Source organism: Triticum urartu, chromosome 3A, assembly GCF_056163025.1.
Source record: "Triticum urartu cultivar PI428250 chromosome 3A, HENAU_Tu73, whole genome shotgun sequence".
NCBI lineage: Eukaryota > Viridiplantae > Streptophyta > Magnoliopsida > Poales > Poaceae > Triticum > Triticum urartu.
In genome coordinates, this window is record NC_141875.1 from 734,730,966 (window position 1) to 735,019,323 (window position 288,358).

Sequence of the window (288,358 nt, forward strand, 5' to 3'; positions counted from 1 at the left end):
GTGTTCTCTCCACTTGCTCCACATGTGTGATCAAGATTCATCTTCTTGATGCTATAGGTTGACTCATGGGCAATCTTAGAAGCAGTAATATAAAACTCACAACCATGCTTTCTATCTAAGAACCAGGCTATGATCCTACTTGGATCATTCCTATGGTACTCAAAGTTCCTCAGTGTCCTAACATGGTAGTTTCTCAATGCTTCTCTGAACTCTACCACATTCAGAAAGCACAAATGAATCCTAAACTGTTCATGTGCATCAGGCCTAGAGGGATCATACCATATTCTCTCCTTCTTCTTCTTCTTCTTCTTCTTCAATTTTCTCTTCCTACCACAAGGCAACCTAGGTGCATCATCTTCTTCATCAGAAATGCCTTCATCACCTGGAAAGCAGTACTCATCAGCTTCTGGCACAAAATCTTCAAACTTTATGTGATCTGGCTCACTGTGTGATCTGCTTGTTGGGCCTTGTTTCCTCATAGGTATCAATTTCCATGCCACACCTTCCACATGATCTGAAGCTTCTTCTTCATCATCTTCTTCAGAACCAATTTGCTCCTGCCAAAACTCTGATGGTTCAGAAGCAGCCCAAAATAATGCTCAACCATCTCTTCCTCTTCCCTGTAGTGCTGACTGGAACCTTCACCACCTTCATCTTCTCCCCTAGCCTAAGACTTGTATGAAATAGTCTTCCCTCTGTAATCACCCCTGAAAAACTCAAAATCTGAAGAGGATTTATCCAACTCATTTGCAGCTTCATCTTCTGCTTCAATATTTTCAATTTCCACTGCCTCTTTTCCCTTGTTGAAATTACAGCTCTGTTGTGTGTTAAGATATGCTTGAACAGGCACAACTGGAGGCTGTGAAGAATTTGAGACAGGAAAAAGGACACCTTCTTGGGAAACACTACAAACAATGGGATCACCAACTTGACTCATTGGAATCTGCTCTTCAAGCAAGGTGTGGTCCATGTTTGCATCTGCTGTATTTGGGTCACTAGCCTCTCTCACTATTATGTTCAATACTTTCTTCTCAGCAAACAAATCAAGCATCTCCTCCACCTTCTCATCACTGTTCAAAACCTCAATCCCCTCCAGCCCCTTACCCTCATCCTTAACATATGACAGATAGGCATCCAACCCATAGCCCTCAAGTTCAATCAGTGCTAACAATAACAGGTAATTCATTTCTGATGAGGAAAACTTTCTTTCCATGTTATCTCTACCCTGAAAATGCAGCCTCAATTCCCATATTTCATCATCCAAACTATGCAAAAAAAAGAAAGAACACATTCAGATTTCTTCAGATTTTGAAGTTAAAAAGTATGCAGCAGTTTCACTTGCACAACATATCATCCAAACCTAAACCCTAATTCATATATTGCTTACAATGTATACATAATAATATACCAAATAAACTAATTCATTAACAATCTAAGAAACAAATCCTAACCCTAGTTCATAAATATACTAAGAAAAATAATTAATACAATTCATAACTTACTCCACGCCACCAAGTGAGGAGGCCCACTGGTGCCCGCCTTCTGGATCCGTGTGGATGCATTTGGCCACTGCCCTGGCCGTGCGGAACACCGGTGAGATCTGGACCTCCTGCGTCGGTGGCCCAGGCGAGCGCTGGGTCGGGAAACTTGCGCTGCCTAGCCACTTGTTGACATCGGAGTGAGCACTGCCCTCGCCGCCGGCTGTCGCCCTAGGCTCTCCATCGTCCTTCTTCTTCGCCTCCGCCATCGTCGAGAGAGAGAGTGTCGGGGATATACCCCGCGGTGTAAACCAGCCGGAAGTTAACCCGGCCGGACTTGGCGGTTTATCTGAAGACCCCGCTGACACTTGGCGAGTTACTGGCAACCCGCCCTGACCTGGCGGTTTACAAGCAACCCACCTGGTCATTATGACTCAATGGTGATCCGGCGTGCGGGACAGACGGATGACAAGGCCCAAGGCCCATAAGGCCGGTTCACGTTTAACGGTGGGCCGGTTTAAGAGGAAAGGCAGGAGGAATATTATCTTACAAGGAGTTAAGACCTAGACTTGTATCCGGTTTGTATTAGAGATAGACTAGTCCTAATCCTAATAGGACTCTACATGTAACCCGCCCCTCCAACATATATAAGGAGGGGCAGGGCTCCTCAAAAGGGGACAAGTTCCACAAGTTGGACAAGTTAGGTTTAGACAATAGCTCTCAGTTGGTAGAGCACTCTTGTAACCGTGATCATCATCATCAATATCAATGAAGCAGGATGTAGGCTTTTACCTCCACCGTGAGGGGCCGAACCTGGGTAAAACATCGCGTCTCTCGTCCCGCTCAACCCCTCTCAAGCTATCACATAGATGCGTTGGCCTCGCGACTAAGTCCTGACACTAAAGACATCTGCCGTGACAATTCCACGACAGTTGGCGCCCACCGTGGGGCTAGCGCACGGTAGTGATGAGTTCTTGAAGGGATTTCTTCCAGGGATTGAGAAGCTTGCAATTTTTATGATGAGCCAGTTTGAAGGGATTTACATCAACTACAAAGATCACTAGCCCCGATTCAAGATCTATGAGATTTAGGGTTCAACAAGAAATTAGGGTTGCTGTATGCGCCGCCGCATCGTGCGCTCCGCCGGGTCCAAGACAAAGATTGCAGCACGGGTGATGTACCCACGGCGTTGCATGTAATCAAGACAGACAGAAATTTGGAGCCAATCGATCGGCTGGCTGCTGCCTCCGCGTCCTTTATGCAGCACTGGAGTTGAATCTTGTCCGACACGCGTGCAAGTCATCCGAGGCTACAGCCTAAACCGCCGAGTTCCGCTACTGCTCCACGCCACGAGTCAACCGCATGTTGCTGCCTTTTTTCCTTTTTTGCACGCCACGAGTCAGCTACGCATCAAGCGCGACCACTGGCGATAGCCACGTCGATTTTACTGTGCCGAGAGAAAAGAAAGGAAGAAAGGGATCGAGGTTTGTGCCGCTGAGTTAACACCTCCCCAGGGCGATTGGGGTCTGCCCCTTTCTTCCCCACGCACGCGACCTGCTCTCTCTATGGTTCCCTCTCCCACACGCCTCCTCAAGCGACCCCACCTCACGCTCCCGATGCTGCGCCGACACCTCCTCCCCTTCTCTCACGGCCTCTACGAGCATCCGCAAATCCTCCCTCTTCCCTAATCTCCTTCCTTTTGCCTCTCAATCACGAATCAGGATCCATGGAGGTGTCCGACAAGTGCTACTCGATCTGCTATAAGGCAGCGGCGGGGAACACCGGCCGTTGGTCTGCCTCTCGATGCTCATCCTCCGGGAGGCTGCGCGCGGAGCCTGCCGCTGAACTTCGCCTCCACATCGCCATGAAGGTGGGCTGTTCTCCCTTGGATGAGTTCTCTTGATGTTCTTCTCTTCTCTTACCTATTACTGATGCGCTTAGCGGTCGTCGATGTTGTGTGTTCATAGGTGGTTCTTCTTCTTCGCTGACCTGTTCATCCATCGCTCGTCTTGTTCGTCTCTCTGTTCTCCGGTCCTCGTCGTCGTCAAGGTACCGTTTCTGGTCTGCTTATGAGTGCTCATGGATGTGTGTGTGTGTGTGTGTGTGTTGATTTTTAATTTGTGCGTCTGTCAGTTCGTTCACGCTCGTGAGGTGTTTGTTCTTATGTCTCTTCGATTTTCCTTTCTTTCTTCTCTTGTATGAGATTTCAGAATCCCAGAACCCACATACATCAGCTGAAGTAAGATCTTAACATTTTTGACAGTGTTGACGCCCAGGATAATCGAGCATCTGACTTGACTTGTTGGTCAGTGACAGGGTTTGGTGACCATGCACTGAGATTCTCAACCACATTGCTAAGTTTGGTCGGCTCTTGTTTTGCTTCTTTGAGCTTTTAATTTGTGCCTCTGTCAGTTCGTTCAGGCTCATTAGGTGTTTGTTCCTGCTTCAATTTTCTTTTCTTTTTCCTCTTGTATGATTTTTGGAGCAAGGTTGGTCGGTCGGTTTTTCTTTTGCTTCTTTCAGATCTTGTAGAAATAATGATGCCAGTTTTACATGTGCTGCAACAGATAATGAGGTAGATAGATGACATGGCTGAAGCCAAAGTTCTGTGTGGGTATGACATAACAGAAAATGATAGAAGTCATTATAGGTATAACAGGGCACTTTTTTTAAAACTATAACTGAATGAACAGATCGACCAAACAATTAGGAACTGGATTCACACAGTAGAAGGAAGTAAACAGAAGGTACAGTTAAACTAAAAATAAAGGATTTCTACCAAAATTATGAGCAGCACTAACAATACTATGAACTGAATCAAAAGAGGAGAAGCAAATGTTCAGAAAATTCAGACAGAGCAGCAGAGGTTACAGGAATTCAGTTTTGAGTAATCAGAGTAGCATAGAAGAGTAAAAACTCATTGTTGCTGAATATAGAGTGTGCTTATCATGATTTACTTCCTCACAGAACTAAGCAGTGTGGTTGACTTACATTATGGTATGCTTCCTCAGGGATTGGCATCATCGGTTCATAATCAAGTTTGACTCGTTATCTAATCTGCTGGGCATATCGACTCTGCGGCTAAGGTGCGCTTCCCACTCTTTTTAACTTGTTTCGGTTGCTTGTGCTTGGATTGCGTCTGCTTATTCGCAGTTATTTTCGTTGTGCTATTTGTGATATTTGTGAGATGCCACATCTTTGATATGATCTCTTATAGCTAAGAAAAGGTAAAAAAACATCCTTTTGTCTTCCAACTCAACAATTATTTGACATTGCTAAAATAGAACCATTTTATTTTCCCTAACTATATCTTGACTATATAGGTCAAGACTGACTTGTTTTCGGCACACATGGTTCCCATTGCCTTATTATGAAACAAGGCATAAGCAGATACCAAAATTTAGGGTCGATCGATGGGTATGAAACACATATGTCAGTGAAGTAACTTTGGGAAAGCATGAACTCAAAAATTTAGGAGCACTTGACAGCGAGACGGAGTTAACTGAAAGTAATCTACAAACTTTGAGATTTCGATTTCTGCCTCTGTTACTTTGTTGATGCTCATGAAGCGTTTCTTGTTATGTCTGCTTCAATTTTCTTTTCTTTTTTCTGTTGTGTGATTTTCCAAGCAAGGTTGTTTGGTCGATTCTTGTTTTGCTTCTTTGAGCTTTTGGTTTCTGCCTCTGTGAATACGCTCATCAGGTGTTTCTTCTTATGTGTGCCAAGTCTGCTGTGCTAGATAGATGACATGCCTGCAGCACAAGTTATGTTGAAACCAAGTCTGCTGTGAATGATAAGCAAGGTTGTTTGGTCGGTTCTTGTTTTGCTTCTTTCAGATTTCGATTTGTGCCTCATGCTATCATTATCCCATCAGAGTAGGTACAAATCAGAGGAGGTTCAATCATGTTATCATTATGGTTTCTACTCCCTCCGTTCGGAATTACTTGTCGCAGAAATGGATGTATCTAGACGTATTTTAGTTCTAGATACATCCATTTTCGAGACAACTAATTCCGAACGGAGGGAGTATAATTTTATTATAGACGGATGCTTCTTTTCCCTTGTTTGTTCTATACAACAAAGTGCACTTCTGATTGATATTATTACATGTTATTAAAAGTGCAGATTGTAGTTTTGGTCACTCAAGTAAAATTGAGGGAGTCATTAACAGTAGGTGCTAATTGAGGTTGTACAAGGATATCTTCAGTTCTTGATAAAGCATAGTGCCATCTGTCTTCCCCCCCTTTTGTTCTGCCAGATCTGGTTCTTTTTAGTTTCTGTACTTGTTCTTGCTGTGGGGTTCTTGATGAGTCTCATACAGATTGATATGGTGTACATTTTTGCAAGTGTGTGTACAGTCTGAACAAGTGATTAGTATATGGCTGAGGCTGTAAATTCTCTTGGTTTTTACTTCTGGAGTTCAGCTAGATTCAGTTTTGCGGCGTTTAGTACACTGCTATTTGAGCAGGCCAGCAAAGAATTGCTTTACTGATTGTTGAGCTGTGCTGCACTTTTTCTTCACACGAAATGACCTCTTTGTTGATCCTTTTTCCCTGTTTTCTTGGAGAGTGCTGCCTTTGCAATGGTTTGACCATAAATTTGTTGTCTTGCGATAGCCAAATACTGAACTTCAGAGGGAGACATTCGCTGTTTTTCAGAATTTATGGAACTACAAAAAATAACTGGCTCAGCTTAATAATTCTGCTTACACCCCTGTTTGTAAAGACTTCTGTTTAGTACACGCTTGATACCTAGCAGTAGTACCCCTGTTTTGTTATTACTACCCCCGTTCCTAAATATAAGATGTTTTAGTAGTTCAGTTTTAACTGCCAAAACATCTTGTTTCTAGAAACAGAGGGTGTATTTGACTGCAAGATTTGATAGCAAAGCATAGCAGTAAGTGGTCCAAAGAAAGGACACCGCTTCTCTCAAACGATTTAAATGTCTACCTAACTTGCTTCTATGAATTTCCTGCTCTATTCTTGATATGTCTGATGGTTATATTAGCCCTGTAATCTACCGACGCATCGAAAATAATAGTTACTACAAGATCTTATCCCTGCTTACACATTTCTCAAAGAGATGATATAGGTGACACGATTATCTTGACAACATAGAGCATGTATGTTTGTTGTCGTTGTGCTTCTGTTCTGTCAACTGAGCGTGATAAATTCTCTCTGTTTGCAGCTTTCTCTCTTTTTTTCAATCTTTGCTCATATGGACACATCCTCTGCTAGCTCTTTAATTCCATTTAACTTAGAGCCTGTTCGGCAACACTCCACTCCTCTAATTTCTCAACTCCACTCCTTACTTCTCAACTCCCAACTCTACTTGCATATTTTAGAATTTTGCAAAACGTTCGGCACCCAACTCCAGCTCTTCTACGTGTGCGCATGGAGAAAAGGAATCGGGGCAAGCGGGGAGTACGAGAGATTTGTGGGTTTCTGTTTCCTATTTTTTCTCTCGAACCTGTAAGTGGCGTGTAAAAATTTGTACGAGCCATCGAGACGGAGCGCGCGGAGCGTCACTTTCTCGACTCCAGCGATTTGTACTACGGGCCGCTCCGCTCCGGATTATGAAATCTACGGAGTTGACTCGTTCGGTGCGGCTCAGCCGGCTCCCGTAGCGGAGTTGAGGAGCGGAGGGCTCCCGAACACCCCCTTAATCTCTATCTCCATTTAACTTGTTGATATAGTACCACCTCCATTACAAACCGTTCTTTTGATCTGCTGCTCTCCTTTATTTCTTTCCATTTTATCTTACTTCCAATAATTAATTTGAGGTTAAAATCCTGAAAGTTAGTGATGTAATGCACCAAAATTGGGGTAGTTTTTTTATTTATCACAAGAAATGAGTGCTACTATTATGCGTTTATTCTTGTTTTGTCATTATTCTACAATGATCAACCATGACTGTTCTTTCAAAGTGAGCTTCATTTCTCTATAGTCAACTCTTTAAATGGTATTCTTTTGAATATTTTCAGTGCCATGTTTACTTATTTTATACACTATACAGTGATGGTGAAAGACTTGAAGTAGATCATGCTAGCATTTTCCCAATGTGATGACTATGACCAATAGTTAGCCTGCACATCTTACTTTCAATGCCTTCGATCACACCGTCGCCACCTAAAAGGTATGCGCCCTCGCCCCCTTTTATTCTCTTGCCCTTTCCGCCTTGCTGGGAGAAGATGTATGTGTGTTCTGTTTTAGACAATGGTGTTCATGTAAGCGCGTTCACGCCATGTTCCCAAGTACTATGTTCTCTTTTATTTCTGGAATCGTGTCTATTCGCACAAGTACTATGCACACAGCAACACATGGTCTATACTGCTGCAAATTGTTCTACGTTAGCTTTGAATCTGTTAGTGAAGTTGTTATTGTATGGTAACGGTGTACTTTTATGGGCTGATTAATAGAATGGATCTGTATGTGCTATAGATAGCTAATCCTTTGCAACAATTTAATAAGATGCTGAAATCAAAGGCGTGGCCTCTATTTGATCAGCACGGTATGCTATAAAACCGAGAAGAAGAGAAGGAGGAGTATGGGTGTGATTTGCTTCTGTTTTCGTTATATAATTGTAGGCTCTGTTGGTACCAATTTTTTTTTCTGGTGTAAATTTTTGCTCTTGCGATTTGTCTCTTGTAATTATCTTGAATCCTACAGTCAGTTGCATTTTTGGTTCCTACAGTCAGTTGCATTTTTGGTACCAGGTGAGAGTTTGGTCCTGCAATTCGGTTCCTACAGTCAGTTGCATTTTTCTTGTATGAAATTAAAGTGTCGTAGTTTATCAATATCACCCGAATTGGACCATCTGACATTTCATAAGCTTTATCAGTACTATGTTCTCCTTAGCTGTACTGCTGCTCCAACTGAAGGTTTGCTCTCAGTTTCAGATCTTCCTGAGTTATTCCAGAATCTATTATGCTCTTTTACATTGAATTCCTTGGGTTGAAACTGTGAGTTGTGCCTATTTTTAATTCTAAAATATATCTGCTCTGTCTAGAGAAGGTAGAACGACAAGGTTATTCAGATGTTTTACAGTATCTGATATGCCCCTTAATTAGTAAGGTTGGCTCACAAGCTTGGGTCCTGAGCCACAAGAACTCGAGAAAGGCATCATACATTCCTTTTTTTGCAAGGCACTGACAACTTCAGATACGATTGCCCATGGTGGGTTCTCCATTCGTAGGAGACATGCTGAAAAGTGTCTTCCTCTGCCAACTAGCATTGAGAACATGTTTTTTACTCCAGTTGATGTCTGCACAATTTCTGGCTTATTGAATTGTATGGTTGCTTTGCAGGACATGTCTCAGAACCCCCCATGTCAACAACTGGTAGCCAAAGATCTTCATGGAAATGAGTGGCATTTTCGTCACATTTTTTGTGGTGATTTTAGAATTTGAGTATTCAGCTTGAATACCCTTTGAACTTTCTGTCGTTCTGTTCTTATTGTTTTCGTATAGCGGTAGATGTCACAATTGAATGTTGAATTCTTATCACTGCAGAAAATTGCAGCATATAGTGATTCATTACTTCTTGAGTATGTTGAACTGTATCCCTGTCTTGTTCTATCTCATGCCTTCCGGTGTTTTGTGTTTCAGATGCTATCTTTGTATTTAAGTGTCATTTATTTAGTTCTTTCAAAATTTGTTGTCGCAACTTCTTACATCCAATGTCCATGTGTTATAAGATAGCAACAAAGCAAATGGAATGGGCGCTTGCCAACTTGGCGCCGCCTAACTTCCTCTCAAGAGGCGCCACCATTTAAGTACTTCTACATCTACAGCCGTGAAGGCACTGATCAGATCACGGATGAAAGCAATCCATTATATTAAATCAATATGGGTGTTTTGTATTTTCTCCGCGGTGTCTGGAGCCATCAGCAATCCGCTAGCCGTGTTCATCGAATCCTGGTCCTAGAAGGAAAGGAGGAGCACGACCCGGAGGAAATCACGGAGGTAGATTGGCCAGAACGACCACAACCCGGAAGGAGACACGGACGAGGACTACTCCACCGCCCGCGCCCCCGCTGCGCCTCCGGAACGGGCTGCCGGCGATTCGCCTATGCCGCCGCGCGTTGAGCCAGCGCGGCCGCCTCTGCCTCTGCCACCAGGTTGACCCCGTGGACGCGCCGCCGCTCCGGCAGTGCTCTGCCGAGCCTCCCTGCTCGGGCCTTGTTATGACCCGCCTCGCCTGCTGCGAGCCATCCCCGTTGCCTCGAGCCGCCACTGTGGGCTCGACGGCGCGCTGTCGTTCCTCATGGACATTGCTCCGCCTCTGCCTGTACAACCAGGAGGAGGATTGGGCCGTAGGGACTCGGACCCTGACGCCGATGCGGTCTCTGCTTCTGCTGCAGCTGCAATTACGCTTCGACCTGCCCGGTTCGCCCGCGCCGCCGACCCGCCAGTGCGCGCTGGCTGCTGTACTGCAACGTCGGCTCGCCCGCGGCCCCCCGGCTCGTCTCTGCCCCCGAACGTCTTCGCGTTGAACTGCTGTCAGTCGCCGTGGAGCGGCCCGCGCGGCCTCGAGCCGGCCGCGTCTGCCGCCTTGAGCCGGCCGCGCTGCCTTTCTACCACTACGATTATGTCCCGCTCTGGCCTGTGAGTGGGGAGTGGTTGGAATGGATAAAGAAACTGCCTGGCCGGTTGTTAAAAAATAAAGGGGGCGCATGCTACCGTCCGAAGTCCATCAATCGTTGCTGTTGAATCTAATGGAGATTATTCACAAACACTGAATACGGATCATCCGTCGTGTGCACAAATCAGGTGATGTTTGTCTAAGTTATTTTGTTGATATATATTGTTTTTATAAAGGGAACGATTACTTTCGACCGTATATTTTGATATGCAGGACAATTATTCACTACAAATGTGATTTATACCACGGTATAGAGCACGGGATGATAATGTTCTGCCCGGCGATAGTCCGTGACGTATTACCCGTCGAATGGACGCGCACAAGTCGCCGCCCTTGCGGCCCGGTCTACATCGACTTGTCGGGACCGTGCTCGCGATTGACTTGCCGTCCGACGCCGCCTCTGCGGACCCGGTTTACATCGACTTGCCGGGATCGTTTTTTCTCGCTGTTCAATGGACGTGCACAAAGCCGCCGCCTCTGCGGACCCGGCCTACATCAACATACCGGGCCACACCTGTCTGCATGAGCTGTTTATTGAGTATGAGCAAGTCACTGCTTGCATAGCCTGGATTTCTTTCAATAAATTGAAGGCAAATTATCATTCAGCCACCGTCTGCACTGGATGGTTCAATGGGCAGGCGCACAAATCACCGCCACTATAGTTTGGTTAACTTCAAATCACCAGTTGGAAGGAATCATTGGCCGAGTTGCTAACACGGCTCATACGGGATCATTTACAACCCGCCGCAGTCACCTCAACCTTCTGTGATTCACATCGTACTATCAACATCAATGATATACAAGTTATGCCGGTTTATATCACGGTCAAATATGGAGAATCTCAAGCCAACTCCTCGAGTCACCTTGAGACTTGGGGGCTACAATGATATGACTTAGCAAACGTTGCCGGTTTTCAATGAAGTCAAGAACCCCAATATGTTGGAGGGAAAGATAACCCGGTCCCGGATTCACATTGTGCTGTCAGAAGATTTCCGGATTAGAAAGTATATGACAGTTACAAAATCTCGGCTCAATGAAGAAGATCCGGGTCATCAGAAAAGGATTCCGGTTTACAATCCGGTACAAGGGAAATTTGTTCTCCGACAAAGCTCTGAAGCTCTCAAATCCGGTTTAAGAATTTCCGGTTCAAAAAGGAATTAACTTCTCGCAAGTTCGAGTTTAAAGGCCGTCAGAAAATTTCTGGCTAAAAATGAAGATTCTGGTTTAAATCCGGTTCAAGGGAAAGATGTCTCCCACAAAGCTTTGAAGCTCTCAATATCCGGTTCAAGATCCCGGTTCAAAGAAGAATTCATCTCTTGCAAAAATTAAAAATTGCCGAAGAGGACCTGCTGCCATGATGCGCGGTTCAAACATGGATATCCTGCCTTATTGGCTTATCATATTATTGATCACATGAGGGCTTCTGCTTCATAAAGCGGGGTCTATGTTCTTTTACATCATGTGTGGTTACACGGAGTTGTTCCAAAGCGGCCTCCGGTTTACCCCTTGAGTTAGCTTTTTAAAAGCATCATGTTATATCACTTGGGGGTTTGGTCGTGTCCGAACCAATACCATACCTCTTGATAGGCGAGAGCCACCAGATCACTTGGGGACTTGGTCATGTCTGAACCAGTCATGCCTCTTGATCGGCCTAAGGCCACATAATCACTTGGGGGCTTGGTCGAACCCGAACCATGACCATGCCACTTGATCGGCATAAATGCCACGGTTTCATCTGGGGACCTGGCTGACTAGAACCATAGTTACACCTAACGGGAGCTTGGTCGTGTTCGGCCATGGTAACACCATCTGATCAGCTCAAATAAACCTTTTTTTGCAACGGTTTTGTCATTGCATTTGCTTTACACTTTCCTTTGAAGGAGGTTTTTGCTTTTTATTGCGTTTTTTAAACCGACAAAGTTTTCAACCAATCAATTGACGGAACACAGTTCACGTCAATCCGGAGACTATTTGCCCGGTTTGATCCTTGTTGTTAACATCCTTTTATGGAGTAACACGGTGTCTATCACAACCCGGCACGGTTTATGATATATGGAAGGAGTTATCACTACTCAAGATTTGGGTTATCACCCTTACTAAAAAAGAAGTTGGTAAACCAACGATGTGATTCAATGTCATAGGTATGATATATTTCATATTTGATTATTCTAAATGCAGCCTTGGTTATAAACCCAGGTTATATGTTGGGCATTATGACCCGTCCGGCGGTAAACCGTCAGGACACTTTAAACTTGTTGTATGCAGAAACAGGTTGAATAAAGCATGATTATAAATCACCGGTGTTTATTAAACCGGTAGTATGATCCAGTGTTTATTAAACCGGCCTGGCTTTGGACTATAAGTCGCCAGTATATATTTGGATTGCGCCATTGGAATCATGCGCTTATAAATCATTGGGTTATATTATTCAAATAGCCAAACTTGGCTGAAATTTCATTATGATATTGAATGAATAAGGTTTTCATACCGGATTATATTATCTTGAATAGCCAACATGGCTGGATTTTTATTATTAAGGTTTTCAAAGTCGCTATAGCGCAATGTCTACTCTTTTATCAAAGGATATGATTTATTCTACAATGGAAGGAATAGTCCCGAGTCGCTGCAGGCCTACAACCCGGCACTTGGGGGCTACATTATTCAAATCGAGATTACATGCAAGTCTCATGTCGCTGCAAGCATGCACCATAACACTTGGGGGCTAATGCAAAGTCAGTTTTTGCTCATCTTATTGAAGACCCGGCTCATCATATTATAATGAGCCGGACCTTGGGGGCTACCAATTGCTCCTGACAACAATTCAAGGTACACAAGTTTTCGTCCATAATATTGAAGAATTCATTGCTCAGTTGGTAAAGCACAAAACTCTTAACCTTGTGGACGTGGGTTCAAGCCCTATGATGGAAGCTACATTATCAGATGTTATTTTCATTGAAGTATATATCAAGTCCCGGTTCAGTATTATCTTACTAAGCCGGCCCTTAGGGGCTACACATCACTGCTCAAGTCTACATGATTATATTTATAAAGTCCCTGCTAATTATTGCATAATGACCCGGCCCTTGGGGGCTACACTGATTGAAGTTTTTATAAGCAATTGCAAGTCCCAGGTTGCTGCAAGCATAACAACCCGGCACTTGGGGGCTATATATATGGAGTATTCAGTTTATATGATTGAGATGAACAAACCGGATTTCTTCAAGGTTGAAACACTTATTGGAGGAAGTCTTAAGTTATCACTATGTTCTCCTCTTAAGACTTGGGGGGCTACAGGTATTATGCATATAAAGGAGGAACATCTTCATTTTATTAGTTTTGAGCAAATCAGGAAGATCAATTACATGACCCGGTGTCGACAACAATTATGACCCGACGCCATCAATATTTATAAACCGGCCATTTTGGGAATATTAAACCGGCAAGTTTTACATCTTCAAACCGGCTGAATATCAGATAAGTATTTTCAGACCCATATTTCTCAAACCGGCGGAGCTGAGTCAAAGGAGTTATTCTTCACAATATTTCTCGGTGACAAACCAATGTCGGCAAACTAATTATGAAGCTGGTCTGTTGACCCGGATTTCCCAGAAGGAGGAAATAACAAGGACTTAAGGATGATCAGGTACCGGTTTACAAAAATTCTTAACCCGGAGCATAACCTGTCAAATTTGTTCTTGTGTTTATTTTGCAGAATAAGTTTACCATGAATAAATCCAAGCTAAACTTGGGGGCTAATGTCGGGGATATACCCCGCGGTGTAACCCGGCCGGACTTGGCGGTTTATCTGAAGACCCCACTGACACTTGGCGAGTTACTGGCAACCCGCCCTGACCTGACGGTTTACAAGCAACCCACCTGGTCATTATGACTCACTGGTGATCCGGCGTGCGGGACAGACGGATGACAAGGCCCAAGGCCCAGAAGGCCGGTTCACGTTTAACGGTGGGCCGGTTTAAGAGGAAAGGCAGGAGGAATATTATCTTACAAGGAGTTAAGACCTAGACTTGTATCCGGTTTGTATTAGAGATAGACTAGTCCTAATCCTAATAGGACTCTATATGTAACCCGCCCCTCCAACATATATAAGGAGGGGCAGGGCTCCCCGAAAGGGGACAAGTTCCACAAGTTGGACAAGTTAGGTTTAGACAATAGCTCTCAGTTGGTAGAGCACTCTTGTAACCGTGATCATCATCATCAATATCAATGAAGCAGGATGTAGGCTTTTACCTCCACTGTGAGGGGCCGAACCTGGGTAAAACATCGCGTCTCTCGTCCCGCTCAACCCCTCTCAAGCTACCACATAGATGCGTTGGCCTCGCAACTAAGTCCTGACACTAAGGACATCTGCCGTGACAATTCCACGACAGAGAACACGGGGGAAAGGAGGAGCGAGAGAGAGCTGCTGCCAACAGAGAGAGAAAGGCAGCGCACGAGCGGGTGCGGTTCGACCGCACCGGTCGGTCCGAGTAACGGCCGTTAACAGCCTCTTCGTCATGCGCGGCGATGACGTGGCCTGACAGGCGGGCCCGGTCCGTCAGAAAACGGTTTAAAACGCTAGCAACGGGCGATTTGGGTTTTTTGAGACAGCCGACGAGAAAAGTGATAGGTATTAGTCACAAACAAAAAAGTGATAGTTTTTTAGAACCCTAGCACGAAAAGTGATAGTTTTATGCCATTCACTCCACGGTTAACGACATGTGGTTGGCCCAATGACCATTTGAAAGCTACACTACAGGAAAAGACACATTACCTAGTATCATGCAGTAAGCAGAGTGTTAAAACACGGTCTCATGGCTTACGTGACGATACACCGAGTGTGTACATTACACCGAGTGTGCACCAAAATGTACACGACAATAAGGAGGAACACGGCTTACGTCATGAGGACTCAAAAGGTATTCGGCTTACCGGCGGCACTCGGCTTACGAGAGAGTAAGCTGTGTGGCTAGTGAAAATATACTCGACATACAGAATAACGACGACAACGTATGCGAATCAACCTGTGGTTGAGGTGGTTAGGTGAATAGTGGTATCCCCAACCCACCAGGGTTCAAATCCTGGTGCTTGTATTATTCCTGGATTTATTTCAGGATTTCCGACGATGCGCTTTTAGTGGGAGGAGACGTTTTCGTCGACGACGAGGCGCCTACGGCGACTTCGTAAATCTCAAGATGATGTGCCGGCTCAGTCTTTCGGAGGTGCTCATAGGGGTAGGGTGTGCGTGTGTGTGTTCATAGGGGTGAGTTGTATGCGCGTGTATATGAACGCTTGTGTCTGTACTGATGCTCAAAAAAAAAAACGATGGCAACGTATGTTGCAATGTGTCGGCGCACCTGACTGCTAGCCCGACGACCGTTGGTGAAAATAGAGTATGCTCTCGGGACACTTGGATTATATTTTGATTTTTTTTCATAACCAGAAAACGCTTGGCCTTCCAGTAAGCCGAGTGGTCGTGAAAGGACATTTGGCTTACTCTGGTTTATAAATAGCGGTGCGGCCAGTCCTTTGAACTTCAAATCACGCCGCTGCCAGCGCCGCCCTCTCGTAAGATATTTCGCCGGCATACGCAGCTACCGCCACCGCCGGTCTTCGCCGCTGTCTCGGCAACAACAAGCATTTCTTCGTCATCGGATCAGAAACCAAGGTGAGCACATATCAATCGATCGATCTAAATCTTACATATAGTTTAATCTCTTCGTGTTCATACATTTCGATCTCTTCGTGTTCATATAATTCGATCTTTTCGTGTTTGACCGAATCATATGAATATAATCGATGATATTTTGCTTATGGGTTAGTGAATGTGAACAACGAAGGGGATATGTGGCTTCATGCATTCAAATTCATATTGTGACCAAATATGAACACGAAAGGAACATGTATGTGTTCATATTCACCCCTTTCGTGTTCATATATATATATATTCATATGAACATAACGTTATATTTTGTTTTTTATATTAGAATAGATGCATTTCTCGCAAAAAAGAATGGATGCGTGCATGATATCCTGTTTTTATATCGATTAACTATATGCCATGCCTTTTTTTTTTCTTATATGACTAGAGTATGATGGATTATGTGCATGGCTATCGATCAACAATATTTTGGATCGATGATCGATAGCTATGCATACTTCATGTGTTAATACAAAAAAGAAAATGCATGCACATGATGTATATCCTGTTTTTATATCGTTTAATTAATATAATTACACATCCATCCATACATACATATACATCTACATTATATATGAAAAAAAATTCTAACTTTTGCATATTCATTTATGAACAAATTACAACAACTCAATTAACTACACATCTAAACTACACATCTAAATTAACTACACATCTAAATTAGGAAAATTCATATGAGCTCACTAAGGGGGCGGCGATCGACGAGGAGGCAGGGCACGGGGCTGACAGTGAGGGGCGCGGCGACGGCGACGGTGACGGTGAGGGGCGTGGCGACAGGCGACGAGGAGGCAGGGGGCGGCGACGGTGAGGGGCGCGGCGACGGGCGACGAGGAGGCAGGGGCGGGGTGAGGGGCCCGGCGACGAGCGACGAGGAGGAAGGGGGCACGGGGCGGCGACGACGTCTAGTGATGACCCACAAGTATAGGGGATCTATCGTAGTTCTTTCGATAAGTAAGAGTGTCGAACCCAACGAGGAGCAGAAGGAAATGATAAACGGTTTTCAGCAAGGTATTCTCTGCAAGTACTGAAATAAGTGGTAATAGATAGTTGTGTGATAGGATAAATTGAAACGAGCAACAAGTAACAAAAGTAAACAAAGTGCAGCAAGGTGGCCCAATCCTTTTGTAGTAAAGGACAAGCCGGAACAAACTCTTATAATAGGAAAAGCGCCCCCGAGGACACATGGGAATATCGTCAAGCTAGTTTTCATCACGTTCATATGATTCGCGTTCGATACTTTGATAATTTGATATGTGGGTGTGGACCGGTGCTTGGGTGCTGTTCTTACTTGAACAAGCATCCCACTTATGATTAACCTCTATTGCAAGCATCCGCAACTACAACAAAAATATTAAGGTAAACCTAAACATAGCATGAAACATATGGATCCAAATCAGCCCCTTACGAAGCAACGCATAAACTAGGGTTTAATCTTCTGTCACTCTAGCAACCCATGATCTACTTATTACTTTCCAATGCCTTCCTCTAGGCTCAAATAATGGTGAAGTGTTATATAATCGACGTTCACATAACAGTATAACACCACTAGAGGCTAGGCAACATACATCTTATCAAAATATCAAACGAATACCAAATTCACATGACTACTCATAGCAAGACTTCTCCCTTGTCCTCAGGAACGAACATAATTACTCACAAAGCATATTCATATTCATAATCAGAGGGGTAATAATATGCATATAGGATCTGAACATATGATCTTCCACCAATTAAACCAACTAGCATCAACTACAAGGAGTAATCAACACTACTAGCAACCTACTAGCACCAATCCCGGACTTTGAGACAAGAATTGGATACAAGAGATGAACTAGGGTTTGGAGATGAGATGGTGCTGGTGAAGATGTTGATGGAGATTGCCCTCTCCCGATGAGAGGAGCGTTGGTGATGACGATGGTGATGATTTCCCCCTCCGGGAGGGAAGTTTCCCCGGCAGAACAGCTCTACCGGAGCTCTAGATTGGATCCGCCAAGGTTCCGCCTCGTGGCGGCGGAGTCTCGTCCCTAAAAGTCCCTCCTCATTTTTTTCTCATCGAAAGACCTCATATAGGAGAAGATGGGCATTGGAGAGCCACCAGGGGGCACACGAGGTAGGGGGCGCGCCCTAGGGGGGGGGGGCGCCCCCACCCTCGTGAGCAGGGTGTGGGCCCCCTGTCATTCATCTTTGGCGTGGATTTTTCTTTATTTCTTTTAAAACGTTCTGTGGAGTTTCAAGACTTTTGGAGTTGCGCAGAATAGGTCTCTAATATTTGCTCCTTTTCTAGACCAGAATTCCAGCTGCCGGCATTCTCCCTCTTTATGTAAACCTTGTAAAATAAGAGAGAATAGCCATAAGTATTGTGATATAAAGTGAAATAACAGTCCATAATGCGATAAATATCAATATAAAAGCATGATGCAAAATGGACGTATCAACTCCCCCAAGCTTAGACCTCGCTTGTCCTCAAGCGAAAAGGCGATAACAATAAATATGTCCTCATGTTTAGAGGTAGAGGCGTCGATAAAAATAAAATACGGACATGAAGGCATCATGATTATTCTCATAACAGCAACATATATAGATTTTGTCATATGATTACTTATGTTCAAGCGATGATCTATTCACAATGGAAAAGTATATATCTTAAACCTTATTGGGCTCCAACAAACTATAATCTCAGTCATTGAAGCAATTGCAATTTATCATAACATCGGAAAGAGTCTATGTCAGAGCTAAAAAGCAAGTCCACATACTCAACTATCATTTAGTCCTCCATAATTGCTAAGACTCACGCGATACTTGTGGTTACGGAGTTTTAACCGGACACAGAGAAAGATAGGGGCTTATAGTTTTGCCCCACAACCTTTTACCTCAAGGGTAATGTCAACAATAATGGTTCATGCTCCCCTACATCCAATTTTTTTTATATATATATATATATATATCATGTTCTTTCTAACATGCTGATCTTGCCAAAGGATAAAATAAAAAAAAGAAAATGTGAAGATCACCATGACTCTTGCATAAGGTAGAAGATAATAATAAAGGATAGGCCCTTCGCAGAGGGAAGCAGAGGTTGCCATGTGCTATTATGGTTGGATGTGTAAAATCTCAATGCGAAAGAACGTCACTTTATATTGCCACTTGTGATATGAAACTTTATTATGCAGTCCTTCGCTTTTATTACTTCCACATCACAAGATCGTATAAAGCTTATTTCTCCCACACCAATCAATCATACATATTTAGAGCAATTTTTATTTCTTTGCACCGATGACAACTTACTTGAAGGATCATACTCAATCCATAGGTAGATATGGTGGACTCTCATGGCAAAACTGGTTTAAGGGTATTTGGAAGCACAGGTAGCATTTCTACTTGGTGCTGGGAATTTGGCTAGAATGAGGGGGAAAGGCAAGCTCAACAAGTTAGAGGAACCATGATAACATACTTTATCTCAGATATAAGAAAGACATAACTCATTACGTTGTCTTCCTTGTCCAACATCAACTCTTTAGCATGTCATATCTTAATGAGTGCACCCAATCATAAAAGATGTCAATGATAATATATCTATATGTGAAACCTCTCTTTCCTTATTACTTCCTATTAATTGCAATAATGACCAAAGCTATGTCTGCCAACTCCCAACAACTTTTAATCATCATACTCTTTCTATGTGAAGTCATTACTCTCAATAAGATCAATGTGAACCCTTTTGTTTCTTTTTATTCTTTTTCTCTTTTCTTTTATTCACCCAAGATCATGGCAAAATAATCAAGCCCTTGACTCAACACTAATCTTTATTATATATAGCTCACAGACTCGATTACATAGAGGGATCATAAAGCAAAACTCAAAACTAGATCATGCCATAAACTTTATTCTACAAGATCAAGATACTACTAATAGGATCGAACTAAGAAAACGGTAAAGATAGGAGTTGTGATGGTGCTACGATACCGGGGCACCTCCCCCAAGCTTGGCAGTTGCCAAGGGGAGTTCCCATACCCAAATACTCAATTCTTCTTTGTTGGAGGAGATGGCGGAGGCGGATAATCGCACATCGAGCGTAAGAGGTCCTCTAGCTTGCGAATAATGCCCTTGAGTGCAACAATATGCTCCTTCAACAAAATATTTTCTTGTGTGAGATACTTGTTTTGAACATGAGCTAGCTCAATCATCTTGAAAGCTTCGATCTCAGTTGGGGTAAGAAGGTTATGATCGATTTGAAGGGTGTCTTTTGCTGCTGGGGCTTGATCCTCCGTGGCCTTCTTGATCCTTTCATCATGGTTGACCCTCGTGGGTTCTTCCATTTTTAGATCTATCTTCATTAGCCAAGCATCGTTGTCACCATTGTTGGAGGAGGGAGACGACATGATGCCTAGCCTGGGAAACCCTGATAGAAAACAGCTCGAAACAAGAACAGGAGATTTTTGCGTGATACGGGGGTCAAAACCTTCGGGATAATATATAATGAATTTTTACCGACCAAAATACATATCATGCAAGAAAACGGAGTCCGGAGGGCACACGAGGCGCTCACGAGGTAGGGGGGCGCGCCCTAGGGGGGTAGGGCGCGCCCACCACCCTCGTGGGGCCCTCGTGTCCTTCCCGGACTGCTACTTATTTTTCTATTTTTCTAAATATTCCAAAACGGAGAAATATTGCCTTAAAAATTGTTTTGGAGTCGGTTTACTTACCGTACCACATACCTATTCCTTTTCGGAGTCTGAAACGTTCCGGAAAGTGTCCCTTATGTATTCCTCCGGGGTTACGGTTTCAATAATATTGGTTTCAACATTTATGGGATTACCTGAGATATAATGTTTAATTCTTTGACCGTTTACCACCTTCGGGTTTGTGCCTTCGAAGTTGTTGATATTTATGGCACCGGAACGATAGACCTCCTCGATAACGTAGGGGCCTTCCCATTTAGAGAGAAGTTTTCCTACAAAAAAATCTTAAACGAGAGTTGTATAGCAATACATAATCACCTACATTAAACTCACGCTTTTGTATCCTTTTGTCATGCCATCTTTTAACTTTTTCTTTAAACAACTTGGCATTTTCATAAGCTTGGGTTCTCCATTCATCAAGTGAGCTAATATCAAATAACCTCTTCTCACCGGCAAGTTTAAAATCATAGTTAAGCTCTTTAATAGCCCAATATGCCTTATGTTCTAGTTCTAGAGGTAAGTGACATGCTTTTCCATAAACCATTTTATACGGAGACATGCCCATAGGATTTTTATATGCAGTTCTATAAGCCCATAATGCATCATCAAGTTTCTTAGACCAATTCTTCCTAGACCTATTAACAGTCTTTTGCAAAATTAATTTGAGCTCTCTGTTACTCAACTCTACGTGACCACTAGACTGTGGGTGATAAGGGGATGCAATTCTATGATTAACATCATATTTAGCAAGCATTTTACGGAAGGCACCATGAATAAAGTGTGAACCACCATCAATCATTAAGTATCTAGGGACTCCAAACCTCGGAAAATAACTTCCTTAAGCATTTTAATAGAAGTGTTATGATTAGCACTACTAGTTGGAATAGCTTCTACCCACTTAGTAACATAATCAACAACAACTAGAATATGTGTGTATCCATTAGAGGCAGGAAAAGGTCCCATATAATCAATGCCCCAAACATCAAATGGTTCAATAACAAGTGAATAATTCATAGGCATTTCTTGACGTCTACTAATATTACCAATCCTTTGACATTCATCACAAGACAAGACAAACTTACGGGCATCCTTGAAGAGAGTAGGCCAATAAAACCCAGATTGCAATACCTTATGTGCAGTTCTATCTCCAGTGTGGTGTCCTCCATAAGACTCGGAATGACACTTGCGTAGGATCTGTTCCTGTTCATGCTCAGGTACACAACGTCTAATAACACCATCTACTCGTTCCTTATAAAGATGTGGGTCATCCCAGAAGTAATGTCTTAAATCATAGAAAACTTTTTCTTTTGCTGGTATGTGAAGCTAGGTGGTATAAACTTAGCAACAATATAATTAGCATAATCAGCATACCATGGAGTACTACGAGAAGTACTTATAACATTTAATTGTTCATCAGGAAAGTCATCATTAATAGGTAGTGGGTCATCAAGAATATTTTCTAACCTAGATAAGTTGTCTGCAACGGGGTTCTCAGCTCCCTTTCTATCAACAATATGCAAATCAAATTCTTGTAGCAAGAGAACCCATCTAATAAGTCTAGGTTTAGCATCTTTCTTTTCCATAAGATATTTAATAGCAGCATGATCAGTTTGAATAGTTACTTTAGAATCAACAATATAAGATCTGAACTTATCACAAGCAAATACAATTGCTAAAAGTTCTTTTTCAGTAGTAGCTTAATTTCTTTGAGCATTGTCTAGAGTCTTACAAGCATAATGAATAACATTTAATTTCTTATCGACTCTTTGCCCTAGAACAACACCTACAACATAATCACTAGCATCACACATAATTTCAAAGGGTAAATTCCAATCAGGTGGCCGAACAATAGGTGCAGAGACTAATGCTTTCTTAAGTATTTCAAATGCTTCTACACAATCATCATCAAAGACAAATGGTATATCTTTTTGCAATAAATTAGTCAGAGGCCGATAAATTTTTGAGAAGTCCTTAATGAACCTCTTGTAAAATCTGGCGTGACCAAGGAAACTTCTTATACCTTTGATGTCCTTGGGACATGGCATCTTTTCAATAGCATCAACCTTGGCTTTATCAACTTCAATACCTCTTTCAGAAACTCTGTGCCCCAAAACAATACCTTCATTAACCATAAAGTGGCACTTTTCCCAATTCAAGACAAGATTAGTTTCTTCACATCTCTGCAAAACTCGATCAAGATTGCTCAAGCAATCGTCAAAAGAGGAACCATAGACAGAAAAGTCGTCCATGAAAACCTCACAAATCTTTTCACAAAAGTCAGAGAATATAGCCATCATGCATCTTTGAAAGGTAGCAGGTGCATTACATAAACCAAAAGGCATACGTCTATAAGCAAAAGTACCAAAAGGGCATGTAAAAGTAGTCTTTGATTGATCTTTAGCCGACACAGGTATTTGAGAGAAACCAGAAAAACCATCTAGAAAGCAATAGTGTGTGTGTTTGCATAATCTTTCTAGCATTTGATCAAGAAAAGGTAAGGGGTAATGATCTTTCTTAGTAGCTTTATTTAATTTGTGGAAATCAATTACCATCCTATAACCTGTGATAATTCTTTGCGGAATCAATTCATCTTTATCATTAGGAACAACAATAACACCTCCCTTCTTAGGGACACAATGGACAGGACTTACCCACCCACTATCAGGAACATGATAGATTATACCTACCTCCAGAAGCTTTAGTATTTTTTCTTACCACTTCTTTCATTTTAGGATTCAGACGTCGTTGAGGATCACGAACTGGTTTGGCATCTGCTTCCAAATTTATTTTATGTTGACATAGAGTGGGACTAATGCCTTTAAGATCATCAAGAGTATATCCAATAGCAGCACGATGCTTCTTCAGAGTTTTCAATAATCTTTCTTCTTCATGCTCTGAAAGGTTAGCACTAATAATAACATGATATATCTTCTTTTCATCAAGATAAGCATATTTAAGATTATCAGGCAATGGTTTAAGATCAAACACGGGATCACCCTTAGGCGGAGGAGGGTCCCCTAGGATTTCAATAGGCAAGTTGTGTTTCAGAACATGTTCCTATTTAAAGAATACTTCATCTATTTCCCTTCTTTCATTCATGAACATATCATTTTCATGGTCCAGCAAATAGTGTTCTAAAGGATCACTAGGAGGTACTGCAATAGAAGCAAGACCAATAATTTCATCCTTACTAGGTAATTCTTCCTCACGATGTTGTTTACTAAATTTAGAGAAATTAAACTCATGAACCATATCATCCAAGGCAACAGTAACAACATTCTTTTCACAATCTATCTTAGCATTAACAGTGTTCAAGAAGGGCCTACCAAATATGATGGGACAAAAGCTATCTTGTGGGGAAGTAAGAACAAGAAAATCAGCAGGATATTTAGTTTTCCCACACAAGACTTCAACATCTCTAACAATTCCAATTGGTGCAATAGTGTCACGCCCTCGATGCGGCTATATCTCCTACGTGTCGAAGCACGACTTAGAGGCATAACCGCATTCAAAGCAATGTCGCAAGTAAGGCAATCTTCACAACATCCCATGTAATATAGATAATAAAAGGGGAAGGTACATAGTTGTCTTACACTCGCCACGTCAAACAAAGTACATAAATAGCATTACATCTTCCAATCACTCATGGCCCGACTACGCTGCCAAAATAAAAGATCAACCCAACATGCGACACGGTCCCGATCGCCCCAACTGGGCACCACTACTGATCATCAGGGAAAGACACATAGTAACGGCGTGAGTCCTTGTCGAACTCCCATTTGAGCTCAAGCGCGTCATCTAGAACGGAGTCGTCAGGCCCTGCATCTGGTTTGGAAGTAATCTGTGAGCCACAGGGACTCAGCAATCTCGCACCCTCGCGATCAAGACTATTTAAGCTTATAGGTAAGGCAGGGTAATATGTGGAGCTGCAGCAAGCGACTAGCATATATGGTGGCAAACCTGTTCGCAAATGAGAGCTAGAAGAGAAGGCAAAGCACGAACGAATAACTAGAGAACAACCTGCGGCAAGCATTACTCTGACACCGTGTTCACTTCCCGGACTCTGCCAAGAAGAGACCATCACGGTAACACACACGGTTGATTCATTTTAATTAAGTTAAGGTTCAAGTTATCTACAACTGGACATTAACAAATTCCCATCTGCCCATAACCGCGGGCACGGCTTTCGAAAGTTCAAATCCCTGCAGGGGAGTCCCAACTTAGCCCATGACAAGCTCTCACGGTCAACGAAGGATAAACCTTCTCCCGAGACATTCCGATCAGACTCGGCATCCCGATTCTACAAGACACTTCGACAAGTTAAAACAAATCCAGCAACACCGCCCGAATGTGCCGACAAATCCCGATAGGAGCTGCACATATCTCGTTCTCAGGGCACATTCAGATTGTCTAAACTTCTGGTAGGCCAGCCCAGAGTTGCCCCTGGTGGCCACCGGCGGCTGACGAGGTGGACCAACACTCAGAGGAGCATTGGCCCGGGGGGGTTTAAATAAGATGACCCTTGGGCTCCGGAAACCCAAGGGAAAAAGAGGCTAGGTGGAAAATGGTAAAACCAAGGTTGGGCATTGCTGGAAGAGTTTTATTCAAGGCGAACTGTCAAGGGGTTCCCATTATCACCCAACCGCGTAAGGAACGCAAAATCCGGGAACATAACACCGATATGACAGAAACTAGGGCGGCAAGAGTGGAACAAAACACTAGGCTAAAAGGCCGATCCTTCCACCCTTTACCAAGTATATAGATGCATTAAGATAACAAGATAATATAATGATATCCCAACAAGAAAATAATGTTCCAACAAGGAACGGTCTCCTCTCTTCACCTGCACCTAGCAACGCTATAAGAGGGGCTGAGCAAAGCGGTAACATAGCCAATCAACGGTTTGCTAGGACATGGTGGGTTAGAGGTTTGACATGGAAATTTGGGAGGCATGATAAGCAAGTGGTAGGCATCGTAGCATAGGCATAGCAAAAGAGCGAGCATCTAGCAAAGCAAAGATAGAAGTGATTTCGAGGGTATGATCATCTTGCCTGCAAAGTTGTCAGAGTTGACTGGATCCTCGAAAGCAAACTCAACGGGCTCCTCGTTAGCGAACTCGTCTCCCGGCTCTACCCAAACAAGACAAACAAGCAACAAGAACACAATCAACCACGTGCAAAGCTCAAACAACATGATGCAACATGGTATGCTATGCGGGATGCGATATGTGATGCATATGCAAGATTTGACAAGGAATGAATGAACCTGGCCTCAACTTGGAAATCCAAGAGTGCCACTGGAAAGGTGAGGTGATTTCGGTTGAAATCGATATAAAGAACACCGGAATCGGATGCACGGTTTGGAAATGGCAAGCGAAACAAATATGACACCGGTCTGCGATAAACATCAAGTAGCCATCTAAATGCAACAAGTTAAACATGCTACAACACTCAAACATGGCAACAAAATGCATGGCAGGGATCCATTCATGATGCTTAACAAAAGGTGAACACTGAGCTACGGCCAATTCATCCATTAGCAGGTTCAAACAAGCATGGCAAAAGTGCAATTGGTAAACAGGTTTCAGACTTAGTGAAATTAACACTTGTCTGGAATTTCAGATCAGGTAGCACACTTTGGAGCAAGAAAAATATATGCTACAGGAACTTAACATGGCAAAGTAAGGCATGGCATGGAGCTACTCAAAGAGCGTAACAAAATTCCCTTAGTGACCTTGAGCCAAAAGGGATCAGAAAATACAATTGCAAGCATGTGAACATGGCAAAAACATAATCAGATCTCAGACTTGGAGAAAAACTGGAACATGCAAATCAGATATCAAGTAGGCATGTTTACGAGCTCGATGCACTCACTACAGAGCAAGTCATGACAAACTAAGCATACACCCATCAAGAATACACATCATACAAGCTAGACATGGCAAGAACAACAACCTAGCATGCACGGATCAACTACAACATCCTCGGCAATATCGCTAACAAGTAGACAATCTGCCCAGATTCATGAAATAGCAAAAGTAGAGCTCGATTGACTCAAGCTAGGGTGCTCCATAATTGCAAACAAAGATATGGATGGACAAAGCACTACAAGATTAACAAAACATCCTTACTGATCATCCTCAAAAGAGGCACGGATCACTAGGAAACAACATGAACATATGACATATTGATAAAAACAAACCAAGGACTTGGTGGAATTGCTAAGTCCCTGAAATCAGCATTAACGAATGCTCCACTTTGCAAGGTTGTGCTAGTCACCACACAAATCACAAAAATACATGGATGGCACCTCTGGAAAGATGAAAAAGCATATAACAAAACATATGTAGAGCTCAGGGGCATATCATGTACACAATAATCATGGCAAAAATGACAAATAGCTATTTGGAGCAGCAGATCTGACAATTATCTCAAATAGCACTCTTCCAACAGCATTTCGGGCATCAAGATGAACTCAAATGAAAATGATGCAATGAGATGAAATGATGTGCTCTTTGAGACGAACATTTTGATATGCTATATGCCCAAAATGGATCTACGGATGCAAAGTTACGGCACGATGAACATGGCAATTTAATCTGCAGACTTTGGGAAAAAAATGGAGTCAACCCTAATTTTTCAGATCTGGATCGCCGGCACGGTTCCCAAAGCACCTCGCCGGAGTTCCTGCACGGGGGTCGCCGGAGTAGAGGTGGGGGAGGCCGGAGAAGGGTTCCCCGGGCCGGATCTCACCGGATCCGGCCGGAGCTGGTCGCGGGGCGGCGGAGGAGGGCGCGCCGAGCGTGGCGGCTCCGGTGGCGCGCGGCACCGGCGAGGGTAGGTGGCGGCTACGGCGAACGCCGGGCGGCGGCGGACGGGGCCGAGGAAGAAGGCGGCGGGGCGCGGGCGTGAGGCGGCGACGGAGATGGGCCTCGGGGGCCCGTCCTGGGCCTCCCGGGCCGGCGGCGGCGACGAAGTGGGGCGGCGGCGCGGGCCAATGGGCGGACGACACGTGGCGGCGGCCGCACGAGGCGGACACTGTCCGGCCTGCAAGATTTTGTCCGGCGGCGGCGGGTGGAGATGGATCTAGGGTTTCGGGAGAGGGGAAAACGAGAATTTTGGAGGGGGTCTTTAAATAGGCATAGGAGGAGCTAGGAGAGTCCAAATGAGGTGCGGTTTTCGGCCACGCGATCGTGATCGAACGCTCTAGATGATGGAGAGGGTTTTGGTGGGTTTTGGGCCAAATTGGAGGGGTGTTGGGCTGCAACACACACGAAGCCTTTTCGGTCCCTCGGTTAACCGTTGGAGCATCAAACGAAGTCCAAATGGTACGAAACTTGACAGGCGGTCTACCGGTAGTAAACCAAGGCCGCTTGGCAAGTCTCGGTCCAATCCGGAAATGTTTAACCCCCACACACGAAAGAAAGGTAGAAATGACCACCGGAGGAGAACGGAGCGCCGGAATGCAAAACGGACAACGGGGAAAATGCTCGGATGCATGAGACGAACACGTATGCAAATGCAATGCACATGATGACATGATATGAGATGCATGACAACGACAACAACACACGGAGACAAAAACCCGAACCCGAGGAAATAAAATAACTTAACGCTGGAAACGGCAAGAGTTGGATTACATATTAGGTAAATCATATCCGGGGTGTTACAACACTCCACCACTACGAAAGGATCTCGTCCCAAGATCTAGGACTGGAAGAACGCCGGGTACTCAGAATGGAGGTGATCCTCGCATTCCCAGGTGGCTTCACGGTCGGAATGGTGTGACCACTTGACTTTGAGGAATTTGATTTACTTATTGCGAGTCTTGCATTCAGTCTCTTCAAGAATAGCAACGGGGTGCTTACGATAAGAGAGATCTTCTTGGAGATCAATGTCTTCGAAGTTGAAGGTGCGTTCAGGAGTCTTGAAGCACTTGCGGAGCTGAGAGACATGGAACACGTCATGCACATTTGCAAAGTTTGAAGGAAGCTCGAGTTGATAGGCGAGATCGCCTCTCTTGCTGACGATCTTGAAAGGTCCCACGTATCTAGGGGCAAGCTTCCCTTTGATACCGAAGCGACGAGTACCTTTCATTGGAGAGACGCGGAGGTAAACATGATCTCCGATCTCGAAAGCCAAATCACGGTGCTTACTATCATAGTAGCTCTTCTGGCATGATTGCGCTGCTTTGAGGTTATATCGAATGACTTTGCACATTTCCTCTGCCTCTGTGATTAAGTCATTTCCAAGAAGTTGACGTTCATCGGTTTCAGACCAGTTGAGAGGGGTACGACACTTCCTGCCATACAGAATTTCGAATGGGGCCTTGCCCGAACTTGCTTGAAAACTATTGTTGTAGGAGAATTCAGCATATGGAAGACAATCCTCCCACTTCATTCCAAAGGAGATCACACAAGCCCTGAGCATATCTTCAAGAATCTGATTGACACGCTCGACTTGACCGCTAGTTTGAGGATGGAAAGCTGTGCTGAAGCGAATGTTGGTGCCCATGGCCTTCTGAAAAGATTCCCAAAACTTGGAGGTAAAGATGCTGCCACGGTCTGAAGAGATCACCTGTGGAATGCCGTGCAGAGAGGCAATCTGAGAGGTATAGAGCTCTGCCAATTGAGCTGCAGTGATAGACTCTTTGATAGGCAGAAAGTGAGCCACTTTAGTGAGTTTGTCGATGACAACGAATATAGCATCATTGCCACGCTTGGAATTTGGAAACCTAGTCACGAAGTCCATATCAATGTGGTCAAACTTCCATTCTAGAATGGCAAGAGGTTGGAGGAGACCAGCTGGCCTTTGGTGTTCTGCCTTCACTCTTCTGCAGACATCACACTCATTCACGAACTGAGCAATCTCGCGCTTCATTCGAGTCCACCAATAAGTCTGCTTGAGGTCCTGATACATCTTCGTGCTCCCAGGGTGGATGGAGAGGAGTGAATTGTGAGCCTCGTTCATGATAACCTTACGAAGATCACCTTTGGGCACAACAATACGATCCTCGAAGAAGAGAGTATCCTTGTCATCAAGGCGGTAGCACTTGTACTTGGGTTGGCTCTTGGCAATCCCAATCTTCACCTTCTTCACCATAGCATCAAGAAGTTGAGCCTCGCGAATCTGGTCTTCCAAGGTAGGAGAGACTTGAAGGTTGGCGAGGAAACCTTTAGGAACAACTTGCAGATTGAGTTTGCGGAAAGCTTCAAAAAGCTCGAGTTGATAAGGCTTGAGAATCAGACTGTTGCAATAAGCCCTCCTGCTCTATGCGTCAGCAATCACATTGGCCTTGCCTGGAGTATACTCGATACTCAGATTATACTCTTGGATCATTTCGACCCATCGAGTCTGCGTGAGGTTGAGATTAGGCTGAGTGAAGATGTACTTGAGACTCTTGTGGTCAGTGAAGATGTCCACTTTTCTTCCTAATAAGAGATGTCTCCAAGTCAAAAGAGCATGCACAACTGCCGCCAACTCGAGGTCATGAGTGTGGTAGTTCTTCTTGTTGGGCTTCAACTGGCGAGAGGTATAGGCCACAACTTTCTTTTCTTGCATCAACACTGCACCAAGACCTTGGAGAGAGGCGTCGCAGAAGACCTCGAACGATTTGGATTCATCAGGAGGAGTCAGAACTGGAGCAGTGACCAATTTCTCTTTCAAAGTGTTGAAAGCGATGTCACATTCCGGAGACCAAACGTACTTGACGTGCTTCTGGAGAAGGTTTGAGAGAGGCTTCGTGATCTTTGAAAAGTTCTCAAAGAACCTTCGACAGTAGCTTGCGAGACCGAGGAAGCTACGGAGTTGCTTCACGTTCTGAGGTGGTTCCCAATTCACAATTGCAGACACCTTCTCAGGATTCACCGCAATGCCCTTGGCAGAGATGATATGTCCAAGATAAAGAACCTTATCGAGCCAAAACTCGCACTTGGAGAACTTGGCATAGAACTGGTGTTCCCTGAGCTTATCGAGTACCAAACGCAAGTGCTTGGCATGATCTTCCTTGTTCTTCGAAAAGACCAGAATGTCATTGAGATAGACCAAAATGAAGTCATTGGTGTAGGCGTTGAAGATGAAGTTCATCATGCGAGAGAAAGTCGGAGGGGCGTTGACAAGGCCAAAAGACATGACAGTGTATTCATATGAACCATAGCTTGTCCTGAAAGCCGTCTTGGGAATATCTTGCTCACGGATTCGAATCTGGTGATAACCCATGCGAAGATCAAGCTTGGAGAATACTTGGGCACCTTTGAGTTGTTCGAACAGCTCGTTGATGTTGGGAAGTGGGTACTTGTTCTTGATAATCTTCTTGTTCAATGGACGGTAGTCAACACAAAGTCGGTCCGTTCCATCCTTCTTCTTCACAAAAAGAACTCCACAACCCCACGGAGAGGAACTAGGTTGGATGAGACCCATTCTCTCTTGAATATCGAGTTGCTTCTTCAGCTCCTTCAACTCTTCAGGCCCGAGCTTGTAGGGACGCTTGCAAACCGGTTCCGTGCCAGGCTCAAGATCGATGACGAATTCAACTGGCCGGTGCGGAGGCATTCCTGGAAGCTCTTCTGGAAAGACGTCTTGATATTCGCAAACGACTGGAATTTGCGAGATGGCATCCAGTTCACCCTTCTCATTGAGAGAGAACAGACGGATTGTATTATCCCGAGCAGCAAAGGCAATAACATCCTCAGACGAATGAGTCAATTGAATCTGCCTGGCTGCACAATCAAGCTGAGCCTTGTGTTTAGAAAGCCAGTCCATCCCGAGAATAAGATCAATATCCGAGTTACCAAGGACCATTGAAGAAGCCAGAAACTTGAAATCACCCATCGAGATAGAAATATCCGGAATCTCGTAGTTAGCGAGCAAACATCTACCCGGAGAGACAACTGCTAACGGTTTATGCATAACTTGAGCATACCACCCATGCTTAGATGCAAAAGGTCTCGAGATGAAACAATGCGATGCACCAGTGTCAAAAAGAACTTTTGCAAGAACATCGTTAACAGGAAGGTTACCCATGATGACATCTGACGAGTCCTCTGCCTGAGCTGCATTCACCATGTTGACCTTGGCGTACTTGGGGTTATGCTTGACCACACCTGTACTTGCCGATCTCACAGGAGGAGGAGGGAGATGCCTCTGGTTGAAGCACTTGTTGGCATAGTGACCCTTCTATTGGCACTTGTTGCACGTGACCTCTGAAAGCAGACGGTGATACAGAGCACTCGATCTTGGAGCTTGAGACGAAGTCTTGTTCTGAAAGCCAGGGTTGGGTGGGTGGGAAGATCCACTGCCACCTTTGCTCTTCTGATACGGCTGACGGAACGGAGGAGGAGGAAGCCAATACTTCTGCTGCTTGGCCACTTGAGTAGAGGAAGAAGGAGTAGCATCTCTGACTCACTTCTTGGAAGCATCACACTTTAGTTGAGCAGCCTCTTGCTTCAATGCCATGTTGTAGAACTCATCGTACCTCAAGGGCTCAAAGAGAACAAGAGCTAGCTGGATTTCTTCTCTGAGACCACCCCTGAACTGGTATATCATGCTCTCCTCGTCAGGGACGTCCTGCTTAGCAAAGCAGGCGAGCTTCTGAAACAACTTGTTGTAGTCATAGACAGACAAAGAGCCTTGCTTCAGGTTGCGGAATTCCTCACGCTTGCTTTCAACCATGCTCTGAGGAATATGATGAGCTTTGAAGTCTTGACGGAATTCATCCCAGGTAATCACACAGCCTCCTCTGGAATCTTTGTACTGCTGGAACCATTCTGCAGCTTGGTCTTTGAGTTGGAAGGAAGCGAACTTGACAAAGTCCTCAGGCCTGCCGTTACCGCACTCGAAATGCTTGCATAAGTCCACGAGCCAATCGTCAGCATCAGTTGCCTCAACACAATTGCTGAAGGTCTTTGGCTGATTAGCAAGGAACTGGTTGAGTGTAGCAAAGTGATTCTGATTGTTGCCTTGGTTGCCTTGGTTCGCTTGGTTGCGCTCTTGAAGAATTTGCATGATCAACTGCATGTTTGCATTGGTAGCGGCCATCACAGCTTTCCATGCCTCCGGAGGAGGAGGTGGTGGTGGCGGATCCTGATTCTGATTCTGATTGTTGCTCTTAGCGGGAGCCATCCTGAAGAGGGTGACAACCGTTAGCACATTGATAGATAAAATTGAAGCTGAATCAAGAGGGTTGAAATTGCAACATATAGTCTTCACATCCGAACATAAGAACGAATGCATTCCACTTGAAATGGTCACATATCCATAAATTGAGAAGCCACTTAGAATTTAGGTAGAGGAATAAATCAACAAGGTACGGAACAAGAACGAATACTCGGTAAGAAATCCCAATCTCAAACCAAATATCCGTGGAAGAAGAGCTAGAGCTACAAGAATTCCCACCTATGAAACTCCCGAACCTTTCCGGTTATGCAATCAGGTGTTCGGGATACAGGGGAAGCATAACATCTCACCCAAATCTAGCAAATCCTACATCCAGCTGTATCCATCCTTCAACACATAACCGAGAAAAACTTCAGAAACCATCTACCTCAACCTTCGAAAAGCATCCGTTATACAAGTTATGGCAATACTCCCGAACTCCCGCCCCTGTACTGGGTGGCGTCGAGGTTATCTCACCAACAACTGCATAAAAGAGATTTTCGATGTCGGCGTACTAAACTCAGGTATTCCAGAACTGCAACGATAAAATTGTGACGACAACACCTCGAAGCTCAACTCACCGGGACACTGCCACAACCCCTAAATTACAGGAGGCACCATGAACAATGTTCTTGTCACAAATCCATCGGAACGATTCCAAGATACCCGCGTGATCCTAAATTTTTTTGTGAAATTTGAGAAGAGAAGAGTCAAAACTCTACGTCAGGATGCCTTACCAGAGCGATGAAGGGACTGGGGAGTAAAAAGAATTCCTAAATTCTCCGATATATAATTCCTAAATGACTCAAAACATTTTTCTAGACTCAACAACGGCTGCTAAAAACGATCAATCAATGGGGGCTCCTAAGGTCGGGGAAGGCTCTGATTACCAACTTATCACGCCCTCGATGCGGCTATATCTCCTACGTGTCGAAGCACGACTTAGAGGCATAACCGCATAGAAAGCAATGTCGCAAGTAAGGCAATCTTCACAACATCCCATGTAATATAGATAATAAAAGGGGAAGGTACATAGTTGGCTTACACTCGCCACGTCAAACAAAGTACATAAATAGCATTACATCATCCAATCACTCATGGCCCGACTACGGTGCCAAAATAAAAGATCAACCCAACATGCGACACGGTCCCGATCGCCCCAACTGGGCACCACTACTGATCATCAGGGAAAGACACATAGTAACGGCGTGAGTCCTCGTCGAACTCCCACTTGAGCTCAAGCGCGTCCTCTGGAACGGAGTCGTCAGGCCCTGCATCTGGTTTGGAAGTAATCTGTGAGCCACAGGGACTCAGCAATCTCGCACCCTCGCGATCAAGACTATTTAAGCTTATAGGTAAGGCAGGGTAATATGTGGAGCTGCAGCAAGCGACTAGCATATATGGTGGCTAACCTGTCCGCAAATGAGAGCGAGAAGAGAAGGCAAAGCACGAACGAATAACTAGAGAACAACCTGCGGCAAGCATTACTCCAACACCGTGTTCACTTCCCGGACTCCGCCGAGAAGAGACCATCACGGTAACACACATGGTTGATTCATTTTAAGGTTCAAGTTATCTACAACTGGACATTAACAAATTCCCATCTGCCCATAACCGCGGGAACGGCTTTCGGAAGTTCAAATCCCTGCAGGGGAGTCCCAACTTAGCCCATGACAAGCTCTCATGGTCAACGAAGGATAAACCTTCTCCCGAGACATTCTGATCAGACTCGGCATCCCAGTTCTACAAGACACTTCGACAAGTTAAAACAAATCTAGCAACACCGCCCGAATGTGCCGACAAATCCCGATAGGAGCTGCCCATATCTCGTTCTCAGGGCACACTCAGATTGTCTAAACTTCCGGTAGGCCAGCCCAGAGTTGCCCCTGGTGGCCACCGGCGGCTAACGAGGTGGACCAACACTTAGAGGAGCACTGGCCCGGGGGGGGGGGGGGTTTAAATAAGATGACCCTTGGGCTCCGGAAACCCAAGGGAAAAAGAGGCTAGTTGGCAAATGGTAAAACCATGGTTGGGCATTGCTGGAAGAGTTTTATTCAAGGCGAACTGTCAAGGGGTTCCCATTATCACCCAACCGCGTAAGGAACGCAAAATCCGGGAACATAACACCGATATGACGGAAACTAGGGCGGCAAGAGTGGAACAAAACACTAGGCTAAAAGGCCGAGCCTTCCACCCTTTAACAAGTATATAGATGCATTAAGATAACAAGATAATATAATGATATCCCAACAAGAAAATAATGTTCCAACAAGGAACGGTCTCCAATCTTCACCTGCAACTAGCAACGCTATAAGAGGGGCTGAGCAAAGCGGTAACATAGCCAATCAACGGTTTGCTAGGACATGGTGGGTTAGAGGTTTGACATGGCAATTTGGGAGGCATGATAAGCAAGTGGTAGGCATCGTAGCTTAGGCATAGCAAAAGAGCGAGCATCTAGCAAAGCAAAGATAGAAGTGATTTCGAGGGTATGATCATCTTGCCTGCAAAGTTGTTAGAGTTTACTGGATCCTCGAAAGCAAACTCAACGGGCTCCTCGTTAGCGAACTCGTCTCCCGGCTCTACCCAAACAAGACAAACAAGCAACAAGAACACAATCAACCACGTGCAAAGCTCAAACAACATGATGCAACATGGTATGCTATGCGGGATGCGATATGTGATGCATATGCAAGATTTGACAAGGAATGAATGAACCTGGCCTCAACTTGGAAATCCAAGAGTGCCACTGGAAAGGTGAGGTGATTTCGGTTGAAATCGATATAAAGAACACCGGAATCGGATGCACGGTTTGGAAATGGCAAGCGAAACAAATATGACACCGGTCTGCGATAAACATCAAGTAGCCATCTAAATGCAACAAGTTAAACATGCTACAACACTCAAACATGGCAACAAAATGCATGGCAGGGATCCATTCATGATGCTTAACAAAAGTTGAACACTGAGCTACGGCCAATTCATCCATTAGCAGGTTCAAACAAGCATGGCAAAAGTGCAATTGGTAAACAGGTTTCAGACTTAGTGAAATTGACACTTGTTTGGAATTTCAGATCAGGTAGCACACTTTGGAGCAAGAAAAATATATGCTACAGAAGCTTAACATGGCAAAGTAAGGCATGGCATGGAGCTACTCAAAGAGCGTAACAAAAGTCCCTTAGTGACCTTGAGCGAAAAGGGATCAGAAAATACAATTGCAAGCATGTGAACATGGCAAAAACATAATCAGATCTCAGACTTGGAGAAAAACTGGAACATGCAAATCAGATATCAAGTAGGCATGTTTACGAGCTCGATGCACTCACTACATATCAAGTCATGACAAACTAAGCATACACCCATCAAGAATACACATCATACAAGCTAGACATGGCAAGAACAACAACCTAGCATGCACGGATCAACTACAATATCCTCGGCAAAATCGCTAACAAGTAGACAATCTGCCCAGATTCACGAAATAGCAAAAGTAGAGCTTGATTGACTCAAGCTAGGGTGCTCCATAATTGCAAACAAAGACATGGATGAACAGAGCACTACAAGATTAACAAAATATCCTTACTGATCATCCTCAAAAGAGGCACGGATCACTAGGAAACAACATGAACATATGACATATTGATAAAAACAAACCAAGGACTTGGTGGAATTGCTAAGTCCCTGAAATCAGCATTAACAAATGCTCCACTTTGCAAGGTTGTGCTAGTCACCACACAAATCACAAAAATACATGGATGGCACCTCTGGAAAGATGACAAAGCATATAACAAAACATATGTAGAGCTCAGGGGCATATCATGCACACAATAATCATGGCAAAAATGACAAATAGCTATTTGGAGCAGCAGATCTGACAATTATCTCAAATAGCACTCTTCCAACAACATTTCGGGCATCAAGATGAACTCAAATGAAAATGATGCAATGAGATGAAATGATGTGTTCTCTGAGACGAACATTTTGATATGCTATATGCCCAAAACGGATCTACAGATGCAAAGTTACGGGACGATGAACATGGCAATTTAATCTGCAGACTTAGGGAAAAAATGGAGTCAACCCTAATTTTTTCAGATCTGGATCGCCGGCACGGTTCCCGAAGCACCTCGCCGGAGTTCCTGCACGGGGGTCACCGGAGTAGAGGTGGGGGAGGCCGGAGAAGGGGTCCCCGGGCCGGATTTCACCGGATCCGGCCGGAGCTGGTCGCGGGGCGGCGGAGGAGGGGGCCGAGGAAGACGGCGGCGGGGCGCGGGCGTGAGGCGGCGGCGGAGATGGGCCTCGGGGGCCCGTCCTGGGCCTCCCGGGCCGGCGGCGGCGACGAAGTGGGGCGGCGGCGTGGTCCAACGGGCGGACGACACGTGGCAGCAGCGGCGCGGGGCGGACACTGTCCGGCCTGTGAGATTTTTTTCGGCGGCGGCGGGTGGAGATGGATCTAGGGTTTCGGGAGAGGGGAAAACGAGAATTTCGGAGGGGGTCTTTAAATAGGCATAGGAGGAGCTAGGAGAGTCCAAATGAGGTGCGGTTTTCGGCCACGCGATCGTGATCGAACGCTCTAGATGATGGAGAGGGTTTTGGTGGGTTTTGGGCCAAATTGGAGGGGTGTTGGGCTGCAACACACACGAGGCCTTTTCGGTCCCTCGGTTAACCGTTGGAGCATCAAACGAAGTCCAAATGGTACGAAACTTGACAGGCGGTCTACTGGTAGTAAAACAAGGCCGCTTGGCAAGTCTCGGTCCAATCCGGAAATGTTTAACCCCCACACACGAAAGAAAGGTAGAAATGACCACCGAAGGAGAACGGAGCGCCGGAATGCAAAACGGACAACGGGGAAAATGCTCGGATGCATGAGACGAACACGTATGCAAATGCAATGCACATGATGACATGATATGAGATGCATGACAACGACAACAACACATGGAGACAAAAACCCGAACCCGAGGAAATAAAATAACTTAACGTCGGAAACGGCAAGATTTGGATTACATATTAGGTAAATCATATCAGGGGTGTTACAAATAGTATCTCTATTAGCAAGTTTAATTGTGACATCAATATCTTCTAACTCAACAGGTGCAATATCATGCATAATTTCTTTGTATAAGTCATGAGGTATAACACTAGCACTAGCACCCATATCACATAAGCCATGATAACAATGATCTCCTATTTTAGAAGAAATAACAGGCACGCCTACCACAGGTCTATGTTTATCTTTAGCACAAGGTTTAGCAATTCTAGCAGTTTCACCTTCGAACTGAATAACATGCCCATCAATATTATTAGAGAAGATATCTTTAACAATAGCAATATTAGGTTCTACTTTAACTTACTCAGGAGGTGTATATGTTCTAATATTGTTTTTAAGAACAACAGTTGAAGCTTTAGCATGATCCTTTATTCTAACAGGGAAAAGTGGTTTCTCAATATAAGAAGTAGGAACAATAGGATCATTATAAGTGACAGTCTTTTCTTCAACTTTAATAGGTGCAGCTACTTTTACTTCTATGGGAGGATGATATTTAAACCACTTCTCCTTAGGGAGATCAACATAAGTAGCAAAAGATTCATAGAAAGAAGCTACTATCTCAGAGTCAAGTCCATATTTAGTGCTAAACTTACGGAAAATATCGGTATCCATAAAAGATTTAACACAATCAAACTTAGGTGTCATACCTGACTCCTTACCTTCGTCGAGGTCCCAATCTTTAGAGTTGCGTTTAATTCTATCCAATAAATTCCATCTAAATTCAAGAGTCTTCATCATAAAAGAGCCAGCACAAGAAGTATCAAGCATGTTGCGATTGTTTTCAGAAAGCCTATCATAAAAACTTTGCATAATTATTTCTCTCTGGAGCTCATGATTGGGGCATGAATATAACATTGATTTAAGCCTCCCCAAGCTTGAGCGATGCTTTCTCCTTCGCGAGGCCAGAAATTATATATATAATTGCGATCACGATGAACAAGATGCATAGGGTAATATTATTGATGAAATTCCAACTTCAATCTTTTATAGTCCCAGAATCTCATATCATCACATAGCATATACCATATCAATGCGTCTCCCTTCAAAGATAAAGGGAAGACCTTCTTCTTAGCAACATCATTGGGTATACCTGCAAGCTTAAATAATCCACAAACTTCATCCACATATATTAAGTGCTCATCAGGATGCTTTGTTCCATCTCCTGTAAAAGGATTAGCTAGCAGTTTTTCCATCATAGCCACAGGAAATTCAAAAGGAGTTTCATTTTCAATAGGTTCAGTAGGTTGAGGAGCAACTCTTTGCTCTACTGGATGGGGTGAAGATACCCCGAACAAGCCCCTCAGAGAATTACTTTCCATAGTAACAAGTGACAGTAAATTTCAGCACACTATATAAATTTTTCCTTACCAAGTTCCACTTACCAAAGGCGCTACACTCCCCGGCAACGGCACCAGAAAAGAGTCTTGATGACCCACAAGTCTAGGGGATCTATCGTAGTCCTTTCGATAAGTAAGAGTGTCGAACCCAACGAGGAGCAGAAGGAAATGATAAGCGGTTTTCAGCAAGGTATTCTCTGCAAGTACTGAAATAAGTGGTAACTGATAGTTGTGTGATAGGATAAATTGAAACGAGCTACAAGTAACAAAAGTAAACAAAGTGCAGCAAGGTGGCCCAATCCTTTTGTAGCAAAGGACAAGCCGGAACAAACTCTTATAATAGGAAAAGCGCTCCCGAGGACACATGGGAATATCGTCAAGCTAGTTTTCATCCCGTTCATATGATTCGTGTTCGATACTTTGATAATTTGATATGTGGGTGGACTGGTGCTTGGGTGCTGTTCTTACTTGAACAAGCATCCCGCTTATGATTAACCTCTATTGCAAGCATCCGCAACTACAAAAAAAGTATTAAGCTAAACCTAAACATAGCATGACACATATGGATCCAAATCAGCCCCTTACGAAGCAACACATAAACTAGGGTTTTAGCTTCTGTCACTCTAGCAACCCATCATCTACTTATTACTTCCCAATGCCTTCCTCTAGGCCCAAATAATGGTGAAGTGTTATGTAGTCGACGTTCACATAACACCACTAGAGGCTAGGCAACATACATCTTATCAAAATATCAAACGAATACCAAATTCACATGACTACTCATAGCAGAACTTCTCCCTTGTCCTCAGGAACGAACGTAATTACTCACAAAGCATATTCATGTTCATAATCTGAGGGGTAATAATATGCATATAAGATCTGAACATATGATCTTCCACCAATTAAACCAACTAGCATCAACTACAAGGAGTAATCAACACTACTAGCAACCTACTAGCACCAATCCCGGACTTTGAGACAAGAATTGGATACAAGAGATGAACTAGGGTTTGGAGATGAGATGGTGCTGGTGAAGATGTTGATGGAGATTGCCCTCTCCTGATGAGAGGAGCGTTGGTGATGACGATGATGATGATTTCCCCCTTCGGGAGGGAAGTTTCCCCGGCAGAACAGCTCTGCCGGAGCTCTAGATTGGATCCGCCAAGGTTCCGCCTCGTGGCGGCGGAGTCTCATCCCGAAAAGTTCCTCCTCATTTTTTTCTCATCGAAAGACCTCATATAGGAGTGTTGGAAATATGCCCTAGAGGCAATAATAAAAGGATTATTATTATATTTCCTTGTTCATGATGATTGTCTTTTATTCATGCTATAATTGTGTTATCCGGAAATCGTAATACATGTGTGAATACATAGACACCAACATGTCCCTAGTAAGCCTCTAGTTGACTAGCTCGTTGATCAACAGATAGTCATGGTTTCCTGACTATGGACATTGGATGTCATTGATAACGAGATCACATCATTAGGAGAATGATGTGATGGACAAGACCCAATCCTAAACATAGCACAAGATCGTATAGTTCGTTTGCTAGAGTTTTTCCAATGTCAAGTATCTTTTCCTTAGACCATGAGATCGTGTAACTCCCGGATACCGTAGGAGTGCTTTGGGTGTACCAAACGTCAAAAAGTAACTGGGTGACTATAAAGGTACATTACAGGTGTCTCCGAAAGTGTCTATTGGGTTGGCACGAATCGAGACTGGGATTTGTCACTCCGTATGACGGAGAGGTATCTCTGGGCCCACTCGGTAATGCATCATCATAATGAGCTCAAAGTGACCAAGTGTCTAGTCACGGGATCATGCATTACGGTACGAGTAAAGTGACTTGCCGGTAACGAGATTGAACGAGGTATTGGGATACCGACGATCGAATCTCGGGCAAGTAACGTACCGATTGACAAAGGGAATTGTATACGGGGTTCCTTGAATCCTCGACATCGTGGTTCATCCGATGAGATCATCGAGGAGCATGTGGGAGCCAACATGGGTATCCAGATCTCTCTGTTGGTTATTGACCGAAGAGTCGTCTCGGTCATGTCTACATGTCTCCCGAACCCGTAGGGTCTACACACTTAAGGTTCGGTGACGCTAGGGTTGTAGAGATATGAGTATGCAGTAACCCGAAAGTTGTTCGGAGTCCCGGATGAGATCCCGGACGTCATGAGGAGTTCCGGAATGGTCCAGAGGTGAAGAATTATATATAGGAAGTGCAGTTTCGGCCATCGGGAGAGTTTCGGGGGTCACCGGTATTGTACCGGGACCACCGGAAGGGTCCCGGGGGTCCACCGGGTGGGGCCACCCATCCCGTAGGGCCCCATGGGCTGAAGTGGGGAGGGGAACCAGCCCATAGTGGGCTGGTGAGCCCCCCTTGGCCCACCCCCTGCGCCTAGGATTGGAAACCCTAGGGTGGGGGGGCGCCCCACTTGCCTTGGGGGCCACTCCACCCTTGGCCGCCGCCCCCCCTAGGAGATCCCATCTCCTAGGGCCGGCGCCCCCCCTTGGGGAGCTTATATAAAGGGTGGGGGGAGGGAGGGGCAGCCGCACCCTGGACTCTTGGCGCCTCCCTCTCCCCTGCTACACCTCTCCCTCTCGCAGAAGAACGGCGAAGCCCTGCTGCGGTGACTGCTGCATCCACCACCACTCTGTCGTCCTGCTAGATCTTCATCAACCTCTCCTTCCCCCTTGCTGGATCAAGAAGGACGAGATGTCACGCTGACCGTACGTGTGTTGAACACGGAGGTGCCGTCCGTTCGGCGCTAGGATCTCCGGTGATTTGGATCACGTCGAGTACGACTCCCTCATCCCCGTTCTTTTAACGCATCCGCGCGTGATCTACAAAGGTATGTAGATGAATCCGATCACTCGTTGCTAGATGAACTCATAGATGGATCTTGGTGAAAACGTAGGAATTTTTTTTGTTTTCTGCAACGTTCCCCAACAGTGGTATCAGAGCTAGGTCTATGCGTAGTTCTCTTTGCACGAGTAGAACACAATTTGTTGTGGGCGTAGATGTTGTCAACTTTCTTGCCGCTACTAGTCTTATTTTGCTTCAGCGGTATTGTGGGATGAAGCGGCCCGGACCAACCTTACACGTACGCTTACGTGAGACCGGTTCCACCGACTAACATGCACTAGTTGCATAAGGTGGCTGGCGGGTGTCTGTCTCTCCCACTTTAGTTGGAGCGGATTCGACGAAAAGGGTCCTTATGAAGGGTAAATAGAAGTTGACAAATCACGTTGTGGCTTTAACGTAGGTAAGAAAACGTTCTTGCTAGAACCCTCTTGCAGCCACGTAAAAACTTGCAACAACAATTAGAGGACGTCTAACTTGTTTTTGCAGCAAGTGTTTTGTGATGTGATATGGCCAAAGTTGTGATGAATGATGAATGATATATGTGATGTATGAGATCATGTTCTTGTAATAGGAATCACGACTTGCATGACTAGCTCGTTGATCAACAGATAGTCATGGTTTCCTGACTATGGACATTGGATGTCATTGATAACGAGATCACATCATTAGGAGAATGATGTGATGGACAAGACCCAATCCTAAACATAGCACAAGATCGTATAGTTCGTTTGCTGGAGTTTTTCCAATGTCAAGTATCTTTTCCTTAGACCATGAGATCGTGTAACTCCCGGATACTGTAGGAGTTCTTTGGGTGTACCAAACATCACAACGTAACTGGGTGACTATAAAGGTACATTACAGGTGTCTCCGAAAGTGTCTGTTCGGTTGGCACGAATCGAGACTGGGATTTGTCACTCCGTATGACGGAGAGGTATCTCTGGGCCCACTCGGTAATGCATCATCATAATGAGCTCAAAGTGACCAAGTGTCTGGTCACGGGATCATGCATTACGGTACGAGTAAAGTGACTTGCCGGTAACGAGATTGAACGAGGTATTGGGATACCGACGATCGAATCTCGGGCAAGTAACGTACCGATTGACAAAGGGAATTGTATACGGGGTTCCTTGAATCCTCGACATCGTGGTTCATCCGATGAGATCATCGAGGAGCATGTGGGAGCCAACATGGGTATCCAGATCTCTCTGTTGGTTATTGACCGGAGAGTCGTCTCGGTCATGTCTACATGTCTCCCGAACCCGTAGGGTCTACACACTTAAGGTTTGGTGACGCTAGGGTTGTAGAGATATGAGTATGCAGTAATCCGAAAGTTGTTCGGAGTCTCGGATGAGATCTCGGACGTCACGAGGAGTTCCAGAATGGTCCGGAGGTGAAGAATTATATATAGGAAGTGCAGTTTCGGCCATCGGGTGAGTTTCGGGGGTCACCGGTATTGTACCGGGACCACCGGAAGGGTCCCGGGGGTCCACTGGGTGGGGCCACCCATCCCGGAGGGCCCCATGGGCTGAAGTGGGGAGGGGAACCAGCCCATAGTGGGCTGGTGCGCCCCCCTTGGCCCACCCCCTACGCCTAGGGTCGGAAACCCTAGGGTGGGGGGGCGCCCCACTTGCCTTGGGGGCCACTCCACCCTTGGCCGGCGCCCCCCTAGGAGATCCCATCTCCTAGGGCCGGCGCCCCCCTTGGGGAGCCTATATAAAGGGGGGGAGGGGCAGCCGCACCCTGGACTCTTGGCGCCTCCCTCTCCCCTGCTACACCTCTCCCTCTTGCAGAAGAATGGCGAAGCCCTGCTGCGGTGACTGCTGCATCCACCACCACTCCGTCGTGCTGCTGGATCTTCATCAACCTCTCCTTCCCCCTTGCTGGATCAAGATGGAGGAGACGTCACGCTGACCGTACGTGTGTTGAACGCGGAGGTGCCATCCGTTCGGCGCTAGGATCTCCGGTGATTTGGATCACGTCGAGTACGACTCCCTCATCCCCGTTCTTTGAACGCTTCCGCGCGTGATCTACAAAGGTATGTAGATGCATCCGATCACTCGTTGCTAGATGAACTCATAGATGGATCTTGGTGAAAACGTAGGAATTTTTTTTGTTTTCTGCAACGTTCCCCAACAAGGAGAAGATGGCCATCGGAGAGCCACCAGGGGGCCCACGAGGTAGGGGGCGCGCCCTAGGGGGGGCACCCTCGTGATTAGGTGTGGGCCCCCTGGCCTTCATCTTTGGCATGGATTTTTCTTTATTTCTTTTAAGACATTCCGTGGAGTTTCAGGACTTTTGGAGTTGCGCAGAATAGGTCTCTAATATTTGCTCCTTTTCCAGACCAGAATTCCAGCTGCCGGCATTCTCCCTCTTTATGTGAACCTTGTAAAATAAGAGAGAATAGCCATAAGTATTGTGATATAAAGTGAAATAACAGTCCATGATGCGATAAATATCGATATAAAAGCATGATGCAAAATGGACGTATCATCTGGGCAGCGCGGGACGGCGTCGGAGGTAGGGGCGACGACGGCGACGTCGAGGCGCAGAGGGGCAGCCTGGCTGCGTCGTCGGCGCGGGGAAGACGAACTGAATGAAGAATTTCACAAGTGCTAGTTATATAGACGAAGCATTGGTCCCGGTTCGTGCCACCAACCGGGACGAGTGCGACCTTTAGTACCGGTTGGTGCCACCAACAGGGACCAAAGGCCTCTCTTCAGCAGCCCAAAGGGCGGGAAGCGGCGGCCTTTGGTCTCGGTTGGTGGCACCAACAGGGACTAAAGGGGTGCATTGGTACCGGTTCGTGGCACGAACCGGTACCAATGCACCCCTTTAGTCCAGGTTGATGCCACTGATGACCGACAAGTATAGGGGATCTATCGTAGTCCTTTCGATAAGTAAGAGTGTCGAACCAAACGAGGAGCAGATGGAAATGATAAGCGGTTTCTAGCAAGGTATTCTCAGTAAGTACTGAAATAAGTGGTAACAGATAGTTTCGTGATAGGATAATTTGTAACGAGCAACAAGTAACAAAAGTAAATAAAGTGCAGCAAGGTGGCCCAATCCTTTTTGTAGCAAAGGACAAGCCTGGACAAACTCTTATATAGAGAAAAACGCCCCCGAGGACACATGGGAATATCGTCAAGCTAGTTTTCATCACGCTCATATGATTCGGGTTCGGTACTTTGATAATTTGGTATGTGGGTGGACCGGTGCTTGGGTACTGTCCTTACTTGGACAAGCATCCCACTTATGGTAAACCTCTATTGCAAGCATCTACAACTACAACAAAAGTATTAAGGTAAACCTAACCATAGCATTAAACATATGGATCCAAATCAGCCCCTTACGAAGCAACACATAAACTAGGGTTTAAGCTTCTGTCACTCTAGCAACCCATCATATACTTATTGTTGGAGATATGCCCTAGAGGTAATCATGTATGATGATATTTCCTATGTGTTTATGAATAAAGATAGTCCTTGGACATTATCAATGATGTGTATCAGCAAGTACGTGACTTGTTTGTGGGACTATGCATTGTATGATGACTGTCCTGAAAGGTCCCTAGTCGAAAGGGCTGTGTGGACGCGCAGCCAACTAGACTAGCATATGACACGGTCGATGGCTTGGTCTCACTAGCCATGGGGCATTGGATGCTAACCGGATAATATGAACTTGGAAGGATCTGGTCGGATTCGACGTAGTCGGATCTGAGTCGAGATAAGGTCCGAGTCGGACAGACCCAACTATGAGACACAGCGATATGTCATCTGTGAGTCTCTAGTACAACATATGTTCTATGTCCTAAGACCTGAGCTGACGCATGTACTCGGGATGGTGACAGACTTGCTTTGGGCCGACCAAACGCTACTCCGTAACTGGGTAGTTATAAAGGTAGGTTTCGGATTTGTCCAGAACCATGCTGCGAGATGTGGTCGAGCAAGATTGGATTTGCCCCTCCGATCAAGAGAGATATACTCTGGGCCCCTCGTGTGATCCGACCAGGATAAGCGTGGCCATGCGACAAGGATTATGAGATAATCCGGTTTGTGGTCGGCATCACTGGAACGAGAAAGAGGTCGGGCTAGCACAAGGATGACAGACTCTCCTTGAGCTCGACAACATATATCATGTGGCAAAAGGAATGGAAGTATGATGTACAGGTTCGCTAACCAGCTTCATAGTCTGCTTGGTGTTCGACATGCCTTGCTAGAGGCCGCTACCAACCATGCAGTTTGGAGGTGATCCGAACTGCGACCAAGCCGACTTGAACCTAAGGGGTCGCGCGCTTAAGGGAAGGAACCTATGAGGTCGGATCCGCGGACACTGGTCGGATGTGATCCAAACTGTATTCGGATTATGGCCGAGTAGACTTATGGGCTTTAAGGTCCGTGCGAGGCCCATGTGTTGAGCCCGCGACGGACGCCTATATATAGTGGAGGTGCCGCACACTCACGCGGTTGATCGCTTTGGCGTTGTCACTAGGGTTTGCATGTGTTGCGAATAGACACCTCCACTCGCTGCCGGTTGTGTGATCGGACCTAGCAGTCCGCCGCACGATGTTCCTCCTGCACGCGCGGATACCGTTAGAGGCGGTGCACTTGCGCCGCTCTGGCGAACCTATACGTGGGAACCGACCACCGTCTGTACGAGGGAGATCGGACGAGGAGGAGACGATCCACGCGGACGCGCTACACCAACTCTTCCGCTGCACGGCACTGCACGTCTAGTGGTAACGAACTATGATCCATCTCCCGTAGCATGTTCTTGGTTGTTCTGCGCGTAGGAATTTTTAATTTGCAGTCGACGCATCCTATCGTAGATCCCAACAGTGGTATCAGAGCCTCTGCTATAGGATTTGGATTCGGTCATATGCATATTAGGTATGTGGAGGCGGGAGATGAGATCTGTCGTCGTTTATGAGATTGGCTATGTGCGTTGTTGATGAGATCAACTACACATGGGGATCGATGAGGCTATGTTTTCTATCAATTGGGATCGATGAGGCCGTGACATGATCTACCCCTACCGGTCGGTTATCCGCCATCGGGGTTAACAGTGAAACGTAAATCCGAATCGGATTTGCGATGATCGATGAGATCGGTCAGATCAGAGAATTGGGCATGATCGGAGTTCAGATGTGATCTGTGATTTCCGAAAACGTCGGGCGCTGCCCGCACCCACGAGGGGCGCTGCCCATTCGAACCCAGCCCGCTAACCGGCTAGCGGGACCGCCGTGTGCGTAGCGCCTTGTATTTCGTACACGATCACTCAAACTGGTAGAATACGATTCTATGCATAACTTTATTTTGCAGGGTTTGATGTGAATAGTATGGCTCATGTGTATGTAATGCATGTGTGTAAATTATACATGGCCTGCGTGTCATGTTTGTTAGCCGGCAGGAGCCAAAGTGTTGTCATTATATTGTATAACGACCCGCGTGTCGACTTGTGACTCTTATGTAAAATTAATTACTAGTTGTAGTAGTTGGATAATAGAGATCAGGTTGGTGGCTTGGCGTCCCGGCGTGACAAACAAGATGGAGTTCCTAGATGGTCATCGGAGTCGGAGCCAACCTGGAAGAACATCCATGAAGGAGCCATACTATTTCACAATATGTGTTTATTTGTGATTGTTATGCTTCCTTGTTTTGTATGCATGTTAGAATGGTAGAGAGATCCCTCATGAATATCAAGCGAATTGCCATCCCCGATGTTGCACCTTCGCACGTCAAGTACGTCTAGTAGTGGGCTCATAAAATTGGGGTTCTGTTAGGTGTCCTTGGACTGAAGGGATTGTGTCGGACACGGACATGCACTGCATCAGGTTAGCTTGACAAGGCTATCAAAACGGTTTTGGGCCTTGTGGCAAGAAGGTTGGGGGCCGGGGTATGAGATACCTACCCGACCGACATGAGTCGTATGGAGATACGATTAGCAAGGAGTTGCTTACCGGATAGACATGTTGTCTAGCAGTGATGCTAAAGCTCACTAGTGTCATGTGCTAGTCGGATCCTAAATCACTGAGAGTTTGCGGAGGGATGCTGACTTCAGTGGGAGTATTTCTGTTTAAGGCTAGAATTACTCTACATAAACACATTGCTTAGTGATTGCATATTTTTTGTTGTAGATCAATGGCACCACCTGCTCAACCCAACTTTGCATTGAAATCAATTCTGGAAAAGGATAAACTGAATGGAACAAACTTTACTACCTGGTATAGAAATTTGAGAATTGTTCTCAAGCATGATAAAAATGAACATGTTCTAAAGGATCCGCTTCCAGAGGAACCTGCCGTTAATTCTAGTACCACAACCAAGAATGCCTACCAGAAACTCGTTGATGAATCAAACGAGATCAGCTGCCTCATGCTGGCTTGTATGGAGCCCGATTTGCAGTAGCATTTCAAAGACGTTGGGGCTTTCGATATGATCGAGAGTCTCAAGAGCATGTTTCAGGTGCAGGCTAGGACCGAAAGGTTCAACGTCTGGCGATCCTAGATGGATTGTAAGCTGAAGGAAGGTGATCCACTGAGCCCGCATGTGATCAAGATGATCGGATATGTGCAAGCTTTGGATCGGTTGGGCTTCCCGCTCTTGGATGAGCTGGCTACTGATGCGGTTCTGGGTTCTCTTCCGCCCAGCTATAGGACGTTCATCTCGAACTATCATATGCATGGCATGGATAAGAACCTCACTGAATTGCATGGGATGCTCAAAGTGGCAAAGCAGGATATTAAGAAAGGCATGCATCACGTGTTGATGGTGCAGAAATCGGCTAAGTTCAAGAAGAGTTGGTCTAAGAAGAAGGCTAAGGCAAAGGGCACGGAGATGGTAACCTCCGCCGCTGCGCCGAAGTCTGGACCAGACTCAAAGACCATTTGCTATCATTGCAAGGAAACTGGTCACTAGAAGAGGAGCTGTAGCAAGTGGCTTGTAGAGCATGGCAAGAAGGCCGGGAATGCTGCTTCAGGCAAAGGTACACTTGTTGCATATGTTATAGACGTTTACCTTGCTGACATACCTAGTAGCTCTTGGGTATTTGATACCGGATCAGTTGTTCATATTTGCAACTCGATGCAGGGGCTGGTAAGAACTAGGCGTGTGGCACAAGGGGAGATTGACATCAGGGTCGACAACAAAGCAAGAGTTGCTGCGTTGGAGGTCGGCACAATGCAGCTCCAGCTTCCTTCTGGATTTATTTTGGAATTGAATAATTGTTATTACATTCCTGCACTTAGTCGGAACATTATTTCTTCCTCATGCTTGATGAGTCAGGGTTATGAATTCAATCTAAAGGACAATGGTTGTTCGATTTATTTGAATGGTATGTTCCACGGCTATGCACCCATTGTTGATGGGTTATTTATATTGAATCTAGAACAGGAACCGGTCTATAACGTGAATGTCAAGAGGCATAAGCCCAATGAGATAAATCCAACATACTTCTGGCATTGCCGGCTTGGACACATTAGTCTGAAACGCATGAAGAAGCTCCATGATGATGGACTCCTAACTTCGACTGACTTTGGGTCGTTCGAGACATGCGAATCATGCTTGCTCGGCAAGATGACTAAGTCTCCTTTCGCAAAGAGTTGCGAGAGGGCATCCAAGCTGTTGGAACTGATACACAGTGATGTGTGTGGACCAATGAGCACAACTGCCAGAGGTGGCTATCAGTACTTCGTGACTTTTACCGATGACTTGAGTAGATATGGATATATCTATTTGATGAGGCACACGTTAGAGACTTTTGAAAAGTTCAAAGAGTTTCAAAACGAGGTGGAGAATCAGCTCGGCAAGACTATAAAACTTCTACGATCTGATTGTGGAGGTGAGTACATGAGCCAGGAGTTTGATGATCATCTGAAAAGCAGAGGTATAGTACCTCAGCTCACACCTCCGGGTATGCCACAGAGAAATGGTGTATCGGAACGGAGGAATCACACCTTGTTGGACATGGTTCAATCTATGATGAGCAAGTTGGATTTACCCTTGTCATTCTGGGGATGCGCTCTAGAAACTGCAGCTTTCACACTTAACAGGGTACCATCAAAATCCGTAGACAAGACACCACATGAGATGTGGACCGGGAAGAGTCCGAGTTTGTCTTTTCTAAAGATTTGGGGTTGTGAAGCATTTGTCAAGAAACTTATGTCAGACAAGCTTACACCCAAGTCGGATAAATGCATATTCGTGGGATATCCGAGGGAAACCTTGGGATATAACTTCTACAACCGGGAAGAGAACAAAGTGTTTGTTGCTCGGAACGGGGTTTTCCTTGAGAAAGAGTTTCTCAGTCGGAAGGCTAGTGGGAGGATGGTCCGACTCGAAGAAATTCTAGGACCACTCGGGGACGGCTCGACTGGTGATGAGATCATACCGGAGTCAGTCAGGGAACCCGTAGTGGAAGCGGCACCGGAACCACGGAGGTCAGAAAGATTGCGCAGAGTGCGCGATGTATTGTTGCTAGAAAGCGACGAGCCGGCCACATATGCGGAAGCGATGGTGAGCCAAGATTCCGAGGCATGGCTGGAGGCCATGAGATCTGAGTTAAAGTCCATGGATGAGAATTAAGTTTGGGACTTGGTTGATCTGCTGCCTGGCGTAACGGCCATTGGTTGCAAATGGGTCTTTAAGAAGAAAACCGATGTGGATGGAAATGTTCAGATCCGCAAAGCTCGGCTTGTCGCTAAGGGTTATGGACAAGTTCAAGGAATTGACTACGACGAGACTTACTCGCCGGTAGCGATGCTGAAGATGGTATGGATCGTACTAGCTATAGCTACATATTTCGATTATGAGATATGGCAGATGGATGTCAAGACGACTTTCCTTCATGGAAATTTAACCGAGGACGTGTATATGATACAACCCGAGGGTTTTGTCGATCCGACTAGCACTAGTAAGGTATGCAAGCTTAAGAGATCCATTTATGGGTTGAGGCAAGCATCTCGGAGCTGGAACATTCATTTTGATGAGGTCGTCACTGGTTTCGGCTTCATCAAAAGCGAAGAGGACTCTTGTTTATACAAGAAGTTAAGTGGGAGCTCGATAGTGTTTTTGATCTTGTATGTGGATGACATACTACTGATCGGAAATGATATTTCGAAGCTCAACTCGGTCAAGGAGTCATTGAATAGCAAGTTTTTGATGAAGGACCTTGGTGAGGCAATGTACATTTTAGGCATTAAGATCTATAGAGATAGATCAAGGAGGCTGCTCGACTTAAGCCAGAGCACGTACATAGATAAAGTGTTGAAGCGGTTCAACATGAGTGACGCAAAGAAAGGGTTCTTGCCACTCTCACATGGTATAAGGCTAAGCGAGACTCAGAGTCCTTAGACATCTGATGAGTGAAGCAGGATGAGTAGGATTCCATATGCCTCGGCAATCGGATCCATCATGTATGCCATGATATGTACGTGGCCCGATGTTGCTTTTGCAATAAGCCTAACAAGTAGATACCAGGCCAACCCAGGTGAGAGCCACTGGGCAGCGGTAAGGACTATTTTGAAGTACCTGAAAAGGACTAAAGAGATGTTCCTAGTTTATGGAGGTGAGGAAGAGCTTGTCGTAAGGGGTTACACCGATGCTAGTTTCCAAACCAACAGAGATGATTGTCTATCACAGTCTGGATTCGTGTACGTCATGAACGGAGGAGCAGTGAGCTGGATGAGTTCCAAGCAAGATACGGTGGCCGATTCTACTACAGAAGCCGAATACATTGCGGCTTGTGAAGCTGCAAAGGAAGGTGTTTGGATCCGGAACTTTCTGGATGATCTTGGTATTTTCCCAGCCTCAGTAAAACCGTTGGATCTTTATTGTGATAATTCTGGTGCCATCGCACAAGCCAAGGAGCCGAGGAATCACCACAAGGTCAGACACCTAGATCGGAAATATCACTTGATACGAACGATCGTAAAGAGTGGTGATGTAGAGTTATGCAAAATTCACACGGATGCAAATGTTGCGGATCCGTTGACTAAGCTGCTTCCACAACCCAAGCATGAGGGGCACGTTAGAGCTATGGGCATTCGATGTCTATTTGATTGACTCTAGTGCAAGTGGGAGACTGTTAGAGATATGCCCTAGAGGTAATCATGTATGATGATATTTCCTATGTGTTTATGAATAAAGATAGTCCTTGGACATTATCAATGATGTGTATCAGCAAGTACGTGACTTGTTTGTGGGATTATGCATTGTATGATGATTGTCCTGAAAGGTCCCTAGTCGAAAGGGCTGTGTGGACGCGCAGCCAACTAGACTAGCATATGACACAGTCGATGGCTTGGTCTCACTAGCCATGGGGCATTGGATGCTAACCGGATAATATGAACTTGGAAGGATCTGGTCGGATTCGACGTAGTCGGATCCGAGTCGAGATAAGGTCCGAGTCGGACAGACCCAACTATGAGACGCAGCGATATGTCATCTGTGAGTCTCTAGTACAACATATGTTCTATGTCCTAAGACCTGAGCTGAAGCATGTACTCGGGGTGGTGACAGACTTGCTTTGGGCCGACCAAACGCTACTCCGTAACTGGGTAGTTATAAAGGTAGGTTTCGGGTTTGTCCAGAACCATGCTGCGAGATTTGGTCGAGCAAGATGGGATTTGCCCCTATGATCAGGAGAGATATACTCTGGGCCCCTCGTGTGATCCGACCAGGATAAGCATGGCCATGCGACAAGGATTATGAGATAATCCGGTTTGTGGTCGGCATCACTGGAACGAGAAAGAGGTCGGGCTAGCACAAGGATGACAGACTCGCCTTGAGCTCGACAACATATATCGTGTGGCAAAAGGAATGGAAGTATGATGTACAGGTTCGCTAACCAGCATCATAGTCTGCTTGGTGTTCGGCATGCCTTGCTAGAGGCCGCTACCAACCATGCAGTTCGGAGGTGATCCGAACTGCGACCAAGCCGACTTGAACCTAAGGGTTCACGCGCTTAAGGGAAGGAACCTACGAGGTCGGATCCGAGGACACTGGTCGGATGTGATCCGAACTGTATTCGGATTGTGGCCGAGTAGACTTATGGGCTTTAGGGTCCATGCGAGGCCCAAGTGTTGAGCCCGCGAGGGACGCCTATATATAGTGGAGGTGCCGCACACTCACGCGGTTGATCGCTTTGTCGCTGTCCATAGGGTTTGCATATGTTGCGAATAGACACCTCCACTCGCCGCCGGCTGTGTGATCGGACCTAGCAGTATGCCGCACGACGTTCCTCCTGCACGCGCGGATACCGTTGGAGGCGGTGCACTTGCGCCGCTCCGGCGAACCTGTACGTGGGAACCGACCACCGTCTGTACGAGGGAGATCGGACGAGGAGGAGACGATCCACGCGGACACGCTGCACCAACTCTTCCGCTGCACGGCACTGCGCGTCTAGTGGTAACAAACTGTGATCCATCTCCCGTAGCATGTACTTGGTTGTTCTGCGCGTAGGAATTTTTAATTTGCAGTCGACGCATCCTACCGTAGATCCCAACACTTATTACTTCCCAATGCCTTCCTCTAGGCCCAAATAATGGTGAAGTGTTATGTAGTCGATGTTCACATAACACCACTAGAGGCTAGACAACATACATCTCATCAAAATATCGAACGAATACCAAATTCACATGACTACTAATAGCCAGACTTCTCCCTTGTCCTCGGGAACAAACGTAACTACTCACAAAGCATATTCATGTTCATAATCAGAGGGGTATTGATATGCATATAGGATCTGAACATATGATCTTCCACCAAATAAACCAACTAGCATCAACTACAAGGAGTAATTAACACTACTAGCAACCTACTAGTACCAATCCCGGACATGGAGACAAGAATTGGATACAAGAGATGAACTAGGGTTTTGAGAGGAGATGGTGCTGATGAGGATGTTGATGGAGATGGCCCTCTCCCGATGAGAGGAGCGTCGGTGATGACGATGGCGATGATTTCCCCCTCCCAGAGGGATGTTTCCCTAGCAGAACAGCTCTGTCAGAGCCCTGGATTGGATCCGCCAAGGTTCCGCCTTGTGGCGGCGGAGTTTCATTCGGGAAGATGGATTTTTATTTTTTCCTCATCGAAAGACTCCATATAGCACAAGATGGCCATCGGAGGGCCACCAGGGGGCCCACGAGGTAGGGGGGCGCGCCCAGGGGGTAGGGCGCGCCCCCACCCTCGTGGGCAGGGTGTGGCCCCCCTGGTGAACTTCTTGCGCTCAGTATTTTTTATATATTCTGAAAACGTCTTCCGTGAAGTTTCAGGACTTTTGGAGCTGTGCAGAATAGGTCTCTAATATTTGCTCCTTTTCCAGCCCAGAATCCCAGCTGCCGGCATTCTCCCTCTTTACGTAAACCTTGTAAAATAAGATAGAATAGGCATAAGTATTGTGACATAATATGTAATAACAGCCCATAATGCAATAAATATCAATATAAAAGCATGATGCAAAATGAACGTATCAGCCACCAACCTGGACCAAAGGCCTTGTGCTGTCGGCGTCAAAAGTTTAGTCCCACCTCGCTAGTTGAAAGAGCTCGAGAGTGGTTTATAAGCGCAGCTGCGCTCACCCTCTCGAGCTCCTCTCAACTGCTGGCTTTCGGGCCTAATCTGTCACTTGTGCGTGTCGGCCTGCTGGGCCAGCTGCGGGCCTGAATCCTGGCCCAATGGGGTTTCTAGTCGTATTCAGGCTGTTGTGGCCCAGTAGGCGACATTTTTTTTTCTAGTTTTTGTTTTGTTTTTTGCATTATTTATTTTATTTTTTATTTTGCTTTATTTCTTTAATTTTTTTTGCTGTAGGGTCACTAAAATTATAGACTTTCTGTTAGTGCCATTAACTTTCACATTTGAATTCTTTTAAATTAGTGTGAATTACTAGTTGGTGAATAAGTTTACTAAAAAATAGATTTTTGAGTGATTCTTTTTCCAGCTATTTAACATTATTGTGTTTTATCATTATATTAAATTTGGTAAATTTTAGGTAATTTTAAATCTCTGTTTTAATCAAGAACACATTTTGTTATTTTAGTTTTCTATTAAAGTTTTTAACAAAAACATTTCTTTATGAAAATTCTTTTTGCCATTAATGTTTTGAACAGAAAATACTTTGATAATTTTAGTTGCATAAATTTTATATAATTTTAGTTTAAAAAATACTAGCGGTTTATAAAAACTTTTTAGTTGATTTCTTTTGCTATTAGAGTTCTATAAAAACTTTTTAGTTTATTGTTTTTTCTATTGAAGAATATTATAGTTTTGTTTTAGTTGATCATAACATAATATTATAATTGATTATCTTAAGTTCATTATTTTTGCTATTAGTTCATTCTTTTTGCACTAAATGACCCTAAAATTGAAAAGCACTAAAATGAACTCTGAAAAGGTTGAAAGTTGGCATGGTATCATCATTTCACCCACATATGATGTGCTAAAAAGTTGAGAGGGTTACGGCAAAAACTGAATGCACTTCATGTACAAAACGGGCAATCTCTTTGGAAGTATCAGGGTTCCGGACAAAAATTCATCTGTTACAAAGGGATTTCATTTTTTTGAACTTATTTGAACTCCAGACTTTTTGTTTGTTCAAAATGCATCATTCGAAGCCACATCATCAATTTTCAACCCCTTCTGACTTCATTTCTTATTTTTCATGCATTTATTGATTTTTTTGAGCTATAAGACCCTGAAATTCAAAAGCATTTCAAATGAACTCTGAAAATGTTGAAAGATGGCATGGTATCATCATTTCACCCACATAGCATGTGCATAAAAGTTGAGAGGGTTACGGCAAAAACTAGATGAACTTCGTGTACAAAACAGACAATCTCTTTCGAAGTATAAGGGTTTCATATCGAAACTCATCTGTTACAAACAGATTTCATTTTCTTAAACTTATTTGAACTCCAGACTTTTTGTGTGTTCAAAATGCACCATTCAAAGTCACATGATCAATTTTCAACCCTTTCTGACTTCATCTGTTATTTTTCATGCATTTACTTATTTTTGAGCTGAATGACCTTGAAATTGAAAATCACTACAAATGAACTCTAAAAAGGCTGAAAGTTGGCATGGTATCATCATTTCACCCACATAGCATGTGCTAAAAAGTTGAGAGGGTTACGGAAAAAACTGGATGCACTTCGTGTGCAAAATGGACAATCTCTTTTGAAGTATCAGGGGTTCAAACGAAAACTTATCTGTTACAAAGGGATCTCATTTTTTGAACTTATTTCAACTCCAGAGTTTTTCTGTGTTCAAAATGCACCATTCAAATCCACATCATCAATTTTCAACCATTTCTGACTTCATTTGTTATTTTTCATGCATTTATTGATTTTTTTGAGCTGAATGACCTTGAAATTGAAAATCACTACAAATGAACTCTAAAAAGGTTGAAAGTTTGCATGGTATCATCATTTCACCCAAATAGCATGTGCTAAAAAGTTGAGAGGGTTACGGCTAAAACTGGATGCACTTCATGTACAAAGTGGACAATCTCTTTCGAAGTATCAGGGGTTCGGACGAAAACTCATTTGTTACAAATGGATTTCATTTTTTGAACTTATTTCAACTCCAGACTTTTTGTGTGTTTAAAATGCACCATTCAAAGCCACATCATCAATTTTCAACCCTTTCTGACTTCATTTGTTATTTTTCATGCATTTATTGAATTTTTTTGAGCCATAAGACCCTGAAATTCAAAAGCATTTCAAATGAACTCTGAAAATATTGAAAGTTGGCATGGTATCATCATTTCACCCACATAGCATGTGCATAAAAGTTGAGAGGGTTACGGCACAAACTAGATGCACTTCGTGTACAAAACAGACAGTCTCTTTCGAAGTATAAGGGTTTCATACGGAAATTCATCTGTTACAAACAGATTTCATTTTCTTGAAATTATTTGAACTCTAGACTTTTTGTGTGTTCAAAATGCACCATTCAAAGCCACATCATGAATTTTCAACCCTTTCTGACTTCATTTGTTATTTTTCATGCATTTACTAATTTTTTTGAGCTGAATGACCTTGAAATTGAAAATCACTACAAATGAACTCTACAAAGGTTGAAAGATGGCATGGTTTCATCATTTCACCGACATAGCATGTGCTAAAAAGTTGAGAGGGTTACGGTAAGAACTGGATCCACTTCGTGTACAAAATGGACAATCTCTTTCGAAGTATCAAGGGTTCAGACGTAAACTCATCTGTTACAAAGGGATTTCATTTTTTGAACTTATTTCAACTCCAGACTTTTTGTGTGTTCAAAATGCACCATTCAAATCCACATCATCAATTTTCAACCATTTCTGACTTCATTTGTTATTTTTCATGCATTTATTGATTTTTTTGAGCTATAAGACCCTGAAATTAAAAAGCATTTCAAATGAACTCTGAAGATGTTGAAATTTGCCTTGGTATCATCATTTCACCCACATAGCATGTGCATAAAAGTTGAGAGGGTTACGGCAAAAACTAGATGCACTTCGTGTACAAAACAGACAATCTCTTTCGAAGTATAAGGGTTTCATATGGAAACTCATGTGTTACAAACGGATTTCATTTTCTTGAACTTATTTGAACTCTAGACTTTTTGTGTGTTCAAAATGCACCATTCAAAGCCACATAATCAATTTTCAACCCTTTCTAACTTCATTTGTTATTTTTCATGCATTTACTGATTTTTTTCAGCTGAATGACCTTGAAATTGAAAATCACTACAAATGAACTCTAAAAAGTTGAAAGTTGGCATGGTATCATCATTTCACCCACATAGCATGCGCTAAAAAGTTTAGAGGGTTACGGCAAATCCTGGATGCACTTCGTGTACAAAATGGACAATCTCTTTCGAAGTATCAGGGTTCAGACGAAAACTCATCTGTTACAAAGGGATTTCATTTTTTGAACTTATTTCAACTCCAGACTTTTTGCGTGTTCAAAACGCACCATTCAAATCCACATCATCAATTTTCAACCATTTCTGACTTCATTTGTTCTTTTTCATGCATTTATTGATTTTTTTGAGCTATAAGACCCTGAAATTCAAAAGCATTTCAAACGAACTCTGAAAATGTTGAAAGTTCGCATGGTATCATCATTTCACCCACATAGCATGTGCACAAAAGTTGAGAGGGTTACGGGAAAAACTAGATGCACTTCGTGTACAAAACAGACAATCTCTTTCGAAGTATAAGGGTTTCATACGGAAACTCATCTGTTACAAACGGATTTCATTTTCTTGAACTTATTTGAACTCCAGAATTTTTGTGTCTTTAAAATGCACCATTCAAAGTCACATGATCAATTTTCAACCCTTTCTGACTTCATTTGTTATTTTTTAGGCATTTACTGATTTTTTGAGCTGAATGACCTTGAAATTGAACATCACTACAAATGAACTCTAAAAAAGTTGAACATTTGCATGGTATCATCATTTCACCCACATAGCATGTGCTAAAAAGTTGAGAGGGTTACGGCAAAAATTGGATGCACTTTGTGTACAAAGTGGACAATCTCTTACGAAGTATAAGGGGTTCGGACGAAAACTCATCTGTTACAAAGGGATTTCATTTTTTGAACTTATTTCAACTCCAGACTTTTTGTGTGTTCAAATGCACCATTCAAAGCCACATAATCAATTTTCAACCCTTTTTGACTTCATTTGTTATTTTTCATGCATTTATTGATTTTTTTGAACTATAAGACCCTGAAATTCAAAAGCATTTCAGATGAACTCTGAAAATATTGAAAGTTGGCATGGTATCATCATTTCACCCACATAGCATGTGCATAAAAGTTGAGAGGGTTACGACAAAAATTAGATGCACTTCGTGTACAAAACGGACAATCTCTTTCAAAGTACAAGGGTTTCATACGGAAATGCATCTATTACAAACGGATTTCATTTTCTTGACCTTATTTGAAATCTAGACTTTTTGTGTGTTCAAAATGCACCATTCAAAGCCACATCATGAATTTTCAACCCTTTCTGACTTCATTTGTTATTTTTCATGCATTTACTGATTTTTTGAGCTGAATGACCTTGAAATTGAAAATCACTACAAATTAACTCTAAAAAGGTGGAAAGTTGGCATGGTATCATAATTTCACCCACATAGCATGTGCTAAAAAGTTGAAAGGGTTACGGCAAAAACTGGATGCACTTCGTGTACAAAATGGACAATCTCTTTCGAAGTATCAAGGGTTCATACGAAACTCATCTGTTACAAAGGTATTTCATTTTTTGAACTTATTTCAACTCCAGACTTTTTGTGTGTTCAAAATGCAGCATTCAAATCCACATCATCAATTTTCAACCATTTCTGACTTCATTTGTTATTTTTCATGCATTTATTGATTTTTTTAGCTATAAGACCCTGAAACTCAAAAGCATTTCAAATGAACTCTGAAAATGTTGAAAGTTGGCATGGTATCATCATTTCACCCACATAGCATGTGCATAAAAGTTGAGAGGGTTACGGCAAAAACTAGATGCACTTCGTGTACAAAACAGACAATCTCTTTCGAAGTATTAGGGTTTCATATGGAAACTCATATGCTACAAACGGATTCCATTTTCTTGAACTTATTTGAAGTCCAGACTTTTTGTGTGTTCAAAATGCACCATTCAAAGCCACATCATCAATTTTCAACCCTTTCCGACTTCATTTGTTATTTTTCATGCATTTACTGATTTTTTGAGCTGAATGACCTTGAAATTGAAAATCACTACAAATAAACTCTAAAAAGGCTGAAAGTTGGCATGGTATCATCATTTCACCCACATAGCATGTGCTAAAAAGTTTAGAGGGTTACGACAAAAACTGGATGCACTTCGTGTACAAAATGGACAATCTCTTTCGAAGTATCAGGGGTTCAGACGAAAACTCATCTGTTACAAAGGGATTTCATTTTTTGAACTTATTTCAACTCCAGACTTTTTGTGTGTTCAAAATGCACCATTCAAATCCACATCATCAATTTTCAACCATTTCTGACTTCATTTGTTATTTTTCATGCATTTATTGATTTTTTTGAGCTATAAGACCCTGAAATTCAAAAGCATTTCAAATGAACTCTGAAAATGTTGAAAGTTGGCATGGTATCATCATTTCACCCACATAGCATGTGCATAAAAGTTGAGAGGGTTACGGCAAAAACTAGATGCACTTCGTGTACAAAACAGACAATCTCTTTCGAAGTATTAGGGTTTCATATGGAAACTCATATGCTACAAACGGATTTCATTTTCTTGAACTTATTTGAAGTCCAGACTTTTTGTGTGTTCAAAATGCACCATTCAAAGCCACATCATCAATTTTCAACCCTTTCCGACTTCATTTGTTATTTTTCATGCATTTACTGATTGTTTTGAGCTGAATGACCTTGCAATTGAAAATCACTACAAATGAACTCTAAAAAGGCTGAAAGTTGGCATGGTATCATCATTTCACCCACATAGCATGTGGTAAAAAGTTGAGAGGGTTACGGCAAAAACTGGATGCACTTGGTGTACAAAATAGACAATCTCTTTCGAAGTATCAGGGGTTCAGACGAAAACTCATCTGTTACAAAGGGATTTCATTTTTTGAACTAATTTCAACTCCAGACTTTTTGTGTGTTCAAAATGAACCATTCAAATCCACATCATCAATTTTCAACCATTTCTGACTTCATTTGTTATTTTCATGCATTTATTGATTTTTTTGAGCTATAAGACCCTGAAATTCAAAAGCAATTCAAATGAACTCTGAAAATGTTGAAAATTGGCATGGTATCATCATTCCACCCACATAGCATGTGCATAAAAGTTAAGAGGGTTACGGCGAAACTAGATGCACTTCGTGTACAAAATAGACAATCTCTTTCGAAGTATAAGGGTTTCATATGGAAACTCATCTGTTACAAATGGATTTCATTTTCTTGAACTTATTTGAACTCCAGACTTTTTGTGTGTTCAAAATGCACCATTCAAAGCCACATCATTAATTTTCAACCCTTTCCGACTTCATTTGTTATTTTTCATGCATTTACTGATTGTTTTGAGCTGAATGACCATGAAATTGAAAATCACTACAAATGAACTCTAAAAAGGTTGAAAGTTGGCATGGTATCATCATTTCACCCACATAGCATGTGCTAAAAATTTGAGAGGGTTTCGGCAAAAACTGGATGCACTTAGTGTACAAAATGGACAATCTCTTTCGAAGTATCAGGGGTTCGGACGAAAACTAATCTGTTACAAAGGGATTTCATTTTTTGAACTTATTTCAACTCCAGACTTTTTGTGTGTTCAAAATGCACCATTCAAAGCCGCATCATCAATTTTCAACCCTTTCTGACTTCATTTGTTATTTTTCATGTATTTATTGATTTTTTGAGCTATAAGACCCTGAAATTCAAAAGCATTTCAAATGAACTCTGAAAATGTTGAAAGCTGGCATGGTATCATCATTTCACCCACAAAGAATGTGCATAAAAGTTGAGAGGGTTACGACAAAAACTAGATGCACTTCATGTACAAAACAGACAATCTCTTTCGAAGTATAAGGGTTTCATATAGAAACTCATATGTTACAAACGGATTTCATTTTCTTGAACTTATTTGAACTCCAGACTTTTTATGTGTTCAAAATGCACCATTCAAAGCCACATTATTAATTTTCAACCCTTTCCGACTTCATTTGTTATTTTTCATGCATTTACTGATTGTTTTGAGCTGAATGACCTTGAAATTGAAAATCACTACAAATGAACTCTAAAAAGGCTGAAAGTTGGCATGGTATCATCATTTCACCCACATAGCATGTGGTAAAAAGTTGAGGGGGTTACGACAAAAACTGGATGCACTTGGTGTACAAAATAGACAATCTCTTTCGAAGTATTAGGGGTTCAGACGAAAACTCATCTGTTACAAAGGGATTTCATTTTTTGAACTTATTTCAACTCCAAACTTTTTGTGTGTTCAAAATGAACCATTCAAATCCACATCATCAATTTTCAACCATTTCTGACTTCAATTGTTATTTTCATGCATTTATTGATTTTTTTGAGCTATAAGACCCTGAAATTCAAAAGCATTTCAAATGAACTCTGAAAATGTTGAAAATTGGCATGGTATCATCATTTCACCCACATAGCATGTGCATAAAAGTTAAGAGAGTTACGGCAAAACTAGATGCACTTCGTGTACAAAATAGACAATCTCTTTCGAAGTATAAGGGTTTCATATGGAAACTCATCTGTTACAAACGGATTTCATTTTCTTGAACTTATTTGAACTCCAGACTTTTTGCGTGTTCAAAATGCACCATTCAAAGCCACATCATTAATTTTCAACCCTTTCCGACTTCATTTGTTATTTTTCATGCATTTACTGATTGTTTTGAGCGGAATGACCTTGAAATTGAAAATCACTACAAATGAACTCTAAAAAGGTTGAAAGTTGGTATGGTATCATCATTTCACCCACATAGCATGTGCTAAAAATTTGAGAGGGTTTCGGCAAAAACTGGATGCACTTAGTGTACAAAATGGACAATCTCTTTCGAAGTATCAGGGGTTCGGACGAAAACTAATCTGTTACAAAGGGATTTCATTTTTTGAACTTATTTCAACTCCAGACTTTTTGTGTGTTCAAAATGCACCATTCAAAGCCACATCATCAATTTTCAACCCTTTCTGACTTCATTTGTTATTTTTCATGTATTTATTGATTTTTTGAGCTATAAGACCCTGAAATTCAAAAGCATTTCAAATGAACTCTGAAAATGTTGAAAGTTGGCATGGTATCATCATTTCACCCACAAAGAATGTGCATAAAAGTTGAGAGGGTTACGACAAAAACTAGATGCACTTCGTGTACAAAACAGACAATCTCTTTCGAAGTATAAGGGTTTCATATAGAAACTCATCTGTTACAAACGGATTTTATTTTCTTGAACTTATTTGAATTCCAGACTTTTTATGTGTTCAAAATGCACCATTCAAAGCCACATCATTAATTTTCAACCCTTTCCGACTTCATTTGTTATTTTTCATGCATTTACTGATTGTTTTGAGCTGAATGACCTTGAAATAGAAAATCACTACAAATGAACTCTAAAAAGGCTGAAAGTTGCCATGGTATCATCATTTCACCCACATAGCATTTGGTAAAAAGTTGAGAGGGTTACGGCAAAAACTGGATGCACTTGGTGTACAAAATAGACAATCTCTTTCGAAGTATCAGGGGTTCAGACGAAAACTCATCTGTTACAAAGGGATTTCATTTTTTAAACATATTTCAACTCCAGACTTTTTGTGTGTTCAAAATGAACCATTCAAATCCACATCATCAATTTTCAACCATTTCTGACTTCAATTGTTATTTTCATTCATTTATTGATTTTTTTGAGCTATAAGACCCTGAAATTCAAAAGCATTTCAAATGAACTATGAAAATGTTGAAAATTGGCATGGTATCATCATTTCACCCACATAGAATGTGCATAAAAGTTAAGAGGGTTACGGCAAAACTAGATGCACTTCGTGTACAAAATAGACAATCTCTTTCGAAGTATAAGGGTTTCATATGGAAACTCATCTGTTACAAACGGATTTCATTTTCTTGAACTTATTTGAACTCCAGACTTTTTGTGTGTTCAAAATGCACCATTCAAAGCCACATCATTAATTTTCAACCCTTTCCGACTTCATTTGTTATTTTTCATGCATTTACTGATTGTTTTGAGCTGAATGACCTTGAAATTGACAATCACTACAAATGAACTCTAAAAAGGTTGAAAGTTGGCATGGTATCATCATTTCACCCACATAGCATGTGCTAAAAATTTGAGAGGGTTTCGGCAAAAACTGGATGCACTTTGTGTACAAAATGGACAATCTCTTTCGAAGTATCAGGGGTTCGGACGAAAACTAATCTGTTACAAAGGGATTTCATTGTTTGAACTTATTTCAACTCCAGACTTTTTGTGTGTTCAAAATGCACCATTCAAAGCCGCATCATCAATTTTCAACCCTTTCTGACTTCATTTGTTATTTTTCATGTATTTATTGATTTTTTGAGCTATTAGACCCTGAAATTCAAAAGCATTTCAAATGAACTCTGAAAATGTTGAAAGCTGGCATGGTATCATCATTTCACCCACAAAGAATGTGCATAAAAGTTGAGAGGGTTACGACAAAAACTAGATGCACTTCGTGTACAAAACAGACAATCTCTTTCGAAGTATAAGGGTTTCATACGGAAACTCATCTTTTACAAAGGGATTTCATTTTCTTGAACTTATTTGAACTGCACAAATCTTGTGTGTTCAAAATGCACCATTCAAAGCCACATCATCAATTTTCAACCCTTTCTGTCTTCATTTGTTATTTCTATGCATTTATTGATTTTTTTGAGTTGAATGACCTTAAAATTGAAAAGCACTACAAATGAACTCTAAAAAGGTTGAAAGTTAGCATGGTATCATCATTTCACCCACATAGCATGTACTAAAAAGTTGAGAGGGTTACGACAAAAACTGGATGCACTTCATGTACAAAATAGACAATCTCCGTCGAAGTATTAGGGTTCCGGACGAAAACTCATCTGTTACAAAGGGATTTCATTTTTTTGAACTTATTTGAACTCCAGACTTTTTGTGTGTTCAAAATGCATCATTCAAAGCCACATCATCAATTTTCAACCATTTCTGACTTCATTTGTTATTTTTCATGCATTTATTGATTTTTTTGAGCTATAAGACCCTGAAATTCAAAAGCATTTCAAATGAACTCTGAAAATGTTGAAAGTTGTCATGGTATCATCATTTCACCCACATAGCATGTGCATAAAATTTGAGAGGGTTATGACAAAAACTAGATGCACTTCGTGTACAAAACAGACAATCTCTTTCGAAGTATAAGGGTTTCATACGGAAACTCATCTGTTACAAACGGATTTCATTTTCTTGAACTTATTTGAACTCCAGACTGTTTGTGTATTCAAAATGCACCATTCAAAGTCACATGATCAATTTTCAACCCTTTCTGACTTCATTTGTTATTTTTCATGCATTTACTTATTTTTTGAGCTGAATGACCTTGAAATTGAAAATCACTACAAATGAACTCTAAAAAGGCTGAAAGTTGGCATGGTATCATCATTTCACCCACATAGCATATGCTAAAAAGTTGAGACGGTTACGGAAAAAACTGGATGCACTTCGTATACAAAATGGACAATCTCTTTCGAAGTATCAAGGGTTCAGACGAAAACTCATCTGTTACAAAGGGATCTCATTTTTTGAAGTTATTTCAACTCCAGAGTTTTTGCGTGTTCAAAATGCACCATTCAAATCCACATCATCAATTTTCAACCATTTCTGACTTCATTTGTTATTTTTCATGCATTTATTGATTTTTTTGAGCTATAAGACCCTGAAATTCAAAAGCATTTCAAATGAACTCTGAAAATGTTGAAAGTTGGCATGGTATCATCATTTCACCCACATAGCATGTGCATAAATTTTAAGAGGGTTACGGCAAAAACTAGATGCACTTCGTGTACAAAACAGACAATCTCTTTCGAAGTATAAGGGTTTCATACGGAAACTCATCTGTTACAAACGGATTTCATTTTCTTGAACTTATTTGAACTCCAGACTTTTTGTGTATTCAAAATGCACCATTCAAAGTCACATGATCAATTTTCAACCCTTTCTGACTTCATTTGTTATTTTTCATGCATTTACTTATTTTTTGAGCTGAATGACCTTGAAATTGAAAATCACTACAAATGAACTCTAAAAAGGCTGAAAGTTGGCATGGTATCATCATTTCACCCACATATCATGTGCTAAAAAGTTGAGAGGGTTACGGAAAAAACTGGATGCACTTCGTGTACAAAATGGACAATCTCTTTCGAAATATCAAGGGTTCAGACGAAAACTCATTTGTTACAAAGGGATCTCATTTTTTGAACTTATTTCAACTCCAGAGTTTTTGTGTGTTCAAAATGCACCATTCAAATCCACATCATCAATTTTCAACCATTTCTGACTTCATTTGTTATTTTTCATGCATTTATTGGATTATTTGAGCTACAAGACCCTAAAATTCAAAAGCATTTCAAATGAACTCTGAAAATATTGAAAGTTGGCATGGTATCATCATTTCACCCACAAAGAACGTGCATAAAAGTTGAGAGGGTTACGACAAAAACTAGATGCACTTCGTGTACAAAACAGACAATCTCTTTCGAAGTATAAGGGTTTCATACGGAAACTCATCTTTTACAAAGGGATTTCATTTTCTTGAACTTATTTGAACTGCACAAATCTTGTGTGTTCAAAATGCACCATTCAAAGCCACATCATCAATTTTCAACCCTTTCTGTCTTCATTTGTTATTTCTATGCATTTATTGATTTTTTTGAGGTGAATGACCTTAAAATTGAAAAGCACTACAAATGAACTCTAAAAAGGTTGAAAGTTAGCATGGTATCATCATTTCACCCACATAGCATGTACTAAAAAGTTGAGAGGGTTACGACAAAAACTGGATGCACTTCATGTACAAAATAGACAATCTCCTTCGAAGTATCAGGGTTCCGGACGAAAACTCATCTGTTACAAAGGGATTTCATTTTTTTGAACTTATTTGAACTCCAGACTTTTTGTGTGTTCAAAATGCATCATTCAAAGCCACATCATCAATTTTCAACCATTTCTGACTTCATTTGTTATTTTTCATGCATTATTGATCTTTTTGAGCTATAAGACCCTGAAATTCAAAAGCATTTCAAATGAACTCTGAAAATGTTGAAAGTTGGCATGGTATCATCATTTCACCCACATAGCATGTGCATAAAATTTGAGAGGGTTACGACAAAAACTAGATGTACTTCGTGTACAAAACAGACAATCTCTTTCGAAGTATAAGGGTTTCATACGGAAACTCATCTGTTACAAACGGATTTTATTTTCTTGAACTTATTTGAACTCCAGACTTTTTGTGTATTCAAAATGCACCATTCAAAGTCACATGATCAATTTTCAACCCTTTCTGACTTCATTTGTTATTTTTCATGCATTTACTTATTTTTTGAGCTGAATGACCTTGAAATTGAAAATCACTACAAATTAACTCTAAAAAGGCTGAAAGTTGGCATGGTATCATCATTTCACCCACATAGCATGTGCTAAAAAGTTGAGACGGTTACGGAAAAAACTGGATGCACTTCGTGTACAAAATGGACAATCTCTTTCGAAGTATCAAGGGTTCAGACGAAAACTCATCTGTTACAAAGGGATCTCATTTTTTGAAGTTATTTCAACTCCAGAGTTTTTGCGTGTTCAAAATGCACCATTCAAATCCACATCATCAATTTTCAACCATTTCTGACTTCATTTGTTATTTTTCATGCATTTATTGATTTTTTTGAGCTATAAGACCCTGAAATTCAAAAGCATTTCAAATGAACTCTGAAAATGTTGAAATTTGGCATGGTATCATCATTTCACCCACATAGCATGTGCATAAAATTTAAGAGGGTTACGGCAAAAACTAGATGCACTTCGTGTACAAAACAGACAATCTCTTTCGAAGTATAAGGGTTTCATACGGAAACTCATCTGTTACAAACGGATTTCATTTTCTTGAACTTATTTGAACTCCAGACTTTTTGTGTATTCAAAATGCACCATTCAAAGTCACATGATCAATTTTCAACCCTTTCTGACTTCATTTGTTATTTTTCATGCATTTACTTATTTTTTGAGCTGAATGACCTTGAAATTGAAAATCACTACAAATGAACTCTAAAAAGGCTGAAAGTTGGCATGGTATCATCATTTCACCCACATATCATGTGCTAAAAAGTTGAGAGGGTTACGGAAAAAACTAGATGCACTTCGTGTACAAAATGGACAATCTCTTTCGAAGTATCAAGGGTTCAGACGAAAACTCATCTGTTACGAAGGGATCTCATTTTTTGAACTTATTTCAACTCCAGAGTTTTTGTGTGTTCAAAATGCACCATTCAAATCCACGTCATCAATTTTCAACCATTTCTGACTTCATTTGTTATTTTTCATGCATTTATTTGATTATTTGAGCTATAAGACCCTAAAATTCAAAAGCATTTCAAATGAATTCTGAAAATATTGAAAGTTGGCATGGTATCATCATTTCACCCACATAGCATGTGCATAAAAGTTGAGAGGGTTACGGCAAAAACTAGATGCACTTCATGTACAAAACGGACAATCTCTTTCGAAGTATAAGGGTTTCATACGGAAATTCATCTGTTACAAACGGATTTCATTTTCTTGAACTTATTTGAACTCTAGACTTTTTGTGTGTTCAAAATGCACTATTCAAAGCCACATCATGAATTTACAATCCTTTCTGACTTCATTTGTTATTTTTCATGCATTTACTGAGTTTTTTGAGCTGAATGACCTTGAAATTGAAAATCACTACAAATGAACTCTGAAAAGGTTGAAAGTTGGCATGGTATCATCATTTCACCCAAATAGCATGCGCTAAAAAGTTGAGAGAGTTACGGCAAATACTGTATGCACTTCGTGTACAAAATGGACAATCTCTTTCGAAGTATCAGGGGTTCGTACGAAAACTCATCTGTTACAAAGGGATTTCATTTTTTGAACTTATTTCAACTCCAGACTTTTTTTGTGTTCAAAATGCACCATTCAAATCCACATCATCAATTTTCAACCATTTCTGACTTCATTTGTTATTTTTCATGCATTTATTGATTTTTTTAGCTATAAGACCCTGAAATTCAAAAGCATTTCAAATGAACTCTGAAAATGTTGAAAGTTGGCATGGTATCATCATTTCACCCACAAAGCATGTGCATAAAAGTTGAGAGGGTTACGACAAAAACTAGATGCACTTCGTGTACAAAACAGACAATCTCTTTCGAAGTATAAGGGTTTCATATGGAAACTCATGTGTTACAAACGGATTTCATTTTCTTGAACTTATTTGAACTCCAGACTTTTTGTGTGTTCAAAATGCACCATTCAAAGTCACATCATCAATTTTCAACCATTTCTGACTTCATTTGTTATTTTTCATGCATTTACTGATTTTTTTGAGCTGAATGACCTTGAAATTGAAAATCACTACAAATGAACTCTAAAAAGGTTAAAAGTTGGCATGGTATCATCATTTCACCCACATAGCATGTGCTAAAAAGTTCAGAGGGTTACGGCAAAAACTGGATGCACTTCGTGTGCAAAATGGACAATCTCTTTCGAAGTATCAGGGGTTCAGACGAAAACTCATCTGTTACAAAGGGATTTCATTTTTTTGAACTTATTTGAACTCCAGACTTTTTGTGTGTTCAAAATGCACCATTCAAAGCTGCATCATCAATTTTCAACCCTTTCTGACTTCATTTGTTTTTTTTCATGTATTTATTGATTTTTTGAGCTATAAAACCCTGAAATTCAAAAGCATTTCAAATGAACTCTGAAAATGTTGAAAGTTGTCATGGTATCATCATTTCACCCACATAGCATGCGCTAAAAAGTTGAGAGAGTTACGGCAAAAACTGGATGCACTTAGTGTACAAAATGGACAATCTCTTTCGAAGTATCAGGGGTTCGGACGAAAACTAATCTGTTACAAAGGGATTTCAGTTTTTGAACTTATTTCAACTCCAGACTTTTTGTGTGTTCAAAATGCACCATTCAAAGCCGCATCATCAATTTTCAACCGTTTCTGACTTCATTTGTTTTTTTTCATGTATTTATTGATTTTTTGAGCTATAAAACCCTAAAATTCAAAAGCATTTCAAATGAACTCTGAAAATGTTGAAAGTTGTCATGGTATCATCATTTCACCCACAAAGAATGTGCATAAAAGTTGAGAGGGTTACGACAAAAACTAGATGCACTTCGTGTACAAAACAGACAATCTCTTTCGAAGTATTAGGGTTTCATATAGAAACTCATCTGTTACAAACGGATTTCATTTTCTTGAACTTATTTGAACTCCAGACTTTTTATGTGTTCAAAATGCACCATTCAAAGCCACATCATTAATTTTCAACCCTTTCCGACTTCAGTTGTTATTTTGCATGCATTTACTGATTGTTTTGAGCTGAATGACCTTGAAATTGAAAATCACTACAAATGAACTCTAAAAAGGCTGAAAGTTGGCACGATATCATCATTTCACCCACATAGAATGTGGTAAAAAGTTGAGAGGGTTACGGAAAAAACTGGATGCACTTGGTGTACAAAATAGACAATCTCTTTCGAAGTATCAGGGGTTCAGACGAAAACTCATCTGTTACAAAGGGATTTCATTTTTTGAACTTATTTCAACTCCAGACTTTTTGTGTGTTCAAAATGAACCATTCAAATCCACATCATCAATTTTCAACCATTTCTGACTTCATTTGTTATTTTGATGCATTTATTGATTTTTTTGAGCTATAAGACCCTGAAATTCAAAAGCATTTCAAATGAACTCTGAAAATTTTGAAAATTGGCATGGTATCATCATTTCACCCACATAGCATGTGCATAAAAGTTAAGAGGGTTACGGCAAAACTAGATGCACTTCGTGTACAAAATAGACAATCTCTTTCGAAGTATCAGGGGTTCGGACGAAAACTAATCTGTTACAAAGGGATTTCATTTTTTGAACTTATTTCAACTTCAGACTTTTTGTGTGTTCAAAATGCACCATTCAAAGCCGCATCATCAATTTTCAACCCTTTCTGACTTCATTTGTTATTTTTCATGTATTTATTGATTTTTTGAGCTATAAGACCCTGAAATTCAAAAGCATTTCAAATGAACTCTGAAATTATTGAAAGTTGGCATGGTATCATCATTTCACCCACATAGCATGTGCATAAAAGTTGAGAGGGTTACGACAAAAACTAGATGCACTTCGTGTATAAAACAGACAATCTCTTTCGAAGTATAAGGGTTTCATATGGAAACTCATGTGTTACAAACGGATTTCATTTTCTTGAACTTATTTGAACTCCAGACTTTTTGTGTGTCCAAAATGTACCATTCAAAGTCACATCATCAATTTTCAACCATTTCTGACTTCATTTGTTATTTTTCATGCATTTATTGATTTTTTTGAGCTATAAGACCCTGAAATTCAAAAGCATTTCAAATGAACTCTGAAAATGTTGAAAGTTGGCATGGTATCATCATTTCACCCACATAGCATGTGCATAAAAGTTGAGAGGGTTACGGCAAAAACTAGATGCACTTCGTGTACAAAACAGACAATCTCTTTCGAAGTATAAGGGTTTCATATGGAAACTCATGTGTTACAAACGGATTTCATTTTCTTGAACTTATTTGAACTCCAGACTTTTTGTGTGTTCAAAATGCACCATTCAAAGTCACATCATCAATTTTCAACCATTTCTGACTTCATTTGTTATTTTTCATGCATTTACTGATTTTTTTGAGCTGAATGACCTTGAAATTGAAAATCACTACAAAAGAACTCTAAAAAGGTTAAAAGTTGGCATGGTATCATCATTTCACCCACATAGCATGTGCATAAAAGTTGAGAGGGTTACGGCAAAAACTAGATGCACTTCATGTACAAAACGGACAATCTCTTTCGAAGTATAAGGGTTTCATACGGAAATTCATCTGTTACAAACGGATTTCATTTTCTTGAACTTATTTGAACTCTAGACTTTTTGTGTGTTCAAAATGCACCATTCAAAGCCAGATCATGAATTTTCAATCCTTTCTGACTTCATTTGTTATTTTTCATGCATTTACTGATTTTTTTGAGCTGAATGACCTTGAAATTGAAAATCACTACAAATGAACTCTGAAAATGTTGAAAGCTGGCATGGTATCATCATTTCACCCACAAAGAATGTGCATAAAAGTTGAGAGGGTTACGACAAAAACTAGATGCACTTCGTGTACAAAACAGACAATCTCTTTCGAAGTATAAGGGTTTCATATAGAAACTCATCTGTTACAAACGGATTTCATTTTCTTGAACTTATATGAACTCCAGAATTTTTATGTGTTCAAAATGCACCATTCAAAGCCACATCATTAATTTTCAACCCTTTCCGACTTCATTTGTTATTTTTCATGCATTTAGTGATTGTTTTGAGCTGAATGACCTTGAAATTGAAAATCACTACAAATGAACTCTAAAAAGGCTGAAAGTTGGCATGGTATCATCATTTCACCCACATAGCATGTGGTAAAAATTTGAGAGGGTTACGGCAAAAACTGGATGCACATGGTGTACAAAATAGACAATCTCTTTCGAAGTATCAGGGGTTCAGACGAAAACTCATCTGTTACAAAGGGATTTCATTTTTTGAACTTATTTCAACTCCAGACTTTTTGTGTGTTCAAAATGCACCATTCAAAGCCGCATCATCAATTTTCAACCCTTTCTGACTTCATTTGTTATTTTTCATGTATTTATTGATTTTTTCAGCTATAAGACCCGGAAATTCAAAAGCATTTCAAATGAACTCTGAAAATGTTGAAAGCTGGCATGGAATCATCATTTCACCCACAAAGAATGTGCATAAAAGTTGAGAGGGTTACGACAAAAACTAGATGCACTTCGTGTACAAAACAGACAATCTCTTTCGAAGTATAAGGGTTTCATATAGAAACTCATCTGTTACAAACGGATTTCATTTTCTTGAACTTATTTGAACTCCAGACTTTTTATGTGTTCAAAATGCACCATTCAAAGCCACATCATTAATTTTCAACCCTTTCCGACTTCATTTTTTATTTTTCATGCATTTACTGATTGTTTTGAGCTAAATGACCTTGAAATTGAAAATCACTACAAATGAACTCTAAAAAGGCTGAAAGTTGGTATGGTATCATCATTTCACCCACATAGCATGTGGTAAAAAGTTGAGAGGGTTACGGCAAAAACTGGATGCACATGGTGTACAAAATAGACAATCTCTTTCGAAGTATCAGGGGTTCAGACGAAAACTCATCTGTTACAAAGGGATTTCATTTTTTGAACTTATTTCAACTCCAGACTTTTTGTGTGTTCAAAATGCACCATTCAAAGCCGCATCATCAATTTTCAACCCTTTCTGACTTCATTTGTTATTTTTCATGTATTTATTGATTTTTTTGAGCTATAAGACCCTGAAATTCAAAAGCATTTCAAATGAACTCTGAAAATGTTGGAAGTTGTCATGGTATCATCATTTCACCCACAAAGAATGTGCATAAAAGTTGAGAGGGTTACGACAAAAACTAGATGCACTTCGTGTACAAAACAGACAATCTCTTTCGAAGTATAAGGGTTTCATACGGAAACTCATCTGTTACAAACGGATTTTATTTTCTTGAACTTATTTGAACTCCAGACTTTTTGTGTATTCAAAATGCACCATTCAAAGTCACATGATCAATTTTCAACCCTTTCTGACTTCATTTGTTATTTTTCATGCATTTACTTATTTTTTGAGCTGAATGACCTTGAAATTGAAAATTACTACAAATGAACTCTAAAAAGGCTGAAAGTTGGCATGGTATCATCATTTCACCCACATAGCATGTGGTAAAAAGTTGAGAGGGTTACGGCAAAAACTGGATGCACTTCGTGTACAAAACAGACAGTCTCTTTCGAAGTATCAAGGGTTCAGACGAAAACTCATCTGTTACAAAGGGATTTCATTTTTTGAACTTATTTCAACTCCAGACTTTTTGTGTGTTCAAAATGAACCATTCAAATCCACATCATCAATTTTCAACCATTTCTGACTTCAATTGTTATTTTCATGCATTTATTGATTTTTTTGAGCTATAAGACCCTGAAATTCAAAAGCATTTCAAATGAACTCTGAAAATGTTGAAAATAGGCATGGTATCATCATTTCACCCACATAGCATGTGCATAAAAGTTAAGAGGGTTACGGCAAAACTAGATGCACTTCGTGTACAAAATAGACAATCTCTTTCGAAGTATAAGGGTTTCATATGGAAACTCATCTGTTACAAACGGATTTCATTTTCTTGAACTTATTTGAACTCCAGACTTTTTGTGTGTTCAAAATGCACCATTCAAAGCCACATCATTCATTTTCAACCCTTTCCGACTTCATTTGTTATTTTTCATGCATTTACTGATTGTTTTGAGCTGAATGACCTTGAAATTGAAAATCACTACAAATGAACTCTAAAAAGGTTGAAAGTTGGCATGGTATCATCATTTCACCCACATAGCATGTGCTAAAAATTTGAGAGGGTTTCGGCAAAAACTGGATGCACTTAGTGTACAAAATGGACAATCTCTTTCGAAGTATCACGGGTTCGGACGAAAACTAATCTGTTACAAAGGGATTTCATTTTTTGAACTTATTTCAACTCCAAACTTTTTGTGTGTTCAAAATGCACCATTCAAAGCCGCATCATCAATTTTCAACCCTTTCTGACTTCATTTGTTATTTTTCATGTATTTATTGATTTTTTGAGCTATAAGACCCTGAAATTCAAAAGCATTTCGAATGAACTCTGAAAATGTTGAAAGTTGGCATGGTATCATCATTTCACCCACAAAGAATGTGCACAAAAGTTGAGAGGGTTACGACAAAAACTAGATGCACTTCGTGTACAAAACAGACAATCTCTTTCGAAGTATAAGGGTTTCATACGGAAACTCATCTTTTACAAAGGGATTTCATTTTCTTGAACTTATTTGAACTGCACAAATCTTGTGTGTTCAAAATTTACTATTCAAAGCCACATCATCAATTTTCAACCCTTTCTGTCTTCATTTGTTATTTCTATGCATTTATTGATTTTTTTGAGTTGAATGACCTTAAAATTGAAAAGCACTACAAATGAACTCTAAAAAGGTTGAAAGTTGGCATGGTATCATCATTTCACCCACATAGCATGTACTAAAAAGTTGAGAGGGTTACGACAAAAACTGGATGCACTTCATGTACAAAATAGACAATCTCCTTCGAAGTATCAGGGTTCCGGACGAAAACTCATCTGTTACAAAGGGATTTCATTTTTTTGAACTTATTTGAACTCCAGACTTTTTGTGTGTTCAAAATGCATCATTCAAAGCCACATCATCAATTTTCAACCATTTCTGACTTCATTTGTTATTTTTCATGCATTTATTGATTTTTTTGAGCTATAAGACCCTGAAATTAAAAAGCATTTCAAATGAACTCTGAAAATGTTGAAAGTTGGCATGGTATCATCATTTCACCCACATAGCATGTGCATAAAATTTGAGAGGGTTACGACGAAAACTAGACGCACTTCGTGTACAAAACAGACAATCTCTTTCGAAGTATAAGGGTTTCATACGGAAACTCATCTTTTACAAACGGATTTCATTTTCTTGAACTTATTTGAACTCCAGACTTTTTGTGTATTCAAAATGCACCATTCAAAGTCACATGATCAATTTTCAACCCTTTCTGACTTCATTTGTTATTTTTCATGCATTTACTTATTTTTTGAGCTGAATGACCTTGAAATTGAAAATTACTACAAATGAACTCTAAAAAGGCTGAAAGTTGGCATGGTATCATCATTTCACCCACATAGCATGTGCTAAAAAGTTGAGAGGGTTACGGAAAAAACTGGATGCACTTCGTGTACAAAATGTACAATCTCTTTCGAAGTATCAAGGGTTCAGACGAAAACTCATCTGTTACAAAGGGATCTCATTTTTTGAACTTATTTCAACTCCAGAGCTTTTGTGTGTTCAAAATGCACCATTCAAATCCGCATCATCAATTTTCAACCATTTCTGACTTCATTTGTTATTTTTCATGCATTTATTGGATTATTTGAGCTATAAGACCCTAAAATTCAAAAGCATTTCAAATGAACTCTGAAAATATTGAAACTTGGCATGGTATCATCATTTCACCCACATAGCATGTTCATAAAAGTTGAGAGGGTTACGGCAAAAACTAGATGCACTTCATGTACAAAACGGACAATCTCTTTCGAAGTATAAGGGTTTCATACAGAAACTCATTTGTTACAAAAGGATTTCATTTTCTTGAACTTATTTGAACTCTAGACTTTTTGTGTGTTCAAAATGCACCATTCAAAGCCACATCATGAATTTTCAATCCTTTCTGACTTCATTTGTTATTTTTCATGCATTTACTGATTTTTTTGAGCTGAATGACCTTGAAATTGAAAATCACTACAAATGAACTCTGAAAAGGTTGAAAGTTGGCATGGTATCATCATTTCACCCACATAGCATGCGCTAAAAAGTTGAGAGAGTTACGGCAAAAACTGTATGCACTTCGTGTACAAAATGGACAATCTCTTTCGAAGTATCAGGGGTTCATACGAAAACTCATCTGTTACAAAGGGATTCATTTTTTGAACTTATTTCAAATCCAGACTTTTTGTGTGTTCAAAATGCATCATTCAAATCCACATCATCAATTTTCAACCATTTCTGACATCATTTGTTATTTTTCATGCATTTATTGATTTTTTTAGCTATAAGACCCTGAAATTCAAAAGCATTTCAAATGAACTCTGAAAATGTTGAAAGTTGGCATGGTATCATCATTTCACCCACAAAGCACGTGCATAATAGTTGAGAGGGTTATCACAAAAACTAGATGCACTTCGTGTACAAAACAGACAATCTCTTTCGTAGTATAAGGGTTTCATATGGAAACTCATGTGTTACAAACGGATTTCATTTTCTTGAACTTATTTGAACTCCAGACTTTTTGTGTGTTCAAAATGCACCATTCAAAGTCACATCATCAATTTTCAACCATTTCTGACTTCATTTGTTATTTTTCATGCATTTACTGATTTTTTTGAGCTGAATGACCTTGAAATTGAAAATCACTACAAATGAACTCTAAAGAGGTTAAAAGTTGTCATGGTATCATCATTTCACCCACATAGCATGTGCTAAAAAGTTGAGAGGGTTACGGCAAAAACTGGATGCACTTCGTGTGCAAAATGGACAATCTCTTTCGAAGTATCAGGGGTTCAGACGAAAACTCATCTGTTACAAAGGGATTTCATTTTTTGAACTTATTTCAACTCCAGACTTTTTGTGTGTTCAAAATGCACCATTCAAATCCACATCATCAATTTTCAACCCTTTCCGACTTCATTTGTTATTTTTCATGCATTTACTGATTTTTTTTGAGCTGAATGACCTTGAAATTGAAAATCACTACAAATGAACTCTAAAAAGGTTGAAAGTTGGCATGGTATCATCATTTCACCCACATAGCATGTGCTAAAAAGTTGAGAGGGTTACGGCAAAAACTGGATGCACTTCGTGTGCAAAATGGACAATCTCTTTCGAAGTATCAGCGGTTCAGACGAAAACTCATCTATTACAAAGGGATTTCATTTTTTGAACTTATTTCAACTCCAGACTTTCTGTGTGTTCAAACTGCACCATTCAAATCCACATCATCAATTTTCAACCATTTCTGACTTCATTTGTTATTTTGCATGCAGTTATTGATTTTTCGAGCTATAAGAACCTGAAATTCAAAAGCATTTCAAATGAACTATGAAAATGTTGAAAATTGGCATGATATCATCATTTCACCCACATAGCATGTGCATAAAAGTTGAGAGGGTTACGGCAAAAACTAGATGCACTTCGTGTACAAAACCGACAATCTCTTTCAAAGTATAAGGGTTTCATACGGAAACTCATCTGTTACAAACAGATTTCATTTTCTTGAACTTATTTGAACTCCAGACTTTTTGTGTGTTCAAAATGCACCATTCAAAGTCAGATCATCAATTTGCAACCCTTTCTGACTTCATTTGTTATTTTTCATGCATTTACTGATTTTTTTGAGCTGAATGACCTTGAAATTGAAAATCACTACAAATGAACTCTAAAAAGGTTAAAAGTTGGCATGGTATCATCATTTCACCCACATAGCATGTGCTAAAAATTTGAGAGGGTTACGGCAAAAACTGGATGCACTTCGTGTACAAAATGGACACTCTCTTTCGAAGTATCAGGGGTTCAGACGAAAACTCATCTGTTACAAAGGGATTTCATTTTTTGAACTTATTTCAACTCCAGACTTTTTGTGTGTTCAAAATGCACCATTCAAATCCACATCATCAATTTTCAACCATTTCTGACTTCATTTGTTATTTTGCATGCATTTATTGATTTTTTGAGCTATAAGACCCTGAAATTCAAAATCATTTCAAATGAACTCTGAAAATGTTGAAAGTTGGCATGGTATCATCATTTCACCCACATAGCATGTGCTAAAAAGTTGAGAGGGTTACGGAAAAAACTGGATGCACTTCGTGTGCAAAATGGACAATCTCTTTCGAAGTATCAGGGGTTCAGACGAAAACTCATCTGTTACAAAGGGATCTCATTTTTTGAACTTATTTCAACTCCAGAGTTTTTGTGTGTTCAAAATTCACCATTCAAATCCACATCATCAATTTTCAACCCTTTCTGACTTCATTTGTTATTTTTCATGCATTTACTGATGTTTTTGAGCTGAATGACCTTGAAATCGAAAATCACTACAAATGAACTCTAAAAAGGTTGAAAGTTGGCATGGTATCATCATTTCACCCACATAGCATGTGCTAAAAAGTTGAGAGGGTTACGACAAAAACTGGATGCACTTCGTGTACAAAATGGACAATCTCTTTCGAAGTATCAGGGGTTCAGAAGAAAACTCATCTGTTACAAAGGGATTTCATTTTTTGAAGTTATTTCAACTCCAGACTTTTTGTGTGTTCAAAATGCACCATTCAAATCCACATCATCAATTTTTCAACCATTTCTGACTTCATTTGTTATTTTTCATGCATTTATTGATTTTTTTGAGCTATAAGACCCTAAAATTCAAAAGCATTTCAAATGAACTCTGAAAATGTTGAAAGTTGGCATGGTATCATCATTTCACCCACATAGCATGTGCATAAAATTTAAGAGGGTTACGGCAAAAACTAGATGCACTTCGTGTACAAAACAGACAATCTCTTTCGAAGTATAAGGGTTTCATATGGAAACTCATCTGTTACAACGGATTTCATTTTCTTGAACTTATTTGAACTACAGACTTTTTATGTGTTCAAAATGCACCATTAAAAGCCACATCATTAATTTTCAACCCTTTCCGACTTCATTTGTTATTTTTCATGCATTTACTGATTGTTTTGAGCTGAATGACCTTGAAATTGAAAATCACTACAAATGTACTCTAAAAAGGCTGAAAGTTGGCATGTTATCATCATTTCACCCACATAGCATGTGCTAAAAAGTTGAGAGGGTTACGGCAAAAAATGGATGCAGTTCGTGTACAAAATGGACAATCTTTTTTCGAAGTATCAGGGGTTCAGACGAAAACTCATCTGTTACAAAGGGATTTCATTTTTCGAACTTATTTCAACTCCAGACTTTTTGTGTGTTCAAATTGAACCATTCAAATCCACATCATCAATTTTCAACCATTTCTGACTTCATTTGTTATTTTCATGCATTTATTGATTTTTTTGAGCTATAAGACCCTGAAATTCGAAAGCATTTCAAATGAACTCTGAAAATGTTGAAAATTGGCATGGTATCATCATTTCACCCACATAGCATGTGCATAAAAGTTAAGAGGGTTACGGCAAAAACTAGATGCACTTCGTGTACAAAATAGACAATCTCTTTCGAAGTATAAGGGTTTCATATGGAAACTCATCTGTTACAAACGGATTTCATTTTCTTGAACTTATTTGAACTCCAGACTTTTTGTGTGTTCAAAATGCACCATTCAAATCCACATCATTAATTTTCAACCCTTTCCGACTTCATTTGTTATTTTTCATGCATTTACTGATTGTTTTGAGCTGAATGACCTTGAAATTGAAAATCACTACAAATGAACTCTAAAAAGGTTGAAAGTTGGCATGGTATCATCATTTCACCCACATAGCATGTGCTAAAAATGTGAGAGGGTTTCGGCAAAAACTGGATGCACTTAGTGTACAAAATGGACAATCTCTTTCGAAGTATCAGGGGTTCGGACGAAAACTAATCTGTTACAAAGGATTTCATTTTTTGAACTTATTTCAACTCCAGACTTTTTGTGTGTTCAAAATGCACCATTCAAAGCCACATCATCAATTTTCAACCCTTTCTGACTTCATTTGTTATTTTTCATGTATTTATTGATTTTTTGAGCTATAAGACCCTGAAATTCAAAAGCATTTCAAATGAACTCTGAAAATGTTGAAAGTTGGCATGGTATCATCATTTCACCCACATAGCATGTGCATAAAAGTTGAGAGGGTTACGACAAAAACTAGATGCACTTCGTGTACAAAACAGACAATCTCTTTCGAAGTATAAGGGTTTCATACGGAAACTCATCTGTTACAAAGGGATTTCATTTTCTTGAACGTATTTGAACTGCACAAATCTTGTGTTCAAAATGCACCATTCAAAGCCACATCATCAATTTTCAACCCTTTCTGTCTTCATTTGTTATTTCTATGCATTTATTGATTTTTTTTTGAGTTGAATGACCTTAAAATTGAAAAGCACTACAAATGAACTCTAAAAAGGTTGAAAGTTGGCATGGTATCATCCTTTCACCCACATAGCATGTACTAAAAAGTTGAGAGGGTTACGACAAAAACTGGATGAACTTCGTGTACAAAATGGACAATCTCTTTCGAAGTATCAGGGTTCCGGACGAAAACTCATCTGTTATAAAGGGATTTCATTTTTTTAAACTTATTTGAAATCCAGACTTTTTGTGTGTTCGAAATGCATCATTCAAAGCCACATCATCAATTTTCAACCATTTCTGACTTCATTTGTTATTTTTCATGCATTTATTGATTTTTTTGAGCTATAAGACCCTGAAATTCAAAAGCATTTCAAATGAACTCTGAAAATGTTGAAAGTTGGCATGGTATCATCATTTCACCCACATAGCATGTGCATAAAAGTTGAGAGGGTTACGGCAAAAACTAGATGAACTTCGTGTACAAAACAGACAATCTCTTTCGAAGTATAAGGGTTTCATATGGAAACTCATCTGTTACAAACAGATTTCATTTCCTTGAACTTATTTGAACTCCAGACTTTTTGTGTGTTCAAAATGCACCATTCAAAGTCACATGATCAATTTTCAACCCTTTCTGACTTCATCTGTTAATTTTCATGCATTTACTTATTTTTGAGCTGAATGACCTTGAAATTGAAAATCACTACAAATGAAATCTAAAAAGGCTGAAAGTTGGCATGGTATCATCATTTCACCCACATAGCATGTGCTAAAAAGTTGAGAGGGTTACGGAAAAAACTGGATGCACTTCGTGTGCAAAATGGACAATCTCTTTCGAAGTATCAGGGGTTCAGACGAAAACTCATCTGTTACAAAGGGATCTCATTTTTTGAACTTATTTCAACTCCAGAGTTTTTGTGTGTTCAAAATTCACCATTCAAATCCACATCATCAATTTTCAACCATTTCTGACTTCATTTGTTATTTTTCATGCATTTATTGATTTTTTTGAGCTGAATGACCTTGAAATTGAAAATCACTACATATGAACTCTAAAAAGGTTGAAAGTTTGCATGGTATCATCATTTCACCCAAATAGCATGTGCTAAAAAGTTGAGAGGGTTACGGCTAAAACTGGATGCACTTCATGTACAAAGTGGACAATCTCTTTCGAAGTATCAGGGTTCGGACGAAAACTCATCTGTTACAAAGGGATTTCATTTTTTGAACTTATTTCAACTCCAGACTTTTTGTGTTTTCAAAATTCACCACTCAAAGCCACATCATCAATTTTCAACCCTTTCTGACTTCATTTGTTATTTTTCATGCGTTTATTGGATTTTTTGAGCTATAAGACCCTAAAATTCAAAAGCATTTCAAATGAACTCTGAAAATATTGAAAGTTGGCATGTATCATCATTTCACCCACATAGCATGTGCATAAAAGTTGAGAGGGTTACGGCAAAAACTAGATGCACTTCGTGTACAAAACGGACAATCTCTTTCGAAGTATAAGGGTTTCATACGGAAATTCATCTGTTACAAACGGATTTCATTTTCTTGAACTTATTTGAACTCTAGACTTTTTGTGTGTTCAAAATGCACCATTCAAAGCCGCATCATGAATTTTCAATCCTTTCTGACTTCATTTGTTATTTTTCATGCATTTACTGATTTTTTGAGCTGAATGACCTTGAAATTGAAAATCACTACAAATGAACTCTGAAAAGGTGGAAAGTTGCCATGGTATCATCATTTCACCCACATAGCATGTGCTAAAAAGTTGAGAGAGTTACGGCAAAAACTGGATGCACTTCATGTACAAAATGGACAATCTCTTTCGAAGTATCAGGGGTTCATACGAAAACTCATCTGTTACAAAGGGATTTTATTTTTTGAACTTATTTCAACTCCAGACTTTTTGTGTGTTCAAAATGCACCATTCAAATCCACATCATCAATTTTCAACCATTTCCGATTTCATTTGTTATTTTGCGTGCATTTATTGATTTTTTTAGCTATAAGACCCTGAAATTCAAAAGCATTTCAAATGAACTCTGAAAATGTTGAAAGTTGGCATGGTATCATCATTTCACCCACATAGCATGTGCATAAAAGTTGAGAGGGTTATGGCAAAAACTAGATGCACTTCATGTACAAAACAAACAATCTCTTTCGAAGTATAAGGGTTTCATACGGAAACTCATCTGTTACAAACAGATTTCATTTTCTTGAGCTTATTTAAACTCCAGACTTTTTGTGTGTTCAAAATGCACCATTCAAAGTCACATCATCAATTTTCAACCCTTTCTGACTTCATTTGTTATTTTTCATGCATTTACTGATGTTTTTGAGCTGAATGACCTTGAAATTGAAAATCACTACAAATGAACTCTAAAAAGGTTGAAAGTTGGCATGGTATCATCATTTCACCCACATAGCATGTGCTAAAAGTTGAGAGGGTTTCAGCAAAAACTGGATGCACTTCGTGTACAAAATGGACAATCTCTTTCGAAGTATCAGGGGTTCGGACGAAAACTCATGTGTTACAAAGGGATTTCATTTTTAACTTATTTCAACTCCAGACTTTTTGTGTGTTCAAAATGCACCATTCAAAGCCGCATCATCAATTTTCAACCCTTTCTGACTTCATTTATTATTTTTCATGCATTTATTGATTTTTTGAGCTATAAGACCCTGAAATTCAAAAGCATTTCAAATGAACTCTAAAAAGGTTGAAAGTTGGCATGGTATCATCATTTCACCCACATAGCATGTGCATAAAAGTTGAGAGGGTTACGGCAAAAACTAGATGCACTTCATGTACAAAACAGACAATCTCTTTCGAAGTATAAGGGTTTCATACGGAAACTCATCTGTTACAAAGGGATTTCATTTTCTTGAACTTATTTGAACTGCACAAATCTTGTGTGTTCAAAATGCACCATTCAAAGTCACATCATCAATTTTCAACCCTTTCTGTCTTCATTTGTTATTTTTATGCATTTATTGATTTTTTTTGAGTTGAATGACCTTAAAATTGAAAAGCACTACAAATGAACTCTAAAAAGGTTGAAAGTTGGCATGGTATCATCATTTCACCCACATAGCATGTACTAAAAAGTTGAGAGGGTTACGACAAAAACTGGATGCACTTAGTGTACAAAATGGACAATCTCTTTCGAAGTATCAGGGTTTCGGACGAAAACTCATCTGTTACAAAGTGATTTCATTTTTTTGAACTTATTTCAATTCCAGACTTTTTGTGTGTTCAAAATGCACCATTCATAGCCACATGGATAGATAAATGACCACAATAATAGAAGTTCATCATCACATTATGTGTGTCAAAAACCATTACAGTTTCACATGGATAGATAAGTGACCATATTAATAGAAGTTCATCATCACATTAAAAACAAAGTACATACATAGTTCTCATTGAACAACATATAGCTCTCCAGAGCATCTAGTTAAATGATACGTCTCCAACGTATCTATAATTTTTGATTGCTCCATGCCATATTATCTACTGTTTTGGACATTATTGGGCTTTATTATCCACTTTTATATTATTTTTGGGAATAACCTATTAACCGGAGGCCTAACCCAGAATTGCTGTTTTTTTGCCTATTTTAGGGTTTCAAAGAAAAGGAATATCAAACGGAGTACAAACGGAATGGAAACTTCGGAAACGTGATTTTTGGAACGAACAAGATCTAGGAGACTTGGACCCTACATCAAGAAACAAAGGATTAAGTGATGTCTACTACACAACCTTCTTCTTGTAGACGTTGTTGGGCCTCCAAGTGCAGAGGTTTGTAGGACAGTAGCAAATTTCCCTCAAGTGGATGACCTAAGGTTTATCAATCCGTAGGAGGCGTAGGATGAAGATGGTCTCTCTCAAGCAACCCTGCAACCAAACAACAAAGAGTCTCTTGTGTCCCCAACGCACCCAATACAATGGTAAATTGTATAGGTGCACTAGTTCGGCGAAGAGATGGTGATACAAGTGGTATATGGATAGTAGATAAAGGTATTTATAATATGAAATTATAAAAACAGCAAGGTAACTAATGATAAAAGTGAGCGTAAACGGTATTGCAATGCGTTGAAACAAGGCCTAGTGTCGTGGAAGTGTCACGGCAGATGTCCTTAGTGTCAGGACTTAGTCGCGAGGCCAACGCATTTATGTGGTAGCTTGAGAGGGGTTGAGCGGGACGAGAGGCACGATGTTTTACCCAGGTTCGGCCCCTCACGGTGGAGGTAAAAGCCTACATCCTGCTTCATTGATATTGATGATGATGATCACGGTTACAAGAGTGCTCTATCTCGAGAGCTATTGTCTAGACCTAACTTGTCCAACTTGTGGAACTTGTTCATCTTATCCCCCTTTGAGGAGCCCTGCCCCTCCTTATATATGTTGAAGGGGCGGTTTACATGACTAGTCCTAGTTGGATAAGGATTACTCTATTACAAGTGGAGTCCTAGTCTTGCTTCCTTTGTAGGAGAATAATCCTTACACTTTCCTCATAAACCGGCCCACCATTAAACGTGAACCGGCCTTCTGGGCCTTGGGCCTTGTCATCCGTCGGTCCCGCATGCCGGATCATCAATGAGTCATAATGACCAGGTGGGTTGCTTGTAAACCGCCAGGTCCGGGCGGGTCGCTAGTGAATCGCCAAGTATCAGCCGGATCCCAAGTAAACCGCCAAATCCGGCCGAGTTATACTTCCAGCCGGTTTATGCCGTGGGGTATATCCCCGACATTAGCCCCCAGTTTAATTTAGATTTGTCCATGTTAAACTGATCTGCAACATAAACACAAGAACAAATTTGGAGGGTTGTGCTCTGGGTTAAGAATTCTTGTAGACCGCCACCTGATCATCCTTAAGTCCTTGTCATTCCCTCCTTCTAGAAAATTCGGATCAATAACCATCTTCATACTTTAAATTACTGACGTTGGTTTCTCATAGGAAAATATTGTGAAGAATAATCCACTTGAGTCGGCTTCCAAAGCACCGGCTTAAGAAATTTTGGTCTTGAAATACTCATCCGATATCCGGCCGGTTTGAAGATGTAAAACTTGCCGGTTCAATATTACCAAAATTACCGGGTTATAAAAACTGATAATTCCGGGTCATGATTGTTGCTAATGCCGGTTCATGATTGTTGCCAACGCCGGTTCAATCTGGTTTGCTCAAACAGAGAGTTTGAAAATATTTCTTCGATAATAATATAATACCTGTAGCCCCCAAGTCTTCGAGCAGAACAAAGTGATGGCTTAAGACTTGCTTCAATATAAATACTGCCAATTTTGAAGAAATCCATGTTGTTCATCCCAGTCACTAGTAAAAACTGAATACTCCATATTATGTAGCCCCCAAGTGCCGGGTTGTCATGCTTGCAGCAACCTGAGACTTGTAATTGACTGATGCCCATAAAACTTCAACCAATGTAGCCCCCAAGGGCCAGGTCATTATGCAATAATGGGCAGGCACTTTGTAAATATGATCATGTAGACTTGAGGAGCAATATGTAGCCCCCAAGGGCCGGCTCATTATGATATGATGAGTCGGGTCTTAATAAGGCCAATAAAAATGACTTTGCATTAGCACCCAAGTGTCATGGTGCATGCTTGCAGCGACATGAGACTTGCATGTAATCTCAATTTGAATAATGTAGCTCCCAAGTGCCGGGTCGTAAGCCTGCAGTGACTCGGGACTATTCCTTCCATTGTAGAATAAATCATATCCTTTGATAAAATAATAGCCATTGCGCTAAAGCGACTTTGAAAACCTCAACAATACCGGTTATTAATAATCATAATAATATCCAGCCATGTTGGCTATTCAAGATAATATAATCCGGTATGAAAACCTTATTCATTCAATATCATAATGAAAATTCAGCCAAGTTTGGCTATTTGAATAATATAACCCAATGATTTATAAGCGCATGATTCCAATGGCGCAATCCAAATATATACTGGCGACTTATCGTCTTAAAGCCAGGCCGGTTTAATAAACACCGGATAATTTATCATCATACTGGCAACATATAGTCGAAAGCCAGGCCGGTTTAATAAACGCCGGCGATTTATAATCATGCTTTATTCAACCTGTTTCTGCATACAACAAGTTTAAAGTGTCCTGGCGGTTTACTGCCGGACGGGTCATAATGCCCAACATATAACCCGGGTTTATAACCAAGGCTGCACTTAAGAACAATCAAATATGAAATATATCATACCTGTGACATTGAATCACATTGTTGGTTTACCAACTTTTTGTAGTAAGGGTGATAATCCCAATCTTGAGTACTGATAACTCCTTCCATATTGTGCCGGTTTATGATAAAACCGTACCGGGCTGTGATAGACACCTGATTATCCATATATAATACTGGCGACTCGTAGTCAAACCAGACCGGGCTGACAGTCTCCGAATTATAACTTGATCGTGTACTGACAACTTGTAGTTGAAAGCCAAGCCGGGTTAATGAACGCCGATTTACTTTATAATAAGATGGTAACAGAAAATCAAACTGGGCAGATAGTCTCCGTTTTAAGATTTGACCATGTTTCGTCAATTTGTAATTGACCGTCGAACCGGATTAACAATGTCGGTTTAAAAACACAACAAAAATAAAAGAAATATCTATCAAAGAAAATTTCAAGCAAAGGCAATGATAAAACCATTTGCAAAAAGAGGCGGTTTAAGCCGATCAAGTGGCATTACCATGGTCGAACACGACCAAGCCCCCAGTAGGCGTAGCTATGGTTCAAGTCAGCCAGGTCCCCACATGATGCATTGGCATTATGCCGATCAAGAGGGGTGACGATGGTTCGGGTTCGACCAAAGCCCCCAAGTGATTCTGTGGCCTTAGGCCAATCAAGAGGCATGACTGGTTCAGACGTGACCAAGTCCCCAAGTGATCTTGTGGCTTTCGCCTATCAAAAGGTGTTGCATTGGTTTGGATACGACCAAGCCCCCAAGTGATGTTGTGGCATTGAGCCGATCAAGAGGTGTAGCTATGGTTCGGATACGACCAAGCCCCCAAGTGATCAATAATATGATAAGCCAATAAGGCATGATACCTATGTTTGAACGGCGCATCATGGCAGCAGGTCCTCTTTGGCACCCTTTAACTTTTTGCAAGAGATAAATCCTTCTTGAACCGGATGTTAAACCGGATATTGAGAGCTTCAAAGCTTCGTGGGAGACATCTTTCCCTTGAACCAGATTTTAAACTGGAATCTTCATTTTCAGTCGGAAATTTTCTGACGGCCTTTAAACTCGAACTTGCGAGAAGTTAATTCCTTTTTTGAACCGGACATTGTTAAACCGGATCTGAGCGCTTCAGAGCTTTCTGGGAGAATAAATTTCTCTTGAACCGGATTGTAAACCGGATATTTGAGAGCTTCAGTGAAACTGACTTCCCTTGAGCCGGATTTTAAACCGGAATCTTTTCTGATGACCCGGATCTTCTTCATTGATCCGGGATTTTGTAACTGTCATATACTTTCTAAGCCGGAAATTTTCTGACGGCCTTTAAATTTTCATCAATATAACAGTAGCCTCTGGGACCGAGTTATCTTTCTCTCCAACGTCCTGGGGTTCTTGACTTCACTAAAAAACCCGGCATATAGCTGAATCATATCATTCTAGCCCCCGAGTCTCAAGGTGACTCGAGGAGTTGGCTTGAGATTCTCCGTGTTTGACCACAGCAGAAGGTGTATATCATTGATGTTGATAACGCAATGTAAATCCACAGAAGATTGAGGTGACTGCGGCGGGTTATAAATGATCCTGTATGAGCCATGTCAGCAACTCGGCCAATGGTTCCTTCCAACTGGCTTTTTGAAGTTAACCAAACTGTAGTGGCGGCGACTTGTGCGCTTGCCCATTGAGCCACCCGGTGCAGACGGTGGTTGATAGTATATGATAATTTGCCTCCATTTTGTTTGAAAGAAAACCGGGCTACCTAAGCTGTGACTTTGCTCATACTCAATAAACAGCTCATCCAGACAGGTGCGGCCCGGTATGTTGATGTAGACCAGGCCGTGAGAGACGGACAGCAAAGACGACCACAGTATCAGAGGCAGCTCGGACAGATGAGTCAGCCGCATGTCACGGCATTGCAAGCCGGTGCGGACGGGGAAAATCGGTACCGGTGTTGTAAACCGGCACGGACAGACGAATTAATGTAGACCGGGTCCGCAGAGGCGGCAGCTTTGTGCACGTCCATTGAACAGCAATCAAACGCGATCTCGGCAAGTCGATGTAAACCGGGCCGCAAGGGCGACGACTTGTGCGCGTCCATTCAATGGGTAATATGTCACGGACTATCGCCGGGTGGAGCATTATCAGCCCGTGCTCCATACCGTGGTATAAACCACATTTGTAGTGAATAATTATCCTGTATACAAAAATATACAGATCAAAGTAATTGTTCTTTGACAAAAACAATATACACTAATAAATAAACTTAGATGGATGTCACCTGATTTTTTTTTTGTCGGATGAACGTGGATACTGGCATCAAAACATATCAAATGTCTGATGTCTCCACGTGACCTTCTCCTCTTGTCTTAATCTCTCATGGAGGACCTGATTGACGTGAAGTCTCCATACAAACCAGCAACTCAAATTGCCCTTTTTTTTATTCTTTTGTCTTGATGTGATGATGAACCGTTAGTAATCCTTGATCTCGTATGTAAGTAACATTGATCTGTACATCAAATCTCTGAGAGCATGCATGTACTAGTACTGTTGTTATCTTCCAGCTGACCTCGGGTTCTGCGCGAGCAAAGAAAGGTCGCCGACTGTTTCTTTGTTTTATCTGCTTCAACATGCAAGGAGCAAAAAGGGACTTTGGTCTTCACGTGGAGGAGACAGTAGTAGCAACTACAGCGAGGCAAACCGGCGAGGAAACTTGGAGGTGAAGCGACGCCTGCGCGGGGAGACCATAGCGGCGACTCACAGTGGCAACGGCTCGCGGGTGGACAGTGCCGGTCCTCAGATTTTAGGGGCCCGGAGCGAAATTAGAACTCGGAGCCCTTAGAATATGTCATCAGGACCAAAATTTCTTAGTGGTTTTCCCCCACTTTCAATTTGATCCGAGAATTCAATCTTGTGCCCGACAAATTATTTACTATGAGGTGGCAGAACTCGAAGGGCTATCAAATGATTCAGATCCAATGCATTCGAAGAAAAGGATTAACCATCTAACAACAAAATGAAGGAATGGCTTCTTTTAGCCGACGAGTGCTTGCATCTCTACGTTCCAGAAAACATTGCAAAGAACGGACGCAGTCAAATCAATTTAATAGGAAAGCATCGATAAATTGCAATTAGCACAACAGGTAGGGACTCTTTGACAGATCCTATCTAATTGTTATTAGAATTTATGTATTCCCCTAAGCATCGCATCAAGGTCTCTCAATTGGACGTGCCCTTAGAATTTGAGAAATAATGCAAAGCTATAAAAAAATAGGCAGGTAGCAAAGCTATCAAGATGCTAAATCAACTCGATAAAATCATACTAATCATCACACTGAACTCACAAATGAGAAAGCCTAATCATATTGTCTATCCCTACCAACGGCCAATCAATCGATTATCAATCGCTATGCATGGGAACAACGATCACGCAAAATAGCTAGGGCATACATACCTGCTTCTCTAGAATCTGTTTCTCGGCTTGGTGATAGTCTCACGGTCGAGGTGCCCATGGACGAGGAGGTGATGGCGATTATCGATCAGGCGAGAGGGTGCGGCGTGACCCGCGAGACGAACACGCAAAAAAGCATCCGCGGCAGCCGCCGCCGCCGATGCCACGCCGTGCCTCATGCATGCGTGAAGCCGCAACCGGCAACCCCCTAACTGATGCATCTATCGTGAGGTTGACTCAATCCACGATCGCTAATATTCCGGTGCTTTATTAGGCGGACTCTTTCTTCATACGCAGTAACTTGGGCCAGAATGGCAGCATCGTTTTTTTCAGTCCACGCAGCAGTTGGCCCTAAGCACACATCCCTCGTGGGGGCCCCTCCGTTCCGGGGGCCCGGGGCGACCGCCCCCCCTGCCCCCCATCAGGGCCGGGCCCACGCACTGAAGAACGACTTGGGGCCGGAGGCGGAGACAATTCAGAAACAAGGCGGATCAAAGCCTGCTCCGGTGATGACGACTCGGAGGCAGCGGCAGGACCGGCGACTCAGCGAGGGCGAGGTCGACAGGAGAACTGCAGGTGACTCGGCCCGAGCAGCATTTTTGGCGTAAGCCGGGGCCGTTAACGGTAAGGTTCAAGCAGTCCACAACAGCTAAGCGGGATTAGTAAACAGGCGTGGCTGTGAGGCAGACCTCGACGACCCGAGGCAGCGCTTTGGAGTTGATACGGGCGATGTTAAGGCGAATCTGGGTTGTCGAAAGGCGAATCCGGGTTGCGGTTTAGATCAGAGGTGTGGCTGTTGAAATTTTGCTCACAAGATCGATCATATCAAATCACAGACGAATACAGACACACGCGAAAACTTTTGCCAAAGGCACGTGTCATGCCTCTTTTTTTTTTCTTCTTTTCTCACTATTACAAAAGCTACGCCCTGACTGCATATATATATATATGTACATATATATATATATATATGTATATATATATATGGCAGCATATCTCGTGAATCCAAGCTTATTGTGTATCCATGTATCCCTGTGATCTCAGCCATTAACACTAAATCATGCGCCTCCCGTGCAGCAACAGGAACATTTACAATTAGCCGCCCGCTTTTGGACCTAACAACCATTTATTTTGCAGCAAACTCCCGAAAGTCCGTCCTCCACGATCCTCAACCGAGGTCCCCATGTCGTTTCGTGCTGCCCCAAATCCTCTGATCCTCTGCAGCCAAATCCCGCATGCCGTCGCTCCAAAATCTAAATCCCAACCCAAAGGCCTCGTACGATAGAAACCTTGGGCTAGACGGCCCCCATGAAGTCCTTTGGCGACGGCAACCAAGAAGCGACGACAACAGCGACCCGCGACAGCAACGGAGATCCGGCGGCCGTCTCAACGACGAAGCCATGGCGAATTGATGGTTCCGCGACGGTGACAACTCGTCCCAAATGCGGCGCCAACACCCCCTGGATAGCCTCCTACAACCACGACAGTCCCGATGTTGTAGCATGACGTCTGTAGGAAGCTGTTTGTTGACTGTAGCAGATGTATTAGTGCGATGCTTAATGGCATGCCATGCTTAATTGCTTTGCTTATATAGCCTGTAGCCTGTAGAGATGTAGGCTGCCGAAGATGTACTAGTGCAGTGCTTGTATCCTATATGGAGTCAGTTTGCTTATATCCTGAAGCTGTAGGCTGTAGTAACAGATTGTACTAGTGCAATTCTTGCTCACATGGTCATATTAGTGAAATTCCTGTCAGTTTGCCTGGCATTTGAAAAAAAAAACCCTTCGCTGCTACTGTGAAATAATTCTGTGACTAGTTCAGTTATGCATTGAAAAAATTGGTGACTTCATGTGGTCAAAACATGTAGTGATCAGTAACCTTTTGACTTAAAGGAAGTGGTCTGCAACAGCATTGTCCGGTTTTGAGATCAATGCCATAAGCAAAAAGTCAGTATGAGAGGTTCCCATGAAGTGACTAGATCCATTATGTGTTGAAACTTTCTGAGTTATCGTGGTTGAAGCAAATACTGTTCAGTAAAGCTTCTGAACTATGAGAAGTGGCTTGCGATGTGTTTGTTCAGTTTTGAGATCAAACATATAAGCGATGCGACACTATGAAAAGTTTATTGAACATTTGCCCTAGGTCTTGGTTGATCAAATAAATTGACAAAACTGCATTGTTTGTCCTTGTACGATGCTAGTCTGAGGAAAAATATTGGTGCAACAGCAAGCATGGTCAACATTTGAAATCCTGAACTTCAGCTTCATATTTAATCATCTAACGGATATGAAGGGGCAATAAAAATGCATGTACTGCCACTATACAGCCTCTCAAGTTACATAGAAACCAGAAATGTCATCATGCTTCCATACTTGGTAGAAAAACATTAAGTGGATACATATGTTCAATATTCTGTAACAATTTGACAAGCATCAAAACTTGTCAGAAATCAACTAAACTTTAATTGGATATAACACAAATTCTGATCCATTATATGACTTCAGTATATCAAATTGCAAATAATATAACATAGATTAAATCATTATTTTCTTGGACAATTTTTCATATCAGGAAGCACCATTTGGTTGCACATCTTCCGCAATCAAGCTCCTTTTCCCTTGAATAGTTTTGCTTGGACAATTGCGACTATCATGAAACACCATTTGCTTGCATGTCTTGCACAAGCGTGCAACCTTTAACTTCGCTTCTTTGTCCTTCCTTTTCCTATCACCCTCCTTGATCTCCTTTCCACTCTTTATTCTTTTGCATCTCCCCACGGTACGAACATCAGTTGGTGGATGTATATCAACTTCTGTAGGAATATTACAACCAATAAAAGCCTCATATTCGTCTTGCCTAGTGTTCTGTGTGGCTGCAGGGACCATTTGGTCTAAAGGCGCCTCAATGCTCAACACACTTGATGTTAAGAAGTCCATGCCTTCATTTGAGTGCTTTGCCTTTTGAATCAACTCTTCCATCTTATCACGTACAGTCGAAATCTTCTTTCTCGTGGCTGCATCTAGTGAATCTGTGGGCTTTTCTTCTAGTAGGTTCCCCTGTTCATCATAAACATTCTCCCTGCAAAGGAAATAAGATATTGTTAGTCCTATGATTTTGAAATTAGAATAAGAAATTGATTGGCATGCATTTTTTACCTCTTGCACCGTTTCTGCCATCTTTTCATAATGTAATAGTTGGGAAGTTCATTTTGGTTCTCAATCCTCAACACTTGGATAATATGTCGACATGGAATACCGATTGACTCAAATAACTTGCACGGACAATTTGCTATCATGGTTGTAGTGTCATAGGAGACCTCCCTAACCTTACCAGATCGACCTCTCAGGGTCACCGTTTTTAACCCCACACCTTGTGTAATACCCTGAACACAACAATGATCTCTAGCAGCAATAACTTGTAGCTGAAATTTCTCGAATACCTCATATGTGAATACCTCACTACCTTGTTTCTCCATTGTCCATGGCGTAAATAGTTGTGGGGTGGTATGCATGCTTCTGTTGTCTGCCATTAATTCTTCCTCACGTTGGCATTCTAAAGCTGTGTCGAACCTAAGCCAGAACTCAACAAAAGCAAGCCTACGATGAATGAAACGGTTGAAAAAAGAATTTGCACTTTCTGACCTTGAAGTGGTTCGGAGCAAGCCCGCAAGAGATATATCCATAAAGTAGGCTGGTATCCATGTATCTCTAATGGTAAACCTCTTAGCTAACCACTCGTTATCCTCCAACCCAAAATCTGTAATGATGGAATTCCATTGTGACTCAAACTCACTTGCAGTTTCTGAACCCCAAACACATGAGTTCAACCTCGGCCAAAATTCAGAATCTTCCCTAATCAAAGGTCCAACTTTTTCAGGCACCTTTTCCATTATATGCCACATGCATAACCTATGCATAGTGGCTGGAAGAACTTTGTCAATACCATTCTTGATGCTAGCAGCTTCATCAGTTATGATGAGTCTAGGTGCTACCCCTCCCATTGCTTTTAGGAAGGTCTGAAATAACCAAATGTATGACTCATCCTTCTCATTTGATAAGAATCCAGCACCAAAAAAGACACTTTGTAAGTGATGATTAACCCCTGTAAATGGTGCAAATATCATGTTGTACTGCTTAGTGGTGTATGTAGAATCGAAGGATATCACATCACCAAAGTGACTATAGTTCTTCCTGCTTGTGGCATCCGCCCAGAACACACGCACCAGGTTCCCCTCATCATTCACCTCAAAATCATAGAAAAATGCTGAATTCACTTCCTGCTTTCTAGCTAATTGGGCCACAAACATTTGAGCATCTGCGTCTCTGATTTTATACCTGAGTCCGTGATAGTAATTTTGCAAGTCCCTCTTTGTGCACCCAGCATTCGGAATTCCACCCTCGCTAACTTGCAGGAGCCTGTATGCCTGGGAGGTTCCAATGCTTGCCTTATGACATGTGTATAAAGTATTCTTTGCCCTCTCACTAACTCTATGATTGGATCTGATCAAATGACGCTTATCAGGTGATACAAGACCATGAACATGATGCTCAATCCATGAGTCTATCTTGTAGGTGTTCTCCCCACAAAGTCTAACAAATATATGAGCATCACAACCGCATCGCGTGTTTGTCTGCTTATGTCTTTTCCTCAAGGGGTCATTAATCTCCTTAATATCTTTTGACTTGAATCCTTCTCTACTACACATGAAACGCTTAGTCCGGACCACCTTATTCTCAATCTTTTTCTGCTGTCCGATACGAACGCCAAAACCTGATTGATGTGCATATGCCTTGTAGAACTTCTCCACGGCCTCGAGTCCTTCAAATGTCATACCCACTTTAGGCTTCAAATGCTCATCACATTCAGGCGTAAAAGAAGAAGACTGCAATGTCAAGAATAAACGGAAATAAGTAATTTCATGTGTTCAGTATTTTTTTGGCAAATGCATGCATAGTTTCAGTTAGTGCAAACTGACTTACAAAGAGAGGTATGGTTGTGTTCTTTTTGGGCGTACTAAATCCCCCGGGGCTCATATGCATTTGAATGTTATTGATTGGATCCATACTTCTGCACATGTAGCTACACAATTAGCCTTGCAAAATACACTATGTATACACAAGGACTGAATTTGTCGGTTGTTTTACCTCAAAGTTTTGATGCCCACGTGTCTTTGATTGCAAGGGGTACTTGCTACTTGTCCGTGTCTAGTCGCCGCTGCAGCAGAATATTTCAGTTATACATGAGATGGATCAGATCGGGGAAGTACAAGCATGGGGCACTTGTTGGTGCTTATCTGGTTTGTGTTAAGTGTTAACATGGGAGTAGAGGAGCACGTAAAGGATTGGGATGCTACCTGCATGGGGGCGGCCGGGTGGGTGCCGGTGCACGTCAGGATCAAGTCGATCCAGATCAGACGTATGTGTAGTTCGGCGGCGGCGGCGGCGCACGACGCATACAGAAGTTGGGGTATTGTTGCAAAATTAAGTTGCTGCTTTTAGTCAGAGGGCGGGCGTGTAAGTGTAAAATTACCGCAAACTCTGATAATTCATACGATTAAGATCGTGGGGGTGAAAAGAAAAGGGATACACAGACACACAAATAGCTCAGATTCACGAGATATGCTTATATATATATGCAGACCAACCATACCAACACGTACTCTATACTATTTGGATCAGGACTCCTAGCCGAAGCTGATTAATACTAAACCTATGACACGCAATTGACCAAATACAATTCCTAGACGGACTATGACATCTAGACCAGACTTGTAACCGGATTCAACTCTAAGTGCTTAAACCAACTACTCCTGCATATACACGTATACTACCAGGACAACAACTAAACTAAGACAAGATTATTCTAACAATATCTCCCTAATCTTGACTTGTCATCTCCTCGTGCTCTTCTTCATCTTCACTCGCTGGAGATCCACGACTTGATGATCCGGACTACCAGCCCACACGGTCACATCTACGCGTGCAACGTGCAGGACTGGACACATCATCAGTCTTCACGTCGTACAACTTAACTAGTCACTGTCCCACTACACGTCGAGCTTGATCTTCAATTGTCATATCCATACACTAAGTATGACCCGCCTGGAAACATGCAGTGCCTCCTTGCTCTGCCATGTTGTGCCACCGCCATTGCTTGGCCGCTGCCTTGCACTCGGTCCGCACCATACTCCTTGTACTTGCTCGCAATAGATCCACTCTCCACTGCTCGCACACCTCCTCGCTTTACGATGGTTTCACCTACCACCGTCCGCCTTCGGCATCACACCGAACCCACGCTGGCCGCAACCAGGACGCTCCACGAGGACATGGACATGACTCACGGAACACCGTGCACACTGCTTCCACTTCAACAAATCGTCACCAAGGCGAGCACTTGGACACGATGACGACTCACAGACGCAACGGCGACTGAACGTGCAAACTCGCACGACACCTTGACTCATCCGACTCCCCTGGATGACGATCTTGATGAGCTCCAGCACCGCACCTCGGCACCACCTCTCCCACCAATGATCTTCTTCCACAGCCTTGCCGACGACAACCTGCCGTCTCCCTCCTTGTCGCTCTGACGAACGACGATCGCTTGTTCCTCCTCTCCGCTGCATCACCCAACGACTTCATGGCCCGCCCCGAGGCGCTAGTCTGGTCGCAACCCCGGGGCAAGCGCTCGACTCCTGAACCTTGCTCTAGATACCAATTGTTGGAATTTCGCCCACAGGATCGATCACATCAAATCACAGACGAACACAGGCACACGCGAAAACTTTCGCCAAAGGCACGTGTCGTGCCTCTCTTTTCCTTTTTTTTATTTTCTTCTTTTCTCACGATTACAAAAGCTACGCCCTGGCTGCATATATATATATATTATATATATATATATATATATATATATATATATATATATATATATATATATATATGCAGACCAACCATACCAACACGTACTCTATACTACTTGGATCAGGACTCCTAGCCGAAGCTGATTACTACTAAACCTATGACACGCAATTGACCAAATACAATTCCTAGACGGACTATGACACCTAGACCAGACTTGTAACCGGACTCAACTCTAACTGCTTAAACCAACTACTCCTGCATATACATGTATACTACCAGGACAACAACTAAACTAAGACAAGATTATTCTAACAGTGGCGATGCTGGGTCAGCTCAGCATGCTGAACCACGGCGGGAGTGACGGAGTGGCGCAGGTGAAACCGTAAAAAGCCCGTTCCAGGTCGGCTCGCAGACGGGGCTGATCGGCAAGGCGGCCAGCGGCGACGCAGGAGCCGGGCCGCGGGCGGATGACGCAGAGCGGGGCGGCACCGCGTAAACCGGAGTGGAGACACGCGGGCGTAGCTTCGTGCAGCGACGAGCTGATCCGGGTCGTAGCAGAGCGCACAGGCATGTCGGAGGCGAAAAATCAGGTACGGCGACAGGGTCGCGCTCGGACGGTTTGGAGGCGGAAAACAGCGGCGACTCGGCTCGAGCTCGACGGAGACCGGCAACTCGGCCGCGGAGTCACACAACCAGCGGCGAAGCAGTCCGGATCCATCCCCCATCCGGCGACAGTTTAGCAGAAAGCGGCGACTCGGCGATGACGACTCGAAGACGCCGGGCGGACCATTGAGACGGTCCAGCGAGGAGGAGCGACCCCGCAACATGGAAATCGAGCCGGTTTACTGAGGCAGCTGTGATCTGAGGGCTTCAGTGAACCGGAGCAAGGCATGGACGGGGCCGACTCAGAGATCGAGTCTGGCTTCTTTCTTCTCTTATTCCGATGGAATTGTTCCCTTTCCTTTTTGGAATCAGGACTCGATGAACACGGCCATCAGATTGCTGATCGCTCTGGACACCGCGGAGGGAAAAAACACTCTTTATCCATGATCTGGTAGGTGCCTTCATGGCTGTAGATGTAGTAGTACTTAAATAATGCGGCACTCAATTAGTACTAGTCTTGGTCACGTACTAGTGCAAGTACTAGTTGATTCCTTGGATTTTTTTGCAGCCGGATTAAACACTCATTATCAGCCTTCATCCGTACTGATGTGGACACAAAAAGGAGAAGCAGTTTGACCCGGATACTGATTACTTGGTGACATCGAATCAGACTCTTGTCCGGTCTCATCTGTAACGAACAAAACGATCTGTGCTCGAATCCAATGGGTCGCCGTGCAACGCGTGAGGCGCCGCAGCCAAACCCTAACTGATGGTGTCCTGGACTAGGGGGTACTTACCACGTCGTCTCCTGATCTATTAGATTGGGCCGAGGCCCCTCATGGCCGTATACTCATGGGCCAGTTTGGACAGCTGCCGCATACAAGGAAAATTCCACAAAGACTTGGCGATCAAGACAAGGACTTCTCCCCACCGGCGTATTCGGTTAGGACTCTTGTTAACCTAGGCCTCTGGTGCATTATATAAACCAGGGCCAGGCTAGTCGATAGAATATCAACTCCATATACAACAATCATACCATAGGCTAGCTTCTAGGGTTTAGCCTCCTTGATCTCGTGGTAGATCTACTCTTGTACTACCCATATCATCAATATTAATCAAGCAGGACATAGGGTTTTACCTCCATCGAGAGGGCCCGAACCTGGGTAAAACATCGTGTTCCCTGCCTCCTGTTACCATCCGGCCTAGACGCACAGTTCGGGACCCCTTACTCGAGATTCGCCGGTTTTGACACCGACATTGGTGATTTCATTGAGAGTTCCGCTGTGTGATCGACAAAAGGATCGATGGCTCGCCTGCAGCTCAACTGCGACTTCGGCGTCTTCGTCACCAATTCAACTGGTCACCTTGGTTCGACCAAGAATTGCACCCCGTGTTTGGATCACCATGTTCGGACGAGGGCCTTCATCGAACGTCAACTCCGATCTCTATTAAGATCACGGAGGAATTATCTATGAAGCTCGGGGGCTCAATGTCAACATTGCCCTCAAGCGACCGCGCTGTTTTTTTGGATAGCGAACTCGTATCTGCCGCCACCACCTCCTCGAGTATCGCTTTGACGATCGCTTTGGTGGAATTGTGCGGAGTTGAGTCTATAACAACCCTGGAAAATTTCGTCGAGTTTTGATGGAGGAATCTCTGGCAATCCACGATATACCAGAGCCCTGTCAAATCTGGACGGGAATCTGGATGAGTTTAGGGCGTGGTGTCCAGCTTCTAGCTCGGACGTCCTTTGAAAGATCCAACCGTTGATCGGCTGCGTAATTCCTTTATCTACCGCCTTTCAAAATTTCAGCTCGATCCGACCGTCCAAACTCCGGGAACCTTCCGATTAGTGCATCACTTTTCGGATCTGTTTTCTGCGCGAAAACAAATCCGACCCGAGTTCGTCTTTTTTTATGAACGGGATTTCGGACATCCCTTTTGAAGCAAGTTTAGTATGGGGTATTGTGTTTTGTTCCTGAATACATCCCACTAACATTAAGATCTTTTGAACATGATCTTCAACATCATGCTGGTGTCAAACCAGTCCGGCAATATTTCTCCACGGCTGCCGACCTGCGCTAGACACGTTGTCACTTTAGCCGAGCTCAACTTCTTCGGATCATCATCTCGGCAAGCCGAACAAGAGTCCGGCATCATGAAGGATAAATCATCATCAACATCGCCGCCCCACGAACTACACGGAGCGGGCATACCGGCATCGCCGCACGATCGCTTCATCAAGCCGGCATCGACCACGTCACGACCTGCATCGATAGGGCCGCACTATTACTTCTTCAAGCTGGTGTCCATCACGCCGACCTACGTCGACTCATCGGCTGGACCGGGGGCTTCGCCATCTCTTCATCAACCTGCTCCGGACACTTCGGCGTCACTAGCCGACCAGCTTCGTCACGTTAGCTGGGACGAGGGCTTTGCCTCGGTGAGTCAACCTTTACCAGCATTGCCATGCCGTCGTTTTATCGCCCATCAGGCAATGGGTGTGCGGAGCGAGTCCCAATTTTGGGTATCACCTTCCTTCGGATTGCTACAACAAATAAACCAGGTGCTATTAATCCCAGTATTTTTTGCTTGTTTGGGTTCATTTTTCCCAAGGAATTATTACTCTGGTTTGTCCATGATACGTACACAGGTCTATCAAATGGTGACCGCATTAACGACGGTCGCGTGGTGGTTCGATCAGTTCCCGTACATAGTCCGGCGAACGCCGCATCCGGAGCTCGGACCGACCTGTGAATTCAGGCTTTGCCACGCCTTTACTACATCACACCGACGCCCTGCATCGACATTGACTTCGGTGCCAGGCCATATTTTTCTTCTATTCCTCACTTTGCATAAATTATTTATTATGCAACATTTTTTTAATTATCATTATTACTATTATCTCCGGTTTGCACTATTTTTTGTGCACAGGAAAATGATCCGGGGACTTCGGCGTCACTCTGCCGGTCTGCATTGACCGTGCTATGTCACTACTTCGGCGTGTCGAGCTCTCCGCTCCGCCACCTCAGGACCGGCTTGGGGGATGGAACCTTGCCCCGCATCAAGCTCGGACCGCGTCATCAATACCGAACACATTAACCAGCTAAGTCGCTTTCATGCTCAAAGCTTTAATTTCTAACTTGTGTTCGGTTCGACCAAGAATTATACTTTTTTGGAAAAAAGTTGCTTGTAAAAAATTTCCTTGTCCAAACTTTGTTTGTGACGCATAAATTCAAATACCCAATTCATTTGGGGGCTTCCTTCATGAAGCTTTTCCACTTGCATATGATTATACTTGTATGGCTTCGTTCCTTGTTCGTGTATTACGCCACAATATGCACCATATTGACTTAAGCGATTTGCAAGCTGGGTTGCCTCGCTCCTGTGTTTACCCCTACGTTCCCGATTGTTCGGCTAGGGAGTAAAGGGAGCACCTCTGCGATTGTCACGATCGGGTCGCCCGAGCCGGACCTCAGACCGGGTGAAGACGAAAGCTAGCGCTCTTATAGTTTTCAATGATGGTCGGCACACAACGGAACTCATGAGTACAAAAATTCTATTGCACAAGTCTCATAATAACAATGAGCACCGAAGAAAGGTATCGGTGGGGGTACTATTTTCTTCGAAGATGCTTCTTACACTTCACGGTAATATAGCATAAGTTCCCTGAGCGCGCTTTGTCTGTTACAGCCTAATGGCCTGATTGCCTGGTTATTGGAAACACCGTCGATATTCTCGACCGATGGAGTACATAACACTTTTCGGTCCTTGACCGAAGAGGGAGAAGCTGACGGTCGGTTAAGACGCATTTAAAGTTCGGTTGAACATAGATATGATATAAGTACTTCGGTACATGCAATCATTCTTCTACCCAAGTCACTTGGGGGCTCTTAAGTTTATTTGAGCCATTTTATAATAAGTGTTCTTCTTCTTAGTCGTTGCAAAGTTTTATTATTATTATTTATCACTCCTTTTTTCGACACGAGTGTGCAGTCACTAGCCGGGGGGCCTAATTTCTCTCTCAAAGCCGCTAGAGTTTAGTTTGCTAAACTGGCCTGATGAGAAGTACTCCGCCCTCGGGATAGGAGGTTGAAGCCGTAGGCTGACCCGCTCGAAGTCTTGAGATAGGATGTATCATGTTAAAGCATGACAGAAGCACTTCTTTTTTCTAAGACCAACTTTCGGATTGGCACCAAACACTTGATATTGTTCGGACGTCATGTTTTTACTGACGTTTCTTGGTTTTCCAAGCTTTTTGGCACTTTTAAACTATTTATGCTTTTCCAGCATTAGTCTCGCAGTGCAAGGCCGGACACCTTTAGGGATTCGGCAAAAACATTCTCAGATATTGCTATATATGCATCGGTTTCGAATTGTGTCTTCGGTCAATAGTTGGGTTGCCCGGCTCCTGCACTTGCTTCCTACATTCTGTTTTGTTCGGCTAGGCGTGCAAAGGGAGAACCATTGCGATTGTGCTTCCAGCTCACATGGTTAAGCACCTCAGTGGAGAAAGCCGAAAACTGATTTTCACAATAAGCGTAAACTGGTCAGCGATCCGATGACTATGTTAAATGATGGGCCGTTCATAACATTGGACGAAGTGTTTACGGCTTGACCCCGACTGTCGCCGAACACTACTGGGGGCTATTAACTGGCCTCCCAAACTAAATCCTCAATATTTTGCTCTTACATTAGAGCTGAGGTTTAATGATCATGCTTAGCATGACAACCCAAAGAAAGGAGCCGATAGCGGGACTATTTTCTTTGGAAGACATTTCTTCTGTTAAACAGTAATATAACTCTCTGCATACCTTTGTTTATAAAATCGTATGGCCAGATTGCCTTGTTTGTTGTAAATCTTTGCCCTCATTAAGGCTTTATAAAGTAGGACAAACACTCCTCGGCTACTGGCCGAGGAGGTGGAAGCCGATGGTCGGTCAACAAAGTTTTGTACAATGTGGATCCGAGCATTAATGACGTAAAGTACTTGGATACATAAAGTCATTACACATAATTTGTGATTTTACTATGGATATCGATCCTTAATTCGGCCACCCGTGCCCGCATTAAGGCTCGGGGGCTACTGGGCTTCGGGCTTATTATTTGCAAATATTAAAGGGGCACATTGATCCCCTGATCTGGTGTTACCACCCGACCAGTGTCTCAGGGGCTACTGCATTGCTTGTCCAATGCAGAGAATTTTATGTGCAATATAGTTTCCGAGGAGATTTTGATCCTCAGGTTGGTCGACCGCACCCAACCTGAGTCTCGAGGACTGAGCACGCCGCTTTTAGTGTCCCGAAGTATTCTGCCGAGCTTGGACTTGATCCTGAGGACGATTTTTCAAATCAACCTGAGTCTCAGCGGCTATTGGGATCAGCGGTCTAACGTCATCCTTTAGGTGCATCTCGGGTTTTAGACCGATACACACCTTGAGGGCTGTTGGCTATATATCTCGGCGGAGAATAAATTGCACCAATAAAAAATATTCACAAAAATTGGCCCACATTCGGGGTGGCGCACCACCTCGGAAGCAGCCCGGCATAAAGCTCGGGCGCTAGTGGCTGGCTTCGTAGAGGGCATTTCCGGCATTAAGCTCGGCTAAACTCCTTCAAACTTCTTTGAACCAAGGTGATTTACGACACCTCGGATATAGTCCGGCGTTGGAGCTCGGATATACAGTCCGGCGTTGGAGCTCTGATACATAGTCCGGCGTTGGAGCTCGGATACATTCCAGCGTTAGAGCTGGGAAGCGGTCCGGCGTTGGTGCTCGGTTGCAAAAGATACCTCGAATATAGTCCGGCGATGGAGCTCGGACGCAAGAGGACGATGCCGCCCGGGAACAACTTCAAACCCGAGGTGTGGCATAAAAATAACAAGGCATTGGTAAAGGCCGGAAACTTAAAGGGGCTCCTCGGATACCCGACGTGTAAACTCATCGAATGCATTTCGGCGATCCTCAAGATCGAAGATAAAGAAGATTTGTTGAACCACTTTTCAAGACCGACGACCGAAGATGAAGAACAGTTCGGAAGAATCGAGGAGCCTCCCTAACTTGAAGACCGGTTCAGGGGGCTACTGATGGTGTCCTGGACTAGGGGGTACTCACCACGTCGTCTCCCGATCTATTAGATTGGGCCGAGGCCCCCCATGGCCGTAAACTCATGGGCCAGTTCGGACAGCTGCCGCATACAAGGAAGATTCCACAAAGACTTGGCGATCAAGACAAGGACTTCTCCCCACCGGCGTATTCGGCTAGGACTCTTGTTAACCTAGGCCTCTGGTGCATTATATAAACCAGGGCCAGGCTAGTCGATAGAATATCAACTCCATATACAACAATCATACCATAGGCTAGCTTCTAGGGTTTAGCCTCCTTGATCTCGTGGTAGATCTACTCTTGTACTACCCATATCACCAATATTAATCAAGCAGGACGTAGGGTTTTACCTCCATCAAGAGGGCCCGAACCTGGGTAAAACATCGTGTTCCCTGCCTCCTGTTACCATCCGGCCTAGACGCACGGTTCGGGACCCCCTACCCGAGATCCGCCGGTTTTGACACCGACACTAACAACTCTACGGATCTTGTATCTGCTGGCTCCAAAAAATTTAACCATAATTCTGATCTCCCAATAATAAATTTCCTGACTCTGTCCATGGTCATCCGGATTGATCATGAACCTCTCGATCCCTGAGAAAGATCCCTCCAAGAACTCAACACCACCGTGCGCAGGCCCCACGGTGGGCGCCAACTGTCGTGGAATTGTCACGGCAGATGTCCTTAGTGTCAGGACTTAGTCGCGAGGCCAACGCATCTATGTGGTAGCTTGAGAGGGGTTGAGCGGGACGAGAGGCACGATGTTTTACCCAGGTTCGGCCCCTCACGGTGGAGGTAAAAGCCTACATCCTGCTTCATTGATATTGATGATGATGATCACGGTTACAAGAGTGCTCTATCTCGAGAGCTATTGTCTAGACCTAACTTGTCCAACTTGTGGAACTTGTTCATCTTATCCCCCTTTGAGGAGCCCCGCCCCTCCTTATATATGTTGAAGGGGCGGTTTACATGACTAGTCCTAGTTGGATAAGGATTACTCTATTACAAGTGGAGTCCTAGTCTTGCTTCCTTTGTAGGAGAATAATCCTTACACTTTCCTCATAAACCGTCCCACCATTAAACATGAACCGGCCTTCTGGGCCTTGGGCCTTGTCATCCGTCGGTCCCGCACGCCGGATCATCAGTGAGTCATAATGACCAGGTGGGTTGCTTGTAAACCGCCAGGTCCGGGCGGGTCGCCAGTGAATCGCCAAGTATCAGCCGGATCCCAAGTAAACGGCCAAATCCGGCCGGGTTATACTTCCGGACGGTTTACGCCGTGGGGTATATCCCCAACACCTAGGGTTCATACTTTCGCTAGTGTAAGTTCCCTCAACAATACTAACATAATTAGATCACATAACTATCCCTCAACATGCAACAAAGAGTCACTCCAAAGTCACTAATAGCGGAGAACGAACAAAGAGATTATGGTAGGGTACGAAACCACCTCAAAGTTATTCTTTCCAATCCGTTGGGCTATTACTATAAGTGTCACAAACAGCCCTAGAGTTCGTACTAGAATAACACCTTAAGACACAAATCAAACAAAACCCTAATTTCACCTAGATACTCCAATGTCACCTCAAGTATGCGTGGGTATGATTATACGATATGCGTCACACAATCTCAGATTCATCTATTCAACCAACACATAGAACCTCAAAGAGTGCCCCAAAGTTTCTACCGGAGAATCACGACGAAAACATGTGCGAACCCCTATGCATAGGTTCATGGGCGGAACCCGCAAGTTGATCACCAAAACATACATCAAGTGAATCACGTGGCATCCCATTGTCACCACAGATACGCACGGCAAGACATATATCAAGTGTTCTCAATCTTTAAAGACTCAATCTGATAAGATAACTCCAAAGGGAAAACTCAATTCATTACAAGAGAGTAGAGGGGGAGGAGAAACATAAGATCCAACTATAATAGAAAAGCTCGCGATACATCAAGATCGTGCCAAATCAAGAACACGAGAGAGAGATCAAACACATAGCTACTGGTACATACCCTCAGCCCCGAGGGAGAACTACTCCCTCCTCGTCATGTAGAGCACCGGGATGATGAAGATGGCCACTGGAGAAGGATTGCCCCCTCCGGCAGGGTGCCGGAACGGATCTAGATTGGTTTTCGGTGGCTACGGAGGCTTTTGGCGGCGGAACTCCCGATCTATTATGCTCTGGAAGTTTTAGGGTACGTGAGTATATATGGGTGCAGGAAGTACGTTGGTGGAGCTTCGGGGGCCCCACGAGGCAGGGGGCGCGCCCTAGGGGGGGGGCGCCCCCACCCTTGTGAGCACCTCCATTGGCTCCTGACGTGGGGTCCAAGTCCATCCGGTAGCTTTCCTTGCAAAAATAACTTCTCCAGTTGATTTCGTTCCGTTTTGACTCCGTTTGATATTCCCTTTCTTGGAAACACCGAAATAGGCAAAAAACAGCAATTCTGGGCTGGGCCTCTGGTTAATAGGCTAGTCCCAAAAATAATATAAAAGTGGATAATAAAGCCCAATATTGCCCAAAACAGTAGATAACTGATAACCCACAAGTATAGGGGATCGCAACAGCTTTCGAGGGTAGAGTATTCAACCGAAATTTATTGAATCGACAGAAGGGGAGCCAAAGAATATTCTCAAGTATTAGCAGCTGAGTTGTCAATTCAACCACACCTGGAAACTTAGTATCTGCAGCAAAGTGTTTAGTAGCAAAGTAATATGATAGTGTTGGTAGCGACAACAAAAGTAAAGACATCAAAAGTAATGTTTTTGGTATTTTGTAGTGATTGTAACAGTAGCAGCGGGAATGTAAATAAGCGAGAACCAGTATATGGAAAACTCGTAGGCACCGGATCAGTGATGGATAATTATGCCGGATGCGGTTCATCATGTAACATTCATAACATAGGGTGACACAGAACTAGCTCCAATTCATCAATGTAATGTAGGCATGTATTCCATATATAGTCATACGTGCTTTTGGAAAAGAACTTGCATGACATCTTTTGTCCTACCCTCCCGTGGCAGCGGGGTCCTATTGGAAACTAAGGGATATTAAGGCCTCCTTTTAATAGAGAACCGGAACAAAGCATTAGCACATAGTGAATACATGAACTCCTCAAACTATGGTCATCACCGGGAGTGGTCCCGATTATTGTCGCTTCGGGGTTGCCGGATCATAACACATAGTAGGTGACTATAGACTTGCAAGATAGGATCAAGAACTCACATATATTCATGAAAACATAATAGGTTCAGATATGAAATCATGGCACTCGGGCCCTAGTGACAAGCATTAAGCATAGCAAAGTCATAGCAACATCAATCTCAGAACATAATGGATACTAGGGGATCAAACCCTAACAAAACTAACTCGATTACATGATAAATCTCATCCAACCCATCACCGTCCAGCAAGCCTATGATGGAATTACTCACGCACGGCGGTGATCATCATGAAATTGGTGATGGAGGATGGTTGATGATGACGACGGCGACGAATCCTCCTCTACGGAGCCCCGAACGGACTCCAGATCAGCCCTCCTGAGAGGTTTTAGGGCTTGGCGGCGGCTCCGTATCGTAAAACGCGATGATTTCTTCTCTCTGATTTTTTCTCTCCGAAAGCAAATATATAGAGTTGGAGTTGGCATCGGAGGGTTTCCAGGGGGGCCCACGAGGTAGGGGGGGCGCCCCCCACCCTCGTGAGAAGGGTGTGGGCCCCCTGGTCTTCATCTTTGGCAAGGATTTTTTATTTTTTTCTAAGATGTTCCGTGGAGTTTCAGGTCATTCCGAGAATATTTGTTTTCTGCACATAAAACAACACCATGGTAATTCTGTTGAAAACAACGTCAGTCCGGGTTAGTTCCATTCAAATCATACAAGTTAGAGTCCAAAACAAGGGCAAAAGTGTTTGGAAAAGTAGATACGACGAAGATGTATCAACTCCCCCAAGCTTAAACCCTTGCTTGTCCTCAAGCAATTCAGTTGACAAACTGAAAGAAAGAAAAACTTTTACAAACTCTGTTTGCTCTTGTTGTTGTAACTATGTCAAGCCAGCATTCAAGTTTTCAGCATAGATCATAACTAACCATATTTGCAATAATTCTCAGGTCTCATAATTACTCACATCAATAGCATAATCAACTAGCAAGCCATAATAATAAATATCGGATGACAACACTTTCTCAAAACAATCATAATATGATATAACAAGATGGTATCTCGCTAGCCCTTTCTGAGACCGCAAAACATAAATGCAGAGCACCTTTAAAGATCAAGGACTGACTAGACATTGTAATTCATGGTAAAAGAGATCCAATCATAGTCATACCCAATATAAATTAACAGTGATGAATGCAAATGACGGCTGTGCTCTCCAGCTAGTGCTTTTTAATAAGAGGGTGATGGCTCAACATAAAAGTAAATGGATAGGCCCTTCGCAGAGGGAAGCAGGGATTTGTGGAGCTGCCAGAGCTCGGTTTTGAAATAGAGATAAATTGTATTTTGAGCGGTATACTTTCATTGTGAACGTAACAACTAAGAGATGGTGATATCTTCCATGCTAAACACATTATAGGCGGTTCCAAACAGAATGGTAAAGTTTATACTCCCCCTCCACCAACAAACATCAATCCATGGCTTGCTCGAAACAACGAGTGCCTCCAACATACATTAGGTCCCAGGGGGAGTTTTGTTTGCAATTAATTTTGATTTAGTTTGCATAAAGCATGGGACTAGGCATCCCGATGACCAGCCATTTTCTCGTGAGTGAGGAGCGGAGTCCACTCCTCTTGAGAATAACCCGCCTAACATGGAAGATAAGGACAGCCTTTGTTGATACATGAGCTATTCGAGCATACAAAACAGAATGTTTATTTGAAGGTTTAGAGTTTGGCACATACAAATTTACTTAGAACGGTAGGTAGATACCGCATATAGGAAGGTATAGTGGACTCATCTGGAATAACTTTGGGGTTTAAGGGATTGGATGCACAAGCAGTATTCCCGCTTAGTACAGGTGAAGGCTAGCAAAAGACTGGGAAGCGACCAACTAGAGAGCGACAACATCCATGTACATGCATTAAAATTAATAAACATTGGATGCAAGCATGAGTAGGATATAATCCACCATGAACATAAATATCGTGAAGGCTATGTTGATTTGTTTCAACTACATGCGTGAACATGTGCCAAGTCAAGTCACTTAAATCATTCAAAGGAGGATACCACCCCATCATACCACATCATAGCCATCTCAATAGCATGTTGTCACACAAGGTAAACAATTATAACTCATAGCTAATCAAGCATGGCACATGCAACTATGATCTCTAATTGTCATTGCAAACATGTTTTTTCATAATAAGCTGAATCAAGAATGAGGGACTCATCATATTTACAAAAAACAAAAGAGGTCGAGTTCATACCAGCTTTTCTCATCTCAGTCAGTCGATCATATATCATCATAATTGCCTTTCACTTGCACGACCGAACGGTGTGAATAATAATAAGAGTGTACGTGCATTGGACTAAGCTGGAATCTGCGAGCATTCAATAAACAGGAGAAGACAAGGCAATATGGGCTCTTGGTTAAATCAACAATAATGCATATAAGAGCCACTTCAACAATTTAATTATGGTCTTCTCCTACTGACCCCAAAGAAAATAAAAGAAATAAAACTATTTACACAGGAAAGCTCCCAACAAGCAAAAGAAGAATGGGAAATACTTTTGGGTTTTCTTTTTAATTATTACTACTACAGCAGAAAAATAAACTACTACTAATTTTTTTGGTTTTTCTTAAGGTTTAACAAACACACAAGAAGAAAGCAGGAAAAAGAAAATAACCTAGCATGGGTATTACAGTGAAAAAGTATGAGCACCGACATCTAGCAATGAGTGTGTGTGAACATAAATGTAATGTCGGTGAGAAATACGTACTCCCCCAAGCTTAGGCTTTTGGCCTAAGTTGGTCTATGGCCACGGCTGGCCTGGCGGATATCCATAATAATAGTTGTTGGGGTCGTACTATGATGAGGAGGAATAGTTGGGATCATACTGTGATGAAGAAGAAGACTCTGACTGCCACTGGCTGAGAGTCATCTCTGGATCCCAAGAATAGACAGATTGTCGTGGAGGCCCATCTTGTGGTTCCTGTCCCGGGGCTGGTGCAGGATTCTTGTAAGCTTGGACGGCAGCCCACGTAACAAGGTAGGGTCCTACAAAATTAAACAAAGAATGAGCAGGCAACGTAATAGTTTCAGGATGATGTTTGTTAAAGAACAATTGATATTTAAGCTCTCCTGCCCTATTCTTAACAATAAAATCATGTGCCACCATACTTTTATGATCTAGATAAACACGGGGTAGCACCTTTTCTTCCTTCTCAGCATTCCTAATAGGTATGTTAAAATGTGCAGCTAGGCTTGTGGCATAGACACCTCCAAAGATGGGATCCTTAGTACGGTTCATACTTAACCGTCTAGCAATAATACCGCCCATACTAAAAGTGTTATCACTGTATAAACCGTGGTGCAGAATAATTATATCAGGGATACTAAGGTTTCCACTGTTTCTGCGTCCAATTAAACAACGACTAGCAAATAATGCAAAGTAGCGTAAAACAGGAAAATGTATGCTAGTGATTCGTGCATCGGAAACCTTTCTAGTTTCTCCTACAGTGATAATATCAATAAACCAAGCCACATCATCATGATGTGGTTCTTCTGTCTTGCCCTCAAAAGGGATTAAAAAAATCCGACAGAAATCATAAACTGACATCTCCTTATGCTCATCATATAAATGAAACTCCACCGTAGGTGGTGAGTTCCTAGAATGAAAATGAAAGTTTTGCACAAAAGTATTTGTGAGTAAGAGATACTGATCGCATTGGTCGTGGAGGAAAGCGGTGAGGCCTGCATTGTGAGCCAATTCATGAAAATCTTCATAGATACCGGCTGCTCTCAAGAAATCTTCAGAAGGCCATTCACACGCCCGAATCTCCGCGGTGCGTGACACATTATACTTAGGCTTCGGTGCCTTTTCCTTCGAGCTTTGGCTCGATGAGCCCCTCAAAAATCTCATTATTTTTCTGAAATAATCCGAAATTTTTAGTAACTTCAAACAAAAGTGAACCAACCTCAATAATATTGATAGCAACTACTCCTACAAGTGCCTGGAGCCTATATCAAGCATTATAACTACTTGGAACCATATAAATTTGACATGCAAGCTCAAGAAAATGGTCACCTATGCAACACAAATTTGCAAAGAATAAAGCACTAGAACAAAAACTAATTGGACCAATGGAGGAGTCACATACCAAGGAACAATCTCCCCAAGCAGTTTTGCGAGAGGTGCTTTGAGCAAGGAGATCGAAAATCACAGCAAAAGTGGCTGGAACTCGTGCTTGAGTAGGTTTTTCGGGTTTGTGTGAGATAGAGGAAGAAGATGGGTGCTGGGATAAGTGGAGGAGGGCCACCATGGGCCCACAAGGCAGGGGGGCGCACCCTATAGGGGGGGGGCGCCCACCACCCTCGTGGCCAGGTGGCAGCTCCTCCCGTGGTAATTTTTGCACAATAAATCCTCAAATATTCCCGAAAAAATGATATTAAATTGGCATGTCATTCTGAGGACTTTTATTTTCGGGATATTTTTATATTGCACGGATAAGTCAGGAAACAGACAGAAAATACTATTTTTACTTTATTTAATATAAATAACAGAAAGTATAGAGAGGGTACAGAGGGTTGTGCTTCTAGTTTCATCCATCTCATGCTCATCAAAAAGAATCCACTAACAAGGTTGATCAAGTCTTGTTAACAAACTCATTCGGATAATCATGAAAACGGAGAAATTTCGAATAACACTAAGTTACCTCAACGGGGATATGCACATCCCCAATAATAAGTATATCATATTTCTTCTTGACAGTAGGAAGAGGAAATTCAAAACCTCCAAATATAATCGATGGAATTTTTCCAATAGAGTTGATACTATGAACTTGAGGTTGTTTCCTCGGAAAATGTACCGTATGCTCATTACCATTAACATGAAAAGTGACATTGCCTTTGTTGCAATCAATAACAGCCCCTGCAGTATTAAGAAAAGGTCTTCCAAGAATAATAGACATACTATCATCCTCGGGAATATCAAGTATAACAAAGTCCGTTAAAATAGTAACGTTTGCAACCACAACAGGCACATCCTCACAGATACCGACAGGTATAACAGTTGATTTATTAGCCATTTGCAAAGATATTTCAGTAGGTGTCAACTTATTCAAGTCAAGTCTACGATATAAATAGAGAGGCATAACACTAACACCGGCTCCAAGATCACATAAAGCAGTTTTAATATAATTTCTTTTAATGGAGCAAGGTATAGTAGGTACTCCGGGGTCTCCAAGTTTCTTTGGTATTCCACCCTTAAAAGTATAATTAGCAAGCATGGTGGATATTTCAGCTTCCGGTATCTTTCTTTTATTAGTAATGATATCCTTCATATATTTAGCATAAGGAGTTGTTTTGAGCACATCAGTTAATCTCATACGCAAAAAGATAGTTTTAATCATTTCAGCAAAGCGCTCAAAATCCTCATCATCCTTTTTCTTGGATGGTTTCGGAGGAAAAGGCATGGGTTTCTGAACCCAAGGTTCCCTTTCTTTACCATGTTTCCTAGCAACAAAGTCTCTTTTATCATAACGTTGATTCTTTGATTGTGGGTTATCAAGATCAACATCAGGTTCAATTTCTACATCATTATCATTACTAGGTTAAGCATCATCATGAACATCATCATTAATATTTTTACTAGGTTCATGTTCATTACCAGATTGTGTTTCAGCATCAGACATAGAAATATCATTTGGATTATCAGGTGGTTCAGTAATAGGTTCACTGGAAGTTTGCACAATTCTATCATTTTTCTTCTTCTTCCTTTTAGAAGAACTAGGAACATCAATATTATTTCTTTGAGAATCTTGCTCGATTCTCTTAGGGTGGCCTTTAGGATACAAAGGTTCCCGAGTCATTCTACCAGTTCTAGTAGCCACTCTAACAGCATAATTATTTTTCTTACTATTCATTTCATCAAGCACTTCTTTTTGAGCCTTAAGTACTTGTTCTACTTGAGTGGTAACCATAGAAGCATGTTTGCTAACAAGTTTAAGTTCACCTTTAATATCAGCCATATAATCACCCAAGTATTTAAGCATATCGGAATCATATTTCAATTGTCTACCAAAATAAGCATTGAAGTCGTCTTGCTTAAACATAAAGTTATCAAACTCATCCAAGCACTGACTAGCAATTTTAGTAGGAGGGACTTTAGCTTTATCATATCTATAGAGAGAATTTACCTTTACTACCTGTGTCAGGATATCGGGATCAGGAGGTTCTTCAGTAAATAAAGAATTGAGATCATATGTTTCTTCAACAGGCGGTGAATTAAGACCACGTATTTCTTCAATAGGAGGTAAATTCTTAACGTCTTCAGCTTTAATACCTTTTTCTTTCATAGATTTCTTTGCCTCTTGCATATCTTCGGGACTGAGAAATAGAACACCTCTATTCTTCGGAGTTGGTTTAGGAATAGGTTCAGTAATTGGAGCAGGAGTTGGCTCAGGAGCTGGCTCAGGAGGTGCCCAATAATTTTCATTTGTCAACATATTATTCAATAGAATTTCAGCTTCATCCGGTGTTCTTTCCCTGAAAAGAGAACCAGCACAACTATCCAGGTAATCTCTGGAAGCATCGGTTAGTCCATTATAAAAGATATCAAGTATTTTAGGTTTCTTAAGAGGATGATCAGGCAAAGCATTAAGTAACTTGAGAAGCCTCCCCCAAGCTTGTGGGAGACTCTCTTCTTTAATTTGCACGAAGTTGTATATTTCCCTCAAAGTAGCTTGTTTCTTATGAGCAGGGAAATATCTAGTAGAGAAGTAATAAATCATATCCTGGGGACTACGCACACAACCAGGATCAAGAGAAATAAACCATATCTTAGCATCACCCTTTAATGAGAACGGAAATATTTGAGTATATAGAGGTAACGCGATCTCTCATCATTAGTAAACAGGGCAGCTATATCATTTAACTTAGTAAGATGTGCCACAACAGTTTCAGATTCATAGCCATAAAACGGATCAGATTCAACCAAAGTAATTATATCAGGATCAACAGAGAATTCATAATCCTTATCAGGAACACAGATAGGTGAAGTAGCAGAAGCAGGGTCGGGTTTCATTTTATCTCTAAGTGATTCTTTGTTCCATTTAATTAATAACCTCTTAAGTTCATATCTATCTTTGCAAGCTAAAATAGCGGCAGAAGATTCCGTATCAAAAAGATAGCCATCAGGAATAACAGGCATATTTTCATCATCACTATCATCATCGTATTCAGATTCAATAATTTCTTTTTCTCTAGCCCTAGCAATTTGTTCATCAAGAAATTCACCAAGGGGCACAGTAGTATCTGACATAGAAGCAGTTTCATCATAAGTATCATGCATAGTAGAAGTGGCATCATCAATAACATGCGACATATCAGAACGAATAGCAGAAGCAGGTGTAGGTGTCGCTAACTTACTCATAACAGAAGGTGGATCAAGTGCAGAGCTAGATGGCAGTTCCTTACCTCCCCTCGTAGTTGAAGGATAGATCTTGGTTTTTGGATCTCTCAAGTTCTTCATAGTGTCCAGCAGATATAAATCCCAAGTGGCTCAGAGAATAGAGCTATGCTCCCCGGCAACGGCGCCAGAAATTAGTCTTGATAAGCCACAAGTATAGGGGATCGCAACAGCTTCAACCCAAATTTATTGATTCGACACAAGGGAGCCAAAGAATATTCTCAAGTATTAGCAGCTGAGTTGTCAATTCAACCACACCTGGAAACATAGTATCTGCAGCAAAGTGTTTAGTAGCAAAGTAATATGGGTGGTAGCGGCAACAAAAGTAAAGACAACAAAAGTAATGTTTTTGGTATTTTGTAGTGATTGTAACAGTAGCAGCGGGAAAGTAAATAAGCGAGAACCAGTATATGGAAAACTCATCGGCAACAGATCAGTGATGGATAATTATGCCGGATGCGGTTCATCATGTAACAGTCATAACATAGGGTGACACAGAACTAGCTCCAATTCATCAATGTAATGTAGGCATGTATTCCGTATATAGTCATACGTGCTTATGGAAAAGAACTTGCATGGCATCTTTTGTCCTACCCTCCCGTGGCAGTGGGGTCCTATTGGTAACTAAGGGATATTAAGGCCTCCTTTTAATAGAGAACCGGAACAAAGCATTAGCACATAGTGAATACATGAACTCCTCCAACTATGGTCATCACCGGGAGTGGTCCCGATTATTGTCGCTTCGGGGTTGCCGGATCATAACACATAGTAGGTGACTATAGACTTGCAAGATAGGATCAAGAACTCACATATATTCATGAAAACATAATAGGTTCAGAACTGAAATCATGGCACTCGGGCCCTAGTGACAAGCATTATGAAGGAAATATGCCCTAGAGGCAATAATAAAGCTATTATTTATTTCCTTATATCATGATAAATGTTTATTATTCATGCTAGAATTGTATTAACCGGAAACATAATACATGTGTGAATACATAGACAAACATAGTGTCACTAGTATGCCTCTACTTGACTAGCTCGTTGATCAAAGATGGTTATGTTTCCTAACCATAGACATGAGTTGTCATTTGATTAACGGGATCACATCATTGAGAGAATGATGTGATTGACTTGACCCATTTCTTTAGCTTAGCACTTGATCGTTTAGTTTGTTGCTATTGCTTTCTTCATGACTTATACATGTTCCTTTGACTATGAGATTATGCAACTCCCATTTACCAGAGGAACACTTTGTGTGCTACAAAATGTCACAACGTAACTGGGTGATTATAAAGGTGCTCTACAGGTGTCTCCAAAGGTACTTGTTGGGTTGGCGTATTTCGAGATTAGGATTTGTCACTCCGATTGTCGGAGAGGTATCTCTGGGCCCTCTCGGTAATGCACATCACATAAGCCTTGCAAGCATTGCAAGTAATAAGTTAGTTGCGTGATGATGTATTACGGAACGAGTAAAGAGACTTGCCGGTAACGAGATTGAACTAGGTATTGAGATACCGACGATCAAATCTCGGGCAAGTAACATACCGATGACAAAGGGAACAACGCATGTTGTTATGCGGTCTGACCGATAAAGATCTTCGTAGAATATGTGGGAGCCAATATGAGCATCCAGGTTTCGCTATTGGTTATTGACAAGAGACGTGTCTCGGTCATGTCCACATTGTTCTCGAACCCGTAGGGTCCGCACGCTTAAGGATTCGATGACAGTTATATTATGAGTTTATGAGTTTTGATGTACCGAAGGAGTTCGGAGTCCCGGATGAGATCAGGGACATGACGAGGAGTCTCGAAATGGTCGAGACGTCAAGATCGATATATTGGACGACTATATTCGGACATCGGAAAAGTTCCGAGTGATTCGGGTATTTTTCGGAGTACCGGAGAGTTATGGGAATTCGCCGGGGAGTATATGGGCCTTATCGGGCTTTAGGGGAAAGAGAGAGGAGAGGTTGGGCGCCCCCCCAAGGCCTAGTCCGAATTGGACTAGGGGGAGGGTCTGCGCCCCCTCCTTCCTTCTCTTCTCTCTTCCCTTGCCTTGACTCCTACTCCTACTACTTGGAAAGGGGGGGAATCCTACTCCTGGTGGGAGTAGGACTCCTCCAGGGCACGCCATAGGGGCCGGCCCTCTCCCCCCTCCTCCACTCCTTTATATACGTGGCCAGGGGGCACCCCAAAGACACAAGTTGATCTTCGTGATCGTTCTCTTAGACGTGTGCGGTGCCCCCCTCCACCATAATCCTTGATAATATTGTAGCGGTGCTTAGGCGAAGCCCTGCGACGGTAGAACATCAAGATCGTCACCACGCCATCGTGCTGACGGAACTCTTCCCCGACACTTTGCTGGATCGGAGTCTGGGGATCGTCATCGAGCTGAACATGTGCTAGAACTCGGAGGTGCCGTACTTTCGGTGCTTGATCGGTCGGGCCGTGAAGACGTACGACTACATCAACTGCGTTGTGCTAACGCTTCCGCTTCCGGTCTACGAGGGTACGTAGACAACACTCTCCCCTCTCGTTGCTATGCATCACCATGATCTTGCGTGTGCGTAGGAATTTTTTTGAAATTACTACGTTCCCCAACAGTGGCATCCGAGCCTAGGTTTTATGCGTTGATGTTATGCACGAGTAGAATACAAGTGAGTTGTGGGCGATATAAGTCATACTGCTTATCAGCATGTCACACTTTGGTTCGGCGGTATTGTTGGATGAAGCGGCCCGGACCGACATTACGCGTACGCTTACGCGAGACTGGTTCTACCGACGTGCTTTGCACACAGGTGGCTGGCGGGTGTCAGTTTCTCCAACTTTGGTTGAACCGAGTGTGGCTACGCCTGGTCCTTGCGAAGGTTAAAACAACGCCAACTTGACAAACTATCGTTGTGGTTTTGATGCATAGGTAAGAACGGTTCTTGCTCAGCCCGTAACAGCCACGTAAAACTTGCAACAACTAAGTAGAGGACGTCTAACTTGTTTTTGCAGGGCATGTTGTGATGTGATATGGTCAAGACGTGATGAGATATAAGTTGTTGTATGAGATGATCATGTTTTGTTGAAGTAACTGGCAACAGGCAAAAGCCTTATGGTTATCTCTCTATTGCATAAGATGCAAGCACCAAATAATTGCTTTACTTTATTGCTATGCGATAGCAATAGTTGCAAGAGCAATTGTTGGCGAGACAACCATGTGACGACACATTGATATAGATCAAGATGATGGAGATCATGGTATCATGCCGGTGACGATGGAAATCATGATGATACTTTGGAGATGGAGATCAAAGGCACAAGATGATGATGGCCATATCATGTCACATATTTTGATTCCATGTGATGTTTATCTTTTATACATCCTATTTTGCTTAGTTCGACGGTAGCTTTATAAGATGATCTCTCACTAATTATCAAGGTACAAGTGTTCTCCCTGAGTATGCACCATTGCGAAAGTTCTTCGTGCCGAGACACCATGTGATGATCGTTTGTGATAGGCGCTACGTTCAAATACAACGGGTGTAAAACAGTTGCACACGCGGAATACTCAGGTTAAACTTGACGAGCCTAGCATATAACAGATATGGCCTCGGAACACGGAGACCGAAAGGTCGAGCGTGAATCATATAGTAGATATGATCAACATAGTGATGTTCACCATTGAAACTAATCCATCTCACGTGATGATCGGACATGGTTTAGTTGATTTGGATCACGTGATCACTTAGAGGATTAGAGGGATGTCTATCTAAGTGGGAGTTCTTAAGTAATATGATTAATTGAACTTTAATTTATCATGAACTTAGTCCTGGTAGTATTAGCATATCTATGTTGTAGATCAACAACTCGCGTTTAGCTCCCCTGTTTTATTTTTGATATGTTCCTAGAGAAAACTAAGTTGAAAGATGTTAGTAGCAATGATGCGGATTGGATCCGTGATCTGAGGTTTATCCTCATTGCTGCACAGAAGAATTATGTCTTTGATGCACCGCTAGGTGACAAACCTATTGCAGGAGCAGATGCAGATGTTATGAACATTTGGCTAGCTCAATATGATGACTACTTGATAGTTTGGTGCACCATGCTTAAATGGCTTAGAATCGGGACTTCAAAGACGTTTTGAACGTCATGGACCATATGAGATGTTCCAGGAGTTGAAGTTAATATTTCAAGCAAATACCCGAGTTGAGAGATATGAAGTCTCCAACAAGTTCTATAGCTAAAAGATGGAGGAGAATAGCTCAAGCAGTGAGCATGTGCTCAGATTGTCCGGGTACTACAATCGCTTGAATCAACTGGGAGTTAATCTTCCAGATAAGATAGTGATTGACAGAATTCTCTAGTCACCATCACCAAGTTAGTAGAACTTCGTGATGAACAATGATATGCAAGGGATAAATGGAAACGATCCCTGTCGGTGTCAAAACCAGTGGATCTCAGGTAGGGGGTCCCGAACTGTGCGTCTAGGCCGGATTGTAACAGGAGGCAAGGGACACAAAGTTTTACCCAGGTTCGGGCCCTCTCGATGGAGGTAAAACCCTACGTCCTGCTTGATTAATATTGATGATATGGGTAGTACAAGAGTAGATCTACCACGAGATTGAGGAGGCTAAACCCTAGAAGCTAGCCTATGTTATGATTGTTGATGTGTACGTTGTCCTACGGATTAAAACCCTCCGGTTTATATAGACACCGGAGAGGGTTAGGGTTACACAAAATTAGTTACAATGGTAGGAGATCTTCATATCCGTATCGCCAAGCTTGCCTTCCACGCCAAGGAAAGTCCCTTCCGGACACGGGACGGAGTCTTCAATCTTGTATCTTCATAGTCCAGGAGTCCGGCTGAAGGTATAGTCCGGCTATCCGAACACCCCCTAATCCAGGACTCCCTCAGTAGCCCCTGAACCAAGCTTCAATGACGACGAGTCCGGCGCGTAGATTGTCTTCGGCATTCCAAGGCGGGTTCTCCTCCAAGTACTTCATAGAAGATTTGGAACACGAAGATAGTGTCCGGCTCTGCAAAATAAGTTTCCACATATTGCCATAGAGAGAATAATATTTACACCAATCTAATCTGCTGACGTATTCCGTAGCATGTCACACCATGGCCAAGCCTTTATCCGAGTTGTTTCATTATCCCACCTTAGCGCGGCATGCGAGGTGGTTTCCTTGGCACGTCTTGTTAAAGCAGAGATCGTGTCCCCTTATCCCGGGATTCTCATCAATACGGGCGTGGGTAACCCAACCGCACCATTGATTACGACGCTTGGAGATAAGCGAGTTTTACCAGGCTGGTGGGGACATGTAGTCGCGTCCACCCATATAAGGGGATAAGGATCCACCTTTTCACCTATGCCTTCTTCCTCCTTTGCCTATCCATTCTTGCACACTCGAGCTCCAACGCCCAAGTCCGCACTCCCCACCTCAACCTTCTCCAGCCATGTCCAGAGCGGGAGGCAAGTGGATGGTCTCCTCCGTCATGGACGGACACATCAAAAAGCTGAGGAAAGCCAGATACCTGTCTAATGACATCGCGTACCGGCTTCCCGAAAAGCGGCAGCTCATCCCCACCCCTAGGCCCCATGAGAGGGTGGTGTTTCTCCCCTATTTCCTCCGCGGACTGGGCTTCCCTCTCCACCCATTTGTCCGGGGGCTCATGTTCTACTACGGCCTGGATTTCCACGATCTGGCCCCGAACTTCATCCTCAACATCTCGGCGTTTATCGTCGTGTGCGAGGCCTTCCTCCGCATCCGCCCCCATTTCGGCCTATGGCTCAAGACTTTCAACGTCAAGCCGAAGGTGGTGCACGGCAACCGAGCGGAGTGCGGAGGCGCCATGGTGGGCAAGATGGCCAACGTCCTCTGGCTCGAGGGCTCCTTTGTGGAGACCCTGAAGGGGTGGCAATCGGGGTGGTTTTATATCACCGAGCCACGTGGCGCCGAATGGGCCGCACCCCCTAAGTTTCGATCCGGACCCCCTACGCGGCTCACCTCCTGGAAGGAGACGGGCCTGTCGTGGGGTAAGAAGGGAGAGCTGACCGGACTCCAAACATGCGTCCAAACCCTGGTGGACAAGAAGCTCAAACTTGTCAACGTAGTCCAGGTTATGCTCATCCGCTTGATCCTCGCGTGTCAACAACGGGCTTTCAACCTGTGGGAGTTCGACCCGGCGCGGCACCAAAATCTGAGCAGGCACTTCGACACAACGTACGAAGATGCCTGGAAGGTGCTTTTCAAGGGCGCTGAGGCTCCCGCATCCGCTAACGAGGATTGCGGATTCAGTGCGCAAAGTCATGCTCTCGCGGTAAGCTGTTTTTTCCTTTTATAGGGTATCAGTTTTTCATAGTTTGACTCCATGCGGGATCTAAACTCCCTTACCTTTGATAGGATTGGCAGGTGTCATCCGGACAGATCAATTGTCCGGCTCCTTTGCCCGAAGGCCCAGCGGACGCTCGCTTCGCGAAGCTGCTGGTTCCGGCGCCCTATGTGGTGCCAGAGAAGAAGGCCGCAAAAAAGGCCGCGGGGACTCGAAAGAGTGCCCGGCGCCAGGAGGTGTCTGATCCCTCATCCGACGGTTCCGAGGCTCATTCCTCCCGTGAAGACGAGGAGGAAGAAGAAGAGACCTCTCCCCCTCCAGCGAGGGGAGAGAAGAAAAGGAAGGCCGCCCTCTCTGGGGAGGCGGAGGGTCCAAGAAGGGGAAAACCCTTCCTCCGGACTGCTCCACTGACGCCGACGGCGACGGAGAGGAGTGGGAGCCCAGGGCCAAGCCCCTGGCAAAATCATGAGTATCCGGATACCAGAGTAATTCATAGTATTCATTTATTGCACAGCATTCCCTTACGTCGAATATGTTTATGCACCCCACCAAAGACCGGCTCGACGCGTCGTCGAGCGGCTCACTAGACTCATCGGATGTGAACTCGCTTCCGACGGCTTCCTCCCCCCGCCCTACGGAGGACACCGAAGTGTTGTCCCAACAGGTTCCAAGCCGGGAGGAGGTGGTCCTGGGGGCGCCGCAAGGCGACCTCCCGGACTCAAGGAGTAAAGGGGATGAAACCCCTCAGGGCTCCAAGTCCGGCTCTAGGCCGGACATCGCTCTGGAACCTTTAGAGGTTCCAGAGTCCGGCGGGGGACCTCGTTCCAAGAGGAGCAAGTCCGCCGTGCCGGTGGCCCCCGTCCAACCGGAGGTGCCAGACAATATGTTGGAGGCGCTCCAAGGCGCCTCCATCGACGAGGAGCACCGCACTATTATGAGTGCAGTGGTCCAGAAGGTTCAGTCCGCCAAGAGCGGACTGACTGAAGCTTGTACTAGCCTTTTAATAGGCTTTGAGGTAAGTAAAGAATGTGTAAATAATATTACCGCATAGACAGTAGCCCCTGATGCTCTGTTTGGCATTCGGGACGAAAAGCCGAATAGAGGATCAAATAAAATTCGCAGGAGTCTAACAAAAATGAGTCAATATGCATGTGTAGGCTTCTCTGCTTGTGTCCGCCGCACTGACAGCGGAAGTGGACACGCTAAAGCAGAACCTCGAGCGGTCCGAGCAAGAGCTCGGGTGAGAGTCCTGGATTAGGGGGTGTTCGGATAGCCGAACTATACCTTCAGCCGGACTCCTGGACTATGAAGATACAAGATTGAAGACTCCGTCCCGTGTCCGGAAGGGACTTTCCTGGGCGTGGAAGGCAAGCTTGGCGATACGGATGTTCAGATCTCCTACCATTGTAACCGACTCTATGTAACCCTAACCCTCTCCAGTGTCTATATAAACCGGAGGGTTTTAGTCCGTAGGACAACATACACATCAACAATCATACCATAGGCTAGCTTCTAGGGTTTAGCCTCCTCGATCTTGTGGTAGATCCACTCTTGTACTACCCATATAATCAATATTAATCAAGCAGGACGTAGGGTTTTACCTCCATCGAGAAGGCCCGAACCTGGGTAAAACTTCGTGTCCCTTGCCTCCTGTTACCATCTAGCCTAGACGCACAGTTCGGGACCCCCTACCCGAGATCTGCCGGTTTTGACACCGACATTGGTGCTTTCATTGAGAGTTCCTCTGTGTCGTCACCGTCAGGCTCGATGGCTCCTATGATCATCGATAGCGATGCAGTCCAGGGTGAGACCTTCCTCCCCGGACAGATCTTCGTCTTCGGCGGCTTCGCACTGCGAGCCAATTCACTTGTCCACCTGGAGCAGATCGAAAGCTACGCCCCTGGCCGCCAGGTCAGATTTGGAAGTTTAAACTACACGGCTGACATCCGCGGGGACTTGATCCTCGACGGATTCGAGCCACTGCCGAGCGCGCCGCACTGTCCCGACGAGCATGATCTAGCTCTGCCGCCGAACAGTGCCCTGGAGGCCGCACCCGCATCGGCTCCGATCCTTAATTCGGAGCCAACTGCGCCGATCGAGGATGGGCGGTTGGACGCCGCCTCGGGGGCTGCGATCCCAATGGCGATTGAGCCGAACACCAGCCCCGCACGCCGCGAGACTCGTGACTCCAAGGAGCCGGACTCCTTTCCAGACTCTGAACCCTCCGCACCCCGGCCAATCGAATTCGATTGGGTGCCGATCATGGAGTTTACTGCCGCGGACATCTTTCAGCACTCGCCTTTTGGAGATATTCTGAAGTCACTGAAGTCTCTCTCTTTATCCGGAGAGCCCTGGCCAGACTGCGGCCAGCAGGGTTGGGATTCGGACGATGAAGAAATTCAAAGCCCACCCACCACCCACTTTGTAGCCACTGTCGACGACTTAACCTACATGCTCGACTTCGACTCCGAAGACATCGACGATATGGACGCCGATGAAGGCGATGATGAAGAACCAGCGCCTATTAGGCCCTGGAAAGCCACCTCGTCGTATGGCATATACATGGTGGACACCCCAAAAGAGGGAGATGGCGACGGAACAGCGGAGAATGATCCCTCCAAGAAAAAGCCTAAGCGCCAACGTCAGCGGCGCCGCTCAAAATGCCACCAAAACAAACACGGCGATTCCAGCAAGGGAGATAATAATACTCCGGAAAGCGCCAAAGAAAACCCCCTCCAACGAGATTTAGCACAGGAGGATGGAGAAACCAGCCCTCATGAGAGAGCGGCAGACAGAGAGGTCGAGGACGATAATTATATGCCTCCCTCCGAAGACGAGGCAAGCCTCGACGACGACGAATTCGTCATGCCAGAGGATCCCGTCGAGCAAAAGAGTTTTCAACGCAGGCTTATGGCCACGGCAAGAAGCCTCAAGAAAAAACAGTAACAGCTTAGAGCTGATCAAGATTTTCTAGTCGACAGACGGACTGAAGTCCTTGCGGCCGAAGAGCATAAACTCGAACGCCCCTCCAAGAGCTACCCAAAGCGCAGGTTGCTACCCCAATTAGAGGAGGAAGCACTTGATGCGGCCGACCAGCCACCTCGTGGCCGCGATAGAGAGGCCTCTCGGCCCTCCACTCAAGCCGCACCCCGTACCAAGGCACGGGAATATGCGCCGGACCTACGAGACATGTTGGAGGACAAGGCAAGGCAAACAAGATCGATCTACGGATCGCGTGGGCGCCCCACGGCTCGAGATGGCATCCGTCATGCCGGCCACAAATTCGGCAGGGCCGAACACAGTAGACAAGGCTCACTGGAGCTACGTCATGATATAGCCCAGTACAGAGGCGCCGCACACCCACTCTGCTTTACAGACGAAATAATGGATCATCAAATCCCCGAGGGTTTCAAACCCGTAAACATCGAATCATATGATGACACAACAGATCCTGCGGTATGGATCGAGGATTATCTCCTTCATATCCGCATGGCCCGCGGCGATGATTTCCACGCCATCAAATACCTCCCACTCAAGCTTAAAGGACCAGCCCGGCATTGGCTTAACAGCTTGCCAACAGGATCAATCAGCTGTTGGGAGGACCTGGAAGCCGCATTCCTCGACAATTTCCAGGGCACTTACGTGCGACCCCCAGACGCCGATGACCTAAGTCACGTAATTCAGCAGCCAGAGGAATCGGCCAGGCAATTCTGGACACGGTTCTTAACAAAGAAAAATCAAATAGTCGATTATCCAGACGCCGAGGCCCTAGCAGCCTTCAAGCGCAATATCCGTGACGAGTGGCTGGCCCGGCACCTTGGTCAGGAAAAGCCGAAATCTATGGCAGCACTCACGACACTCATGACCCGCTTTTGCGCGGGAGAAGACAGCTGGCTTGCTCGTAGCAACAATATGAGCAAGAACCCTGGTAATTCGGACACCAGGGACAGTAGTGGCAGGTCACGTCGCAACAAGCAGAAGCACCGCATTAACGGCGACAATGCAGAGGATACGACAGTCAATGCCGGATTCAGAGGCTATAAATCCGGTCAGCGGAAAAAGCCATTCAAAAGGAATCCTAGGGGCCCGTCCTGTTTGGACCGAATACTCGACCGCTCATGCCAGATACATGGCACCCCCGAAAAGCCAGCCAATCACACCAACAGGGATTGTTGGGTGTTCAAGCAGGCAAGCAAGTTAAACGCCGAAAATGAAGACAAGGGGCTACATAGCGAGGACGACGAGGAGCCCCGGCCGCCGAACAACAGTGGACAGAAGGGTTTTCCCCCACAAGTGCGAACGGTGAACACGATATACGCAACCCATGTCCCCAAAAGGGAGCGGAAGGGTGCGTTAAGGGACGTATACGCGGTAGAGCCAGTCGCCTCAAAGTTCAACCCATGGTCCTCCTGCCCGGTCACCTTTGATCGAAGGGACCATCCCACTAGCATCCGTCATGGCGGATTCGCCGCATTGGTTCTAGACCCAATTATTGACGGATTTCATCTCACTAGAGTCCTTATGGACGGCGGTAGCAGCCTGAACCTGCTTTACCAGGATACAGTGCGGAAAATGGGCATAGATCCCTCGAGGATTAAGCCCACCAAAACGACCTTTAAAGGCGTAGTACCAGGTGTAGAGGCCAACTGTACAGGCTCAGTCACACTTGAAGTGGTCTTCGGATCTCCGGATAATTTCTGAAGCGAGGAGTCAATCTTCGACATAGTCCCGTTTCGCAGTGGCTATCACGCACTGCTCGGGCGAACCGCATTCGCTAAGTTCAATGCGGTACTGCATTACGCATACCTTAAGCTCAAGATGCCAGGCCCTCGAGGAGTAATTACGGTCAATGGAAACACCGAATGCTCCCTCCGAACGGAGGAGCACACGGCAGCCCTTGCAGCGGAAGTACAAAGCAGCCTCTCCAGGCAGTTCTCTAGTACGGCCACTAAACGACCGGACACCGTCAAGCACGCACGGAGTAACCTACAACAAGACCGCCTGGCACGATCCGAGCAGGTGTAGAAATGCGGCCCCAACCCCAACCCTCGCAAGAAGGCGACGCCAGTACTTCGCGTACATAACTACGCTCTAGAGATACCATGGGCACAGGGGGAGGGGCACCATCATGGCACGCCCAAAACACGGCTTCAACCGTACCATGGGCTGCCGATTTTTTAATTTTTCTCTTACTTTCAGGACTCCACTCTTCGGAAGGCCTGTTCGGCAGTTCAATTGCCGCACAAACGATGCAAGAACCAGGGAAGCGGACAAGCCACGCCGCATTATGGAACTCCCAGGTGGTCTCTATCACGAGCAGTATACCTGTTTCGCATATTATTCCGCAGCTTGCCCCTGGAGCGGACATGTTAAATAGTCCAACCTTTTGCTTATCACATTAATTGTATCGTTCTACTTTGATCGCAGCCCTCTTTAATAAACAATGCATAGCTTTTGTCTATTTTTGCATTACCTTTTTTATATTTATATATGTTCCTTAACGACATGTTGCACCTGTACACTTTGGTATGGCCAAAATACGCCAGGGGCTTTAGCACCCCTCAATATGGTGTGAGAAGTCCGAACACTTTAACAAGTGCGGCACCCCGAACTTATAGCATTATATGCGTCGGCTCCGAATCATGTCTTGGGTCAATATTTGTGTTTGCCCAGCTCCTATGTTTTGGTGCCTTACGTTCCGCTATATCGGCTAAGGTAGCACTAGGAGAACCACTGCGATTGTGCCACGGTTGAGCTGGGGTGAGCACCTCAGTGGAGAAAGCTAAAACTGAATGTCATGATGAAGCGAGAGCTGGTCGCTATTCGAGAGGTTTTTCGAGTCCTTAACGACTTATGCCGCTTAGGGCGAGGAGCCGGCTCTGTTCGGCCAAGGCGTGGATAGCGCCCCGAACTCGGTCTTCTGAATATCAGGGGCTTCGCCGAAATTTAAAATTATAGAATTCTATGGCTAAGTGAGAGTGTTCATGCATTATAGTCCGATTGCCTTGTTCGTTGGGCTTAGCGCCTCCCTCGAAGGACCCAAACATGGGAAAAAGAGCGCTCAGGTTTATCCCCGAACAACCCAGCACTAGCGGCACGGGGGCAGAAGCCGACGACTCGCCATCTCTCAGAATTGATAAACAGCCGCACAGAAGGTAATATTTTAAATTCAAACAGCATTGCTTAGCGCATATGAACAAGTTTTCAGCGCACAGGACAAAACGATCGAGTTTTACTCAAAAATTACATCCATAGAACATTCATCTGCCACAAGGCGGGCACCCTTTAGAACATCCTTATAATAATTTTCGGGCTTGGGATGCTCTTTCTCGGCCGGCGGCCCGTCCTTCACAAGCTTCTCAGCATCCAGCTTGCCCCAGTGCACCTTAGCACGGGCAAGGGCCCTACGGGCACCTTCAATGTAGACAGAGCGCTTGATGACTTCGAGCCTTGGACAGGCCTCCACCAGCCGCCACACCAGCCCGAAATAGCTCCCAGGCTGAGCCTCTCCAGGCCACAGCCAAACTATGAGGCCCCTCATGGCCTGTTCGACCGCCTTGTGGAGCTTGACCAGCTGCTTCAGCTGGTCGCTCAGGGGCACGGGGTGTCCGGCCTCAGCGTACTGAGACCAGAACACCTTCTTCGTCGAGCTGCCCTCCTCGGCTCGATAGAATGCGGCGGCATCGGACACACTCCGGGGAAGATCTGCGAACGCTCCTGGAGAGCTCCGGATTCGGGTAAGTAACAAGTAACTCACGTTTATGTGTTTGCTTTGCATAAAGAATGCCTTACCCGCCGCTATCTTCTTCACCTCATCCAACTCCTGGAGGGTCTTCTGGGGTTCGGCCTTGGCAGACTTGGCATTTTCAATAGCCACCATGAGCTCGGACGCTCGCATCTTTGAGTCAAGCTCCAAACTCTCATTTTTTCCATGAGAGCCTGGAGCTCTCGCCGCACCTTGCCAACCTCGGCCTCACACTTCTCCCACTCGGTGCGCTCCGTGGCCGCCCTCTTCTTGGCCTCGTCCAGCGCTTGCTTAAGGGTCGCCACCTCAGACGTGGCCCCTACAATAGCCATGATAGTCCTATCATTTTTTGCAATTGCACCTTTTTCATATATATATTTAAACAAGGTATGTCTTACCTTCATTGTCCTGGAGCTTCTTCTTGGCACGCCCGAGCTCTTAATCGGACCGCTTGAGGTCCTGCTTTAGCGTGTCCATTTCCGTAGTCAGTGCGGCGGACGCAAGCAGAGAAGCCTGCATACGCATATTGACTCCTTTTTTTAGACTCCTGCGAATTTTAATTGATCCTCTATTCGGCTTTTCTTCCCGAACGCCAAACAGAGCATCAGGGGCTACAGTCTATGCGGTAATATTATTTTGCACATTCTTTACTTACCTCAGAGCCTGTTAAAAGGCTAGTACAAGCTTCAGTCAGTCCGCTCTTGGCGGACTGAACCTTTTGGATCACCGCACTCATAATAGTGCGGTGCCCCTCGTCGATGGAGGCCCTTGGAGCGCCTCCAACATATTGTCCGGCGCCTCCGGTTGGACGGAGGTCACCGGCACAGCGGGCTTGCTCCTCTTGGAAGGAGGTCGCCCGCCGGACTCTGGAACCTTTGAAGGTTCCGGAGCGGTGTCCGGCCTAGGGCCGGACTTGGAGCCCTGGGGGGTTTCACCCCTTTACTCCTGTTGTCCGGGAGGTCGCCTTGCGGCGCCTCGAGGACCACCTCCTCCCGGCTTGGAACCTGTTGGGACAACACTTCGGTGTCATCCGTAGGGCGGGGGAAGGAGGCCGTCGGAAGCGAGTTCACATCAGACGAGTCCAGTGAGCCGCTCGACGACACGTCGAGCCGGTCTTTGGGTGGGCTGCATAAACATATTCGACGTGAGGGAAAGCTGTGCAATAAACGAATACTATGAATTACTCTGGTATCCGGATACTTACGATTTGGCCAGGGGCTTGGCCCTGGGCGCCCACTCCTCTCCGCCGACATCGGCGTTGGTGGAATAGTGCGGAGGAAGGGTTTTGCCCTTCTTGGACCCTTCGGCCTCCCCAGTTGGGGCAGCCTTCCTTTTCTTCCCTTCCCCCGCTGGAGGGGAAGGGGTCTCTTCTTCCTCCTCCTCGTCTTCACGGGAGGAGTGCGTCTTGGATTCGTCGGATGATGAATCCGACACCTCCGGGCAGCGGGCACTCTTTCGAGTACCCGTGGCCTTCTTCTTGACCTTCTTCTCCGGCACCACATAGGGTGCTGAAACCAGTAGCTTCGCCAATTGAGCGTCCGCTGGGCCTTCGGGCAAAGGAGCCGGACAGTTGATGTGTCCGGACATCACCTGCCAATCCTATCAAAGGAAAGGGAGCTTAGATCCCGCATGGAGTCAAACTACGAAACACTGATACCCTGTAAAAGGAAAAAAAGAGCTTACCGCAAGAGCGTGACGCTGCGCACTGAATCCGCGATCCTCAGTAGCGGATGTGGGAGCCACGGCGCCCTTGAAAAGCACCTTCCAGGCATCTTCGTACGTCGTGTCGAAGAGCCTGCTCAAAGTTTGGTGTCGCGCCGGGTCGAACTCCCACAGGTTAAAAGCCCGTTGTTGGCACCGGAGGATCAAGCGGATGAGCATAACCTGGACTACGTTGACAAGTTTGAGCTTCTTGTCCACCAGGGTTTGGACGCATGTTTGGAGTCCGGTCAGCTCTCCTTTTTTACCCCACGACAGGCCCGTCTCTTTCCAGGACATGAGCCGCGTTGGGGGTCCAGACCAGAACTCGGGGGGTGCGACCCATTCGGCGTCGCGCGGCTCGGTGATGTAAAGCCACCCCGATTGCCACCCCTTCAGGGTCTCCACAAAGGAGCCCTCGAGCCAGAGGACGTTGGCCATCCTGCCCACCATGGCGCCTCCGCACTCTGCCTGGCTGCCGCGCGCCACCTTCGGCTTGACGTTGAAAGTCTTGAGCCATAGGCCGAAATGGGGGCGGATGCGGACGAAGGCCTCGCACACGACGATAAACGCCGAGATGTTGAGGACAAAGTTCGGGGCCAGATCATGGAAATCCAGGCCGTAGTAGCACATGAGCCCCCGGACAAATGGGTGGAGAGGGAAACCCAGTCCGCGGAGGAAATGGGGGAGGAACACCACCCTCTCATGGGGCCTAGGTGTGGGGATGAGCTGCCCCTTTTCGGGGAGCCGGTACGCGATGTCGTTAGACAGGTATCCGGCCTTCCTTAACTGTTTGATATGTCCCTCCGTGACGGAGGAGACCATCCACTTGCCTCCCGCTCCGGACATGGCTGGAGAAGGTCGAGGTGAGGAGTGCGGACTTGGGCGCTGGAGCTCGGGTGCGCAAGAATGGATAGGCGAAGGAGGAAGAAGGCGTAGGTGAAAAGGTGGATCTTTATCCCCTTATATGGGTGGACGCGGCTACATGTCCCCACCAGCCTGATAAAACTCACTTATCTCCAAGCGCCATAATCGATCGCGCAGTTGGGTTACCGACGCCCGTATTGATGAGAATCCTGGAATAAGGGGGAACGATCTCTGCTTTGACAAGACGTGCCAAGGAAGCCGCCTCGCATGACGCGCTGAGGTGGGATAATTAAACGACTCGGATAAAGGCTTGGCCATGGTGTGTCGCACCACGGAATACGTCAGCAGATTAGATTTGCGTAAATATTATTCTCTCTATGGCAATATGTGGAAAACTTCTTTTGCAGAACCGGACACTATCTTTGTGTTTAAAATCTTCTATGAAGTACTTGGAGGAGGAACCCGCCTTGCAATGCCGAAAACAATTTGCGCGCCGGACTCGTCATCATTGAAGCCTGGTTCAGGGGCTACTGAGGGAGTCCTGGATTAGGGGGTGTTCGGATAGCCGAACTATACCTTCAGCCGGACTCCTGGACTATGAAGATACAAGATTGAAGACTTCGTCCCGTGTCCGAAAGGGACTTTCCTTGGCGTGGAAGGCAAGCTTGGCGATACGGATGTTCAGATCTCCTACCATTGTAACCGACTCTATGTAACCCTAACCCTCTCCGGTGTCTATATAAACCGGAGGGTTTTAGTCCGTAGGACAACATACACATCAACAATCATACCATAGGCTAGCTTCTAGGGTTTAGCCTCCTCGATCTCGTGGTAGATCCACTCTTGTACTACCCATATCATCAATATTAATCAAGCAGGATGTAGGGTTTTACCTCCATCGAGAGGGCCCGAACCTGGGTAAAACTTCGTGTCCCTCGCCTCCTGTTACCATCCAGCCTAGACGCACAGTTCGGGACCCCCTACCTGAGATCCGCCGGTTTTGACACCGACATCGGGCGTGCCAAGAAGCAGCTCTAGGACAATGAAGGTGAGAAATACCTTGTTTTTAAATATATATAAAAAGGTGCAATTGCAAAGAATGATAGGATTATCGTGGCTATTGTAGGGGCCACGGCTGAAGTGGTGACCCTTAAGCAAGCGCTGGTCGAGGCCGAGAAGAGGGCAGCCTCGGAGCGCACCGAGCGGGAGAAGTATGAGGCCGAGGTTGGCAAGGTGCGGCAAGAGCTCCAGGCTCTCATGAAAAAACATGAGAGTTTGGAGCTTGACTCAAAGACGCGAGCATCCAAGCTCGCGGTGGCTATTGAAAATGCCAAGTCTGCCAAGGCCGAATCCCAGAAGACCCTCCAGGAGTTGGATGAGGTGAAGAAGATAGCAGCGGGTAAGGCATTCTTTATGCAAAGCAAACACATAAACGTGAGTTACTTGTTACTTACCCGAATCTGGAGCTCTCCAGGAGCATTTGTAGATCTTCCTCGGAGTGTGTCTGATGCCGCCGCATTCTATCGAGCCGAGGAGGGCAGCTCGACGGAGAAGGTGTTCTGGTCTCAGTACGCTGAGGCCGGACACCCCGTGCCCCTGAGCGACCAGCTGAAGCAACTGGTCGAGCTCCACAAGGCGGCCGAACAGGCCATGAAGGGCCTCATTGTTCGGCTGTGGCCTGGAGGGGCTCTGCCTGGCAGCTATTTCGGGCTGGTGCGGCGGCTGGTGGAGGCCTATCCAAGGCTTGAAGTCATCAAGCGCTCCGTCTGCATTGAGGGTGCCCGTAGGGCCCTTGCCCGTGCTAAGGTGCACTGGGGCAAGCTGGATGCTGAGAAGCTTGTGAAGGACGGGCCACCGTCGGGGAAAGAGCATCGCAAGCCCGAGAATTACTCTGAAGGGTGCCTGCCTTGTGGAGGATGAATGTTCTAGGGATGTAATTTTTGAGTGCAACTTGCTCGTTTTGTCCTGTGCGCTGAAAACTTGTTTATGTGCGCTAAGCAATGCTGTTGAATTTAAATATTACCTTCTGTGCGGCTGTTTATCAATTCTGAGAGATGGCGAGTCGTCGGCTTCTGCCCCCGTGCTGCTAGTGCTGGGGTGTTCGGGGATATACCTGAGCGCTCTTTTTCCCATGTTTGGGTCCTTCGAGGGAGGCGCTCAGCCCAACGAACAAGGCAATCGTACTATAATGCGTGAACACTCTCACTTAGCCATAGAATTCTATAATTTTAAATTTCGGCAAAGCCCCTGGTATTCGGAAGACCGAGTTCGGGGCGCTATCCACGCCTTGGCCGGACAGACCCGGCTCCTCGCCCTAAGCGGCATAAGTCTTTAGGGACTTGAAAAAACCTCTCGAACAGCGACCAGCTCTCGCTTTATCATGACAGTCAGTTTTAGCTTTCTCCAGTGAGGTGCTCGACCCAGCTCAACTGGGGCACAATCGCAGTGGTTCTCCTAGTGCTACCTTAGCCGATATAGCGGAACGTAAGGCACCAAATCATAAGAGCCAGGCAAACCCAACTATTTACCCAAGACATGATTCGGAGCCGATGCATATAATGCTATAAGTTCGGGGTGCCGCACTTGTTAAAGTGTTCGGACTTCTCACACCATATTGAGGGGTACTAAAGCCCCTGGTGTATTTTGGCCGTACCAACGTGTACGGGTGCAACATGTCGTTAAGGAACATATATAAAGAAAAAAGGTAATGCAAAAATAGACGAAAGATATGCATTGTTTATTAAAAAGGGGTGCGATCAAGGCAGAACGATACAAGTAATGCGATAAGTGGAAGGTTAGACTAGTTTACATGTCCGTTCCAGGGGCAAGCTGCGGAATGGTATTCGGAACGGGTATACTGCTCGTGATAGAGACCACCTGGGAGTTCCATAATGCGGCGTGGCTTGTCCGCTTCCCTGGTTCTTGCATCGTTTGTGCAGCAATTGAACTACCGAACAGGACTTCCGAACGATGGAGTCCTAAAAGTAAGAGAAAATTTAAAAAATCGGCAGCCCTTGGTACGGTTTAAGCCGTGTTTTGGGCGTGCCGTGATGGTGCCCCCCCCTGTGCCCATGGTATCTCTAGAGCGTAGTTATGTATGCGAAGTACTGGCTTCGCCTTTTTGCATGGGTTGGGGTTGGGGCCGCGTTGCTACGCCTGCTCGGATCGTGCCAGGCAGTCTTGTTGTAGGTTACTCCGGGCGTGCTTGACGGTGTCCGGTCGTTTAGTGGCCGTACTAGAGAACTGCCTGGAGAGGCTGCTTTGTACTTCCGCTGCAAGGGCTGCCGTGTGCTCCTCCGTTCGAAGGGAGCATTCGGTGTTTCCATTGACCGTAATTACTCCTCGAGGGCCTGGCATCTTGAGCTTAAGGTATGTGTAGTGTGGTACCGCATTGAACTTAGCGAATGCGGTTCGCCCGAGCAGTGCGTGATAACCACTGCGAAACGGGACTATGTCAAAGATTAACTCCCCGCTTCGGAAATTATCCGGAGATCCGAAGACCACTTCAAGTGTGACTGAGCCTGTACAGTTGGCCTCTACACCTGGTATTACGCCTTTAAAGGTCGTTTTGGTGGGCTTAATCCTCGAGGGATCTATGCCCATTTTCCGCACTGTATCCTCGTAAAGCAGGTTCAGGCTGCTGCCGCCGTCCATAAGGACTCTAGTGAGATGAAATCCGTCAATAATTGGGTCTAGAACCAATGCGGCGAATCCGCCATGACGGATGCTAGTGGGATGGTCCCTTCGATCAAAGGTGATCGGGCAGGAGGACCATGGGTTGAACTTTGGGGCGACTGGCTCTAGCGTGTATACATCCCTTAACGCGCGCTTCCGCTCCCTTTTGGGGACTTGGGTTGCGTATATCATGTTCACCGTCCGCACTTGTGGGGGAAAACCCTTCTGTCCACTGTTGTTCGTTGGCCGGGGCTCCTCGTCGTCATCGCTATGCAGCCCCTTGTCTTTGTTTTCGGCATTTAACTTGCCTGCCTGCTTGAACAGCCAACAATCCCTGTTGGTGTGATTGGCCGGCTTTTTGGGGGTGCCATGTATCTGGCACAAGCGGTCGAGTATTCGGTCCAAACTAGATGGGCCCCTAGGATTCCCTTTGAATGGCTTTTTCCGCTGACCGGATTTAGAGCCTCTGAATCCGGCATTAACTGCCATATCCTCAGCATTGTCGCCGTTAATGCGGCGCGTCTGCTTGTTGCGACGCGACCTGCCACTACTGTCCCTGGTGTCTGAATTACCAGGGTTCTTGGTCGTATTGTTGCTACGAGCAAGCCAGCTGTCTTCTCCCGCGCAAAAGCGGGTCATGAGTGTCGTGAGTGCTGCCATAGATTTCGGCTTTTCCTGTCCAAGGTGCCGGGCCAGCCACTCGTCATGGATATTGTGCTTGGAGGCTGCTAGGGCCTCAGCGTCCGGACAGTCGACTATTTGATTTTTCTTTGTTAGGAACCGTGTCCAGAATTTCTTGGCCGATTCCTCTGGCTGCTGAATTACGTGACTTAGGTCATCGGCGTCTGGGGGTCGCACATAAGTGCCCTGGAAATTGTCGAGGAATGCGGCTTCCAGGTCCTCCCAACAACTGATTGATCCTGTTGGCAAGCTGTTAAGCCAATGCCGAGCTGGTCCTTTAAGCTTGAGTGGGAGGTATTTGATGGCGTGTAAATCATCGCCGCGGGCCATGTGGATATGAAGGAGATAATCCTCGATCCATACCGCAGGATCTGTTGTGCCATCATATGATTCGATGTTTACGGGTTTGAAACCCTCGGGGATTTGATGATCCATTATTTCGTTTGTAAAGTAGAGTGGGTGTGCGGCACCTCTGTACTGGGCTATATCATGCGTAGCTCCAATGAGCCTTGTCTATTGTGTTCGGCCCTGCCGAATTTGTGGCCGGCGTGACGGTTACCGTCTCGAGCCGTGGGGCGCCCACGCGATCCGTAGATCTATCTTGTTTGCCTTGCCTTGTCCTCCAACATGTCTTGTAAGTCCGGCGCATATTCCCGTGCCTTGGTATGGGGTGCGCCTTGAGTGGAGGGCCGAGAGGCCTCTCTGTCGCGGCCGCGAGGTGGTCGGTCGGCCGCATCAAGTGCTTCCTCCTCTAATCAGGGTAGCAACCTGCGCTTTGGGTAGCTCTTGGAGGGGCGTTCGAGTTTATGCTCTTCGGCCGCAAGGACTTCAGTCCATCTGTCAACTAGCAAATCTTGATCAGCTCTAAGCGGTTGTTGTTTTTTCTGGAGGCTTCTTGCCGTGGCCATAAGCCCGCATTGAAAACGCTCTTGCTCGACGGGATCCTCTGGCACGACGAATTTGTCGTCATCGAGGCTTGCCTCGTCTTCGGAGGGAGGCATATAATTATCGTCCTCGACCTCTCTGACTGCCGCTCTCTCAGGAGGGCTGGTTTCTCCATCCTCCTATGCTAAATCTTGCTGGAGGGGGTTTTCTTCGGCGCTTTCCGGAGTATTATTATCTCCCGTGCTGGAATCACCGTGTTTGTTTTGGCGCGATTTTGAGCGGCGCCGCTGACGCCGGCGCTTAGGCTGTTTTTTGGAGGGGTCATCCTCCACTGTTCCATCGCCATCTTCCTCTTTTAGGGTGTCCACCATGTATATGTCATACGACGAGGTGGTTTTCCAGGGCCTAGTAGGTGCTGGTTCTTCATCATCTCCTTCATCGGCGTCCATACCGTCGATGTCTTCGGAGTCGAAGTCGAGCATGTCGGTTAAGTCATCGATAGTGGCTACAAAGTGGGTGGTGGGTGGGCTTCGAATTTCTTCGTCGTCCGTACCCCAACCTTGCTGACCATAGTCCGGCCAGGGCTCTCCTGGTAAAGAGAGAGACTTCAGTGACTTCAGGATATCGCCGAGAGGCGAGTGCTAAAAGATGTCCGCGACAGTGAACTCCATGATCGGCGCCCAATCGGATTCGATCGGCAGGGGCGGAGAGGGTTCGGAGTCCGGAGAGGAGTCCGGCTCCCTGGAGTCACGAGTCACGCAAAGTACGGGGCTGGTGTTCAGCTCAATCGCCGTTAGGGTCGCAGCCCCTGAGGTGGCGTCCAACCGCCCATCCTGGATCGGCGCAGTTGGCTCTGAATTAGGGGTCGGAGCTGACGCGGGTGCGGCCTCCAGGGCACTGTTCGGTGGCAGAGCTAAATCATGCTCGTCGTGACAGGGCGGCGCGCTCGGCAGTGGCTCGAATCTGTCGAAGATCAAGTCTCCGCGGATGTTAGCCGTGTAGTTTAAACTTCCAAATCTGACCTGATGGCCAGGGGCGTAGCTTTCGATCTGCTCCAGACGGCCAAGCGAATTGGCCCGCAGTGCGAAGCCGCCGAAGACGAAGATCTGTCTGGGGAGGAAGGTCTCACCCTGGACTGCATTGCTATTGATGATCGTAGGAACCATCGAGCCTGACGGCTACGACACAGAGGAACTCTCAATGAAAGCACCAATGTCGGTGTCAAAACCGGCGGATCTCGGGTAGGGGGTCCCGAACTGTGCGTCTAGGCCGGATGGTAACAGGAGGCAAGGGACACAAAGTTTTACCCAGGTTCGGGCCCTCTCGATGGAGGTAAAACCCTATGTCCTGCTTGATTAATATTGATGATATGGGTAGTACAAGAGTAGATCTACCACGAGATCTAGGAGGCTAAACCCTAGAAGCTAGCCGATGGTATGATTGTTGATGTGTACGTTGTCCTACAGATTAAAACCCTCCGGTTTATATAGACACCGGAGAAGGTTAGGGTTACACAAAGTCGGTTACAATGGTAGGAGATCTTCATATCCGTATCGCCAAGCTTGCCTTCCACGCCAAGGAAAGTCCCTTCCGGACACGGGACATAGTCTTCAATCTTGTATCTTCATAGTCCAGGAGTCCGGCTGAAGGTATAGTCCGGCTATCTGAACACCCCCTAATCCAGGACTCCCTCAATCCCCAAGCTCTTCGTAATGCTGAAATTGACGAAGGTAGAAATCAAGAAAAATATCAAGTGTTGATGGTAGACAAGACCACTAGTTTCAAGAAAAGGGAAAAGGAAAGAAGGGGAACTTCAAGAAGAACGGCAAACAAGTTGCTGCTCAAGTGAAGAAGCCCAAGTCTGGTCCTAAGCCTGAGACTAAGTGCTTCTACTGCAAAGGGACTGGTCGCTGGAAGCGGAACTGCCCCAAGTATTTGGCGGATAAGAAGAATGGCAAAGTGAACAAAGGTATATTTGATATACAGATTATTGATGTGTATTTTACTAGTGTTCGTAGCAACCCCTCGGTATTTGATACTGGTTCAGTTGCTAAGAGTAGTAACTCGAAACAGGAGTTGCAGAATGAACAAAGACTAGTTAAGGGTGAAGTGACGATGTGTGTTGGAAGTGGTTCCAAGATTGATATGATCATCATCGCACACTCCCTATACTTTTGGGATTAGTGTTGAACCTAAATAAGTGTTATTTGGTGTTTGCGTTGAGCATGAATATGATTTGATCATGTTTATTGCAATATGGTTATTCATTTAAGTAAGAGAATAAATTGTTGTTCTGTTTACATGAATAAAACCTTATATGGTTACACACCCAATGAAAATGGTTCGTTGGGTCTTGATCGTAGTGATACACATATTCATAATATTGAAACCAACAGATGCAAAGTTAATAATGATAGTGCAACTTATTTGTGGCACTGCCGTTTAGGTCATATTGGTATAAAGCGCATGAAGAAACTCCACGCTGATGGGCTTTTGGAATCACTTGATTATGAATCAGTTGATGCCTGCGAACCATGCCTCATGGGCAAGATGACTAAGACTCCGTTCTCCGGAACAATGGAGCGAGCAACAGATTTGTTGGAAATCATACATACTGATGTATGTGGTCCGATGAATATTGAGGCTCGCGGCAGGTATCATTATTTTTTGATCTTCACAGATGATTTGAGCAGATATGAGTATATCTACTTGCTGAAACACAAGTCTGAAACATTTGAAAAGTTCAAAGAATTTCAGAGCGAAGTGGAGAATCATCGTAACAAAAATAAAAGTTTCTACGATATGATCGCAGAAGTAAAATATTTGAGTTACGAGTTTGGCCTTCAGTTAAAAACAATGTGAAATAGTTTCACTAGTCACGCCACCTGAAACACCAAAGTGTAATGGTGTGTCCGAACGTCATAACCGTACTTTATTTGATATGGTACGATCTATGATGTCTCTTACCGATCTACCACTATCGTTTTGGGGTTATGCATTAGAGACAGCTGCATTCACGTTAAATAGGGCACCATCTAAATCTGTTGAGACGACACCGTATGAACTGTGGTTTGGCGAGAAACCTAAGCTGTCGTTTCTTAAAGTTTGGGACTGCAATGCTTATGTGAAAAAGTTTCAAAATGATAAGCTCGAACCCAAATCGGAGAAGTAAATCTTCATAGGATACCCAAAAGAAAATGTTGGGTACACCTTCTATCATAGATCCGAAGGCAAGTTATTCATTGCTGAGAATGGATCCTTTCTAGAGAAGGAGTTTCTCTCGAAAGAAGTGAGTGGGAGGAAAGTAGAACTTGATGAGGTAACTGTACCTGCTCTCTTATTGGAAAGTAGTTCATCACAAAAATCTGTTCCTGTGACTACTACACCGATTAGTGAGGAAGCTAATGATGATGATCATGTAACTTCAGATCAAGTTACTACCAAACCTCGTAGGTAAACCAGAGTGAGATCCGCACCAGAGTGGAACGGTAATCCTGTTCTGGAGGTCATGTTACTTGACCATGACGAGCCTACGAACTATGAGGAAGCGATGATGAGCCCAGACTCCGCGAAATGGCTTGAGGCCATGAAATCTGAGATGAGATCCATGTATGAGAACAAAGTATGGACTTTGATTGACTTGCCCAATGATCGGTGAGCCATTGAGAGTAAATGGATCTTCAAGAGGAAGACGGACGCTGATAGTAGTGTTACTATCTACAAAGCTAGAATTGTCGCAAAAAGTTTTTCGACAAGTTCAAGGTGTTGACTACGATGAGAGTTTCTCACTCGTATTTATGCTTAAGTCTGTCCGAATCATGTTATCAATTGCCGCATTTTATGAAATCTGGCAAATGGATAAACAAAACTGCATTCCTTAATGGATCTATTAAAGAAGAGTTGTATATGATGCAACTAGAAGGTTTTGTCAATCCTAAAGGTACTAACAAAATATGCAAGCTCCAGCGATCCATCTATGGACTGATGCAAGCATCTCGGAGTTGGAATATACGCTTTGATAAGTTGATCAAAGCACATAGTTTTATACAGACTTGCGGTGAAGCCTGTATTTACAAGAAAGTGAGTGGGAGCACTACAACATTTCTGATAAGTATACGTGAAAGACATATTGTTGATCGGAGATAATGTAGAATTATTCTTCAAAGCATAAAGGAATATTTGAAAGGAGTTTTTCAAAGAAAGACCTCGGTGAAGCTGCTTACATATTAAGCATCAAGATCTATAGAGATAGATCAAGATGCTTGATAATTTTTTCAATAAGTACATACCTTGACAAGATTTTGAAGTAGTTCAAAATGGAACAGTCAAAGAAGAAGTTCTTGCCTGTGTTACAAGGTGTGAAGTTGAGTAAGACTCAAAACCCGACCACGGAAGAAGATAGAGAGAGAATGAAAGTCATTCCCTATGCCTTAGCCATAGGTTCTATAAAGTATGCCATGCTGTGTACCAGACCTATTGTATACCCTGCCCTGAGTTTGGCAAGGGCGTACAATAGTGATCTAGGAGTAGATCACTGGACATTGGTCAAAAAAATTATCCTTAGTGGAATAAGGATATGTTTCTCGATTATGGAGGTGACAAAAGGTTCGTCGTAAAGGGTTACGTCGATGCAAGTTTTGACACTGATCCGGATGACTGTAAGTCTCAATCTGGATACATATTGGAAGCGGGAGCAATTAGCTAGAGTAGCTCCATGCAGACCATTGTTGACATACAAATTTGTAAAATACTTACGGATCTGAATGTGGCAAACCCGTTGACTAAACTTCTCTCACAAGCAAAACATGATCACACCTCAGTACTCTTTGGGTGTTAATCACATAGCGATGTGAACTAGATTATTGACTCTAGTAAACCCTTTGGGTGTTGGTCACATGTCGATGTGAACTATGGGTGTTAATCACATTGTGATGTGAACTATTGATGTTAAATCACATGGCGATGTGAACTAGATTATTGACTCTAGTGCAAGTGGGAGACTGAAGGAAATATGCCCTAGAGGCAATAATAAAGCTATTATTTATTTCCTTATATCATGATAAATGTTTATTATTCATGCTAGAATTGTATTAACCGGAAACATAATACATGTGTGAATACACAGACAAACAGAGTGTCACTAGTATGCCTCTACTTGACTAGCTCGTTGATCAAAGATGGTTATGTTTCCTAACCATAGACATGAGTTGTCATTTGATTAACGGGATCACATCATTAAGAGAATGATGTGATTGACTTGACCCATTTCTTTAGCTTAGCACTTGATCGTTTAGTTTGTTGCTATTGCTTTCTTCATGACTTATACATGTTCCTATGACTATGAGATTATGCAACTCCCGTTTACCGGAGGAACACTTTGTGTGCTACCAAACGTCACAACGTAACTGGGTGGTTATAAAGGTGCTCTACAGGTGTCTCCAAAGGTACTTGTTGGGTTGGCATATTTTGAGATTAGGATTTGTCACTCCGATTGTCGGAGAGGTATATCTGGGCCCTCTCGGTAATGCACATCACATAAGCCTTGCAAGCATTGCAACTAATAAGTTAGTTGCGGGATGATGTATTACGGAACGAGTAAAGAGACTTGCCGGTAACGAGATTGAACTAGGTATTGAGATACCGACGATCAAATCTCGGGCAAGTAACATACCGATGACAAAGGGAACAATGTATGTTGTTATGCGGTCTGACCGATAAAGATCTTCGTAGAATATGTGGGAGCCAATATGAGCATCCAAGTTCCGCTATTGGTTATTTACCGGAGACGTGTCTCGGTCATGTCTACATTGTTCTCGAACCCGAAGGGTCCGCACGCTTAAGGTTTCAATGACAGTTATATTATGAGTTTATGAGTTTTGATGTACCGAAGGAGTTCGGAGTCCCGGATGAGATTAGTGACATGACGAGGAGTCTCGAAATGGTTGATACGTAAAGATCGATATATTGGACGACTATATTCGGACATCGGAAAGGTTCCGAGTGATTCGGGTATTTTTCGGAGTACCGGAGAGTTACGGGAATTCGCCGGGGAGTATATGGGCCTTATTGGGCTTTAGGGGAAAGAGAGAGGAGAGGTTGGGTGCCCCCCAAGGCCTAGTCCGAATGGGACTAGGGGGAGGGGCTGCGCCCCCTCCTTCCTTCTCTTCTCTCTTCCCTTGCCTTGACTCCTACTCCTACTACTTGGAAAGGGGGGAATCCTACTCCCGGTGGGAGTAGGACTCCTCCAGGGCGCGCCATAGGGGACGGCCCTCTCCCCCCTCGTCCACTCCTTTATATACGTGGCCAGGGGGCACCCCAAAGACACAAGTTGATCTTCGTGATCGTTCTCTTAGCCGTGTGCGGTGCCCCCCTCCACCATAATCCTCGATAATATTGTAGCGGTGCTTAGGCAATGCCCTGTGACGGTAGAACATCAAGATCGTCACCATGCCGTCGTGCTGACGAAACTCTTCCCCGACACTTTGCTGGATCGGAGTCCGGGGATCGTCATCGAGCTGAACGTGTGCTAGAACTCGGAGGTGCCGTAGTTTTGGTGCTTGATCGGTCGGGCCGTGAAGACGTACGACTACATCAACCGCGTTGTCATCATGAAATTACTCACGCACGGCGGTGAGCATCATGAAATTAGTGATGGAGGATGGTTGATGATGACGACGGGGACGAATCCCCCTCTCCGGAGCCCCGAACAGACTCCAGATCAGCCCTCCCGAGAGGTTTTAGGGCTTGGCGGCGGCTCCGTATCGTAAAACGCGATGATTTATTTTCTCTGATTTTTTCTCTCCGAAAGCAAATATATAGAGTTGGAGTTGGCATCGGAGGGTTTCCAGGGGGCCCACGAGGTAGGGGGCGCCCCCCACCCTCGTGAGAAGGGTGTGGGCCCCCTGGTCTTCATCTTTGGCGAGGATTTTTTATTGTTTTTTCTAAAATGTTCCGTGGAGTTTCAGGTCATTCCGAGAATATTTGTTTTCTGCACATAAAACAACACCATGGTAATTCTGCTGAAAACAGCGTCAGTGCGGGTTAGTTCCATTCAAATCATACAAGTTAGAGTCCAAAACAAGGGCAAAAGTGTTTGGAAAAGTAGATACGACGGAGATGTATCAATAACATAGCATGGAGAAATAAAAAATTATAGATACGTTGGAGACGTATCAGGAAGCCACGAGGTAGGGGGCGCGCCTACCCCCCAGGCGTGCCCTCCACCCTTGTGGCCCCCCTGTTGCTCCACCGACGTACTCATTCCTCCTATATATACCTACGTACCCCCAAACGACTAGAGAAAGAGCCAAAAACCTAATTCCACCGCCGCAACTTTCTATATCCACGAGATCCCATCTTGGGGCCTGTTCCGGAACTCCGCTGGAGGCGGCATCCATCACGGAGGGCTTCTACATCAACACAATAGCCTCTCTGATGAAGTGTGAGTAGTTTACTTCAGACCTTCGTGTCCATAGTTATTAGCTAGATGGCTTCTTTTCTCTTTTTGGATCTCAATACAATGTTCTCCCCCTCTCTTATGGAGATCTATTCGATGTAATCTTCTTTTTGCGGTGTGTTTGTTGAGACCGATGAATTGTGGGTTTATGGTCAAGATTATCTATGAACAATATTTGAATCTTCTCTGAATTCTTTTATGTATGATTGGTTATCTTTGCAAGTCTCTTCGAATTATCATTTTGGTTTGGCCTACTAGATTGATCTTTCTTGCAATGGGAGAAGTGCTTAGCTTTGGGTTCAATCTTGCGGTGTCCTTTCCTAGTGACAGCAGGGGCAGCAAGGCACGTATTTTATTGTTGCCATCGAGGATAACAAGATGGGGTTTTTTATCATATTGCATGAATTTATCCCTCTACATCATGTCATCTTGCCTAAGGCGTTACTCTATTTTCATGAACTTAATATTCTAGATGCAAGCTGGATAGCGGTCGATGAGTGGAGTAATAGTAGTAGATGCAGGTAGGAGTCGGTCTACTTGTCTCGGACGTGATGCCTATATACATGATCATACCTAGATATTCTCATAACTATGCTCAATTCTGTCAATTGCTCAACAGTAATTCGTGCACCCACCGTAAAATACTTATGCTCTTGAGAGAAGCCAGTAGTGAAACCTATGGCCCCCGGGTCTGTCTTCATCATATTAATCTTCCAATACTTAGTTATTTCCTTTGCCTTTTCCTTTGGTTTTATTTTACTTTGCATCTTTATCACAAAAATACCAAAAATATTATCTTATCATTTCTATCAGATCTCACTCTGGTAAGTGACCGTGAAGGGATTGACAACCCCTTATCGTATTGGTTGCGAGGAGTTATTTGTTTTGTGCAGGTACGAGGGACTCACACGTAGCCTCCTACTGGATTGATACCTTGGTTCTCAAAAACTAAGGGAAATACTTACGCTACTTTGCTGCATCATCCTTTCCTCTTCAAGGAAATCCAACGCAGTGCTCAAGAGGTAGCAAGAAGATTTCTGGCGCTGTTGCCGGGGAGTCTAAGCAAAAGTCAACATACCAAGTACCCATCACAACCCTTATCTCCCACATTACATTATTGGCCATTTGCCTCTCGTTTTCCTCTCCCCTACTTCACCCTTGCCGTTTTATTCGCCCTCTCTCTCTATCCTCCCTCTCTTTCTCTATTTGCCTCTTTTTGCCCACTTGCTTTCTGTTTGCTTGTGTGTTGGAATTCTTGCTTGTCACGATGGCTCAAGATAACACTAAATTGTGTGACTTTAGCAATACCAACAATAATGATTTTATTAGCACTCTGATTGCTCCTCTTACCGATGCTGAATCTTGTGAAATTAATGCTGCCTTGCTGAATCTTATCATGAAAGATCCGTTTTCCGGCCTTCCTAGTGAAGATGCCGCTACCCATCTAAATAGCTTCGTTGATTTATGTGATATGCAAAAGAAGAAAGATGTGGACAATGATATTGTTAAATTGAAGCTATTTCCTTTTCCCCTTAGAGATCGTGCTAAAGCTTGGTTTTCATCTTTGCCTAAAAATAGTATTGATTCTTGGAACAAGTGCAAAGATGCTTTTATCTCTAAGTATTTTCCTCCCGCTAAGATCATCTCTCTTAGAAACGATATTATGAATTTTAAGCAACTTGATCATGAACATGTTGCACAAGCTTGGGGGACGATGAAATTAATGATACGTAATTTCCCTACTCATAGTTTGAATTTGTGGATGATTATACAAAATTTTTATGCCGGATTGAATTTTGCTTCTACAAAACTCCTAGATAATATTATGGTTAATTATTCTCAATAGCACACTGAAAGATCTACTAATAAAAAAGTGCATACAACAGAAGAAATTAATGTTTTGAGTGGAAAGATGGATGAACTTATGAAATTATTTGCTAATAAAAGTGTTTCTTCTGATCCTAATGATATGCCTTTGTCTACTTTTATTGAGAATAATAATGAATCTTTGGATGTGAATTTTGTTGGTATGAATAATTTTGGTAACAACGCATATAGAGGATGAAGGAAATATGCCCTAGAGGCAATAATAAAGTTATTATTTATTTCCTTATTTCATGATAAATGTTTATTATTCATGCTAGAATTGTATTAACCCGAAACATAATACATGTGTGAATACATAGACAAACAGAGTGTCACTAGTATGCCTCTACTTGACTAGCTCGTTGATCAAAGATGGTTAAGTTTCCTAACCATATACATGAGTTGTCATTTGATTAACGGGATCACATCATTAGGAGAATGATGTGATTGACTTGACCCATTCCGTTAGCTTATCAATTGATCATTTAGTTTGTTGCTATTGCTTTCTTCATGACTTATACATGTTCCTATGACTATGAGATTATGCAACTCCCGTTTACCGGAGGAACACTTTGTGTGTCACCAAACGTCACAACGTAACTGGGTGATTATAAAGGTGCTGTACACGTGTCTCCAAAGGTACTTGTTGGGTTGGCGTATTTCGAGATTAGGATTTGTCACTCAGATTGTCGGAGAGGTATCTCCGGGCCCACTCGGTAATGCACATCACTATAAGCCTGCAAGCATTGCAACTAATGAGTTAGTTGCGGGATGATGTATTACAGAACGAGTAAAGAGGCTTGCCGGTAACGAGATTGAACTAGGTATTGAGATACCGACGATCGAATCTCGGGCAAGTAACATACTGATGACAAAGGGAACAACGTATGTTGTTATGCGGTCTGACCGATAAAGATCTTCGTAGAATATGTAGGAGCCAATATGGCCATCCAGGTCCCACTATTGGTTATTGACCAGAGAGGTGTCTCGATCATGTCTACATAGTTCTCGAACCCATAGGGTCCGCACGCGTAATGTTCGTTGACGATATAGTAATATATGAGTTATGTATGTTGATGAACGAATGTTGTTCGGAGTCCGAGATGAGATCACAGACATGATGAGGAACTCCGGAATGGTCCGGAGATAAAGTTTGATATATGGGATAGTAGTGTTTGATCTCCGGAAGGGTTCCGGAATTCACCGGAAGGGGTTCCGGATGTTTCCCGAAATGTTTGGGCATGAGAACACTTTATCTGGGCCAAAGGGGAAAGCCCACGAGGCTTTTGGAAAGTGCAAAAGGAAGTTTTGCGGAGACTAGAGGCTAGATGCCAGGAACCCTGGCGTCTAGGGGGTAGACGCCGGGAACCCTGGCGTCTAGCCCTGGAGTCCGAGAAGGACTCTTGCCTTTCGGGTGAAACCGACTTTGAGGACGGTTTTACTCCAAGTTTCGACCCGAGGGCTCAACATATAAATAGAGGGGTAGGGCTAGCACCAAAGACACATCAAGAAACACCAAGCAGTGTGCTGGCAACCCCGTCCCCTCTAGTTTATCGTCCATCATAGTTTTCTTAGTGCTTAGGTGAAGCCCTGCGGAGATTGTTCTTCACCAACACCGTCACCGCACCGTCGTGCTGCCGGAACTCATCTACTACTTCGCCCCTCTTGCTGGATTGAGAAGGCGAGGACGTCACCGAACCGAACGTGTGCAGAACTCAGAGGTGCCGTGCTTTCGGTACTTGGATCGGTCGGACGTGAAGACGTACGACTACATCAACCGTGTTGATATAACGCTTCCGCGAACGGTCTATGAGGGTACGTAGACAACACTCTCCCCTCTCTTTGCTATGCATCACCATGATCTTGCGTGTGCGTAGGAATTTTTTTGAAATTACTATGTTCCACAACAGTGGCATCCGAGCCTAGGTTTTATGTGTTGATGTTGTGCACGAGTAGAACACAAGTGAGTTGTGGGCGATATAAGTCATACTGCTTACCAGCATGTCATACTTTGGTTCGGCGGTATTGTTGGATGAAGCGGCCCGGACCGACATTACGCGTACGCTTACGCGAGACTGGTTCTACCGACGTGCTTTGCACACAGGTGGCTGGCGGGTGTCAGTTTCTCCAACTTTAGTTGAACCAAGTGTGGCTACGCCCGGTCCTTGCGAAGGTTAAAACAACACCAACTTGACAAACTATCATTGTGGTTTTGATGCGTAGGTAAGAACGGTTCTTGCTTAAGCCCGTAGCGGCCACGTAAAACTTGCAACAACAAAGTAGAGGACGTCTAACTTGTTTTTGCAGGGCATGTTGTGATGTGATATGGTCAAGACATGATGCTAAATTTTATTGTATGAGATGATCGTGTTTTGTAACCGAGTTATCGGCAACTGGCAGGAGCCATATGGTTGTTGCTTTATTGTATGCAATGCAATTGCGCTGTAATGCTTTACTTTATCACTAAGCGGTAGCGATAGTCATGGAAGCATAAGATTGGCAAGACAACAACGATGCTACGATGGAGATCAATGTGTCGCGCCGGAGAGGATCGTGATCATGACGGTGCTTCGGAGATGGAGATCACAAGCACAAGATGATGAAAGCCATATCATATCACTTATATTGATTGCATGTGATGTTTATCTTTTATGCATCTTATCTTGCTTTGATTGATGGTAGCATTATAAGATGATCTCTCACTAAATTTCAAGATAAAAGCGTTCTCCCTGAGTATGCACTGTTGCCAAAGTTCATCGTGCCCAGACACCATGTGATGATTGGGTGTGATAAGCTCTATGTCCATCTACAACGGGTGCAAGCCAGTCTTTGCACACGCAGAATACTCAGGTTAAACTTGGCGAGCCTAGCATTTGCAGATATGGCCTCGGAACACTGAGACCGAAAGGTCGAGCGTGAATCATATAGTAGATATGATCAACATATTGATGTTCACCATTGAAAGCTACTCCATTTCACGTGATGATCGGTTATGGTTTAGTTGATTTGGATCACGTGATAACTTAGAAGATTAGAGGGATGTCTTTCTAAGTGGGAGTTCTTAAGTAATATGATTAATTGAACTTAAATTTATCATGAACTTAGTACCTGATAGTATTTTGCTTGTCTATGTTGATTGTAGATAGATGGCCCGTGATGTTGTTCCGTTGAATTTTAATGCGTTCCTTGAGAAAGCAAAGTTGAAATATGATGGTAGAAATTACACAGACTAGGTCTGTAACTTGAGGATTATCCTCATTGCTGCACAAAAGAATTACGTCCTGGAAGCACCGCTAACTGCCAAGCCTGCTGCAGGAGCAACACCAGATGTTATGGACGTCTGGCAGAGCAAAGCTGATGACTACTCGATAGTTCAGTGTGCCATGCTTTACGGCTTAGAACCGGGTCTTCAACGACGTTTTGAACGTCATGGAGCATATGAGATGTTTCAGGAGTTGAAGTTAATATTTCAAGTAAATGCCCGGATTGAGAGATATGAAGTCTCCAATAAGTTCTATAGCTGCAAGATGGAGGAGAATAGTTCTTTCAGTGAACATATACTCAAAATGTCTAGGTATCATAATCACTTGACTCAACTGGGAGTTAATCTTCCTGTTGATAGTGTCATTGACAGAGTTCTTCAATCACTGCCACCAAGCTACAAGAGCTCCGTGATGAACTATAACATGCAAGGGATGGATAAGACGATTCCCGAGCTCTTCACAATGCTAAAGGCTGCGGGGGTAGAAATCAAGAAGGAGCATCTAGTGTTGATGGTCAATAAGACCGCCAGTTTCAAGAAAAAGGGCAAAGGGAAGAAGAAGGGGAACTTCAAGAAGAACAACAAACAAGTTGCTGCTCAGGAGAAGAAACCCAAATCTGGACCTAAGCCTAAAACTGAGTGCTTCTACTGCAAGCAGACTGCACACTGGAAGCGGAACTGCCCCAAGTATTTGGCGGATAAGAAGGATGGAAAGGTGAACAAAGGTATATGTGATATACATGTTGTTGATATGTACCTTACTAGAGCTCGCAGTAACACCTGGGTATTTGATACTGGTTCTGTTGCTAATATTTGCAAGTCGAAACAGGGACTACGGATTAAGCGAACACTGGCAAAGGACGAGGTGATGATGCGCGTGGGAAATGGTTCCAAAGTCGATGTGATCGTGGTCGACACGCTACCTCTACACCTTCGGGATTAGTTTTAGATCTAAATAATTTTTTATTTGGTGCCAACGTTGAGCATGAACATTATATCTGGATCTTGTTTGATGCGAGACGGTTATTCATTTAAATCATAGAATAATGGGTGTTCTATTTATATGAGTAATATCTTTTACGGTCATGCACCCTTGAAGAGTGGTCTATTTTTGATGAATCTCGATAGTAGTGATACACATATTCATAATGTTGAAGCCAAAAGATGCAGAGTTGATAATGATAGTGCAACTTATTTGTGGCACTGCCGTTTAGGTCATATCGGTGTAAAGCGCATGAAGAAACTCCATACTGATGGACTTTTGGAATCACTTGATTATGAATCACTTGGTACTTGCGAACCGTGCCTCATGGGCAAGATGACCAAAACGCCGTTCTCCGGTACTATGGAGAGAGCAACGGATTTCTTGGAAATCATACATACAGATGTATGTGGTCCGATGAATGTTCAGGCTCGTGACGGATATCGTTATTTTCTCACCTTCACAGATGATTTAAGCAGATATGGGTATATCTACTTAATGAAAAAATAAATCTGAAACATTTGAAAAGTTCAAAGAATTTCAGAGTGAAGTTGAAAATCATCGTAACAAAAAAATTTTCGACGATCTGATCGTGGAGGAGAATATTTGAGTTACGAGTTTGGTCTACATTTGAAACAAAGCGGAATAGTTTCGCAACTCACGCCACCCGGAACACCACAGCGTAATGGTGTGTCCGGACGTCGTAATCGTACCTTACTAGATATGGTGCGATCTATGATGTCTCTTACTGATTCTATCGTTTTGGGGTTATGCTTTAGAGACGGCCGCATTCACGTTAAATAGGGCACCATCGAAATCCGTTGAGACGTCGCCTTATGAACTGTAGTTTGGCAAGAAACCAAAGTTATCGTTTCTTAAAGTTTGGGGCTGCGATGCTTATGTGAAAAAGCTTCAACCTGATAAGCTCGAACCCAAATCGGAGAAATGTGTCTTCATAGGATACCCAAAGGAGACTGTTGGGTACACCTTCTATCACAGATCCGAAGACAAGACATTCGTTGCTAAGAATGGATCCTTTCTAGAGATGGAGTTTCTCTCGAAAGAAGTGAGTGGGAGGAAAGTAGAACTTGATGAGGTAACTGTACCTGCTCCCCTATTGGAAAGTAGTTCATCACAGAAACCGGTTTCTGTGACACCTACACCAATTAGTGAGGAAGTTAATGATGATGATCATGGAACTTCAGATCAAGTTATTACTGAACCTCGTAGATCAATCAGAATAAGATCCGCACTAGAGTGGTACGATAATCCTGTTCTGGAAGTCATGCTACTAGATCATGATGAACCTACGAACTATGAAGAAGCGATGGTGAGCCCAGATTTCGCAAAATGGCTAGAAGCCATGAAATCTGAGATGGGATCCATGTATGAGAACAAAGTGTGGACTTTGGTTGACTTGCCCGTTGATCGGCAAGCAATTGAGAATAAATGGATCTTCAAGAAGAAGACCGACGCTGATGGTAATGTTATTGTCTACAAAGCTCGACTTGTTGTAAAAGGTTTTCGACAAGTTCAAGGGATTGACTACGATGAGACCTTCTCGCCCGTAGCGATGCTTAAGTCTGTCCGAATCATGCTAGCGATTGCCGCATTTCATGATTATGAAATTTGGCAGATGGATGTCAAAACCGCATTCCTGAATGGATTTCTGGAAGAAGAGTTGTATATGATGCAACCGGAAGGTTTTGCCGATCCAAAGGGAGCTAACAAAGTGTGCAAGCTCCAGCGATCCATTTATGGACTGGTGCAAGCCTCTCGGAGTTGGAATAAACGCTTTGATAGTGTGATCAAAGCATTTGGTTTTGTACAGACTTTTGGAGAAGCCTGTATTTACAAGAAAGTGAGTGGGAGCTCTGTAGCATTTCTGATATTATATGTGGATGACATATTACTAACTAGCAGGGCCACCCGCGCATTTGCGCGGCTAGAAGTTTTGAGTTTACAATTTCATATATTAGAAGCTATATATTTCTCTATAAATATTTTTATATTTTATAATAAAAATTGTATACTATCATACGCTTTTAAACTGTGCATTTAGCTAATTTAGGGCATTCGTAATATGTGTTAAAACTAACAAAGGTTTTTTACTGATAATGAATAGTATAGAACAATTACATGTAAATATGTACATGTGAAAAGGTACATCTTTAGATCAAATGTATGCTCCAAGAATTCATATAGTTATGTATATGCATTGCTGATGCTTTGTCTGGCTACATTACCTAAGTATATAGTTGTTATTTTACTTGGAAAATTTTAATGCTATTTCAAAATTTTGTTTTATTCTTCCTTGAAAAACTTGAAATTTTTTATGAGGTCAACCGCGATGCGAAGTATGTAGCCATTCCAAATATAGTTTTGAATTGAATTTATCTCTCTCTCTCTCCCTCAATCTCCCTCTCTCTCTCTCTCTCCCTCACACACACATACACACATCCATTTGATTGAGTAGTTCTAAAATGGCTCCTTTGATTAGCCTCCTTCAAAAATATCTCATGCGCAAGTACCACGGATTGGTGGCTCTCTATTTTAGCCTCCCGGCCAACTTTCTTTATTGGTCCAATGTCATCTCCATAAGTTACTACATTAAACCCCTAGGCTCCCCTGAATGTTGTATGCCCAGTTTGTGCTCCCCTAAATTTTATTGTAAACATTCGTCCACATGAAAGGATATTGTCGCCTTTACCAAATTGATATTGTGAAACTAATACTTTAGATTACTGTAGAAAAATGTAAATAATGTTCATTAAAAATGGAAAACTTTGGTACACTAAATTTGGTCGTATTTTAATTAAAGTTCATGTCGCTTTCGGTTAAAAAATTCAAACAGATGGTTGTAGATAGTACCTTCTATCTTTTCTTAGATGACTTATTTTGCGGGGAATTTTTCCTAGGATGATAGGACTGTGTGTGTACAGGTGAAGCAATCAAGAATGTGTAGCTACCTGATTGTCACTGACAATAATTCATATATTTTCTTGGAGGTATGGGACAGGTCCGATACACATATGTCATTTGTGTCTGCCACCAGGTCCTAAATTTCATTGCTGGTATGGGACCTAAGTGCATGATGTACGTCGTAACACCTTTACACCTGGTTTGTGTGCATCATTTGGCACTGGCACGCCGTACTACATGGACTGACCAAGTAGCATCCCGTTCTGCCCAGTCTTGTCCGCTGTCACGGAGGCTGAGGAAGCGCCTGATTGCAAGAGGAAAACTCGCGGAGACGTGTTGCCAGTGCAATCTATACATGTGACGGCCGACAACCAAGTCAGGTCTTCATGCTTGCAATAAAAATCTTGGGTGGCAGTGCAATTGATTGCGCAGCCATGCCGGCTCTTTGTGCGACCATGACATTGACGGCCTCCCGGATGGGTCGCGTCATCACTAAATTTCCTATCGTCCTGCCATCCCAGATCTCCGTAGTGCCTAATTTCTCAACAAAGGAGCACGCGGCTGAGCACTCTCCACGTCAGCGACCTAGCATCGTGTGTGTGTAGACACACGTGCAATGTGAGATTTATTTTTTGAAGGACAACTGGACTTTCTTCATGGACAGAGAGGAGGCTAGACTTTTCTTTATATTTTTTGTATATTTACTGGATTATGCGTGTTTGCTTTTCCCCACGGAAAGACCAGCCTATATGTTTCCTTTTCCATCATGCGTACATGACATTGCACGTATCATGCAACGTGATTTTTTTAGGGAGAGCTAGCGTGCCTTTTTCTTGCACATACGTGCAACGTGAGACTTTTGTTTTTGAGGGAGAGCTAGCGAGCCTTTCTTTTCTTAGGTAGACGTGACATGATCTACGTGACCTAGACTTTCGCTTTTATTTCCTTGTAGGTTTAGGTGACATGATCTACATCTGATTGTTTTTTAAGTTAACGTGTGATTGTTTTGGACAACTTTTTTTAATAGAGTAGGCTTAGAGACATGTACGTGACATGCCAAACTGTTTCACATGACTTTATTTTTACGTAACGTTACATCTTTTAAATCTTAACCGTTGATATCTAAAATTGATGGTCGAGATAATATAATCTATGTGGGCGAACGTGATGGCTTGTTTGCCTCTTGTCTTAATTATATAATAGATTGAAAATGATATAGAATTTCTGGATAGCATAAAGGGATACTTGAATAAAAGTTTTTTCTATAAAAGACCTCGGTGAAGCTGCTTACATATTAGGCATCAAGATCTATAGAAATAGATCAAGACGCTTAATTGGACTTTCACAAAGCACATACCTTGACAAAGTTTTGAAAAGGTTCAAAATAGATCAAGGAAAGAAAGGGTTCTTGCCTGTGTTACAAGGTGTGAAGTTGAGTAAGACTCAATGCCCGATCACTGCAGAAGATAGAGAGAAGATGAAAGATGTTCCCTATGCTTCAACCATAGGCTCTATCATGTATGCAATGCTGTGTACCAGACCTGATGTGTGCCTTGCTATAAGTCTATCAGGGAGGTACCAAAGTAATCCAGGAATGGATCGCTGGACAGCAGTCAGGAACATCCTGAAATACCTGAAAAGGACTAAGGATATGTTTCTCGTTTATGGAGGTGACAAAGAGCTCATCGTAAATGGTTACATTGACGCAAGCTTTGACACTGATCCGGACGATTCTAAATCGCAAACCGGATACGTGTTTATATTAAACGGTGGAGCTGTCAGTTGGTGCAGTTCTAAACAAAGCGTCGTGGCGGGATCTACGTGTGAAGCGGAGTACATAGCTGCTTCGGAAGCAGAAAATGAAGGAGTCTGGATGAAGGAGTTCATAACCTAGTGCATCGGGTCCAATTAAAATCTTTTGTGACAATACTGGTGCAATTGCCTTGGCAAAGGAATTCAGATTTCACAAGAGAACCAAGCACATCAAGAGACGCTTCAGTTCCATCCGGGATTGAGTCCAGGTGGGAGACATAGAAATTTGCAAGATACATACAGATCTGAATGTTGCAGACCCGTTGACTAAGCCTCTTCCATGAGCAAAACATGATCATCACCAAGGCTCCATGGGTGTTAGAATCATTACCGTGTAATCTAGATTATTGACTCTAGTGCAAGTGGGAGACTGAAGGAAATATGCCCTAGAGGCAATAATAAAGTTATTATTTATTTCCTTATTTCATGATAAATGTTTATTATTCATGCTAGAATTGTATTAACCGGAAACATAATACATGTGTGAATACATAGATAAACAGAGTGTCACTAGTATGCCTCTACTTGACTAGCTCGTTGATCAAAGATGGTTAAGTTTTCTAACCATATACATGAGTTGTCATTTGATTAACGGGATCACATCATTAGGAGAATGATGTGATTGACTTAACCCATTTCGTTAGCTTGGCAATTGATCGTTTAGTTTGTTGCTATTGCTTTCTTCATGACTTATACATGTTCCTATGACTATGAGATTATGCAACTCCCGTTTACCGGAGGAACACTTTGTGTGTCACCAAACGTCACAACGTAAATGGGTGATTATAAAGGTGCTCTACAGGTGTCTCCAGAGGTACTTGTTGGGTTGGCGTATTTCGAGATATCTCTGGGCCCACTCGAGTGTCGGAGAGGTATCTCTGGGCCCACTCGGTAATGCACATCACTATAAGCCTTGCAAGCATTGCAACTAATGAGTTAGCTGCGGGATGATGTATTACGAAATGAGTAAAGAGACTTGCCGGTAACGAGATTGAACTAGGTATTGAGATACCGCCGATCGAATCTCGGGCAAGTAACATACCGATGACAAAGGGACAACGTATGTTGTTATGCGGTCTGACCGATAAAGATCTTCGTAGAATATGTAGGAGCCAATATGGGCATCCAGGTCCCGCTATTGGTTATTGACCAGAGAGGTGTCTCGGTCATGTCTACATAGTTCTCGAACCCGTAGGGTCCGCACGCTTAACGTTCGTTGACGATATAGTACTATATGAGTTATGTAAGTTGATGACCGAATGTTGTTCGGAGTACGAGATGAGATCACGGACATGACGAGGAACTCCGGAATGGCCCGGAGATAAAGTTTGATATATGGGATAGTAGTATTTGATCTCCGGAAGGGTTCCGGAATTCACCGGAAGGGGTTCCGGATGTTTCCCGAAATGTTTGGGCACGAGAATACTTTATCTGGGCCAAAGGGGAAAGCCCATGAGGCTTTTGGAAAGTGCAAAAGGAAGTTTTGTGGAGACCAGAGGCTAGGCGCCAGGAACCCTGGCGTCTAGGGGGTAGACGCCGGGAACCCTGGCGTCTAGCCCTGGAGTCCGAGAAGGACTCTTGCCTTTTGGGTGAAACCGACTTTGAGGAGGCTTTACTCCAAGTTTCGACCCTAGGGCTCAACATATAAATAGAGGGGTAGGGCTAGCACCAAAGACACATCAAGAAACACCAAGCCGTGTGTCGGCAACCCCGTCCCCTCTAGTTTATCCTCCATCATAGTTTTCGTAGTGCTTAGGCGAAGCCCTGCGGAGATTGTTCTTCACCAACACCGTCACCACGCCGTCGTGCTGCCGGAACTCATCTACTACTTCGCCCCTCTTGCTGGATCGAGAAGGCAAGGACTTCACCGAGCCGAACGTGTGCAGAACTCGGAGGTGCCGTGCTTTCGATACTTGGATCGGCCGGACATGAAGACGTACGACTACATGAACCGCGTTGATATAACGCTTCCGCGAACGGTCTACGAGGGTACGTAGACAACACTCTCCCCTCTCGTTGCTATGCATCAACATGATCTTGCGTGTGCGTAGGAATTTTTTTGAAATTACTACGTTCCCCAACAGAGGAAACTTTAATCCCAGGCCTTATCCTAGTAATTCCTCTAATAATTATGGTAATTCCTACAACAATTCTTATGGAAATTTTAATAAGATACCCTCTGATTTTGAATCTAATATTAAAGAATTTATTACTTCACAAAAGAATTTCAATGCTTTGATTGAAGAAAAATTGCTTAAGATTGATGATTTGGCTAGGAACGTTGATAGAATTTCTCTTGATGTTGATTCTTTAAAGCTTAGATCTATTCCTCCTAAGCATGATATCAATGAGTCTCTCAAAGCCATGATAATTTCCCTTGATGAGTGCAAGGAAAGAACCGCTAGGATGCGTGCTAAGAAAGATGCCTTTATAAGAGCGTGTTCTTCTAGTTCCTATGAAAATAAAGATGAATATCTAAAAGTTATTGATGTGTCCCCTATTAAATATTTGTTTTGCAATATGAATCTTGATAATGATGGGACTGAATATGATCCACCTTTACCTAGAAGGCATTCCAAAAATTCGGAGTTTTTAGATCTTGATGCTAAATTTGATGAAAGTGGGATTGAAGAAATCAAAACCCTAGATGTTGCTAAACCCACTATTTTGGATTTCAAGGAATTTAATTATGAAAATTGCTCTTTGATTGATTGTATTTCCTTGTTGCAATCCGTGCTAAATTCTCCTCATGCTTATAGCCAAAATAAATCATTTACTAAACATATCGTTGATGCCTTGATGCAATCTTATGAAGAAAAACTTGAGTTGGAAGTTTCTATCCCTAGAAAACTTTATATGAGTGGGAACCAGCTATTAAAATTAAGATTAAAGATCATTATTTATATGCTTTATGTGATTTTGGTGCTAGTGTTTCCATGATTCCAAAGACTTTGTGTGATTTGTTGGGTTTCCGTGATTTTGATGATTGCTCTTTAAACTTGCACCTTGCGGATTCCACTATAAAGAAACCGATGGGAAGAATCAATGATGTTCTTATTGTTGCAAATAGGAATTATGTGCCCGTAGATTTTATTGTTCTTGACATAGTTTGCAATCCTTCATGTCCTATTATTCTTGGTAGACCTTTCCTTAGAACGATTGGTGCAATTATTGATATGAAGGAAGGAAATATTAGATTCCAATTTCCGTTAAGGAAAGGCATGGAACACTTTCCTAGAAAGAAAATTAAATTACCTTATGAATCTATTATGAGAGACACTTATGGATTGCCTACCAAAGGTGGCAATACCTAGATCTATCCTTGCTTTTTATGCCTAGCTAGGGGCGTTAAACGATAGCGCTTGTTGGGAGGCAACCCAATTTTATTTTATTCCTTGATTTTTGCTCCTGTTTAGTAATAAATAATTTATCTAGAATCTGTTTTGTTTGTGTTTTTTGTGTTTAATTAGTGTTTGTACCAAGTAGAACCGTTGGGAAGACTTGGGGAAAGTCTTGTTAATCTTGCTGTAAAAAACAGAAACGTTAGCGCTCACGAGAACTGCTGCCATTTTTATTTGGAAGGTGATATTTAGTTAATTATTTTTGCAGATGATTAATTGATAAATTCCTCACGTCCAACAATTTATTTTAGAATTTTTGGGGTTCCAGATCTTGCGCTAGCTACAGATTACTACAGACTGTTCTGTTTTTGACAGATTCTGTTTTTCGTGTGTTGTTTGCTTATTTTGATGAATCTATGGCTAGTAAAATAGTTTATAAACCATAGAGAAGTTGGAATACAGTAGGTTTAACACCAATATAAATAAATAATGAGTTCATTACAGTACCTTGAAGTGGTCTTTTGTTTTCTTTCACTAACGGAGCTCACGAGATTTTCTACTTTAAGTTTTGTGTTGTGAAGTTTTCAAGTTTTGGGTAAAGATTTGATGGATTATGGAACAAGGAGTGGCAAGAGCCTAAGCTTGGGGATGCCCATGGCACCCACAAGATAATCTAAGGACACCTAAAATCCAAAGCTTGGGGATGCCCCGGAAGGCATCCCCTCTTTCGTCTACTTCTATCGGTAACTTTACTTGGAGCTATATTTTTACTCACCACATGATATGTGTTTTTCTTGGAGCGTCTTGTATGATTTGAGTCTTTGCCTTTTAGTTTACCACAATCATCCTTGCTGTACACACCTTTTGAGAGAGCCATACATGATTTGGAATTTGTTAGAATACACTATGTGCTTCGCTTATATCTTTTGAGTTATATAGTTTTTCTCTAGTACTTCACTTATATTTTTTATAGCACGGTGGTGGATTTGTTTTATAGAAACTATTGATCTCTCATGCTTCACTTAGATTATTTTTAATGTCTTAAATAGTATGGTAATTTGCTTAAATAATCCTAATATGCTTGGTATTCAAGAATAGTAAAAACTTTCTTATGAGTGTGTTGGATACTGTGAGAAGTTTGATGCTTGATAATTGTTTTGAGATATGAAGATGGTGATATTAGAGTCATGCTAGTTGAGTAGTTGTGAATTTGAGAAATACTTGTGCTAAAGTTTGTGATTCCCGTAGCATGCACGTATGGTGAACCGTTATGTGATGAAGTCGAAGCATGATTTATTTTTTGATTGTCTTCCTTATGAGTGGCGGTCGGGGACGAGCAATGGTCTTTTCCTACCAATCTATCTTCCTAGGAGCATGCGCGTAATACTTTTCTTTGATAACTTGTAGATTTTTGCAATAAGTATATGAGTTCTTTATGACTAATCTTGAGTCCATGGATTATACGCACTTTTCTTCCTTCCAGCATTGCTAGCCTCTCTAATACCGCGCACCTTTCGCTGGTATCATACACCCACCATATACCTTCCTCAAAACAGCCACCATACCTACCTATTATGGCATTTCCATAGCCATTCCGAGATATATTGCCATGCAACTTTCCACCGTTCCGTTTATTATGACACGCTTCATCATTGTCATATTGCTTAGCATGATCATGTAGTTGACATCGTATTTGTGGTAAAGCCACCATTCATAATTCTTTCATACATGTCACTCTTGATTCATTGTATATCCCGGTACACCGCCGGAGGCATTCATATATAGTCATATTTTGTTCTAAGTATCGAGTTGTAATTGTTGAGTTGTAAGAAAATAGAAGTGTGATGATCATCATTATTAGAGCATTGTCCCAGTGAGGAAAGCATGATGGAGACTATGATTCCCCCACAAGTCGGGATGAGACTCCGGATGAAAAAAAAAGAAAGAAAAGAGGCCATAAAAAAGAGAAAAGGCCCAAATAAAAAATAAAAATGAGAGAAAAAGAGAGAAGGGACAATGTTACTATCCTTTTACCACACTTGTGCTTCAAAGTAGCACCATGATATTCATGATAGAGAGTCTCTCATTTCGTCACTTTCATATACTAGTGGGAATTTTTCATTATAGAACTTGGCTTGTATATTCCAATGATGGGCTTCCTCAAAATGCCCTAGGTCTTCATGAGCAAGCAAGTTGGATGCATACCCACTTAGTTTCTTTTATTGAGCTTTCATATACTTATAGCTCTAGTGCATCCGTTGCATGGCTATCCCTACTCACTCACATTGATATCTATTGATGGGCATTTTCATAGCCCATTGATACGCCTAGTTGATGTGAGACTATCTTCTCCCTTTTGTGTATTCTCCACAACCACCATTCTATTCCACATATAGTGCTATATCCATGGCTCATGCTCATGTATTGCGTGAAGATTGAAAAAGTTTGAGAATGTCAAAAGTATGAAACAATTGCTTGGCTTGTGATCGGGGTTGTGCATGATTTAAATACTTTGTGTGGTGAAGATAGAGCATAGCCACACCATTACATTAAAATTATGCCAAGTATCACTTTGCATCAAAAATTATCTTTTTTATCATTTACCTACTCGAGGACAAGCAGGAATTAAGCTTGGGGATGCTAGATACGTCTCCAACGTATCTACAATTTTTGATTGCACCATGCTATATTATCTACTGTTTTGGACATTATTGGGCTTTATTATCCACTTTTATATTATTTTTGGGACTAACCTATTAACCGGAGGCCCAGCCCAGAATTGCTGTTTTTTTTCCTATTTTAGGGTTTCGAAGAAAAGGAATATCAAACGGAGTCCAAACGGAATGAAACCTTCGGGAACGTGATTTTTGGAACGAACAAGATCCAGGAGACTTGGACCCTATGTCAAGAAACCAAGGAGGAAGCCACGAGGTAGGGGGGCGCGCCCTCCACCCTCGTGGGCCCCCTGTTGCTCCACCGACGTAATCCTTCCTCCTATATATACCTACGTACCCCCAAACGATAAAAGACCAAGCCAAAAACCTAATTCCACCGCCGCAACTCTCTGTATCCACGAGATCCCATCTTGGGGCCTGTTCCGGAGCTCCGCGGGAGGGGGCATTCATCACGGAGGGCTTGTACATCAACACCATAGCCTCTCCGATGAAGTGTGAGTAGTTTACTTCAGACCTTCGCGCCCATAGTTATTAGCTAGATGGCTTCTTCTCTCTTTTTGGATCTCAATACAATGTTCTCCCCCTCTCTTGTGGAGATCCATTCGATGTAATCTTATTTTTGCGGTGTGTTTGTTTAGACCAATGAATTGTGGGTTTATGATCAGGATTATATATGAACAATATTTGAATCTTCTCTGAATTCTTTTATGTATGATTGGTTATCTTTGCAAGTCTCTTTGAATTATCAGTTTGGTTTGGCCTACCAGATGGATCTTTCTTGCAATGGGAGAAGTGCTTAGCTTTGGGTTCAATCTTGCGGTATCCTTTCCCAGTGACAGCAGGGGCAGCAAGGCACGTATTGTATTGTTGCCATTGATACGTCTCCAACGTATCTATAATTTTTGATTGCTCCATGCTGTATTATCTATTGTTTTGGACATTATTGGGCTTTATTATCCACTTTTATATTATTTTTGGGACTAACCTATCAACCGGAGGCCCAGCCCAGAATTGCTGTTTTTTGCCTATTTCAGAGTTCCGCAAAAAAGGAATATCAAGTGGAGTCCAAACGGAATGAAACCTTCGGGAACGTGATTTTCGGAACGAACATGATCCAGGAGACTTGGACCCTACGTCAAGAAACAAAGGAGGAGGCCACGAGGTAGGGGGGCGCGCCTACCCCCCCCCCCCCAGGCGCGCACTCCACCCTCGTGGGCCCCCTGTTGCCCCACCGACGCACTCCTTCCTCCTATATATACCTACGTACCCCCAAACGATCAGATACGGAGCCAATACCCTAATTCCCCCGCCGCAACTTTCTGTATCCACGAGATCCCATCTTGGGGCCTGTTCCGGAGCTCCGCGGGAGGGGGCATCCATCACAGAGGGCTTCTACATCAACACCATAGCCTCTCCGATGAAGTGTGAGTAGTTTACTTCAGACCTTCGCGCCCATAGTTATTAGCTAGATGGCTTCTTCTCTCTACATCATGTCATGGCTTCTTCTCTCTACACCATAGCCTTTCCCAGTGACAGCAGGGGCAGCAAGGCACGTATTGTGTTGTTGCCATCGAGGATAACAAGATGGGGTTTTTATCATATTGCATGAATTTATCCCTCTACATCATGTCATCTTGCTTAAGGCGTTACTCTGTTTCCATGAACTTAATACTCTAGATGCATGCTGGATAGCGGTTGATGAGTGGAGTAATTGTAGTAGATGCAGGCAGGAGTCGGTCTACTTGTCTCAGACGTGATGCCTATATACATGATCATACCTAGATACTCTCATAACTATGGTCAATTTTGTCAATTGCTCAACAGTAATTCGTTCACCCACCGTAAAATACTTATGCTCTTGAGAGAAGCACTACAAAAAATACACTTCCGTGATGATACGTGTTTGTCACAGTAGGTCACATTTTTTGTCATGCATGTACATCCATGACAAATTGATGACATAATCAAGATAGTCATACCTGTGCTGTCATAGAAGTATTCCATGACATTACCAAAATTATCATCACGGAAGTGTCCACTTCCATGATGATAAATCGCGCGTCACAGAAGTGCTTTCGTCAAGGGTGACCGACACATGGCATCCACCGTAACGGAACGTTGTTAAGCTATCGGGTCGGGTTTTGGATCCGATAACCCGTTAACAGCCCTGACCAATGGGGATTTTCCACGTGTAAAATCATCATTGGCTGGAGGAAACACGTGTCGGCTCATCGTTGGGACAGATGCCATCCACTCATTGGACAGAAGGCGCCTATGATACGTCGACATGTGGCACGGCCCAAAAGAGGCCCATTCCTGTGAAAAGGCCGGCCCGTTTGACTTGGTCAAAAGGTGGCGGGCCGGCCCATGTAAAGCCTGTTAATAGCCTGTTCGCATATAGCCCATTTACAGCCCGCTAACCCAAGGCCCGTTGCGCCCTATCCAAATTAGGTCCAGTAGCGTCATCTGGGCCACCCAATATGATTCCAGCCCGTTTTCAGTTCTGGCCCATGTATGGCCCATGACGTCTTTCGGCCCATATGAGGCCCTATGTAACTCTTGGCCTATTAACGGCCCGTGGTGAAACTGGCCCGTAATGAACAGTGTATCACTTTACACCCATTAACGGCACGTGGTGAAACTGGCCCGTAATGAACAGTGTATCACTTTATACCCATTAACGACCCGTTATTCCGTTGGGCCGTTTCCAGCCCATGTTATCTTTCGGCCTTCTCAGAGCCCATTTATTCGTGGGCTCATTTCCAGCATTCGTTTACTTACGGCCCGTTACTGTCATTTTCTGCTTGTGGGCCAAATTCAGCCCTTGGTTATAGTCGGCCCTAGGGGTGGACTAACGAGCAGCTCGGCTTGTTAAGCTCGTACTCGTTAAGCTCGCGCTCATTAAGGCTCGGCTCGTTAAGCTCGTTAAGATTAACGAGCAGAAAACCTTGCTCAACTCGGCTCGTTTGAAACTCGTTAGGCTCGTGAGCGCTCATTAACAGATTATAATGTGTTACGATATACATGCTGATTGTCTAGGTATGGTTTTCAAGATGAAATATGGTGACTATAAAAAGAAATGAAGTAGTTTGTTGCCTCATATATCGATTAGATAAATAGATGGGTTGAGGTGCTACAAAAAGTTTGTCATGTAAGATAAAAATATGTATTGTGTTGTTACAAACGAGTTTAATGAGCTACTCGTGAAACTCGTTAGCTCGCTCGTTAAACTCGTTAAGATTAATGAGCTAAAATCAATGATTGGCTCTGTTCATTAAGAAGCGAGCTACGAGCTTAACGAGCCGAACTATCAAGCGCTCATTAAGCTCGCGACCTACGAGCTTTTGGTCCAGCCCTAGTCGGCCCGTTTGTGGTCCGTTAATACGTTGGGCCGTTTTCATAGCGTCATAAAATACGGCCTATTAATGATGGCTCGTTATGGTCGGCCCATGAACGGACGATTCCAACTCTAGCCTGTTTATGACCATAATGCGGCCTGTTATTGGCCCATGTTTGGCCAATCGATCATACTGCACGTATAAGGCCCATTGATGATACGGCCCCTAGAAGGCCCATCGTTTCTACGGCCCGTAGAAGGCCCGTTGTTTCTATGGCCCGTAGAAGGCCCACTATTTCTACGGCCCGTAGAAGGCCCGCTGTTTCTATGGCCCGTAGAAGGCCCACTGTTTGTACGGCCCGTAGGAGGCCCAGTGTCACTATAGTAAATATTAGCCCATGGTTATTGTGGCCTAGTTTTAAAAAATAGGTTATTGCAGCCACTAGCAAACAAATAAACAAGACAACAAGGAAGTAAATAAGCAAGCAACTTACGCTAGGCTATCACGGCTGTCACACATATTACATCCACTAGGCATCAAAGTTCGCCACCAGTGCAAATAAACGTGCCGACAAAAGAATATACAAAACTAAGAGCACTTCAGAAGGCACTAGGCCTGGCCAGGTCGAGGCCCCCCAAATAGCTAAAGAAGCTGAGTAGACCTCAGTTGTGTCAACGATAGATGCATCAACACTGGATTTAAGGCATGATGGTGCACACGGCAGTCCTCTGACATCTTCATTGCATCTTTGACTTCAAGTCGGAGCTGAGCTGAAGCAAGCCTTTCAGCTTTAAGTTGAGACTGAAGAAGTCGAACTGATTGAGGCAGCGACTGCATAGAGGTTGTCTCACACATGTTGGTGAGTAGCTTCAACTCACTGTCTTCATCAAGACAGGACCTTCGGGTCATCTCGCTGTCCTCAAGATGGTTTGGCTCACTATCTTCCCTAAAGTTTTGCCTGGCGTAAGAGATACGAGTCTGAAAGAGAAACAAGGAGACACATAACAGGTTTCGCAATTATATAAGCAAATAAATGGATCTGTTCTGCATAAGGAACATGTTTTTACAACTACAATTTGAAACTGGTAGTTGTTGCAAACATCCAATAAGATGTAAACAGCAAAGCAAACAGCAGTGGAGGAAATGATGCCTATCCAAATCTATACTAGAACAAAGTTTGAAGGCTTGAGAAGGATGAACTTACATTACATGTTAACACGGGCTGGACAAAGCCCTTCTCCATGTTGATGGAAGGATAATTCAATAAATTCCCCAAAGAAAATTCTTTATAAGCGTTGCCATTATTCTACAATTTGCAAAGAGTAAATATAGATCAAATAATATTGGAAGAAACAGAGGATAACGAAGCTCAGGTGCAGACTGATGATACATAATCAAATAGCAATTAATTAAGTACAGCATTACAAGGCAAAAGGGAGAGAGGTACTGACAAGAGCAATGCAAAGCCCATTATTGTTTTGAGATCGTATGATCCTTTGAGCAAGGAGATTCATCTGAAATTAGTTTTCATACAAGCGAGAAGGTAAGGCACAAGCAGAAATTTAGGAGTTCAAATTTTGAATTGATATCATAGACAGTACCCGACGCTGGGCTCCCAGCAGTTCTAATAGGTGTTTGGCCACTTGAGTAGGGGTAAAGTGTGGTACAGTAGGGACTGTGTTTTCTGTGGCTGCTGATCTATCTGATTTAACAGGTATCACTACCTTTTCCAAATACCTAGTTTGTACTCCTTGATGATCTGCACTCACCCTCTTCCTTTTGGACATCTATTACGAAAGAACAACATTTGACTGGAAAAACATAGTGTGACGAGACATGGAATAGGTACAGAAAATGGATAGGTATGGCATATACTCATATATGATGCTTAAACTAAGCAGATGGTGTAACAAAGTAGAAGTAATGCAAGAGGTCAGATGCAAAATATGTGCGACGAATACAACTTTGCAAAGTTAGAGCAAGCACCTTGATGGGTGAATAAGATAGGCCATCCTCCACCATGCCAAGTTTGTTAGCCAGTGGATCATTCCGCAATATTCCTCTCGTGCGCCCATTATCATATTCATTTTGATAATGTTCAATATCTAACATGCATGAAAACATAAAAACAATTGAGATTTTCTTTGTAATGCAGAAGTGATTCTAATCCAATACTGCCTCCCTGTAAACCCCTTTGTGCTATCTCTGCAATACTTTTAAAAGATGTCGTGCATGCTGTAATTTGTTGTGTGCATTAATATAATGTGGCCTACTACTCAAAATATGAGAGCTCCAGAAGTGATGACACTTCGCAGATGATAGCTTCAACATATAGTAAAGAAGAACAAGTCGACCTGACCTGACAGATTCAAAATATACTAAGGGAGAACAACTCGACCTGACCAGTCGACCGCAAGAGAAGAGTATCATCTTAAAGAAGAGCAGAAGAGCAAGCAGATTGAAGATATTACAAGTCTTTCAATACAATGTCGGTTGGCCAGCCATGATGAACCAGAGCGCACAGAGAAACACTATTCTTTCTGGTCTCTCCATATGTGGCCCACATGCATTTCGAAACTAAAGTAGGAACATTTAGCTAACCAATTAAACATCTCTCGGTTTTACTAATATCAGATATGAATTTGTACAACTAAGCTTGTTTAGCTCAATGGGTGGAGCAGTGCTATTACGACACGAACCACGTAGGCCGATTGTGGTCATCATAAAATGGGGAAAACATAAGGATGATGAGTACAGTGTTGACCGTGGCAGTGGGATGGTAGATTTGAAGCTGCAAACCGCGCAAAGGGTAGTTAGCAACCGATGTTTGCTTTGAAATAACAACTAAGATTTGGTATGGACAAGAAAGTATGGTGAACAAGTGATAAAGAAATGCAATTATGTTGTCTCTCTATATGTCGCGACATGCATTTGGAAACTCAAGTGGGACCTTTAGCTAACCAATTAAATGTGTCGGTTAACTAATATCAGTATCATATCACAATCATATTTGAACAACTAAGCTTTCGAATTCTGAGTGTTGTGTTGTTTAGCTTGAAGGGTGGAGTAATGCTAGTACGACAGAAAGCACCTACGCAGATCATAGTAGAGTAGATAAAAGGGGAAAACCCTAAGCATCAAGAGAAAAATCAGGAAAGTGGAACTAGCTGGACCAGTGGGTGGCGCACATGCTTTTCGAAACGAATATAGGAACATTAGGTGACCAATTAAACGTTCTCTATTTTAGTGATATGAGCATCATATCAAATTCGTATTTCAACACGTAAGCTTTGGGTTGAGGTCTTGAGGAGCAGTGCTAGCACGACACGAAGCACCTACGATGATGGTAGTGAATATAAAGGGGGGAAACCATAAGCTTTACGAGTATAGTGCCCGTGCCATGGCGTATCTGAAGGTGCAAACTGGACAAAGCTACTTCACAACCAATGTTTGCTTTCAACAAGCCTCTACGATTTGGTACGGACAAGGAAAGTACAGTAAACAAATTACGATCTATTTTCCGGGTGAGATCAATAACTTAAGCACATATGGATGAGTACCACCTTTCTTGCGACGCCGTGTAGGCCCATGTTAATACGTTGAGGGTGTTGCGGGTGTGATGGCTGTCGACGGCGAGGAAGAAGACTTTAGATGGCAGACGGCCGGGTCGGGGGATATATCCTATTGACGTGGACGAGGCGGTCGTAGGAGCGGTAACGGCAAGGTGGACGACAGCGCCGATGAAGTGAGAGGAGGCGATGAAAGCATCCTGGTCCAGTGCCGTGGATGAGAGACGTCCATCTCTTGCAGTGGACGACGGGGTAGGGGTAGCGGCTCCGGCAAGGTGGAGGATGGGGTGGCGGACGGAGGAGGCTGGCCGCAGTGCGGAGGTTGTCGTGCCGCCGACGGTGTATGAATGGGGAAATGGAGGGGAGGGGGATCTCAAACTTTGGGACGCGCTTCTCTGAAATGGTGGAAAGTTACGAACTTATCCCCCGTTTAAAATTTCGGACATCGCGTCGGTTGGGGATAGGACGGTAATCTCGCATCTCCCAAATATTTACCGGTAACTATTTCGAGGGTGTTTTGCCGCCCATGGTTGGCGCCCACGGTGTGTGAACGGGGCTGGCAGGTAGGGCGGTTGTGTCACGTTCGATGAAAGTTACACATCTGCCCCTATTTAAAATATTAGCCTACATCGATTTCGGATGAGGAGAGTTTGTTTTGCCGCCCACGGTGTATGAATGGGGAAATGGAGGAAGAGACACATGTCTTTCGGACGAGCTTGAATCAAATGTGTTTTGCCGCCCATGTTTGGCGCCCACCGTGTCTGAATGGGCTCAGAGGCTGTCGTGTCACGTCTGATTGAAGTTACTAGTCTACCCCTATGGACAGTAGTGTAAATCCGGTCGATAAGGATGTCAAATGTCAGGGGTAGACAGTAATTTCCATCTAGCAAACACTTTCTTCGGGCAGCCCACAAATTATAGTGGGTGTTTAGCCGCTTCGTTCAAAACTTGGGAGAATTAGCATTCACGTTTGCCCTTGGACCTGGCAAACTAAATTCAAATCCAATTTGTATTCGATTACGAATATCCACAGATAATTATACGTTTTGTTATTTATTTCTTCAAAACCACAACAAATATTTATTCCACCTTTATATATGATTATGATTTAGAAATGCCGTGATCTTCGAATTCAGTAGGTTGGATACACTCTGAGTCAAACAGTTATTTCATGCAATACAATATGCTCACACTAAAAACAGTTCACCTTATGTCAATCATACAAGTACTGAGGATTACCTCCCATAAAAAATTCGGATCATTACAACACATGGACAACATAGGGGGTCTTGCAACATAATCCATTCAGAGACATGACACAACATGCAAGTACAATAATTAATGACAATTTGAACTAGTATCTAAAGAAGAACCGGGATTACCTTGGGCTTCAGATAGCAGAAACAGCAGGACCTCCTCCGTCTTCAAATGCAACATTTTTACTTCCTCCAATTCTTGGATGCTTGCATAATGCGTGCCGCTAATTCCGTAATTTCCAGCCTCAAGATAAAGATTACCTCATTCATGGCAGCCACACCATCTCTTTCTGCCTCTAGTAGAGACTCAAGCACTATAATATCTGTGCTCAGACTGCTCTTCAGCGGTGTTGCCTCTGAACTGCTACCATCTGGTAACATGGATGGCGCACTGCTTCCACAAATAGATTCTGGGGTTGTACATTGTGTCCTAGTGTGAACGTCATCCTGAAAGGTTTCCGCTGGACATCAGTAAGAGATAATTATCGTATGATCCAGGTAGTAAGCTTACATGGTAAACGACAGACGAATTATTGCCGAGCATGGCAAACTATATTTAAATGGTTCGAAGCAGCATCAGCCGAAAAGAAATTAAAATGGTAAGATGAAACTAGGGATGTAAGTGCCAAATAAACGACATCCGCCAGTCCCATCTAGTTAGTTTTTGCTACCTCCCTAGTTCATTTTCCTCAAAAAACAAAAGACTCTTTTGAACTATCATACCACTAGTGGACTTTAATCGGGATTAAACGGGACCCAGTTGACATCCCTAGTTGAAAGGGAGTGTACAACCGCTAATTTAAGTTGCCAAGGCATCTAAGCAGTTGAAATAATTTGAGAAAGCACTTAACAGTGTGGCCTAATATAAACTATGAAGACAATCTTGTGATGAAGTTGAGAGGAAAAGTTAAGGGTCAAATGAAATAGGCATGCATTTCTTTACGATAGTACAGCAGGCACTGCTGACATATTGGCCAACTCAGGTATAGCGCAACAACAAATAAGCATTTGAATCAAGCAATACAGCAAAGCAGACAACTGAACTATTTGTAGTTCGGTAGGATTACACGTTGAGGGCACAAGCCAAGAAAGCAGCCCACTCGCATTACAGTTCACATGTACTAAAACACACTGGCTTACCATATGTTGCTGTGAAGCCTAGCTGCTATTGCAATGTTCTTTGAAGATATCGTCAGCATCCCGTGGTTGCAAATCTAGTTGTTGTAGTTTATTCTGCACCATCTATTTAGGTAAAATTAATTTTAATCGCATGCACTGGTCCGAATTGATCATCAATGGTTCATCTAAACTAATGAAAGAAGGGTGTGTGCATACACGACAATATATCTGCTTCCCTCTATTTTTATGCTTGTTCGAGGTGCCAGCCCCAAAAGAACAAATATTTTGCTTGATGGGGTTGGCAGCTCCATAATTAATAGAAGCATCAAATTAGTCATGCAACTTGGGAAGATCAAGAACACACAAACAAGTAATGAACAGAGGCTCAGAGAAGTGATGTAATAGCTAGCATCAGAAAATGTAAGGTAAAACGAACAAAAAGCAGCGGAACCACATGCTAGTTTGCTGATGTGTAATTAAGCATAGAGAACATTAAGCAGTCTGATGGAACCAACAGGTGACATCAGAACAAAACTAAAGCATATGAACTATATGTGCACTGGTATGTAATTTAGCACATGTAACATGTTCACTACCAGAAGTATGGCCCTACAGGTGCAAGCAGAATAACACGTCTCATGAAAAACTGAATGATGCCCTGAAGAAATTCAAAGGTGCGATGCTTATGCTAGGAAAGTGAATGTAGGCGCCGGCCGTTGGATAATAGTACCTGATTCTCGGTGGCGTATGGGTATCGTTGTTATACTTGATAGCTAAGGATCGTTAATGGTGCTCGTGTTGCGGTTGAGTTTGGGCCAGCTCTCGCCATCGCTGAAGCGGCTCTGGTGCTACGGTTGCGGCGCCTGTCGACATACAAGAAAGCTCATCTGTGGTAAGTGAACAGTTGCACGATAAAGAGAAAAACTGAAGGAGTACAAATCGAAATAACCTAATGAGGCTGCAGCATCAGTAAAGCAGGGCCGGTGGAGTTGAATATGGCATCCATGGAGCGGGTCTGGTGCAGTGGACGAAGGCTTCGGCGGGTGCGTTGTACAGTGCTTTCGGTGGGTGGATCTGTTGTGGCGGACGAGGGCTTGTATGAAGGGCTAGCGAAGGGGCAGACGAGGGAGTCAGTGAAGGGCCTACATTGTGGTGGACAAGGGCGCCGGTTAAGCAGATCCGGTGTGGTGGACCATGACGGCGGTCAAGGAGATCTAGAGCGGTGGACAAGCCAGTCGCTGAAGCGGCTCCGGTGAAGTGGTGAGTTGGCAGTTGGGGGTTCCAAGGTGCGGAAGGTAGATCCGGCAGGGTGTGAGGTCCACCGCTGCGGCGGAGGACTAGATTCGGCGGCTTGCCGTGGTTGGGGGGGTCGGGGAGGGGAAGGGGAGGGGGGCAAAGAGGGGAAAACAATGGAGTTACCAAAGCAGCCCTTTTCCATTCTTGTGGCAGGGGTAAAATAGGAATATCGCAGGGCTAAACTTTCGGGCGCGTGATATTTTGATGTGAGCGGGAAGTTTGAAAGCTTTTGGCGCCTAAAATTATAAGTATTCTGCTCTCGTACGGCCGACTATGATGTCATGGCCGACAATTTTTTTTGTTTTGCATGCAAAAAAATGTGCAAGTTTTAAAAATCAATGTCTCCTACTCGAAACTTAGATTTTTCCATTCAATTCAAATATGGATCATTGAGCTACTAATAGCAAATACCATCATACGGTCCAATTCAAATGAAATTCCAAATGTGTTTATCCTAAATATGATGACAAAAGCAAAAATGTGTACGTGTATGAATAAAGTGGATGATTATAAGTTTGAACATGCCCGTATGTGTATATCTCTATGTTTGATATATGAATTTGAAATCACGAAATCCTGTCTTAAAAAATGTACCTCCGTTTAAATGAATTACAAAAGGTAATGATGGAGTCGAATTCCAAAATTCCAATCTTAGGTTTGTAATTCTGGTACATCAAGGTATATCACGCATGTTCAAAAGTATCGTTATCTCATAGTACAAACTGTGAAACAAATTAATCAACCATGAGTGCGCAATATCTCAATTACGCTAAAGTCCCTCAAATATAGACACCTCACTCTTTATCTGAAGTCAACCCCCCCCCCCCCACCACACACACACACATAGAGAAGTCGTTCTCTCCCCCAAACACCAACACACGAGCACGTTAACACCCCTCTCTCTTGTAAAGTCCGGACCCCAACATAGGTCTCTATCACTTTGTCTCTCGGGCATGCACACTTCTTTTCCCTCACTCTCTAGGTCTCCCGCTATCTCTCTTACCCAAGTACACACACTATGTAGAGTGTATATTTCCGATACACACAAAACGTTGTCCCCAAACGTCTATCTCCCTAGTTATGTGGTTCTCGCGCACTCACCTCACACACCACCCCCACTGCAAACAAGCACACTTTGTCTCCTTGTGCACAAAGCTCCTCTTTCTATCTCTCCCACATGCGGACCCGCCCCAGCTCCTTCCCTGTATACATATATGTCGTGACTCTTTGCATAGCTCCCTAATGTATAATCGTTCTCGATTTCACACATTGTTCTCTACACCATCTATTCTAGATCTCTCATGAAGTCCCTATCACACACACGATGACTCGCTTCCCTTGCGTCTCCGTTCATAGGCCAATTTCGGACAACATCAACATTGTCTCCCTATCTATACGCCATTTATGGACACAAACGACCCCTATCGCCCCCTCTCTTCCTCCCTCTCTCTCTCCGTCGCTAGCTCTCTCTTTCTCTCGCTCTCACACCCCTCTCCCACACACACACTCGATGTCTCTTCCAAGTAGCCTGCTCCCCCCGCCCGCACCCGTGCTATCTCGCTACTACACATGTCACACCATTCCCCTTCCCTTATACTAGGTTTACATCACCAGTGGTCTCTCTACTCCACATACACTCTCTCCCTCTCACACACAAACACGTGCACAAACACACACAGACACACACAAACACCCATTTATTTGGATCCTCATCTCTCCTCATGTCCGCATGTGTATCTCACACACTCACTCTCTAATTATGTATATGTGTCTCGACATTACACAACACAAAGCCCCATGTACATTTCTCTCTCTATCCTCCACACACATAGACACAAAGAATCAGTTATCATTGCCTCAGTCTCTAACATATCACACATGCACACTATCTCTCCCTCTCTCGCAAACACGCTCAACAAGAGTTTCCCCGTGAATAACTTACCGTCTATTCATCAACAGTCGTGGCAGTACGCCGAACACGAGACATGAAAAAGAATAAATCTACACGTTCTTAGACCACCTAGTATGACTACTAGGACTAGAGCAAGCCAAAAAGCGCACCGCCGTCACCCCCTCCTTGTCGGCGACGGGAAAATCTTTGTTTTACACAGTCGAGAAGTCATTGTGCTAAGGCCCCACATGCCGAGGCGTTGAATAGAATGTAGATGATAGTTTACGGAAGCAAGTATCAATAATACGTTTGTATCTCCATACTTATATTTCTTCTCTTATAAAAAACTGAGTTGGTGATGATGGTACGTGTGCCATCTTGCAATATAGACCATCCGATCTATATTTGACGGATGGAAATTAAACTAAAAGATACCCGCACCCCTCTCCACATTTGCAGACAAGGCCTTCCCTCGTTAATCCTTATCTCCAACAAACCTCATTGTTCAGCAATTAAGAAAGGAAGCCTCTGGAACAAACTGGCCTGGTGGCCGCTGCCAGCGTCGTCAATCCCCATGCCTCCGCTCAGTCCGACCACCAACCACCACCACACCCCACTCCTCTTCACCTTATCTCATATTTCTCGAGATATCATTAGTTTTTACACATGGGATTACTCCCGCAAGGGTCAATCACAACAAGTGTATTATAAAAAAATGCATCTTGATGTTCCGTGCAATGCACGGATCTTGCTAGTACTCCTACACAAGACTAAGTTGGTGATGCTGGTGTGTCTGTCATCCGTCGTTTCTGACCATTAGATCTACATCTAACGATTGTGAGGTAAGTTGTTGCCTTTTCTTACCAACATCCCACTTGTCTACAAATTTGCAAAAAAACCCATAATTAGTGTCTTAAAACCAACCGCATCCCTCCCTGACCTCACCAAAACAGCCCAAGGAATATATTCTAATTGAAACATAATATATCTCTAGTGACATATGTATATCAAAATTAGAGTGTTTTGTACCAAGTTTGTGAATAAGTATTATTCTAATTATGATTCGTTGCAACGGACATGAACATTGCTAGTATTTCCAACCATGCCTTTTTTCCTAGTATTCCATAGTTTCGAGTTTTCCATCAAGATATTAGTCACTCATGGTTGATATTTACTCTCAATCATGTACACATATGCACTATGTAACTAGCCTTGCTTATTGGCTTCCAAAGCTTAACTTTCACTCCTACTTACATTATGTAGAGTACTTAACAAAAAACTACCACTTTCAACCAGCCCTAGGAAGAATCTATTGTACAAAAATTAGCAAAAACATACCCAAAATTTCTTAATCCATGCCAAAAACTACCTAGTACTCCTACCGATTAGGTTCGTTTAAACCCATTTATGACAGGGCTGGCCCACACGTCCGTGCTGACGAGGCAGCTTAAACCAACACATTTTGTTTGACCGTTGACACGAGGGACCCACATCTGACCTTCTATCCTGTTATTCCCCCTCAAATCATTATTTTTCCTGAACATTACTTCAAACAGTACTGATGCGTGTTCGTCGGTGGCGCCGGTGATGAGTGAGTTGGCCGCTGCTCCACCGGACGGGCCGGACGCCGCGCTGGCCTCCGCACGGGTTGGCAGGCTGGCCCGAGCGTGACTCACGAGCGAGCAAGCTGCCGCGCTAGCCTTCGCTCGAGCCAGATGGCTGGCCTTAGCGCGGCGCGTGCGAGCAAGCTGCCACGCTGCCGTGCCAATCTAGCTAACAAACCTTGCAGACAAGCAGCTGGACGGAGCTATCTTGGCTAGCTAGAGGCCGCAAGCGCTGGACGGAGCTGGCATCTGGGCTGCCGCAACATGGGCTCTGCACCGCCGGCGGTTTTGACCTCGCCTTCTGCCGGCGGCGGTAGCTGCGTCCCATGGCCGAGGATGACTAGGTGGACGGGCCGGAGGTAGGAGGTCACTTGAGGATTTTTGTTGGTAAGAGCATGTACAATGATTGATAAGGTAGTCTTATCTTAAGTCTGCCACGTATGTAAGTGGTAGTAGTTTCTTGGCATTTTAGGGGTTTCTTGTAAGGAACAATGTACGCACTACTAGCGACAAAAGGCGATTCTAGGTTGCGTTGTACTCCAATGAGTACTATTAGTGGTCGCTGGAGTGTATACCTCGTTTTGTGGGTTCGATCCCGACCGAACACACGACGGCCTTTTTTTAAATAGTACTACTACACTTCGCTGCGAGCTAATATTTTACATGGGTAGTTTGAGTTTTGAAGTCAAATGGACGTGCGGCCCCACAATCTGGGTGCACTGGACAGCCTAGCCACGTGAACAGGTTTTCCTTCCCAGCATCCCGTGGCTCGCGTGCTCGCCCTAGCCACACCTTGGTTGCAGCTTCCTCATCAGCTAGTAGCATATTTAAACTAGCGCCTCCCAATTAAGCCCGAGGAGCCGGAAAAGCCTGGCGAGGCATTGGGAACTGTGCAATATGGCTCTGTACGTAAAGTGCTCTACTACTACTCTGTAGCTTGTGGCGCTGGACGCATGGACTTCACTCCATTATCGACTCTACTATAAAAGAAATTCCTGTTGACATGTTTTTTTAAACGGAGGCAAAAGCTTTGCTTCATCTCATTCATAAAGAAGGAACTACTAACAAAGTTCGACGAGATCCATTACACCTCCAGAAATGGAAGCGAAAAGCCTAGTCTCGTTGTATCAAATAACTCAAATGTTCTGCCCCCATAGTAACGTCGCTGATAAACAGGCTGCTAGTGTGTGCGTGAGAGGAGCGGTTGAGTAGGCCAGCTACGTGAGAGGAGCGGCTGAATAGAGCACCGAGAGTACCCACTAGGCCACTACGCAGGTGTAATTCCCCTGCATTGATAGTACAGCGATGGTTCTAGAGAATAGTAGTACCCTCCACTTCCAACTATAGCTCCTTGGCCCTGAGATTCAAGAGTTCAAAACTGGTGCACTATACTAGACTAGACTAGAAGTATAGTACATCGCACTACTAGTTGAGAAAAGTAGCACTAGTACTGCTATAGTACGCGTACGTATTCCTCCGTCACATAATGTAAGACTTTTTTTGACACTAGTTGGCGTGTACAAAAAATGGAAAAAACATACCCAAAATTTCTTAATCCACGCCAAAAACTACTACCTAGTGCCAAAAATTACTTACTAGTGCTATTATTTACAGTATAATGCAATCCCATAACGTTCCATAATCCCTTTCTTTCAAAAAAATCTCTTCTGGAGAGAAGATTGCTATCTCCACGTGAGCTTCTCATAGGCCAGCGCCACCGCATGCAGTCATGTGAGAGAGAGGGAGACATCCATGCAGCATGCAGAGAGAGGAGAATGCAAGCAGACAACCAATGGGCTGCATGGGGCATTTATAGCTGCTAGCTCCTCCCATCCATGCGCCAGGGGTATTTCCGTCCAGAAAGCATGCAGCGAGCCCCTGCCTTGGTATCCGGGTATGCTCTTATGCGCAGAGTAAAAAGAATCGGAGGGAGTACTAGTAGTAAATAATAGCCTCACCCCTTCGCTGAGGAACGATTTACAGTTGGAAGGGACTAGGCCCTGCGGTTACTACGCTCTTATCTCCTCCTCACCAGTTCCCCTCCCCTGGAAGAGAAGTCAGTTCGTCGCTGATCCCATGGATTCGCCAGGCGGTTCTCCTCCTCGTCGAGGCTGGGAGACCTTGGACGACGATCCCGTGGGAGAAATCGCACGCCGCTCTGACGTCCTCACCGCCGCAAGACTCGGTGCTTCCTGCACCAACTTTTTCAAGACGCTCCTTAAACAGGCTTGGGAAAAGGCCATGCTTGTTGGTCTTCCATGCGTCCTCGAGGAGAAGGTTCTTCTATGGGACAATCCTTCGAACAGTCCACCGCCCCCGGGCCATGGTTGCACGTTGACTCCGCTTGAGTGGCCGACGTTGAGAGGTAGTCGGATTTTGTCCGATGAGCAGGTCAGTAATGGAGTTTGATCATGTAGTACTTAGTTATTCCATTTCCATCCCGTAATTTGTCCACTGCCCACTGGCTTATATATAGGTCTAGGTCAGTGCCAACGAAGATTGGCTTGCATACGTCCAGCTGGATACCACCATCATTTTGCACAACATCCACAACAGTGCGGCCGTTCCGGTAGACCCCTTCTCCACCATTGGGATCGGCCTTCCGGACTAACTGGGCTTGAATACGTATGATGATGCCTACATGAGATTGAAGAAGATAGCAATTGCGGACCCGCCGACAAAGTGACGCGGCTACGACGATTACTATCTCATCGCGGTGTTCGACATAATGATTGCCATCAATGCAAGAGGCAGTAACGGCAGAGGCTGGCGCATGTTGGCGGCGGCAGATTTGTACCCCTACACGTTCGAAGACGCCATGCGCCATCTAGGCCGCATCTTCGCGGTGACAAGCTAGGGGACTTGTTTGATCTGGTTGCCATCCTATGGTACGGGATATTACAAACAGAATGCACAAACCATCATTTGCATCCCTAACGGTACTCCATTATTTTGCAGGGACTAGTCATCCCCCGATCAAAATAAGATCGCCGATCCTCGATGTGCATTTGCATCCGCGATTCGGTCTAACCTGGAACCTTGTAGCTGAATTTGGCATATTGGGATCAACTATCTTAGCAGTCGTTACCCATGGTACCACTGATGTGCAACATGGTCACACAATCTACCACGATCAAACCGTCACCATCTACCCAGGTATTCCATTTTTTAACCCTCTCGCCTTCTATTTCATTGTTGTACTAGTAGTATACTGTGTAGTACTAGTAGGAGCACTTTTTACCTTGGAGGACGCGTATAGCTAGCTAGGCCCTTGAAGACTTGAACCAACTAGCTGCCACCATTTTTGTTTTTCCATGTCTTACTATCTCATCCGTGTAGCCAAGAGTGGCTATACATAATAAGCCGGTTATTTTACTTCCTCTATACCGGAGTAGTACTATTTGCTGCACAGTATTACTGGCCGCCATATTTGAGCACAACATTATTATGCATGGACCTTGACTATGTACGTCACCATGTGTCCAGATCTGGGATGCCGCGTGTACCAGATGAACGACGCTGAGTTCGACCCCCGTGATGCTACGTGGTTGCCGAGGAACACTCTTGGAGAGTACTCGCTTTTCATCAGGGACAGCTACCCCATTGTGAAGCGGATGCCACCTTCCGTGCACGACACGAAAGGCCTGCCGTTCATGAAGCATGGTTGTGTCTTCAGTGCGCACCGCCGGATGAACGGCATGTTGGGACACGCTATCCCTGATTTATGCCGCTTCATCTTGGATGAGTCTCCATCGTGTGGAACCGAACTAGAAAGCTGCGACAATGATTCCCGTTGCCCACCGCTATGGATCATGCCATCCATGAAGTGTTGGGGAACGTAGTAATTTCAAAAAATTTCCTACGCACACGCAAGATCATGGTGATGCATAGCAACGAGAGGGGAGAGTGCTGTCTACGTACCCTCGTAGATCGAAGCGGAAGCGTCGACGCAACGTAGAGGAAGTAGTCATCTGTCTTCCCGGTCCAACCGATCCAAGCACCGTTACTCCGGCACCTCCGAGTTCTTGACACACGTACAGCTCGATGACGCACCCCGGGCTCCGATCCAGCAAAGCTTTCGGGGAGGAGTTTCGTCAGCATGACGGCGTGGTGACGATCTTGATGTTTAACCGTCGCAGGGCTTCGCCTAAGCACCGCTACAATGTGATCGAGGTGTAATTTCGTGGAGGGGGGCACCACACACGGCTAAGGAACGATCACGAAGATCAACTTGTGTGTCCTAGGGTGCCCCCTTGCCCTCGTATATAAAGGAGCCAAGGGGGGTGCGGCCGGCCCTAGTAGGAGGCGCACAGGAGGAGTCCTACTCCTACCGGGAGTAGGACTCCCCTCCCTTTCCTTGTCCAAGTAGGAGAGGAGGAAGGAAGGGAGAGAGGAGAGGAAGGAAAGGGGGGGCGCCGCCCCTCCCTCCTTGTCCAATTCGGACTAGGGGGAGAGGTGGCATGCGGCCTGCCCTGGCTGCCTTTCCTCTTCTCCACTTTAGGCCCATGAGGCCCATTAACCCCCCGGGGGGTTCCGGTAACCCCCCGGTTCTCCGGTTTTATCCAAAACTTCTCCGGAACACTTCCGGTGTCCGAATATAGCCGTCCAATATATCAATCTTTATGTTTCGACCATTTCGAGACTCCTCGTCATGTCCGTGATCACATCCGGGACTCCGAACAACCTTTGGTACATCAAAATACATAAACTCATAATGAAACTGTCATCGTAACTTTAAGCGTGCGGACCCTACGGTTCGAGAACAATGTAGACATGACCGAGACACGTCTCCGGTCAATAACCAATAGCGGAACCTGGATGCTCATATTGGCTCCTACATATTCTACGAAGATCTTTATCGGTCAGACCGCATAACAACATACGTTGTTCCCTTTGTCATCGGTATGTTACTTGCCCGAGATTCGATCATCGGTATCCAATACCTAGTTCAATCTCGTCACCGGCAAGTCTCTTTACTCGTTCCGTAATACATCATCCCGCAACTAACTCATTAGTTGCAATGCTTGCAAGGCTTAAGTGATGTGCATTACCGAGAGGGCCCAGAGATACCTCTCCGACATTCGGAGTGACAAATCCTAATCTCGAAATACGCCAACCCAACAAGTACCTTTGGAGACACCTGTAGAGCACCTTTATAATCACCCAGTTACGTTGTGACGTTTGGTAGCACACAAAGTGTTCCTCCGGTAAACGGGAGTTGCATAATATCATAGTCATAGGAACATGTATAAGTCATGAAGAAAGCAATAGCAACAAACTAAACGATCAGGTGCTAAGCTAACGAAATGGGTCAAGTCAATCAGATCATTCATCTAATGATGTGATCCCATTAATCAAATAACAACTCTTTGTATATGGTTAGGAAACATAACCATCTTTGATTAATGAGCTAGTCAAGTAGAGGCATACTAGTGGCACTCTGTTTGTCTATGTATTCACACATGTATTATGTTTCCGGTTAATACAATTCTAGCATGAATAATAAACATTTATCATGAAATAAGGAAATAAATAATAACTTTATTATTGCCTCTAGGGCATATTTCCTTCAGTCTCCCACTTGCACTAGAGTCAATAATCTAGTTCACATCGCCATGTGATTTAACAGCAATAGTTCACATCACCATGTGATTAACACCCATAGTTCACATCGTCATGTGACCAACACTCAAAGGGTTTACTAGAGTCAGTAATCTAGTTCACATATCTATGTGATAAACACCCAAAGAGTACTAAGGTGTGATCATGTTTTGCTTGTGAGATAATTTCAGTCAACGGGTCTGTCACATTCAGATCCGTAAGTATTTTGCAAATTCTATGTCTACAATGCTCTACACGGAGCTACTCTAGCTAATTGCTCCCACTTTCAATATGTATCTAGATTGAGACTTAGAGTCATCTAGATTAGTGTCAAAACTTGCATCGACGTAACCTTTTACGACGAACCTTTTGTCACCTCCATAATCGAGAAACATATCCTTATTCCACTAAGGATAATTTTGACCGCTGTCCAGTGATCTACTCCTAGATCACTATTGTATTCCCTTGCTAAAATCAGTGTAGGGTATACAATAGATCTGGTACACAGCATGGCATACTTTATAGAACCTATGGCCAAGGCATAGGGAATGACTTTTCATTCTCTTTATATGTTCTGCCGTGGTCGGGTTTTGAGTCTTACTCAACTTCACACCTTGTAACACAAGCAAGAACTCTTTCTTTGACTGTTCCATTTTGAACTACTTCAAAATCTTTTCAAGGTATGTACTTATTGAAAAATCTTATCAAGCGTCTTGATCTATCTCTTGATGCTTAATATGTAAGCAGCTTCACCGAGGTCTTTTCTTTGAAAAACTCCTTTCAAACACTCCTTTATGCTTTGCAGAATAATTCTACATTATTTCCGATCAACAATATGTCATTCACATATACTTATCAGAAATGTTGTAGTGCTCCCACTCACTTTCTTGTAAATACAGGCTTCACCGCAAGTCTGTATAAAACTATATGCTTCGATCAACCTATCAAAGCGTATATTCCAACTCCGAGATGCTTGCACCAGTCCATTGATGGATCGCTGGAACTTGCATATTTTGTTAACACCTTTAGGATTGACAAAACCTTCTAGTTGCATCGTATACAACTCTTCTTTAATAAATCCATTAAGGAATGCAGTTTTGTTTATCCATTTGCCAGATTTCATAAAATGTAGCAATTGCTAACATGATTCGGACAGACTCAAGCATAGATACGAGTGAGAAACTCTCATCGTAGTAAACACCTTGAACTTTGTCAAAAACCTTTTTTGACAAGTCTAGCTTTGTGGATAGTAACACTACTATCAGCGTCCATCTTCCTCTTGAAGATCCATTTATTTTCTATGGCTTGCCGATCATCGGGCAAGTCAACCAAAGTCTACACTTTGTTCTCATACATGGATCCCATCTAAGATTTCATGGCCTCAAGCCATTTTGCGGAATCTGGGCTCATCATCGCTTCCTCATAGTTCGCAAGTTCATCATGGTCTAGTAACATGACTTCCAGAACAGGATTACCGTACCACTCTCGTGCGGATCTCACTCTGGTTTACCTACGAGATTCGGTAGTAACTTGATCTGAAGTTACATGATCATCATCATTAGCTTCCTCACTAATTGGTGTACTAGTCACAAGAACAGATTTCTGTGATGAACTAGTTTCCAATAAGGGAGATGATACAATTACCTTATCAAGTTTTCTACTTTTCCTCCCACTCACTTCTTTCGAGAGAAACTCCTTCTCTAGAAAGTATCCATTCTCAGCAACGAATGTCTTGCCTTCGGATATGTGATAGAAGGTGTACCCAACAGTCTCCTTTGGGTATCCTATGAAGACATATTTCTTCGATTTGGGTTTGAGCTTATCAGGTTGAAACTTTTTCATATAAGCATCACAACCCCAAACTTTAAGAAACGACAACTTTGGTTTCTTGCCAAACCACAGTTCAGATTGTGTCGTCTCAACGGACTTAGATGGTGCCCTTTTTTAACGTGAATGCAGCTGTCTTTAATGCATAACCTCAAAAACGATAGTGGTAAATCGGTAAGAAACATCATAGATTTGTACTATATCTAATAAAGTACGGCTATGACGTTCGGACACACCATTATGCTGTGGTGTTCCAGGTGGCACGAATTTGTGAAACTATTCCACATTGTTTTAATTGAAGACCAAACTCGTAACTGAAATATTTGTCTCCGTGATCAGATCGTAGAAACCTTATTTTCTTGTCACGATGATTTTCCACTTCACTCTGAAATTCTTTGAACTTTTCAAATGTTTCAGACTTATGTTTCATCAAGTAGATATATCCATATCTGCTCAAATCATCTGTGAAGGTCAGAAAATAATGATACCCGCTGCAAGCCTTGATATTCATCGGACCACATACATCAGTATGTATGATTTCCAACAAATCTGTTGCTTGCTCCATTGTTTCGGAGAATGGGGTTTTAGTCATCTTGCCCAAGAGACATGGTTCGCAAGCATCAAGTGATTCATAATCAAGTGATTCCAAAATCCCATCAGCATGGAGTTTCTTCATGCGCATTACACCAATATGACTTAAACGGCAGTGCCACAAATAAGTTGCACTATCATTATTAACTTTGCACCTTGTGGCTTCAATATTATGAATATGTGTATCACTACGATCGAGATCCAACAAACCATTTTCGTTGGTGTGTATGACCATAGAAGGTTTATTCATGTAAACAGAACAACAATTGTTCTCTAACTTAAATGAATAACCGTATTGCAATAAACATGATCAAATCATATTCATGCTCAACGCAAACACCAAATAACACTTATTTAGTTTCAACACTAATCGCGAAAGTATAGGGAGTGTGCAATGATGATCATATCAATCTTGGAACCACTTCCAATACACATCGTCACTTCACCCTTAACTAGTCTTTGTTTATTCTGCAACTCCCGTTTCGAGTTACTAATCTTAGCAACTGAACTAGTACCAAATACTGAGGGGTTGCTATGAACACTAGTAAAGTACACATCAATAACATGTATATCAAATATACCTTTGTTTACTTTGCCATCCTTTCTTATCCACCAAATACTTGGGGTAGTTCCGCTTCCAGTGACCAATCCCTTTGCAATAGAAGCACTTAGTCTCAGGCTTAGGACTAGACTTGGGTTTCTTCACTTGAGCAACGACTTGCTTGCCATTCTTCTTGAAGTTCCCCTTCTTCCTTTTGCCCTTGTCTTGAAACTAGTGGTCTTGTCTACCATCAACACTTGATGTTTTTCTTGATTTGAACCTTCGTCGACTTTAGCATCACGAAGAGCTTGGGAATCGTTTCCGTTATCCCTTGCATATTATAGTTCATCACAAAGTTCTACTAACTTGGTGATGGTGACTAGAGAATTCTGTCAATCACTATTTTATCTGGAAGATTAACTCCCACTTGATTCAAGCGATTGTAGTACCCAGACAATCTGAGTACATGCTCACTAGTTGAGCGATTCTCCTCCATCTTTTAGCTATAGAACTTGTTGGAGACTTCATATCTCTCAACTCGGGTATTTGCTTGAAATATTAACTTCAACTCCTGGAACATCTCATATGGTCCATGACGTTCAAAACGTCTTTGAAGTCCCGATTCTAAGCCGTTAAGCATGGTGCACTGAACTATCAAGTAGTCATCATATTGAGCTAGCCAAATGTTCATAACGTCTGCATCTGCTCCTGCAATAGGTCTGTCACCTAGTGGTGCATCAAGGACATAATTCTTCTGTGCAGCAATGAGGATAAACCTCAGATCACCGATCCAATCCGCATCATTGCTACTAACATCTTTCAACACAATTTTCTCTAGGAACATATCAAAATAAACATATGAAAGCAACAACGCGAGCTATTGATCTACAACATAGATATGCTAATACTATCAGTACTAAGTTCATGATAAATTTAAGTTCAATTAATCATATTACTTAAGAACTCCCACTTAGATAGACATCCCTCTAATCCTCTAAGTGATCACGTGATCCAAATCAACTAAACCACAACCGATCATCACGTGATTAGTTTTCAATGGTGAACATCATTATGTTGATCATATCTACTATATGATTCACGCTCGACCTTTTGGTCTCCGTGTTCCGAGGCCATATCTGCATATGCTAGGCTCGTCAAGTTTAACCTGAGTATTCTGCGTGTGCAAAACTGGCTTGCACCCATTGTAGATGGACGTAGAGCTTATCACACCCGATCATCACGTGGTGTCTGGGCACGACGAACTTTGGCAACGGTGCATACTCAGGGAGAACACTTCTTGATAATTTAGTGAGAGATCATCTTATAATGCTACCGTCAATCAAAGCAAGATAAGATGCATAAAAGATAAACATCACATGCAATCAATATAAGTGATATGATATGGCCATCATCATCTTGTGCTTGTGATCTCCATCTCCGAAGCACCGTCATGATCACCATCGTCACCGGCACGACACCTTGATCTCCATCGTAGCATCGTTGTCGTCTCACCAATCTTATGCTTCTACGACTATCGCTACCGCTTAGTGATAAAGTAAAGCATTACAGGGCGATTGCATTGCATACAATAAAGCGACAACCATTTGGCTCCTGCCAGTTGCCGATAACTCAGTTACAAAACATGATCATCTCATACAATAAAATTTAGCATCATGTCTTAACCATATCACATCACAACATGCCCTGCAAAAACAAGTTAGACGTCCTCTACTTTGTTTGTTGCAAGTTTTACGTGGCTGCTACGGGCTTAAGTAAGAACCAATCTTACCTACGCATCAAAACCACAACGATAGTTTGTCAAGTTGATGCTGTTTTAACCTTCGCAAGGACCGGGCGTAGCCAGACTCGGTTCAACTAAAGTTGGAGAAACTGACACCCGCCAGCCACCTGTGTGCAAAGCACGACGGTAGAACCAGTCTCGCGTAAGCGTACGCGTAATGTCGGTCCGGGCCGCTTCATCCAACAATACCGCCGAACCAAAGTATGACATGCTGGTAGGCAGTATGACTTATATCGCCCACAACTCACTTGTGTTCTACTCGTGCATATAACATCAAACCATAAAACCTAGGCTCTGATACCACTGTTGGGGAACGTAGTAATTTCAAAAAATTTCCTACGCACACGCAAGATCATGGTGATGCATAGCAGCAAGAGGGGAGAGTGTTGTCTACGTACCCTCGTAGACCGAAGCGGAAGCGTTGACGCAACATAGAGGAAGTAGTCGTACGTCTTCCCGGTCCAACCGATCCAAGCACCGTTACTCCGGCACCTCCGAGTTCTTGACACACGTACAGCTCGATGACGCACCCCGGGCTCCGATCCAGCAAAGCTTTCGGGGAGGAGTTTCGTCAGCACGACGGCGTGGTGACGATCTTGATGTTTAACCGTCGCAGGGCTTCGCCTAAGCACCGCTACAATATGATCGAGGTGTAATATCGTGGAGGGGGGCACCGCACACGGCTAAGGAACGATCACCAAGATCAACTTGTGTGTCCTAGGGTGCCCCCTTGCCCCCGTATATAAAGGAGCCAAGGGGGGTGCGGCCGGCCCTAGTAGGAGGCGCGCAGGAGGAGTCCTACTCCTACCGGGAGTAGGACTCCCCTCCCTTTCCTTGTCCAAGTAGGAGAGGAGGGATGAAGGGAGAGAGGAGAGGAAGGAAAGGGGGGGCGCCGCCCCTCCCTCCTTGTCCAATTCGGACTAGGGGGAGAGGGGGCGTGCGGCCTGCCCTGGCTGCCTTTCCTCTTCTCCACTTTAGGCCCATGAGGCCCATTAACCCCCCGGGGGGTTCCGGTAACCCCCCGGTTCTCCGGTTTTATCCGAAACTTCTCCGGAACACTTCCGGTGTCCGAATATAGCCGTCCAATATATCAATCTTTATGTCTCGACCATTTCGAGACTCCTCGTCATGTCCGTGATCACATCCGGGACTCCGAACAACCTTTGGTACATCAAAATACATAAACTCATAATGAAACTGTCATCGTAACTTTAAGCGTGCGGACCCTACGGTTCGAGAACAATGTAGACATGACCGAGACACGTCTCCGGTCAATAACCAATAGCGGAACCTGGATGCTCATATTGGCTCCTACATATTCTACGAAGATCTTTATCGGTCAGACCACATAACAACATACGTTGTTCCCTTTGTCATCGGTATGTTACTTGCCCGAGATTCGATCGTCGGTATCCGATACCTAGTTCAATCTCGTCACCGGCAAGTCTCTTTACTCGTTCCGTAATACATCATCCCGCAACTAACTCATTAGTTGCAATGCTTGCAAGGCTTAAGTGATGTGCATTACCGAGAGGGCCCAGAGATACCTCTCCGACATTCGGAGTGACAAATCCTAATCTCGAAATACGCCAACCCAACAAGTACCTTTGGAGACACCTGTAGAGCACCTTTATAATCACCCAGTTACGTTGTGACGTTTGGTAGCACACAAAGTGTTCCTCCAGTAAACGGGAGTTGCATAATCTCATAGTCATAGGAACATGTATAAGTCATGAAGAAAGCAATAGCAACAAACTAAACGATCAAGTGCTAAGCTAACGGAATGGGTCAAGTCAATCAGATCATTCATCTAATGATGTGATCCCATTAATCAAATAACAACTCTTTGTTTATGGTTAGGAAACATAACCATCTTTGATTAATGAGCTAGTCAAGTAGAGGCATACTAGTGACACTCTGTTTGTCTATGTATTCACACATGTATTATGTTTCCGGTTAATACAATTCTAGCATGAATAATAAACATTTATCATGAAATAAGGAAATAAATAATAAATTTATTATTGCCTCTAGGGCATATTTCCTTCATGAAGAACACCTGGGACTGGAACCTGGAGGAGGACATGTAGCCCATCTATAACGTGTAAGTGGAGTACGGTAATTGTGAACGGCAGCGCTGTGAATATATGTAGACTAGTTGTCGGTGTCAAAACCGGCGGATCTCGGGTAGGGGGTCCCGAACTGTCCGTCTAGGCCGGATGGTAACAGGAGGCAAGGGACACGAAGTTTTACCCAGGTTCGGGCCCTCTCGATGGAGGTAAAACCCTACGTCCTGCTTGATTAATATTGATTATATGGGTAGTACAAGAGTAGATCTACCACGAGATCTAGGAGGCTAAACCCTAGAAGCTAGCCTATGGTATGGTTTTTGATGTGTATGTTGTCCTACGGACTAAAACCCTCCGGTTTATATAGACACCGGATAGTGTTAGGGTTACATAGAGTCGGTTACTATGGTAGGAGATCTACATATCCGTATCGCCAAGCTTGCCTTCCACGCCAAGGAAAGTCCCTCCCGGACACGGGACGGAGTCTTCAATCTTGTATCTTCGTAGTCCAGGAGTCCGGCTGAAGGTATAGTCCGGCCATCCGGACACCCCCTAATCCACGACTCCCTCAGTAGCCCCTGAACCAGGCTTCAATGACGACGAGTCCGGCACGCATATTGTCTTCGGCATTGCAAGGCGAGTTCCTCCTCCAAGTACTTCATAGAAGATTTTGAACACAAAGATAGTGTCCGGCTCTGCAATATAAGTTTCCACATATTGCCATAGAGAGAATAATATTTACACAAATCTAATCTACTGACGTATTCCGTAGTGTGACATCACACCACGGCCAAGCTTTTATTCGAACCGTTTTACTGTCCCATCTCAGCGCGTTATGCGAGGCGGTTTCCTTGGCACGTCTTGTTAAAGCAGAGATCGTGTCCCCTTATTCCGGGATTCTCATCAATACGGGCATGGGTAACCCAACCGCGCCACTGATTACGGCGCTTGGAGATAAGCGAGTCTTACCAGGCTGGTGGGGACATGTAGTTGCGTCCACCCATATAAGGGGATAAGGATCCACCTATTTACCTACGCCTTCTTCCTCCTTCGCTTATCCATTCTTGCGCACTCGAGCTCCAGCGCCCAAGTCCGCACTCCCCACCTCAACCTTCTCCAGCCATGTCCGGAGCGGGAGGCAAGTGGATGGTCTCCTCCGTCACGGAGGGACACATCAAAAAGCTGAGGAAAGCCGGATACCTGTCTAACGATATCGCGTACCGGCTTCCCGAAAAGGGGAAGCTCATCCCCACCCCTAGGCCCCATCAGAGGGTGGTGTTCCTCCCCCATTTCCTCCGTGGACCGGGCTTTCCTCTCCACCCATTTGTCTGGAGGATCATGTTCTACTACGGCCTGGATTTCCACGATCTGGCCCCGAACTTTGTCCTCAACATCTCGGCGTTTATCATCGTGTGCGAGGCTTTCCTCCGCATCCGCCCCCATTTCGTCCTATGGCTCAAGACTTTCAATGTCAAGCCGAAGGTGGTGCGCGGCAACCAGGCAGAGTGCGGAGGCGCCATGGTGGGCAAGATGACCAACGTCCTATGGCTCGAGGGCTCCTTTGTGGAGACCCTGAAGGGGTGGCAATCGGGCTGGTTTTACATCACCGAGCCGCGCGACGCCGAATGGGTCGCACCCCCTGAGTTTCGATCCGGACCCCCTACGCGGCTCACCTCCTGGAAGAAGACAGGCCTATCGTGGGGTAAGAAGGGAGAGCTGACCGGACTCCAAACATGCGTACAAACCATGGTAGACAAGAAGCTCAATCTTGTCAACGTAGTCCAGGTTATGCCCATCCGCTTGATCCTCCCGTGTCAACAACGGGCTTTCAACCTGTGGGAGTTCGGCCCGGCGCGGCACCAAATTCTCAGCAGACTCTTTGACACGACGTACGAAGATGCCTGGAAGGTGCTTTTCAAGGGCGCCGAGGCTCCCGCATCCGCTACCGAGGATCGCAGATTCAGCGCGCAGCGTCACGCTAGCGCGGTAAGTCTTTTGTACCTTTTACAGGGCACTAGTTTTTCATAGTTTAACTCTGTGCGGGATTTAAGCTCCCTTACCTTTGACAGGATTGGCAGGCGAAGTCCGGACGGATCGACTGTCCGGCACCTTTGCCCGAAGACCCAGCCGATGCCCACTTGACGAAGCTGCTGGTTCCGGCACCCTATGTGGTGTCAGAGAGGAAGGCCAAGAAGAAGGCCACGGGGACTCGAAAGAGTGCCCGACGCCCGGAGGTGTCGGATTCATCATCTGACGAATCCAAGATGCACTCCTCCCACGAAGACGAGGAGGAGGAAGAAGAGTCCTCTCCCCCTCCAGCGGGGGAAGGGAAGAAAAGGAAGGCCGCCCCAACTGGGGAGGCCGAAGGGTCAAAGAAGGGGAGAACCCTTCCTCCGGACTTCTCCATCGACGCCGACGACGGCGAAGAGGAGTGGCCGCCCAGGGCCAAGCCCCTGGCGAAATCGTAAGTATCCAAATACTAGAGTAATTCATAGTATTCGTTTATTGCACAGCTTTCCCTTACGTCGAATATGTTTATGCAGCCCACCCAAAGACCGGCTCGACGCGTCGTCGAGCGGCTCACTGGACTCGTCGGATGTGAACTCGCTTCCGACGGCTTCCTCCCCCCGCCCTACGGACGACACCGAAGTGTTGTCCCAACAGGTTCCAAGCCGGGAGGAGGTGGTCCTGGAGGCGCCGCAAGGCGACCTCCCGGACTCCAGGAGCAAAGGGGATGAAACCCCCCGGGGTTCCAAGTCCGGCTCTAGGCCGAACACTGCTCCAGAACCTTCAAAGGATCCAGAGTCCGGCGGGCGACCTCCTTCCAAGAGGAGCCAGCCCAATGTGCCGGTGACCCCCGTCCAACCGGAGGTGCCAGACAATCTGTTGGAGGCGCTCCAAGGCGCCTTCATCGACGAGGGGCACCGCACTATTATGAGTGCGGTGATCCAGAAGGTTCAGTCCGCCAAGAGCGGACTGACTGAAGCTTGTACTAGCCTTTTAACGGGCTTTGAGGTAAGTAAAGAATGTGTAAATAATATTGCCGCATAGACCGTAGCCCCTGATGCTCTGTTTGGCGTTTGGGAAGAAAAGCCGAATAGAGGATCAAATAAAATTCGCAGGAGTCTAACAAAAAGGAGTCAATATGCGTATGTAGGCTTCTCTGCTTGCGTCTGCCGCACTGACTACGGAAGTGGACACGCTAAAGCAGAACCTCGAGCGGTCCGAGCAAGAGCTCGGGCGTGCCAAGAAGCAGCTCGAGGACAATGAAGGTAAGAAATACCTTGTTTAAATATATATATAAGGTGCAATTGCGAAAAATGACAGGATTATCGTGGCTATTGTAGGGGCCACGTCTGAGGTGGCGAACCTTAAGCAAGCGCTGGACGAGGCCGAGAAGAGGGCGGCCACGGAGCGCACCGAGCGGGAGAAGTATGAGGCCGAGGTTGGCAAGGTGCGGCAAGAGCTCCAGGTTCTCATGGAAAAACATGAGAGTTTGGAGCTTGACTCAAAGACGCGAGCGTCCGAGCTCGCGGTGGCTGTTGAAAATGCCAAGTCTGCCAAGGCCGAATCCCGGAAGACCCTCCAGGAGTTGGACGAGGTGAAGAAGATAGCGGCGGGTAAGGCATTCTTTATGCAAAGCAAACACATAAACGTGAGTTACTTGTTACTTACCCGAATCCGGAGCTCTCCAGGAGCGTTCGCAGATCTTCCCCGGAGTGTGTCCGATGCCGCCACATTCTATCGTGCCGAGGAGGGCAGCTCGACGGAGAAGGTGTTCTGGTCTCAGTACGCTGAGGCCGGACACCCCGTGCCCCTGAGCGACCTGCTGAAGCAACTGGTCGAGCTCCACAAGGCAGCCGAACAGGCCATGAAGGGCCTCATAGTTCGGTTGTGGCCTGGAGAGGCTCAGCCTGGGAGCTATTTCGGGCTGGTGTGGCGACTGGTGGAGGCCTGTCCAAGGCTCGAAGTCATCAAGCGCTCCGTCTGCACTGAAGGTGCCCATAGGGCCCTTGCCCGTGCGAAGGTGCACTGGGGCAAGCTGGATGCTGAGAAGCTTGTGAAGGACGGGCCACCGGCGGGGAAAGAGCATCGCAAGCCCGAAAATTATTATAAGGATGTTCTGAAGGGTGCCTGCCTTGTGGCGGATGAATGTTCCAGAGATGTAATTTTTGAGTAAAACTCGCTCGTTTTGTCCTGTGCGCTGAAAACTTGTCCATTGCGCTAAGCAATGCTGTTTGAATTTAAAATATTACCTTCTGTGCGGCTGTTTATCAATTCTGAGAGATGGCGAGTCATCGGCTTCTGCCCCCGTGCCGCTAGTGCTGGGGTGTTCGGGGATAAACCTGGGCGCCCTTTTTCCCATGTTTGGGTCCTTCGAGGGAGGCGCCCAGCCCAACGAACAAGGCAATCAGACTATAATGTGTGAACACTCTCACTTCGCCATAGAATTCTATAATTTTAACTTTGTGACGAATCCCACCAGTTTATATATGTCCGTAAGTAGACAATCAACAAGCCACTTCAGAGATAAACAAACATTGGGTGAGGTGAAAGAGGGGCCTAAAACGAGATGGCTGGATATTGAATCAGGCGAGAAATCGGATACTTTCGAGAACGTCAAATCAGGGCAGGCGGCATTGGACTACCGGGGCCTTATGAAATATGCGGCTCCGGCTCCTGGAGTAGGAGGGGCCTGGTCCATCCACCCGGTAGCAGCTGATGGGCGGGGGCTGGGCCGTCGTCCCACGGAGTGCGTGTACAAGGTGCGTGTGGTGCATGACACGTCTCATGCCTCTGTCGACAACTGCGTCGACCAGCTGGTGTCAATCACCGACGTATTCCTCTCATGGGCACCAGTCGGTAGAAAACTCGCCTAGCTCGAACCGTTGACGCCCGTCAACAATGCATGAGAATCGAACTAGGAGTCCTTGGTGTGTTTGACTTTGACACAAACTACTCTTTTTTTCTACTATATTAGCGGAGAGATGGCAGATTTTTGTGCAACATTCTTAATCTTGCTCCCGTTGCAACGCACGGGCACGTTTGCTAGTATATATATATATATCATCGAATGTCTCACAACCACCATTAATTCACACATACACACATGTATATATATACAATTAGCTAACTATATACAATTTCTCCTAATTGGTGCCTTCGGAGCCAGTGGCATTAGCCTAATTGGTGCCTTCGGAGCACGTTGACAATTCGAAGTGGTTCATGGGGGCGGTAGCGGGTAATAGTATTCTTATTTGGGATCTATGACCTGGTCGAGCAGAAATCCCGCTATTTCCTCTTGAATTGCTTGTATGCGCTCCGTTGGTAGGAGCTTCTCCCGCACCTCTCTGAGCTGTTAAGAAGGAGATCAATATGCACGTGTATTAGTTGTGTGACTAGATATCGATAATGGTGTAAAAATTGTGAATAGTGTTCTGACAAACGTACCCAGTCCTGTCTTTGAGATCTGCTCCTTTCGGATGCCATCATGCGAATGTTCTCGCAAACGTAGTATGCACACAGATTATTCCCCGACGCCTGCTTCAGGGCCTTTACAAGAATGGAATTTGATCAGATAATAATTAATCAAGCATGATAATTAAAGAGATGTCAGCTAGCTAGCTAGTACTACTTAATTACTTACCTTGGGTCGATACCATTTCAGCTTTCGTTTCCATTGGCCTGGAGTGACGCTGATGAACTTTGCCCAAGCCTTGCCCGCCGACAAAGAAAATGAATAAAGGGGTTATTAAATAGTTCATATCAGGAAATGACGAACTAAGTAGGCTGATATACAGTTAATGATGATTGAAATTACCTGTTGACTATCCCAAACAAGATGCTGTAGTCACTTTGTTTTTTAAGTAGTGAGTCCAGTATTTCAACTGTTCCTTCATCAACTTTAATGATTAACAAGATCCAGTGAAATCTGCATGCACACACGCTTGCATGTCTTAATTAAGCGGGCATATGTAAGCGAAAACATGTAGCTAGCTAGTAGGCAAAACAGAATTTGTAGTACAAGACAGTGTGACTCACTGGAAGTTGTAAGGAAGTAGTATATCTTCATTGGTATTGAGGCACTTGAAGAACTCTAGCATGCTTTCCTCTACACTTTTTTCATAATATGCATCTAATTTCAATGTGTATTCATTAATGGTATTTGGGTCAATGAACCCAATGCCATAGCGTCCTCCTTTTTTTATTTCATACATCTTCATCCTGCATAATACCACAGAAATGAATATAGTGAGGATAATTACAGGTAATGATTGTTCAAAATGATCACTACAGCTAGCTTGAGACTTAAATTACAGAAAGAAATCACTTACAGACAATAGCAACTGACGATAGATTTGTCGAGTGCATCTTGAGTGTATAACTGAAATAGTTCTGAATACTCAATGGACACAACTTTCTCATGGAAGTAATGATCCTTCTTGACATTCACCATGAGGGACTCTCGATTGGAAATCTTGGTAATGTCCATGTACCATTGATGCAATTCATACATTCTCGTTGGGAGCTTCTTGACCTCGTCTGGCTTGACCAAAGGTTGGCCCCGGACATATTTCCGTTTTATTTCTTCCTCTCTAAACAGAGAGATGGGCTCGATGTCGAGGAGTTGTCCAACAGTGATTTTGAGGATTTCAGCCTGCCTTATATGCTCCTCGATTATTACCACATCGCCCAGCTCGGGAACGTAAACAGTTTGCCCACAATAATATTGGGCGCGCCTACTCTCATGTGTTGTTGGCACAACAAGCGGGGGGTGGGGGGGGGTTGACTGCGCCGCCTGTTCTCCCAGCTGGGGAACGGTTTTACCGCATTTTTGCCAGCTGATTTGCTCGAACTCGAGCTCGCCTATTCCTATAGACGTGCTCGATTTAACTTCCTAAGGTGGCGCTCATAGTCTGTGTCAACAGGCTTGGGAGCTGGTGGTCTAGCCATACGAATGAAGTGGTCAATCTTTTCCTCAGGCACTTTCTCCCTTGGCGGCGGTGGCGGTTTCGGTGCAAAATGGGCTTCCACCTCGGCCTTCGATATGGCTGCGTTTTCCTTCTCGGACTTGTCGTAAGGCCTCTGCGGAAGAGGCGCGAGGCTGCTTGGACCATATTGAAATCGCTTCCTCTGCCTGTACCTCCCATCCTACCTCGACTTGTACCGCTACGCACCATAGCTGCGGAGGCTCTCTTCCGTGATTGCTGAGGCGGCGGAGACGGCTCACGTGGCTGAGTTGGACGAGGAGGAGTGACCTGAAGCTGTGCCGGACATGGAAGAGGAGTGGCCTGAAGTTCTGCCGGACTTGGAGGAGGAGTGGTCTGACGCTGTGTCGCTGGCCTACGAAAGATGATGCAATCCTTTCTCCATAGGATGATACGATGTTTGGCCTCTCCCAGTGTGTGCTCCTCGTCAACTCCAAGAATGTCAAGCTCTAGCCCCGAATATTGGTCCACCACCTCATCAACCAAGACACGAGCATAGCCCGCTAGAATCGGGTTGCAATGGAAGGTTGCCTCGGGGGGATTTGTAAAAGCAACGGCGTCCGCCACCTTCATGGATATGTTCTTCATTTTGAAGTGTAGCTCGCAGTTAGTGTTCTCCATGATGTCATCCACGGGGTATCTATCCAGCATTGCGTCGCCCGGGGCAGAACCCACACTGCTTCTCGGCATGGATGGGACGGTGCTATCCAATGCTGGATCATCCGCTAGCTGCTGCAGCTGTTGAGACCCCCTTGCTGGCTAAGTGAGTCGATCTGCTCCTGCTGCCGCTGGAATTTGACTGCCAAGTACACATGCGCTGATTCTAGGCCTTGAAGGCGTTCATAGTCTAGCTTCCTCTGCTCCTCCTCCATCTTCCTCTTTTTCTCCTCCTAAATCTTCTTTCTCGCACGGGTTTTGTAGTCGTCGTTCCAGTCCGAAAACCCCTCATACCACGGAATAGTGCCCTTGCCTCGTGTTCTTCCCGGGTGTTCAGGATTTCCCAGGGCACGAGTAAGCTCATCGTTCTCTCTGTTGGGCTGGAACACCCCCGATCGAGCCTCTTCTATTGCAACAAGTAGCTTATCTTCGGCTCCGTTCAGACATACCTTCTTCGAAACTTTGCTTGTCTTCGGGTCCAACTCCCCCCATGCGCATAGAACCAAGTCCTGCACCTGGGGGGCCAGCTCAATGTTTCTGGAGTGACACCTGCATCCTCCTTCACTTTCTCAGACTTATCCCACTTAGGCATTGCCACCGCGTAGCCACCCGGCCCCAGCTTATGGAACTTATCCTTTTTTTTCGGCATTGGCCTTGTTTATTCTTGACCGTTCCTTAGATAATTCTGAATCCTTGAATTTCATGAAATCGTCCCAATGAGCAATTTGCTTCTCTAGTGTTCCCTCGAATACTGTAGTCTTCCTTCCTCCCTTGACGTACTTGTCCCATACACGATTCTTGTGGTTGTTGAATGCAACCGCCATCTTCCTAAGAGCAGCGTCCTTGACTTTCTCCACATCTGCATCTGTGAAATGATCTGGTAGGGTGAAATGTTCCATGAGAGTTTCCCAAAGCAGAACTTTTTGTTTGTCATCGACAAAAGTAAGATCTGGACGTGGCTTTGCTGGCTCTCTCCATTCTTGAAGGGAGATCGGGAGTTGGTCCTTCACAAGAACTCCGCACTGACGAATGAACTTATCCGCAATCTTCTTAGGCGCTAATGGTTAGCCATTAGGTTTGATGGCCTCGATATTGTACTTTACGCCTCCTTCAACTTTTTGTTCGGGCCTCGTTTCCTGCTGCCTGAAGATTTGCTCGATCCGGATGGCTGAAAGAAGAAAGATCGACTCGTTAATATATCTTCAAGTCATTTAAAACATGTGATGATCACCAGATGCCTGCTTATATAAATATACCTCGCCGGTCTTTGTTGTTTCAAGATCAACATTTTCTTCATCATCAATATCATAATCATAGTTCATGACTTCATCAATTCGGTCATCGCGATCGAATATCATATCACCCTCCCTGGTGTTGTTTAGATATCTAGAGCCGTCATAATCTTCTTCATTCTGATCATCATCTGGCACGCGAGGATGGCGTATGATATCGAACAGGGTCTCTTCTCCCTCTCTGCCAGTATTGTCCGGCATAGCTTTTATTTAACTAATCCAAAAGAAATATACAACAATTTAGTATTCAAATTACAATGCATGGATGCAATCAATTAATAAGGAAAAACTGAATCAATCATAGTACATAATAAGCATAATCGAATATAATCTCGAATACATCGTCTCGAATAATAGATATAATCTCGAATACATCGTCTCGAATAATATATATCGAATACATCACTAGCTAGCTAGCTAGCTAATAAAGATCAAATACTAAAGAGTAATCTAGGCCACTCGCGGTTCCTGAGGCGTGGGCGGTGGACAACCAAAGTGAAGGAACCATCACTGGATCATAGCTCGGGTGATCTCCCGAAAGAACCTGCCAGGTATTTGAGAACCTGACGTCCATAGCAGCCATGTAGCGATGGACGTGCTCGTCCTCCTCCCTGAAACGGCGACGTACCACATCCGGCAGGGCCGGCTCCCTCCGCACCAAAAGTGGCCCACGAGAATGCCACCAAAGGAGATCAGGGTCGATGCCTGGACCTAGGGCCGGGTTCCTCACCAAGCATCGCGCCCCTGAAGGTAGCACCTCCTAGTGCCAGCCCGACGGAGCCTAGTCCCGGACATGGGTCCTCTGAAGCAGGACGTCGTCGCGAACGGGTCGACGGCGAGGATGCGGGCCGGGCATCGTCGACAACAAATACTATATGCCGCAAAAGTAAAGTAACATTTTTTAAATGATGGATTGTGATTTCATATATGCAAATTCTAAATTTTATAACTAAAAATATAAGGAACTAAAAAAACATCGATCATCATCTAACAATTTGAAATTAATCTATAATTCATCTAGCTAAAACTAACATTTCTATATAACTAACATTTCTATAACATTTGTATAAAAAATAGAAAAAACCTTTGACATTATATATGTATATATTATAACTAACATTTCTATATACTATTTGACATTAATCTAATTAATTCATTCATTCATCTAAAACTTTGTATGAAAAACAAAAAAACAGAAAAAACTAAAAACTAAAAATAGAAAAATTGTGTGTGTGTGCGCGTGTAGTGTGTGTATGCGCGCGCGCGTGTGTGCAGTAGCTACGGCCGATTCCGGCAGCGCGGTGGCTTTGATCGATTGGAGGGAGGAGAGGGGCCAGGGGAGGGGCTCACAGTGCACACGGGCGAGGTCGAGGCGACGGCGACGGCGAGGCGAGGTCGATCCAAGGCGACGACGACCGCGAGGCGAGGGGATGGCGACGGGCCGGTGCGGCCACGGGGACACATCTTCGCGGTGACAAGCTAGGGGACTTGTTTGATCTGGTTGCCATCCTATGGTACGGGAGATTACAAACAGAATGCACAAACCATCATTTGCAGCCCTAACGGTACTCCATTATTTTGTAGGGACCAGTCATCCCCCGATCAAAATAAGATCGCCGATCCTGGATGTGCATTTGCATTTGCGATTCGGTCTAACCTGGAACCTTGTAGTTGAATTTGGCATATTGGGATCAACTACATTAGCAGTCGTTACACATGGTACCACTGATGTGCAACATGGTCACACAATCTACCACGATCGGACCGTCACCATCTACCCAGGTATTCCATTTTTTAACCCTCTCGCCTTCTATTTCATTGTTGTACTAGTAGTATACTTTGTAGTACTAGTAGGAGTACTTTTTACCTTGGAGGATGCGTATAGCTAGCTAGGCCCTTGAAAACTTGAACCCACTAGCTGCCACCATTTTTGTTTTTCCATGTCTTACTATCTCATCCATGTAGCCAAGAGTGGCTATATATAATAAGCCGGTTATTTTACTTCCTCTATACCGGAGTAGTACTATTTGCTGCACAGTATTACTGACCGCCATATTTCAGCACAACATTATTATGCATGGACCTTGACTATGTACGTCACCATGTGTCCAGATCTGGGATGCCGCGTGTACCAGATGAACGGCGCCAAGTTCGACCCCCGTGATGCTACGTGGGTGCCGAGGAACACTCTTGGAGAGTACTCGCTTTTCATCGGGGACAGGTACCCCATTGTGAAGCGGATGCCACCTTCCGTGCACGACACGAAAGGCCTGCCGTTCATGAAGCATGGTTGTGTCTTCAGTGCGCACCGCCGGATGAACGACATGTTGGGACACTCTTGTAGCGACCCGACCTCAGATGGTCAAGTCTCTGTGCTTAAGTGTCATCCCCGGATCGGTATGCTGACACACACAGTACTCGAGGATTTATAACAGAGGTAAATCACATTTAAAAGTAACGCAAATACTATTACCTCAATCCAAATAGCGGAAGTAACAAGGTTGTGGATTCCCATCAACACCAACGGCAAAGTTGAGTGTAGAAATCGTAACCCTAAAGTATCACTTACTCGTCGTAAGATATCCTGCAACATGAGACGTTGCAGCCACAAAGGGTCAGTACTTTGAATGTACTGGCAAATTCACACCATAGAGAATGATGAATAATGGCTATCACTACATGCATATTTGGCTGGTGGAAAAGCTCTATGGTTATAAGGCTTTTGCGAAAAGCCAATTTTTCCCTACTGCAAAGGAATACATTTTAATTAACTATCATGGTGGTTGTTGAACATTGAGAATGGTTGACAGCATTCTCAATCCCAATTAAGTAACATCATTAAACCCAACAAAATTAATTTAAAGTAACATGATGAGATTCACATGATAATCCAAGTACTAGATACTCAAAACGTCCATAACCGGGGACATGGCTAATCATGATTAGTTTATACACTCTGCAGAGGTTTGCGCACTTTTCCCAACAAGACTCGATCTCCTCCGTTGGATGTCTCGCACTACATGGTGTTTGAGAAACGGATGACCGAGACATAGTCTTTCAGAAGCGTTTGCACCTCACGATGGGTAGACCGTACCACCTACAACCCCTACATCTGCTAGTCTACCACTGTAATAGTTCACACGACTTAATCAACTATGCTAGAGCCCATAATAGCTTGTGGCTCCACACGGAAGTTTCTAGTATGAATAATCTCATGATCCCTTTGAGCCTGGGTGGCGGTCGATAATAAAACTCAAGTTATGATAAAAAGAAGTTTGAATATAAATCTGAACAAAATTCGAAATTTGAAAATTTCAAAAAGTTGATGTGACAGGTTCACTGGATAGGTAGAAACAAGACGAAGCTATAGGCGTTGGTTTCATCTAATTTGGATGAACGAGTAAAAAGTTATGTCTATTTGAAAAATTAGGGCCAAGCTGTGTTACGGAAGAAAAAATAGCTACGGGCTAGGGTCTAATGTATAAATACGTAGACTAATTGATAATCTAATTATTTTATCGTATTAGTCTAAAAAATACAATAAACTACGAAAGTATAAGAAGAAAAAAAACAAAGAAAGATACCTTTATAAGGCAGAGAAAAGACGACTTTGGAGAGAAGAGACAATTTCCAGAAGTCGCGCCGGAGAGGAGATATATATTTTTCTTAAATGAATCTAGTCAAACCAAAATATTGATTTAACCCGAATCGGATGATTTTTGGAGGCTCTATGGGTCTATATTTATTGGTGGAAAAAAGGTTTAGAGGTCAAAGGATAGGCAATATGGGACTAAACGTAGACGTAAATATACGAAATAGAGAAGAAAAGAGGTGGATGGGCCTAAAGGCCTTCGGCCGGCCGCACGCGCACGCTGCGGCTGCAGTTTTTTTTTAAAAAACAGAATCATCCTAAGAGAAAGAAAAAAATGAAAAGGCTGGCTGGGCCTGGCCCATTTAAGAGAGAAAAAAACAATGGGGCGCCAGGAGCTACTATATTGCGCATGTAGGCGATAAATAAATTTGGGCCGCATATACAATTTTTTTTGAATAGAAATAGAAGGAAAACCGAATAACAAAAATAAAATAAAAATTCTATATAGGCATATTATATATCAAAATTTTCAGAAAAAGATTTTCTACGACATGAACATTTTCTAGCATTAAATAAAATACACACAAATTCTAATAATTCCAACGGTGCTCCTACTCTAATAAGATCCAACAAAATGATTTTAAAAATACCAAAATGAAATCAAATTTATTTCTCTCCAATTTTTTGTTATAGGGAATCATGTTACCCTATTTTCCATGTATTTTATTTTGGAGAAAAATGTTTTGAATAAAACTCAAATAACTCCAAATTGAAAATAAATTCCAAAAGAATTTGAATTTGATCCTATGAAACTCCCAACTCATATTTCATATAATTTGAAGAAGTCATTTTATCTCCTCTCGTGAAAATCATCCAGTTGCATAAAGTTTCAGAATTGGAAATATTTTCCAAATGAAATTCAAATATTTTCAACACCCCTTGTCATTTAAATAAATGGAAGAAGTCATGTCATCTTCTCTCCAGGGTTTCGTGGTGAAAAGAATTTGAATTCACGGAGATCACGAATGCAAAATGAAAGTTTGGGAAAGTCCTTCTATTCCCTCTCATTTAACTTTCAAAAAGGTTTCGAATTTCACTCAATTTCACACAATCATTCAAACAATCAATTAAATCTATCTATTTATTATAACATTCCAAAATTTAGAATTTTGGGATGTTACAAACCTACCACCCTTAAAAGGAATCTCGTCCTCGAGATTCGGAGAGGCTAGAAAGAAATAGGTTAGGTTCGAGGTCTCTTCAAAATTTCATCAATCGTCTCCGGGGTCTGGGGTGCTACCACCCTTAGAAGCATGGTTACGGTTCCATCAAAACTCATATACTTCATCCATATTGTTAACAGTGTCGGTCTTCTCAGATCTTCAGGATAATTCCTTACCTGGGCTCTTTCAGTAATGGCATGACATTTTCCTCAATTCTTCTATCTTTCATCTTGGTAAGGTTCTTCTGTGACTGGTTCTTCTTAGCTGACGGGTCTGGCGCCAATACTAATCAACTATCGATATCTAATGGTGGTCAACAATTTATGGTTTCTCCTGCAGGAAATGGGTCTGGGTTGATCCTCACCATATAACCTACGGTTGGCAAAAAGCTACCTTGTACAAGGGAAAATTGTTATACCATTCTAAGGTTTAAACAGGGTTGTGATCGTCGTCTCTCTACTATAGGTAAGTCACTCAGATTTACCATCCCATATAGCAAGGCGAATAATAAGAGTAAGTCGGTATGGTGATCAATCCATCCCGCACCCAAATCATTACCCTGTATATGCTTTAGTGAATCTCGCATTCTAACACTCGGTCATCCTCACAAGCATTGCAGAATTTCTCTTGTCGACGAACCAAGGTTCGGATAAATCCATTGATTCTGCAAACCAAACAAACATCTATCGTTCCTTCACAACTCTCAGGTTCTGCGTTACTCCTATAAAATCGTCTGCCGATAAACATCGTATCTTCCTCTGGGGGTTTTCCTTCAGCAAGAATGTTCTTGCTTCTCGGTAGGTCCTGGGGCCTGTGGGTTATGGCCCATCTCATCACTTGTAGTCCTTGAACTTATCATCGGGCAACTGATCATTATTCCAACTTCCGACTTCCTAGTATTCTTAAATCCATCTAATTGTATTGTCTTCCTTCCTTCTATTGGCACCAAACTAGGACATGATTACTCAGACTCATCATGGAGTTTCCATTGATCCATATTTTCGACATCATACCTCCTTTATATCCAATAGTAATTTATCTCTTCATCCTCGTGGGATATCCCACATACCGAGATAAAAAAAACTTATACTTATGAAGTCCATACTCTACGTCGTGGAACAACATTATCATTTCTAGGGTCAAGCGTCCTTACAGGCGAATATTGGCCATCTCTGCATGACACTTCTTCAACTAGGAAACGTGAAACACATCATGAACTCCCGACAGTCCTTCGGGTGACTTCAACTTGTTGGCCACTTCTCCCATACGCTCCAAAAGTCGGTATGGTCCTACAAATCTCGGGGCTAACTTTCCCTTAACTCCAAATTGTTTAACTCCTCGCAGAGGGAACACATGAAGACATGCTCTGTCTCCAATTTCATAGACTACCTCCTTACGTTTTTAAGTCTGCATAACTCTTCTGCCTGGACTGAGCTACCTTCAGTCTATCTCGAATCAACTCAACATTCTCTTCTAACTCATTTAATCACATTTGGTCCAAACAACTGACGGTCTCCAACTTCATCCCACATACACTTGGGGTATCACACATATCGAGACAAAACTCGTATTCATTTTGTCCGAAATCCACTCAGTGGAGTATCCTTATCTTTTCCAGGGGTCAAGGGTTCTTACAGGGTACTACCACCCTTCAAATGCACAAATCTTCCATAGACCATATTTCTATTATCCTCAAAAATGGTCAAAATCCTTCTTCATAGAGTAACAACTCATAAAATCCCTATCAGTACCAACGATGGTAACTTTATTTACTCTCAATTGATTACAATCTCTCGCTTTTCCATTACATGTCTCAACTCAACACCTCAATATAAAAGAAAATGCTCTCACTTCTACTATTCCATTTCTTTTGTTGCAAACTCAACTATCAAGCACAAGTTTCCTTCTCCTTGGGGCATTCTCTGGCAAAGTGCCCTGCTCCATTACAACTAAAACATATTACTTCTGGCAAGTATCGAGGTTTCCTTTTTGGGCAACTGTTGAGGTAGTGCCCTGACTCCTTGCACCTGTAACAGATGATATGACTCAGGTCCCTCTTGGGCTCCAATCGGTTTCTCTTCCTGGACTTTTCCGTTCCAATCAGGGCTTCTATTTCCTGTGGGTCATATTCTACTTCCTTTTCAGGAATTCTACTAGATCCCCATTCAAACAATTTTGGGAGATGTGTCCTTCTCCACATGAATAGCAAGACTTAGTGCAGGGTTTAGTTGGGTCTTCTTTAGGCGTGTCCTCCATCTCTTCCTTCATCACAGCTTCTTCTAAAATTTCCATGAGGGCTCCTTTCATTACTTCTTTCTTCTGCTGGATGGTTCGTTGTACCATGGGGTAAATGTGACACTGAGCAGGATAGTGGGTAGTCCCTTCACACAAGAAACAAGTAATCTGCCTAATTGGGCATTCTTCAACTAGGTGACTTCCTTCACAATTAGGGCATTCATCCTTGTGTTCTTTATGGGTGTGTCTGATTTCTCCACAAATCTTGCATGCACAAGGTTTCTTCATGTCCTTTCCATAAGGCTTCAACTTCTAGGAAACAAGCTGAGACTTTGGCAGAGTCAACTTAGATTCTTTCCAAGTGGTTACTCCTTCCATCCATTGATGGTTTGGTACATCCTCCACCAAGTAGCAGCACCTCTTTCAAAGCACTGAAGAGCATGTTGGGTCATATCCTTTCCGACTATAGGGTTATTCTCCATGTGATCCTCCATGTTCTGAATCCATCGGTCTGTCTCCAACTGACTCATCGGTCCAGAAAATACAAGCTCATCTCCATTCATCCTCTATTGGGTCCATGTGGGTTTGGGGTAAGATAAGAGAGAGGGAGAGGGATACACACAATACAAACAAAAGTTTTGAAAAGACAGATTTTATTTGTGGCCGTCGGGAAAACATCAAACAAATGATAGCTCACAATTCGTCGCATCTAACGTAGGGATATAACTGGGGTTTGGTCTTCTAAAGGTCAATAAATCTTCAACGTCTCCAAACTCTTCAAGCCTTATTCATGCCTCCAATGGCTTCTTCCGATCATGCTTGTCTTTCTCTAGTTCTTTTACCAGATCAACTCTGTTGTCGTAAAGTCTATCGTGACGTCCTTTAATATTTCTGGAGTTGCATTCCTAACTTCTAGGTTTCAACATCCTTGGCATGAATCATGGTCCTACTGTCCTTCAGTTCCTGACGAATCTCATGTATATCAAGGTTTTACTCCTCTAGCTTGGCTACTTTCAGCTTCTGGATCCTGAGTTCTTCACGAAATGCTCCTTGTCAAATATAGCTTCCTAAAGGTCCATCTTAAAATCCTTCATGTAATACTCCAGATCCCGGTGTTACGTCAGCTAAGGTTAAAACTTCACCTCTTGCTGATAGGTGCTCCATCAGCCTTCTACCATCCAATCTTTCCAAATAAATGCATGCTTAACTCAGCACGGTGACAATAGCATAAACAGGCGATAACATCATGGATAGCCGTGTTCCTGCCCTTGTCATTACCATGAGCTATCATTCCATAGTTGATATCTCCTGCCATAGGTTTTTCTTGACAAAACTTTGAGTTTTTAACTCTCCATGCTCCGGTCTTTCTCCGATACTCCTTGATCTCGGGTATTGACAACTTCCATAGTCTGCCAAGTTCCATAAGGGTAGCCTCCCTAGGTCATACAAATCTGGAAATTCTTCAAAGCCTTCCAATTCTCCTAGTCTTCGGAGTCTTCAACCGTTGTAGTTTCCATTATTATAATGTATGGTAAAATCCTCTTCATTCCGAATGGTCTCAGTTGTCTGATATCTTGTACTTCTTGGAGTGGCCTCATCAGTCGAATCTTCGCGTGGTCAAAAGGAAAAACGGGGTATAGTCTCACTAAAGGGAATTTTTGAATAAGCTCAGAAGAGAAGAGAGGTAAAAGATCTTTTTGAAAGGGAAAGTTGTAGAGAAAAATCTTTGCTATGGGCTTGCCAGTTTCTAGGGTCACATCCTACAGTCAACATGTGCTCTGATACCATCTTGTAACGACCCGACCTCAGACGGTCAAGTCTCTGTGCTTAAGTGTCATCCCTGGATCGGTATGCTGACACACACAGTACTCGAGGATTTATAACAGAGGTAAATCACATTTAAAAGTAACGCAAATACTATTACCTCAATCCAAATAGCAGAAGTAACAAGGTTGTGGATTCCCATCAACACCAACGGCAAAGTTGAGTATAGAAATCGTAACCCTAACGTATCACTTACCCGTCGTAAGATATCCTGCAACATGAGACGTTGCAGCCACAAAGGGTCAGTACATTGAATGTACTGGCAAATTCACACCATAGAGAATGATGAATAATGGCTATCACTACATGCATATTTGGCTGGTGGAAAAGCTCTATGGTTATAAGGTTTTTGCGAAAAGCCAATTTTTCCCTACTGCAAAGGAATACATTTTAATTAACTATCATGGTGGTTGTTGAACATTGAGAATGGTTGACAGCATTCTCAATCCCAATTAAGTAACATCATTAAACCCAACAAAATTAATTTAAAGTAACATGATGAGATTCACATGATAATCCAAGTACTAGATACTCAAAACGTCCATAACCGGGGACATGGCTAATCATGATTAGTTTATACACTCTGCAGAGGTTTGCGCACTTTTCCCAAAAAGACTCGATCTCCTCCGTTGGATGTCTCGCACTACATGGTGTTTGAGAAACGGATGACCGAGACATAGTCTTTCAGAAGCGTTTGCACCTTACGATGGGTAGACCGTACCACCTACAACCCCTACATCTGCTAGTCTACCACTGTAAGAGTTCACACGACTTAATCAACTATGCTAGAGCCCATAATAGCTTGTGGCTCTACACGGAAGTTTCTAGTATGAATAATCTCATGATCCCTTTGAGCCTGGGTGGCGGTCCATAAAAAAACAGGCAATCCTGGAATACCCAGGTGCCTAGACAGGCAATCGCTGGAATACCCAGGTGCCTCAATCCACCCAGATGTGTGTTAAAGTTGCCACCTTAAGTAAACCATTAATTAACAATCTCACATCTGTCATGAAATACTCTCAAACCAATCCACGTCTACGAGCATAGCATGGCAATATAAGCATAACGTAATAGTAACTCCCAAGGTTTGAATGCAGGGCAATAGGTTCCTACCTCATCAACTACTTCCCAATACCCACATGTTATCAATCCTACTCATGCAATGTTTGAGGTTGAACTAATGCATAAAAACTGGGTGATAAAGGGGTATGATCAAAGTGTGAACTTGCCTGCAATGTTGATGAAGATGATTCGCACTGATAACTCTTGATAGTTCTACTCGTCACACTCCGGTCAATCTATCGTAAGCAAGCAATAATAACCACACATAAGCAATCACTCAAAAGGTCGGAGAGAAAGAAGAAAACAATTCGGAAAGCTTCAAAACCCAGCAAATAACTCTTGCAACATAAAACAATTTCTAACAGTACCAAAATTATGTGAATTTGGCCTTATCAGAAAGTTTAGGTCAAGAGCTTTAATTTGCAAAAAAGAATCAACTAAATCGGAGTTATAAAACTCAAGTTATGATCAAAAGAAGTTTGAATATAAATCTGAACAAAATTCGAAATTTGAAAATTTCAAAAACTTGGTGTGACAGGTTCACTTGATAGGTAGAAACAAGACGAAGCTATAGGGGTTGGTTTCATCTAATTTGGATGAACGAGTAAAAAGTTATGGCTATTTGAAAAATGAGGGCCAAGCTGTTTTACGGAAGAAAAAATAGCTACGGGCTAGGGTCTAATGTATAAATACGTAGACTAATTAATAATCTAATTATTTTATCGTATTAGTCTAAAAAATACAATAAACTACGAAAGTATAAGAAGAAGAAAAAACAAAGAAAGATACCTTTATAAGGCAGAGAAAAGACGACTTTGAAGAGAAGAGACACTTTTCAGAAGTCGCGCCGGAGAGGAGAAATATATTTTTCTTAAATGAATCTAGTCAAACCAAAATATTGATTTAATCCGAATCGGATGATTTTTGGAGGCTCTACGGGTCTATATTTATTGGTGGAAAAGAGGTTTAGAGGTCAAAGGCTAGGCAATATGGGACTAAACGTAGACGTAAATATACGAAACAGAGAAAAAAAGAGGCGGATGGGCCTAAAGGCCTTCGGCCGGCCGCACGTGCACGCTGCGGCTGCAGTTTTTAAAAAAAAAAACAAAATCGTCCTAAGAGAAAGAAAAAAAATGAAAAGACTGGCTGGGCCTGGCCCATTTAAGAGAGAAAAAAACAATGGGGTGCCAGAAGCTACTATATTGCGCATGTAGGCAATAAATAAAAATGGGCCGCACATACAGTTTTTTTTGAATAGAAATAGAAGGAAAACCGAATAACAAAAATAAAATAAAATTTTTTTATAGCCATATTATATATCAAAATTTTCAGAAAAAGATTTTCTACGACATGAACATTTTCTAGCATTAAATAAAATACACACAAATTCTAATAATTTCAACAGTGCTCCTGCTCTAATAAGATCCAACAAAATGATTTTAAAAATACCAAAATGAAATCAAATTTATTTCTCTCCAATTTTCTGTTATAGGGAATCATGTTACCCTATTTTCAATGTATTTTATTTTAGAGAAAAATGTTTTGAATAAAACTCAAATAACTCCAAAATGAAAATAAATTCCAAAAGACTTTGAATTTGATCCTTTGAAACTCCCAACTCATATTTCATATAATTTGAAAAAGTCATTTTATCTCCTCTCGTGAAAATCATCCAGTTGCATAAAGTTTCAGAATTGGAAATATTTTTCAAATGAAATTCAAATATTTTCAACACCCCTTGTCATTTAAATAAATGGAACAAGTCATGTCATCTTCTCTCTAGGGTTTCGTGGTGAAAAGAATTTGAATTTACGGAGATCACGAATGCAAAATGAAAGTTTGGGAAAGTCCTTCTATTCCCTCTCATTTAACTTTCAAAAAGGTTTCGAATTTCACTCGGTTTCACACAATCAATCAAACAATCAATCAAATCTATCTATTTATTATAACATTCCAAAATTTAGAATTTTGGGATGTTACAGACAGGCTATCCCTGATTTATGCCGCTTCAGCTTGGATGAGTCTCCATCGTGTGGAACCGGACTAGAAAGCTGCGACAATGATTCCCGTTGCCCACCGCTATGGATCGTGCCATCCATGAAGAACACCTGGGACTGGAACCTGGAGGAGGACATGTAGCCCATCTATAACATGTAAGTGGAGTACGGTAATTGTGAACAGCAGGGCTGTGAATATATGTAGACTAGTCGTGCACAAATTTATCACATGAATTGGAGATGAACTTGTGTGGCATACTGGCATTTGTCCTTTAGAATTTATTAGTAGTAAATGTGTTATGTGTACATGCAACTTGTGTAGTTGTTGCACGGGCTCCAACATGCTCTTTGAGAAAAAAAGGTGGCACAGCTTTGGATATACGTGACGTGGCGGCATCATACAGTAGCATCGTTCGCTATAGTTGTAGTACACTCCTACTAGGACGACAACTCCTATAAAACCTTGCGCTTGGCTCTTTGTCTCTTCGGGAGGTTCAACAGTTCGTACTCGTGTGAACCTTGCACTTGGCTCCTCGCCTCTCCGGAAGGTCCAACAATGATGATACTACAGTACAATATGCTTCTGACAGTCTGACATCGATTGAACTGCTGCACGTCCACCGCGAGGGCGAGGGCGAGGGCGAGGGAGAGGGAGAGGGTGCTATAGTCAAAACCATCTCCTCATCCTGCGAACCATCGCGCGCGTGGGCGAGGAAGAGGCGTAGTAAGCAAGCTTCTCCTCGTTCGGCGAGTTGATGGGACACATCAAAGCAGTACTAGTACTAGTAGTAGTAGTCCATACCGCGACCTTTTCGATTAATATGGTTTAATTTGAAACAAGAAAAATACACTGGCGGTCAACATATGTAACAATACGCTCTTTACGGTCACTATATATAGTTTTGCGGCGATTATACGATTACTAGCTCATCGTAGAGCACCGTATTGCACCCTACTGACCGGCCACATAGTCGACGTGGCACTTTTTTGACTGGTTAAATTGTCACCTAGTTTTTGGGTCCCACCTGTCAGTTGGCAGAGCAAAGAAATCAGTTAAACAAAACTTTACGCAGGCGCGACACGAGTCCAACCCTTGCGTGCGAACCGCCCTGGCCGTGTATGTGAGTGCATGCACGTGTCCTCCCTCGGTCTTCCAACAAAGAGTGTACATCGGCTATAAAACAAAGAGTGTAGTACATGATGTACATCTACACTTCCAATGCATTTAGCCTTTAATCTAAATCGATATTGATTGACTAATGCACCATCTTGTGCTGTAGGTACAGGCTTACTAGTGCAGAACCGGGCAATAGCACTGGTTCGTGAGGCCCTTTAGTGCAAGTGTGGGCACTAAAGACCCCCCTTTAGTACCGGTTCAGCATGAACCGGTGCTGAAGGGCAACCACGTGGCACAAGCCAGCTCCGGGGGCAGGGAGCCCTTTAGTACCGGTTGGTGACACCAACCGGTATTAAAAGGTTGGGGGTTTTGGGTTTATGATTTCTTTTTCATTTAATTTTGTGTTTTCCATTTAATTCTTTTTCGTTTGCTGGTATTTTATAATACTACATATTGTACACATTATGCATATATATAAATCAAATTTCTAGTAGAACCGATCATATATATATCCCTAATAATAAAGTACGGATTGACTCCATGGGTTCACCGTCGTAATACGCTTTTCTCCTGTGTATTTACGCTTCTTCCCATGAATTTTGTCTATCAGTTTTTTTTCCACCGCGCGTATCCGAGGTGGTACTGAAATTACTTTCTCCTGTAGAGGACAAATTCGTTTATGTGCGCTTCAAACAAAGTGCGGCCCATCGGAACTCCTGACCTATGCGACTATGTGTGGACGTTTGAATTAATAAAATAAAAAAATAAAAATGGTGCGTATGTGGGATTTGATGCCTGGAAAAAGGGGTTTGTTTCAAGTGCTTTTACCAGTCGGGCAAGAGTAGTGCTTGTGATAGATATAGGATTCGGAAAGATAAGTACTAACTTGAAGCAGCGATGCACGAAGTCTTTTTTTCTGAAAAAATCGCACAAACCTTTCTGAAATTGCCCAGTCGCGAGGTTTTTTATTTCTTGAGGAACTCGGTCGACCTGGGCCATGCGGCTTTGTGTGGGTATTTGGATTAATATAAAATAGAAAAATAAAAAAAATGATGCGAGCCTGGGATTTGATCCCTGGAAGAGGGGATTGTATTCAACTGTTTCTACCAGTATGGCTGTTGGGTTTCGACGTTATACATACTAACTAAAAGCAGGCACGCACGTATTGTTTGTCTGAGAAAAATGCACGAACTTTTCTTGAAACTGCTACATGGCTTGCTCGGTCGTGAGATTTTTTTTTAGAAACTCGGTCACGAGGTTGAGCACGTAAAAACACACGTACGCCATTCCTACTGGGCAACACAAAATTTCTCTTGTGGGCTGGAAGGCATGTGAGTGCGCCTCTGAGAAAATTACATGCACCTTAATTAATAGTCCCACCTTGCAACTTTGTGACGAATCCCACCAGTTTATATACGTCCGTAAGTAGACAATCAACAAGCCACTTCAGAGATAAACAAACAGTGGGTGAGGTGAAAGAGGGGCCTAAAACGAGATGGCTGGATATTGAATCAAGCGGGAAATCGGATACTTCCGAGAACGTCGAATCAGGGCAGGCGGCATTGGACTACCGGGGCCTTATGAAATATGCGGCCCCGGCTCCTAGAGTAGGAGGGGCCTGGTCCATCCGTCCGGTAGCAGCTGATGGGCGGGGGCTGGGCCGTCGTCCCACGGAGTGCGTGTAGAAGGTGCGTGTGGTGCATGACACGTCTCATGCCTCGGTCGACAACTGCGTCGACCAGCTGGTGTCAATCACCGACGTATTCCTCTCATGGGCACCAGTCGGTAGAAAACTCGCCTAGCTCGACCCGTTGACGCCCGTCAACAATGCATGAGAATTGAACTAGGAGTCTTTGGTGTGTTTGACTTTGACACAAACTACTCTTTTTTTTTCTACTATATTAGCGGAGAGATGGCATATTTTTGTGCAACATTCTTAATCTTGCTCCCGTTGCAACGCACGGGCACGTTTGCTAGTATATATATATATATATATATATATATAAGCGAATGTCTCACAATCACCATTAATTCACACATACACACAGGTATATATATATATATATATACAATTAGCTAGCTATATACAATTTCTTCTAATTGGTGCCTTCGGAGCCAGTGGCATTAGCCTAATTGGTGCCTTCGGAGCACGTTGACAATTCGAAGTGGTTCATGGGACGGTAGCAGGTAATACTATTTTCCTTTGGGATCTATGACCTGGTCGAGCAAAAATCCCGCTATTTCCTCTTGAATTGCTTGTATGCGCTCCGTTGGTAGGAGCTTCTCCCGCACCTCTCTGAACTGTTAAGAAGGAGATCAATATGCATGTGTATTAGTTGTGTGACTAGATATCGATAATGGTGTAAAAATTGTGAATAGTGTTCTGACAAACGTACCCAGTCCTGTCTTTGAGATCTGCTCTTTTCGGACACCATCATGCGAATGTTCTCGCAAACGTAGTATGCACACAGATTATTCCCCGACGGCTGCTTTAGGGCCTTTACTAGAATGGAATTTGATCAGATAATAATTAATCAAGCATGATAATTAAAGAGATGTCAGCTAGCTAGCTAGTACTACTTAATTACTTACCTTGGGTCGATACCATTTCAGCTTTCGTTTCCATTGGCCTGGAGTGACGCTGATGAACTTTGCCCAAGCCCTACCCGCCGAGAAAGAAAATGAATAAAGGGGTTATTAAATAGTTCATATCAGGAAATGACGAACTAAATAGGCCGAGATATAGTTAATGATGATTGAAATTACCTGTTGACTATCCCAAACAAGATGTTGTAGTCACTTTCTTTTTTAAGTAGTGAGTCCAGTATTTCAACTGTTCCTTCATCAACTTTAATGATTAACAAGATCCAGTGAAATCTGCATGCACACACGCTTGCATGTCTTAATTAAGCGGGCATATGTAAGCAAAAACATGTAGCTAGCTAGTAGGCAAAAACAGAATTTGTAGTACAAGACAGTGTGACTCACTGAAAGTTGTAAGGAAGTAGTATATCTTCATTGGTATTGAGGCACTTGAAGAACTCTAGCATGCTTTCCTCTATACTTTTTTCATAATATGCATCTAATTTCCATGTGTATTCATTAATGGTATTTGGGTCAATGAACCCAATGCCATAGCGTCCACCTTTTTTTATTTCATACATCTTCATCCTGCATAATACCACATAAATGAATGTAGTGAGGATAATTACAGGTAATGATTGATCAAAATGATCACTACAGCTAGCTTGAGACTTAAATTACAGAAAGAAATCACTTACAGACAATAGCAACTTGCCTGCCTCCTCTCGCTGATATAATAGACCGGTCGTTGAACCGGATGCTCCTTGCCTGCCTCCTCTCGCTCCACCACAATAGCCACGCCGGCTGCCCGAGCATTAGCAGCAACATATAGTAGTAATGGTTCCTTGTCAATGGGAGCGGCGAGCACAGGTGGATTGGCCAACTGCCGCTTTAAGTCCTCAAATGCTTCATCAGCGGCGGAGCTCCAAACAAACTGATCCATTTTTTTCAACATCTGATACAAAGGGATTGCCTTCTCACCAAGATGACTGATAAACCGGCTTAACGCGGCAATCCGGCCTGCTAGGCATTGAACATCATTGATACACTTCGGTTTAGCCAGGGAGGTGCTAGCCGTGATCTTCTCCGGATTAGCCTCAATTCCCCTGTTGGACACCAGAAAACCCAATAGCTTGCCCGCCGGTACACCAAAGACACACTTGTCTGGATTAAGCATCATCTTGTATGTTCTCAGGTTATCAAAGGTTTCCCTCAAATCATCAATCAGAGTCTCCTTCTCCCTGGACTTAACCACGATATCATCCACGTAAGCATGTACATTATGGCCAATCTGCTTGTGAAGACAATTTTGTACACACCGTTGGTAAGTTCCCTGGGCACTCTTGAGCCCGAAGGGCATAGACACATAGCAGAAGGCTCCAAAGGGAGTTATAAATGCTGTCTTCTCCTGGTCCTTAACTGCCATTTTGATCTGATGATAGCCAGAATATGCATCCAAAAAACTTAAACGCTCACAACCTGCCGTAGCATCAATAATTTGATCAATACGGGGGAGGGCAGAAGGATCTGCTGGACAGGCCTTATTAAGATCTGTGTAATCCACACACATGCGCCAGGTGCTATTTTTCTTGAGGACCAGCACCGGATTGGCAAGCTACTCAGGGTGAAAAACTTCAACAATAAAGCCAGCTGCTAAGAGCTTGGCTACCTCTTCTCCAATTGCCTTGCGTCTTTCTTTGTTAAACTGGCGGAGGAACTATTTCACCGGTTTATATTTAGGATCCACATTAAGTGTGTGCTCAGCGAGTTGCCTCGGTACACTTGGCCTGTCAGAGGGCTTCCATGCAAAAATGTCCCGATTCTCACGGATGAACTCGATGAGCGCGCTTTCCTATTTCGGATCCAAGTTGGCACTGATGCTGAACTGCTTGGACGAATCGCCAGGTACGAAGTCAACAAGCTTAGTTTCTGCTGCTGATTTGAACTTCAGGGCCAGATCATGCTCCATAGTTGGCTTCTTCAACGGAGTCATGTCCGCCGGATCAACATTGTCTTTATAGTACTTCAACTCCTCGGTGGCACAAACCGACTCTGCATAAGCCGCATCTCCTTCCTCGCACTCCAAAGCGATTTTGCGGCTTCCGTAAACCGTTATTGTCCCCCTGTGACTCGGCATCTTGAGCTGCAAATACACATAATAGGGCCGTGCCATAAACTTGGCGTAAGCCGGTCGCCCAAACAGGGCGTGATATGGACTCTGGATTTTCACCACTTCAAACGTCAATGTCTCCGACCTGGAATCATGGTCATCCCCAAAGGACACTTCCAGAGCTATCTTACCAACGGGATACGCTGATCTGCCTAGCACTACGCCGTGGAACACTGTATTAGACGGTTTGAGATTTTTATCTGTTAGCCCCATACGACGGAAGGTCTCATAATACAGGATGTTAATGCTGCTCCCTCCGTCCATGAGCACCTTGGTGAACTTATAACCTCCCACCTGAGGCGCCACCACTAGAGACAACTGACCCGGATTATCGACCTGGGGAGGGTGATCCTCTCTGCTCCATATGATTGGCTGTTCAGACCAACGTAGATAACTGGGTATGGCCGGTTCGACAGAGTTGACCGCCCGCCTCTGAACCTTCTGGTCTCGCTTGTCCAAGCTAGTGGTGAAGACATGGTACTGCCCACTACTCAACTGCTTTGGGTTGCTCTGGTAACCTGACTGTTGCTACTGTTGGTTGTAACCACCCTGGTTGTTCTGACTATTTTGAGCATTATGTCCGCCTGGATTACCATTAAATCCTGAACCGGAACTTCCTCCACCGTAACCCGGCCCGGATCCTGAGCCACCGCCAGATTCATGATCATACCGGAAATTATTAGAATTCTTGAACTCCTGCATAATAAAGCAATCCTTCCAAAGGTGGTTTGCCGGCACCTCCTTCGTCCCATGTCTTGTACAGGGCTGGCTTAGCAGATAGTTTAGGTGGTTTGGGTTAGGGTTGGGTGCTCCATTACGATTTTTCGGTCTACCCTTGCGTCGCTGGCCATTGTCATGTGCGTTGGTATTAGCCACAAAGTCCATGTTACCATCCGCTTTACGCTTGCCTCCACCACCATTGCCTGCCCAGTGATGCTGCTGACCTTTGGAGCTGTTGTTCCTCTTCCCTTTCCCTGTCTTGTCATCATCAGATTCGGGATCCCTGATACTATCAGAATCAGCATATTTCACCAAAGCGGCCATGAGGGTCCCCATGTCGGTGCAATGACGCTTCATCCGTCCCAACTTCAGCTTTAGGGGCCCAAACCGGCAGTTGCCTTCTAGGGTTAACACTGCGGTGTCAGCGTTGATGCGGTCTGAGGAGTGCAACACTTGTGAAACCCGGTGCACCCAATGAGCCGTTGACTCTCCTTCCTCCTGGACGCATGCAGCTAAGTCCACTATCGACATAGGCTGTTTATAGGTATCCTTGAAATTGCTGATAAACCGGGCTCGTAATTGGGCCCATGAACTAATAGAATTAGCCGGCATGCTTTTTAACCAAGTACGGGCCGTTCCTTCAAGCATCATGGTGAAGTATTTCGCACACGCCGCGTCATCCACATCAAGCATCTCCATGGCCATCTCATAGCTCTCCACCCATGTCTCTGGAGGTTGATCCGCCGTGTAATTTGGTACCTTGCACGGGCCTTTGAAATCCTTGGGCAGGCGCCCCCAAAGAACTAGACGTAACACCAGGTTCGGTCAAGGTGGTTGGACAAACCGGCGTGAGCTGCCGAGCCTGATGCTGTGTGGCTAACTCGGCCTCCCTACGCGCGCGGGCCCGGTCCACCACTCCCTGAGCATTATCAGCACCACCCGCCGGGTTGGTGTCACGGGGTGCTCCACGTCGTTCATTACTCGACACTGCCGGTTCATCCATATGTCTGCTATAGCTCCGGCTTGGACAGGGGGGTCGAGTGGATCCGGTCGCGGCTGTACGAGTACGCTTCCTGTTGGAGCAAAGCTGTCCTCAGAAGTTCCTTGACCCGTCGCGTCTCTACTGCCTGCGGCGAGTCACCTTCAATTAGAATGGCCTCTAGCCGTGCAGCAGCGGCAACAAGATTGTCCATTGGGTTGGAGTAGTGACCCGGAGGTGTTAAAGCAGCCTGAGGTATAACAGTGTTTTGATGAGGCGGGTCCATCTGACGAGGCTGAACCGGTGCACCGGTCCCAGGGGCTTCTGCCCGGTTTCCCTCCAGCGGATTGCCGGCTCTTGGTCCTGGAGTGTTGAAAAGGTCTCTGGCCTCGAAAACCGGAGGTAAACGGGATCGGTGCTTCCTCCTCATGACTTCATGCGACGCGCTCTGGTCCAACATAAGCCTGTAGGCTTGTGCGTCTTAAGCGGCCCGCTCTGCGGCCATCCTGGTGTCCTCAGCCGCCAGATCCGCCTTGGCCTGGGTGATCTGTTCCTTTAGCTTTGCAACCTCCGCGTTGTGAACGTCCTGATCCGGCGGATTAACTTCCGCCATAAGCACAGCCAACGCATCAAATAGCTCTGATAGAACCTGAGCTGGCGGGCGCACAGGGCCTCCTGCCCCGGCAGCCGTCGCCGCTGCTGAACCGGAGATCGTTGCCGCAGCTGTCGAAGAATGAAGCGCTACTTGTGTTCCGGCCATGAATATTCCAACCCGGTTGGGCAGATCAGAGGGGTACGGAATACTGTCGCCATCGGAACAACTCCCAATCCGGCCATCTTGTAGCTGATAAAGAGATTTGGTTTCTCCGATCGAAGACTCGTCATCGGAACAAACGACGATTGCGCCGCGAAATTCCGATTCGTCCTCATAACTTCCTCCATGGATGATTCCGACGAAGGCATGCTTCATGGCCGGTTTAACCCGGGCGGATCGCGCACGCTGAGCCGTCTCGACGAGGTCGGTGCAGATGTCCGGCTAAGGGCCCGGTTCACCGATCTTGCCAATGAAAACGTGAATGCCACCAAAGGGGACCCGGTACCCATACTCAATTGAGCCGGCCTCGGGGCCCCAGCCTGCGTCGTCGATGTAGAGCTTGCCGCGACGACTCTTAGTCATCCGGCCTACAGCGTAGCCCTCGAGTCCTTCAAAGCGGCCCTCCAAGAACCGGAAACCATCGTGCAATAGCCCCACGGTGGGCGCCAACTGTCGTGGTTTTGTCATGGCAGATGTCCTAGAGAAAGGACTTAGTCGTGGAGCCATCGCAACGGGTTAGCTTGAAGGGGTTAAAGCGGACACAGGGACGCAAGAGAGTTTATACTAGTTCGTCCCCTTCGATGAAGGTAAAAGCCTACGTCTAGTTGTGATGGAATTGATGGGGTTTCGATGACTAGGGAGCAAACAAGCTTCGTCTATGTCTCGAGTTGTTGTCTGTTGTCCTTGAACCGCCGCCGGGTCGTCCCTTTATATACACGGGTGACACCCGTCAGTTCATGGAGTCCCAACACCGGTCGATATTCGTATCTGGGTTGGTCTCTCCTTATTCCTAACTTACAATACAAGTTTATATACAAATTCCGGTTTACAGCTACAAGTCTTGAACCGGCTACGGGCCTTAGGCCCTCATCTGCCTTCTTGGGCTTTATCACTTCTGGAAGTACTGATGAAGTTGACCCGGCCCAGATAGGCCGGTTTACGCCCAGTAGTAATATCCCCAATAGGTTCTGTAATCGTCATTCCAGTCCGAAAACCCCTCATACCACGGAATAGCGCCCTTGCCTCGTGTTCTTCCCGGGTGTTCAGGATTTCCCAGGGCACGCGTAAGCTCACCGTTCTCTCTGTTGGGCTGGAACACCCCCGATCGAGCCTCTTCTATTGCAACAAGTAGCTTATCTTCGGCTCCGTTCAGACATGCCTTCTTCGAAACTTTGCCTGTCTTCGGGTCCAACTCCCCCCATGCGCATAGAACCAAGTCCTGCACCTGGGGGGGGGGGGCAGCTCAATGTTTTTGGAGTGAAACCTGCATCCTCCTTCTCTTTCTTAGACTTATCCCACTTAGGCATTGCCACCGCGTGGCCACCTGGCCCCAGCTTAAGGAACTTATCCTTTTTTTCGGCATTGGCCTTGTTTATTCTTGACCGTTCCTTAGATAATTCTGAATCCTTGAATTTCATGAAATCGTCCCAATGAGCACTTTGCTTCTCTAGTGTTCCCTCGAATACTGTAGTCTTCCTACCTCCCTTGACGTACTTGTCCCATACACGATTCTTGTGGTTGTTGAATGCAACCGCCATCTTCCTAAGAGCAGCGTCCTTGACTTTCTCCACATCTGCATCTGTGAAATGATCTGGTAGGGTGAAATATTCCATGAGAGATTCCCAAAGCAGAACTTCTTGTTTGTCATCGACAAAAGTAAGATCTGGACGTGGCTTCGCTGGCTCTCTCCATTCTTGAAGGGAGATCGGGAGTTGGTCCTTCACAAGAACTCCGCACTGACAAATGAACTTGTCCGCAATCTTCTTAGGCGCTAATGGTTCGCCATTAGGTTTGATGGCCTCGATATTGTACTTTACGCCCTCCTTCAACTTTTTGTTCGGGCCTCGTTTCCTGCTGCCTGAAGATTTGCTCGATTCGGATGGCTGAAAGAAGAAAGATCGATTCGTTAATATATCTTGAAGTCATTTAAAACATGTGATGATCACCAGATGGCTACTTTATAGATATACCTCGCCGGTCTTTGTTGTTTCAAGATCAACATTTTCTTCATCATCAATATCATAATCATAGTTCATGACTTCATCAATTCGGTCGTCACGATCGAATATCATATCACCCTCCGCGGTGTTGTTTAGATATCCAGAGCCGTCATAATCTTCTTCATTCTGATCATCATCTGGCCCGCGAGGATGGCGTATGATATCGAACAGGGTCTCTTCTCCCACTCTGCCGGTATTGTCCGACATAGCTTTTATTTAACTAATCCAAAAGAAATATACAACAATTTAGTATTCAAATTACAATGCATGGATGCAATCAATTAATAAGGAAAAAGTGAATCAATCATAGTACATAATAAGCATCATCGAATATAATCTCGAATACATCGTCTCGAATAATAGATATAATCTCGAATACATCGTCTCGAATAATATATATCGAATACATCACTAGCTAGCTAGCTAGCTAAGAAAGATCGAATACTAAAGAATAATCTAGGCCACTCGCGGTTCCTGAGGCATGGGCGGTGGACAACCAAAGTGAAGGAACCATCACTGGATCATAGCTCGGGTGATCTCCCGAAAGAACCTGCCAGGTATTGGAGAACCTGATGTCCATAGCAGCCATGTAGCGATGGACGTGCTCGTCCTCCTCCCTGACACGGCGACGTACCACATCCGGCGGGGCCGGCTCCCTCCGCACCAAAAGTGGCCCACGCGAACGCCACCAAAGGAGATCAGGGTCGACGCCTGGACCTGGGGCCGGGTTCCTCACCAAGCATCGCGCCCCTGAAGGTAGCACCTCCCAGTGCCAGCCCGACGGAGCCTAGTCCCGGACATGGGTCCTCTGAAGCAGGACGTCGTCGCGAACGGGTCGACGGCGAGGATGCGGGCCGAGCATCGTCGACAACAAATACTATATTCGGCAAAAGTAAAGTAACATTTTTTAAATGATGGATTGTGATTTCATATATGCAAATTCTAAATTTTATAACTAAAAATATAAGGAAGTAAAAAACATCGATCATCATCTAACAATTTGAAACTAATCTATAATTCATCTAGCTAAAACTAACATTTCCAAAATTTCTAACATTTCTATATAACTAACATTTCTATAACATTTGTATAAAAACAGAAAAAACCTTTGACATTATATATATATTATAACTAACATTTCTATATACTATTTGACATTAATCTAATCTAATTAATTAATTCATCTAAAAGTTTGTATGAAAAACAGAAAAACATAAAAAACTAAAAACTAAAAATAGAAAAATTGTGTGTGTGTGCGCGTGTAGTGTGTGTGTGTGTGCGCGCGCGCGTGTGTGCAGTAGCTACGGCCGGCGCCGGCGGCGCGGTGGCTTTGATCGATTGGAGGGAGGAGAGGGGCCGGGGGAGGGGCTCACAATGCACGCGGGCGAGGTCGAGGCGACGATGACCGCGAGGCGAGGGGATGGCGACGGGCCGGTGCGGCCACGGGGACACATCTTCGCGGTGACAAGCTAGGGGACTTGTTTGATCTGGTTGCAATCCTATGGTACGGGAGATTACAAACAGAAAGCACAAACCATCATTTGCATCCCTAACGGTACTCCATTATTTTGCAGGGACCAGTCATCCCCCGATCAAAATAAGATCGCCGATCCTGGATGTGCATTTGCATCCGCGATTCGGTCTAACCTGGAACCTTGTAGCTGAATTTGGCATATTGTGATCAACTATCTTAGCAGTCATTACCCATGGTACCACTGATGTGCAACATGGTCACACAATCTACCACGATCGGACCATCACCATCTACCCAGGTATTCCATTTTTTAACCCTCTCGCCTTCTATTTCATTGTTGTACTAGTAGTATACTTTGTAGTACTAGTAGGAGTACTTTTTACCTTGGAGGACGCGTATAGCTAGCTAGGCCCTTGAAGACTTGAACCCACTAGCTGCCACCATTTTTGTTTTTCCATGTCTTACTATCTCATCCATGTAGCCAAGAGTGGCTATATATAATAAGCCGGTTATTTTACTTCCTCTATACCGGAGTAGTACTATTTGCTACACAGTATTACTGACAGCCATATTTGAGCACAACATTATTATGCATGGACCTTGACTATGTACGTCACCATGTGTCCAGATCTGGGATGCCGCGTGTACCAGATGAACGGCACCGAGTTCGACCCCCGTGATGCTACGTGGGTGCCGAGGAACACTCTTGGAGAGTACTCGCTTTTCATCGGGGACAGCTACCCCATTGTGAAGCGGATGCCACCTTCCGTGCACGACACGAAAGGCCTGCCGTTCATGAAGCATGGTTGTGTCTTCAGTGCGCACCACCGGATGAACGACATGCTGGGACACGCTATCCCTGATTTATGCCGCTTCAGCTTGGATGAGTCTCCATCGTGTGGAACCGGACTAGAAAGCTGCGACAATGATTCCCGTTGCCCACTGCTATGGATCGTGCCATCCATGAAGAACACCTGGGACTGGAACCTGGAGGAGGACATGTAGCCCATCTATAACGTGTAAGTGGAGTACGGTAATTGTGAACGGCAGCACTGTGAATATATGTAGACTAGTCGTGCACAAATTTATCACATGAATTGGAGATGAACTTGTGTCGCATACTGGCATTTGTCCTTTAGAATTTATTACTAGTGAATGTGTTATGTGTACATGCAACTTGTGTAGTTGTTGCACGGGCTCCAACATGCTCTTTGAGAAAAAAAAAGGTGGCACAGCTTTGGATATACGTGACGTGGCGGCATCATACAGTAGCATCGTTCGCTATAGTTGTAGTACACTCCTACTAGGACGACAACTCCTATAAAACCTTGCTCTTGGCTCTTTGCCTCTTCGGGAGGTTCAACAGTTCGTACTCGTGTGAACCTTGCACTTGGCTCTTCCCCTCTTCGGAAGGTCCAACAATGATGATACTACAGTACAATATGCTTCTGGCAATCTGACACCGATTAAACTGCTGCACGTCCACCACGAGGGCGAGGGCAAGGGCGAGGGAGAGGGTGTTGTAGTCAAAACCCTCTCCTCGTCCTGCGAACCACCGCGGGCGTGGGCGAGGGAGAGGCGTACTAAGCAAGCTTCTCCTCGTTCGGCGAGTTGACGGGACACATCAAAGCAGTACTAGTACTAGTAGTAGTAGTCCATACCGCGTCCTTTCCGATTAATATGGCTTAATTTGAAACGAGAAAAATACACTGGCAATCAACATATGTAACAATACGCTCTTTACGGTCACTATATATAGTTTTGCGGCGATTATACGATCACTAGCTCATCGTAGAGCACCGTATTGCACCCTACTGACCGACCACATAGTCGACGTGGCACTTCCTTGACTGGTTAAATTGTCACCTGGTTTCTGGGTCCCACCTGTCAGTTGGCAGAGCAAAGAAATCGGTTAAACAAAACTTTACGCAGGCGCGACACGAGTCCAACCCTTGCGCGTGAACCGCCCTGGCCATGTATGTGAGTGCATACACGTGTCCTCCCTCGGTCTTCCAACATAGAGTGTACATCGGCTATAAAACAAAGAGTTTAGTATATGATGTACATCTACACTTCCAATGCATTTAGCCTTTAATCTAAATCGATATTGATTGACTAATGCACCAACTTGTGCTGTAGGTATAGGCTCACTAGTGCAGAACCGGGCAATAGCACCTGTTCATGAGGCCCTTTAGTGCAAGTGTGGGCACTAAAGGCCCCCCCTTTAGTACCGGTTCAGTACGAACCGGTGCTAAAGGGCAACCACGTGGCACGAGCCAGCTTCGGGGGCAGGGAGCCCTTTAGTACCGGTTGGTGACACCAACCGGTATTAAAAGGTTGGGGGGTTTTGGGTTTATGATTTCTTTTTCATTTAATTTTGTGTTTTCCATTTAATTCTTTTTCGTTTGCTGGTATTTTACGATACTACATATTGTACACATTATGCATATATATAAGTAGAATTTCTATTAGAACCGATCATATATATATCCCTAATAATAAAGCACGGATTGACTCCGTGGATTCATCGTCGTAATACGCTTTCTCCCGTGAATTTACGCTTCTTCCCGTGAATTTTGTCTATCAATTTTTTCTTCCACCGTGCGTATCCGAGGTGGTACTGAAATTACTTTCTCCTGTAGAGGACAATTTCGTTTATGTGCGCTTCAAACAAAGTGCGGCCCATCGAAACTCCTGGCCCATGCGGCTATGTGTGGACGTTTGAATTAATAAAATAAAATAAACAAAAACAGTGCTTATGTGGGATTTGATCCCTGGAACAAGGGGTTTGTTTCAAGTGCTTCTACCAGTCGGGCTAGAGTAGTGCTTGTCATAGATACAGGATTCGGAAATATAAGTACTAACTTGAAGCAGTGACGCACGAAGTCTTTTTTTTCTGAAAAAGGTGCACAAACCTTTCTGAAACTGCTCGGTCGCGAGGTTCTTTATTTCTTGAGAAACACGGTCGACCTGGGCCATGCGGCTTTGTGTGGGTGTTTGAATTAATATAAAATAGAAAAAAAATGATGCGAGCCTGGGATTTGATCCCTGGAAGAGGGGGTTGTATTCAACTGTTTCTACCAGTATGGCTGTTGGGTTTCGGCGTTATACATACTAACTAAAAGCAGGCACGCACGTATTCTTTGTCTGAGAAAAATACACGAACTTTTCTTGAAACTGCTACACGGCTTGCTCGGCCATGAGATTTTTTTTGAGAAACTCGGTCACGAGGTTGAGCACGTAAAAACACACGTACGCCATCCCTACTGGGCAACACAAAATTGCTCTTGTGGGCCGGAAGGCATGTGAGTGCGCCTCTGAAAAAATTAGATGCACCTTAATTAATAGTCCCACCTTGCAACTTTGTGACGAATCCCATCAGTTTATATACGTCCGTAAGTAGACAATCAACAAGCCACTTCAGAGATATACAAACAGTGGGTGAGGTGAAAGAGGGGCCTAAAACGAGATGGTTGGATATTGAATCAAGCAAGAAATCGGATACTTTCGAGAACGTCGAATCAGGGCAGGCGGCATTGGACTACCGGGGCCTTATGAAATATGTGGCTCCGGCTCCTGGAGTAGGAGGGGCCTGGTCCATCCGCCCGGTAGCAGCTGATGGGCGGGGGTTGGGCCGTCATCCCACGGAGTGCGTGTACAAGGTGCGTGTGGTGCATGACAGGTCTCATGCCTCTGTCGACAACTACGTCGACCAGCAGGTGTCAATCACCGACGTATTCCTCTCATGGGCACCAGTCGGTAGAAAACTCGCCTAGCTCGACCCGTTGACGCTCGTCAGCAATGCATGAGAATCGAACTAGGAGTCTTTGGTGTGTTTGACTTTGACACAAACTACTCTTTTTTTCTACTATATTAGCGGAGAGATGGCAGATTTTTGTGCAACATTCTTAATCTTGCTCCCATTGCAACGCACGGGCACGTTTGCTAGTATATATATATAATCGAATGTCTCACAACCACCATTAATTCACACATACACACATGTGTATATATATATATACACACAATTAGCTAGCTATATACAATTTCTCCTAATTGGTGCCTTCGGAGCCAGTGGCATTAGCCTAATTGGTGCCTTCGGAGCACGTTGACAATTCGAAGTGGTTCATGGGGGCGGTAGCAGGTAATAGTATTCTCCTTTGCGATCTATGACCTGGTCGAGCAAAAATCCCGCTATTTCCTCTTGAATTGCTTGTATGCGCTCCGTTGGTAGGAGCTTCTCCCGCACCTCTCTGAACTGTTAAGAAGGAGATCAATATGCATGTGTATTAGTTGTGTGACTAGATATCGATAATGCTGTAAAAATTGTGAATAGTGTTCTGACAAACGTACCCAGTCCTGTCTTTGAGATCTGCTCCTTTCGGACGCCATCATGCGAATGTTCTCGCAAACGTAGTATGCACACAGATTATTCCCCGACGCCTGCTTCAGGGCCTTTACGAGAATGGAATTTGATCAGATAATAATTAATCAAGCATGATAATTAAAGAGATGTCAGCTAGCTAGCTAGTACTACTTAATTACTTACCTTGGGTCGATACCATTTCAGCTTTCGTTTCCATTGGCCTGGAGTGACGCTGATGAACTTTGCCCAAGCCTTGCCCGCCGACAAAGAAAATGAATAAAGGGGTTATTAAATAGTTCATATCAGGAAATGACGAACTAAGTAGGCTGATATACAGTTAATGATGATTGAAATTACTTGTTGAGTATCCCAAACAAGATGTTGTAGTCACTTTGTTTTTTAAGTAGAGAGTCCAGTATTTCAACTGTTCCTTCATCAACTTTAATGATTAACAAGATCCAGTGAAATCTTCATGCACACACGCTTGCATGTCTTAATTAAGCGGGCATATGTAAGCGAAAACATGTAGCTAGCTAGTAGGCAAAAACAGAATTTGTAGTACAAGACAGTGTGACTCACTGGATGTTGTCAGGAAGTAGTATATCTTCATTGTTATTGAGGCACTTGAAGAACTCTAGCATGCTTTCCTCTACACTTTTTTCATAATATGCATCTAATTTCCATGTGTATTCATTAATGGTATTTGGGTCAATGAACCCAATGCCATAGCGTCCACCTTTTTTCATTTCACACATCTTCATCCTGCATAATACCACATAAATGAATATAGTGAGGATAATTACAGGTAATGATTGATCAAAATGATCACTACAGCTAGCTTGAGACTTAAATTACAGAAAGAAATCACTTACACACAATAGCAACTGACGATAGATTTGTTGAGTGCGTCTTGATTGTATAACTGAAATAGTTCTGAATACTCAACGGACACAACTTTCTCATGGAAGTAATGATCCTTCTTGACATTCACCATGAGGGACTCTCAATTGGAAATCTTGATAATGTACATGTACCATTGATCCAATTCATACATTCTCGTTGGGAGCTTCTTGACCTCGTCTGGCTTGACCAAAGGTTGGCCTCGGACATATTTCCGTTTTATTTCCTCCTCTCTAAGCAGAGACATGGGCTCGATATCGAGGAGTTGTCCAACAGTGATCTTGAGGATTTTAGCCTGCCTTATATGCTCCTCGATTATTACCACATCGCCCAGCTCGGGAACATAAACAGTTTGCCCACAATAATATTTGTCGCGCCTAATCTCATTTGTTGTTGGCACAACAAGCGGGGGGGGGGGGGGGGTTGATTGCGCCGCCTGTTCTCCCAGCTGGGGAACGGTTTTACCGCATTTTTTGCCAGCTGATTTGCTCGAACTCGAGCTCGCCTCTTTCTATAGACGTGCTCGATTTAACTTCCTGAGGTGGCGCTCATAGTCTGTGTCAACAGGCTTGGGAGCTGGTGGTCTAGCCATACGAATGAAGTGGTCAATCTTTTCCTCAGGCACTTTCTCCCTTGGCGGCGGTGGCGGTTTCGGTGCAAAATTGGCTTCCACCTCGGCCTTCGATATGGCTGCGTTTTCCTCCTCGGACTTGTCGTAAGGCCTCTGCGGAAGAGGCGCGTGGCTGCTTGGACCATATTGAAATCGGTTGCCTCGGCCTGTACCTCCCGTCCTACCTCGACTTGTACCGCTACGCACCATAGCTGCGGCGGCTCTCTTCCGTGATTGCTGAGCCGGCGGAGACGGCTCACGTGGCTGAGTTGGACGAGGAGGAGTGGCCTGAAGTTGTGCCGGACTTGGAGGAGGAGTGGCCAGAAGTTGTGCCAGACTTGGAGGAGGAGTGGTTTGACGCTGTGTCGGTGGCCTTCGAAAGATGATGCAATCCTTTCTCCATAGGATGATACTATGTTTGGCCTCTCCCAGTGTGTGCTCCTCGTCAACTCCAGGAATGTCAAGCTCTAGCCCCGAATATTGGTCCACCACCTCATCAACCAAGACACAAGCATAGCCCGCTGGAATCGGGTTGCAATGGAAGGTTGCCTCGAGGGGATTTGTAAAAGCAAGGGCGTCCGCCACCTTCATGGATATGTTCTTCATTTTGAAGTGTAGCTCGCAGTTAGTGTTCTCCATGATGTCATCCACGGGGTATCTATCCAGCATTGCGTCGCCCGGGACGGAACCCACGCTGCTTCTCGACATGGATGGGACGGTGCTATCCAATGCTGGATCATCCGCTAGCTGCTGCAGCTGCTGAGACCCCCTTGCTGGCTAAGTGAGTCGATCTGCTCCTGCTGCCGCTGGAATTAGACTACCAAGTACACGTGCGCTGATTCTAGGCCTTGAAGGCGTTCATAGTCCAGCTTCCTTTTCTCCTCATCCATCTTCCTCTTCTTCTCCTCCGCAATCTTCTTTCTCGCATGGGTTCTATAGTCGTCGTTACAGTCCGAAAACCCCTCATACGACGGAATACCGCCCTTGCCTCGTGTTCTTCCCGGGTTTTCAGGATTTCCCAGGGCACGCGTAAGCTCGTCGTTCTCTCTGTTGGGCTGGAACACCCCCGATCGAGCCTCTTCTATTGCAACAAGTAGCTTATCTTCGGCTCCGTTCAGACATGCCTTCTTCGAAACTTTGCCTGTCTTCGGGTCCAACTCCCTCCATGCGCATAGAACCAAGTCCTGCACCTGGGGGTCCAGCTCAATGTTTCTGGAGTGACACCTGCATCCTCCTTCTCTTTCTCAGACTTATCCCACTTAGGCATTGCCACCGCGTAGCCACCTGGCCCCAGCTTATGGAACTTATCCTTTTTTCGGAATTGGCCTTGTTTATTCTTGACTGTTCCTTAGATAATTCTGAATCCTTCAATTTCATGAAATCGTCCCAATGAGCACTTTGCTTCTCTAGTGTTCCCTCGAATACTGTAGTCTTCCTTCCTCCCTTGACGTACTTGTCCCATACACGATTCTTGTGGTTGTTGAATGCAACCGCCATCTTCCTAAGAGTAGCGTCCTTGACTTTCTCCACATCTGCATCTGTGAAATGATCTGGTAGGGTGAAATGTTCCATGAGAGTTTCCCCAAGCAGAACTTTTTGTCTGTCGTCAACAAAAGTAAGATCTGGACGTGGCTTTGCTGGCTCTCTCCATTCTTGAAGGGAGATCGGGAGTTGGTCCTTCACAAAAACTCCGCACTGATGAATGAACTTGTCCGCAATCTTCTTAGGCGCTAATGGTTCGCCATTAGGTTTGATGGCCTCGATATTGTACTTTACGCCCTTCTTCAACTTTTTGTTCGGGCCTCGTCTCCTGCTGCCTGAAGATTTGCTCGATCCGGATGGCTGAAAGAAGAAAGATCGATTCGTTAATATATCTTCAAGTCATTTAAAACATGTGATGATCACTAGATGCCTGCTTATATAAATATACCTCGCCGGTCTTTGTTGTTTCAAGATCAACATTTTCTTCATCATCAATATCATAATCATAGTTCATGACTTCATCAATTCGGTCGTCGCGATCGAATATCATATGACCCTCCCTGGTGTTGTTTAGATATTCGGAGCCGTCATAATCTTCTTCATTCTGATCATCATCTGTCCCGCGAGGATGGCGTATGATATCGAACAGGGTCTCTTCTCCCTCTCTGCCGGTATTGTCCGGCATAGCTTTTATTTAACTAATCCAAAAGAAATATACAACAATTTAGTATTCAAATTACAATGCATGGATGCAATCCATTAATAAGGAAAAACTGAATAAATCATAGTACATAATAAGCATCATCGAATATAATCTCGAATACATCGTCTCGAATAATAGATATAATCTCGAATACATCGTCTTGAATAATATATATCGAATACATCTCTAGCTAGCTAGCTAGCTAATAAAGATCGAATACTAAAGAGTAATCTAGGCCACTCGCGGTTCCTGAGGCGCGCGCGGTGGACAATCAAAGTAAAGGAACCATCACTGGATCATAGCTCGGGTGATCTCCCGAAAGAACCTGCCAGGTATTGGAGAACCTGACGTCCATAGCAGCCATGTAGCGATGGGCGTGCTCGTCCTCCTCCCTGACACGGCGACGTACCACATCTGGCGGGGCCGGCTCCCTCCGCACCAAAAGTGGCCCACGAGAACGCCACCAAAGGAGATCAGGGTCGACGCCTGGACCTGGGGCTGGGTTCCTCACTGAGGGAGTCCTGGATTAGGGGGTGTCCGGATGGCCGGACTATACCTTCAGCCGGACTCCTGGACTATGAAGATACAAGATTGAAGACTTCGTCCCGTGTCCGGAAGGGACTTTCCTTGGCGTGGAAGGCAAGCTTGGCGATACGGATATGTAGATCTCCTACCATTGTAACCGACTCTATGTAACCATAACCCTATCGGGTGTCTATATAAACCGGAGGGTTTTATTCCGTAAGACAACACAATCATACCATAGGCTAGCTTCTAGGGTTTAGCCTCTCTGATCTCGTGGTAGATCTACTCTTGTACTACCCATATCATCAATATTAATAAAGCAAGACGTAGGGTTTTACCTCCATCGAGAGGGCCCGAACCTGGGTAAAACTTCGTGTCCCTTGCCTCCTGTTACCATCCGGCCTAGACGCACAGTTCGGGACCCCCTACCCGAGATCTGCCGGTTTTGACACCGACATTGGTGCTTTCATTGAGAGTTCCTGTCTGTCGTCGCCGTCAGGCTCAATGGCTCCTATGATCATCAATAGCGATGCGGTCCAGGGTGAGACCTTGCTCCCCGGACAGATCTTCGTCTTCGGCGGCTTCGCACCGCGGGCCAATTAACTTGGCCATCTGGAGCAGATCGAAAGCTACGCCCCTGGCCGTCAGGTCAGATTTGGAAGTTTAAACTACACGGCTGACATCTGTGGGGACTTGATCTTCGACGGATTCGAGCCACTGCCGAGCGCGCCGCACTGTCACGACGAGCATGATCTAGCTCTGCCGCCGAATAGTGCCCTGGAGGCCACACCCGCATCGGCTTCGACCTTTAGTTTGGAGCCAACTTCACCGATCGAGGATGCACGGTTGGATGCCGCCTCGGGGGCTGTGATCCCAACGGCGATCGAGCCGAACACCAGCCCCCCACTCCGCGAGACTCGTGACTCCAGGGAGCCGGACTCCTCTCCGGACTCCGAACCATCCGCGCCCCTACCGATCGAATCCGATTGGGCGCCGATCATGTAGTTTACTGCCGCGGATATTCTGAAGACACTAAAGTCTCTCTCTTTATCAGGAGAGCCCTGGCCGAGCTACGGTCAGCAAGGTTGGGATACGGACGATGAAGAAATTCAAAGCCCACCCACCACCCACCTTATAGCCACTGTCGACGATTTAACCGATATGCTCGACTTCGACTCCGAAGATATCGACGGTATGGACGCCGATGCTGGAGACGATGAAGAACCAGCGCCTATTGAGCCCTGGAAAGCCACCTCGTCATATGACGTATACATGGTGGACGCACCAAAAGATGACGATGAGGAGCGGAAGGACGCACCGAAGGCTTGTTCCCTCGAGAAGCAGTCAAAGCGGCGGTGCAAGCTCCGCCCCAAATCCCGCCTCGACAGAAATAACGATCACACAGACCCAGCGCTGGAGCATGGCGAACCGCTGCCGGACAACGGCAATCCGGATAATCAAACCGAACAAACAAATTCTATCAAGGATAATAGTCCGGACAATATAACGCCGGACAGGCACCCGGAGCAGCAGAATGCCCGTAAAAGGCTTGTTGCCACCGCAAGGAGTCTCAAAAAGCAGAAGCAAAGGTTCAGGGCTGCGCAAGACACACTCCAAATCAGATGGAGTAAAATACTCAACACAGCAGCGAGGTACGGCGACAATCGCCCCTCCAAGAGCTACCCAAAGCGGAAGCTGCTACCCGAATTCGATGAGGAGGCCTCAGACCCTCCACAACCAAACATCAAAGCAACCACCTGGCCAGACAGACGACCACTCTACCAACACAGGGCGGCATACAACGCCACTCACAATACAACACGCGACCCAAACGAGGGCTCGCACCCAAAGGACAGCGCAACAAGATCCATCTATGGACCACGCAAGCGCGCCCCAGCATACAATGCAATACAACAAACATCCGAACAACGCGGCACACGCAGCTACAGTTGTGCCGCAGACCCCCTGTGTTTCACCGATGAGGTGCTTGACCATGAATTCCCAGAGGGATTCAAACCCGTAAACATAGAGGCATACGACGGAACAACAGACCCTGGGGTCTGGATTGAGGACTACATCCTCCATATCCATATGGCTCGAGGAGATGATCTCCACGCCATCAAGTACTTACCCCTCAAGCTCAAAGGGCCAGCTCGTCACTGGCTTAAAGGCCTCCCCGAAAGCTCCATTGGAAGTTGGGAAGAGCTCGAAGACGCCTTTCGGGCAAATTTTCAAGGGACTTATGTCCGACCTCCGGATGCGGACGATTTGAGTCATATAACTCAACAGCCTGGAGAGTCAGCCCGAAAGCTTTCGAACATGTTTCTTACTAAAAAGAACCAGATTGTCGACTGTCCGGATGCCGAAGCCTTGACAGCTTTTAAGCATAGCAGCCGTGACGAATGGCTCGCCAGACACCTCGGCCAAAATAAGCCGAGAACGATGGCCGCATTAACCAACCTCATGACCAGCTTTTGCGCGGGTGAGGACAACTGGCTAGCCAGATGCAGCACCAGCGACCCCAGTACATCTGAAGTCAGAGATGGAAACGGGAAATCACGGCGCAACAACAATAACAAACGCCGGAATAAAGAAGACAACACGAATGGCACGACAGTAAACGCCGGATTCAAAAGCTCTCGGCTAGGTCAGCAAAAGCCGCCCTCTAAAGGCACCAGGGATGAACTGTCCAGCCTCAACAAAATTCTGGACCAAGTATGTCAGATCCATAGTACCCCTGGTAAACCTGCTAATCATACCAACAGAGATTGTTGGGTCTTCAAGCAGTCCGGCAAGCTCAACGCCGTACACAAGGGGGAGGATACACCAAGTGAAGACGAGGACGAGCCTCCCAAGCAAGACACTGGGGAACAAAAGAAATTTCCACCAGAAGTCAAAACAGTAAACGTGTTACACGTGATCAAGGGAAACAATGCGGCACTCCCAGGGAAATATACCCAAGTACCTGTCACCGTGAAGTCCTGCCACTGGTCGTCTCAACCGATCATTTTCGACCATCGCGGTTACTCAGCAAGTATCCAGCGTGCAGGATGGGCTCCCCTGGTATTAGACCCAGTAATTGGCGGATATCACTTCACACGAGTATTGATGGACGGTGGTAGCAATCTAAACCTAATATATCAGGATACAATCCGCGGGATGGGGTTAGACCCAACAAAAATTCGCCATAGCAATACTCCCTTTAAAGGAGTAACGCCAGGCCCAGGGGCTCGCTGTACGGGCTCCCTACTACTACAAGTTATATTCGGCTCCCCCGATAACTTCTGTCGCGAGCATTTAACCTTCCACATCGCTCCGTTCCGAAGTGGCTATAAAGCACTGCTCGGACGCGAAGCTTTCGCTCGCTTTAATGCAATACCACACTACGCCTCCCTCACACTCAAGATGCCCGGTCCACGTGGCATCATTTCAGTGAACGGAAATATCAAGCGATCTCTGTGGCAGCCGCACACTAACGGCGCCCGGACCACCGAAAGCATCCAATATGTCGTCAAGACCTCAGACACAACTAACCAAGTCCGGTGCCACTATTTATACCGAATAAATGGTCACACCCCTATTTGCAAGGGGCTCAACGCGCGCAGACAAGTGGCAATCTGTTCTCATCTTGAATTATACATGGTTTCTTTAAAAACTATCTTTTTGCACGACAACTTTTGCACCTAAATTCCTCTCTTTTACAGACGATCATCGTGCTACACCCGTCCAGGATACGGCACAACGGAAACACAGGCGCAAACGTGCAGTAGGGACCCGCTCCAAGGATTCTATTTAGATTAAGACCCTGCGTAAACCTTTTTTACTGTCTCTTGTTGATACATATCCACCGTTGAGAAGGATGCTGACGTATTGGCATGTGGCCACGCCAGAACATTGCACGTACCTGGACACAAGGGGCTTCTTACAAAGGCCATTATTCAGGCCCGATTTATACCACAAAGACCGAATACCTTAGGGAGTGTTCAGCGTCGCGAGTTTGGCCCTATATGCATCAGCTCCGAATCATTGTCTCTGGTCAAATGTTGGGTTTGCCCGGCTCCTGTGTTTTGGTGCCTTACGTTCCGCTTTACCGGCTAAGGTAGCACCAGGAGAACTACTGCGATTGTGCCCTGTTTCATCCGGACAAGCACCTCAGTAGAGAAAGCCGAAAACTGACTGTCATGATATAGCGTGAGACTGGTCAACCACTCGATGACCTGTTGGAATGATAGAATTCCTCCGCCTTAACGAAGGGCCGCTTTCCGGCCAGGCATGTACGCACCCCGGGATCGGGAGAGTGCAGAGCCACCTGGGGCTATCTAGTAGCCCCAGTGTCAAACTCCCATGGCTAAGTGAAAGTGCTAAAGCATTATAGTCCGGTTGCCTCGGTCGCTCCACTATCACCTCCTTAATAGGACCAAGAAGTTGGGTTAAGTGTGAACGCGTGTTTTTGCGAGCACCTCCGCATTATATGCATGGGGGTTTAAGCCGACGGTTGCAGTCTTTCAGGTTATACACATGTATACATAAACGGCCGCCCAGGAGGCAACATATTACTTTCAGGAAAAAGTATAAAAATAGCCTTATAAAACTTTATAAAAGCATTTTCTCTTACAATGAGATTACATATCACTCAAACATAATATTTTTTGAGCACTGTGTCTCTATCAAACGAGCACCCTCAAGAACTTATTCAAAGTAGTGCTCAGCAGCCATTCGGCCTATCGCCGAATCCCGCGCTGCAATAGTGGTGGCATCCATCTCCGCCCAGCATGCTTTAACACAGGCAAAGGCCATCCGTGAGCCCTCTATGCACGCCGACCTCTTCATCGCATTGATGCGCGGCACCACGTCAAGGAACTGCTGCACTAAGCTGAAATAGCTATTCGGTTTCGGCCTTTCCGGCCATAGCTGATCCACAACAGACCTCATGGCGCGTCCGGACAACCTATTTAGTTCGGCCCATTCGGCTATTTGGTCAGTCAATGAAAGTGGACGCTCGGGAGAATGGAATTGTGTCCAAAACAGCTGGTCCACTTCATGGCCCGTTTGACCCTGGAAGTACTTGACCGCATCGGCAGCACTCGCCGCCAAATCCATATACACATCCTCCGAACTCCACAGCCGATCCAGAGGGGCATACCGTGGATCTCCGAACTTCCTCCGCAACATAAAGGATTTCCCAGCTACAATATCCCCGGCTTCCCGCAGCTCCACCTTCTTTGCCCTCATAGCAGAGCGGAGGTCTTTTCTCGTCGCAGTAGCCTTCTCAAGGTCCGATGCCTTCGCCTGGTTTTCCTTTTCAAGAACCCGGCAATGGTCGGCGGCGGCTTTTAATTCTATGGCCACCTTATCTCGGCTCTCGCCATGCACGGCCTTCTCGGCTTGCAACTCTTCGGCCGCCTTCAAAGCAGCCGCATTACCCAACCTCGCTTGTTCCTTGGCTCGGGCAAGTTCTGCCCGCAAGGCTTCAACAGTGGCAGCTCCATCCGCAGTCACAACATATTAAAGATACTGGCATCATGCTGCTCTTCCTCTGTGGCGTTTACCAGATAATGACACTTACCCTGTGCCTCATCAAGCCTTTTGTTAACAAGCTCGATGTCGGCGTCTGCCGCATCTAACTGCCATTTTAAATAGGCAAACTCGCTAGTCCGGCTAGCCACCGGAGCTTCCATCACCTGCACATAGAGGCAGTATGATTATTACCTGGGAATATGATCCTCTGTTCGTCGTCGTTTCCGACGACCACCAGAGTCTCAGGGGCTACTATCTACACAGGGCACACCTAGCATGTGTAGGACTATTATAAATTATTTTACGTACCTCAAAGCCTGACAGTAGACTCATAAAAGCTTTATGCAATCGGCTTTCGGTGGATAAGATTCTCTCCATCGCAGTATTCATCAGCATACAGTGTTCATCTGAGATGGCCGCTCGCCCCACCAACTCCCTCAGAACTTCCGATCGCGCACCAGACGGTGCCGGACTCTTTTGTCTGTTCTCTTCGGGAGCCGGACACTGGGAGCTTCGGGGGTCAATGGGATTATCTTCTGGCCTCACCGGATTCGGAGAGGGCCTCCGCGACGACACTTCGGGGTCGCCCGCTTCTGGAGCGGAGGAGTCCGGAGGAGGCGTTTCGCTCTCCATCATCTCTGGAAGAAGATCCCCCGAGGACAAACTCATTTGAGAGGGGCTAAGGCCCGAACTGCAAAGATATATGCGGTGGTTATTTTCTCAGAAGAAAAAGATGGCATGCATGTGCTATTAGAGTATTTCGGGTCACTTACGACTCGCTGGAGGATTGATCCCCCCGCAGACTTAGTGCGGCAAAAGCACCCCCTGAGGTAGGACCCTATGTGGGAGACTTCTTCTCCCGTTTGGAAGCTTCGGCTTCCGGATCCCCGGGCGCAGTCCTTTTCCTCCTCCGGTCGTATTCCTTCATGGAAACCCTCGATCCCTCGGTTAGAATGGGCAGCGTTGGGGGTCCGCGTCCGCCCATATTATCCTTCCCGGTATCTTCCTTCAAGGGCTCCGGGTAGGGTGCGACCTGGAGCATCTTTTCCAGTACCGGATTCTCCAAACCCTCAGGTAGGGGGGCCGAACACCGAATCAAATTCGCCTTTGCTAGCCAGTCCTGGTCAAAAAGCGAACTCTCAGAGATAACTTCGTAACAAATGAGAGATAGTATGTTCGGCCGGAAGATTCCTTACCTGTTCGGTGGCACGGTTACTGCTCAGGCCCACGTCCTCGGTGATTTCCGGACACTCTACCTGAGGTCCGAAGAATGACTTGTACATCTCCTTGTGCGTCAGGCCGAGGAAATTTTGAATGACACGCGGTCCTTCGGGATTGAACTCCCACAAGCGAAGGGGCCGGCGTTTGCAAGGCTGGACTTGACGAACCAACATAACTTGTATTACCGCAACCAAACTAAAATCTCCATTGAAGAGATCTCGAATGCGGCTTTGCAGAATAGGCACGTCCTTGGCTGTACCCCAGCTCAGACCTCTGCTGATCCATGACATCAGTTGTGGTGGAGGGCCCGGGCAGAAAACAGGGGCCGCCGCCCACTTGGCACTTCTAGGAGCCGTGATGTAGAACCACTCCTGTTGCCACAATTCAGACACCTCTGGAATGGAACCTTTGGGCCAGGGGGCTCCCGTCATCTTGCGTACTGAGGCACCTTCGCATGCTGCATGTTGCCCCTCGATCATCTTCGGCTTTACTTCAAAAGTCTTGAGCCACAGGCCAAAGTGAGGGGTAACCCGGAGGAAGGCCTCGCACATGACAATAAATGTCGTGATATGACGAAAGGAGTCTAAAGCTAGATTATGGAAATCTAGCCCGTAATAATACATCAAACCCCTAACGAAAGGATCTAGAGCAAGGCCTAGACCTCGGATGAAGTGGGAGACGAACACGACGTTCTCGTTGGGTTCGGCGGAGGGGACGGCCTGCCCTCGGACGGACAGCCGATGCAAAACCTCGGCGGTCAGATATCTGGCCTCCCTCAACTTTTTGATGTCTTCTTCCGTGACGGAGGAAGGCATCCATCGGCCTTGAAGGCTAGATCCGGACATGATTGAGGGTTCGGAGCCCCTGACCTAAACCTTGGGTGTTTGAACTTGAGATGGGGGAAGGATTCGATTGAGCATGGGAGGGAAAAAGTAAAAACCTTGTCCCTTTATAAAGAGGGTGAATATCAACTATCCTCTCCATGGCCGTTTTGACTTGCCTATAGTCTAGGAGTCCTAGAAGCGGTTGGGTTACCCATGCCCGTATTGATGAGAATCCCGGAATAAGGGGACACGATCTCTGCTTTAACAAGACGTGCCAGGGAAATTGCCTCGCATAACACGCTGAGATGGGACAGTAAAGCGATTCGAATAAAGGCTTGGCCGTGGTGTCATGTCACACTATCGAATACATCAGCAGATTAGATTTGTGTAAATATTATTATCTCTATGGCAATATGTGGAAACTTATTTTGCAGAGCCGGACACTATCTTTGTGTTCAAAATCTTCTATGAAGTGCTTGGAGGAGGAACCCGCCTTGCAATGCCGGAGACAATCTGCGCGCCGGACTCGTCGTCATTGAAGCCTGGTTGAGGGGCTACTGAGGGAGTCCTGGATTAGGGGGTGTCCGGATGCCGGACTATACCTTCAGCCGGACTCATGGACTATGAAGATACAAGATTGAAGACTTCGTCCCATGTCCGGAAGGGACTTTCCTTGGCGTGGAAGGCAAGCTTGGCGATACGAATATGTAGATCTCCTACCACTGTAACCGACTCTATGTAACCCTAACCCTATCCGGTGTCTATATAAACCGGAGGGTTTTAGTCCGTAGGACAACACAATCATACCATAGGCTAGCTTCTAGGGTTTAGCCTCTCTGATCTTATGGTAGATCTACTCTTGTACTACCCATATCATCAATATTAATCAAGCAGGACGTAGGGTTTTACCTCCATCGAGAGGGCCCGAACCTGGGTAAAACTTCGTGTCCCTTGCCTCCTGTTACCATCCGGCCTAGACGCACAGTTCGGGACCCCCTACCCGAGATCCGCCGGTTTTGACACCGACACTCACCAAGCATCTCGCCCCTGAAGGTAGCACCTCCCAGTGCCAGCCCGACGGAGCCTAGTCCCGGACATGGGTCCTCTGAAGTAGGACGTCGTCGCGAACAGGTCGACGGCGAGGATGCGGGCCGGGCATCGTCGACAACAAATACTATATGCCGCAAAAGTAAAGTAACATTTTTTAAATGATGGATTGTGATTTCATATATGCAAATTCTAAATTTTATAACTAAAAATATAAGGAACTAAAAAAACATCGATCATCATCTAACAATTTGAAATTAATCTATCATTCATCTAGCTAAAACTAACATTTCCAAAATTTCTAACATTTCTATAACATTTGTATAAAAAACAGAAAAACCTTCGACATTATATCTATTATAACTAACATTTCTATATACTATTTGACATTAATCTAATATAATTAATTAATTCATCTAAAACTTTGTATGAAAAACAGAAAAACAGAAAAAACTAAAAACTAAAAATAGAAAAATTGTGTTTGTGTGTGCGCGTGTAGTGTGTATGTGTGTGTGTGTGTGCACGCGCGCGCGTGTGTGTGCAGTAGCTACGGCCGGCGCCGGCGGTGCGGTGGCTTTGATCGATTGGAGGGAGGAGAGGGGCCGGGGAAGGGGCCCACAGCGCACGCGGGCGAGGTCGAGGCGACGGCGACGGCGAGGCGAGGTCGATCCAAGGCGACGACGACGGCGAGGCAAGGGGATGGCGATGGGCCGGTGCGGCCACTGGGACGGGCCGGCGACGGGGGCGGCGCGGAGTCGACGAGGACGAAACGACGAGGACGGGGGCGTCGCGGAGTCGACGGGGACGGCGCGACAGGGGCGGCGTCGGCGCGGGACGGGCCGGCGGCAGAGAGGAGAGATGAGAAATAAAAATTTTTCGAATTTTTTGTTATATAGGGGACACCTTTAGTACCAGTTGGTGCCACCACCCGGTACTAAAGGCCTATTTTGGCCAGGCCAAGCGGCGGGAAGAGCACACCTTTGGTACCGGGTGGTGGCTGGAACCGGTACTAAAGACCCACCCTTTAGTACCGGTTCCAGCCACCAACCGGTACTAAAGGTGGTGCGCTGGCGCAGGTGCGGTGCGGCAAGTTTAGTCCCACCTCGCTTGCCGAGAGGCGCCCGCACTGGTTTATAAGCCCCAGTGCGGTAGCTCTCTCGAGCTCCTCTCATAAGCAGGCCTTTCGGGCCTAAGTCAGCTGCTATGCCCTGATGGGCCTATTGGGCTAGCGGGCCTGCATCCTGGCCCAATTAGAATTTGGGTTTCTAGTCGTATGCAGGCCGCTGTGGCCCAATAGGTGGGCTTTTTTTCATTTAGTTTTTTCTTTTCTGCTTTATTTATTTTGTTTTATTTATTTTTAGTTGTTTTTTTGCTGTATTTAGAGTTTCTTTGAATATTTTTGCTTTAGGTACAAAAAATTAGAAACTTTCTGTTAGTGCCGGTAGTTTTCAAATTTGAATAGTTTAAATTTTGAATTATTTGAAATTTGTGTGAATCACTAGTTTGTGAATAACTTAACTTTAAAAATACAATTTTCAGTGATTCTTTTTGGTTATGTTTAATATTAGTGTGTTTTATCATTATATTCAATTTGGTGATGCTTAGGTTATTTAAGAAAAGAAATGCCTTTGTAACAGATGAGTTTTCATCCGAAACCCTGATAGTTCGAAAGAGATTGTCCATTTTGTACACGAAGTGCATCCAGTTTTTGCCGTAACCCTCTCTACTTTTTGCACATGCTATGTGGGTGAAATTATGATACCATGCCAACTTTCAACCTTTTCGGAGTTCATTTGAAGTGTTTTTCAATTTAGCTGAAAAAATCAGTAAATTCATGAAAGAATTTGTTTGCACATAAAATTTCTTCAGGTTTCAAATGCCAAAACACATAACTACCCCTAACTATTACAGAGATTCCCTCCTGGGTGTGAAACACAGAAGAAAGTGATGATATATAGTGAAGCCGATCACATCCTAGATCTTTGGGTGTGAAATTTTTTCTTCGCGTGTGTCCCTTTGGGCCGTAACCATGGAAAATCTTCATCATTTAATGGGATGCTCGGGTCAATATTCACTTTGAATGGAGCAATTTCATCAAACTTTTCATAATCTCCTGACATGTCTGTCTTGTCATCCACTCCCATAATGTTTCTCTTCCCAGAAAGAACTATGTGCTGCTTTGGCTCATCGTATGATGCATTCGCTTCCTTATCTTTTCTTTTTCTCGGCTTGGTAGACATGTCCTTCACATAGAAAACCTGTGCCACATCATTGGCTAGGACGAATGGTTTGTCTGCATATGCAAGATTGTTGAGATCCACTGTTGTCATTCCGTACTGCAGGTCTTCCGTTACCCCGCCTCGTGTCATATTGACCCATTTGCACCGAAACAAAGGGACCTTCAAACCACGTCTATAGTCAAGTTCCCATATGTCCTATATATAACCATAATATGTTTCCTTTCCCGTCTTGGTTTCTGCATCAAAGCGGACACCACTGTTTTGGTTGGTGCTCTTCTTATCTTGGGCGATCGTGTAAAATGTATTACCATTTATCTCGTACCCTTTGAAAGTCATTATATTCGAAGATGGTAACTGGGACAACAAGTACAGGTCATCTTCAATAGAGGCATCATGCATGGTACGTGTCTGCAACCAGCTGGCGAAACTCCTGGTTTGTTCACGTGTAATCCAGTCATCAGACCGCTCCAAGTGTTTGGAGCGTAGCAAATTCTTGTGTTCTTCCATATATGGAGTCACCAAGGCGGAATTCTGTAAACTGTGTAGTGTGCTTCAGTGAGAGAATGTCCATCCATACATATTATTTGATCCCCTCCTAGCGTGCCTTTTCCATCCAGTCTGCCCTTATGCCGCGATTCAGGAACACCAATCGGCTTAAGGTCAGGAATAAAGTCAATACAAAACTCAATGACCTCCTCATTTTCATGGCCCTTGGAGATGCTTCCTTTTGGCCTAGCATGGTTTTGAACATATTTCTTTAAGACTCCCATGAACCTCTCAAAGGGGAACATATTATGTAGAAATACATGACCCAAGACGTTAATCTCTTTGCATAGGTGAACTAGGACGTGCATCATGATGTTGAAGAAGGATGGTGGGAACACCAACTCGAAACTGACAAGACATTGCACCAAATCATTCTCTAACCTTGGTATAATTTCTGGATCGATTACCTTCTGAGACATTGCATTGAGGAATGCACATAGCTTCACAATGGCTAATCAAACGTTTTCCGGTAGAAGCCCGCTCAATGCAACCGGAAGCAGTTGCGTCATAATCACGTGGCAGTCATGAGACTTTAGGTTCTGGAACTTTTTCTCTGCCATGTTTATTATTCCCTTTATATTCGACGAGAAGCCAGACGGTACCTTAATACTGAGCAGGCATTCAAAGAAGATTTCCTTCTCTTCTTTGGTAAGAGCGTAGCTTGCATGACCCTGATGTATGCCGTCTTTTCCGTGCATACGTTGCTGGTCCTCCTGTGCCTCAGGTGTATCTTCTGTCTTCCCATATATACACGCCCAAGAAGCCAAGCAGGGTCACACAAAGATTCTTCGTCACGTGCATCACGTCGATTGCGGAGCGGACCTCTAGGTCTTTCCAATAGGGCAGGTCCCAAAATATAGATTTCTTCTTCCACATGGGTGCGCGTCCGTCAGCGACATTCGGAACAGGTTGTCCACCAGGACCCTTTCCAAAGACCACCTTAAAATCCTTGACCATATCATGTACATCAGCACCAGTACGGTTGCGAGGCTTCGTCCGGTGATCCGCCTCACCTTTGAAATGCTTGCCTTTCTTTCTTACGGGATGCCTGCTCGGAAGAAATCGACAATGTCCCAGGTACACATTCTTATTACAATTATCCAAATATATATTGTCGGTATCGTCCAAACAGTGCGTGCATGCGCGGTATCCCTTGTTTGTCTGTCCTAAAAGGTTACTGAGAGCAGGCCAATCATTGATGGTAACGAACAACAAGGCCATTAGGTCAAATTCTTCCCCCATGTGCTCATCCCACGCACGTACACCTGTTCCATTCCACAGTTGTAAGAGTTCTTCAACTAATGGCCTTAGGTACACATCAATGTCGTTGCCGGTTTGCTTAGGGCCTTGGATGAGCACTGGCATCATAATGAACTTCCGCTTCATGCACAACCAAGGAGGAAGGTTATACAAACATAGAGTCATAGGCCAGGTGCTATGGTTGCTGCTCTGCTCCCCAAAAGTATTAATGCCATCCGCGCTTAGACCAAACCATACGTTCCTTGCGTCATCTGCAAACTCCTTCCTATACTTTCTTTCGATTTTTCTCCACTGCGACCCGTCAGTGTGTACTCTCACCTTTCCGTATTTCTTACGGTCTTCTCTGTGCCATCGCATCGCCTTGGCATGCTCTTTGTTTTGGAACAAACGTTTCAACCGTGGTATTATAGGAGCATACCACATCACCTTGGCAGGAATCTTCTTCCTGGGGCGCTCGCCCTCGACATCACCAGGGTCATCGTGGCTGATCTTATAGCGCAATGCACCGCATACCGGGCAAGCGTTCAAATCCTCGTACTCACCGCGGTAGAGGATGCAATCATTAGGGCATGCATGTATCTTCTGCACCTCTAACCCTAGAGGGCAGACAGCCTTCTTTGCTTCGTACGTACTCTCGGGCAATTTGTTGTCCTTTGGAAGCATATTCTTTATCATTACCAGCAACTTTCCAAATCCCTTGTCAGATACACCATTCTCTGCCTTCCATTGCAGCAATTCCAGTGTGGTGCCCAGCTTTTTCTTGCCACCTACGCAATTTGGGTACAACAATTTTTTGTGATCCTCTAACATGCACTGCAACTTCTTCTTCTCCAAATCACTTGCGCAGTTTCTCTTTGCATCGGCAATGGACCGACATAGATCATCAACGGGCTCATCCGATGCCTCTTCTTCAGCTTCTTCCCGCATTGCCGGCTCAACTTCTTCCCTCATTGTTGTATCATCGTATTCAGGGAACCCATGGCCAGCATAGCTGTCGTCGTCCTCTTCTTAATCATTGTCTTCCATCATAACCCCTCTTTCTCCGTGCTTGGTGCAAACATTATAGTGGGGCATGAAACCGGACTCAAATAGGTGGACGTGAATGGTTCTTGACGTAGAGTAATTGTGACCATTCTTACAGCCAGCACATGGACAAGGCATAAAACCATCCACCCGCTTGTTTGCCTCAGCCGCAAGCAGAAAAGTATGCACGCCATTAATGTACTCGGGAGAGCATCGGTCATCGTACATCCATTGCCGGCTCATCTTCAATACACAGCACCGAAAACACCAAATTAATACAATACATAAAGTTCATACAACACTTAATTGCTACAAACAAATAACTCTCTAGCTAAAGAATTTAAATGCAACAACAAATGCGATCAAGATCGCAACTAAGGTAACAATTGATCCAACAACATAATGATACCAAGCCTCACTATGAATGGCATATTTTCTAATCTTTCTAATCTTCAAGCGCATTTTCTCCATCTTAATCTTGTGATCATCGAAGACATCGGCAAGATGCAACTCCAATTCCGTCTTCTCCCCCTCAATTATTTTCAATTTTTCTTTCAAATCCTCGTTTTCTCTTTCAACTAAATTTAACCTCTCGACAATAGGGTCGGTTGGAATTTCCGGTTCAACTACCTCCTACATACAAATAACTATGTCAGCTTGATGGGCATAATTTGTCAGAAACACGAAATGCAACAAATAGTTTTAAAAGAGAATATACCACATCCGAATCATAACTAGGACGAGTGCCGACGGGGACGGATATCAAAACCATGGCACTATGTATAACAAACAATGTATGGGTAAGATAATTATACGAGTAACTATATATCCAAATAACACAAACATCAATTTTTTATATAAAATTTCATGAACAAGAGGCTCACCACAAGGTGGTGCCGGCGATGGGACGGTGCGGGCGATCGACGGTGGTTGCGACGAAGATTTAGAAGGCACTAAGTAAACCACACCTACATATGCAAACTAAGTATTATTTTGACCTCAATTTGCATATAAATCAAATACTACCACATATAATTCCTCCCAAATTACTAAAACCCACAATTAATCACTATATAAACCAATGCAAGAGCTAATCTAGCAATGATAGATGAAAGGGCAAAGTTGCTAACCTTTGTGATCATTTGAATGGATGGGGGCCTGCAAATCTTGACAAATTTGGGGCAAATTATGTGATGAACTCGAGAGGAAGAAGGGAAGAATAGAGGAGTGGGAGAGGGGAAAGGGGGAAGAACAGAGTGCTAGTGGACGAAGGGTTTATATAGGATGACCTTTAGTACCGGTTTGTGCCACGAACCGGTACTAAAGGTGCTGGAGGGGCCCCACTCTAACAACATCCTGCCACCACTCTCATTAGTACCGGTTCGTGGCACGAACCGGTGCTAAAGGTTCGCCACGAACCGGTACTAAAGATCTCCTCCCGCCTAGCCGTTGGAACCGGCACTAATGGACACATTAGTGCTGGCTCTTTTACAAACCGGGACTAATGTGTCTCACATTTGACCCTTTTTCTACTAGTGGCTACATGTCTATCCTTAATTACAGCATGCAACGGCCTTCATTTAATCTTCTTATCTCAATGGTCGCATGCACACATAAGTCTGCTACTTTTGGGCGTTAATTATGCCATGGTCAATGTGTAAATCTCTAAATGTACAGTCTTTCACTGACATAGGGAGTAGGTTGAGCACTTGAGCGTGAGCGTGTGTGTTGCGTCGTGTGCTGCGTGCCGCATGGGTGCGTGAGTGTTGCGTGCGTCCATGTGTACGTGTGAGTGTTGCATGTTGCATGCATGCATGCATGCATGCATGGGGCTTACTCCCTCCCATTGACATGTTCATATTTCAATCTTCCTCTGTTCCCTCCATATGGTGATACTCCCTCTGTTCCCAAATACGAAGTATTTGTCTTTCTACAGATTTCAACAAGTGACTAGGTGCGGAGCAAAATGAGTGAAGTGAGCGTAGAGGCATAGGGATACTGTAGAAAGGAAATCCTCGCGATCCATTATTCCCCATCTCGGTCAGAGAGAACTATTCAACTAGTCTTCGCAGTGAAGTGACAATACACGCTGCAGCAGATGGGACACGTAATTAATAAGTTGAACCAGCGTGTTGGTGTTACTAAATCAGCCTTACCCAGTACTGCCATCTCTTCTTTTTCCTCCTCTCTTCTTCCTCCTCCTGTCTTCCCCATCATTGGCCGCACACCATTTACCCCCGCTCACTACTCGCCCGCCCGCGCCATCTTCCTTGGTAGCTCGCGCGTACCATATCCCCCCACTCACTGCTCGGCCACACGAGGAGAAGCTTCTTCGCTCGCCCGCCCGAATCCACTTCCCCGCTGGCTCGCAGGCACCGAAAACCCCAATGGAAGAACCGACTGACATGCAGAGCCGCGATTGGAATTCCCTCCCCGATGTTCTCTTGGAGCAGATTTGTAGTCGTATGGACCTACTCAGCACCGTCCGTCTGGCCACATGCTCGGTGTCTTTGTACCGTCTACTCGTCTGCAACCGGCTGGCTCTTTCCAAGACACCCTTCTTGCTGATGCCCGATCCTCGCAGGTGGCCCAGACACCGACTTGACGATCCTACGGAGGTTGCCGTGGTGCCCCTCGACATGCTACCACTACCCATCCACCTGTCCTTCATGCGCGGCCACTACTAGGCGGGCATGAAGGCCAACTGGATCGTCCTCATCAACCACACCGGTAGTCCATGGCGTCTTGTTGATATCTACACCCAGCGAGAGATCACCCTTCCATCGTTGGATACCGCCGCCAACGAGCCTCGTGTCACACCCCTAGTTCTGGTATGACCTAGGCTAGCCCTTCATGTTTGCATCATGTTTAAATTCCATTTAAATTTGAAATGGGGATTGTGAAACCCTCAGAAATCATTTTGGTTTCAAAAGGGTCCAAGAAAATGCTCATGTTGGTTTCTGAAAATATCGGACAGAGATAAAAATCAAACCAATATTTTAAAGAGCTCATAAGTATTTATTTTGGGCATTTGGAATTAATCTAGTATTTATTTGCGTTGGATAAATATTTTTATATATACAAGATATTGTCCAATAATTCCGAATTTTGGTGAGGGGCTTTGGATTAATTCCTTAGGTCCCTGCAAAATTTGACAGAATTAAATAAAATGATTTGGCATTTTTATTAAATCAAAACAAATGTCAGAAAATAGAAAACAAAAACAAAATAAAAGAGAGAGAGGGAATCGTACCTGGCCTCACCTGGCGGCCCACCTGCTCTGGCCCAACAAGCCGGCCCAGCTGACTCGCCACGCCAGTCATCCCCTACCTCGCGCCAGTGGGCAGGGGCGCGTGGCCTCCGCACGCCAGCGCGCGCATCCACCTCCTGCTTGCTGCCGCTACTGCTGGAGGGCGCCAAGAGCGCCACGCAATCTCCCCGACTGCCTCGCACTCTCCCCCGTGCTCCTCCCCGCCTCTGCTGCTCTCTCTCCTGAAAACTGAGCGCCGCCGTCGCCACCGCTCGCCATTGCCGCGCCCACTACCACGACCTCGCCTCTCAGACAAGCACAAGAGCTTCGCCGCGTCCTCCTCGTCCTCTCCACCAAGACACGCACCTCGGGAGGCCCTGGAGCGCCGCCTCATCGTCGTCTTCACTTCCGACTACTGGAGATCGCCCACGCCGTTCTGCTCGTGTTCGACCTTCCCCGAGCTCGCTGAAGACCTCGCTAGATTCGCTGTGAGCTTCTGCTCCGCTTCCCCCTCTCCGTTCCGCCGTTTCCGTGTCGTAGCCCTGCTTCCGACGCAACCGTGAGCTCCTCGCCGACGTCCATGCCGCCGCCGTCGCGTGTCGGTGGGAACGACACCTATGGGATCACAAGAATACCTACTACGGTTAGCGGGGCGCGGGGTCGTGAGAAGAGCAGATCTAACAGTTAGCACACGGTTCATTTATCCAGGTTCGGGCCGCGAGGATGCGTAAAACCCTACTCCTGCTTTGGTGGATTGTATTTCTATGTTCTTGAGCTAGCTATGGGGCGTGAGGAGCTCCAAAAGGACGAATCCCCCCAAAAAGCCGAATCCTTCTCCTGGTCGCCTCGGGCCTCTTTTATAGAAAAAGGGGATGCCAAAGTGGCACACAGGAGGTGGAAAGGGTACAGTGATGCGAGGTTATCCCTCGCATTACATTACAAGGCACATTTAATGTGTCTTGCTTAGGTGTCCTTGCTTTATCGGGGACAGGGGAGAGACCCGTCTCGTCCGTCCCCGCTCCTTCTTGTGTCGGCACGCGCCCTGGCCAGTGATGCCTGAGATGCCACGTAGGTAGGCAGGCAGCTGAGGTGGCGCAGTGGTGTGTCTTCACGAAGATCTGCATGCCGCCACGCAGGTGCCTGCCCAGCTGGTTGGGTCGGCAGCTGCATGCATGCGGTGGTGGAGGTTTAGTCGGCGTGGGCCTTATGGTGGCCCTGCGGGTGTCCTCGGCAAGGGCCTTGCCGGGGCCCCGACAACGGTCTTGCCGAGGCACCTGCTGTCATCCCCGGCAAGGTGCTTGCCGGGGGCCCTGTGGTCTTCCTCGGCTGGGATCCCGCCAAGGGTTGTCATCTCCTTAGTGCGTATCTGATCTTGAATTTTGTCACGAAGATCAGCATGCCGCCACGGGGATGTCTCCCGAATCCTTGCCCTTTGGGGGCAGTGGACTCAAGGGTGATTCGCTCCGTAGGCGCGGGATGAGTCGCCGCGGCAAGGGTCCTGCCGGGGCTGCTAGAACCGTCTCCCGGCAAGGATCTTGCCGGGGGAGTCCGCTTCGTCCCCTTTGCTCTTCGTGGTCTTGGCCTTGGCGTCATTCTAGTTCTCTTGAGCTTCGATCTTACCCTGGCTCACCTCCCTTGCCTTGCTTGGTGTCGTGGTGCCTGTGGCTCAGACTGCCCGTGCACAGTTATAGGGGTACAAAAAGTGTACCCCTCTTTTTGTACACCGACAGGAGCCCCCGGGCCTGGTCCACACATAAGCGCAACGCGTTGTTTGGGCTAGGCCCAAAAACGGTGCGCGGGCAGGCGGGGCGGTTTTTACCGCGGTAAGGTTCTTCGCGCGTTGCGCCTCCCACGACTCCCGCGCGTGGCGCGGCGTGGGGAGGCACGTGTGACGTGGGCAGCATGCGTGGGGTTGGTTCCCGTGGGCATGCATCAGACCATAGTTAATGTGAAAGGAGGCGGCCCGTGTTTTCCCCCATAAAAAAGGAATAACCGCGGGCGCGCTACTCACTTTCTCCTCTTTCCTCGTGGCTTTTCCAATCTCAGAGCCGCCGTTTCCTCTCTTCCTTCCTTCCTAAGCTTCCGCCGTCGCCCGCCGTCGTTGCTTCGCCATCCTCCTTCCTCAGCCCTCTAAACTTCTTGGCCGCCATGGCGCCCAAATCCGTCAAGGGCAAGGGGGTGGCTAAGGGCGCTGGGACTGTGGAGCCGCCGGAGAGCGCGCTGTCGGGGGACCGGACGAAGTCCGCCTTTTTCTTCCCCTCGACGGTTGATGTTCATGAGCTCCGGGCCTCCTTCAAGCCCCTATGGGGAGCGAAGACGGGGGGAGAGAATTCGGGACACCCAGCGACGCGCATCATTCCTGCTGCTTGCGCCGATCCTGCTCCAAATCGGTGTCCCTTTTTCGTCGATTATCTTTCTTGCGGGTTATGCCCCCCTTTCTCCGATTTCTTCTGCGACATCATGCACACCTTCGGCTTTCGCCTCTTGGATTTTACTCCGAATGCGGTGGCGTGCATGGCTTTCTTCACGCATCTTGGCGAAGGCTTTGCCGGGGTGCAGCCCAACACGGCGCTCATCCGCCATTACTTCTTCCCTCGGATCCAGACGGGAGGTGCCGTCTCTGGTTGCGTTACCTGGATCCCAAGATCCAAGGCGGTGTACCCGGACGGTGCCATGAAGGAGAGGTGGGAGGAATGGCGTGGCCGGTGGTGCTGGATTGAAGATGAAGACGCGCCGGAATTCTGCAAGGTCCGCCGAGTGCTGCCGGTCCGTGGCAGAGATTGGAGTGATGTCGATGTCGCCGACAGGAGGCTCACTGTCGCCACCACCAAGATTCTCTGGCTCACCCGGGCTGGACTCACACTTGAGATGATCGGGGCGGACTTCATTCGTCACCGGATCGCCCTGCTGCACAATAAGGGGAGGTCAGCCTGGCTTTTTATGAATCCGGCTGACATTATGCGACTCCGCCCTGGCCTTGACCACAATTTCACGGTGTTGGCACATGACCACTTCTGCCAGCGGTTTTCCATCTTGATGTCGGCGAGGGCCTGATGGTGGCCCTGCGGGTGTCCTCGGCAAGGGCCTTGCCGGGGCCCCGACAAGGGTCTTGCCGAGGCGCCTGCTGTCATCCCCGGCAAGGTGCTTGCCGGGGGCCTTGTGGTCTTCCTCGGCTGGGATCCCACCAAGGGTTGTCGTCTCCTTAGTGCGTATCTGATCTTGATTGTCTTCACGAAGATCTGCATGCCGCCACGGGGATGTCTCCCGAATCCTTGCCCTTTGGGGGCAGTGGACTCAAGGGTGATTCGCTCCGTAGGCGCGGGACGAGTCACCGCGGCAAGGGTCTTGACGGGGCTGCTAGAACCGTCTCCCGGCAAGGATCTTGCCGGGGGAGTCCGCTTCGTCCCCTTTGCTCTTCATGGTCTTGGCCTTGGCGTCGTTCTAGTTCTCTTGAGCTTCGGTCTTACCCCGGCTCACCTCCCTTGCCTTGCTTGGTGTGGTGGTGCCCGTGGCTCAGACTACCTAGCAAAGTTAAAGGGGTACAAAAAGTGTACCCCTCTTTTTGTACACCGACATCGCGCTAGCCGCCGCAGCTCACAACCGCGCGCGTCACTGTGCTCCTGGTGACTCCAGGAGGCCGTAGAGGCCCTCCGCAGCTCCTGCCGTGCCCCGCAGCCCGTTTCCGCCCGGAGCCGAACTCCAGCCACCGCCTCGAGCTCGTTTCCGGCGAGCTCTGGCTCCCCCGTAGCCTCCCGCTTGCTCCAAACAATGCGGACGAGCTCCAACTCCTTGTCCGTCGTCTCCGCCGCGCGTTTGCTCGCCGGAAGGCGATTTCCGACGCCTCCGTCGCGTCTGGCCTCGCCGGCGTTGAGTGGCCGGCGGGCTTTGACCCCGCAGACAGGAGGTTTGACCTTTTTCCTGGGTCACCGACATGTGGGGCCCGACCCTGTTAAGTTTTAGTTAGGATTAGTTTAACAACTAATTAAACCCTGTTTAGCTAATTGGGTCACTGACGCGTGGGCCCAACCCCATTAACTAAACCAGTTTAGGTTTATTTTAAATTAGGATTAACCACAGACACTGACGTGTGGACCCCACACGTCAGGTTTGACCTGGTCAGCCGCCTTTGACCTGCTGACATCAGCATGACGCTGTGCTGACGCATTATATCATTTTCTAGTATTAATTTAAATCAGGAAATTCCAGAAATTGTTATAAACTTCAAAAATTCATAGAAATTCAACCGTAGCTCAGATTGAAATAATTTATATATGAAAAATTATCAAAAAAATTCAATCTATCCATCTGTACCATTTTAATGCATGACAAACCAACCTATACATGTTGTATATATGAAAACACACTTATGGCATGTTTAAGAGCTTAATTTGGAGTTGTATATTGGTTCAAATGGACTTCAACCAAATAAATGCTAGATGCATTAACTCAAACAACATCACATATTCATGCCATGATCATGCATCATATTGTTGCATATACTTGTGTTTGATTTCTGACACCGTTCCTTCCCGATAGGTCCTGCTCCGGAGAGTGTTCGAGAGTACCTGTCTGAGGAGCAGTGCCCCCCTGTTGATCTACCAGGCAAGCAACCCCCCCTTATTCATTCCGATACAATCCTACTCTCTCGCTCCTGCTCTCATTTATTGCATTAGGACAACAACGATTCAACTGCTACTTTATGCTGCGGTAGTTGAACCCATTCCTCTGCATGACCTGTCTTTGCCAGAGTAAATAGTTAAAACCTAATAGCATGTGTAGGAATTGCTTGAGCCATGTTGTGTTCTTGCCATGCCATGCCTGCTATTGCTTAGAGTATGTCAGGTCTGATTCATTGGGAATGAATTAGAGTACAGTGCTTTGTTCTGATGTTGAGAGTTAAGCGTGTGAACACGATTTGGTAAAAGGTAGCAGTGAGAGGCCATGTAGGAGTACATGGTGGGTTGTCTCACTGGAACCGTCCCTAAGAACTGAGTTTTGTGTATGTTGTCCAAGGACTAGCTACCACCACACATTGGGTTCCGGTAACTCGACCCCTCTCGACTTATTAACCAACTTGATCTCTGTCCAGGAGTTGTAACTAGTTTCTGGTGTTTGTAGGTAGCGCTATTTTTCTACCGAGCGGCACCTGGCAGGGTGGGTTTGGGATAGACTAGGCACACGTGGCCCGATCTACCGAGTGGCACCCGGATGGTGGGCTCGGGAACCCTGTACACATCGTTTGGGGCCGTGAGCGACACCCTGGCCGGATCTCCTTGCGGATGGAACCCGAATAGGCGATAAACCTGGACTAGAGTCTTGTGTGGTTAGTCAGGTCGTGGCCGACACCCTCGCCAGGCTTCCCCTTGAAGGTTGCCGAGATACATGGCGTGTATATGGTGATAAGTGGTGAGAGTGTGTGTGAAGAAGTACACCCCTCCAGGTTTATCATGATCTATTCGAATAGCCGTGTCCTCAGTGATGGACTTCTTGGATGCTTATGTGGTACGTAGAAAACTTAAAGTGGATACTCTAAAATGCTCAAGACAAGTGTGAGTGCTATGGATGGCCTTCTCGTCAGGAGACGAGGATGAATCCATAGTAGTGTATTGATGTGGTGATTAGTGGACTCGTGTGCGCTGCCTCATCTCAAAGAAGTTTCTCGTTGTCATAGAACAGGATAGCCACTGAGTCAAAGCTGGCTTGCTGCAACTAAACCCCACATTACCTTCTTGATACAAATGCATGTATGATAGGATCTGATGTAAGTCTTGCTGAGTACCTTTGTACTTACGTTTGCTTTATTTATGTTTTGCAGGTGAGACATCTGTCTCACTAGTAGTACCGTTTGGACTTCGACGAGTAGCTTGTTACCTCAGCTAGGATCTTGGTCCCTTGGAAGGGACTTGTAGATAGTCAGGCTTCTCGGCCTTTTTCTTTTGTAGTTGTCTGTACTCAGACATGTAATGCTTCCATTGCTTGTATGCTCTGAATGATGGGTCATGTGACCCCTGTATGTATTAATGCTATGTGGCTCTTCTCAGCCTTTATCTATATGAGTTTGCATTATGTTGTGATGCCATGTTGTACAGCACATACTTCCGTGTTATGCGTACGTGTGACCTGTATTGCTATATGTGGGATCCGACAATCTAGTTATTTATGCTTGGCAGCCTCTCTTATGGGGAAATGTAGTCTAGTGCTTCCTTGAGCCATAGTAGTCTGCTACAGCCCGGTTCACCGGAGTCCTGCTAGCCCAGCACTACTGCTCAGGACACTTGACTGGCCGGCATGTGTTTCACTTCGTTCTTGTGTCTGTCCCTTCGGGGAAATGTCACGCGGTGACATCTGGAGTCCTGCCTAGCCCGCTACAGCCCGGTTCCCCAGAGTCTTGTTAGCCTAGTGCTACAGCCCGGATTCACACATTGCTGACCGACACGCTCGATGTGAATCATGTATGCCTGTCCCCATAGGTTAGTGCCGCTTTGGGTTCACGACTAGCCATGTCGGCCTGGGTTCTCTGTCATATGGATGCTAGCGACACAGTCATATACGTAAGCCAAAAGGCGCAAACGGTCCTGGGCCAGGGTAAGGCGACACCCATGGGAATACCGTGCGTGAGGCCGCAATGTGATATGAGGTGTTACCGGCTAGATCGATGTGACTTGGAATCGGGGTCCCGGCAGCTTTGGTATCAGAGCCTGACTGCCTGTAGGATTTCCAAGCCAACTAGGTCGAAGTTGAGTCTAGAAATTCTTTAGCTATATAGGGGAATTGATTGTGGAAGTGAACGTAAGGCTCTTTTTACTCCTTATACCTCATGCCCTTCTGATGTGAGTCATCCTATCCTTCCTACGGGGTTAAGGAACTAGGCTTTCTCTTCCGTCTATCAGGATCACGTGTTACTACTCCGTAGTCTCTAAGGTTTGGTTGATCTGAGTCATATCCCAGTTTGAGTACCTCCGGTGTAGCCTATTTAGTAATATCTCAAAACCTTGAGTGATGATGTTGAGTTTGGTGCTACCCCATAATTTGCAGGATGTCTCATTTTGAGCATTTTACTGCCGTTATGCTGCCGGAATTGTCCTAGGAGTTCAAGAGATAGTATTTTTCTCGTACTATAATCTACATCCTTATGATGCTGCTGAATCCATCTTTTGTTTCCTTGGTTGGTTCTTCAGGATGTCGTTAGTTGTCAGGACCCCGATTCCAAGCCACATCGATCTAGCCGGTAACACCTCATATCACTTTGCGGCCTCACGCACGGTATCCCACGGGTGTCGCCTTACCATGGCCCGGAACCGTTTGCGCCTTTTGACTCACGTATATGATAGTGTCGCTAGCATCCATATGACAGAGAACCCGGGCCGACATGGCTAGTCGTGAACCCAAAGCGGTACAGACCTATGGAGACAGACATACATGAATGACATCGAGCATGTCGGTCATCAGCGAGTGAATCCAGGCTGTAGCACTGGGCTAACAGGACTCCGGGGAACCCGGGCTGTAGCAGGCTAGGCAGGACTCCGGATGTCACCGTGTGACATTTCCCTGAAGGGACAGACGTAGGAACGACGTGAAACACATGCCGGTCAGTCAAGTGTCCTGAGCAGTAGTGCTGGGCTAGCAGGACTCCGGTGAACCGGGCTGTAGCGGACTACTATGGCTCGAGGAACACTAGACTACATTTCCCCATAAGAAAGACTGCCAAGGATAAACAACTAGATTGTCGGATCGCACTCATACCAAGCATTTCAATCATACACACAATATTCCCGATATGAGTACATACAACATGGCATCACAACAAAACTCTACAACTCAAGTACTTTATTTAAAGGCTCCAGAGAGCCATACATAACATGTTCATACAGATAGGGGTCACATGACCCGACACTCAAGTCATACAATCATACAAGCACAAGCGGAAGCAACTAGTCTGAGTACAGACACTAGAAAGAAAGAAGGCTTCTCGATGCCTGTCTATCTACATAGGGCCCTCCATGGCCAGGATCACCACCTGGGTGGCTAGTCACTCGTCGACGTCAAGGTCTACGTAGAACCCATCAGAGGGGCGGTGTTGTCATCTGAAAACAGTAATTAAGCAAACATGAGTACAAAGGTACTCAGCAAGTCTTACAACAGAACCTACTATACATGCTCATTCTCAAGAAGGTGGTGGGGTTATTGCAGCAAGCCAGCTTTGACTCTTGGCTAAGCTATCCTACGGAACTCCACTAGTAAAATAGTTTTCGCACACGAGTCCACTACTCACCAACACAATACTCCACCGGGGATCCTCTCTCGTCATCCTACGAGAGGGCCATCCTCGGTAATCACACTTATCTGGAGTCTTTTAGTAGTAACCATTAACTTGTCTATGAACTGTATAGGCAACCAAGTAGTCCTTTACCGCGGACGGGGCTATTCGAATAGTTTTATACCCTGCAGGGGTGTACTTCATCACACATGTTTCCACCACTTAGCGTCTGCACACGACATGTGCTCGGCAGACTTCAAGCGAAAGCCGACGTGGGTGTATACCACGACCTGACTAACCTCACAAGTCTCTAGTCCAGGTTTATCGCCTATTCAGGTTCCATCCGCAAGGAAATCCGGCCGGGGTGTCCTAAACGTCCCCAAACGATGTGTGCAGTGTTCCCGAGACACCAAACGGGCGACTCGGTACACCGTGCCACGGTGTATCTACCGCATCATAGCCGATGTGTGCAGTGTTCCCGAGACACCAAACGGGCGACTCGGTACACCGTGCCACAGTGTATCTACCGCATCATAGCCCACCCCTAGGGTCAGCGCTACGCACGGCCGCCAACACATAACCTACAAACACCAGAAACTAGTTGCAACTCCTGGACAGAGGACGAGATGGGTCAGTAAGTCGAGCGGGGTCATATTTCAGGGCCCAATGTGTGGTAGTAACTGAATCTTAAATCACGCATATAGATCTCAGTTCTTATGGACGGCCTCAATGAAACAACCCACCATGTACTCCTACATGGCCTCTCATCGATACCTTTACCAAAACATGTTCAACACATCCCTCACATTACCGACATAATCATATCACTCTAGCCCATCACCCAGATGAACCAGACCTGACACAACTCTAAGCATAGCAGGCATGGCAAGGTAGGAATCACATACATGGCTCAATCAACTCCTACACATGCTAGTGGGTTTCATCTAGTTACTGTGGCAATGACAGGTCATGCAGAGGATAAGGGTTCAACTACCGTAGCACACAACAGTTTGAATCGCGTTGTCTTAATGCAGTAAACAAGAGCAGAAGTGAGAACATGGGTTTGTATCGGAATGATCAATGGGTTGCTTGCCTGTTGTAGAGGTAGTAGGGTACTGCCCTTCAGACGGATACTCGGGGTTATCCTCGGAGGCAGAACCTACCACGAAAGACACACCGAACATAATGAACACATGGCAAGATGCAACAATATGATGCATGCTATGACATGGCAAGATGAAAGTGTCTTGGCCTAATGCAAGCTAAAACAGAAGGGGATGAACTCATTTGAATCAAAGATTCAAATGTTAGCTCATTAAACATGGCGTTATTAGTGCATTAACTTATTCTGCCTAAATAGCAAGGTTAACTTGTTTTGTCATGCATGAAACCATTACAGATGGATAGATTGAATTTTTCTGATCATTTTTCATATATAAATCTTTGCATTTGGAGCTATGGTTGATTTTCTCTGATTTTTAGAAGTTTTGGCTATTTTCTGGAATTTCCTATATAAGAATAATTCTAGTAATTGAATTAATGCGTCAGCATGACATAGGTGTGACGTCAGCGGGTCAACTGGGTCGGCCAGGTCAAACTTGACTAGTGGGCCCTGTCTGTCAGTGACTTAGCTAATTATCAGAATTAAATTAACACTAATTAGCAGTCAGTGGGGCCTGGGCCCACATGTCAGTGTCTAAACTAATTAAAATTAGTTAAGACTAATCCTAAACTAGTTAGCAGACCGGCCCCACCTGTCATAGACTCAGGGGGGTCAACCTGGGCCCACATAGGGGTTAAACAGAGTCAAACTGGTCGGTGGCTTGATGCCGGTGACGACAGAAGCGGTGGAGGGGCTCGGGTTTGCGTCTCCGGCGACCAAATCGACGGCGGAGAGCAGCTACGTGACATGGGGAGCGAGCCATGTCGTTTGGTGGAGAAAGTGGAGCTGGGGAGGCCGGGAACGACGCCGGTGATGACCTTGGCGGTCGCTGGAGTTCGGGCGAGGATGAACCCAAAGTTACGGGGCACGGCGAGGCACGGGGAGTGGTGCGTTAGGCTCCTGGGAACATGGTGAGTGTGGTGACGTGCTCAGAATCGAGCTTACGCGCCTGTGGGCATGACGGTGACATGGCCGGCGGAGCCGAGCTCTCGGCCGTGATGGCCAACGGGGTTAGAGGGCAGCTCGAGCGACGTGGCTAGGGGGAGAAGAGAGAGAAGATCACGGTGAGTGCAGCGGGCGTCGAAGCGGGCTCGGGGAAGCTTGGGAGGCGGCAAAACATCAAAGACGATCTCCGGTGACCGACGAGGGGAACGGCAGCGGTGGCGGTGTTGCAGCGCGTCCGAGGCCTCGTGGCTCGTCGAGGAGGTCGAGGGAGATGTTGCGGAGCTCGTGGGCATGGTGGGGTGACACGAGGACGACGGTGGCTGCGGCTACGGCGGCTGCGTCGGCAGGAAGATGGGGAGAGAGCCAGAGAGGGGGAGAGGCCACAGGGGGAGTGGGAAGAAAGAGAGGGAGACGTGGGGGTCGGCGTGGCACTCATAGACGCCTCCAGGGCGTCGGCGGAAGCAGGAGGTGGCCGGCGTGTGGCCGCGGGCGCCGGCCACGCGCTCCTCGTCCTCCTGGCGAGAGGAGGAGGACGACTGGCAAGAGCCAGTCGACTAGGCTGAGCCAGGTGGGCTGGTGGGCTGCGCCTGGTAAGTTTCTCTCTCTCTCCTTTTTTCTGTTTTTCTTATTTATTTACTATTTCTGTAACTTCAGGGCTTTATTAAAAATACCAGGGCATTACCATAAATTATAAAATTAATCATGGCCACTACTTAGAATATATCCAACAGCAAACATTTTAGTTTATGATTATTTGAGCATTTAAAATATTTTATAGCATTTAAATGCCCAAATGCAAATACCATAAGGATTAATCCAATGACCTTTGATGTCCTAGAAAAATGTGCACCATTTTTGTCAAAGGTTTTAACCCAAAACAAAAAGGTGGGCTTTTTAGAAGGGCATTTCAGGTTCATTGGAAAAGTTTTTAGTAAACCCTAGTTGTTCCAAGGGGGGTGCTGGGGGTTCTGTCATCCCCATTTCAAATTTAAAAGGAATTTAAACATGATGCACACTCTAATGCTTGAACTAACTAGGGTGTGATAACTCACCCCCACTCAAAAGAATCTCGTCCCGAGATTTAGGATCCTCCGGAAAGAAGGTGGGGTACTCGAGTCGAAGACGATCCTCCCTTTCCCAAGTGGCTTCTTTCTCGGAATGGTGTGACCATTGAACCTTGAGAAACTTGATATTATGACGTCGAGTGGTACGCTCAGCTTGATCAAGGATACGAACGGGATATTCCCGATATGAGAGGTTATCTTGTAGATCAAGCGTTTCGTGGTCCACTCCACGGATAGGAGCCACGAAGCAACGCCTGAGTTGAGAAACGTGGAAGACATCGTGAACTCTGGAAAGATGCGAAGGTAGTTCCAATTGGTAGGCAACTTCTCCTCGTTTGGCAAGAATGCTAAAAGGTCCAATGTAACGAGGAGCCAATTTGCCTTTGATACCGAAACGATGGGTTCCCTTTAACGGAGTAACCCGAAGGTAGGCCTTGTCGCCGACTTCATAAGTCATAGGCTTATGTTTACGATCATATTGACTCTTTGGACGAGATTGGGCTGTTTTCAATTTCTCACGAATAACGCGAACCTGTTCTTCTGCTTCCAAAATCATATCCGGGCCAAAGAGTTGTCTCTCCCCGGTTTCTGACAATTTAAGAGGTGTTCGACATTTTCGTCCATAGAGAACTTCGAAAGGAGCCTTGCCCAAGCTAGCTTGATAACTATTGTTGTAAGCAAACTCCGCGAATGGAAGGCATTTCTCCCAACCCATTCCGGACTAGATGACAGAGGCTCGGAGCATATCTTCCAGAATTTGATTGACTCGTTCTACTTGACCACTTGATTGAGGGTGGAAGGCGGTGCTAAAAGAGAGACGAGTTCCCATAGCTTTTTGGAAACTTTCCCAAAATCGAGAGGTGAAGAGACTCCCACGGTCTGAGTTAATTTCCAATGGAACACCATGAAGAGACACTATTCGGGAGATGTATAAATCGGCTAGCTGGCTAGCGGTGATACTCTCACGAACAGGTAGAAAGTGGGCTACTTTGGAAAGTCGGTCGATCACGACGAAGATGGAATTATTCCCTCTCTTGGTCCTGGGAAACCCAGTGATGAAATCCATAATGATTTTATCCCATTTCCACTCGGGAATAGCCAAAGGTTGAAGGGTGCCAGCAGGCCGTTGATGCTCTGCTTTAACACGACGACAAACGTCGCAATTAGCAATGTGTTGAGCGATTTCTCTTTTCATCCTAGTCCACCAAAACCTCTGGCGTAGGTCTTGATACATTTTAGTACTACCGGGATGAATGGTGAGAGGGGATTCATGAGCTTCCTTAAGGATCAACTGGCGTAGATGTTGTTTCTTGGGAACCACCAAACGGTTCTCGAAGAAGACAACACCCCGCTTATCCATGGAAAAACATTTAGCAACTCCTCTAGCAATGTTTTCCTTAATCCGGGATATGCCCTTATCACGCTTCTGGGCAGCTATGATTTGATCCATAAGGGTAGGTTTCGCCACCAGGGCAGATAGAAAACCTCGAGGAACAATGTGAAGATTAAGCTTACGAAATTCCTCATGGAGAAGTGGTTGACTTTGTTGTAACATCAGGTTGTTACAATAGGACTTACGACTTAGTGCATCAGCCATGACATTGGCTTTGCCCGGGGTGTAAGTTATTCCTAAGTCGTAATCCGAGATCAACTCGACCCAACGTCTTTGCCTGAGATTCAAACCTGGTTGGGTGAAGATATATTTCAAACTTTGGTGATCGGTGAAGATCTCATAACAATTACCGAGGAGGTAATGTCACCAAGTTTTAAGTGCATGGACTACAGCTGCAAGCTCTAGATCATGTGTGGGATAATTTTCCTCATGTGGGTGTAATTGCCATGAAGCATAGGCAATTACCTGACGATCTTGCATGAGTATGCACCCTAGTCCTTGTCGTGAGGCATCGCAATAGATAATAAAGTCCTTGGAGAAATCTGGTGGTACCAGTACGGGAGCAGATGTCAGGCATCTTTTCAGTTCCTGAAAGCTGAACTCGCACTGTGGAGTCCACTCGAACTTTTTATCTTCCTTGAGGAGTTCAGTTAGAGGTTTAGCAACCTTGGAGAAATTCTCGATGAAGCGGCGGCAATAGCTCGCTAAGCCAAGGAAGCTCTGAACTTGCTTGACCGTCTCAGGTGGAGTCTAATCAAGGACGGCTTGAACTCGCTCGGGATTGACAGCAATACCCTTACCAGAGATTACATGGCCTAGATAGGTCACTTATGGCAACCAAAATTCACACTTGGAGAATTTGGCATAAAGGCGATGCTCTCGAAGTTTCATCAATACCAGCCTTAGATGTTCGGCATGTTCCTCTTCATTCTTGGAGTAGATGAGTATGTCATCGAGGTATACTATGACGAATTTATCCAAGTACTCCATGAAGACCGAGTTCGTTAACCGGGACAAGGTGGCTGGGGCATTGGTTAAACCGAAGGACATAACGGTATATTCGTATTGGCCATAACGAGTAACAAAGGCTGTTTTGGGAATGTCCCCGTTTCTGATTTGATTTGATGGTAGCCCAACCTCAAATCCATCTTGGAAAAGACTGTGGATCCAGCGAGCTGATCATACAGATCGTTGATCCCGGGAAGAGGATACTTGTTCTTGATGGTGACCAAGTTGACAGGTCGGTAATCTACAACCATTCGATCCGTTCCATCCTTCTTCTTGACGAAGAGGATGGGGCAAGCCCAAGGAGAGGAACTAGGATGGATGAAACCCTTTTTCAAGGACTCATCGAGTTGGTTCTTAAGCTCGGCTAGTTCTAAGGGTGCCATCTTGTAGGGTCTTCTAGAAATTGGAACGGTTCCTGGAACAAGGTCTATCACAAACTCGACATCCTTGTCAAGTGGAACCCCTGGCAGTTCTTCTGGAAAGACATCCGGAAAGTCTCAGACTACTGAAACATCCTCAAGGTCTGGAAGGGGGTTGGTATTTAGGGAGTAAAGTTGGCGCTTGGCCACTCGAGTTAAGACATTGACTGTCTTGCCCGATGAATGAGTAAGTTGAATGGTTCTAGTGGCACAATCAATCTTAGCATAATGAGCTGACATCCAGTCCATACCCAAGATGATGTTTATGTCCGAGGACTTGAGAGCTATTAAGGATGCAAGGAAGACAAGTCTATCGACAAGAATTTGGTTCCCATGGCTTACTCTAGAAGTTTGCCATTTGGAACCCGGAGTTTGAATTACCATGGAAGTGGGCATGTCACAGAATGTCGTGTTACGCAATCGAGCATATTTCTCGGATATGAATGAATGAGATGCTCCGGTATCGAAAAGAACAGATGCCGGATGGTAGTTAACAAGGAGCGTACCAAGGACGATGTTAGGATCCTCATGAGCCGCCTCGGCTGAAACATAGTGGACATGGCCACGGGCAGTGGTGACCGGCTTGGCGTAGAATGTCTTTCCCGCGGGCTTACCACGGCCAACGGACTTTCCAGTTTGATTGGGGTTGTTGTTCTGGGGACACTCTCGGCTATAGTGACCCGGCTCTCCACACTTGAAGCATGTCACCACATTGGGGCATGGAGCAGCATTAGCAGCGGGGCCACCATAGGGCTTGGGCGGTGCAAACTGCTGGTTGGGACGAGGCACCTCAAAGGATGGCCTCGGGATGAACCTGGGTGGCAGTGCCATGCTTGGGATCCACACCCGGCGCTTCTGAGCTCCAGAGCCGAATGAAGAGCCAAAAATCACGTGAGTGCTTGCGTGAAGCGTCATAATCAGTCTGGCCTGTCTCATTACTGATGGCTTTATTGACCAACTTCTGAAAGGAGGTGCACTCGTGCAGACGAAGATCGCGGCGAAGCTCAGGGCTGAGTCCCTTGCAGAACCTTGCCTGCTTCTTAGCGTCGGTAGATACCTCTTCGGTAGCATAACATGCCAGATTCCCAAATTCACGACTATATGCATCCACAGTCAGTCTTCCTTGGGTGAAATTGCAGAACTCCTCCCTGTTGCGATCCATGAGACCTTCCGGAATGTGAAGCTCGCGGAAAGCATCACTGAATTCAGCCCAAGTAGTGATTTGGCCGACCAGGCGCATAGCTTCAAAGTTTTCCCACCAGAGGCTAGCAGGGCCTTCGAGGTGATAGGCAGCATATGTAACCTTGTCGGCTTCGGCTACGTTGGCAGAATGTAGCTTGTGGGTGATGCTGCGAAGCCAGTCATCTGCGTCGAGGGGCTCGACGGAATGGTTAAACTTTGGTGGGTACAGCTTGATAAAGTCATTGATTGACACCAAGTCATTTCGCTGATGGCGTGCAGTGTTCTTCTCAATCCGCTCTAGCAGGCAGTTACTCTCACACTTGTTTCTTTCCGCCTCCAGCATCACTTCGGCCAGAGAGGGCGGGTGAGGCAGATTTTCACCCCTAGCTGCACTGGCTTCCCCCTGCTCCGGGGCAGCAGGGTTGCTGCGGGTGTTGACCATCCTAGGAGAAAACAAGACAACGGTTTAGATAAGGATGGCTCAAACTTAGCAAGGTAGTGCAGAATGTAATGGATAACATGGAATGCAGAGATGTTCATCCGTATGTCATGGTAATATAAAACTGCCATATATATACCAACGGTCATACACATCATACATAGTTTAGTACAAGCCCAGGCTACAGTGCAACTATGATGAAAGACGTTACATCTCATCGGGGGCATTCCAAGATCCCAAACATTATTTGTCTACACCTCCGGAATTGATTACACACAAAGTCATATTCCACAAGTCACGCAGGACAGTGAAGATACAACTATTACAATACTAGTGGTACTACTACTAACTCAGACAGCTCCGTAGTAGTCCTCATAGAAGTCACCTCCATAGCCTGGGAGTTCAACGTGATCATCCGAGAACAGACGGTCCTGAGGAGCTTGTGGACCATAGGGGCTAGGATGAGGTCTTGGACCAACAAACGGTGGCCTGCGGGGACCACAGGGTGGGGTGATGCCTCCCACATCACGCCAATCCACCATGTCTGGCAGAGCAGATCTCACAGGATACAGATCCCTTGTATCCATACATCCAGCTTGCACCGCAGGTGCAAACCAAGTCAATGTGGCCCAATGATCAGCACGGGTATTGAAAAGCTCCAGCCTCAAGGCCCGATTCTCTCGGTCCTTATCTTCGAGCATCTCGGCAGTGGTACGAGTTAATGAGTCCTCCTGACTGGAGTCAGCATAGATAGCCTGAAGATACCCTTGCGCTCCCGGAAGTGAAGCTGGCATGTAAAGGAAGTCGGTGTTCCGAAGCAGGCCAGTCCGGACTCGCATGATGGTCATCATGGAATAGGTAGCATCCTGCACAGCCATCTCAACAGTAACCCCGAGTCCATAGGAACAGTGAAGGGGCTCGGTAGATCCAGGATAAGAAGGAAATATCCCGACGGTGCAGAAATATTGGCTTTGATTAAAGTCTCGGAATTGCTCTTCGAGGGTGTATTCGGGATACCAACGACAACCCGTCTCGATCATTGCCCGGACTAACATAGCAGTATGACCGGGCACGTCGAGGCACCGGGTCAGGCGAATCACTTGGTTTTGAACACGGTTGGCCATCTGAAAGCACAACCACAATGCAAAGACATTAGAATTTCTAGGGAAAATTGGACAGCATAACAACTGTAAATGCTCAGAAAAATATTTGAGACATCCACAACAGTTTGCAATACAACTCAACAACATCATATCAAGGTTCTGATTCAATTAGCAGCATACTAAAAATAGTAGAAACTGAACTGGGGCTTGTAACAACAATCCTATAAGCTACTACGGATTAGTAACACGTGAACCTGATAGAAGAAGAGAGCCTAGTCCTTAACCCCCATTGAAAGAGAAGAGAATGACTCAGATCAGAGGACATAAGGTAAAGGAGTAAAAGAGCCTTACGTTCCCTTCCACAATCAATTTCCCTACATATAACTAAAGCATTTCTAGACTCGACATCGACCAGTTTGGCTCAACGAGCCTACAGGCAGTCCGGCTCTGATACCAACGCTGTCAGGACCCCGATTCCAAGCCACATCGATCTAGCCGCTAACACCTCATATCACTTTGCGGCCTCACGCACGGTATCCCACGGGTGTCGCCTTACCATGGCTCGGGACCGTTTGCGCCTTTTGGCTCACGTATATGATAGTGTCGCTAGCATCCATATGACAGAGAACCCGGGACAACATGGCTAGTCGTGAACCCAAAGCGGCACAGACCTATGGAGACATACATACATGAATCACATCGAGCCTGTCGGTCATCAGCAAGTGAATCCGGGCTGTAGCACTAGGCTAACAGGACTCCGGGGAACCCGGGCTATAGCAGGCTAGGCAGGACTCCGGATGTCACCGCGTGACATTTCCCCGAAGGGACAGACATAGGAACGACGTGAAACACATGCCGGCCAGTCAAGTGTCCTGAGCAGTAGTGCTGGGCTAGCAGGACTCCGGTGAACCGGGCTGTAGCGGACTACTATGGCTCGAGGAAGACTAGACTACATTTCCCCATAAGAAAGGCTACCAAGGACAAAAAACTAGATTGTTGGATCCCACACATACCAAGCATTTCAATCATACACACAATATTCCCGATATGAGTACATACAACATGGCATCACAACAAAACTCTACAACTCAAGTACTTTATTTAAATGCTCCAGAGAGCCATACATAACATGTTCATACAGATAGGGGTCACATGACCCGACACTCAAGTCATACAATCATACAAGCACAAGCGGAAGCAACTAGTCTGAGTACAGACACTAGAAAGAAAGAAGGCTTCTCGAAGCCTGTCTATCTACATAGGTCCCTCCATGGCCAGGATCACCACCTAGGTGGCTAGTCACTCGTCGACGTCAAGGTCTACGTAGAACCCATCGGAGGGGGCGGTGTTGTCGTCTGAAAACAGTAATTAAGCAAACATGAGTACAAAGGTACTCAGCAAGTCTTACAACAGAACCTACTATACATGCTCATTCTCAAGAAGGTGGTGGGGTTATTACAGCAAGCCAGCTTTGACTCTTGGCTAAGCTATCCTACGGAACTCCACTAGTAAAATAGTTTTCGCGCACGAGTCCACTACTCACCAACACAATACTCCACCGGGGATCCTCTCTCATCATCCTACGAGAGGGCCATCCTCGTTACTCACACTTATCTTGAGTCTTTTAGTAGTAACCATTAACTTGTCTATGAACTGTATAGGCAACCAAGTAGTCCTTTACCGCAGACGCGGCTATTCGAATAGTTTTATACCCTGCAGGGGTGTACTTCATCACACATGTTTCCACCACTTAGCGTCTGCACACGACATGTGCTCGGCAGACTTCAAGCGAAAGCCGACGTGGGTGTAGACCACGACCTGACTAACCTCACAAGTATCTAGTCCAGGTTTATCACCTATTCAAGTTCCATCCGCAAGGAAATCCGGCTGGGGTGTCCTCAACGGCCCCAAACGATCTGTGCAGGGTTCCCGAGACACCAAACGAGCGACTCGGTACACCATGCCACGGTTTATCTACCGCATCATAGCCCACCCCTAGGGTCAGCGCTACGCACGGCCGCCAACACATAACCTACAAACACCAGAAACTAGTTGCAACTCCTGGACAGAGGACGAGATGGGTCAGTAAGTCGAGTAGGGTCATATTTCAGGGCCCAATGTGTGGTAGTAACTGAATCTTAAATCACGCATACAGATCTCAGTTCTTATGGACGGCCTCAATGAAACAACCCACCATGTACTCCTACATGGCCTCTCATCCATACCTTTACCAAAACATGTTCAACACATCCCTCACATTACCGACATAATCATATCACTCTAGCCCATCACCCAGATGAACCAGACCTGACACAACTCTAAGCATAGTAGGCATGGCAAGGTAGGAATCACATACATGGATCAATCAACTCCTACACATGCTAGTGGGTTTCATCCAGTTACTATGGCAATGACAGGTCATGCAGAGGATAAGGGTTCAACTACCGTAGCACACAGCAGTTTGAATCGCGTTGTCTTAATGCAGTAAACAAGAGCAGAAGCGAGAACATGGGTTTGTATTGGAATGATCAATGGGTTACTTGCCTGTTGTAGAGGTAGTAGGGTACTACCCTTCAGACGGATACTCGGGGTTATCCTCGGAGGCAGAACCTACCATGAAAGACACACCGAACATAATCAACACATGGCAATATGCAACAATATGACGCATGCTATGACATGGCAAGATGAAAGTGTCTTGGCCTAATGCAAGCTAAAACAGAAGGGGATGAACTCATTTGAATCAAAGATTCAAATGTTAGCTCATTAAACATGGCCTTATTAGTGCATTAACTTATTCTTCTTAAACAGCAAGGTTAACTTGTTTTGTCATACATGAAACCATTACAGATGGATAGATTGAATTTTTATGATCATTTTTCATATATAAATATTTGCATTTGCAGCTATGGTTGATTTTCTATGATTTTTAGAAGTTTTTGCCTATTTTCTGGAATTTCCTATATAAGAATAATTCTAGTAATTGAATTAATGCGTCAGCATGACATAGGTGTGATGTCAGCGGGTCAACTAGGTCGGCCAGGTCAAACCTGACTGGTGGGCCCTGTCTGTCAGTGACTCAGCTAATTATCAGAATTAAATTAACACTAATTAGCTGTCAGTGGGTCCTGGGCCCACATGTCAGTGTCTAAACTAATTAAAATTAGTTAAGACTAATCCTAAACTAGTTAGCAGACCGGCCCCACCTGTCATAGACTCAGGGGGGGTTAACCTGGGCCCACACAGGGGTCAAACAGAGTCAAACTCGCCGCCGGCTTGACGCCTGCGACGACAGACGCGGCGGAGGGGCTCGGGTTTGTGTCTCCGGCGACCAAATCGACGGCGGGGAGCAGCTACGTGACGCGGGGAGCGAGCCGCGTCGTTAGGTGGAGAAAGTGGAGCTCGGGGAGGCCGGGAACGATGCAGGCGATGACTGTGGCAGTCGCCGGAGTTCGGGCGAGGATGAACCCGAAGCTACGGGGCACAGCGAGGCGCGGGGAGTGGTGCGTTAGGTCCCTGGGAACGTGGTGAGTGTGGTGACGCGCTCAGAATCGAGCTTACGCGCCTGTGGCCACGGCAGCGACATGGCCGGCGGAGCCGAGCTCTCGGTCGTGATGGCCAACGTGGTTAGAGGGCAGCTCGAGCGACGTGGCTAGAGGGAGAAGAGAAAGAAGCTCACTGTGAGTGCAGCAGGCGTTGAAGCGGGCTCGAGGAAGCTTGGGAGGCGGCAAAACGTCGAAGACGATCTCCGGTGACCGACGAGGGGAACGGCAGCGGTGGCGGCGTTGCAGCGCGTCCGAGGCCTCGTGGCTCGTCGAGGAGGTCGAGGGAGATGTTGCGGAGCTCGTGGGCACGGTGGGGTGACACGGGGACGAAGGTGGCTGCGGCTACGGCGGCAAGATGACGGCAGCTGCGTCGGCAGGAAGATGGGGAGAGAGCCAGAGAGGGGGAGAGGCCACGGGGAGAGTGGGAAGAAAGAGAGGGAGACGTGGGGGTCGGCGTGGCACTTGTAGACGCCTCCAGGGCATCGGCGGAAGCAGGAGGTGGCCGGCGTGTGGCCGCGGGCGCCGGCCATGCGCTCCTCGTCCTCCTGGCGAGAGGAGGAGGACGACTGGCAAGAGCCAGTCGACTGGGCCGAGCCAGGTGGGCTGGTGGGCTGCGCCTGGTAAGTTTCTCTCTCTCTCTCTCTCTCTCTCCTTTTTTTCTATTTTTCTTATTTATTTACTATTTCTGTAACTTCAGTGCTTTATTAAAAATACCAGGGCATTACCATAAATCATAAAATTAATCATGGCCACTGCTTAGAATATATCCAACAGCAAACATTTTAGTTTATGATTATTTGAGTATTTAAAATATTTTATAGCATTTAAATGCCCAGATGCAAATACCATAAGGATTAATCCAATGACCTTTGATGTCCTAGAAAAATGTGCACTATTTTTGTCAAAGGTTTTAACCCAAAACAAAAAGAGTGGGATTTTAGAAGGGCATTTCAGGTTCATTGGAAAAGTTTTTAGTAAACCCTAGTTGTTCCAGGGGGGTGCTGGGGGTTCTGTCATCCCCATTTCAAATTTAAAAGGAATTTAAACATGATGCACACTCTAATGCTTGAACTAACTAGGGTGTGACATTAGTTAACCGAAGTTCTCTTGCTTATAGCCGGAACCACGGAGATGGTAGGGATGAGGATCCTCCCGACCAGCCTTCGTTGGCAGAGTTCATGTTAGAGATGGAGAAGAACAAGCGAGAGTCTAACCGCTTGTTAGCACGTATTGAGGAGAACACCTCCCATCAGCACAAAGAGTCAGCGTCCATCTATGATTTCATTGGTCTGAAACCACCTACCTTCCATCATTCCATTGAACCACTCGATGCAGATGACTGGCTACGTAGTATCACACACAAGCGGCGTTCTGCGAACGTAGCTGAAGGTGACAAGGTCACCTACGCTGTTTATCATCTGGAAGGTCCTGCTAGTATTTGGTGGCAGAACTATGAGGCTATGCTTCCAGCTGGCCAGATAACCACCTGGAGAGATTTCACTGAGGCTTTTCGCGAGCATCACATTCCTCAGGCTCTCATTGACCGCAAGAGAGAAGAGTTCTGTAGTTTCACCCAGAGTAAGAAGGCTATTGATGCTTACAGTAGAGAGTTTGAGAACCTTGCTCGCTATGCTACAGAAGTAGTGTCCTCAGACGCCAAGAAGCAGGCTAGGTTCCGGAAGGGTCTCAACCGCAAGTTGTGTCGTGATCTCCACTTGCATCATTGCAATACATTCCAGGCTCTTGTGAACAAGGCACTAACGCAGAAACAGCTCAACTCACTTACGAGGAGTCTCGTAAGCACACCTGTGATTTGGGTTCTTCCTCCGGTTCTAGTTCTCAGAAGCGCCGGAATTGGGTTCTGAACTCCGCTCTTCCACCTGGTTATTCACCGAGGCCCTCTTATGTGGCGCCTCACCCAGTTCAGTTACATGCTCCACCCAGGCCTATTGGTAGACCGCTTGTCAATGCGGGTCCACGCCCTACTTCAGGGACTTGTTTCACATGCGGAGAGCCAGGACACTATGCATGTGACTTCTCTCAAACCAATTATGCTCCACCCCAGCCTGAGAAGTCTGTTGGCCGTGGTAAGCCATCACGCAAGATGATCAGTGTCAAGTCAGCTCCCACCGAACGTGGATGTGTGCATCACGTCTCAGCTAAAGATGCTCATGATGATCCGGATGTCGTTCTTGGTACACTCCTTGTCAACTGCCATCCAGCTTCGGTTCTGTTCGATACCAGAGCATCTCACTCCTTCATCTCTGAAGGCTATGCTCGTTTGCACGACATGTCATTTTGTGATATGCCAACTCCACTTGAAATCCAAACTCCAGGGTCTAGATCGCAAACTACCAGAATAAGCCATGGTAATGAAATCCTTGTTGACAGACTTGTATTCCTTGCATCACTTATAGCCCTCAAGTCTACAGATATTAACATCATCTTGGGTATGGACTGGATGAAAGCTCATTATGCCAAGATTGATTGTTACACTAGGTCTGTTCAGCTTACACACCCATCTGGCAAGATAGTCACTGTCTCCACTAGAGTTGCAAAGCGCCAACTCTATTCTCTTAATGCCAACCCTCTTCCTGACCTTGAAGATATCCCGGTAGTCCGTGACTTTCCGGATGTCTTTCTAGAGGAACTGCCAGGTATTCCGCCTGACAGAGATGTAGAGTTTGTCATAGATCTTATCCCAGGAACCGCTCCAATCTCTAGGAGACCATACAAGATGGCACCCTTAGAACTAGCTGAGCTTAAGAAACAACTCGATGAATCCTTGCAAAAGGGTTTCATCTGTCCTAGTTATTCTCCTTAGGCTTGCCCCATCCTCTTTGTCAAGAAGAAGGATGGTACAGACCGAATGGTTGTAGATTATCGTCCCGTTAATTTGGTCACGATAAAGAACAAGTAGCCGCTCCCCAGGATCAACGGCCTGTATGATCAGCTCGCTGGATCCTCAGTCTTTTCAAAGATGGATTTGAGGTTAGGCTACCACCAAATCAAGATCAGAAATGGGGACATTCCTAAGACGGCTTTTGTCACTCGTTATGGCCAGTACGAGTACACCGTCATGTCCTTCGGTCTAACCAATGCTCCAGTTACATTCTCCCGCTTGATGAACTCGATCTTCATGGAGTACTTAGATAAGTTTGTCGTGGTTTACCTCGATGATAACCTTATTTACTTGAAGAACGAGTAAGAGCATGCCGAACGTCTTAGACTTGTGTTAGAAAAACTCAGAGAGCACCGCCTTTATGCCAAGTTCTCCAAGTGTGAATTTTGGTTACCAGAAGTGACCTACCTAGGCCACGTAATCTCTGGTAAGGGCATTGCTGTCAATCCCGAGAGAGTTCAGGCCGTTCTTGATTGGACTCTGCCTGAAATAGTTAAGCAAGTTAGGAGTTTCCTTGGCCTAGCCAGTTATTGTCGCCGCTTCGTTGAGAACTTCTCCAAAGTGGCCAAACCTCTCACGGAACTTCTCAAGAAAGATAAAAAGTTTGAGTGGTCCCCACAGTGTGAGCACAGTTTTCAGGAACTGAAAAGATGCCTGACTTCTGCTCTCATACTTGTACCACCGGATTTCACTAAGGACTTTGTTATCTATTGTGATGCCTCACGATAGGGACTAGGTTGCATTCTTATGCAAGATCGCCATGTGATTGCCTATGCATCTCAACAGTTGCATCCACATGAGGAGAATTATCCTACACATGATCTAGAGCTTGCAGCCATAGTCTATGCACTTAAGACATGGCGACATTACCTTCTCGGTAAACGTTGCGAGATTTACACCGGTCACCAGAGTATCAAGTATATCTTCACCCAACCAGATTGGAACCTTAGGCAAAGACGTTGGTTGGAGTTGATCTCAGATTACGACTTAGGGATTACCTACACCCCAGGCAAGGGCAATGTCATGGCTGATGCGCTAAGTCGTAAGTCCTATTGCAACAATCTCATGTTGCAGCAGGGCCAACCACTTCTCCATGAGGAATTATGTAAACTTAACCTTCACATTGCTCCTCACGGGTTCCTTTCTACCTTGGTGGCGAAACCTACTCTTGTGGATCATATCATAGAAGTCCAGAAGCATGATACGGGGATTACCCGGATCAAGAGAAACATTGCCAAGGGCATTGCTGGTAGTTTCTCTATAGATGATCGGGGTGTTTTTTTCTTCGGGAATCGCCTGGTGGTCCCCAAGAAGGAGCATCTTCGGCAATTAATCCTTAAGGAGGCGCATGAATCTCCTCTCACGATTCATCCCGGTAGTACTAAGATGTATCAGGACCTATGCCAGAGTTTCTGGTGGACTAGGATGAAGAGAGAAATTGCTCAGTTTCTTGCTAACTATGACGTTTGTCGTCGCGTTAAGGCAGAACATCAAAGACCTGCTGGCACCCTTCAACCTTTAGCTATTCCTGAGTGGAAGTGGGATAAAGTTGGTATGGACTTCATCACCGGCTTTCCCAAGACCAAGAGAGGGAATAATGCTATCTTTGTACTCATTGATCGTCTTTCCAAAGTGGCTCACTTCCTACCTGTTCGAGAGAGTATCACTGCTAGTCAGCTCGCTGACTTATATATTTCTCGAATAGTGTCACTTCATGGTGTTCAACTAGAGATCAATTCAGACCGTGGTAGTCTTTTCACTTCTCATTTCTGGGAGAGTTTCCAAACTGCCATGGGCACCCATCTTTCCTTCAGTACCGCATTCCACCCTCAATCAAGTGGTCAGGTGGAAAGGGTAAATCAAATTCTCGAAGACATGCTTAGAGCTTGTGTTATCTCATTCGGTATGGATTGGGAGAAGTGTCTTCCCTTCGCCGAGTTTGCTTATAACAATAGCTACCAATGCAGCCTCAAGAAAGCTCCTTTTGAGGTTCTGTATGGACGAAGATGTCGAACACCTTTGAACTGGTCAGAAACTGGTGAAAGACAATTCTTTGGACCGGATATGATCCAGGAGGCAGAAGAGCAAGTTCGCATCATTCGTGAGAATTTGAAAACAGCCCAATCTCGACAAAAGAGCCAGTATGACCGTAGTCATAAGGAAGTGGCTTATGAAATTGGCGACAAAGCTTACCTCCGGGTTACTCCTTTAAAGGGTACCCATCGATTCGGTATCAAGGGCAAGTTGGCTCCTCGTTACATTGGTCCCTTTCTCATTCTCGCTAAACGCGGAGAGGTTGCCTACCAGTTGGAACTACCGCCACATCTTTCTCGAGTTCATGATGTCTTCCACGTCTCTCAACTCAGGCGTTGATTCTCGGATCACATCCGCGGAGTGGACCATGAAACATTTGATCTCCAAGATAACCTCACCTATCAAGAGTACCCTGTTCGCATCCTTGATCAAGCAGAGCGTGTCACTCGACGTCATAACATCAAGTTTCTCAAGGTTCAGTGGTCTCATCATTCCGAGAGAGAAGCTACTTGGGAGCGTGAAGATCGTCTTCGACTTGAGTACCCCGCTTTCTTTCCACCAACTCCTGAATCTCAGGACGAGATTCTTCCGAGTGGGGGCGAGTTGTCACATCCCTAGTTCTAGTATGACCTAGGCTAGCCCTTCATGTTTGCATCATGTTTAAATTCCATTTAAATTTGAAATGGGGATTGTGAAACCCTCAGAAATCATTTCTGGAAATGACCCAAGTAAAAATTGCTCCAAAAGGGTCCAAGAAAATGCTCATGTTGCTCTCTGAAAATATTGGACAGAGATAAAAATCAAACCAATATTTTAAAGAGCTCATAAGTATTTATTTTGGGCATTTGGAATTAATCCAGTATTTGCGTTGGATAAATATTTTTATTTATACAAGATATTGTCCAATAATTCTGAATTTTGGTGAGGGGCTTTGGATTAATTCCTTAGGTCCCTGCAAAATTTGAAATAATTAAATAAAATGATTTGGTATTTTTATTAAATCAAAACAAATGTCAGAAAATATAAAACAAAAACAAAATAAAAGAGAGAGAGAGAGAGGGAATCGTATGTGGCCTCACCTGGCGGCCCACCTGCTCTGGCCCAACAAGCCGGCGCAGCTGACTGGCCACGCCAGTCATCCCCTACCTCACGCCAGTGGGCAGGGGCAAGTGGCCTCCGCACGCCAGCGCGCGCGGCCACCTCCTACTTGCCGCCACTACTGCTGGAGGGCGCCAAGAGCGCCACGCAATCTCCCCGACCGCCTCGCACTCTCCCCCGTGCTCCTCCCCGCCTCTGCCACTCTCTCTCCCGAAAACTGAGCGCCGCCGTCGCCACCGCTCGCCATTGCCGCGCCCACTGCCACGGCCTCGCCTCTCCGACATGCCCAAGAGCTTCGTCGTGTCCTCCTCGTCCTCTCCACCAAGACACACACCTCGGGAGGCCCTGGAGCGCCGCCTCGCCGTCGTCTTCACTTCCGGCTGCCGGAGATCGCCCACGCCGTTTTGCTTGCGTTCGACCTTCCCCGAGCTCGCTGAAGACCTCGCCGGATTCGATGTGAGCTTCTGCTCCGCTTCCCCCTCTCCGTTCCGCCGTTTCCGTGCCGTAGCCCTGCTTCCGACGCAACCGCGAGCTCCTCGCCGCCGTCCATGCTGCCGCTGTCGTGCTAGACGACACAGCTCGCAACCGCGTGCGTCACCGTGCTCCTGGTGACTCCAGGAGGCCGTAGAGGCCCTCCGCAGCTCCTGCCGTGCTCCGCAGCCCATTTTCGTCCGGAGCCGAACTCCGGCCGCCGCCTCGAGCTCATTTCCGGTGAGCTCTGGCACCCCCGCAGCCTCCTGCTTGCTCCAAACGACGCGGACGAGCTACAGCTCCTCGTCCGTGGTCTCCCCCGCGCGTTTGGTCGCCGGAAGGCGATTTCCGACGCCTCCGCCGCGTCTGGCCTCGCCGGCATCGAGTCGCCGGCGGGCATTGACCCCGCAGACAGGAGGTTTGACCTTTTCCATGGGTCGCCGACATGTGGGGCCCGACCCTGTTAAGTTTTAGTTAGGATTAGTTTAACAACTAATTAAACCTTGTTTAGCTAATTGGATCACTGACGCATGGGCCCAACCCCATTAACTAAACCAGTTTAGGTTTATTTTAAATTAGGATTAACCACAGACACTGACGTGTGGACCCCACACGTCAGGTTTGACCTGGTCAGCCGCCTTTGACCTGCTGACATCAGCATGACGTTGTGCTGATGCATTATATCATTTTCTGGTATTAATTTAAATCAGGAAATTCCAGAAATTGTTATGAACTTCAAAAATTCATAGAAATTCAACCGTAGCTCAGATTGAAATAATTTATATATGAAAAATTATCACAAAAATTCAATCTATCCATTTGTACCATTTTCCTGCATGACAAACCAACCTATACATGCTGTATATATGAAAACACACTTATGGCACATTTAAGAGCTTAATTTGGAGCATATTTAAGAAATGGACTTCAACCAAATAAATGCTAGATGCATTAACTCAAACAACATCACATATTCATGCCATCATCATGCATCATATTGTTGCATATACTTGTGTTTGATTTCCGACACCGTTCCTTCCCGATAGGTCCTGCTCCGGAGAGTGTTAGAGAGTACCTGTCTGAGTAGCAGTGCCCCCCTGTTGATCTACCAGGCAAGCAACCCCCCCTTGTTCATTCCGATACAATCCTACTCTCTCGCTCTTGCTCTCATTTATTGCATTAGGACAACAACGATTCAACTACTACTTTATGCTGCGGTAGTTGAACCCATTCCTCTACATGACCTGTTTTTGCCACAGTAAATAGTTAAAACCCACTAGCATGTGTAGGAATTGCTTGAGCCATGTTATGTTCTTGCCATGCCATGCCTGCTATTGCTTAGAGTATGTCAGGTCTGATTCATTGAGAATGAATTAGAGTACAGTGCTTTGTTCTGATGTTGAGAGTTAAGCGTGTGAACACGATTTGGTAAAAGGTAGCGGTGAGAGGCCATGTAGGAGTACATGGTGGGTTGTCTCACTGGAACCGTCCCTAAGAATTGAGCTCTGTGTATGTTGTCCAAGGACTAGCTACCACCACACATTGGGTTCCGGTAACTCGACCCCTCTCGACTTATTAGCCAACTTGATCTCTGTCCAGGAGTTGCAACTAGTTTCTGGTGTTTGTAGGTAGTGCTATTTTTCTACCGAGCGGCACCCGGCAGGGTGGGCTTGGGACAGACTAGGCACATGTGGCCCGGTGTACCGAGTGGCACCTGGATGGTGGGCTCGGGAACCCTATACACATCGTTTGGGGCCGTGAGTGACACCCTAGCCGGATCTCCTTGCGGATGAAACCCGAATAGGCGATAAACCTGGACTAGAGTCTTGTGTGGTTAGTCAGGTCGTGGCCGACACCCTCGCTAGGCTTCCGCTTGAAGGTTGCCGAGATACAAGACGTGTATATGGTGATAAGTGGTGAGAGTGTGTGTGAAGAAGTACACCCCTGCAGGGTTATCATGATCTATTCGAATAGCCGTGTCCTCAGTTATGGACTTCTTGGATGCTTATGTGGTACATAGAAAACTTAAAGTGGATACTCTAAAATGCTCAAGACAAGTGTGAGTGCTATGGATGGCCTTCTCGTCAGGAGACGAGGATGAATCCATAGTAGTGTATTGATGTGGTGAAGTGGACTCGTGTGCGCTGCCTCATCTCAAAGAAGTTTCTCGTTGTCGTAGAACAGGATAGCCACTGAGTCAAAGTTGGCTTGCTGCAACTAAATCCCACATTACCTTCTTGATACAAATGCATGTATGATAGGATCTGATGTAAGTCTTGCTGAGTACCTTTGTACTCACGTTTGCTTTATTTATGTTTTGCAGGTGAGACATCTGTCTCACTAGTAGTACCGCTTGGACTTCGACGAGTAGCTTGTTACCTCAGCTACGATCTTGTACCCTTGGGAGGATCTTGTAGATAGTCAGGCTTCTCGGCCTTTTTCTTTTGTAGTTTTCTGTACTCAGACATGTAATGCTTCCGTTGCTTGTATGCTCTGAATGATGGGTCAAGAGACCTCTGTTTGTATTAATGCTATGTGGTTCTTCTGGGCCTTTATTTATATGAGTTTGAGTTATGTTGTGATGCCATGTTGTACAACACATACTTGCATGTTATGCGTACGTGTGACGTGTATTGCTATGTGTCGGATCCGACAACCTAGTTGTTTATCCTTGGTAGCCTCTCTTATGGGGAAATGTAGTCTAGTGCTTCCACTGAGCCATGGTAGTCTTCTACAGCCCGGTTCACCGGAGTCCTGCTAGCCCAGCACTACTGCTCCGGAACATTCAGACTGGCTGGCATGTGATTCACTTCATTCCTGTGTCTATCCCTTCGGGAAAATGTCACGCGGTGACTTCCGGAGTCCTGCTAGCCTGTTACAGCCTAGATTCCCGGAGTCCTGTTAGCCCAGTTGCTACAGCCCGGATTCACATGCTGATGACCGACATGCTCGATGTTGTTTCATGTATGCTTATTCCTGTAAGTTAGTGCCCCTTTGGGTTCACGACTAGTCATGTAGGCCCGGGTTCTCTGTCATATGGATGCTAGCGACACTGTCATATACGTGAGCCAAAAGGCCCAAACGGTCCCGGGCCAGGTAAGGCGACACCCGTGGGAATACCGTGCGTGAGGCCGCAAAGTGATATGATGTGTTACATGCTAGATCGGTGTGACTTAGAATTGGGGTCCCGACAGCTTTGGTATCAGAGCCTGACTGCCTGTAGGATTACCAATCCAACCTGGTCGAAGTTGAGTCTAGAAATTCTTTAGCTATATAGGGGAATTGATTGTGGAAGGGAACGTAAGGCTCTTTTTACTCCTTATACCTCATGCCTTCTGATCTGAGTCATCCTATCTTTCCTACGGGGTTAAGGAACTAGGCTTTCTCTTCTGTCTATCAGGATCACGTCTTACTACTCCGTTGTCTCTTAGGATTGGTTGATCAGAGTCATATTCCATTTTTCGAGTACTTCCGGTGTAGTCTGTTTAGTACTACCACAGAACCTTGAGTGATGATGTTGAGTATGGTGCTACCCCGTCTTTTGCAGCATGTCTCATTTTGAGCATTTTACTGCCGTTATGCTGCCGGAATTGTCCTAGGAGTTCGAGAGATACTAATTTCTTGTGCTACCTTCTACATCCTATAGTTGATGTTGAATCCATCCTTGTTTTCCTTGGTTTCGCTCTTCAGGATGATGCCGGTTAACCGAAGTTCTGTTGCTCGTAGTGGGAACCACGGAGATGGTAGGGATGAGGATCCTGCCGACCAGTATTCATTGGCAGAGTTCATGTTAGAGATGGAGAGGAACAAGCGTGAGTCTAACCGCTTGTTAGCACGAATTGAGGAGAACACCTCCCATCAGCACAAAGAGTCAGCGACCATCTATGATTTCATTGGTTTGAAACCACCTACCTTCCATCATTCCATTGAACCACTCGATTGAGATGACTGGCTCCATAGTATCACACACAAGCTGCGTTCTGCGAACGTAGCTGAAGGTGACAAGGTCACCTATTCTGCATATCACCTGGAAGGTCCTGCTAGTCTTTGGTGGCAGAACTATGAGGCTATGCTTCCAGCTGGCCAGATACCCACCTAGAGAGATTTCACTCAGGCTTTTCGCGAGCATCACATCCCTCTGGCTCTCATTGACCGCAAGAGAGAAGAGTTATGTAGTTTCACAAAGGGTAAGATGGTTGTTGATGCTTACAGTAGAGAGTTTGAGAACCTTGCCCACTATGCTACAAAGGAGGTGTCCACAGACGCCAAGAAGCAGGCTAGGTTCCGGAAGGGTCTCAACCCCAAGTTGCGTCGTGATCGCCACTTGCATCATTGTACAAGGCCATTAACGCAGAGACAGCTTGGCTCACTTACGAGGAGTCTCGTAAGCACAACCGTGATTTGGGTTCTTCCTCCGGTTCTAGTTCTCAGAAGCGCCGGATTTGGGTTCCGAACTCCGCTCTTCCACCCGATTATACACCAAGGCCATCTTGTGTGGCACCTCACACAGTTCCAATGTGGGTCCACGTCCTACTTCAGGGACTTGTTTCACATGCGGAGAGCCAGGACACTATGCACGTGACTGCTCTCAAACCAACTATGCTCGACCCCTGCCTGAGAAGTCTGTTGGCCGTGGTAAGCCACCATGCAAGATGATCAGTGTCAAGTCAGCTCCCACTGAACGTGGATGTGTGCATCACGTCTCAGCTAATGACGCTCATGATGATCCGGATGTCGTTCTTGGTACAGTCCTTGTCAACTGTCATCCAGGTTTGGTCCTGTTCGATAACGGAGCATCTCACTCCTTCATCTCTGAAGGCTATGCTTGTTTGCACGACATGTCATTTTGTGATATGCCAACTCCACCTGAAATCCGAACTCCAGGGTCTAGATGGCAAACTACCAGAATAAGCCATGGTAATGAAATCCTTGTTGACAGACTTGTATTCCTTGCATCACTTGTAGCCCTCAAGTCTTCAGATATTAACATCATATTGGGTATGGACTGGATGACAGCTCATCATGCCAAGATTGATTGTTTCACCAAGTCTATTCAGCTTACACACCCATCTGGCAAGATAGTCACTGTCTCCACCAGAGTTGCAAAGCGTCAACTCTATTCTCTTAATGCCTGCCCTCTTCCAGACCTTGAGGATATCCCGCTAGTCCGTGGCTTTCCGGATGTCTTCCCAGAGGAACTGCCAGGTATTCCACCAGACAGAGATGTAGAGTTTGTCATAGATCTTATCCCAGGAACGACTCCAATCTCTAGAAGACCTTACAAGATGGCACCCTTAGAACTAGCTGAGCTTAAGAAACAACTTGATGAATCCTTGCAAAAGGTTTTCATCCGTCCTAGTTCTTCCCCTTGGGCTTGCCCCATCCTCTGTTGGAAATATGCCCTAGAGGAAATAATAAAAGTATTATTATTATATTTCTTTGTTCATGATAATTGTCTTTATTCATGCTATAACTGTATTATCCGGAAATCGTAATACACGTGTGAATACATAGACCATAATATGTCCCTAGTAAGCCTCTAGTTGACTAGCTCGTTGATCAACAGATAGTCATGGTTTCCTGGCTATGGACATTGGATGTCATTGATTATGGGATCACATCATTAGGAAAATGATGTGATGGACAAGACCTAATCCTAAGCATAGCACAAGATCGTGTAGTTCGTTTGCTAGAGCTTTTCCAATGTCAAGTATCTTTTCCTTTGACCATGAGATCGTGTAACTCCCGGATACCGTAAGAGTGCTTTGGGTGTATCAAACGTCACAACATAACTGGGTGACTATAAAGGTGCACTACAGGTATTTCCGAAAGTGTCCGTTGGGTTGACACGGATCGAGACTGGGATTTGTCACTCCATATAACGGAGAGGTATCACTGGGCCCACTCGGTAATGCATCATCATTATGAGCTCAAGGTGACCAAGTGTTTGATCATGGGATCATGCATTACGGTACGAGTAAAGTGACTTGCCGGTAACGAGACTGAACAAGGTATTGGGATACCGACGATCGAGTCCGGGCAAGTAACATACCGATTGACAAAGGGAATTGTATACGGGGTTGTTTAATCCTCGACATCGTGGTTCATCCGATGAGATCATCGTGGAGCATGTGGGAGCCAACATGGGTATCAAGATCCCGCTGTTGGTTATTTACCGGAGAGTCGTCTCGGTCATGTCTGCTTGTCTCCCAAACCCGTAGGGTCTACACACTTAAGGTTCGGTGACGCTAGGATTGTGAAGATATGTATATGCAGTAACCCGAATGTTGTTAGGAGTCCCGGATGAAATCCCGGACGTCACGTGGAGTTCCGGAATGGTCCGGAGGTAAAGAATTATATATAGGAAGTGCTGTTTCGGCCATCGGGACAAGTTTCGGGGTTATCGCTATTGTACCGGGACCACCAGAGGGGTCCCGGGGGCCCACCGGGTGGGGCGACCTGTCCCGGGGGGCCACATGGGCTGTAGGGGGTGCTCCTTGGCCTAGATGGGCCAAGGGCACCAGCCCCAAAAGCCCATGCGCCTAGGGTTCCACTTAAGGGAAGAGTCCCAATGGTGGAAGGCACCTCTAGGTGCCTTGGGGGGGGGGGAGGGAAACCTCCCCTTGGCAGCGGCACCTAGGAGATTGGATCTCCTAGGCTGGCGCAACCCCCCCCCCTTGGCCCTCCTATATATAGTTGAGGAGAGGGAGGACTTCATACCTCAGCCCCTGGCGCCTCCCTCTCTCCCCGTTACGTCTCTCTCTCATAGTATAGGCGAAGCCCTGCTACTGTGACGCCCTGCATCCACCACCACGCCGTCGTGCTGCTGGATCTTCATCAACCTCTCCTTCCCCCTTGCTGGATCAAGAAAGGAGGAGACGTCATCCGCTCCGTACGTGTGTTGAACGCGGAGGTGCCGTCAGTTCGGCGCTTGGTCATCGGTGATTTGGATCACGTCGTGTTCGACTACATCAACCCCGTTCTTTGAACGCTTCCGCTCGCGATCTATAAAGGTATGTAGATGCATCCAATCACTCGCTGCTAGATGAACTCATAGATGGATCTTGGTGAAACCGTAGGAAATTTTTTTGTTTTCTGCTATGTTCCCCAACAGTGGCATCATGAGCTAGGTCTATGCGTAGTTCTCTTGCGCGAGTAGAACACAATTTGTTGTGGGCGTAGATGTTGTCAACTTTCTTGCCGCTACTAGTCTTATCTTGCTTCAACGGTATTGTGGGATGAAGCGGCCCGGACCAACCTTACACGTATGCTTACGTGAGACCGGTTCCACCGACTAACATGCACAAGTTGCATAAGGTGGCTGGCGGGTGTCTGTCTCTCCTACTTTAGTTGGAGCAGATTTGATGAACAAGGTCCTTATGAAGGGCAAATAGAAGTTGACAAATCACGTTGTGGCTTTCACGTAGGTAAGAAAACGTTCTTGTTAGAACCCTACTTCAGCCACGTAAAACCTGCAACAACAATTAGAGGACGTCTAACTTGTTTTTGCAGCAAGTGCTTTGTGATATGATATGGCCAAAGTTGTGATGAATGATGAATGATCTATATGTGATGTATGAGATGTTCATGCTATTGTACAAGGAATCACAACTTACATGTCGATGAGTATGACGGTGACAGGATGATCATGGAGCCCCAAGATGGAGATCAAAGGAGCTATGTGATATTGGCCATATCATGTCACTATTATTATTTGATTGCATGTGATGTTTATCATGTTTTGCATCTTGTTTACTTAGAACGACGGTAATAAATAAGATGATCCCTTACAACAATTTCAAGAAGTGTTCTCCCCTAACTGTGCACCGTTGCTACAGTTCGTCGTTTCGAAGCACCACGTGTTAATCGGGTGTGATAGATCCTTACGTTCACATACAACGGGTGTAAGACAGTTTTACACATGCAAAAACACTTAGGGTTAACTTGACGAGCCTAGCATGTACAGACATGGCCTCGGAACACAGAGACCGAAAGGTCGAACACGAGTCGTATGGAAGATACGATCAACATGAAGATGTTCACCGGCGATGACTAGTCCGTCTCACGTGTTAATCGGACACGGCCTAGTCGACTCGGATCGTGTAACACTTAGATGACTAGAGGGATGTCTAATCTGAGTGGGAGTTCATTAATAATTTGATTAGATGAACTTAATTATCATGAACTTAGTCTAAAATCTTTACAATATGTCTTGTAGATCAAATGGCCAACGTTGTATTCAATTTCAACGCGTTCCTAGAGAAAACCAAGCTAAAAGACGATGGCAGCAACTATACGGACTGGGTCCGGAACCTGAGGATCATCCTCATAGCTGCCAAGAAAGATTATGTCCTACAAGCACCGCTAGGTGATCCACCCGTCCCACAGAACCAAGACGCTATGAATGCTTGGCAGACACGTACTGATGACTACTCCCTCGTTCAGTGCGGCATGCTTTACAGCTTAGAGCCGGGGCTCCAAAAGCGTTTTGAGAGACATGGAGCATATGAGATGTTCGAAGAGCTAAAAATGGTTTTTCAAGCTCATGCCCGGATCGAAAGATATGAAGTCTCCGACAAATTCTTCAGCTGTAAGATGGAGGAAAATAGTTCTGTCAGTGAGCACATACTCACTATGTCTGGGTTACATAACCGCTTGACTCAGCTGGGAGTTTATCTCCCGGATGACGCGGTCATTGACAGAATCCTCCAGTCGCTTCCACCAAGATACAAGAGCTTTGTGATGAACTTCAATATGCAGGGGATGGTAAAGACCATTCCTGAAGTATTTGCTATGCTGAAATCAGCAGAGGTAGAAGTCAAGAAGGAACATCAAGTGTTGATGATGAATAAAACCACTAAGTTCAAGAAGGGCAAGGGTAAAAAGAACTTCAAGAAGGACGGCAAGGAAGTTGCTGCGCCCGGCAAGCAAGCTGTCGGGAAAAAGTCAAAGAATGGACCCAAGCCTGAGATAGAGTGCTTTTATTGCAAATGGAAGGGTCACTGGAAGCGGAACTGCCCGAAATACTTAGCGGACAAGAAGGTCGGCAACACCAAAGGTATATTTGATATACATGTAATTGATGTGTACCTTACCAGTGCTCGCAGTAACTCCTGGGTATTTGATACCGGTGCCGTTGCTCATATTTGTAACTCACAGCAGGAGCTGCGGAATAAACGGAGACTGGTGAAGGACGAGGTGACGATGCACGTCGGGAATGGTTCCAAGGTCGATGTGATCGCCGTCGGCACGCTACCTCTACATTTACCTACGGGATTAGTTATAAACCTCAATAATTGTTATTTAGTGCCATGTTTGAGCATGAACATTGTATCAGGATCTCGTTTAATACGAGATGGCTACTCATTTAAATCCGAGAATAATGGTTGTTCTATTTATATGAGAGATATGTTTTATGGTCATGCTCCGATAGTCAATGGTTTATTCTTAATGAATCTCGAGCGTATTACTACACATATTCATAGTGTGAGTACCAAAAGATGTAAGGTTGATAATGATAGTCCCACATACTTGTGGCACTGCCGCCTTGGTCACATAGGTGTCAAACGCATGAAGAAGCTCCATGCAGATGGACTTTTAGAGTCTCTTGATTATGAATCATTTGACACGTGCGAACCATGCCTCATGGGAAAAATGACCAAGACTCCGTTCTCAGGAACAATGGAGCGAGCAACCAACTTATTGGAAATCATACATACTGATGTGTGCGGTCCAATGAGTGTTGAGGCTCGCGGTGGCTATCATTATGTTCTCACCCTCACTGATGACTTGAGTAGATATGGGTATGTCTACTTAATGAAACACAAGTCTTAAACCTTTGAAAAGTTCAAGGAATTTCAGAGTGAGGTTGAGAATCAACGTGACAGGAAAATCAAGTTTCTACGATCAGATCGTGGAGGAGAATACTTGAGTCACGAATTTGGCACACACTCTAGAAAACGTGGAATAGTTTCACAACTCACGCCGCCTGGAACACCTCAGCGTAATGGTGTGTCTGAACGTCGTAATCACACTCTATTAGATATGGTACGATCTATGATGTCTCTTACCGATTTACCGCTATCTTTTTGGGGCTATGCTTTAGAGACTGCCGCATTCACTTTAAATAGGGCTCCGTCGAAATCCGTTGAGACGACACCGTATGAATTATGGTTTGGGAAGAAACCTAAGCTGTCGTTTCTAAAAGTTTGGGGATGCGATGCTTATGTCAAGAAACTTCAACCTGAAAAGCTCGAACCCAAGTCGGAAAAATGCGTCTTCATAGGATACCCTAAAGAAACTACTGGGTATACCTTCTACCTCAGATCCGAAGGCAAGATCTTTATTGCCAGGAATGGATCCTTTCTAGAGAAAGAGTTTCTCTCAAAAGAAGTAAGTGGGAGGAAAGTAGAACTTGATGAAGTATTGCCTCTTGAACCGGTAAATGGCGCAACTCAAGAAAATGTTCCTGAGGTGCCTGCACCGACTAGAGAGGAAGTTATTCATGATGATCAAGATACTTCTGATCAAGCTCCTACTGAAATTCGAAGGTCCACAAGAACACGTTCCGCACCAGAGTGGTACGGCAACCCTGTCTTGGAAATCATGTTGTTAGACAACGGTGAACCTTCGAACTATGAAGAAGCGATGGCGGCACCGGATTCCGACAAATGGCTAGAAGCCATGAAATCCAAGATAGGATCCATGTATGAAAACGAAGTATGGACTTTGACTGACTTGCCCGTTGAACGGCGAGCCATAGAAAATAAATGGATCTTTAAGAAGAAGACAGACGCGGATGGTAATGTGACCATCTATAAGGCTCGGCTTGTCGCTAAGGGTTATCGACAAGTTCAAGGGGTTGACTACGATGAGACTTTCTCACCGGTAGCGAAGCTAAAGTCCGTCCGAATCATGTTAGCAATTGCCGCATTCTACGATTATGAAATATGGCCAATGGACGTCAAAACGGCATTCCTTAATGGTTTCCTTAAGGAAGAATTGTATATGATGCAGCCAGAAGGTTTTGTCGATCCTAAGAATGCTGACAAGGTGTGCAAGCTCCAACGCTTGATTTATGGGCTGGTGCAAGCATCTCGGAGTTGGAACATTCGCTTTGATGAGATGATCAAAGCGTTTGGGTTTACGCAGACTTATGGAGAAGCCTGCGTTTACAAGAAAGTGAGTGGGAGCTCTGTAGCATTCCTCATATTATATGTAGATGACATACTTTTGATGGGAAATGATATAGAACTCTTGGACAGCATCAAGGCCTACTTGAATAAGAGTTTTTCAATGAAGGACCTTGGAGAAGCTGCTTATATATTAGGCATCAAGATCTATAGGGATAGATCAAGACGCCTCATAGGTCTTTCACAAAGCACATACCTTGATAAGATTTTGAAGAAGTTCAAAATGGATCAGTCCAAGAAAGGGTTCTTACCTGTTTTGCAAGGTATGAAACTGAGCTCGACTCAATGCCCGACCACGGTAGAAGATATAGAAGAGATGAGTGTCATCCCCTATGCCTCAGCCATAGGTTCTATTATGTATGCCATGCTGTGTACCAGACCTGATGTAAACCTTGCCGTAAGTTTGGTAGGAAGGTACCAAAGTAATCCCGACAAGGAACACTGGACAGCGGTCAAGAATATCCTGAAGTACCTGAAAAGGACTAAGGAAATGTTTCTCGTTTATGGAGGTGACGAAGAGCTTGTCGTAAAGGGTTACGTCGACGCTAGCTTCGACACAGATCTGGATGACTCTAAGTCACAAACCGGATACGTGTATATATTGAATGGTGGAGCAGTGAGCTGGTGCAGCTGCAAGCAGAGCGTCGTGGCGGGATCTACATGTGAAGCGGAGTACATGGCAGCCTCGGAGGCAGCACATGAAGCAATATGGGTGAAGGAGTTCATCACCGACCTAGGAGTCATACCCAATGCGTCGGGGCCAATCAAACTCTTTGTGACAACACTGGGGCTATTGCACTTGCCAAGGAGCCCAGGTTTCACAAGAAGACAAGGCACATCAAGCGTCGCTTCAACTCCATTCGTGAAAATGTTCAAGATGGAGACATAGAGATTTGTAAAGTACATACAGACCTGAATATAGCAGATCCGTTGACTAAACCTCTCCCTAGGGCAAAACATGATCAACACGAAAATTCCATGGGCGTTCGATTCATCATAATGTAACTAGATTATTGACTCTAGTGCAAGTGGGAGACTGTTGGAAATATGCCCTAGAGGCAATAATAAAAGTATTATTATTATATTTCTTTGTTCATGATAATTGTCTTTATTCATGCTATAACTGTATTATCCGGAAATCGTAATACACGTGTGAATACATAGACCATAATATGTCCCTAGTAAGCCTCTAGTTGACTAGCTCGTTGATCAACAGATAGTCATGGTTTCCTGGCTATGGACATTGGATGTCATTGATAACGGGATCACATCATTAGGAGAATGATGTGATGGACAAGACCTAATCCTAAGCATAGCACAAGATCGTGTAGTTCGTTTGCTAGAGCTTTTCCAATGTCAAGTATCTTTTCCTTTGACCATGAGATCGTGTAACTCCCGGATACCGTAAGAGTGCTTTGGGTGTATCAAACGTCACAACGTAACTGGGTGACTATAAAGGTGCACTACAGGTATTTCCGAAAGTGTCTGTTGGGTTGACACGGATCGAGACTGGGATTTGTCACTCCATATAACGGAGAGGTATCACTGGGCCCACTCGGTAATGCATCATCATTATGAGCTCAAGGTGACCAAGTGTTTGATCACGGGATCATGCATTACGGTACAAGTAAAGTGACTTGCCGGTAACGAGACTGAACAAGGTATTGGGATACCGACGATCGAGTCTCGGGCAAGTAACATACCGATTGACAAAGGGAATTGTATACGGGGTTGTTTAATAATCGACATCGTGGTTCATCCGATGAGATCATCGTGGAGCATGTGGGAGCCAACATGGGTATCCAGATCCCGCTGTTGGTTATTGACCGGAGAGTCATCTCGGTCATGTCTGCTTGTCTCCCGAACCCGTAGGGTCTACACACTTAAGGTTCGGTGACGCTAGGGTTGTGAAGATATGTATATGCTGTAACCCGAATGTTGTTCGGAGTCCCGGATGAGATCTCAGACGTCACGAGGAGTTCCGGAATGGTCCGGAGGTAAAGAATTATATATAGGAAGTGCTGTTTCGGCCATCGGGACAAGTTTTGGGGTTATCGGTATTGTACCGGGACCACCGGAGGGGTCCCGGGGGCCCACCGGATGGGGCCACCTGTACCGGGGGGCCACATGGGCTGTAGGGGGTGCTCCTTGGCCTAGATGGGCCAAGGGAACCAGCCCCAAAAGCCCATGCGCCTAGGGTTCCACTTAAGGGAAGAGTCCCAATGGTGGAAGGCACCTCTAGGTGCCTTGGGGGGGAGGGAAACCTCCCCTTGGCAGCCGCACCTAGGAGATTGGATCTCCTAGGCTGGCGCAACCCCCCCTTGGCCCTCCTATATATAGTTGAGGAGAGGGAGGGCTTCATACCTCAGCCCCTGGTGCCTCCCTCTCTCCCCGTTACGTCTCTCTCTCGTAGTATAGGCGAAGCCCTGCTACTGTGACGCCCTGCATTCACCACCACGCCACGTGCTGCTGGATCTTCATCAACCTCTCCTTCCCCCTTGCTAGATCAAGAAAGGAGGAGACGTCATCCGCTCCGTACGTGTGTTGAACGCGGAGGTGCCGTCCATTCGGCGCTTGGTCATCGGTGATTTGGATCACGTCGTGTTCGACTACATCAACCCCGTTCTTTGAACGCTTCCGCTCGCGATCTATAAAGGTATGTAGATGCATCCAATCACTCGCTGCTAGATGAACTCATAGATGGATCTTGGTGAAACCGTAGGAATTTTTTTTGTTTTCTGCTATGTTCCCCAACATCCTCTTCGTCAAGAAGAAGGATGGTATGGACCGGATGGTTGTAGATTATCGTCCCGTTAATTTGGTCACGATAAAGAACAAGTATCCGCTCCCCAAGATCAACGACCTATATGATCAGCTCACTGGATCTTCAGTATTTTCCAAGATGGATTTGAGGTTAGGCTACCACCAAATCAAGATCAGAAATGGCGACATTCCTAAGACGACTTTCGTCACTCGTTATGGCCAGTACGAGTACACCGTCATGTCCTTTGGTCTAACCAATGCTCCAGCTACATTCTCCTTCTTGATCAACTCGATCTTCATGGAGTACTTAGATAAGTTTGTCGTGGTTTACCTCGATGACAATCTTATTTACTCGAAGAACGAGGAAGAGCATGCCGAACATCTTAGACTTGTGTTAGAAAAACTCAGAGAGCACCGCCTTTATGCCAAGTTCTCCAAGTGCGAATTTTGGTTGCCAGAAGTGACCTATCTCGGCCATGTGATCTCTGTCAAGGGCATTGCCGTCAATCCCGAGAGAATTTAGGCCGTTCTTGATTGGACTCCACGTGAAACAGTTAAGCAAGTTAGGAGTTTCCTTGGCCTAGCCAGTTACTGTCGACGCTTTGTTGAAAACTTCTCCAAAGTGGCCAAACCTCTCACGAAACTTCACAAGAAAGATAAAAAGTTTGAGTGGTCCCCACAGTGTGAGTACACTTTTCAGGAACTGAAATGACGCCTGACTTCTGCTCCCATACTTGTGCCATCGGATTTCACTAAGGACTTTATTATCTATTGTGATGCCTCACGACAGGGACTAGGTTGCATTCTCATGCAAGATCGTCATGTGATTGCCTATGCATCTCGACAGTTGCATCCACATGAGGATAATTATCCTACACATGATCTAGAGCTTGCAGCCGTAGTCTATGCACTTAAGACATGGCGACATTACCTTCTTGGTAAACGTTGCGAGATTTACACCGATCACCAGAGTCTCAAGTATATCTTCACCCAACCAGATTTGAACCTTAGGCAAAGACGTTGGTTGTTTTTGATCTCAGATTATGACTTAGGTACTACTTACACCCCAGGCAAGGGCAATGTCATGGCTGATGCGCTAAGTCGTAAGTCCTATTGCAACAATCTCATGTTGCATCAGGGCCAACCACTTCTCCATGAGGAATTCTGTAAGCTTAACCTTCACATTGCTCCTCACAGATTCCTTTCTACCTTGGTGGCAAAACCTACCCTTGAGGATCAGATCATTACTGACCAGAAGTTTGATAAGGGTGTTATCCGCATTAAGAGGAACATTAAGAAGGGAGTTGGTGGTAGTTTCTCTATAGATGATCAAGGCGTTGTTTTCTTTGAGAATCGCTTGGTGGTTCCCAAGAATCAACATCTTCGACAATTAATCGTTAAGGAGGCGCATGAATCTCCTCTCACGATTCATCCCGGTAGTACTAAGATGTATCAGGACCTACGCCAGAGGTTCTGGTGGACTAGGATGAAGTTTGTCGTATAAATCGCTAAGTTCATTGCTAATTGTGACGTTTGTCGTCGCGTTAAGGCAGAGCAACAAAGGCCTCCTGTGGCACCCTTCAGCCTCTAGCTATTCCTAAGTGGAAATGGGATAAAGTTGGTATGGACTTCATCACTAGCTTTCCCAGGACCAAGAAAGGGAATAATGCTATCTTCACAGTCATTGATCCTCTATCCAAAGTGGCTCACTTCCTACCTGTTCGAGATAGTATCACTGCTAGTCAGCTCGCTGACTTATATATTTCTCGAATAGTGTCACTTCATGGTGTTTGTAACACCCCAAATTTTTAACCATGTTTTGTTTATTAAAATTTTGCCAAGAAATTAAATTTTCATTTTTGTGGATTTATCTTTTGACTTCAGAACCACTCTTTTCCTTGATATTGTGGAGTTTTCACCCCAAGTGAAAACTTTTCAAAAGTATTGTTGGACTTGTTTACCCTCTCAAGAAAAACATTCTTTTATCATTGGATTTATCTGCATAATTATTTTCCCTGAGCCTTATTTCTTTAAAAATGATTTTTCATAAGTTTTGGAGCCTCTTTTGCATTACAGCCCTTTGGTAAAATTAGTTATAAGTTTCACCAAAATTTGGAGATGTCATGGGATGCTCCCACATCACTTTTATGCAAAAATATCTTTTAGTCATTTGGAGATTTTGAGCTCTACCTCAAGTTTTCAAATCTGGATCAGTTTGTGGTTTGCACTTCAACCTATTTAAATATTTCTCTGAAAATTCCACCAAAATTAGGGGATGTTAGTAGTAATGTATGATTCAACTTTGTGCAAAGACCCATTGGTGTTCTTTGAAAAATTTGAGCAAATCATCCTCTTTTGCTCTCTGGTCCAGTTGGGTGTTTTCTATTGCAACCCTATTTTGTTTTGCTCTAGTACCCATGATCTTTCTCCTGCTTAGAGACCACTCTACCAAACCCTTAAGTTCAGGGGATTGGGCCCAGTGGAGGATTTTAAGTTCATGCAATAATGCCCTTTTCTTTCTGTCCAGATTTGGTTTTCTCAAAAACTTGCACTAACAAGTTTTTGTTTTTAACAAACTAACCTTGCCACCCTCTTAGTCATCTAAAGAGACTATGGTCTGGAGTTTTTGGCCACTAGTAGAGATGCCTAGATGCCCTTGGCATTTCATCAAGCAGGTTGGGAGCATGGCCAGTTTTGGCATACTTTTAGACTTGCATTAGGAAGTTGCTCTAATGACCTTACCAGCATGTCTATTAGCTCTCTCATGATCATTAGCCTAGTTTAGTTTAGTTGCAGAGGCATCGGAGAGGCCTAGAACGCCTTGGCATTGTGCCGAGCACCTCGCGTGCGTGCTTTGGGTGCGCCCAGAGCGCACATTTTGCACGCGCTCGCACCGAGCCGCCGCGTTCGCTTGCCTGTCCTTTTCTCGCCTGCAGAGCCACGCCCGTCCTCATCCACTCATCAGAGCCATCTGAGCCACCCCCTAGCGCCCTACAGCGCCGCCGTTAGAGCCCCTTGGCGGCACGCCGGCGTCCGCAGCAGGCTCCTGCCATGGACGGCGCCGCCCGAGCCATAGCCGCCCGCCAGCTGCCCCTGGAACAGCCCGAGCTCATC

General features: G+C 44.9%; 1 protein-coding gene and 1 long non-coding RNA gene across 6 annotated transcripts; one reads left to right on the top strand and one right to left on the bottom strand.

The window, feature by feature from the left end:
• Positions 1-2,983: 2,983 nt before the first annotated feature.
• Positions 2,984-9,083, top strand: LOC125546330 (uncharacterized). Of its 5 annotated transcripts, none has more exons than XR_007300602.2 (5): positions 2,984-3,348; positions 3,446-3,527; positions 3,742-3,841; positions 4,490-4,564; positions 7,462-9,083. It is a non-coding gene; the product is annotated as an uncharacterized LOC125546330 (long non-coding RNA). The 5 variants fall into 5 exon arrangements; XR_007300603.2 differs by having other exon boundaries at positions 2,985-3,348; positions 7,494-9,083; XR_015599207.1 differs by lacking the exon at positions 3,742-3,841 and having other exon boundaries at positions 2,986-3,348; positions 7,494-8,653; positions 8,785-9,026.
• An 83,518-nt stretch (positions 9,084-92,601) lies between these two features.
• LOC125549530 (protein FAR1-RELATED SEQUENCE 5-like) lies at positions 92,602-95,195 on the bottom strand. The gene is made up of 3 exons (XM_048712924.2): positions 95,112-95,195; positions 93,288-95,014; positions 92,602-93,210 (listed from the first exon to the last, which is right to left on the bottom strand). Exons 1-3 carry the CDS (start codon positions 95,193-95,195, stop codon positions 92,700-92,702), a joined length of 2,322 nt encoding a protein of 773 aa, XP_048568881.2. The 3' UTR covers positions 92,602-92,699.
• Between the last annotated feature and the right edge of the window lie 193,163 nt (positions 95,196-288,358).

What these genes read in the sequence shown, in the direction of transcription:
- LOC125549530 (XM_048712924.2), bottom strand. Translation starts at nt 95,195, where the DNA reads ATGGATCCAATCAATAACATTCAAATGCATATGAGCCCCGGGGGATTT. An exon ending in ACACAACCATACCTCTCTTT is followed by an intron (nt 95,015 to 95,111) that starts GTAAGTCAGTTT and finishes TTGACATTGCAG; the next exon opens with TCTTCTTCTTTTACGCCTGA. An exon ending in TGGCAGAAACGGTGCAAGAG is followed by an intron (nt 93,211 to 93,287) that starts GTAAAAAATGCA and finishes TTTCCTTTGCAG; the next exon opens with GGAGAATGTTTATGATGAAC.